Below are 236101 nucleotides of genomic sequence, written 5' to 3' on the forward strand. Positions count from 1 at the left end.
TTGGGACAGAGAGAGACAGAGCATGAACGGGGGAGGGGCAGAGAGAGAGGGAGACACAGAATCGGAAACAGGCTCCAGGCTCCGAGCCATCAGCCCAGAGCCTGACGCGGGGCTCGAACTCACGGACCGCGAGATCGTGACCTGGCTGAAGTCGGACGCTTAACCGACTGCGCCACCCAGGCGCCCCAATGTGTATCTATTTTTGAGGCAGAGAGAGAGCATGAACAGGGGAGGGTCAGAGAGAGAGGGAGACACAGAATCTGAAACAGGCTCCCGGCTCTGAGCTGTCAGCACAGAGCCCCGTGTGGAGCTCGAACTCACGGACCGTGATTTCATGACCTGAGCCGAAGTCGGACGCTTAACTGACTAAGCCACCCAGGTGCTCCCAAAATGTTTTTTTTTTTTTTTTTTAAAGATGTTAATAAGAGGGTAAACTGGGGTGGGGTAAAGGGGTATGTATGGGAAAATTTTATACTTTTCTTTCATTTTCTTAAACTCAAAACTCTTAAAAAAAAGTTTTTATTTATTTGAATAACCTCTACCCCAACGTGGGGCTTAACGTTATGACCTTGAGATCAAGAGCCGAATCTCCACCAACGGAGGCAGCCAGATGTCCCAACCCAAAACTGCTCTTAAAAATAAAGCCTAGGGGCACCTGAGTGGCTCAGTCAGTTGAACAACTGACTCTTGATCTTGGCTTAGGTCATGGTTTCATGGTTTGTGAGTTTGAGCCTTGCGTCAGCTCTGCACTGACAATGGGAAGTCGGCTTGGGATTCTCTTCCTCCCTCTCTATCCCTTTCCATCATGCTCTTTCTCTCGCTCTCAAAATAAATAAACTTGAAAGAAAGGAAGCCCAGTAGAGGCACCTGCCTAGTTCAGTCAGTATAGCTTGCTACTCTTGATCTTGGGGTTGTAGGTTTGAGCCCCACATTGGGTCTACACCCAATTACTTAAAATCTTAAAAAAAAAATAAAGGCCATTAATTTAAAAAAAAAATCATAAGCAACTAAAGTAGAAAAGAAGGGGCTCCTGGGTGGCTCAGTTGGTTGAGCATCTGACTCTTGATTTCAGCTCAGGTCAAGGTCTCGTGGTTCGTGGGTTTAAGCCCCTCACTGGGCCTGTGCTGAGAGTGTGGAGACTGCTTGGGATTCCCTGTCTCCCTCTTTCCCTGCCTCATTCTCTGTCTCTCAAAAATAAACATTAAAAAAATAAAATAAAATTGAAAAAAAAATTTCTAGGTCAAGTCCTAGCCCCCCCATATTTGATGATTTTTGTTTTCCTTCTGGGGGAAAGAGATGGAAATAACCCAGGGCGAGACTAAACCTATAGACCAATGTGGGGAGAACTGGCATCCTAACATATTAAATCCTCCAATCCATGAACATAGTATATTTCTCCAGTGAGACAAGTGTTGGCATCCTCTCAGCAGTCGGTTTTGTAGTTGTCAGAATAAAGGTCTTAGGTCCTTTGTTAAATTTATCCTTAAGTATTTTATGGTTTTTATGTTATTGTAAGAGAAGTTATTTTTAAATTTCATGTCCTAACTTCTTGTCTTTACAGTATAAAATACAATTATTTTTGTATATTAGACTTGTATCCAGTGAACTTGCTATATTTATTATTCGTTCTAGAATTTCTGTTCCATTTTTTTATCGTTTTATTTTTCCACTAAGATTTCTTTCTAGACATATACTTTTTTTATGTTTATTTTTGAGAGAGAGCACACACTAGTTGGGAGGGACAGAGAGAAAGGAAGACAGAGGATCTAAAGCAGGGTTCGAACTGTCTACATGGAGTCCTATATATGGGTCATTTTGGTGTTGGTCTTAGGTTACTGCCTTTTTTCTTGAGAATGGGTCATATTTTCCTATTTGTTTCCATTTTGAGTAGTGTTAGAGTATATCCTGGATACACTGTAGAAACTCTGGAGTCTGTTATGTTCCTTTGAAGAGTATTGATTTTTTTTTCCCCCTAAACAACCCATTAACTTGGTTAAACTCAAACTGTAATCTCTGTAAAACTCCCTCCTATGAAATTTGTACCGCACATTTCAGTTCACAGTTTTTTAGGTTTAGCTGGGCTTCCTGGAGTGTATCCCATGCAGATGTGGTTCAGGGTCAGCTAGATATTTGAGCAGAGTTTTTATAAAAATATTTGGAGTGCCCTCACCCTGGATTTCCAGTATTTATACCTTACTTTCCTATTGTTCTGGTGCTTCAAGCTAGGAAGACTGGATTTTTCCCCTGGTGTTTTTAGCTGCCCCTCTGGCTAGGACTAGAACCTACCCCCAGGCTGTACAAATGAGAAACCACCCACTGCCTTTCTTTTTTATTGTCAATTTCCCTCCAGTTTCTGCGTGGTTTGGTTCACTTTCCAGTGTCTTTGGGTAATGTTTTCTGTCTTATCCAGAGTTTATAATTGGTATCTGTGGTAGGGGTTGGAATCTGAAACCAAGTGTGTCTGAATCCAAGTGTTTAAAACGTTTATTTATTTTTTGAGAGAGCGGGGGTGGGGGCAGAGGGGGGGGGGACACAGAAACCGAAGCAGGCTCCAGGCTGTCAGCACAGAGCCCAATGTGGGGCTTGTACTCACCAACCAACCATGAGATCATGACCTGAGTTGAAGTCAGACGCTTAACCGGCTGAGCCACCCAGGTTCCCTGTCTGAATCCAAGCTTTTAATTATGGTAACATACTGCCCCCTAGTGGCTTCAAGTGGAGAACTGGTTTATGAGAGTAGGGCAAATTTGTGGATCTCTGGGGGAGCTACATGTTTGAAAACTTTTTTTTTAAATCAAAATAATACAGCAACAAATTACTTGTATGGGACAGCTCATTACGAAAGATTTCCTGCACCTTGTCACCCTTTGTGCCTCTCCCCAGGTTTTTTTTTTGTCTTTTTGCACATTTTATTTTTAAATTTTGGCAGTATACTCATAGGATACAAAATTCTAAATGTACAAGATGTTACATGCTAAAAATGAGTCTTTCTTCCACCAAGTTCGCCTCCTTACAGGCAGCCAGTGTTTCTTTCCAGGGAGAATTTACATAGATTTAGGCAAATATGTACAAACTGTTTTTCTTTTTAATAGAAAGAAGGGCAGATGACTAACAATGTTTTTTACCTTTCTTGTTCCACTTAAACAGTTTTTTGAATCAGAACGCTCCGATCTTAAGTTTTTATAATTTATTTTTTATTGAGGTAATTCAGAATATATTTTGAAGACCATTTCAGTTCAGTCCACGAAGATTTAACCAGTTCTCCACTGACCAACATTTAGGCTGTTTTCAGTTTGTTTGTTTTAAATTTTATTTATTTATTATTTATTTATTTATTTATTTAATTTATTTATTTATTATTGAGAGAGAGAGACACAGAGCATGAGCAGTGGAGGGGCACAGAGAGAGAGAGACACAGAATCTGAAGCCGGCTTCAGGTTCTGAGCTGTCAGCACAGAGCCTGACGTGGGGCTCGAACTCACCACAAACTGTGAGATCATGACCTGAGCCGAAGTCGGTCACTCAGCCGACTGAGCCACCCAGGTTCCCCTTAAGATTTATTTACTTAGGTAATCTCTACACCCAGTGTGGAGCTGGAACTCACGACCCGAAGATCAAGAGTCCTGTGCTCTTCTGACTGAGCCGGCCAGGCACCCTGTACTGGGAACATTCTAGTTTGGGTTTTCTTTTCCTTTTCTTTCTCTTTCTTTCTTTCTTTCTTTCTTTCTTTCTTTCTTTCTTTCTTCTTTCTTTCATTTTTGGGGGGGGGGGGCAAAGAGGGGACAGAGGATCTGATGTGGGCTCTGCGCCAACAGAAGAGAGTCCAATGCAGGCTTCAAACTCACGAACCAAACCATGAGATGGTGACCTGAACTGAACTGGGATGCTTAACTGACGGGCTGCCCCCTAGTTCACGTTTTTTTGAGCATGTTTGTGCCTCTGTGGGGTGTATGGGTCAGTGGAGATTGTGGGATCGTGGAGTTGGCATCTTTAGCTCTTACTAGATATTGCCAAATTATCGCTGTTTCCTTGCCTACCAGTGTGGTAAAAAAAAAAAAAAAAAAAGTTCGTTTCTGGGGCGCCTGGGGGGCTCAGATTTCAGCTCAGGTCATGATCTCGTGGTTCACAAGTTCGAGCCCCGCGTTGGGCTCTGTGCTGACAGCTCAGAGCCTGGAGCTTGCTTCGGATTCTGTGTCTCCCTCTCTCTCTCTCTCTCTCTCTGTGCCCCCCCACTCGCACTCTCTAAGATAAATAAACATTAAAAATTTTCCAATAAATTAAAAGATTTGCCTATTCTGGACTTTTTATATAAGAGGGATCATACATCATGTGACCTTTTATGGCTGGCTTTTCACTTAGCATACTGTGTTGTTGTTTTTATTTATTTAGTAATCTCTACACCCAACTTGGGGCTTGAACTCACGACCCCGAGATCAAGAGTCTCTCCCACTCCTCTGACTGAAGCCAGCCAGCTGCCCGGCGTACTGGTTTTCCAAGTTCATCCACGTTGTAGCAGGTACCGTACTTCATCATTTTTATGGCTGAATGATATTTCACTGGATGACTATACCATGTTTTGAGTATCCATTCAGCACTTGAAAGACATTTGGCTTGTTTCCACTTTTCGGCTAACACGATTAGTGCCGCTAGGATCATTCATGTGGAAGTTTTTGCACAGACAGACTTTCAGTCTCCTTGGGTTATATACCTAGGAGTGGAATATTAAGTTGATTTTTTTAAAGTTTTTTCTTTCTTTCCTTCTTTCTTTCTTTCTTCCTTTTCTTTCTTTCTTTCTTTCTTTCTTTCTTTCTTTCTTTCTTTCTTCTTTCTTCTCTTTCTTTCTTTCTTTCTTTCTTTCTTTCTTTCTTTCTTTCTTTCTCTTTCTTTCTTTTTAAGAAAGAGAGACAGCAAGAGAGAGAGGGCAAGCAGGATAGGGGCAGAGAAAGAGGGAGGAGAGAGTCCCAAGCAGGTTCTGCACTGTCAGCACAGAGCCCGACTGGGGGCTGGGGACCCACAAACTGTGAGATTACAACCTGAGCTGAAATCAAGAGCCAGATGCTTAACTGACTGAGCCACCCGGGCACCCCCCCCCCTTATTTTTTTAGTTTTTAAATTTGAATTTTAACTCCCATAAAGTCCGCTGTTTGGTTACAAATCTATGAATTCTGATGAATCAGTCATGCAACCACCCCCACAATCAAGATACAGAACAGCCCCGCTGCCCCTCCCCCAAGCCTCCTGCTATCCACTCCTTCCTAGCCCATCCCGCTCCCTCCCTGGACAACCAAGGAATTGCCCCCTGTCTATATAGTTTTCCTTTCCAGAATAAATCTCCCTGTTTAAAAGCCTGAAGAACTGCAGGTCATGGTCATGGACTCCGGTCATGGTCTCGCGGTTCGTGGGATCGAGACCCGAGTTGGGCTGTTTGCTGACAGGGTGGCGTCGGCTGGGGATTCTGTGTTCCTCTCTCTGCCCTTCCCCTGCTCTCGCTCTCAAAATAAATAAATAGACATTTAAAGATACGTACAACTAAAAGCCTTAAGAATTGCCAAGTGCCTGCCAGTGCCCTCTGCAGGCCAGCTGAGGCCGGAGCCACTGCAGGCACCCCCACCCCCCTTCCCCCCGGCCTCTTTCTTGCTCTCAACTTCCCAAGCGGCGCCTAAGGGCCCTCTGCTGAGAAAAGGCACCTCCTCCTCTCCCTTCCACTGCTGCGGCTCAAGCTGCCAGGAGGCCCTTGCTTCCGCTCCCTGTCCCCTTTGAAACCTCAAAGGAAACTACTTTCTTGGACGGACCTTGACCTGCACCCTGCCGCCTCTCCGCAAAGGGGGTCTCGAAGGGCCCGTGGATCAGGGGGATTTAGGCCCCTTGTGGAAATACAGGTGCAAGGCTGGGAATCCTGGAAGCTTTGATCGGTGGTGGCAGGGCTGGCCTGAACACGTGTGAACAAGACTGGAGTCCCTGAGGAGGCTGAGAGAAAACTGGAAGGTCCCAGGGGTGGTTGTGGGCGATTAAGAAAGGCTGAGGGGCGCCTGGGTGGCTTGGTTGGTTAAGCGTCTGGCTCTGGGTTTCGGCTCAGGTCATGATCCCACCGTTCGTGAGTTCTAGCCCCTCGTTGGGCTCTGTGCTGATGGCGGGTGCAGAGCTTGCTTGGGATTCCCTCTCTCTCTGCCCCTCCCCACCCCTCTCTCAAAATGAATACATAAACTTAAAAAAAAAAAGAAGAGGCTGATGGGGCACCTGGGTGGCCCAGTCGGTTAGGTGTCCCACTTCGGGTCAGGTCATGATCTCGCGGTTCAACAGTATGGAGCCTCCTTGGGATCCTCTCTCTCCCTCTCGCTTGGCCCCTCCCCTGCTCTCTCGCTCAAAATAATAAATAAAACTTAAAAAAAAAAACCAGGCTGAAGATTGGGGGTGTTTAGGGACCGAGGGGTGGCTTGAAATGCTCTAGGTAGAAAGGGGTTGGCTGGGAGCTCACTAAGGGGGGGGGGAAGATTCATGGGGTGACAATGTAGAGATACCTGGGGGAGGAAAAGGTACAGAGGATGGGAGGAAGGGCAGGGCTGGGGGTGGGGAGGTCTCTGGAGGCGGCTGGCTTCTAAGTGAACCTGACTTCTGCTACAGCCTTGAGCAGTGTGACTTTGGGCAAGAGCATCTTCTCAGGGTCAGTGGGCTGTTCTGTGAAATGAGTACAAGCGTCCCTCCCCCAGGACTGTGGCCCAGACGCAAGAGGACCATAGATCGACAAGCCCAGATGGCAAGGCCTGCCCTTGAATGTCAGTGGCAACTGGGCCAGTTTCCAGGTTCTGGGGTCTAGGGATCAAAGGGAGGTCCTAGAACGCTCTGGGGGGAGAAAATGCTGGGTTTGGGGGGGGCTCCCCAGGGTGCAAGGATGATACACCCCCTTCCTACGAAAACCTTCCCCTGCAGACACCAGACAGGGTCTTCACCAAAGAGCACCGAAGGGCACTTCCCGGTCCTTTGAGTCGGGTCTGGGCGTTCGATGAAAACTTTTTACAAAAGTGAAAAGGCAGAGACTGTTTGCTGAACGGAACAGCACGTGCCCTGAGATGTCATGCTGGTTGAGCCAACTAGTGTACACACGTGGAGAAAGCCCTAGAAGACAGAACCTAGGTGTCCCTCAGGGCGGGAACGTTAAGGCTTGTTGATCTTCGCTTGACTATATGCTCTACTTTGCACACTGCCCACGGGTGCTTTTATGAGTCGATGGTCATTGAAAACAAAGCTCTAGGGGCACTTGGGTGGCTCAGTCGGTTAAGCCTGCGACTTCGGCTCAGGTCATGATCTCCCGGTTCATGGGTTCGAGCCCTGGGTTTGACTCTGTGCTGACAGCTCAGAGCCTGGAGCCTGCTTCTGATTCTGTGTGTGTCTCTCTCTCTTTGCCCTGACCCCCTCACCCCGCTGTGGCACTCTCTCTCTCTCTCTCTCAAACATAAACATTAAAAACTAAATTTAAAAGGGGTGCCTGGGTGGCTCAGCTGGTTAAGCATCCGACTTTGGCTCAGGTCATGATCTCAGGGTCTGTGAGTTCGAGCCCCATGTCAGGCTCTGTGCTGACAGCTCAGAGCCTGGAGCCTGTTTCCGATTCTGTGTCTCCCTCTCTCTCTGCCCCTCCCTTGCTCATGCTCTGCCTCTCTCTGTCTCAAAAGTAAATAAAAACATAAAAAAAAAAATTAAAAAAAACCCACTAAATTTAAAAAACGGGGAGAAAAAACCCACAGAGCTCTAAGACCTGCCCCTGTGCTCCTCCGTAAGCTGACTCCAGGCAGGTGCACCAGGCCCCACCCTCGGCTCTCCACACCTGCCGGGTACCGTGCAGCCCCCGGCCTCTGGCGTCCTTGGATGAGGGTTTCTTCTTGCTTTTGGCCTTCCGGCAGTCAAGGGTCAGGGAGGAGGGCTCCTGACTGGGTGCCGGCTGCTCTCACTGCATTTTGTTTCCTTTGGGCGTCTCACCACCCTTTACCTGGGAGAGAGGCTTTCCTGGACATCTCGCGGGCTTCGAATTTGGCAGGACTCAAAAAGATGCGGCGGGATTTCTACTTAGCCTGTCAAAGCGGCGCCTGCCTACCGTGGCAGCTGGGACCTTGACCTCTGGCCGCTCTTGCCCAGTTTTAACGCAGCGCGTGTGGGCTCAGTTCAGATTTTACTCTTAATGTCAGGCCACCTTAAAGGTAATTTTAGCCCACGCCTTCACACTGGGGCACTGCAGTTGGGCTGGAGGGCGCACGCTGGAGGGCTCCCCGTGTGGCCCCAGGGCTCCCGCGAGGCCAACGAAGGCACCACAAGGGCCAGTGAGTCCAAGCCTGTTTATTTGGTCTCCTGTGCACTCAGGCCTGCATCACCGGCCTGGACTTCTCAGCCTGCAGCTTCACTCCGGAGCCCGCGAAGCCGGTGCCGCCCTGGGGAGGTGGGGACAAGGCCAAGGTGGAGGCAGGTCGGGCTGCAGGGCCCGTTGGGGGGGTATCCTAAGCCCGCAAGGTGAGGCAGGACCCCAGCTTAGGAAGGCGGGGGTGGGGCTTGGAGGAGGCAGGGCGGGGTCGGGGAGTAGGTGTGGGCGTAGGGAGAGGACGGGGGCGGGGTCCCGGAGAGGCAGGTCACCGCTCACCCGCTGCAGCACGATGATGTCCCGGTCCGTCAGCTTCTCCCCGTTCACGGGGTCTACCATGTCTTTGCGAATCAACTTCTCCACGCACTCCAGGGTGACCACGGCCCCACTTCGGTGAGAGTGAGGGTAGGAGACACCGATCAGAGAGGCCCCGCTCGGATGAGGGACAGCCACACTGCCCGACCCGGCCCGGCCCTGCAGGTCCCCAGGTCATCCTCCCCGGGGCGACTCACGAGGGCCTCAGCACAGCGCAAGGCGTGGCGTTGCTCAGGCTGTCGCGGGTCACGGCGCACACGTAGCGCTCACTGCGTGTGATGAGCCCCACGCGGTCCACGGAGCTGTCCAGCGGCGTGAAGCGCACGGGTGTCAGGTCAGACATGCGCAGCGGCTTCCCAGACATGGGGCAGGTCACGGTGCGCGACTGAGCAGGACAGGAGGGGGGGGGGTGTCGGTCAACAGGCCGGGCTGGGGCCAGGTGGAGGGAGGATGGGGGTCCCGGGCAGGGAAGGAGGCGCTGGGGACACTGGGGGACTCGGGTCCTCTGTGCCAAGTGGGCGCAGGGTGCTGGGGATGCTCACAGGCTTCTCCAGCTTGGTGGCCTTGGCCTCGGGGGTCAGCGACGGGATCCAGAAGCTGGGCAGTGCTTTGTCCTTGTCCTTGCCCGTGGGGCCTGCACTGGCCCCGGGGCGGGCATCATCTGCGGGAGGGAGAGGGGCCCGGATGCCGCACCCAGTGAGGCACCCGGGCCTGCGGGACCCGCGCTCCCCGGCAAGTCCGCTCCCCCTCACCTGGACCGGTCTCAGGGGCGGCCTTGGGCGTGAAGGGGTTGAGGGGCCGGCTCACGATGGCTGCCTCCTTCTCCAGGAAGCCCCGCACCTGGTCCTGCGCCGCCGCCCGCTGCAGCTCTTTCTGTTCCTCACGCCGGGCACCCCGCTGCTTCTCGTAGGCCTGTGGGCAGCGAGAAAGAAGTGGGCTCGGCACCTTCCCGCGCGTTGTGGCGTTTGAGGGTGGCTCTTCCCATTTCACAGGCGGGTAAACCGAGGCCTCCACAGGGGACGGTCCTGGCAGCGGCAGTTAGTAGAGGCTGGTAACTGCCTGAGTGTGAGTCTTTTTAAGTTATTTAAAGTTTATTTTGAGAGAGAGAGAGAGAGCGCGTGTGGGCGCATGCCCAGGTGGGAGAGGGAGAGAGAATCCCAAGCAGGCTGTGTACTATCGGTGAACACAGGGCTCGAACCCACGACCTGAGCCGCAGTCGGACGCTGAAGCGACAGGGTGTGAATCTTTAACCCGTGGGTCTTGTAATCTGTGGCGTGGCTCTGCTGCCTTTGCTCGTCCCTTCCCCCACTGCAGGGCACTTAGGTCATTTCCCATTTAGCTGGTTTGGGACTCAGTGGCCTCTTTGTTCCTAGGCAGCAGGGTGGTCAGCAGCTTGGCAGGGGACAGACGGCCAGAGCTTAAACCTTGCCTCCGTCACCGAGGAGCTCTGTGGCCTCCAGTAAGTGCTGTGACTCCTCCTGGCCTCAGTTTCTTCATTTGTAAAACAGGCTAACAATGGCGACTGACCGCGGAGGTTCACTGGGTTACGTGGGAGATTTTCGGCACAGAGCAAGTGCTCGATTCATGTGCCCGTGGGCCATATTATATTGACTTTACAGGGTAGGTACTGTAGATCCTGTCCTGCCCTCGAGGCGAGCTCCAGGAGGGTTAAGAAGCAATGAACGTTCACAGAACCCTAAGTGTGCAGGTGGTACGGGTGTGTGGAGACACAGGGACACAGTGCTGGGTTCTAGGACTGCCCCGGGGCACCCAGCTGCGTGAGAAGACGGAGGGGAACTGGTGCTCGGGAGGACCGCTGGCATGGTCACCCTGATGAGGGAGCACCCAGGCGGCCACTAAGCCACGCAGAGGGTATAGGCACAGGGAAAGCCACTCACTCAAGACAAAAGTCTCAACAAGAATCTAACCCTTGGGGCATTGGGTGGCTCTGTGGGTTAAGTATCTGATTTTTTTTTTTAATGTTTATTTTTGACAGAGAGAGAGAGAGAGAGAGAGAGAAAGAGAGACAGAGCATGAACAGGGGAGGGGCAGAGAGAGAGGAAGACACAGAATCTGAAGCAGGCTCCAGGCTCTGAGCTGTCAGCACAGAGCCCGATGCGGGGCTCGAACTCACAGGGCGTGAGATCATGACCTGAGCCGAAGTCGGACGCTCAACCGACTGAGCCACCCAGGCGCCCCAGTACCTGACTCTTGATTTCAGCTTGGGTCATGATCTCCCAGGTTTGGGTTCGTGAGTTCAAGCCCCACGTCAGGCTCTGCACTGATAGTGAGGAACCTGCTTGGGATTCTTTCTCCCTCTCTCTCTGCCCCTCCCCACCCCCCCCCCGATATTTCTCTCTCTAAATAAATAAATAAACTTAAAAAAAAGAAAAAAATAGGGTGTCTAGGTGGCTCCGTCGGTGAAGTGTCCAACTTTGGCTCAGGTCATAATCTCACGGCTCATGGGTTTGAGCTCCGTGTCGGGCTCTGTGCTGAGCTTGAAGCCTAGAGCCTGCTTTAGATTCTGTGTCTCCCACTCTCTCTCTCTCTGCCGCTCTCCTGCTCGTGCTCAGACTCTGCCTCTCTCTCTCAAAAATACATAAACATTAAAAACAAAAACAAAAACAAAGAATCTAACCCTCAGTGTTTCTGGAGCTCTAGGAAGCCTGGCAGGAAAAGGAGGGAGATCGACCAGCTGCGCCTCAAACACGGCGATAAACGGGGTCCCTCCTACCCACAAAATGAGTTCAGCCGTGGAAAGTGGGCATGGCTCCAAGTAAATGCCTCGAGAATTCTGATCTGTGAGCATCTCCCACACGCCCTGCAGCGCCCTCTGATTTGGTCCTGTCAGCCCATTTGAGAGGCAGTGCAACCGAGGCCCAGGGAGATGAGGTGACATCAGTCAATTTACCAAGTGTTCACAGAGAACCTAGGGCCATGGGGTGGGCAAAAGATCTGTTCCCTGCCCCTGGGGCCTGCCATCTAGTGGCGGAAGTGGGCACATGTCAGCCACAGGCTGAGTCACAACCGTAAGTGTCAAGAGGTGGGAGGGGGGGCAGGGGCAGACCCCGGAGGCCCTGGACTCGCAGGAGGTCAGAGGAGGCGATGCCTGGGAGGAAATCTGGAGAAGGAGAAGGAGCTAACCAGGAGAAGCGGGACGGGACGGTGCGCCAAGCAGAGGGAACAGCATAGGCAAAGGCTCAGAGGGAAAAGGAACTTAGACAAGAAGGTCAGAGAGGCTCTGTGAGCTCGGGATCAAAGCCGCCCTCCCGTGCCCCCATCCCCATCACCTTCATCTGCCGGGCGATCTCCTTCTTCTGGTGCAAAATGTACTCCAGGATCGCCTCACGCTCGTACAGGTAACCATCCGGGCTGTAAGGACAGGACGGGATGGGAAGCCATAGGCTCCCTGCCCTGGGCACGCACGAAGCGTCTTCCAGGCGGCAGGTCACGCGGTGCCTAGCACAGCTCTCTGAGGTGACCACGCCATTTTCACTCTCCTGGCTTTGCCTTGTAGGGAAAATCTTGTGCAATAAAGGGCTAGCTCAGCGGGCCGCGTTCTCCAAACCCTACACGTTCCAAAGGACCCGGCCCTTGAACCAGCTCCCAGGAGGGAGCCTCTGAGCCCTTGGAATGTGCTGCCTGATAAAAGTGTCTCAGTTCACCTGGTGGGGGAGGTGGCTGGGCCATGTGGTATGAGGTTAGACCTCTGGAGGGCCTGGAGACCAAAGTCACGCCATGCCTGAGTTACCAGCCTCCAGTAAAATCCCTGGACGCTGGGGCTCCCGTGAGTTTCCCCCGGTGGGCGGCGCCCATGTCTGCCTGCTGTCACATGTCGTTGTTGGGAGACTAGCGCTGTCTGTGTGACTCTATCAGGAGAGGACAACTGGAGGCTCGATCCTGGTCCCTCCTGGGCTCGGCCCCACGTGCCTTCTCCCCTGACTGACTTAATCTCCATCTTTGTACCGTAATAAGCCGTCACTGACTCTTAACCACCTTTCTGAGTTGCGAGTTCTTCCAATGAATCACTGAACCTGCAGGTGGCCTCAGGGACCCTGAGCCACGGGCTGCTCTCGTCACTATGTCTGTAAAACAGACCTGTAAAGTGAGCCCATATTTAGTCACTGGACTAAGCACCTTGTACCCGTTATCTCACCGAGGCCTCTGCCAGACCACAAGGCGGGGAATGGTAAATGCTCCACACATAAGCTATTATTATGTGCCAGGCAATGATCCAAGGGCCCTACCCTCTGTTACGGATGTAGTCTTTTCCACATCCCTGGGGAACACGTTAGGATCATGCCCATGTCTCAGATGAGCACACTGAGGCTCTTGAGGGGTTAAGGGGCTTGCCCAGGGCGCCCTGGCTGTGCAGGCGGTTCCCCACACCCCCCAGTGCAGTTCCCCAGCTCACGTGACGACGGGGTCGTGGCAGGGCTGCAGAGAGAGGCAGCAGCAGTCAAAGTCCTTGACAGCATCCCGGCTCAGTCGAATGTTCTGGGTCCCATAGCCTGAGGCCGCTGGGGACAGACAGAGGCAGAGGGATGGAGGGACAGGAGAGGTGCCCCTTGCGAAACCCCAAGAGAAAGGCACAGAGAGAACTTGCATGTGGGGGGGTGGGTGTCGGGCGGGACTCCGAGAGACAGGCAGTCAAGAGCTCGGGCTGTGTGTGTGCATTGGGGGCGGGGCATAGCCCTCAGGAAGGTGTCAATCCAGAGGGTAAGTGACAGGCTGTCACCAAAGTTGCCAGGTAGAGAGGCTCACGCCTGACTCCCCTCAGCCCAGACTCAAGGGCCTGGCCCTCTCTGGGCCTCAGTTTCTGCCTCTGGAATATGGCTACGACAGCAGCGATTCCTTCCTCAGTGGGGAGCTGGGAGTCTCAGATGAGTTCACGCCCACAAGTGCCCACTGCAGGGGCACGGGATCGCGTGGGCTGTTACTCTTAGTGTCATGACCATCGGTCGGCGGGTGGGGTGGGGGGGAAAGAGACATGCCCAGAAGACACAGCCGGAGGTGCAAAGTGAGATGGCGCCTTTGAGATACAAGTGTCCCCCCTCCCAAACCCAGTACCTGTGTCCTTCTTCTTCTCGTGGTAGGTATAGACGGCCCCTGCCGTGCAGTTCTTGCCGTGCCGGGTCATCCTGGGGGGAGGAGGAGGGGACAGTTGCAGGGCTGTGGTGGAGGGAGGCCCCAGGGAGGACAGGCCCTCGGAGCCGACCTGCCTCTGGCCTTGCCAGATGGGAAAATAGGGGGTGGGTCAGCGGAGGACAGTCTCACACGCGTCGACTGGTTAGGAAATACCCACAGACTGCAAAAAGAAAGACAGCATTTCACTTTAGAAAGTGACCTACACTCTGCTTGTGGAATCATGCATCAGAAGGCGTGCACCCTGTGAGTTACTCTGAGGCGGTAGAAGGAGGGTTCTCTGAAATCCAGAGAAGTTCTAGCAGCAGATGAGGATGCGTGGGGCTCCTTACATACAGACACGGTGAAGTGAGGGGCCTCAGAGATGTTCTGTTTGGGGCTATGTATGCATGTGTGTGCTCGGTGTATGCCTACAGGCTCACTGCAGTGGAGTGCGGTTTTGGGGGGTTCACCCCCTTCTCGCCTGGGTGGGTGAAAGCACATGTAAGCAAAGGGGAAATCTGCACCATGGTCCAATTGTTTCCAAACATGATCGATTGCGCCGGGATAAATTCCCATTTTCTTTTTCTTTTTAAGTGTATTCATTTATTTTGAGAGAGAGAGAGAAAGCATGAGTCGGGAGGGGCAGAAAGACAGAATCTCAAGCAGGCTCTGCACTGTCAGCATGGAGCCTGATGTGGGGCTCAAACTCACGAACCGTGAGCTCATGACCCGAGCCGAAGTCGGATGCTTAACTGACTGAGTCAGCTGGGTGCCCTGGAATTCACATTTTCTTTTTTTAAATTTTTTTTTTTAATGTTTATTTATTTTTGAGACAGAGAGACAGAGCATGAACAGGGGAGGAGCAGAGAGAGAGGGAGACACAGAATCTGAAACAGGCTCCAGGCTCTGAGCCGTCAGCACAGAGCCCGATGCGGGGTTCGAACTCACGGACCGTGAGATCATGACCTGAGCCGAAGTCGGACGCTTAACCGACCAAGCCACCCAGGCGCCCCTAAATTTTCAAAACAGGTGTTCTAGCGGAACTGACTGTACATGGGGCTCTGGCAAATCAACAAGAAAAAAAAACAGCCACCCTGACAGGAAAATGAGCAAAGGATGTGAAAAGGCAACTTACAGAAGCAGCTCAAAGACAAACGAGCGTATGGAGAGATAATCCAGCTCTCTTCAGGTGAAAACCACAGTGAGATAGCACTTCATACCTATCATCATCAGGCTGACAGGCGAAACTTCAAAAAGCTGGGTAAGACCAGGGCTTGGTGAGGACACATGATCGGTTTCAGGACCCTTAAGGCAATGCAGCGGGGAGAGTGGACAGGGTCAGCCTCCTGGAACACAGGCTGGTGGCACTTTAGCAAGGTAAGCATAGGTGATTCTGCACCGTGGGTGATGGGCCCCAAAGACATTCTCAGAGACACCCACAAGGAGCATGCCCAAGGATGTCCACAGCAGTGTTATTTATACCAGAGGGGAGTCAAAGGCACCTGATGTCCCTCCCTGGGAGAATGGGTGGTGACAGCCCATCCTGGAGACCACCCAGCAGTGAGATGCAATCTGCTAGATACATGCAAGGTGTCACAGGTGGATCTTAACACTGGGTATAAAAAATAAGAAAAAAAAAAGTAAGGGGCACCTGGGTAGCTCAGCCAGTTGAGCATCTGATTCTTGATTTCGGATCAGGTCATGTTCCTGGGGTCGTGGGATCGAGCCCTGAGTTGGACACTGTGCTGAGGGTAGAGCCTGCTTAAGATTCTCTTCCTCTCCCCCTCTGCCCCTCTCCCCTGTTCATGTGCACATACTCTAAAATAATAAAATACACAAAATTTAAAAAATAAAACAGAATTACTACCAATCTACGTGTGTGCAAGATAGTACATTTTATTGTTTTACTTATTTTTGAGAGAGAAAGAGAGAAAGAGGGAGCATGGGAAGGGCACAGAGAAAGGGAGAGAGAGAGAATCCAAAGCAGGCTCTGCACTGTCAGCTCGGAACTTAACATGGGGTTCAAACTCACGAACCGTGAGATCATGACCTGAACGGAAATCGAGAGTTGAATGCTTAACCACCACACTGAGCCACCCAGGCGCCCCAAGATAGTGCGTATTAAAGAATACTTACAAACAAGAGCGTGTATGTTCTGCATATCGGAGTGGTTGCCCATGTGTCGGTGGGGACTAATCAGGGGCTGGAGCTACAGGAGGGGGTTGTAGGCTATAGGGATCAAGGATTGGGCAAGATGACCTTCAGCCTGGGCTTGAGTCCAGGGTTGGCCCCGCACTGGCTGTTGTGACCCTAGGTTGGCCATTTCCTTTCTCTGAGCCTTGGTTTAATTTGGCAAAAAGTTAATCATCCCTGGGATAACCATGGGATCTCATTGCCGAGACTGGATTTCTGTGACAGCTGAATGAGTCCTGCTCAGAGCCTGGCACATAGGCGGTGTTCAGGAAATATTCTCTCTGGCTCTCTGGTTGTGAGAAAGGTCCAGAAGGCTGGGGTGGAGCCGGGGGCGGGGGGACACAGCCAAGGACTCCCAAACTGCAAAAAGTAACTTTGTCTGTATTCCCCTCTTCTGGTCGCCTTCAGACTCTTGTCTTTCACATTCAGAACTTGAACCACAAAACTCTCTCCCTCTCCGAGCTATGGATCTCGCTCTCCCCCTACTGGCGATTTCCTCTCAGAAGCTGGTTTTTGTTCTTCGGTGTATGGACATAGATCTGATGCGTGTTGACAGAGATGTATGCCCTTGTGACTGCCACCCCAGTCGAGACACAAAACATTTCACCCCAGTGGTGGCCACTGTGCTGCCTGCGACAGCTAACCTTGGTGAAACACCCCAACTTGACCCGTGGCCCTCCTCCAACTTCCCCTCACCCCCAAGCTTTTGAGCAAACATCCAGCACCTGCTGTCTCCCCTCGCTCACCTGCCAGGCACTCCTCCCCCCACCCTCTGGCTTCAGCCCCAGCCCCCCCAACTGCCACTCATGAAGGTCGCGTTGACCTCCTCATGGCCAAATTCCCTACTCTATTCTTAGTTGTCAACTGCCTTGACCCTCTGTGGGATTTGGCACACAGCTGCTTGTCTTGTGGCCAATGACAGGGGTTTCTACACTCTTTGGCTTCATGGCCATGGCCGGAGACATTTTCCCTCCAAGAGTAAAAGGAGCAACTACAGAGGCAACCTTTTTTTTTTTTTTTTAACTTGGCCAGGTGATAATGGAATAGTCCCACAGAACACTGCTAAGATCTCTGACCCCACGCCAACTCTCTGTGCCCCCATCTCATTGATTGTCCAACCTCAACCACTCTCTGAAGTCTGGCCCATGACCATTTTTCAGATGGGCAAAAGGATTCTTAGAAGTGAAGCCATTGCCTAGGGCAGCGGTTCTCAAAGTAAGGTCCGGGGATCCTAGAGGGGTTCCTAAGATACCTTCAGGGGGTCCACAAGCTATTTCCATAATAATACTAACATGTGTTTGCCTTTGTTACTCTCACTCTCTCACAAGTGCACAGTGGAGTTTTCCAGAGACAGCGTGACACGTGAGGATGTCATTGCTCCCACCGCAAACTGAATGTATGCTTCTGCATCCTTGGGTTTTAAAAATGTTTTAGGGGCACCTGGCTGGCTCAGTTGGTGGAGCATGTGACTCTTAATCTCAGGGTCCTGAATTCAAGCCCCACAGTGGGTGTGGAGCCGATTTTTAAGTAATGTTTTATTATGCTAAGAGAAAGGAAGCTGGCACAAAGGCCATGTATCGTAGGGTTCCACGTATAAGAAACGTCCAGAACAGGCAAATCCATGGAGACAGAAAGCAGAATGGTGGTTACCACAGGATGGGAGAAGGGGAAGTGAGGAGTGACTTTCTGGTTTATTTTTGGGGTGATGAAAATGTTCCAGAATGATAAGTGGTGGTGATTGCACAAAATAGTGTATATATCACTTTAAATGGATGAATTTTGTGTTATGTGAATTACTGCTCAATAAAAACCTTTTTCCTTTTTTTTTTAACGTTTATTTATTTTTGAGACAGAGAGAGACAGAGCATGAACGGGGGAGGGTCAGAGAGAGGGAGACACAGAATCCAAAACAGGCTCCAGGCTCTGAACTGTCAGCACAGAGCCCGACGCGGGGCTCGAACTCATGGACCGCGAGATCATGACCTGAGCCGAAGTCAGCCGCTTAACCGACTGAGCCACCCAGGCGCCCCAAACCTTTTTCTTTTTTAAAGTTTATTTAGACAGAGAGAGAGAAAAAGAGAGAGTGAAGAAGGGGCAGACAGAGAGGGAGAGAGAAGAATCCCAGGCAGGCTCCACACTGTCAGTACGGAGCCCGATGCGGGGCTCGAACCCATGAACCGTGAGATCATGCCCTGAGCTGAAACCAAGAGTCGGACGCTTTACCGACTGAGCCACTTAGGCGCCCATAAAAACCTTTTTTCACATCAGGTTTAATTTCTGGTACAGCAAATATGAATCGATAGAACTCACATAAACAAAAGTTCTCTGGAGTCCTGGATGACTTTTACGACACGGAGACCAAAAAGTTTAAGAGCTGCTGGCCGCGGGCTAACGGGCTGGTGGGCGGCCGTGGCAGGACCCAGCGCGGCTGTATGGTCTCCTCATTAGGGCCAAGTTCAAAACAGAGAACAGAACTACTGCCATCTGCTGTCACTAGTATTTCAGAGAAATTCCAAAATCCTATCTCCTGCTTATCATCACGCCCCACTTCCGAGGGAGGAAACAGGCTCGGGCATCCCCCAGCTGGGAAGGGGAACCCAGGCAAGCAGGCTGCGGGGCCGCCCCCTTAACCACGTGGCAACTGTCAGTCCTCCCAAGAGGGTGACAGTCTGAGGACACAGGCCAACCCATTCCCCCTCCCCCTTTTTGTTTTGTACAAAGCCTTCAAGATCTGGACTATGCTTTACTCTTTCAACACATTTCAATTCACACGCGAAACTTTCACTGGAGATACTTGACCTCTATTTAGGTTTTGTGATTTACGGCTGCCAAGGTACATTCACATACCGCCTCTGTTCCGAACATGCTTACAAGGTTTCCGATAACTCGGTCTAGTGTTGGCGTTTCTATTTAAATGAATTAAAATGAAAGAACTGAGAAACATTCAGTCCCTCAAGTCAAACTAGCCACTTAGTAAAGTGCTACACGGCCTCTAGGGCTCGAAGGGCACAGGGCACAGCGCTGCGATGGGACTTTTAAAAACCATGACCACAATACCATTAACACGCTAATGGTTCTGGCTGGCGTTCAAATTACCGACTCCCTGCCGTCTTTTTCTGCAGTTGGTTTTCTGAACTCTAAAACCAGTGGCTCTTAACCTTTTGGTGGGGTCAGGGATCCCTTTGAGAACCTAGAGAATGCCACACACCCCTCTCCCTAAAAGGTGTGTGCCAGGCCATTCCAGGGGTATGAAGGCTTCTGTGTTAAAGGAAACCAAGGAGCTAATTACACTCAAGGAAATCGCAGACTTAGGACGGGGTGTAAGCAGTACCGAGAGAGTTCGCTAAAAGCAAAAGTGAGCATCTGAGATTCTCTGTTTTTTTCAAGTTTTTATTTATTTAAGTAATCTCTACGCCCAACATGGGGCTCGAACTCACAGCCCTAAGATCAAGAATCACACACCCCTCCGACTGAGCAAGCCAGGCACCCCCAGAGATTCTCTATTAATAATGGCTGATGCAGGGGCGCCTGGGTGGCTCAGTTGGTTAAGCATCTGACTTTGGCTGCGGTTAAGATCTTGCAGTTTGTGGGTTCAAGCCCCACATCAGGCTCTGTGCTGACAGCTAAGAGTCTGGAGCCCACTTTAGATTCTGTGTCTCCCTCTCCCTCTGCCCCTCCCCTGCTTGTACTCTCTCTCTCTCAAAAATAAATAAACATTAAAAAAAAAAATTTAGGGGCGCCTGGGTGGCTCCGTTGGTTGAGCATCCAACTTCAGCTCAGGTCATGATCTCGTGGTTTGTGGGTTCGAGCCCCGCGTCAGGCTCTGTGCTGACCACTCGGAGCCTGGAGCCCGCTTCAGATTCTGTGTCTCCCTCTCTCTCTCTGCCCCTCCCCTGCTCATGCTCTGTCTCTCTGTCTCTCAATAATAAATAAACGTTAAAAAAAAAAAAAACTTTTTTTTTTTTTTTTTTTTTAAATTTAAAGGGACACATGGGTGGCTCAGTCGGTAGAGCGTCCAACTTCAAGCTCAGGTCACAATCTCACGGTTTGTGGGTTCAAGCCCCGCGTTGGGCTCTGTGCTGACAGCCCCGAGCCTGGAGCCCGCTTTGGATTCTGTGTCTCCCTCTCTCTCTGCCCCTCCCCCGCTCATGCTCTGTCTCTCTCTGTCTCTCAAAAATAAATAAATGTTAAAAAAAAAAAAAAAGAAAAGATAAATAAAAGAAGTGGAAAAGCATTTTGCATCCCCTGACAACACAGTTGACGAGGCAATGATTGTTGAGGGATGCCCTTAAGGGAAAGACTGAAGGGAACTGTATATTCGCAGGGTGCCAATACCCGTTAGCGGAAAGGATAAAAATGTAACTTTACAGTGCAGGTTTGGCTCTTCCTATCTGCATCAGTCAGCTAGGGCTGCCAGAACAAAATTCCATCTACTGGAATGTGGCTTAGACAACAGACATTTATTTGTGGAGATATTTATGGTTCTGGAGGCTGGAAGTCCAAGATCACAGTGCTAGCGTGGTCAGCTTCTGGTGAGGATTCTCTCTTCCTGGCTCCCGGATAGTGGCCGCCTTCTTGCTGTGTCCTCACAGGGCAGAGAGCGTGCCCTCTGGCATCTCCTCCTGTCCTAACAACACCAGCCCCATGCGGTAGGACTCCACTCCCATGATCTCACGTAACCTTCATTTTGTCCGTCACAGACAATCTCCGAAATAGTCATATTGCTGGCGAGGGCCTTCACCATAAGGAACGTGGCAGGGATCAACCAAAAAGGGTCAGGATAGTAAAGATTTTGGACTTTGGGGCGCCTGGGTGGCTCAGTCGGTGGAGCGTCGGACTTCAGCTCAGGTCATGATCTCACGGTTTGTGAGTTCGAGCCCGGGGTCGGGCTCTGGGCCGACGGCTTGAAGCCTGCTTCGGATCCTGTGTCTCCTTCTCTCTCTGCCCCTCCCCGACTCGTGCTCTTTGTCTCTCTCCAAAATAAATAAACATTAAAAAAAAAAAAAAAGATTTTTGACTTCGTGGCCCACTGGGCCCCTGTCACAACTACTCAGCTCGGCTCTCCTACGGCAAGAGCAGCCATGGACACCACGGACATGAACGTGCATGGCTGTGTTCCAATAAAAGTTTCCTTGTGGACACGGACATCTGAATCACATAAATTGCCATGGGTCACAAAATATCATTTCTTTTGATTTTGTCTAATTTTTAAAAAATGTTACAACCGTTCTTAGTTCGCAGGCTGTACAAACACAAGTGGGGGTTGCAAATCATATATCCAATCAAGGAATAACATCTAGAATATACGAAAGACTTATAACTCAATAATAAAAAGATGAGTGACCCAATTTAAAAATAGGCAGGGGGTGGGGTGAGGGGGCGCCTGGCTGGCTCAGACCGTAGAGCATGTGACTCTTGATCTCAGGGTTGTAAGTTTGAGCCCCGTGTTGCGTGTAGAGCAATTACTTAAAAACAAAATCTTTAAGGGGTGCCTTGGTGGCTCAGTTGGTTAAGGGTCAGACTTCGGCTCAGGTCATGATCCTGCAGTTCGTGAGTTCCGTGCTGACAGCTCAGAGCCTGGAGCCTGCTTCGGATTCTGTGTCTCCTTCTCTCTCTGCCCCTCCCTCACTCGCACTCTGTTTCTCTCTCTCTTTCTCAAAAAATAGACATTAGAAAATTATATTTAAAAAATCTTTAAAACTAAATAGGGGTGCCTGGGTGGCGCAGTCGGTTGAGCATCAGACTCTTGGTTTTCGCTCAGGTCATGATCTCATGATTCGTGAGATCGAGCCCCACAGACAGCATAGAGCCTGCCTGGGATTCTGTCTCTCCCCCTCCTCCGTTCATGGGTGCACTCTCTCTAAATAAGTAAATAAAACTTTACTTTTTATTTTATTATTTTTTTTAATGTTTATTTTTTGAGAGGAGGGGAGAGGGGCAGAGAGAGAGGAAGACACACAATCTGAAGCAGGCTCCAGGCTCTGAGCCATCAGCACAGAGCCCGACGCGGGGCTCGAACCCACAGACCGCAAGATCATGACCTGAGCTGAAGTCTGACGCGCCTTACCGACTGGACCACCCAGGCGCCCTAATAAAACTTTAAGTAATGCGATAAAAAACCACAGTGAGATACCAGTTCAAACCCACTAGGAGGATCACAACCGAAAAGTCAGATCATAACAAGTGTCGAGAAACTGGAACCCTTACACACTGAGTGGGAATGGAGGCTGGGGCAGCCACTGTGGAAAAGTCTGGCAGTTTCTCAAAAGCCTAAAGGTAGAGTTACTATTTGATTCAGCAATGCTGCTTCCGACAGAAATGAAAACACGTCCACACAAAAATTCTCACACAAATATTCTCAGCAGCGTTATCACAGAATCTGAAGCAGGTTCCAGGCTCCGATCGGTCAGCAGAGAGTCCGACAGGGGGCCTGAACTCACAAACCCCAAGATCATGACCTGAGCCAAAGTCGGATGCTCAACCGACTGAGCCACCCAAGCGCCCCATAGGCGATAGGGATTCTTACATTATTCTCTGTGAGTTTGAACATTTTCACAATAAAACGTTAAAGTAAAACCCTTCGAAGCCCAAGTTCACACTGACTCAACAGCACCATCGGGATGAGAACCCAGGTCGGCCTGACCCCAGACCTCCCCAGAGGAAAAGGTTAAAGCCTCCACCAACTCTGAGAAGGAAGGAATTGTCAAAAAAAAAAAAAAAAATGCAGAGAAGGCAGCGGCGGGCGACTGCACAATCTCCTCTGCCCTCCCGGTCACAGATGGGAAACTGAGGCCAGGAAAGGGGGTCCTTCTTCCTCAAGTCCCACTCCTTAGACCCTCCCAAGAGTCCCAGTCTCCTCCTTCCCCTGGGACCCCCGGCCCATAGCCCTCTACGGTGGAATACCGACATTTAAGAAGTGCCGGGTGGAGGCCTGGCTACCTCCCGGGGATGCCGGGAGATGTAGTTCAGCTTCAGACATGGGGCGCCTGGAGTCGTCTATTAATGATTGACAGGGAGTCGGGAATTCGAAACCCCGTCCCTGTCTCCCTCAGGACCCCAGAAGTCTAGCCCGCGGGAAAGCGATCGCAGCAACACGATCCCCCCCACCCCCTGGAACTCACCTCACAAACGACTCCTCGACCCTCCGTCGCTTCTTCAACTGTGCCCCTACACCGGAAAGGAGGGCTGTTTTCCCCTCAGCGCTACGCCCACTTCCGCCCGGAAAAAGGACCGGAAGTAGAGCTGCCCCTCGTTGCCGAGATACGTTTCTGACTTGGTAAGTCCTCCCTTCTCCTCTCGCTCCCTCCGGAAACCTGAGTAGTTACTCGAAGGTTCCGGTTGGTGCCGCTGGCACGAGTATAGAGCACGCTTAGTATACACTAGGCATTTCCCAGGGCGGACGATTTACTGGTTATGTCCAGGCTTTGCGTCTCTGCAAGTCTGAATTGAAGGATTAACCACTTCCTCTAGAGATCGGGAAGCTCACTTCCCCAAGTATATTAGCCACTTTTCTTGCTGCGTGTTGAGAGACAATTGAGAAGGGACAACTCCCCTGCCTCCAATTTATAAGGAGAGCAAGTGAGAAATCGGAAGTCAAAGTCCTTCAAATCACCCCAGAAAACGGGAATTTACTACAGCATCCACCTACCCCCAGGGACCAAGGCATACATTTCCCACCAGTTTCTAGACATCTAGGCATCTGGACACCTAGACATTTATTTCCCTAGCTCACCCAGGCAAGCTTCCATCCCAGGGGACAAACAAGGGAAGAGGTGCATATCCAATCCCCTAAGTGCCTCCACGGTGTCGGTGTCGGGAACCCTGGCGTCCCTACAAGGCTCTGGACCTTAGGCCCTTCATCCTAAGGTCCCTTTAAATACTTTGTCCCTTACCTGAGTCCCGCCCAGGACAGGTAATCACAAACCCCGCCCCTCTGCCAGAAACCGGGATCCGTCTGATTACAGGGAGAGGGGCACCCCTCCTTTCACTCCCCTCCCCTCTCCCCTATCCCCCATTCACAGCTGGCCTTAGCTGGCCTGGCCCAGGAAGCCCCAATTAAAGAAGAGGGGACAGTCGCTCACAGGTCTGGGCAGGTAAGTGAATGTCCCCTGGAGGCAGAGCCTGGCTTGGAGACCCTGGTCCCCCAGTTCTCGGCCCCTCTGGGACTCAGAAGCTTGGGTCCCCCAGTCCCAGGGGTCCAGGACCCCCACTCCCTTTGCCCCCCCTGGACCCAAGAATATACTCTTTGCCTCTCCTGTTCTGGTCTCTCCTGTAATCTTTGATCTCTGTGGGTGGATGTGGTAATGAGCACAGGGAGAGGCAAGTATAGGTGGAAACTACCTGGAAGAAAGGAATCTTGATCACCAACAGACATGTTTAAGAGCACCTACTATGTGCCAAAATTCATGCTGGGCGCTGCAGACCCGGTAGGGAAAAAGATAAGCTCCCTGCTCCAGTCTCTGGAGGCACACACAGCTTTCACTCAAATCCTGCTTCTGAATCTTGCAAATCGCACGACCTTGGGCAATTCTTTTATCTCTCCGTGCCTCAGTTTCCTCATCTGTAAAAGGGGGACAAGAACAGCACTTCTGTGAAAACTAAATGGAGTTGATATAGGTAAACTACCTTGAACTACCTGGCCCAGGATACAGCCTAGGTAAGTGTCTGCTATTATTATTACAAATCATTACAATTTGTGGACCATAGAGTCCAGTCAGGGTGACCTGGCCCCATTCCCCAGGGGCTGAGGCACCTGATGTCTCCACCATGCCCCGTTTCAGGTGTTCGTAAAATATGAGGGGCTCCCCCTCTCTGCTGCTTCTGTACCTGGGATTGACCACCTGCTTGGACACCTCACCCAGTGGGGACCAAGACCCAGGTGAGTGTCCGGGGGAAGAGCCCGTGTCCAGGCACAGACTCCACCTTCCCCTGACTCAGGAACCCTTGCCTCCAGTCCCCTCCTCCCTGAGCACTCCATAGCTCCCCATCCCCTGAGGTTGAGATTCTTCCATGTCCCCAGTCCCGGGAGCCCCCCCATTTTTCTATGTTTCATGTTCTTTGGGTGCAGAAGTCTTCCTGGACTCCCCAGAAGCCCAGAGCTTTCTAAGAAGCCGTAGCCGGATTCCACGAGCCAATCACTGGGACCTGGAGCTCCTCACACCAGGGAACCTGGAACGGGAGTGTCGTGAGGAGCGGTGTTCCTGGGAGGAGGCACGGGAGTATTTTGAGGACAACACTCTGACGGTGAGAGCCCCTCTCCCCAGGCCCTGGGATGTCCTGGCCCCCAACTCCCTCTACCCTGGGTCTCAGAAGTCGGGGCGCGGGCAGGTTGGGGGGATGGACTGTCCCAGCTGATATGCTGTCTTTCCACCTGCTCTATTCTTACCCCTTCAAGGAGCGCTTTTGGGAGAGCTACATCTACAATGGCAAAGGAGGTGAGTGGGGGTGTGGGGGGGACCCCTCTTGTTCTGTGCAGCTAAGGCAGCCCCCTTCCCGTGGAGGTCCGAACCCACACCCCCTGCCCCAAATGTGCCTCCTGCAAATTCCATGCTCCCTGAGTTCCTGGAGGTAGTTATCAAAAGAGTCCCCTCCTTTGAGACTAGAGCCCCTGCCTGAGGAACCTACCACACTTATCTGGAGGAGGCCTCCTGTCCTTAGGAAGGAGGAAGTGCGGGTGGAGAGAGGGGTGACAGCCCAGGGGCCTGTCAGGCTTCAGGCTCAGAGGTGCTAACCTCTTTGGAGTGCAGAGCCCCGGCCCCTTTTGCAGCTTGGTTGCTAGGGGGACTGCTCCCTAGCAACAGGGCCTGGCCAAGGCAGGCCGGGCATTGGAAGCCTGTGCATCCTCACCTGCCCAGTCCGCCCACCCCCAACCCTTCCTGTGAGTTCTAAGGCCCCACCATGGCTGCAGCCTTGTTGCTAAGGGGGGACTGCTCCTTAGCAACGAGGCCGGGCCAGGCCGGACCAAGGAAGCCTGCAGCCCTCACTACCTGGCTGGCTTCCCCTCCCCCACGGGCCCATCCCAGCCTTGGCCTGGTTACTAAGGAGGCCTCCCTAGCAACCACACCTAGCCAGGCTCAGGACCCAAGGCCCACTGCCCAGGGAGGAACCCCCTCCCGGTACCAGATGCCCCACCCCTCCCCGTGGCCTGGTTGCTAGGGTGGATGCCCCTTAGCAACAAGCCCTGGGTCTGCTGGAGTCCTCACACTGGAGCCTGGTTGCTAGGGGAGGTAACTACCTCGCTGCTGGCCTAGTGAGGCCCAGTGGCTTCTTGAATCCACCTGAAATATATCAGAATCTGGAGGGCCTGCCTTCTGGGTGCAGCTCTCCGCTAAGGGGGCTAAAAGCCACCAGGGATTCACTGTTTGAGGAAAGCTCCCCACCCAGTGCTACAGGAAGTCTCCCCAGCAGCAAGACAGAGGAGGGCCTCACAGACCTTTGGAGTTCTCCCTGTGTGCCTGTTTCTCCTCAGAAGCATGGCCTTGGATTGCTAAAGGCCTAGGGTCCTAGCAAAGGGTCCCCCCGAGTTCTAGACACCCAATGATCTGTTGCTGGGGGGAGGTCCCTAAATTCCCCCACTGATAAATGGATTTTTCATAGCCCGGTAAATTCAGAAGCCTTCCTGTGGATTCTCCTCTTCCTTCAGAGTTGAGGTCTCGTCCCTCAGTGGCCTGGTTGGTAAAGGGACTGCGTTCCAGAGGGGAAGTGTTGTTAGATAAAACACAGGACACCTCCACCCCCATCAGTTAAGTTTGAATTTTAAACACACAAGAATAGGGACGCCTGGGTTGCTCAGTCGGTTAAGGGGTTAAGACATCCAACTGGACTCTTGATTTCAGCTCAGGTCATGATCTCACAGTTTGTGCGATCAAGTCCCGTGTCGGGCTCTGCCCTGACAGTTCCGAGCCTGCTTGGGATTCTCTCTGTCCCTCTCTCTCTACCCCTCCCCTGTTCATGCTTTCTCTCTTTCTCAAAATAAATAAATAAACATTAAAAAATGCTCATGAATAAATGTTTTAGTCTAAGTATGTTCTTTTTAAAATTTTTTATTAAAAATTTTTTAAATGTTTTTTATTTTTGAGAGAAAGAGTGTGAGCAGGGGAGGGGCAGAGAGAGAGGGAGACACAGAATCCGAAGCAGGCTCCAGGGTCTGAGCTGTTAGCACAGAGCCTGACATGGGGCTTGAACCCATAAACCATGAGATCATGAACTGAGCCAAAATCAGACGCTCAAACGACTGAGCCACCCAGACACCCCTTTTTGAAAACAATTTTTAAGTTTATTTATTTATTTTGAGAGAGAGAGCAAGTGTGGGGTGTGGGGGGGTTAGGCAGAGAGAAGAGAGAGAGAATTTCAAACAGGCTACACTCTGTCAGCGTGGAGCCAGATTTGGGACTTGAACTGACGAACTGTGAGATCATGACCTGACCCTAAATCAAGAGTCAGATGTTTAAGTGACCGAGCCACCCAGGCACCCCTAGTGTCCTAAATATTACATGGGACATAGTTATACTAAAAAAAATTATTCATTGTGTATCTAAAATTAGTATTTAATAGGGTATCATACATTATTATTTGCTAAATCAGGCAACGGTCACTGTGGGGGCAGCTGAGCTCCCTACCCAGATGGATTTTGTTTAGGAGGGACTCAAGCCACACTGTGTCCAGGGAGGGGCCTCTGTCGCCACGGGGATACAGCTGCCATATTTTCCAGTCCTGGATGAAGTTATCGTAGACCCTTTATGTGTTTGATCTCAATGAATTTCACAGCCTGTGGGGGAGGAGTTATTCCCATTTTACAGGGCAGCAGATGGAGGCTTATAGAAATGAGTACGTTCAGTTGCCTGGAGTCACATACCTAGGAAGTGGCCCCAGTTCTGCTTTGCTTCTTGGCCTGTACTCCTCCCTCTGTGGGAAGGCATTGGGTTGTTGAGGTGGGTGACAGCCCCTGACATGGTGCCACACCCCCCCCCTTCCCCACTGCAGGGCGTGGACGTGTGGATGTAGCAGGCCTAGCTGTGGGGCTGACATCGGGCATCCTGCTCATTGTCCTGGCCAGCTTGGGAGCCTTTTGGTATCTGCACTGCCGACGACGGGGTAGAGGCCAGCAGCCCTGTCCCCAAGAGTAAGGGGGATTCAGAGAGAAGGGGTTTGAGGGCTGGAAAGCAGGGGGAGGAGAGGAAGGAGGAGACGGGTCAAGGATTGGGGCAGGTGGGCACCAGAGGAAAGGTCTGAGAAGACTATCACATGGAAAGTCAGTCTGTGAGCTTGCGTATGTCCAGTTGCGTGTCTGTCTGTCTGTCTGACAATATCCTCAGTAGCTGGCACACAGTAGGAGCTCATTCAGTATCTGCTGCGTGTCTTCATGGTACCGTATTTATGTGTGACTATCACTCTGTGTGTATCGTGTCTGGCGAGGCTGTTAGCGGTAAGGTCTCTGGGTGTCTGCAGCATGTCAGTTTCCGTGGTGACAGGCTGTCACACATGTTTGTGTGTGCCTTATGAGTTGTCTAGGCATGTGTTTCTCAGTGGCAGGGTCTAAAAAGGTGCTTGAGTGTCAGTCTTGGAAGTATAGTGGGTCTGGGGGTTTTTAGGAAGAGTTTATTATAAGAGGGGCACTGGGAGATTTGTGACTGGGTGTATCTCTGTGTTATGTCTGTATCAGTGTGTGTGCCTGCCTACCTCTCTGCAGGGCTGTTTTTTTTCTCCATGACTCTCCCTGTGTCTGGAACACATGTATGTCTGTGAATGAGTATGTCTCAGCAGTTGATGCCTGTCTGCCTGTGTTCCTCCGCCTCTCATTCTGAGGTGCTGTTCTGTGTGGCGGGTCAGGTTCAAGGTGACCCTCATTTCCTCTGGTCTTTCTCCCTTCCACCCTCAGAGTCTCTGTGTCCCTAGGTCTTCCCTCCTCCTCCCAAATCTCTCTATCCTGTAGGTCTCTCCTGCTAACTGTACTTTCTGTCCCCAGGGCTGAGCTCATTAACCCCCTGAGTCCCCTGGGCAATGTAGGCCCCCCGACGCCCCTGCCTCCACCGCCACCCCCAGGTCTCCCCACCTACGAGCAGGCGCTGGCGGCCTCTGGGGTGCACGACGCACCTCCGCCCCCCTACACCAGGTACTGGGCTGGGCTTCTACCCGGGGGTGGGGCTCAGAGGGGAGGATGCTGCGAGAGGAGGGGCGTGGGCTCAGGGGCGGGACTTGGAATTTTGAGCTTATTATCCGGGGCGAGGCTTGGAGCGCGGGGGCGGGGTCCTATGCAATTGTCTGGGGGCGTGGCCCAGCGTTGTCGGTGTGGAGCCTTACAGGAGGGTGGGTCTTGTACCCAGAGGGTCCGCGATTGGCTGAGACGCCCGCGGGCGGGTCGGAGTGGTCTTAGTTGAGGGGGGAAAAACAGCCGGGTCTTTGACTCCCCATTGTGCCCCTCCCCATGCAGCCTCAGGAGGCCTCGCTGAAGAGCTGTTTCAGAGCTGGTGTTCCCCAGATTCACAGCGGATTCCAGAGCCCCCAGGCCTCTTAAACCACGTAGCTGAGCTTGAGGAGTGGTGGGAGTAGTGGTCGTCCGGCCCGAGGCCTACCCTGGCACACGTGTTTCCGCCAAGTACGGATACACGCGTATCCCCGGCCAACGTGTTCCCTCGTCCCGGGTTACTCGCGGGCCCCCACGCTCTCCTGACGGTGGGGGTACCCGGCAGCCCCGCCCCCCGGGGGTAGGCTTGCGTGGAAACTCGGACCCCGGCGCGTGGGCCCGGTGTACCGACTCGCGTGAGTGAGCAGGTGTGACAAGGCCATCGCCCTCCAGTGCTACGGGCCACACACACGCGTTTTCGTGTGCTCTCCTTGCACGCACACGGGCGCTCTGCAATCCAGGGAAAGGGTGGGGGGCATATTTGCAAGTGTGCTCTTTGGGGTCAGGCTCGCATTGCACCGGGAGACTGGAGTTGTGCTTCTCTCGTAAATTACAATGCTTTTGTAAAAGAGACAAAAAGTGAACGCAAAAAATAAAAAATAAAAATCAAACTGAATTGCATTCCCGGGTGCGTCTGCGCGCGGCGGAGTTGGCTTTCTGTACAAACGCTGCGCCCTACACCCCCAGGCCGTGCTACCGCTCTGTATCTTTCTCTCTCGCTCTCTCTCTCTCTCTTTTTTTTTTTTTTTTTTGCATTTGCACGGGATTGTGGGAGGAAGCGGAGCGCAGCCAGACACCCCGCCGCCCGCCCCCCCTTCCCCTCCCCCCTCCCCCAGCCGCCTTGTGCAAAGATGGCTGCACCGTGAGCGCAGAGGAGGAGGAGGCGGCGGCGGCGGCGGCGAGAGAGCGAGCACCCAGCGCCCGCACCCACCCCGGGGCCGCCCGGGACGCCCCCTCCTGAGCGCGCTCCCTCCCTTCTCTCTTGCAAGCGCCGGGGCAAAGGCGGAGACAGCGGGGTCCCTCCTACCCCCCTTTCCCTCCAGGGGGGAACCCCCCTTCCCCCCTCCTTGGCTCGGCGGCTGCACCCCCTCCCTTGCCCGCCCCTCCGCCCCTGCCCCCTCCCTCCCCAGCCCGGGGCCTTCCCGGGCCTTCGGCGGCTGCAAAGAAAAAAAGAGAGAGAGAGAGAGAGGGGAAAAAAAAAAAGCAGCAGCGGAGGGAGCGGCGGCGGAGGAGAGCGCGCGCGCGCCCCCTCCCTCCCTCCCTCCCTCCCCCTCCCCCCAATTTCCACCGCGGCCAATTCATGGACAGGAACTACCCCAGCGCCGGCTTCGGGGACCCGCTCGGCGCCGGGGCGGGATGGAGTTACGAGAGGTCAGCGAAAGCTAGGTAAGGAGCTGAGGGTGGCCTGGAGGAAGGGGCCAAGGGGTGGGGGCCCAGCCCGGCCGGGCCTGGCCCGCCTGGCGAAGCGTGCATCGCAAACTCCCCTCCGGCTTGCAAGGGAGCGGCCTTCCTCGGTTTGCAACAACGCCGCCGCCCCAGTTTGCAAATTGCAAACTCCGCCAAAGCCAGCTCCGGCATGCAAAGGGAGAGATGCAGCGGGAAAATGGGGGTGCAAAACAATTTCGGACGGAAAGGCCCTGGGAAGGTGGGAGGGACTGGCGAAGCAAGGCCTGGATTTCCCCCCATCCTTGGATTCCCGGCTTGCTGATCCCTCCTCCCTGCATCCCGGGCTCTGCTCTTGCATAGGTGGTGTGGAAAGGAGAATTAGAACGCAGACCTGGGGGGAGCCCCCCCTCCCGTCCTATTGTTCCGGGACTGCGCGAGGCCGCGCCACTCGGGCCCCCCCCCCGAAATTCCGCGCGCAGAGTGGGCACGGGGCCCCGCCCCCTTCCCAAGCTGGGGTTCTGTGTGTGTGGGGGGGGGTCCTGGAATCTGAGACACGCCCCCTTGGGCTCCCCCACCCCCAAAGGCAGAGAATCCTAGTGGATGGCGAGGAGCGGAGTATTTGACCTCTTGAGTCCCAGCCGTGAATTGGGGCCGTTGCATGGGAAGATTCAGATATTTCCCTGGTGTGTGGTTGTGTGCGTGAGCGTGGGCCCTGTTGGTGCTTAGTTGGCACCCTGCTCACCTGCGAATCAGCCCCCTTCCTGCTGTTTATGTCCTGCCTTCACTCTTCACCTGTCCCCAACCCCCCCACCTCCTGGGTTTCCCAGCATGGCTGGGCATGACCCCACATGTGTTAGGATTTTCCATTTGGGACTTCTCGCTCTGTATATTTCCTTCCCCACGGGTGAGCTGGATAGTCGTTTGCACACACACCTGGCTTTGTAAGGGCCCATGCATTTGAACCTCAACCCTGCGGGATGGACGTTGTTCATGTTCACACTTGTACCTGGTACTTTCCCCTAGTCCTATCCCCTCCCCACCCCCCATCCCAGCCTTTTGGGGAACAATCTACCTCCTGCTCCTGACTCGGGACCCTATATGAGGTTCAGGGCCATGTGTTCCCACGTGTCTGCATTAGAGTGGGCGTCCGTGTGCACCCCTCAGGTGGGCCCCGGGGCCTTGTGTCGTCCAGGGGATAGTGGGCTCGGTAGGAAGTCCATGCCTTTTGAATTTTCAACTTGGGGCACTTCCCTCTGACTCTTCACCCTCTTCTGTTTGCCTCGTCGTTGTGCATGTCTGTTTGTAAACGTGAGACTATCTGGGCTCTATTTATTGGGGCTTGAGCGGGGAATGTTTCATGGCTCTTTTCATTGGGTACCCCGGTTCCCTTGGTCTTCTTTCCTTTAGGGCCCAAGGTTCCTTAGGGATAACCCCCAGTCAGCTGTAAGATTCCCCCCACACCCCGGTTGATTTGCTGAGTTCCATTCTCCTAGGGTAGCTGCAGAGGACACCCTAACATCTCTCCCTTCCCCCCAGCTTGGTCTATGGCAGCTCCAGGACCTCGCACCCCGAGACCGACATCTTACACCGCCAGGCCTACGCGGCCCCCCACCCACTGCAAAGCTATGCCACCAACCACCACCCAGCAGGTACGGCCCCCGTCCCGCCCCGCCTGGGCTGGCCCTCCCTCCCAGGCAGCTGGTTGGCTGCTGAAAGTTCCACCCCTCCTAATTGGCCGTGCCCTGCGTCCTGGCCCGCCCCTTGCTGCCTCTCCTCTGATTGGTTGCCTCTGAGGCTGCTGGTCCCTGCTCAATTTCACGCTGGATTCGTCCACCCTTGTCTCTGGCCCCGCCTCTTTCGCTCCAATTGGCCCCGTCCCCTCAGCCCCCAAATCCCACCTTCTCTTCCAGGCTTTTCCTCCTGTCTATCCCACCCCAATCCTTTCCCTCTAGGTTTGCCCATCCTCTTGGCTCCTTGGCGCTCTGAATTCGTTCTTCCTGATTCCTTTTCTTTCTGATTGGCTCTAAGTCTTTGGACCTCCCTTTTTTTCCTTGGGTCTGCCCACCACCTTATTCTTTTCCCTGTAGTCCTACCTCTAATGATTCTGATTGGTTTCCTTCTTCCTGGGTGGACCTGCAAGTAGATTACATTATCCAATTTGATCCTTAACTTTCCTGGTTGGCTCCTTCCCTTGTCTCCTCCTTATTTTTTTTTTTGGTTTTTGTTTTTTTTTTTCTGGATCCTCCCACTTGAACTCAATCCCTTTAGACCTGCCCTCTTCCTACTAAGTGGCTCCAGTCATCCCATCTTTCCCCCTTCCTTGCTAGAATTGCCCAAATCCTTTTGTGTCTCCCTCCCCCTTCCACCAAGAACTCTGTCCTGTTGTGCCCACTTCCTTTGATTCTGGGTTTTTCTACTCTTTTGTTTACCTTTCCTCTCCTGGGCTCCCTGCCCTTACGATTGGACTACACTCCATCCTGCTTATTGCTTTCCTTTTTCCCCTTTGTCATCCTCTGCCCTGTCTCCTCAGCTTGGCTGTGTCCGCTTTATCCCCTTGGAATCTATCTCTTTACATTTTCCAACCCTTTTCCCTGACCTGACTTGCTTTTGGCCTCTTCCTTTTCCCTTTCAACTTGGCCTTATACCCCACTTTGCTGACTCTAACCCCCTTGTCCTTGGCCAGGCCTCTCTGGACTCTTCGACACTGGCCTCCACCACGCGGGCTCAGCAGGGCCCGACGCCTCCGTCATGAACCTCATCTCGGCCCTGGAGTCCCGGGGCCCCCAGCCTGGCCCCTCTGCCTCCTCTCTCCTCTCCCAGTTCCGCAGTCCTTCCTGGCAAACAGGTAAGCCCAGCGCCGACCCAGGAGGGCCAGGGTGGGGCTGGCATGTGGTCCGCCCTGACCTGTGGTCTTCTCCGTCATCCCTAGCCATGCACACGCCAGGCCCCACGGAGCTCTTCATTTCGGGCGCCCTGCCGGGTTCCAGCACCTTTCCATCCTCCTCTGCCCTGTCGGCCTACCAGCACCCGGCTTCCTTCGGCAGCCGCCCCTTCCCAGTGCCCTCGTCCCTCAGCCTTCAAGATCCCCCATTCAGTCCCCCAGCTAACGGGCTCCTGTCCCCTCATGATGTGTTGCACCTAAAGCCCTCGCAAGCACCCACGGTGCCATCCTCGCTGGGCTTCGAGCGCCTGGCAGGGGGCGGTGTCCTGGGGCCTGCTGGTCTCGGCCCGGCCCAGACCCCTCCTTACCGCCCTGGCCCTCCTGACCCACCCCCACCCCCCCGCCACCTCCCGACTCAGTTCAACCTGCTGGCTTCCTCTTCCGCTGCTGCCGCTGCCGCCGAGCAATCTTCCCCACAGCTCTACAACTTCTCGGGTGCTGCCCCGGGCCCCCCGCCACCCGAGCGGGCCCTGCCCCGCCAGGACACCGTCATCAAGCACTACCAGCGGCCGGCAAGTGCACAGCCCCCGCCGCCCCCGCCACCAGCCCACGCCCTCCAGCATTACCTGAGCTGTGGAGGCAGCTACTCCTCCATGGGCCACAGGGCTAACCTGGCCTGTAGCCCCCTGGGCGGCGGGGAGCCCTCCCCTGGTGCTGGCGAGCCTAGCAAGGCTGGGCCCAGCGGAGCCACGGCTGGAGCATCGGGCCGGGCTGCAGGCCCAGAGGCGGCTGGAGGAGGTGGGGCTGCGGGTGGCGGTGGAGGTTACCGCCCCATCATTCAGTCGCCCGGTTACAAGACAGGCAAAGGCGGTTATGGAGCAGCTGCGGGTGCTGCCAACAGGCCCCCCCCGCCCCGTTCAACCGCCACGCCCAAATGCCAGAGTCTGGGTGGGCCAGCAGCAGCCTATGCCACTGGGAAGGCCTCTGGGGCTGGCGGGGCCGGGGGCCAAGCCTATTCCCCTGGACAGCCCCAAGGGCTTCTAGGACCCCAGGCCTACGGGCAAGGGTTTGGAGGGGGTCAAGCACAGGACTTGAGCAAAGGCCCTAGCTACTCAGGGGGGCCCCCACAGCCCCCCAGTGGCCCCCCGCCTCCTGGCCTAGCCACGTGTCAGAGCTACTCCCCGGATCAGCTGCAGGGGCAGCTGTATGGGGTTCAGGGTGAGCCATACCCCGGGCCAGCTGCCCATTCCCAGGGGCTGCCCACAGCCAGCCCCTCGCTCAGCTACAGTACTGGCCATTCCCCGGCGCTCTCGGGTCACGGAGGTGGCTGGGGGCCCAGCTCCCTGGGGGGTGGCGGCGAGGCCAGCCCTTCTCACATCATCCGCCCACTGCAGTCGCCGCCTGCCCCCGGCCGCCCGCCTGGAGTCGGCTCTCCGGGAGCCCCTGGCAAATACCTGAGTTCCGTCTTGGCCTCGGCCCCTTTCCTGGCGCCTCCGGGAGCCGGCAGCTATGCAGCCGGAGCAGGTGGCTACAAAGGCAAAGGGGATGGCTCGGAGCTGCTGGCTGGCCCCGGCGGGCCTCCTGCCGAGCGCACGGAAGATGAGGAATTCCTCATCCAGCATCTCCTACAGGCACCCAGCCCCCCGCGGACCTCAGGGGCAGACGGCTTGGTGGGTGAAGATGGGGCAGCGGATGCCTCCAAGGGACTTGGGGGTAGTGGTGGGGCCGGGGGTCCACCGGGCACACCCTACGAGCTGGCCAAGGAAGACCCCCAGAGGTATCACCTGCAGAGTGTCATCCGGACGAGTGCCAGCCTCGACGAGGGTGCCACAGCAGCCCTGGAGCTGGGCCTGGGGAGGCTGAAGGAGAAGAAGAAAGGGCCGGAACGAGGTGGCGAGACACCCGAGGGGCTGGCCACCTCAGTGGTCCACTATGGGGCAGGTGCCAAGGAGCTGGGGGCCTTTCTCCAAAAGAGCCCGCCGCCCCCACCTCCCACGGCTCAGCCTGCCCAGCCCACACCCCACGGCCTCCTCCTGGAGGCCGGGGGCCCTGACCTCCCACTGGTGCTGCCTCCGCCTCCCCCACCACAACTGCTCCCTTCTGTCCTTAGCCACGCCCCCAGCCCCTCTCCCAGTGCCCCCAAGGTTGGTGTTCATCTCCTTGAGCCAGCCACCCGTGATGGGGCGCCCCAGGCGCCCCCGCCGCCGCCCCCACCTCCGCCACCCATGCCCCTCCAGCTTGAGGCCCACCTCCGAAGCCACGGCCTGGAGCCTGGTGCCCCCAGCCCCCGCCTGCGACCCGAGGAGAGTCTGGAGCCCCCAGGCGCTATGCAGGAGTTGCTTGGGGCCCTGGAGCCACTACCCCCAGGGCCTGGTGACACTGGCGTAGGCCCACCTAATACCGAGGGCAAGGATCCCTCAGGTGCCTACCGCAGCCCCAGCCCGCAAGGCACAAAGGCCCCCCGCTTTGTGCCACTCACGTCCATCTGTTTTCCTGACTCCTTGCTCCAAGACGAGGAGCGCAGCTTCTTCCCCACCATGGAGGAGATGTTCGGCGGAGGGGCGGCAGACGACTATGGCAAGGCCGGACCGCCTGAGGACGAGGGTGACCCTAAGGCGGGGACTGGGCCGCCTCCTGGCCCCCCTGCCTATGATCCCTATGGGCCCTACTGCCCTAGCCGGGCGTCTGGAGCTGGGCCTGAGACGCCGGGCCTGGGCCTGGACCCCAACAAACCGCCTGAGCTGCCCTCCACGGTCAATGCCGAGCCTCTGGGCCTGATCCAGAGTGGGCCGCACCAGGCGGCCCCGCCACCCCCGCCTCCCCCTCCACCGCCGCCACCTGCCTCCGAGCCCAAGGGAGGCTTGACCTCACCCATCTTCTGCTCTACCAAGCCAAAGAAGCTGCTCAAGACGTCCTCCTTCCACCTGCTACGGCGCCGCGACCCGCCCTTCCAGACGCCCAAGAAGTTGTACGCCCAGGAGTACGAGTTTGAGGCGGATGAGGACAAGGCCGATGTGCCCGCTGATATCCGCCTCAACCCTCGGCGCCTGCCCGACCTGGTGTCCAGCTGCCGTTCCCGCCCGGCCCTTTCACCCCTGGGTGACATCGACTTCTGTCCACCCAACCCAGGCCCCGATGGCCCCAGGCGCCGTGGCCGCAAGCCGACAAAGGCCAAGCGTGATGGCCCACCCCGGCCCCGGGGTAGGCCCCGGATCCGCCCGCTGGAGGTCCCCACCACTGCTGGGCCAGCCTCAGCCTCCACACCCACTGATGGAGCCAAGAAACCTCGGGGCCGGGGCCGTGGTCGGGGCAGGAAAGCCGAGGAGGTAGGGGGCACACGGCTGGAGCCCCTGAAGCCACTTAAGGTGAGGGGGACTGGGGTCTGGATGGCTTAAGTTTTCAAGAAAGCAGAGGGTTGGGGCCACGGTTGAGGTTCCGGGGCGTGATGGGGGCTGTGGTTTATGTTCCTGAAACTTGTGAGGAAATGAATCTCTGGGCTGGGATTCCAGGCTTCCACTGTTGGAGGGATCTGAGAATTGACACTTTGGGGTCTGGAGGGAGGGAGGTACAGGGTATTGGCGCTTAGGTTCTTAGGTGCTAGGTCTTAAAGGACCAGCGATTGGGGGTTCCTAGATTCCTGCGTCTTGGGGGTGCGGGTGGAGGGTCTGGAGATTGGGTTCCTGGGCTGTAAGCAAAGGAGGATCAGGGAGCATCGAGGGAGGAACTCCAGTCCTGTTCTGGAATCAGAAGGGGTCTGTGGGCTTGAATTCTAGAGTTCTACAGGCTGAAAGTGGGGATTTGACCTGGGTCTTAAGTGAGGGTTGGGGGCCTGCGCTCCTGCTTCTGATGGGGGAGGGGACTTGGGGCCCCAGATCCGTGGGTCCTGACTCCCCATCGCCCCAATATCTAGATCAAGCTGTCTGTGCCCAAGGCCGGTGAGGGTCTGGGAGCCTCGTCAGGCGACGCTGTATCCGGCGCTGACCACAACAGCCTGGACTCCAGCCTGACTCGGGAGAAGATTGAGGCCAAGATCAAGGAGGTGGAAGAAAAGCAGCCAGAGATGAAGTCCGGCTTCATGGCCTCCTTCCTGGACTTCCTCAAGTCAGGCAAGCGTCATCCGCCACTCTATCAGGCCGGCCTGACGCCCCCACTCAGCCCCCCCAAGAGCGTGCCGCCCTCTGTGCCGGCCCGGGGCCTGCAGCCCCAGCCCCCTGCCGCCCCCACTGTGCCACACCCCCCGCCTGCCGGCGCCTTCGGGCTGGGGGGCGCACTGGAGGCGGCCGAGAGCGAGGGGCTAGGGCTGGGCTGCCCTTCGCCCTGCAAACGGCTGGACGAGGAGCTGAAGCGCAACCTGGAGACGCTGCCCTCCTTCTCCTCGGACGAAGAAGACTCTGTGGCCAAGAACCGGGACCTGCAGGAGAGCATCTCCTCAGCCATCTCCGCTCTTGATGACCCACCCCTCGCTGGGCCTAAGGACACTTCCACCCCAGATGTGCCCTCCTTGGCAACTGAGGCTTCAGTGCCAGGGCCTCCCCCACTCCCGGGGCTCCCTAGCAGCAATGGCACACCCGGTGAGCTCGGGGATGATGGTTTGGGGGCGGGAAGGGGCTTTCCTGTTGTTCAGGTCACAGGGTACAGTTGTGCAGGTTGTGCACTGTTTAAGGGACATTGTTCACGTAGATGAAGTAGATTCTCTTGTTTATGAAAGTAACTTGTTAATTGAGGGCAAACAGGTGTTTTTAGTAAGAAAGGTAGCATTTTCTAATTTGCCCACAGATGCTAAGTGGGCTAAAGGGCCCCAAGGTGGGCACTGGAGAATGTGGGAAATGGGGCAGGTTATAAGTGATAGGGACAGGTGGGTGACAGGGTACTGAGAGAGCATTTAAAACTGGTGAGGATATGGGATCTGAGAAGGAGCTGGGATTTAGAGATGTATGGCAAAGGACAGAAAGGTATCTGGGGGTAGGGAGAGACTTGGGGAGGGTAGTTGAAAGAGACTGGAACATTGACTAGTTGGGTCTCATGGGGGGGGGGGGGCGCAGGAGGGAAAGGCTGGGGGTGTGGCAGGGTCTGGATAGTGTTCTGTCCTGAGAGAGGCTTTGGGCAAATTTTAAGGTGCTTCACTGGAGACGGAATGAAGGCATTGATTTGGAGGAAGGCAGCGGGGGCAGTTAATGAGGGTTTGAGGGCTCAGAGGTGTCCTAGGGAAGGGAGAGCACTTCTAGGGGGTTGCAGAAGAGTGGGAAATGGAGAGGGAGGCTGAAGGGAGGCTGAAGGGCAGAGGTGAGAAGAAATGCCGGGGGCTTCTGAACAAACAGAGTGTCAGGGTTTGCTGAAATGGGAACGAGTATTGGGGTTCAAGAACCTTGGAAGGCTCATAGCTCAGGACACGACTTGAGAGGAAGCAGTTTTAGGCATCAGGAGGGATTTTAAGGCAGTAGAGGGGGCCGTTAGAAAAGCCCTTGGAGAGTTCAGTGGGAAGTAGAGGGCATTAATGATCTTGAGAGTAGAGAGCAGTCTGAGGGAAGGGCAGGGAGAGCTTGTGGGGGAGGAGGACAAGACCCCCTGAGCAGGAAATGAGGAAGAGGTGCAGAGTGAATGCTTGGGGAATTGGGACGGAAGGTGGAAGGTGGGAGGTGAGAGCCAGCAAGGGCTTTGAGGCGACTGAGCGGTGTTTCTGGACTCAAATGGGCATGAGGCGTGGGAAATGGGTTTCAGGGGCTCAGAAGGTCCTCTGGAGCTGGGAAGGGGGTCTCCTGGAGGGACTTTGACCTAGCAGAAGGGCTTTGGGGGAGTTGAACTGTTGGCATTGGAAGGGACGTTCTGGAACAAGAGAAGAGGTGCAAGGGCTGGTGAATGGCATTTGGGAACTAGGAGCCACGTCAGGGCAGGGCAAGGAGCTTTGGAGGGACTTGGGGTGAGGGCAAGGGGGAGATGGACTGGGGTTGGAGACCGTTGAAGGGTGAGGAAGGGTCTGTGGTGAGACAAGAGAGGACTGATTTTTTGTTTTTTAATGTTTATGTGTTTAGAGTGTATGTGCACGCAAGCAAAGGTGTGGGGGCAGAGAGAGAGAAGGAGAGAGAATCCAACAGGCTCTGCAGTGTCAGCGCAGAGCCCGGTGCAAGGCTCGATCCCATGAACTGTGAGATCGTGACCTGAGCGGAAATCAGGAGTCAGATACTTAACTGACTGAGCCACCCACGCGTCCCCACAGAGGACTGGTTTTAATGGGGAGTGGGGGCGGGGGGGGGGGACATTGAGTAATGCTACAATACAAGGGACAGAAGGGGAGAGTATTTAGAGACTGGGAAGAGGGGTGGGGACAGAGCACCACATTTGGGTGGGAAGGGTTATTAGGACACTGGAGAGAGAAGTTAAGGGAATAGTCTTCCTTTGGCCTCCTCAGGCAGAGGTGGGTGTTAAAAGTCCCAGAGCGGGGCGCCTGGGTGGCTCAGTCCATTAAGCGTCCAACTTCGGCTCAGGTCATGATCTCACAGCTCATGAGTTCGAGGCCCTGCATCGGGCTCTGTGCTGACAGCTCAGAGCCCGGAGCCTGCTTGGCATTCTGTGTCTCCCTCTCTCTGCCCCTCCCCTAGTCACCCGCGCGCTCGCGCTCTCTCTCTCTCTCTCTCAAAAATAAATAAAAAATCATTAAAAAATAAATAGAAGTCCAGGAGGGGAAGGGCACCTGACTGGCTCGGTCTGTGGAGCAGGAGACTCTTGATCTCAGGGTTGTGGGTTCCAGTCCCATCTTGGGTGTAGAGATGACATAAAAATAAAATCTGGGAAAAAAATAACAAGGAAAGTCGGGGAGGGGACAGGCGACAGGTAAGCAGCCTCAGGAGCCCTGATTAGGGGGAAGGGCAAGAGCAGAAGATTCAGAAGTGGAGGTGAGCGGGATTTGCAGCAGAGATGGGTGTTAGGGTGCTCGGTGGAGAACAGTTCCCGTTGATCAGGAGGGATGTGGGGGTGCACAGCAGGAAGGGGGCTGGCTGTGTTGGGACGCTGGAGAGGAGGGTAGGGGCTGATACTGATTGACAGTGACAGCGGCCTTGAGGGACCTGCGCGGTGAGGGCCGAGGGGGCCTCGCGGTGCCGGTGGGTGCCTGGGTGCGTAGTCCGCCCTGACGCCCCTCTCGCCCCCAGAGCCCCCGCTGCTGGAGGAGAAGCCCCCGCCCTCGCCGCCCCCCGCCCCGACGCCGCAGCCACCGCCGCCGCCACCCCCACCGCCGGCCCTGCCCTCGCCGCCCCCGCTGGTGGCCCCTGCGCCCAGCTCGCCGCCCGCCCCGCCGCCCTTGCCCTCGCCGCCCGCCCCGCCCCCGCCGGCCGCCCCCGCGCCGGAGGAGCCCCCTGCCCCGTCCCCCGAGGAGCCCGAGCCTCCGGACGCCCGGCCCCTGCACTTGGCCAAGAAGCAGGAGACGGCAGCCGTGTGCGGGGAGACGGACGAGGAGGCGGGCGAGAGCGGCGGGGAGGGCATCTTCCGGGAGCGCGACGAGTTCGTCATCCGCGCCGAGGACATCCCTTCCCTCAAGGTGAGTCCCCGGCATGGCACGCTGGGCCCGGGGGTTTGGTCCCTCAGCGGTTATGGAATGCCTGCCGGGTGACAGGCCCCGAATCCACAGGCCGATGGGGCCAGAACATCCAGAGGACATGCGGGGCTCTGAGATGCGGGGGGCGTGTGTGTCCCATAAAGGAGAGCGACGGTTAACATTTATTGCAGGTATTGTGGGGGCTGGGGTTCCAGGAGGCAGGTCCTGGTCTCGGTAAAGCTTCTAATGTAATGGCACAAGCCAAGAGAGTGGTGACTTGGCGAGGTATGCTGTGTTGGTGGACGCGTGTGGAATCGACAGAATATACCTGTGAATGCGCGCGCATGCCGAGGTAGTCTGTAAACTGAGTAGCCAATGATTTGGGAGCGTGAGGCCACATCTTAAAACACTTTATACAGATCGCCGCGTTCACTGCTCCCAGTTACGCTACTCCAGAGGTTGGCAAACTGGCCTGGATGGGCCAAGTGCAGCCCACGACCTCTTCCTATAAATAACGTTTTACTGGCACCCAGCCATGCCCAGACGTTTCCAAATCCTCCAGCGCCCATATCGTGGCAGGGTGAAATGGTTGAGGCAGAGGCTAGCTGACCCACAAAGCCAAGAATCTTTCTTTTCTGCTCCATGATGGAAAAAGTTTGCCGATCTCTGCTCCACTCGGTTCGTGGGACAGATAGGTTTGGACCAGAGGATTAATAGCAGGGGTGCTTGGTGAGGGTAGGTGACTTCAGGCGCTCGTGCAGTGCGTCTCCCAGAACAGGAGACTGAGCAAGTGCTTGGTGGGTCAGCAAGCCATGGTTCCCTTGATGGCGACCCTGAAGACTAAGCTCCTTCTTCATATTAGTCACTGTCACGGACTGGGTATTGATTACGGGGCCAGGAACACGTGTGGCCCTTGATGTACGTCATCGCGTTTAATTTAATCTCGGGTGTTGTTTCTTCAGACGGAGATGTTGCGGGATGAATTAATTATAAGGTTAATAACTTGTGTTATGCTTTATTATCTCGTGTACTTTGGGAGATGAACTTAATGTGTTATTTACAGTCTTATCTTTATTTTTATTTATTTTATTTTATTTTTTAAGGTTTTTTTTTTTTTTTTTAAGTATGAAATTTATTGTCAAATCGGTTTCCATACAACACCCAGTGCTCATCCCAGCAGGTGCCCTCCTCAATACCCGTCACCCACCCTTCCCTCCCTCCCACCCCCCATCAACCCTCAGTTTGTTCTCAGTTTTTAGGAGTCTCTTATGCTTTGGCTCCCTCCTTCTCTAACCATTTTTTTTCCCCTTCCCCTCCCCCATGGTCTTCTGTTAAGTTTCTGAGGATCCACATAGGAGCGAAAACATATGGAATCTGTCCTTCTCTATATGACTTATTTCACTTAGCATAATGCTCTCCAGTTCCATCCACGTTGATACAAAAGGCCAGATTTCATTTCTTTCTCATTGCCACGTAGTATTCCATTGTGTATATAAACCACAATTTCTTTATCCATTCGTCAGTTGGTGGACATTTAGGCTCTTTCCATAATTTAGCTATTGTTGAGAGTGTAGCCTTATTTTTAGTCGTTTTTTTTTTAAGTTATTTTAAGAGAGCACAAGTGGGGGAGGGGCAGAGAGAGGGGGGAGAGAGAGAGAGAGAGAGAGAAAGAGAATCTCAAGCAGACTCTGTGATGTCAGCACAGAGCCCGATGAGGGGCTTGATCTCACAAACCCCGGATCAAGACCTGAGCCGAAATCGAGAGTCAGACGCGGGGGCACCTGGGTGGCTCAGTCATTTAGCATCTGACTTCGGCTCAGGTCATGACCTCATGGTTCGTGAGTTTGAGTCCACATTGGGTGAGCCCCCCATTTCTCTCTCTCTTTCTCTCTCCCTCTGTCCCTCCTGGGCTTCTCTCTCTCTCTCTCTCTCTGCCCCTCGCTCACTTGAGCCCTCTCTCTGAAAAAAAAAAAGAAAGGTCAGACGCTTAACCCACTGAGCCACTCAGGTGCCCCCACAGAATTTAGTTTGATCTTTTTTTCTTAATTGTGGTAGCCTGTATATACCATGACATTTGTCATTCTAACCATTTAAAAAAAATTTTTTTTTTAACGTTTATTTATTTTTGAGACAGAGAGAGACAGAGCATGAACGGGGGAGGGTCAGAGAGAGGGAGACACAGAACCTGAAACAGGCTCCAGGCTCTGAGCTGTCAGCACAGAGCCCGACGCGGGGCTCGAACTCACAGACCGCGAGATCATGACCTGAGCCGAAGTCAGCCGCTTAACCGACTGAGCCACCCAGGCGGCCCGTCATTCTAACCATTTTTAAGTGTATCATTCGGTGGCATTAGGTGCATTCACATCGTTATGTAACTATCGCCATTGTCTGTCTCCAAGTTTTATGTTCATAATTCTCCTTCACGATAGGGATTGCTAGCCCCGTTTTACAGGGAAGGAAACTGAGGCGTAGAGTGGTACAGTAGCCTTCCTAGACTTTCATGGTTGGGGACTGACGCCAGCTCTGTTGGCCCCAGGAGCCCGGGGTCTCAGTACCAGATTCAGCCTTTCTCTGTCCATTCTGTCAAACATTGACAGTGACAGCGGCGGATGCTGCTGGGCCAGAATAACAGAGCTTTTACAGATGAGGAAGTTCACGTTCAGAGAGAGGGACTCGTTCGGCTGGTGGGTGCCGAGCCGGGATAGGAGCCACAGCTTTCTGACACCACCTCCCAGCTGGCACGGGGCCGGGCAAGGATTCAGATGCTTAAAATACAACACGAGTGTGCATTACAATGGGGGACACACAGCCCCAGGACTGAACCACTCATGGAAACGTCGGAGACTCGTTTGTGTGCTTGGAGTCGGGGCAGGCTGGTGGCATCGTTACTGAGAGCCCAGCTTTGGCGTTAACCTGACAGGCTTAAATCTCAGCCACTTCTGGGCTGGGCTGGTGTTGACCCTTCCTGACCCTCCGTTTCCTCATTTCCTCCCTCAGGTAATGGGAAGATGCAGGCATTAATGCTTGCCTGGGGCTTTATGGAACCGGGGGTGGCACACAGTAGGTGTCCTAAAACTTTCGCTTCTGTTACTCACTCAGTGCTCTTGGGCGAACCTAGTGCAGAGCTTGGGTAACTTTTTCCGTGAAGGGCCAGCCAATAAATACTTCGGGCTTTATAGGTCAGAGGGTTTCTGCTACATATTCTTGTTTTGTTTTGTTCACAATCCTTTAAAAATTAGGAACCATTTTTAGCTGGTAGGTGTGTAAAAATGGGCAACAGGCCACTGGTCGAGAACAATGATAGTCCAGTAGAAATATCAGTGAACCATACACGTCATTTCAAACTTTCTCGTATCCAGGGGTGCCTGGGTGGCTCAGTCGGTTAAGCGTCCCGACTTCAGCTTAGGTTGTGATCTCCCGGTTTGTGAGTTTGAGCCCCGCGTTGGGCCCTGTGCTGACGGCCCGGAGCCTGCTTTGGATTCTGTGTCTCCCTATGCCTGTTCCTCCCTGCTCGTGCTCTGTCTCCCTCTCTCTCAAAAATAAATAAACATTTTTAAAAAATTTAAAAATCAGCTTTCTTGTACCCACGCTTAAAAGATAGGGGAGCTGGCTTAATGAGTAGAGCACATGACTTTTTTTTTTTTTTTTTAAGTTTATTTATTTAAGAGAGAGCTCAAGCTGGAGAGGGACAGAGAGAGAGGGACAGAGAGAATCCCGAGCAGGTTCCGCGCTGTCCGCATGGAGCCCAACATGGGGCTTGAACCCACAAACTGCGAGATCATGACCTGAGTTTGAAACCGAGAGTCAGACTCTTAACTGACTAAGCCCCCCAGAGGCCCCGAGCACTGGACTCTTGATCTCAACAGTTGTGAATTCAAGCCCCATGCTGGGCGTGGAGCCTTCTTAAAAAACAAACAAACAAGTTCAAAGATGGGTGAGATTGGCCACATTGTATTTTCTGTAACAGTGTATTTAAAGCCATCATTTCAGTATGTCATCAACGTAGAAAAAGCTCGAGATGTTTTACAGTTTTCCCATATCAAGTCTTTGACACCCAGTGTGTATTTTACACTTGTGGACCGTACTCGGGGCAGCTGAATTAGAAAGCGCGGGGTTAGCCCCCTTCCGTGCCTCAGCGTCCCCATCTCTAAAATGAGAGTGAAAATATTAACTCCCAGTTCTCGGGGATGTGGAAGATTTAGCAGGATGTAGACCCTGAGCACGGTAAGAGTTTATGGGGTAGAGAAATGTACGGGGAAGGGCAGTCCGGGTGGAGGTAGCAGGGTGCAAAGCTCGTGTCATGAGCAAAAATGCGTTGTCCTTGTGGCTCAAGGGGTTGAGTGGCTGGAAGTGAGTGCCAAGGCTGGGAAGGTGAGCCAGGGGCCGGGTCATGCTGGAGTGAGATCAACGGGCGCCTGCTTGAGACTCCTCTCTGGGTTTTCCGGCAGCTGCTAGGGCTTCTCGCCAGCGGGGAGGTGGCTGGGGAGATGTCTAGGCCTGATGGCAGTCTGTCCACCACCTCAGTCCTGTGACCCTGATTCCCTGTTAACGGACCATAAAGCTTTCTTATTCCCACCCTGCTAGGTGTTTCTGGCTCATTCTCATCTTGCTGCTTGCTTCCTGCCCTGGTCTCTGCTTGTCAGAGTTCAGATTCCCAAAAGAGAATCTGATTGGTCCAGCTCTGCATTTGGGGCCAAGATGATTTGCTTCCTGATTGGCTGCCTGGTTAGGTCTCCTCCAATCGGCTCTGGCTTCCGTCGGGCAGGGGCAGGGGCTTTGGGCATGTTGGCTTCCCTAATAAGGGGAAGTGGGTGTGGTCAGTGATCTGATCGACATGAGGAGAGGCAGGAAGGACAGCCTGGGGACTGACCGGCCCTGATTGGAGATCAGGCAAGGATGATACCAGGGATTGGAGATCAGGCAAGGATGATACCAGGGATTGGGCACGATGGTGGCAGGGAGGCAGAGTGGTTTTGGGAAAGACACCAAGCTCGACTGGGATGTGGTGAGCCAGGGGACCTGCCTCCAACGAGAGAATCAATCGACTCAGAGGAGGCAGATTACGTAGTGGGAGGAGACCGAGGAGGGGGTGGGCTCCCCCGGCTGGGAAGGATGCTCTGATGACTTCTGAGAACTTCATATTCACATTGAGAGGGGAAAAGGCACCCCTGATGGAGGGCACTGCATATGCAAAAATCTGGGGGTCAGAAAGTCTGGGGTTCATCTGCTGAACTCTGAGGGGTCGGGATAGCGTGCTGGGCAGGGGCTGGAGAAGAAAAAGGAAACTGAGGCAAAGTTTCGCTGTGCCAGACTGTGGAGCTTGCACTGGGGGCCCTACAGGGGTTTGGAGCAGAGCAGGATGTGGTCTGAAAGGAACTTTTCAATCCTTGGGCCTCTGACCTGGCTTCCCAAGGTCACCGAGAGGAAGGACTGGGAACCACATAGCAGCCTGGGAAAAAGGACTTGGGGCCAGGACCCTGGCATCCTTGTCTCATCCTGCCTCTTGTAATTTTAAGCAGAGAGCATTTTGAGACCTCATTTTCATCAGGTTATTGTAATCCCTTTTTTGCATTCCCCTAGCTGATCTGAGGGACACAAAAAATCACGGAGGTGAGGGGCGCCTGGGCGGCTCAGTCACTTGAGCGTCTGACTTCCGCTCAGGTCATGATCTCACGGTCTGTGAGCTCAAGCCCCGTATCGGGCTCTGTGCTGACAGCTCAGAGCCTGGAGCCTGCTTTGGATTCTGTGTCTCCTTCTCTCTCTGCTCCTCCCCTTCTCATGCTCTGTCTCTCAAAAATAAATAAATATTAAAAAAAAATTTTTTTTTTAATCGTGGAGGTGAAAACAACTAACTCCAACTAAGAGTGGGTAGTAGATAGCTTGGCACACCAACGCCAGTATTACAGCTGCTGCCAGTGCCAGACATCATTAATTGATCTCAGCACTTCTCTGGCCATGCCTGGCTTTCAGGGCAGCCATGACCAATCAATTGGAGTTACCATCTGTATCCTGTTTATCACTTGAGTATGGATTCTTTGAACGCAAGGACTACCTTTCGTGCCTCTCTGGGTTATCACAATACCTGGTGCACATTTCCTGTAGCATCCGTATTCTTATCTTTTTTTTTTTTTTTAATGTTTATTTTTGCAAGGGGAGGGGAGTGGCAGAGAGAGAGGGAGCCACAGACTCGACTCCAGGCTCTGAACTGTCAGAACAGAGCCTAAAGCGGGGCTCGAACCCACTAGCCATGAGATAACCTGAGCCGAAGTCAGACGTTCAACCGACTGAGCCACCCAGACACCTCCCATGTTCTTATATAGTCTGTTAGTTGCTTTCTTCTAGACGCACAACTGTCACACATGCTGTCCTGTGTCATTGCTTGGTCCCCCTCATAGAAGACATTGTCCATCCGAGACTCATTTAGGTATCCCCTCTTCCAGGAAGCGTTCTTGGATTCAGATTGCATGTGAGGTCCTTATTTTTTTTCTTAAAAAAAATTTTTTTAATGTTTATTTATTTTTGAGAGAGACAAGAGACAGAGTGTGAGTGGGGCAGAGGCAGAATGAAAGGGAGACAGAATCCGGAGCAGGCTCCAGGCTCTGAGCAAGCGGTCAGCACAGAGCCTGACGCAGGGCTCAAGCTCAGACTGTGAGATCATGACCTGAGCCGAAGTTGGACACTTAACCAACTGAGCCACCCGGGTGCCCCAGTCCTTATTTTTTTTAATGCTTTTTTTTTTTAACGTTTATTCATTTTTGAGAGACAGAGACAGCATGAGTGGGGGAGGGTCAGAGAGGAGACACAGAATCCAAAGCAGGCTCCATCCAGGCTCTGAGCTGTCAGCACAGAGCCTGACACGGGGCTCAAACCCACAGACCACGAGGGGGTCTGCCATTAACACGTTTATTACTCGGTGCTGTTATTTTTTTGTGCCCTGTCTGGTTTTCCTGCTACTGCCCTCACTCCCCCAGATTAGATACTGGGTCTGGCCCACATCCTTCAGTTTCCAGTGTCCAGCTGAGGGTCACACAAGTCTCGGAGTTGTGGAGAGGTTATCTGAGTGTGTTGGGGGCGTGGAGAAGGGGGGGCCTTACCCTCACCGTGTCTTGCCCTGTTGTCGATTCGCTGATCAAATACATGGTCTCTGGGAAACTGTCACCTGTCTGTTCCCGGCACAAGCCTCCACTGCGCCCTGTTTCATTTATCGACTTGTCTATCTTGTCACCTCTCTGACAAAGACCCCATGAGAGGCGTCAGTCTTATTCATCACTGGACCCAGGGGTCCAGCACGGTATCTGGAAAATGGCGGGTGTGCGCTCAGGAGTCGGTCATGACGTTAAGTCGCGACAGAGGCTTATGCCATCCCACCGTGAAGTTTTTATAACCAAAACTTTGCCGCCCAAGAACCAACGGCCTTGACTGCGAGGACTGGGGTAAGCCACAGGAGGACGTGGCCAGACTCAAGGTGCCTCCCCAGGGCTGAGAACATCACACGGCCAGAAGACATCTGGCTGTCAGTGTTCGTTGATGGATGGCTTGTCGACCTCAGTCCCTTTTCTCTTAAGCGGGTATAGAGGGAGGACATCGGGCCAGGAATTGGGGGGCAGGAAGGACAGGAACGAGGGCTGACCTTGCTGGCCTCACTGCACCCCTCCTCAGCTGGCACTGCAGACGGGGCGCGAGCCCCCACCCATCTGGCGAGTGCAGAAGGCGCTGCTGCAGAAGTTCACTCCGGAGATCAAGGACGGACAGCGGCAGTTTTGTGCCACCAGTAATGTAAGCCTGCCCGGGGGGTGGGGAGTGAGGGCTCAAGAGCCCCGGGTGGGAGGGGGGGAGGTCTGGAAGCCGGGGTCCTTCTCACACATGGCTGTGATTCATGCCTAGTCTCGGGTATAGTCCAGCAGGGGGGCTCCGTTTCCAGTGGCTCCTGTGGCCGCCGCGGGGGCCCTGGGTGGGGTGGGAGTCTTGGTATCCGGCTGCCTGGCTGGGGTGGACGAAGGAGTTCCTCCTGTGCCTCTTTCCCTCCATAGTATTTGGGGTATTTTGGGGACGCGAAAAACCGGTATCAGCGCCTTTATGTAAAGTTCCTGGAAAACGTCAACAAGAAGGATTATGTGAGGGTCTGTGCTCGGAAACCCTGGCATCGGCCCCCAGTGCCCGTCAGGTACCACAGGGAGCCGAGGGGCGGGCAGTTGGTGGGCAGGGTCTACAGGCATGGGGTTGGATCATTCAAGAGAAGAGACAGAGTCAGGGAGAGTGGACACAGGGTGGGTGACAGAGACCCAGAGAGAAAGAGACTCCAGTCTGGGGCCGGGGGGCCAGGCAGAGACCCCGAGAGGGAACAGATGGCAAGAGGGGAAGCTGGTTCTGTGCTTAGAGCTGCTGGCGAGGCAGGGGGATTTCAAGAGGAGAATTTGGGTTTCTTAGGGGCTGCTGACTGCATACAGTCCCTTCCGTGTTCCCTTCCAGGCGCTCTGGGCAGGCCAAGGGCCCTGCGTCTTCTGGGGCCAGTTCTGCCCCGCCTCCCAAGGCGCCAGCACCACCTCCTAAGCCAGAGACCCCTGATAAGACTGTCTGTGAGAAGCCCCCAGAGCAGACGCCTGAGACAGCTGCGCCCGAGCCCCCCGCCCCTGAGAAGCCATCCCCACCTCGGCCTGTCGAGAAGGAGAAGGAGAAAGAGAAGGAGAAGGAGAAGGAGCGGGTGACGCGTGGGGAGCGGCCGCTACGGGGCGAGCGGAGCGCGGGCGGGCGGCAGACACGGCCTGAGCGGAGCCTCACCGCGGGCCAGCCCGCCACCTCCCGGCTGCCCAAGGCCCGGCCCACCAAGGTGAAGGCCGAGCCGCCCCCCAAGAAGAGGAAGAAGTGGCTGAAGGAGGCGGCAGGAAATGCCTCGGCGGGTGGGGGTCCACCAGGCAGCTCCTCGGACTCCGAGTCATCCCCGGGAGCACCCAGCGAGGACGGTGAGTCCCTAGGCAGCCACACAGGGCGGGTGGGGAGGCAAGAGGAAGGGAATCCGGGGCATCAGAAGGAGGCGTGGGTGAGCGCTGTCCAGAGGGCTCCGGGTGGTATCGGTGAGACAGTGACAATAATTGAAATAATGGCAATATGTGTCAGTCACGTGGCCCCTGACTGGATGACTGCTCTGCACACGATGAATTCACTGGTTTAATTTTTGTAGCAGTGCTACAAAGTAGATACCGTTACTGCCCTCATGTACAGATGAGGAGACTGAGGCACCAGGAGCACATAACGTGGCTGGGGTGTGGCGTCCCACTCGAGTTGGGATGTGGCCAGTGAAGCCTCAGGCCTGTTCTTCAATGCTGCACTGATTTGTCTTAGGACAGAAATGTTATGGGGCCCCTGGCTGGCTCAGTGGGTGGAGCGTGTGACTCTTGATTTTGACGTTGTAAATTCGAGCCCTCTACATTGCGTGTAGAGATCATTTAAGAATAAAATCCTTATTCGTTTTTATTTTTTAAATGTTTAATTTTTTTTTTTTTACCTTTATTTATTTTTGAGAGACAGAGACAGAGCACCAGTCGGAGAGGGATAGAGAGGGAGACACAGAATCCGAAGCAGGCTCCAGGCTCTGAGCCATCAGCACAGAGCCCGACACGGGGCTTGAACTCATGAACCGTGAGATCATGACCTGAGTCCAAGTCAGACGCTTAACTGAGCAACCCAGGCACCCCTTAAATGTTTAGTTTTGAGAGAGAGAGAGAGAGAGAGAGAGAGAAAGAAAACGCGTGCTAGTGGGGGAGGGGCAGAGAGAGGGAGACAGAAGATCCAAAGCGGGCTCTATGCTGACAGCAGGGAGCCTGATGAGCCGTGAGATCGTGACCTGAGCCAAAGTCAGACGTTTAACTGACCTAGCCACCCAGGCGCCCCTAAAAATAAAATCTTAAAAAAAGGAAGTAGGTTCTGAGGGCAGAGGAACATGGGGGACCAGTGTCTGTCCTGGAGGCCCAGAGGTTGTGGTTTTCCCTGTGACTCGTTGTGTGACTCCAGGAAAGAGGCATCATCTCTTTATGCTGTAGTGTCTTCACTTATAAAGTAGATTAATGACAGATAAAACATATAGGAGGGTACTCACCTATAGTAAAGCACCAAAGATAAGCTCCATTGCCTAGAATGATGTCTGGTTTGTGGTGACAGTAACAGCAACAAAATACACACGTACACACACACACACACACACACACACACACACACACACAGTAAATATAACAGCCGCCTTTTAATTGAGTGCTTACCAGGTGCCAGGCCATCGTTTTAAATATTTTGCACATTGGTTTGTTTTATCTTTACACAAATCCTGAGAGGTAGGTCCTATAGAATTTTCCTCATTTTAAAGATGAGGAAACCGAGACACCAAGAGTCGATGTGACTTGCCTGAGGTCACATGTCTTTTTAGGAATAGGGCAGGGGTAGCCATTTTAACAGAGACTAAGCGTACACACAGTTAAAGAAGAGAGAATTCTCTTTCGTCAAAGCCCTGCTGAAGGTGGGAATCTCTTGGAAAATCAGAGGCTCTTCGCAAGGTTGTCCAGGGTCCCAGTTTCCTTTCCTCTTGTCGCTCTGCCTTCCCCCAGGTCAGAGGCAGCCCAGCAGCCCCAAAAGCTGAGGTCCTGCCGGTAGGAAAGGACTCAAGGACCCAGGAGTGAATCATTACACCTTCCTTTTAAGTGCCAGATCTGGGAGTGGCCCACATCCTACCTCTCCTGTCCCATTGGCTGGAACTCTATCACGTGGCCACACCTAGCTGCAAGGGAGGCTGGGAAATGTAGTCTTCTTTCTTTATTTTTAACTGGGCAGTGCTATGCTAAATCAGGCCAGGTGGAAGCAGTTAAAGACAGGTTGTGAAGGTGCCACAAGGGAGGAGACTTAGCAAAGGCCTAGATTTGCAGGTCTTTCCTTCCCTGGCCCTCAATTTTTTTCCCCTTTTTCTTCAACAGCTTACAAATTTAAGTTTAACTTTAACATGCCATATAATAAACCTATTTGAAACGTGTAATTCAGTGGTTTCTAGTATAGTCATAGAGTTATCCATCCATCTTGGCGATCAATTCTAGAACACTTTCAGTATCCCAAAAAGAAACCCTGTACCCCTTGGTTATCACTCCCATTTCTCCCTTCCCCCCCACACCCCCAGGCCTAAGTGACGAGCTACTTACAATCTCTGGATTTGCCTTATATTACATATAAGTGGAATCACACACCTCGTAGTCTTTGGTAATTGACTTCTCGCACTTCGCTAACGTTTTGAGGTTCATCCATGTTGTAGAGATATCAGGATTTTGTTCCTGTTTGTGGCTGAATAATACTCCACTGCATGGACAGACCACATGTTATTTATCTACCGTCTAGTTGGTGGAAATTTGGATCATTTCCACTTTTTAGCTATTGTGAATAATGCTGCTCTGAACACACGTGGACAGCTCTGAATTTTCTGAAATGGGGGGAAGTGAACTCTACACGTTTATGGGAGCCGTTTCCTTGCCAAGGGGTCGGTATGGGTCTGAGTCGGCCTCCCCTCACCTCACTCAACCAGGAGCCCGTCTAGGGTAGGATAGGGTGAGTGTGACCTATGTCTGGATGCCCTGAAGGCTTTGCTCAGCCCAGGAGGCCTTAGAACTAAACTAACTCTGGGTTGTCTGAGAGCGGTGACCCTCCGTGTGCTACAAGCTGATGCTCTCTCCTTTCCTGTATTCGTAGAAGTCGTAGAAAGACGTTGCAGTGGGGCGCCTGGGTGGCTCAGTCGGTTAAGCGTCCGACTTCAGCTCAGGTCATGATCTCACAGTTTGTGAGTTCAAGCCCCACTTCGGGCTCTGTGCTGACAGCTCAGAGCCTGGGGCCTGCTTCCGATTCTGTGTCTCCCTCTCTCTCTGACCCTTCCCTGCTCATGCTCTGTCTCTCTCTGTCTCAAAAATAAATAAAACATTAAAAAAAAAAAAGAAAGATGCTGCAGTGACTGCTCTCTCTCTTCCTTTAGTCTCCTCCCATGTAGCTTCCTTGGCCCCTTTTTGCAGATATTTGTTGAGCACTTACTATGTGCCACGAACGAGGTCCCAGCAGTGAACAGAATAAACAATAATATATGTCCTCATGGGAGCTTCCAGTCTAGCTTGGGAGAGTCCATCCGTTGGATAAACATGTTATGTAACAGAATACAAAACAATGTGAAGAATCATCAGTGTAAGGCTGGCTAGGCTTGAAGGCCATTAAGAAAAAGTTTCAGTGGATGCCTGGGTGGCTCAGTCAGTTAAGCGTCCAACTCTGGCTCGGGTCGTAGTCTCACGGTTCATGGGTTTGAGCCCCGTGTTGGGCTGTGTGCTGACAGCTCAGAGCCTGGAGCCTGCTCCGGATTCTCCCCCTGCTCGCTCTCTCTCTCTCTCTCTCTCTCTTAAAAATAAACAAAGACTTTACAAATTTCTTGGGGCACCTGGGTGGCTCAGTCAGTTGAGCCTGCGACTTCAGCTCAGGTCACGATCTCACAGTTTGTGGGTTCGAGCCCCACATCAGGCTCTGTGCTGACCACTTGGTCAGAGCCTGGAGCCTGCTTCCGATGCTGTGTCTCCTTCTCTCTCTGCCCCTCCCCCGCTCAAGCTTTGTCTCACTCTGTTTCTCAAAGATAAATGAATGTGGAAATAAATAAACATTTAAAAATTTTTAAAAATTCTTAAAAATTAAAAAAAAAAAAAATTGGGGCGCCTGGGTGGCGCAGTCGGTTAAGCGTCCGACTTCAGCCAGGTCACGATCTCGCGGTCCGTGAGTTCGAGCCCCGCGTCGGGCTCTGGGCTGATGGCTCGGAGCCTGGAGCCTGTTTCCCATTCTGTGTCTCCCTCTCTCTCTGCCCCTTCCCCGTTCATGCTCTGTCTCTCTCTGTCCCAAAAATAAATAAAAACGTTGAAAAAAGAAAAAATTAAAAAAAATTAAAAAAAAATAGTAAATACGTAGAAAAAAAGAAAAGTGGTTTTAGTAAAGAGTATCCAGACGTTCTAGAGGGTGATGTTTTCGGGGGATGGGGGAGTTGGGGAATGCTTCTGGAAATGACACTGGAGCAGAGATCTGAGCGCAACAGGGTTGGGGTTGGGTGACTGGGAGAGAGAACATTCCAGGCTGGGCGTGTCTGGGGATCAGGAAGGAGGCCAGTGGCTGGAGCGAGTGAGTAAGAGGAGAGGGTGAGAAGTGAGGGCAGAGAAGGAACAGGACCAGACCCTGGAGGGACAAGAAGCCCAGGGCTTTGCGTTCCCACTGGAAGGATTTTACCTTGAACCAGTTAGGAGCCATGGGAGGGTTTGGGCCAAGGCCTGGGGGTCCAACTGCTGCTGCCAAGTGGTCACTCTGGCCTCTGAAACAGCTGTCCCCACGGACCTTCCATGTGGTTAAGTCAAACAGACGTTTCTCATGCCTCTTCCTGAGGGATCTTTTAGGGCTGTTCATAGCCGTCCTACATCTTTTTTCTCTCCGACGATACTTCTTGGGTTTCATGTGAGTGTCCTTCAAGTCCTGACCTTGGCCTTGTTGTTTCACTTCTCACTTGGCAGGCTCAGCTTTCCAGTGAGCCTCACTCATTTCTTCTCCCTGGCCCCCCTCCAGACATCCCCCAAGCCTCCTCCCTCCAGATCCCACTGAGTTCCTTGTCCTAATTTCCGTGTCTCCAGGATAGCCCCACTGGCTAGGCAGTCAGAGGGCCAGATCTCCAGCCTCCAGCCTTTGCTCCCTCACGTCCACGACTGGGAAGTCCCCAGCCCTTCAGCGCTTTCCTGTAGCCCTGGCCCAGACACTGGCCCTCCTGTCTTCTTGCCCGAGATCCTGTCCTTATGGCCCTGCTACAGCATCTTTTCTTACCTGGTCCATTACCGTGACCTCTGGTATCATCCTTCCAATCCATCCCCTACCTGTCCTCAGAGGTGCCTTTCCACATTGACCCTTGCCCCTCCCCTGCTCACAGCTCTCCCATGGCTCCCTAGTACCCACCAGAAAAAGCCCCTACTCTCTCCACCTCATATTGGATGGAGGCCGTGCGAGGTCTGGCCTGCATGACCCGTGTAGTCTCAACTCCCACCTCCTCCCTCAGTCTTGCTCTTTGTGATGCGATCTCTCTGACTGGATTCACTGGTTTGGAAACCAATGATGCTGCTTCTTTAGACTTGATTGAAGCTACGCTGAACCAGTCAAACGTGAAGTTCACCGGCCTGGAATGCTCTTGCCTATCAGTCAAGACTTAGCTCTTGTGTGACCTTGGACGAGCCTTCCCTGGCTTGCCAGGCTGAACTTGTTAACAATCAATGCCTGTGACTCCACCATCAGAGTACATGACGCTGGTACTTGGGGACTTTCTCCAGCGGACTGGGCGCTCCCTGTGAATCTGGGCCTGGTACTTAGAACACCGTCTGCCACACAGGCGGCCTCAAACGAAGGCGGAATAATGAACTGAAGTCCCATCTTTTTCCCCCCAGAGCGGGCAGTACCTGGGCGTCTGTTGAAGACCCGGGCGATGCGGGAGATGTACCGGAGCTACGTGGAGATGTTGGTGAGCACAGCACTCGACCCAGACATGATCCAGGCCCTGGAGGACACACATGGTGAGCTGAGGCCTGGGAGAGAAGGTCCCCGACCCCTCCTTTGCACCCCCCTCCCCCCATGCATTGTGGGGCTTCGGCTCTTCTGACGCCCCTCCGGGTCTTTTAGATGAGCTATACCTCCCGCCCATGCGGAAGATCGACGGCCTCCTGAATGAGCACAAGAAGAAAGTCCTGAAGCGGCTGTCGCTGAGCCCAGCCCTCCAGGTGCCTGTGGGGCCTGGGCGGGAGGTGTCCGGGGCCCAGCAGTCATGAACGGGAGAGATGTGCACCGGTCAGCCACGGAGGAGCTCCCAGAGCATGAGGCCCTGAGCCGGGGGCACCATTCTCCGGGCTTGGCCAGGAGAAAAGTTGAGGGCAGGGCTGGCAAGAGGGAGTCTCTAGGTTCCTTGCAGGCCTGCATGGAGGGGGCTTGGAGGGTGCAGAGAGGTCATAGTGAAGGTCTGGGGTGGGCTGCTGGGAAAGCCCATCAGAGCGTGGCTCTGGAGTGCAAATTTGGAGGCAAAAGGTAGACGAGGGCCTGCACCCAGGCCTTGCCGTGGGACAGTGTTAAGCGGATCCTGATGGCTTCTCTGTCATCGTAATGCGGGACTTCTTAGCATCTTAGGTTTCGGTAGTAAGTCATCTAGATGATTTTCTTTCTGGAATGGCCTAGGATTCTAGAACAGACTATTCAGGCAGCTCTGATGGGGGGGGGGGGGGATGGTTGTGTGGTGCTGAGATTCGGGGGCAGATTGTTAGGGCAGCGGAATTCTGGGATGGAATGTTGGTCCGGCCTTGACATTTCTGGGCAGATACTGGTCGAATTCTGGGAATTCTGGGATGGACTTTCAGGCTGGCTCAGAAAATCCCTGGTGGGATGTTAGTCCTTCAGAAAATGCGGGATAGAGTGATAATCTGGTTCTAGAACTCCGGGTGGGATGTTATGCTAGGGTTAAAATTTCCGTGGTAATGGAATATTCTTCTGGTTTTAGAATTCTGGGATTGAATGTCAGCCTGGCACTGGGGAGTCTGGATCTTAGGCTGATTCTCAAAATGTTGAGTAGGATGTAAGGCTGGTGCTGAGAATCCCGGGTAGAATATCGGGGGTCTCTGGGAATCTCAGGCCGGGCCACAAAGCACATTAATAAGGGTCCCCAGACAGGCGTAGGTTCCTCTGTCCTTTGAGGAGACCAAGATTCCCCAGGGATCCCCTGATCCACAGCCTGAGGGAAACTGAGGCACCTGATGACCTGAGAACTGATGGTGGGTTTGGAGCGTGTGGGCCCAGGGCACGTCCCACTGACCGGTCGGCTTCCCGCAGGACGCCCTGCACACGTTCCCCCAGCTGCAAGTGGAGCAGAGCGGGGAGGGCTCCCCTGAGGAGGGGGCCGTGCGGCTGCGGCCGGCGGGGGAGCCCTACAACCGCAAGACGCTCAGCAAGCTCAAGAGGAGCGTGGTCCGAGCCCAGGTGGGGCCGCGGATGGGCGGGCGGTGTGGGCGACTGGGAAGAGGAAAGGCCCCGGGCCGGGCAGTGGGGTGAGGCCTCTCCACTCTCCTCTGTCCAGGAGTTCAAAGTGGAGCTGGACAAGTCGGGATACTACACGCTCTACCACTCGCTCCACCACTATAAGTACCACACCTTCCTGCGCTGCAGGGACCAGGTAAGCCCACCCGCAGCGCCCGTTGCCCTGGGATTCGGCCCCACGGGCTCTGCCCTGGACCCGGCCCCTCCTGCCTCGGACTCGGGAGTCCAGCTCGCAGTCCCCTCCTCCCTCGGTCCCAGGGTTCCAGTTCCCAGTCCCCTCCTCCCCCGGACCCAGGGGTCCAGCTCCCAGTCCCCTCCTCCCCCGGACCCAGGGGTCCAGCTCCCAGTCCCCTCCTCCCTCGGACCCAGGGGTCCAGCTCCCAGTCCCCTCCTCCCTCGGACCCAGGGGTCCAGCTCCCAGTCCCCTCCTCCCTCGGACCCAGGGGTCCAGCTCCCAGTCCCCTCCTCCCTCGGACCCAGGGGTCCAGCTCCCAGTCCCCTCCTCCCTCGGACCCAGGGATCCAAGCCCACAGCCCCTCCTCCCTCGGACCCAGGAATCAGGCCCCCAGCCCCCTCCTCCTTCAGAGCCAGGGGTCCAAGCCCACAGCCCCTCCTCCCTCAGACCCAGCGTCCTGGTCCCCAGCCCCCTCCTCCCTCAGAGCCAGGGGTCCAAACCCACAGCCCCTCCTCTCTCAGACCCAGGAGTCCAGCTCCCAGCCACCCTTCTCCTCGGGATATTGATCCCTAGACCCCCAGACCCTGGTGGCCACTTGCCCCAGCTCCCTGTTTAACGCCCTGCAGACCCTGGCCATCGAGGGCGGTGCTGAGGACCTGGGTCAGGAGGAGGTAGTCCAGCAATGCATGCGGAACCAGCCGTGGCTGGAACAGCTCTTCGACTCCTTCAGCGACCTGCTGGCCCAAGCACAGGCCCACAGCCGCTGTGGGTGACCCCACCCCGCCTGGGGGAGCCACCTCTTCCACGAACGGAGAATTGGGACAGAACTGTGTCCTCAGGAGCTAACCCCTGGGCCCTGCCTGCCAGGGAAGTGGGGGGGGGGGGGGTCATTGGTCAGGGTGTGTCCATGCTGCCCCCACAAGGGCAGGGTTCAAAGTTCGACTCCTCCCCTCTCCCACACCCCCCTCCACTCCCTCCCCGCCCCTCCTGCTGTCCGGTGTACAGAGAAATTATTTATATATATGTATAAATGTCTATTTAGTAACGGTTTCCCTCCCCACCTTGGCCCAATCCCCTCTCCATGGCCACAGCCCCGCCCCCTCCACCTTGTACATAATGTATAGGAAAAGTCTATGTATGGTTGAGGGGGGCGGGGTGGCTTCAGAGAGCTGGGGGACCCCCTCCCCCCAACCCCCCCCTCACAGGCCAAGATCTTTGCTAAAGGCCATTCCCTCCCCCAGGGCATTCGGCATCGGGCGGGAGGGGGAAAACGCATCTTGTTAATTATTTTTAATCTTATTTATTGTACATACCTGGGGCGGGGGGCTGGGGAGGTGGAGGGGGAAGAAGGGTCCCCTCCCTTTGGCCCTCCTACTCCTTTTCTACTGCGATTGTCTGTGTCTGCCCCCCCCCCCGTCCCCCACCGCCCCAACCCCTCGTCGTCTGGATGTGGTTCTATTTTTTATCCGTCTCCCCTCCCCCTCTCTCTAACCCCCCCCCCCCCCCCCGCTCCTCCCCACCACCCTTCGTCTCTTGCTCTTTCTTGGGCTTCTGTACAACTCAACTTGTATACACTGTGTACACACAACCAGCCAAACGAAAACCCAACGGCAAACACTTTATCGGCCGGCTGGAGTGCCTCTGTCCGACGGCGTCTGGGTGCCGGGTGGGCCGAGGGATGGCACAGGCAGAGAGAGGGTCTGGCCTTCTCTGGCACATGGCTTTTCTGGAGCCCGGGCAGTGGTTGGGCTGGGGTCGTTGCACCCCTGCGTCTCGCTGGGTAAAATTGGCCCACCCCAAAATTTAGTGACCTAAAACAAGAAACGTTTTATCCTCTGGTTTCTGAGGATCAGGAATTGGGGGTTCGCGTCCCAGGGTCTGTTGTGAGGTTATAGTCTGGTCAGCGAGAGCAACCCGAAGGGATTGACTGGGATTGGAGGGTCTACTTCTTTTGTTGTTGTTGTTTATATTTGAGAGGGAGAGAGAAAGAGAGAGAGAGAGAGAGAGAGAGAGAGAGAGAGAGACCGAGCGTGAGTGGGGGAGGAGCAGAGAGAGAGGAAGATCCAGAATCCGAAGCAGGCTCCAGGCGCCCAGCTGTCAGCTCAGAGCCCGACTCGGGGCTCGAATTCACGAACCGTGAGATGGTGACCCGAGCCGAAGTCTGACACTTAACTGACTGAGCCACCCGGGCACCTCGAAGGGTCTGCTTTTAAGGCGTGCAGATCAGTTGTTGGCCGGAGGCCTCGGTTCCTTGCCATGTGGACCCCACAATGGGGCAGCTTCAGTGTCCTCACAGCATGCCAGCTGGCTTTTCCCAGGGAGAGAGCAAGGAGGAAGCCACAGGACCTTTATGTCCTAATATACCATTGCTTCATCCATACTGTTCATCGAAAGGGAGCTATTAAACCCAGTACCCACTCAGAGGGCAATTCAGCTCCGCTTTGAGGAAGGAAAAGGATAGGAATTCTTAGATGTGTTTTTAAACCGGTACAGGCTGTGGCAGGTGTAGGGAGTTGACCAGCTTTTTGAGGGTTGCCTAATGTAGACTGAAGGGTGGGTCTCTTGTGCTCTTGAACCCTGAAACTCCAAGGTCACCAGCAGACTGGCAGTTGAGAGGCCAGTAGACGGAGTGGTGGATGGATTCCTGGGTTCTTGAGATTTGCTGCTGCTCAAAGTGTGATCCAGGACTGCCGCCCTTGGAGTGATGTCCGTTGTCCCACGAGACCTTCTGAAAATGTCAGCTCGGGCCGAGTCTCAGATCTGCTGAGTCAGAACCCACTATTTAGTAAAATCCTGGGAGGATTCTAATAGACACTCAAGTTGGAGGAGCAGTGTTCTAAAGAGTTAAACATTTGGAGGTCAACTGGAACCTGGCTTTAGAAAGTAGTGAGTAAGCTGTTGTCATTCTAGAGCCTGGACAGTTGTCCAAAACAGACTGTTGGTATTCTAGAACCCTGGCTTCAGCAGTGATGATAGGTGTGCGGCAGGTGTTGACCTGGTGTAAGATTTAAGGGTAGACCATCTGCATTCTAGATAGGTTCCCTTCCTGGTGAAATCGAGGAAGAGCCCCAATTTGTTCTACAACCTTGGATATCGTCTAGGCCAATATTAATGATTCTGCTGGTTTTACGGTAACGCTGAAGGATCTTAATGGGACTCAGTGGTGGGCCGTGGGCTTTTGCTTTAAGTTTATTTAGTTATTTTGAGAGAGAGGGGAGAGCGTCCAAGCAGGCTCCACGCTGTTAGCGTGGAGCCCATTGTGGGGCTCGAACCCAAGAACCACGAGATCATGACCCGAACTGAAGGCTGGAGTCAGACACTCAACCGACTGAGCCACCCAGGTGCCCCTGGGCCATGGGCTTTCTAGAATTGAGTTTGGAGGGGTAAGGATGGACCACTGGTGTCCTTGAACCATGGCCTGTAGCACATTGGGGTGCAGCCACTGAGAGGCAGTGGCATATTCAAGGTCCTGGACTGTTCCGTCAAATAAGAGCGAAAGCCTCCGAGATCACCATGATCTCCCGCAGGAGCTCTGCTATACAAAGTGGGTGGATTGTTCAGAAGGTGGGTGGCGGGGCAGTATCATCCCTTTGGGGGCAGGAGTACCTTGTGGTTGGACCTTGGAATTCAACTGCCCGAATTTGAATGCCAGCTCCAGCACTAACCAGGTGAGTTGGATCCCAGCCCCTGTCCTCAGTCTCGTCATTCGTCAAATGGACTTTGTCAACGTGAAGGAAAACAGCGTTCGATGCACTTGGCACCGCCTGGCCTTTAGCTCCCGTTCCGCATGGCAGGCGAGCCCAAGGGGCTTGCCGGAAGTCCAAGAGATGGCAGAAAGGGAAGAGGATGGCAAAGATGGATAAGGAGGGACAGCAAAAGCCCGAGAGGCTTCAAATCATTGGCAGGACCCGCCAGAGCCCAGGGGAGGGCAGGAACTGTGGGACAGGCATGCACATGCCTAGAGAACCGCCAACTAGGCCAGGCCAGCCTCTTCACTGTTGTCTGATGAGCTCTGGAACGGTGGTGATCGCAAGCCTTCCGAAAATGGCCTGCCAGTTGTCGCGTGGGTCTGTATGTGTGCCTTTTGCTGGGCGTAAGCGGTAGCTTTGGTCACCTCTTCGAAGTGCATCTTTGTCTTTCAAGAAGCAGGGTGTCCCGGCCAAGAATTTGGCCCTGATCGACAATGCAAAAAAGACTCGGGTCTCCTGTGCACGCAGTGTTGACAGGGGGACCCAGGGAGAGGGAGGGACATCAGCCTAGGACTCCACTGGCCCCTGCCGAGAGCGCCTCGCCTCTGGCTGGGGTTAGGTGGCGATGTCAGACCTTGTTTGGAAAGTGGTAGAACCGCCCCACTCCACCCCCCACCCCCCATTCCCTCCCTGTCAGGGTAGAGGGAGTGAACATGTAGCACAATACGTTGGAGCCTTGCTTATTCCCAAGGCGGAAGGTTGAATGCAGGCCAAGGATTCTGTGATAATGAAACCCGGAAAGGGATATTTAGCTAATCATTGTTCGAATCTGGAATACAGAGGGACATTCATGGTTCTGGGGCAAGAGGAGGACAGCGGGGCCTCCGTCATTGATAAAGAGCGTTTACAATATTCCCAGCTCTGTGTTTTGTCTTCTGGGTGCAGATCCGGTTCCTAAAGTCCTCTCCGAAGTAGCTCTGTGATTACCCCCATTTTACAGCTGAGAAGATGGAGGTGCTGCTGAGGGCCCTCGTCTCCCCTTGAACCAGGAAGTGGGTTCTGGGGTGGGTGTGAGGGGAGGACTTTGGAATCGGGCCCGGAGATTCTGTCCAAACGTAGCAGATACGGGGAGACAGGGAGTAGATCATTGGTGACAGTTCTCAAGTGGAGGTGTGTGGACTAGGTGTTGGGGTTCAGGGACGCTTGTCAGGCATGGGAGATGGGGCACGTGGTGGTCTCCAGGTCTGGCGCCAGCGTTTCAGGTTAGCAAATACAGCACAGAATTGGGGGTCCTGGGTCGAATGGGGGGCATGCAAGGGTTCCCAAACAAGCGAGTTAGCAACTTGTTTGGGTGGCCTTATGATGCCCCACGCTTCAGCCCTTCCTAGGACATATGCTCAAATGAGATGTGTCTACGCTGGCCCCCAGGTCATTGAGGATTTGGACTCTGAAGTCAGCCCAATTGGGAACTTTCTGGAACTGAGAACTTGCCAGCCAGCTGCTTGGACACCATTCCACCCACCTGTCCCTTCTTTCTGCAGCCAAAATGTCTTTCTCAATATGTATTGGGGGTGGTTAGGAGGCAGGCAGGGTTTGTAGTGGCTGCCTGTTTCCAAGATTCTGGAATCTTCTGGAACACCACTATCCAATAAATTTAAAAACCTGCCTGTAGCTACCGGCTACCTTGTTGAACAGTACTGTTCTAGAACTTTACAGCAAAGAGGAAAAGAAACCCAAAAAACATTTCAGATGTTAAACCTCGTGCCACCAAAACACAAAAGGCAGAGTGGCCCCGCTGAAGATGAAGCAGGAGTCCAGACACCTGCTTGGCTTGTTCTCTGGCCCCTGCCCACCTCCCTCCCCAAGAAGCAAAGGGTTGTAGGTTGGATGGTTGTAGGTGTGCCCTGAGTTCACCCACCACCCCTGAACCGTTCTAAAAAGCATTTTCTGACATTGGCAGTGACGTTTATTTCCCTAGGGGTGGAGAGGGGAGTTATATACAGCAGTGACCCGGATGCCCGGGAGCCCCTCACCCCAACAAGGGGCTCGGGTGGGGAAAGGAGGCATATTGGCAGAAGGCACACAGTGGCGATGTCCTGGAGGAAGCCAGGAATTACAGATGGGGGTGTAGTGTATCCTGGGAAACCCAGATGGGGAAACTGAGGCTCGGTGAGGGCAGCTGGTCCCAAGAGCTCGTGCTGGTTGCTCCTCTCACGCCGCCGCCGGGGCTACAGGAGGACACAGGGACAGCCCCCGTCCTTCTTCCTGGGGGCGCTGGGTGGGCTGGGCGGGAGCTCTTGTTCCTGATACTTCCTGTGGGAAGAAGCTAGTGAGTTTGGGTCACAGGAGCTGAGGACGAGGATGACCGGAAGGGGAGGAGCTCCGCTCACCGTACGGCCCGCACCAGCTGCTCGAAGGCCTCGTCCACATTGAGGCGCAGTTTGGCCGAGGCCTCAAAGTAGGCCACGTGGTGGGAGGCGCCATAGGCAGAGGCTTCAGATCGGGGGACCTGGGAGGGGGGACACAGGAAGGAGTCGGGTGTCTGCACTCAGGGTGGGTCCCAACCGAGGGAGGCAGAAAATCACACTATATGCTCTAATGGGGGTTACGAAGTGCGGGGGCTCAAGGGAAAAGCTCCCAGAGGATCACGGGGGACATGCCAAGAGGGCTCAGCACCACCTAAGTAGTCAGGGAAGGCTCTGGAGACGTTTGTCCTTCTGAACGTCAGATAACTGAGTCCCCCCGCAGAGAAGTCTGGGTGTTCCCTGGAGAGGCCTGAGCAAGGCTCAGAAGGCTGGAACCCCCCCCCCCCCGAAAGCTTGATCTAAAAGATGAGTTCTGTGTGGAAATCACGTAGTCTCTGTGTATAGGAAGTGGAGAGAACAGAAAGGAAGGGACCAGACACGGTGGGTATCACCTCTTGTGGAAGAGCTGGAGTTCTCTCCTGGGGGCGCTGGGGAGCCAGGGAGGGTCGTGAGCAGGGAAGGGGCCAGCGCAGTGGGGGGCAGGGTGGGAGGCTGACTAGAGGTGGCGACGCAGCAGAGTTGGGGCTGGCTGACCTGGGGATGGGGGACAGGTGCCCTTTTTGCCGTCCAGCCATCTCTCCTGGGAAGTCCTGTGTGCAAGGCTGGGAACTCGGGAGATCCAACTTGGGAGCAACACATTTAATGATGGCGTGTGACCGTGGAGGGAGCAGGACCAGGGGAGCTGGAGGAGGCAGCCCAGGAAGGAGCCTCCCAGGCTTGAGATGCGGTCCCCCGGGGTGGGGCAGGGAGGGGGGGGGGTGTCCCAGACCTGGCGCTGTGTCTCCAGATCTGCCTTGTTCCCAACCAACACGATGGGGAAGTCGTCTCGGTCCTTCACTCGGAGGATCTGCGTGAAAAGCTTGCCTACCTCGTTGAAACTGCGGATGAAGCCAGAGGTGTGAGGTCTAGCCGCCCTCCCCGCCCCACGCCCCACCCCCGCTCCGCCGCCCTCTACTCCTCACCTCTGCCGGTCGTTAATGGCAAACACCAGCAGGAAGCCGTGGCCGGCGCGCATGTACTGCTCCCGCATGGCACCGAACTCCTCCTGGCCTGCAGTGTCCAGGACTGCAGACGGGCGGAGAGGGGCTGCCTTGGGGATGGGGTTCCCACTGGCCGCCCCCACCCACCCACCCCTGCCAGGAGCCCTCAGCCCCACCACCATCCCCCCAACTGCTCCCTGCCTCCCTCGCCCTCACTGTCCAGCCGGGCCGGGACACCATCCACAGTGCAGATCTTCGTATAGGAGTCTTCGATGGTTGGGTCATAGTCAGACACAAAGTAGGACTGGTGGGGAGGGAGAAGACACTGTTACTGCTGTTCGTTCAGTGCTGCAGCACAGATGATGTAGCCCTGCCCCTGGGCTCTGCCTTTCTCTGCCTCCCCCCCTTCTTTCTGGGTCCCCGTTCCTCTCTCTGTGGGTCTCTGTCCCTTCCTCCCACCCTACCCTGTCTCCTTTCTGAATCTCTCCTGGTCCTCTCTTTCTAGTATAAAATACATCTCCTACATCATGATTATGTCCTGGCTGTGCAGCATTGAACAAATCACTTCCCCTCTCTGAACCTCAATTTCCTCATTTGGAAATTAAGGATAAAAATAGGACTCACTTAATCCAGTATTTGTGAGCTTCGGGGAAATTCCTGTTAAGCATTTAATGTATGGCCTGGATATAGTAGGTGCTCAGTTATTGGGAGCTATTATTGTCCAGAATATCTGCCTGGCTAGACCTCTCCCTCCTCCTCCCCTTCCCTCTTTTTTTCTCCTTCTTCTTCCTCCTCCTCCTCCCTCCCCTCCTCCTCCTCCACAGCTTCTAGTGTCTCCTCCCAGGGGAAGGTCCCAGTTCCAATCCAGCAGTAGAGAAACTGCCCCGCCCAAAGTCTGGGCCCCTCCCTTCCTGCCTGGGTCAGGCCAGCCTCCAGCCAGGCCTTTGGCCAGCTTTGGGTCTGCCCCTGGGTGCAAGGGGCCCAGGGCTGAGGCCTTTTCCTATATAGGCCAGGGCGTCTATGCAGGCACTCGCTGGGGGCTCTCAAGGGGTCTGGGGCCCAGGGGCCTCTGCGGTAGCATCTCAGAAACAGATACCTAATTTTTAAGGTTTTTCTAAGGTGGGAGGGTTTCCCTTGGGAATGGGGTGAAGGTTTCCTGGGCAGGGGTGGATCTTTCAGGAGAGAAGGGGTGATCTGGCAGCTGGGGGTCTGAGGGCTGGATCCTGTCTGTTGGTGGGGGGTGGGGGTGCTTGGTGAGGGCTTGTCCTGAAGGGAGGGTGTAGGACCAGGCCCCCCCATGGGGGGACTAGGGGCGTGTCTTCAGAACACAACTGGAGAAGCTCAGGAGTAAGAACGGGGGAGAGCCCCAAGGTGCACTTTTGGGAGGTTTGTCATAGAATATAGGTGCATATCTAGAGAGTCTCAAACACCCTGAGATGCATTTATAGGGTCAAAGAAACTCTCAAAGAGCAGGTCTTTCCAGGGGGGTCAAGAATCTGGGGCTTCCTAGATGGAGATGATTTGGGGGCTAGCCAAGGTTTCGGAGAGGCGCTCAAGGATTTAGAGTGGAGGAAAATTCAAGATGGACGAGCGGGTGGTTTCCCTGGGGAGAGGGGGGAGGTCTGGGTCTTGGGGGATGGGGTATCCCCAGGACTTGTAGTCTTACAGTTCTCTGGAATGGCCAAGGGGCACTGATGTTTCTGAAATCCCTTGAGTCTAAGAGTGCCTCTCTCAGGACTGGATGGTCCCAGATGGGTCCCAGGCAGTCTGGGCATAATTTCTAGATTCTGAGGGAGCTAAGCATCTAGGCTGGGGTAATCTCCCAGTTAGGCTCTGGGTGGCTCAGGCAGGAAGCTGGGATCTGGGGTTTGGGGGAGATGGGGCTCAGGTAGGAGAAGGTGGCACCTGGGGGTGGGGGCCCCTATGAGAGTGCTTAGGGTCTAAATGGGGTGACTTCTGGATTTAGGATGCTCCCAGGAGATGCCCAGGTCAGCAGGGAAGCGGGGTACTGGGAGGAGGGATGGTGGGTTTCAGGATGCCAGTATATGCCCCTTGTGTAGGGGGTGGAAGGGGTGGAGGCCCTGGGAGGGCTCAGGGTCACAATCTGAGGGGGGTTTTTAAGATTAGAAGGTCTCATAAGAGGTGCTCAGTGATGGATCGAGGGGAAATAGGGGTCTCAGAAAGAGCTCAGTTCTGGGTCCCGGGGACACCCCCCCGGGTGAGGGCCCACTACCTGGATGAACTGGATGGTCAGTGCGCTCTTGCCCACGCCGCCGCCGCCCACGACCACCAGCTTGTGTGTCTCGCTGGGTGGGGGGTCCCCGGGCCCCGGCCCCCCGCCCCGGGGCCGCCCCCGCCCAGTCCCGGACGCCGCCCCGCTGCTCATGTCGCCACCGCTGCCGCCGCCGCCGCTACTGCCTGGGGGGGGGGGGAGCCGGGCGGGGCCTAGGGGGCGGGCCGCACTAATAAGGCTACTGCATAATCATGAGCTCCTGAGAGAAGGACTCGAGTCTTGGGACACTTGGGAGGAGGCAAGGCCAGGGAAAAGGAGGAGCTATGCTAATAAGGGAAGGGGAAAGGCTTTCGCTGTGAAGGGGAATTCCAAATGGGGCGGGAGTATGTTAATGAAAGAACTGTGCTCACCCAGGGCAGCGCCACGCGCTCTCAGCAGGCGGGCCCCTGGGGGCGGGGCTATGCTAATAAGCGCTCTCACTCTCTCGACCGACGGGTCGGGAAGATCATTCGGGGAGGTGCTATGCAAATGAAGAGCCCGGAGACTGCTTCTCAGGGCACCGTCCCCGAGGCTTCGTTTTAGTAGGCGGGGCTCGTGGACCCGCGCGCGGCCGTATATAGGCGCGCTCGGAGGAAGGAGTGGGTCTTGAGGGGAAGCTCCACCTACGTCCTGGGATCCTAGCCAGGCTTCCGACCCGGGTGTCTAGGCTGGACGCTGCAGTCTCCGCCCGCTAAAGGACCCAGGCTTCCGGTTCCCGGAGTCCCAGCCAAGCGGAAGGCAGACTGGGAGGGGAGATGGGGCCCTGGAGGGGGGACAGCCGCGTAACGGGACAGGGAGGGGCCGTGAGATCACTGCATTCCTGATCCCTGAGCCAGCTCGCCCAAGCCGGGGTGGCCGAGTCATGAAGAGCCTAGGGCCAGGATTTCTGAGGCTTGAAGGAGGAAGAAGCTGAGGGCCCAGGCTTTTGAGTCTCTCGGAGAGAATGAGGATGGAGGCCTGGAATCCTGGGTCCCGGGGAGGAGGGGATCTGGGAGTCTTTACTACTGGATTCCGTAAAGGAGGGAGCTGGGGGCCCTGACTCTTGGGTTCGGGGATTCAGAATTCTGGATCCGAGGGAATTCAGGTGGGGAGCCCGAACACTTGTGTCTGTGTAAAGTACGAGCTGGAGACCAGCAATGGTCTGAGGAAGGAAAGGCCTGAGGGCCAGACTCCTGGTTGGAAGGAAGAAGTGGTCGGACTCCCAAGTCCCAGGCAGGAGGGAAATAGGGAGTCCAGGCTTCTCTGCTGAATGAGAGGAATCAGAATTTGGACTTTTCCGTCCTAAATGAGGAGGAGGTTGTACGTCAGGCTCCTTGGTTCTAAATTTAGAGAGGACTAGGAGATCGGGATTCTGGGATCCCCAGAAAGTGGGCGGGGCAACTCAGCAAGTCCGGCTGTTTTTCTACTTCCCACTCCTCGAAACTACAATTCCCTTGCGGCGGTCGGGCTGAGTGGTCTTACATCACTTCCTGTTCCGCAGCTCTTTCCGCGCGCGCGCAGGGCACCGTGGGGCCTTGTCGCGGGCTGCCGCAACCCCGCCCACTTCACCTCTCACCTCCTTGCTGTCCCCGCGCGACGGAGGCGACGTGCGGACTACGCCTCCCGGCGTCCGTCGCGCGCGCTCATGCCTATGTGCCCCATTGGTTGCTGGGAAATTGAGTCCGGAGCCTTCCCACCAGCCTTCACGGCACCGTGCTCGGTACTTGAAGTCCCGGCAAGCTCGGCGGCGTTTTAGCTCCTCCCCTCTCCTCCCTCTGCTCGCGAGCCCCCCCAGCCCGCCCCGCCCCGCGCCGGGGCCGGAGCCGCAGCCCGAGCGGCGGGGTAAGATGGCGGCGGCAGTCTGGGCCGCGGGGCTCGGGCCTATCGGGGTGGGCGGGGCGGAGTCGGGTCGCTAGTTGTCCCGGGGTCCTCCCCACACGCCGCGGGGCCTGGCGGACTTAGCGGGGCGGCCTCGGGCCCGGCAGCGGCGGCGGAGCCTGGCGCCGAGCGGGGGGCCTTCTCAAGGCCCCGGGACGCGTCTGTGGGTTCCGGGGGGCATCTACGGGGCGTCCCCGAGAGGACTGGGGATGTCCACCGGGCCTGGACTGAGACTGGAGCCTGCCCTCCATCACATAGCTGGCCTGGGTCATATCTGTAGACACTGTTGATCGTCTTTCCGGGCTGACCCGAAGCTAGGGTCTGTTTATAGGGTTCTGGGGCCATCTTGAGATCTTGAGATATGTCCCAGGGTGAAGGAGGTCTGCAAGAGCAGAGGAGTATCTGCAGAGCCATCTATAGCGCCCGGGGTATGTCTGTTAGGACTGGGAGTGTCTACATGGGCTGCCTTGAGGATGCGGCTCACCTACCTGGGTCTGGGGCCATGTAGCGGGTCTGGAAGAACTGTTGGAGGGCTAGGAAGTCTTTTAGGGCCACCCAGGGGGGTGGGATGTGCCCACCAAGGGAGGGAGGCAAATACTGACGGGTGCTGAGAGGCCTGGATGGGTCTCTAACGTCTGAGAGTGTCTAATATGGGTGACAGGAGGCTGGGGGGCACTTAGAAGGACCTGGAACCATCTAGGTGGCTTTCAGTGTGACTGCAAGAGTACAGTCTTTATGCCTGGAGCAATTCGAATGCCTTTTGGGGCTGGGTAATCGCGTGGAGAACAAGACAAAGGAGAGTATTGGAAAATTTGCCCAGCTCAAATGTACTTGCACTTTATAATGTAATTTAAATGAAAAATGTTGCTAAAAATTCTGCATTGCCCTGGAGGTATAGAGAGTTGGAATTAGTCCACATTAGTCTGGGGAAGTCTGTAGGATCATTGAGACTCATTTAGTGCAATGCTTTTCAGACTCTTTTGACCTTGATCTACAGTAAGAAGTGCATTTTTTGTGTTCAGAGCTAGGACATACTGACATGTGTATTTAATGCCAAAGTCCCATTAATTAATATTCCCACGTACTACTTGTGATGCACCGTGAAGAATTTTCAACTGTGTTCGATTTACTTTTATTTTTTTATAACAAGCTAATTGCAAAGCACTGTACTGCTCTCAGACTGTAGTTTGGGGAACACTGATCTAGAGGGACCTAGCAATGTCTGCAGAACCTTTTCATGTCAAAAAGATATAAAGAACTGTGGATGTGTCCGCAAAGCCTGGGGCATGTCTAAATGGGCAGGGGAGCATCTGCATACACCACGGAGGGCTTGGGGATCTGTGTGCCTGTCCTCAGCAGGTCTTGACTAAAGCCCCTGTTATGTGGCAGTCACTGTTCTGCGTAACTTGCGCTTTTCCCAGAGGTGCTGGAGAGCAGCTCCAGGGCTGGGAACTGCCCACAGGGGTTTAACAAGGCGGGACATGTTAGTGGGAGTTAGTGAAGGAGCCACAGGCTCTTGTCTGGGAGGTTGCCTGTGGGAGCTTGGGCAGAGCTTGGAATGCTGTGGTAGGAAGGAGACCAGGACCGATGCATTTGCTTGGCAGGTGTGCAGCTGGGAGAATGGGGGAGGTAGATGTGCGGTAAACCTGGGCCTTGAAGCTAATTTTTGTTATTTTGTATTGAGCGCTTGGGCTGTGCTAACTCTGTAGCAGAAAGTCGCTTTGCTTTCAGTTCTTACTGCCCTTCTTGGAGGTAGATACTCTTGTGGTGCCCGTCTACAGAGAAGCATAAAGAGTCAGGGGTTTTAAAGCTTTCTGGGAACTCTGGAGACCGGATAGTGTTTTCACAGTAGCAGATTGGATGGTTCTAAGGAAGCTTGCAGCTGGAGTACTCCTACTTTCTGAAGACCTAATCGAGACACCCACCAGTCTGAAGGATAATCTTTCAACCTCCAAATGATCTGAGAATTTCTGTGACCTCATGAAGGCTTTAGCCATGATCTCCCACAATGGGCAGATTGGTAATAGGTGGATGTCCTCCGCATGCCTTTCTGAAAGTAGTGTTTTCGGTCTGGTGTTGGTTTTGTACATCACTCTTGTAGCTCCATTTTTTGTGTATAAACCAATTTTTTCTTTTCTTTTTTTTTTTTTGGTCCCTCACCATCGAGGAGAATCGTTGCCGCTTTAGGGAGTTGCATGGTATCTGAGGTATACTCAGTACACTGGCACGTATCTCAGTTTGGGAGAGGAGAGTTTAGGGGACTGCGGGACACAGTATTTGAAATCACAACTCAACTGGGAAAAACATCAGCCAACGTGGGGGCAGGCAGGGAGGTCTTAAAGCTTGGTTGTGGGGGAAGCTTTAAGTGGAGACTGGGGAGTGGAGTGTTGAAATAGGAGGCCAGAAGGCCTCCCTGCAAGAAAGGAAGCAGTAGAAATCTAGGCAAGGGAAGAGAGCCATTCTGGTCTCTGCGACGTCTGCTCAGGGCCGCGGACTCGCCCAAGGACTGGCGTGTGGTGGTAGAGGGCAGAAGGATGCTGAGGAGGATGCTTGGTCAAAGCCGTGGCGGAGGCCCTGGAGATCCTTGCGTCCATCCTCTGCTTCCAGCCCCTCCCACCACCCCCCACCCCTGCCTCCACTCCAGACTCTCACCCCCTCAACCACCAGGTGACCATGGAGGAAGAAGATGAGTCTCGAGGGAAGACAGAGGAGTCGGGCGAGGATCTGGGCGATGGTCCGCCGGACAGAGACCCCACGCTTTCTCCTTCTGCCTTTATCCTGGTAAGGCTGCTAGATGTCTGGGGCCAAGGGAGGGACGGGCTGGAAATGCAGATGTCAGGGCCTAGCTCCTGGGCCCTGGGGGGAGGAGGGGCTGGGGGCCTGGACACTTGGCTCCTCTGAAGGGTTCGAGTTTCGTTATAGGGGTGTCTGGAATGGCTGTCTCCCAGGAGCAGAGCTTGTGACCATTTGCACGGGTCCCCTGACTGCCCTTTCTTTCCACCCCCTCCACCCTCCACCTTTTCTCTAGCGGGCCATTCAGCAGGCTGTGGGAAGTTCCCTGCAGGGGGATCTGCCAAATGATAAAGGTACGATGGGTTCTGGTTCCTCTTAGCCTCCGTCCCATCTCTCCGTATTCTTTATCCTAATTGCATTCCTAAAAACTTTCTGAGGCCTCCCGGGTACCACCCTTGTGCTGGCTCGGGAGCCAAAGATGGGTCGGACCCATGGCTGACTTGGAGGGGCTCACGGTCTGGTGGAGGGGAGATACAGTCACAGCGCAGAGGTGGCCCCGAGGCACTGGGAGAGCGCAGGAGGCCCAGTTAAGCTAGTGTGGAGGAGATGGGGTCTGGGGAGGCTTCCTAGAGGGGCAGACCGGTGAATTGGGTCTCCAAGGATGTACTGAAGTTGTTGTCTGGTAAAGAGGAAAGCCTGGTAGGCAGAGGCACCCAGCAGGCACACAGCACAGGGGCGTGTTGCAGGACCGAGCTGTGGTTTTTTGGGGCTGGCAGGCCTGGGGTGTGAGCAGGAGGTGAGGCAGGAGAGCTCCATGGGAACTGTGTCACCGCAAGGCTCTCGTGCCAGGCTGGCTTGTCTGGAATCCATCCTGAGGGCAGCTAGGAGGTCAGGTGGGTGAGAGCGCCTCAGAACGGCGCTGGGGAAGTCTTTCTGGGCCCCAAGGTGGGAGCTGAGGGGTGGAGGCAGGGAGAGCAGGCAGGAGTTTGGCTCCCTCCTCAAGAGCCCGAGCAGGCTCCTCTTTCCTCTGACTCCACAGAGTCTCTGCGTCTCGTCCCCTGTGTCCAATCTCCCATGCAAATCTCTCTCCAGATGGCTCCCGGTGTCACGGCCTTCGATGGAGGGGCTGCCGGAGCCCACGGTCAGAGCCCCGTTCCCAGGAGTCAGGGGGGACCGACACGGCTACTGTGAGTAAGAGCAGGGGCCTGGGGGCCCAGACTCTTGGGGTTGGGGTGCTGATCAGCTGCAGTGTTGGAGGGGTTGGGGGCATCATCCCTGGGGCCGGGCCCTTGGGTCCTGGGAGCAAGTCAGGATGAGGGAATTGGTTGGATCTCTGCGTTTTCTCGGGTTCTCAGATGCCTGGGTTCCTGAAGGTTTAGGGGCTGGGGAAGTGGGATTTGTGGGCCCTCACGTGAGAGGGACGGGTTGGAACCCCTCCCGGCCTATTCCAGGTGTTGGACATGGCCGCAGACAGCTTCCTCGCGGGGCTGGTGAGCGTTCTGGATCCCCCAGATACCTGGGTTCCCAGCCACCTGGACCTTCGGCCTGGCGAGTGAGTAGTTGGGCAGCTGGAGTGGGAGAGGCCTTTAGCGGGGGAGCTGGCAGCTTCCTTCAGGCTCACTCACCCCCTTCTGCCCTGCAGAAGCGAGGACATGCTGGAGCTGGTGGCCGAGGTCCGAATCGGGGACAGGGATCCCATCCCTCTGCTGGTGCCTAGCCTGCTGCCCCGTCTCAGGGCCTGGAGGACAGGCAAAACGGGTATGTGGGGCCAGGGCAGAGCTGAGCAGGCGGCCTCGGAGTCCTGCACGAGTCAGCTGTTGTTGGTAGTAACGGTAGCGATCCTGTCACTTAGACAAAATCTTTAAGCCTCTGCCCGTTAGACTGCAAGGCTTTATGTACCTACAGACGTACCTACAGCAAACGCTGATGTCCTGGCCGGCACGTGTGAGGCACTCCGTGTCCAGGGCGCTACGTGGCAGTGTAACTGCACTGGGAATTCGTCTCCCTGGGATTGGGGGTGGGGTGGGGGGAGGCTCTTAGCATCTCTGTCTTCCAGAGGAGACGAATCTGAAAAAGGGAAGTCCCTTGTTTAAGGTGGCACAGCCAGTAGATGAGTGGTGCTCCTGGGCCCTGAGCCTGTAGCCCAGGTCTCTTTGAGTGTTAAGCCCTGTGAGCAGCGTAGAGCTTCTCAGACTTGGGCGGGTATCAGAGTCACGAGGAGGAGGACTTTGTCGATACACGGGTCCCTGGGCCTACTCCTAGGATCTCTGATTCAGTGGGTCTGGGGTGGGGCCCGGGAATTTGCATTTCTAACCAGTTCCTCGGTGAGGTTTCCGGCCCCCAGGACCCCGGTGGGAATCCCTGGTTTAGACTACCCCCCCTCCCCCCTTCATGTGCATCCACAGTTGGGAGGGATGGAGAGGAGAGGTCGGCGCGGTCAGCCAGAAGTGACTGTTTCGCAGCCGACCGTGGCTCACACACGCTGTGCCCGTTTCGGTTTCCCTTGTCCTTTTTTTATAGCTGCGAAATGTCTTGTCCATTCGGCTCAGGGGGCGTTGTACTCAGGGCCCACCACGCCCTTGGGGAACCCCCCAAAAGCTCTTCATTTCTTTTAAAATTAGAAGGCCTACAGGATAAATAAACAAATGGACGTGGCAGTGTCCTAATAAAACTTTATTTACAAGAACAGAAGGCGTTGGGAATTTGGTGCCAGGCCTTCGGTGATATAGTTGTTATCTGGACTGTAAGAGCTGTTTGGTGGGAGATGCTGGGGTTAGGTTTTATTTTCTTACTAGAAGTGGTTTTCTTCATTTGGAAGTTATTAAGAACTTTAGGAAAAAAATCTCATCCCTGATTCCATATCGTATAAAGATTACATAAAGGAGGGGCCGTCTTGCGTTTCCAGACCGCTCTAGTCTGTGTTTTACACTTCCAGTGGTGGTAATAATTCATAAGCAGGGTAGGAATAGCTCGTGCTCACCGAGTCCTTGTGGGGCCGGGCGCAGTCTGGTTTGTTCCACACAGCTGCCCACCTAGTCCCCTCATCCCTGCGATGTGTGAATGCTCTCATCACCGTCCTCCCTGCTTTATTTTCTTCCACAGCCCTCAGCAGTTGGCAGACTTTTCTGCGTGGCTCATGGAGATTTCTTGAAGGCAGGGACTTTTGTCTGTTGTGTTCACTGTTCTGTTCCTAGTACCTGAAACAGCTTGGCACAAGATAGGCGATCAGCAAAAATGTACTGAATGAATGAGTGCATGCCCATTGTATACATGAAGAAACCAAGGCAGGCAGAGGTTGAGTTCCTTGTCCTTGGTCACGTCATGGGTGAGGGCCAGAGCCTAGGATTGGATTGAGAGGTGGCTCTGGGACTGCCCTCTTTTATTTTTTTATTTTTTTTCAACATTTATTTATTTTCGACAGACAGTATGAGCTGGGGAGGAGCAGAGAGAGAGAGGGAGACACAGAATCTAAGACAGGCTCCAGGCTCTGAGCTGTCAGCACAGAGCCCGAGGCGGGGCTTGAACTCACAAACTGTGAGATCATGACCTGAGCTGAAGTCAGACGCTTAACCGACTGAGACACCCAGGGTGCCCCTGGCACTGCCCTCTTAAGCCCCTGCTGTCCTGTCACTGTCTACATGACCATGCTGGTGCCCTTGCCATCTCAGGGTCCCTGTAGTAGGTGGTTGAGTGGGGCCTCTGGACCCCAGTGTGTGTGTCCGGAGGTGCAGCCCAGGTCCGTTGTCACCGTGTGTGGGACCGATGGCATGGAGACCGCGTCGTCCTCAGAAAGCAGGGTCTCAGGAGGACAGATGAAGTTAGGCAGGAAAGCACGACGCCTGGCCCATGTGGAGGGGCGAACACTGCTTGTTCCTGTCGCCCGTTGGCGGTGTCTTTGAGTCCTGAGCGGATGTTGCCCCTCAGATGGGGCTCGTCACAGAGTGAAGTGCGTGGGTTGTGGACTCCGGCTGTCAGGGCTCCCTGGCTCTGCCATTTCCTGGGCTCTCGAGAGGGAGATTCACCTTCTCAGCCGCCCACAGTTCCCTTCAGGAAACAGGATAGATTCCCACAAGAGGCAGCTGGAGCAGCGGTCTTAGGTTCAAATCCCAGCGACCCTTCTCTAGCCTGTGTCTTCTGTGGTGACACTGGTCAGGGGGTTCTTGGGCTGCAGGCCAGTGTGTATCTCAGGACATGGGAGCACAGGCTCAGTGGCTTCAGTGGCTACATTGGCTGTTTGCACCCCCCCTTCTCCCTGCTGTGTGTCCTTGGGGAAGATACTGCAGTGCTCTGTGCCTCAGTTTCCTCCTGAAAGGACGCAGTACCTCCAGCTTGGAGTCATTAGGAGCATCTGTGAGTTGTCCCGTGCAAAGTGCAGGGTGCCGCCAGAGTGGGGTGGTGGCCGGGGCACTGGCCTGCGGCCCCCTCTGCACGGCCCAGGGAGGAGGACATGTGCCTGACTGGGGCTCTCTGTCTCCTTTCTTCCTTTACAGTGTCTCCGCAGTCTCACTCCTCACGACCCTCCTGTGCCCGTCACCTCCTTACCTTGGGCACTGGAGACGGGGGCCCTGCCCCACCCCCTGCCCCATCCTCTGCGTCCTCCTCCCCCTCCCCTTCCCCCTCATCCTCCTCCCCTTCGCCTCCCCCGCCTCCACCTCCTCCAGCCCCCCCAGCCCCACCTGCCCCCCGATTCGACATCTATGACCCCTTCCACCCCACCGACGAGGCCTATTCCCCACCACCTGCTCCGGAGCAGAAGTACGACCCCTTCGAGCCCACTGGCTCCAACCCCAGCTCATCAGCGGGGACTCCTTCACCCGAGGAGGAGGAGGAGGAAGAGGAGGAAGAGGAGGAAGAGGAGGAAGAAGAGGAAGAAGAGGAGGAGGAAGGCTTGTCCCAGAGCATCAGCCGCATCTCCGAGACCCTGGCGGGCATCTACGATGACAACAGTCTGAGCCAGGACTTCCCAGGTGATGAGAGCCCCCGCCCGGACCCCCAGCCCCCACAACCGACTCCGGCCCCTGGAACGCCTCCACAGGTGGACTCCACCCGGGTGGACGGAGCCACCCGCCGTCGCGTCTTCGTGGTGGGGACGGAGGCGGAGGCCTGTCGGGAAGGCAAGGTCTCTGTGGAGGTGGTGACGGCCGGCGGAGCCGCCATCCCGCCAACCCTGCTGCCACCGGCAGACTCCGAGATCGAGGAGGGCGAGATCGTCCAGCCGGAGGAGGAGCCCAGGGTGGCAGTCTCCCTCTTCCGGGCCGCTGGCCGGGCGGCGCGACCCCCTCCTGCAGCCTCAGCGCCCCCGGCGGCCCAGCCCCCGCCCCCGCCACCTGCCCCCCGCGCCCCCGAGGGGGACGACTTCCTGTCTCTGCACGCCGAGTCAGACGGCGAGGGCGCCCTGCAGGTGGACCTGGGGGAGCCGGCGCCCGCCCCGCCGACCGCGGACACGCGCTGGGGCGGCCTGGACCTGCGCCGCAAGATCCTGACCCAGCGTCGGGAGCGCTACCGCCAGCGCTCGCCCTCCCCGGCCGCCGCCGCCGCCGCCGCCCCCGCGGGCCCCCCCACCCGCAAGAAGTCGAGGCGGGAGCGCAAGCGGAGCGGCGGCGAGGCCAAGGAGGCCGCGTCGTCGTCGTCCAGCGCGCAGCCTGCCCCGCCGGCCCCGGCCTCCCCCTGGGACTCCAAGAAGCACCGCTCCCGGGACCGCAAGCCGGGCTCTCACGCGTCGTCGTCCGCCCGCCGCCGCTCGCGGTCCCGCTCCGCCCGCCGCCGCTCCCGCAGCACCGACCGCCGCCGCGGGGGCAGCCGCAGGTCGCGGTCCCGGGAGAAGCGGCGGCGGCGGCGGCGCTCGGCCTCCCCGCCCCCGGCCACATCCTCGTCGTCGTCCTCGAGGCGCGAGCGGCACCGTGGCAAGCACCGAGACGGCGGCGGCGGCAAGAAGAAGAAGAAGCGGTCGCGGTCCCGGGGCGAGAAGCGGTCTGGGGACAGCGAGAAGACCCCGGTGCCCACCCAGCCGCCCTCCGGCTCCAGCTCCCTGGGCGGAGAGCGTGACAGCCGCCGCAGGGGGGCGGTGCCACCTTCCATCCAGGACCTCACGGACCACGATCTCTTCGCCATCAAGCGGACCATCACCGTGGGCCGGCCGGACAAGTCCGACCCCCGAGGCCCGTCGCCGGCCCCGGCCTCGTCGCCCAAGCGCGAGGTCCTGTACGACTCAGAGGGACTGAGTGCCGAGGAGCGGGGGGGCAAGAGCGGCGAGAAGGACCGGCGCCGCTCCGGGGCCGCCTCCTCCTCCTCTTCCTCCCGGGAGAAGGGATCACGGCGGAAGGCGCTGGATGGGGGGGATCGGGACCGGGACAGGGACAGAGATAGGGACAGGGACAGGTCATCCAAGAAGGCTCGGCCTCCCAAGGAGTCAGCGCCCTCCTCGGGGCCTCCGCCAAAGCCACCGGTCAGCAGCGGCTCCGGCTCGTCCTCCTCGTCGTGCTCCTCCTCCTCCCGGAAGGTGAAGCTGCAGTCTAAGGTGGCGGTGCTGATCCGCGAAGGCGTCAGCAGCACCACGCCGGCCAAGGAGGCCGCATCCGCTGGCCTGGGTTCCATCGGAGTCAAGTTCAGCCGCGACCGGGAGAGCCGCTCCCCTTTCCTCAAGCCCGACGAGCGGGCCCCTGCAGAGGTGGCCAAAGCAGCTCCGGGCAGCACCAAGCCCAAAAAGACCAAGGTCAAGGCCAAGGCTGGGGCCAAGAAAGCCAAGGGGACCAAGGGAAAGACCAAGCCATCCAAGACCAGGAAAAAGATCCGCGGCGGGGGCAGCGGTGGGGGCAGCGGCGGCCCTGCGACGCTGAAGAAGTCCAAGGCGGATAGCTGCAGCCAGGCAGCGGGGGCCAAGGGGGTGGAGGAGACTTCCTGGTCCGGGGAAGAGCGGGCGGCCAAGGCCCCTAGCACCCCGCCCCCTAAGGCAGCCCCTCCCCCCCCTGCACTCACACCGGACTCCCAGACCGTGGACAGCAGCTGCAAGACCCCCGAGGTCTCCTTCCTTCCCGAGGAGGCCGCTGAGGAGGCTGGGGTCCGAGGCGGGGCAGAGGAGGAGGAGGAGGAAGAGGAGGAGGAGGAGGAAGAGGAGGAGGAGGAAGAGCAGCAGCCTGCCACCACCACGGCCACCAGCACGGCCGCAGCTGCCCCGAGCACTGCCCCTAGCGCGGGGTCCACAGCCGGTGACTCAGGGGCAGAGGATGGGCCGGCTACCCGTGTCTCCCAGCTGCCCACGCTGCCCCCGCCCATGCCCTGGAACCTGCCTGCTGGTGTGGACTGCACCACCAGCGGTGTCCTGGCCTGTGAGTGTGCCCTGGGGTGGGGGGCGCGGGCTGGGACAGACAGGATTGGGGAGGACCAGGTCCTGTAGGGACAGGCTTGGAGGCAGTGGGGATGCTTTGGAGGGGGTGGGTGCACAGTGACCCAGACCGCGAGGGGCTTGGGTGGGTGAGGGCTGATGAGGGGCTGTCTAGAAGGCTGGTAGATGTCTGGCTGTGCTGGAGGAGAGCGGGCAGGTGAGTGGGGGGGGGGGAGAGGGGGTGGCCAGCCCAGCACAGGCTGGAGGAGTGGGCCGTGTTCTGGGGTCCACCCGGAGGTGGACGAGGTTGGGTGTGGTGGAGGGACCAGGAAGAACAGGGTGAGCAGGGAGCGTTGTCCCTTAAGGGATAGCAATAGGGCACAGGGGGCTTGAGACAGAATCTCACCTTTGCCGCTGCCTCGTCCCTGAATGACCTGGCCCCATTTCCCCCCGGACCACACACATACCTCGAGTCCTGAGAATATGTGGGGTGCGGAGCCGTTCTCTCACTGGCCAAGGTCCCCTTTTCCCAGTTCTGAGCCCGAAACCTATGGTCTCTCCCCCGGGGGGAAGACGGCAGCAGGTGCCTAGGCGACCTCTTGTGTCAGCTCCTGATGTCCTTGTCCTCAACTCTCCGCCTGTTGCAGTGACTGCACTTCTCTTCAAGATGGAAGAAGCCAATCTGGCGAGCCGAGCAAAGGCCCAGGAGCTGATCCAGGCCACCAACCAGGTGGGCCCCTCTGGGGAAGAGTCCCCACAGTCCCTCTTCTCGTCCCCTGACTCTGATTAGGAGAGGAACTACGATTCTCAGCAGACCTTGGGACAAGGAAGGGGTCGGCAGGAGGAGGGACCTCTTGCCTCTGGGACAATTTGGAAATCAGGGTGGGAAGGATGGGGGTACATGTTCCCTCTTTCCCTCCCCCTCCCTTTATTCATCCGCTCTGCAACCTCTTCCGACAGATCCTCAGCCACCGAAAGCCACCCTCCAGTCTGGGGGTGACCCCAGCTCCTGTGCCCACCTCTCTGGGTCTGCCCCCTGGCCCCTCCAGCTACCTGCTCCCTGGCAGCCTCCCCCTGGGGGGCTGCGGCTCTACCCCTCCCACCCCCACTGGGCTGGCTGCAGCATCTGACAAGCGAGAGGGCAGCAGCAGCTCCGAGGGACGTGGGGACACAGACAAGGTGAGCTGGGTTTGGGAGAGGTGGGTTGATGGTGACAGTTTTGCAGATGCTGAAGTGCAGGGGCCCAAGGAGAATAGCAGACTGATGCCAACAGGTGGGAACTCAGATAAAACAGAAGTCGTTGAATTGTGTGGAACTAAAATTTTTTTTTCAATGTTTATTTATTTTTGAAAGAGTGAGAGATAGAGTGTGAGCGGCAGAGGAGGAGAGAGAGAGGGAGACACAGAATCCAAAGCAGTCAGGACAGAGCCAATGCAGGGCTCAAACTCAGTAACAGTGAGCTGGTGACCTGAGTGGAAGCCAGATGCTTAACCGACTGAAGAAGGAACCCAGGCACCCCAAGGAACTAAACTTTGATTCAAATGCACGAGTGGGAACAAACCAGTTTTCATTCAGCTACATCTGGCTTCTACTCACAGGCCTCAGGCCGGTTTTCCTTTCGGTCAGGTCCAAAAAGGTCATTCTGGTCAAACAGCCAATTGCCAGATGATGGTGTCGCCTGTTTCTTACTTTGTGTAATTTTTTTTTTAAGTTTATTTATTTATTTTAGAGAGGGAGGGAGCACAAGTGAGGGAGGGGCAGAGAGAGAGGGAGACACAGTATCTGAAGCAGACTCCTGGCTCTGAGCTGTCAGCATAGAGCTCGATGCGGGGCTTGAACCAAACTGTGAAATCGTGACCTGAGCCGAAGTCGGACACTCAACCAACTGAGCCACTCAAGCGCCCCATCTTACTTCGTGTAAATTTTGTATGGGCAGTGGACATACGTGTCCTGGTCAAGGCCACCGGGGATAGCCCCAGGTCCAGCCTAGGTGATGTTCAAGTGATGTTCAGAGGCCCGGCCTGGCCTGTGGTCTGGGGTGACCGCAGCAAGGGTAACACAGGGCAGATCCTGAGCAGGACCTCCACCTCCAGGAGTAGCTGGATGTGTCAAGGAGGCTGAGCTGGAAGGCAGGTGAGTGGAGGCCTGGGGTTCCGCAGGAACTCATCCGGCCTTTGCTGTCCCTCCTTCCCTCCCCGTCACCCCCTCTGCCAGTATCTGAAGAAGCTGCACACGCAGGAGAGGGCAGTGGAGGAGGTGAAGCTGGCCATCAAGCCGTACTATCAGAAGAAGGACATCACCAAGGAGGAGTACAAGGACATCCTGAGGAAGGCTGTCCACAAGGTGGGGCCCAGCGGGGGACAGATCCACAGACGTGGGGAGAGGACAAGAAGGAGACATGTGCATGCATGGGGAGCCGGGGATGGTGGGTCAGTGTGGAAGGTGAGGAGGGGACAGGATTTGCTCAAGCCCACCTGGGCCTGTCCCGCTGACATCAGGGGGACACGTAGGGGTGTTGGTCCGGAATCTGGGGGAGCGGCTCCCATCCCAGTTCGCAGCTGTGCTCAGCAGTCAGCAGTCCAGGTGGAGGGGACCCTGGGGGGCTGGAGGTGACCACAGCTGCCTCTCACCCCCTAGATCTGCCACAGCAAAAGCGGGGAGATCAACCCAGTGAAGGTGAGCAACTTGGTGCGGGCCTACGTCCAACGCTACCGCTACTTCCGCAAGCATGGCCGCAAGCCGGGGGACCCCCCAGGGCCCCCGCGGCCGCCCAAGGAGCCTGGACCCCCTGACAAGGGTGGCCCAGGCCTGCCCTTGCCCCCTCTCTGAGACCCTCGGCCACCCCTTCTCTCCTTCGCCTCTTTGGAATTCTGGACGTATTTATGGCTCCACCTCCCCACTTCCCTCCCCCGCCCCGTCAGTGGGATGATTGGGGGAGGGTTGCTGCAGGGAAGAGGAGAGCCCCCTGCCCTGCCCAGCCCTGTGCCCCTTGCCCCCAAGCCTGTCCCCATCGCCCCTCCCTTCTGTTCGTGCCCCTCCCCCAGTTTCATTAAAGATTTCATGAAATGTTAGCCCCGAGCCCCATGATTTCAGCCCTTTCTTTTCAGAGACCAGTTTGGGAAAGGGTTGGGAAGAGACTTGCCCAGGTCTGACCCAGGTCTGAGGGTGGTTAGCAGGGTGTGACTCGGGGGAAGTGCTTTTCCCTCTCTGGGCCTCAGTTTCCTGATCCTTGAAGTGGGTGTTACAAGGACGAAGACCCAGGCAAGTGACGTACTTAGAACCGCCGTATCAGCTACATAACAAGTGGTTGCTGTTGACAGAAAATGGTCGCGGGTGGGAGGTTGGGGTCCCAGGTCCCACCTGCTCAGTGTCTTCCAGGCTGAGGGCACCTGGGTGCTATTTGTCTGCCCTGGAATTGCCTCAGCAACAGGACTTTTGTCCCCCATTTAGTTGGATTCCCTTTTTACCAGTCCTTCGAGGCTGGGGTGATATTACCCATTCTCCTGAGGTAGAGGGAAACTGAGGCACAGAGCGGCAAGGGCCACACAGTGAGTCCGGGCCACACTGGCCTTCGTCAGTCCACATCACCCAGAACCCAGACGTGGTGAGGAGAGGTAGTAGGCCTGGGTCACCGGAGTGGGTGGGCCTCAGGGCTGGGGCACGGAGCTCCTTTACGACTGCCTGCCTCCAGCCCCACGCAGCAGGGAGTCCAGGGCCAGAGGTCACCTGGCAGGAGCTGGGAGGGGACCCAGGGTGCCCCCAGCCAACAGGACAAGGCTCTCTGCTTACTGGACAGGGGCCTGAACTGTTTATAAACGAGACAGAGGTTCTAGATTCTGCCCTGGGGCCTCCCTCGCAGAGCAGCAACCCTGGACTCCGGCCTGGTTTCTAACCCGTCCTGTGTTTCCTACTGTCTGACTTTTGCTCTTCTCCAAGCCTCAGTGTCTTGGTCTATAAAACGGAGGTGACTGTCACACCTCCTCACCAGGTCCCTGGGAAGGGGAAAGGAGGTGACCAGTATCAGCTGCCCCCGCATTGTCTGGTCCTTGGGCAGTGAGCATCTGGGTTGTGGGTTGCACAGAGGGGTCAGCTGATGCCCTAAGAAGGAATAATGCCTGGCCTGCGTCAGGAGACCAGAGGCACAGAGCGGCAAGGGCCACACAGTGAGTCCGGGCCACACTGAGACCCTGAATACCAGACACACAAGTGGTGACAGTGGTAAGAAACAGTTTATTGGCCAAGGTGAGGGCACAAGAGGCCATCATCCATGAGGAGTGAGGGGTCAGATCTCCCCAGTGACCTAGAAATCCATGTCTTCGACCAGGTCCTGGAGGTAGGCCTTGTACTGGTCCGAGGTGAGGGAGAGTGGGTAGCTGTTGGAGATGTGCAGGTCCACGGTGGTCTCCAGTGAGGAGGCGCCCCCTGACCGTGCCATGTCCAGCAGGGCCCTGAGACAAGTGGGAACAACCTGCAGGAAGTGGGGGGGAAACCGGTCAGGGAAAACACTCCACCTGGTTCACGGGCAGGGGTAGGGTTGAGTGGACTACAACTCCCAGCAGCCCCTACACTGTAACTCCGGGTGAACTATTTGGCCCAGGGCTGCCGGAAGTTGTAGTTTTCCCTATAACCGCTACCACCAGAGGTCCAAGAAGTTTCCTAGGGCTGAGGTGCTGGAGGGGTTCCCAGAAGCTAGGGCTGAGCAGCTTGTGGTCAGAAGGACTCCTAGGAGCTGTGGCTCCTCACAGTCCACCGACTTCCACATGGTTTTGAGAGTTCAAAACAGGTTGTAGGGGTGAGGAGAAGAGAGGGACACCCAGAAGCTCCTCTGGATGAGAATCTGGTGGTTGCAGAGACTCTTGGAAGTTGTAGTTTTTCCGAGGGGCTTCTGGGACTTGTAGTTCCTCTGCCCTTTGTTAAGATCCCCCCCCCTTTAGCTCCAGGAGCCCAGGCCCGCAGCACCTTGACCATCACGAGCTTCTTGATCCACGGCTGGTCCTGGGGCCATGGCTCCCCAACGCAGAACCAGAGGGTGTAGCGTGGTGAGTGTCCGCTTCCTTCAATGAAGGCAATCAGTTCTGGAGGCCCGAGAGCTTAGTGAGGCATGGGAAGAAGACCCTCCCCTTCCCCCTCCCTGCCCCCCAGACCTGAGTAACAAACAGCCTCACCTTCATCCCTGACCTGAAGCCCAACATCCCTACACCACCATGACCAGATGGCCGCTGATCTGGGCCAAGTCCCCACAGTGGTGGCACAATCTTAAACATTCCTCCTCCCATGGGGTGGGGCTGGAAGATGTGCACCGCCCCCCCCCCCCCCCTTGGGACAGGAGTGCGCTCCCGCAGGGACGTTCTAGGATTCTGGAGGCCCAGGTGGTTGGCAGTTTTAACTGCTCTTCAATCCCCCAAGGCCACCCTCTCCTGATAGGAGCCAGTAGCCCCTGTGGCCATTCACATTTAAGTTGTGACTAATTAAAGTCAACATTTAAAAGTCCCTTCCTCCGTTGCATTGGCCTCCTCTAAGTACTTAGTAGCCACACACGGCTAGCGGGTACCACGCCCGACAGCGCACACACACAGCGTTTCCAGCACTGCAGACATTATCTATTGGACAGCAAAGCTCTGAAGGACCTCTCTCTCCTGCATCTCTCTGGCCCCCTATCCTGGTAAGTGGTAATAACTGGTGATCGTGATGACTGTGGCAGGTAATTCCTTGAGCACTTCCGCACACCGCGCCCCCGGCCGCCTACCGGCTCCAGGCAGAAGAGACCCTTCTCCGACAGACTCAGAGCAATCCAGTCTTTTTGCCCCAGGCCGAAGTTCAGTCCTCTGAATTCCATTCCGGACCTCAGAGTTCTGAACCATTGGGGTACGCTCTTTCCACAGCAGAGCTAAGGCCCTGCCTCACTCACCTGTCACGAAGGGCTTCAGGTCGAACACGTCTCCTTCCTCATCCTTGGGGACCTCGCCGCTGGGCCCGTGGCCACTGTCAGGGAGGAGCTCCTCGCCCAAGGCCCAGTACGTGTGACAGTGCCCCAGCCTCCGGGCGCAGAGCCGCTGTCCCGCCCTCCACAGAGCTAGCCCCCCACCGAGGCAGCTCAGCACACGCCTCACGTAGCCCATCACGCCCCTGTCCGTCAGCGACACCCCGGGGTCTGGCAGGATTATTGGCTGTCCAGGCAGTGTCTGATCTGCATCTGACGCCACCAGCCGCAGGCCCCCCGGGCAGAGGGCAGTCTGCTGGAAGACTTGGCGGCCCCGGTAGAAGGCAGTCACCTCGAACTCCCACTCTGAGCAGCGGCAGCAGCGACATGAAGGGGGAGGGGGATTGAGTGAGCATAAGGGGGTCCATCGCCCCAGCCCCTCCCACCCTACAGTCGGCGCTCACCTTCCTCAGGCACCAACAGCCGCCTCAGTGGGTTTTCCGGGGGCTGCAGGTTTGGGCAGGGGGCAGGGATGTCTACGCTGGGGCTCAGCAAGAATGGAGGGGTCTCCTCAGGGACCATAGGCAGGCTCGAGGGCCCCCCATCTGGGAATGGGGCCAAGGCCATGTCACTCAGTAACTCCTCCAGTATGTCTTCCTGGAGAGAAGGAAAAAAAGAAAAGGACCCAGGCATTTCCACAGCCTTTTCTGGAGACGCCATAGAGACCAGGCCTTTGTGCCCAGCAATGTAGGGACCCAGAGAGGAGTCACAGCTGAGCCTTTCCTTCAAGGGGCTTCCAGTTGGGGGTGGGGGTGGGAGACAACCGTGGGCACAGAATGGCAAAATACATGCTCTGCTATATGCTGGGTCTACTGCCGGCCCAAGGGGAGTGGCTAAATCTGGCCCCAGGATCTGGCCCTGTGCAAGCAAGACCTGGGCAGAGAAGGCTGGACACGACTTCAGAGGGGGACCTGCCCCAACGCAGACATCAGCAAGACCAAGGGGAGGGTGGTTCTGGGTTCCCGGGAGGCTGAGGGTACCCTAAATAGCAAGGGAAGCTATGAAACTCTGGGAAGGTATATTAGGGCCTTAAATGCCTGGTGAAAACGGAATTTTCTCCTGAGGATGCCAGGAAACCATGGCAGGGCTATGAGCAGGGGAGGGACAGGGTCAGCTTTAGCTCAGTTTGGGGATGGACCGCAGGGGAGAGAAGGGAGGCTCAGGAGGAAGACGGAGGCGAAGGTCCAGGGGGAGAAAAGGAAGCCTGAACAAGGCCATGGGGACAGAGAGAAAGACGGGCCAGAGACAGGAGGGCAGGAGGGTCGGGATGCGTTCTGACCTGGGTGTCAGAGGGACTGCATCTGCTATTGGTATCTGGAGAGGTGTCCAACTCAGGAAAGTCCCCAGCTCCTGTCAAGGAAGGTGGTAAGTGGAGAAGGGTGTCGGGGACACTCAAAATCCCACCCCTCCACGTGAAGCCCCATTTCTGGCACACCTGAGTTCACAAACTCATAGACCTTGTGGGGGTCGTGGGGGTCCTTGCTCCGGTCCTCGGCTAAACGCAACACCTCCTTCCGGTTCAGGGCCGATCGGAAATTCCTCTTCCAGGTGGGCAGATCAGGTTTATCCTTTCCAGGAGTGTAGGCGCCGCTGGCCTCGGCCCAGGCCTGGGGATCCAGTTGACCAGGATAGTGAGGGTGACTAAGACCCCCTGCCCCAACGTTCTAACCTGGCACGTTCTAACCTGGCAAGGTTCCATCCCTAAACCATTGGATTCTCTGCACCCCAAGGTCCCCTATCTTCACTTTTTGAAAACCTTTGCTTTCTTTTTTTTTTTTTTTAATTTTTAATGTTTTACTTTTTTGTTTTGTTTTTTGAGAGACAGTGTAAACCCGGAAGGGGAGAGCAGGCTCTGTGCTGACAGCAGTAAGCCCAATGTGAGGCTCGAACTCCCCAACCTCGAGATCATGACCTGAGCTGAAGTCTGATGCTCAACCCACTGAGCCACTCAGGCGCCTTGAAAACCTTTGCTTTCTAAGCCAAACTTCCAGGTCCTACTGGGTGTCTAACTCTGCCACCAACCTGCCCCAGGATACCCTGTAATAACCCCGCCCCCTCACACTCTAACCCGGGGTACCGCACGACTGGTATATTCTAACTTGGTGGGGCATCACTTCAGCTTGGGGGCCAAGTCTCGCCTCTAAGGTTCCAAGCCCCGCCCCCAGAATTCTATGACCAAGCCCCCCCCCGCCCTCTGCGAGCTCTGAATCCCCCAGGATGCATTTCCTTCGAGAAATTACCCCGCTTTTCCGGTTCTTTTCCCGGAAACTGGCCGCTCCAACATTGCCTGCGGTCGACACCGATAACCCCGGCACCGATAACCCGGCCGGGTCCTGTCCTAACTCCACCCACCTCCAACTGCCAGCGTCAGCTCCGGCCGATCACAGGCGTGCTAACCCCGCTTTCACCCCCTGGGAGTCCATCCCGCCTGGCTGGCAGCTCAGGGTTTTCGGGCGTCCGGGAAGCTCACTCACCTGGAAGATGCCGAAGTCCTCCTGCTGGGCATCCTGGCGCAAGCCGTGCTTCCACGGGATGCGGAAGCGCGTGCGACTCTCGTCCAGCCAGGCCACCCCCTCCAGCCGCCCCAAGTCCAGCTGCAACTTCAGCCAGGGCAGGATCCGCGGCTTTTGGGTACCCATGGTTCGGCCTGCGCTTAGAGAGCAGTTCGTGGGCTGGGGGCCCATGTGGCCTGAGGGTGCCACACCCAGACCTCTCTCTCTCACGGGACCGCGGTGCAGGGTCCCTCACGTATATTTTCCTGGGTACAACATAAGAGCCCTTCTTTTTCATCCTCCGGAGAGGCTCCCCAATTCGAGACACCCCCCCCCCCTCCTCCTTTCTCTAGCTGCTACTGTCCGGGCCCTCTACCTCCTCAATTCCGCCAGCGTAGAACCTTCCCTCTTCCGTTATAAACCCTTTTCTCCTCTCCCCTCCCCCACATCACCCAACGCAGTCACCTCCACTTCCAAGGTAGAGCCGCCCCTAGTTATTTCAGTGCAGACGCTATTCACTTGTAGATCTCTACCTCCCGTATTTATCCCTGTTGTTGACCCCTCCTACAATTCCCCCACAGAAGAGCCCCTCCCCCATTTCCATCGTAGACCCTCCATCCACATCCCCCCCCAAACAGCCTCCCTCCTCTAGGGCACCCCCCCCAACACACACACACACACACACACACACACACACACACACACACACACTTCATAGAGTGGACTGCCTTCCATTTTCAGGGTCCACTCTTCCTTTCATCCCCTAGTGCAGACGCCTCCGATCTCCGCAACCTCCTCGCGCCCCGCTACTTTTTTCTTTTCTTTTGTTTGTTTGTTTTGTTTTGTTTTGTTTTTACAGCCGACCTCCAGCACCGGGTTGCTTCACTTTTTCTCCTCTTTGCTTCACTTTCCCTGGAGTACACAGTGCCCCTCTGTGCTATCAGGGTAGACCCATCCTTTCACCCATTTCGCACTCCGGACGTCACCAATTCCCCAGCTACCCGCCCCCCCCCCCCCCCCCCGCCGCCCTGCTACCTACGCAGAGGGTCTCGGCGCGCAGAGTGCTAGGACCCACCCCTGCTTTTGGGGGCCGATAGCTCTCGAACTTGCAGCTGCACACCCTCCTTCTCGTCAGCTGAGCTTCAGAGCAGTGGCCCTTTCTTTTTCTATCGATTTCACGAAATAAAAACTTTACCTTCAGATGGTTGACAGACTCCTGAGCCAGAGGCGGTACCAAGAGCCCGGACGTCCCCCCCACCCCTTTCCCAACCATACCTTTTAAGGTCTTCCGGCCAAGGGAATGCTGGGAACGTCACATGCAAATTAGGTGGGCATCCCGCGCACCGCCCCTTGGGCGACACTGCCGGCACCAACCCGACCCACTGCGCAGGCGCGGGAAAGTTGAACTTCTAAAAGTTTACGCAAGTCCACTGAAGGAGGAGGGGGAGGTGGCTCCCGGCACCAGGTAAGTCGGACGTTCGCGGGGGCTGGGGTGAGGAGGGGAGAGGCCGGGATCTAGGAGCGGGCACCTCAGTCCCGCTTCCCCGACATCCACGCGTCCCGGGTCCCCAAGATGCCAGCCTCAGTCAGATAGTGGAACTACACTTCCCAGGCCGGCTGCGCGGCGAGCTAGCGCGGAACGAGGGGAAGGTTTGCCATGAAGCCTGCTGGGATTCGTAGTTCCCGATTCTCTAAAGGCTTGAGAAGCTTGGTATCTGCCTTCAGAACCCAGAAGTCGGAGCCCCAAGTTCTCTTCTCTCTCAGACTGAAGAATCCAGATTCCCCATCCCCCTTTTCCGAAAACTCAAGAGTCCAGCTCCCAGTCCCTTCCTCCCTTAGACCCACGAATCCGGGTCCCCAGCCTCTTCCTCTCCAAGCATCAAGGAGTCTTCCTCCTCATCCCTCTTCTCTCTCCGAGGACTCAAGAATCTAGGTCCCCAGGCCCTAACTCCCCTAAAGGACTTAGAAATTCGGACTCTCGGCCCCTTCCTCCCTTGGGGACTCACGAGTCCTGATCCTCTCCTTATTCAGGGATTAGGCGTTTGGGCCCCAATCCTCCAATGCAGTGCAACCCTGGAGTCCATCCCCCAGCTCCCTCTTTCACAGGTGCCCCCATGGCAGGCTCGGAAGAGCTGGGGCTCCGGGAGGACACGCTGAGAGTCCTAGCGGCCTTCTTTAGGCGAGGTGAGGCCGCCGGGTCCCCCATTCCAACCCCACCCAGGTAAGAGGAGCTGCCCTCCTCCCTCAGGGGCCTGCATTTGGGGCGGGGCCCCCTCTGACTCTTGCGCCTGGTCTCAGCCTGCCTGCACTCCCCTCTCTTTATATCTGGCTCTATTCCTTGTCCCTGGGGTTGTAGTGAGAGGCCTTCAGTGGGAGGAAAAAGGGACTGCTTGCAAGGAGCCTCCGGGGTCACTCTCTGAGGTCCCCTTCCCCAGGAGTCCTGCCCAGGAGGAGCCAACAGATTTCCTGAGCCGTCTTCGAAGATGTCTTCCCTGCCCCCTGGGGCGAGGAGCAGTTCCCCCTGAGTCCCCTCGGCCTTGCTCCCTGCCCCTCCGCCCATGCTATGTTTCAGAGCCTGGTAAGAGATTTTCCCTAGATCACCCATGAACTGGCAGGGCCAGGAGCTTTGATTCTTAAAGCTGGAAAGGATGGAAAGGATGAGCTAGTCCAAGATCACTCAGCTCAGAGGGGGAGCTGAGTGGGGACTACCCTCACCATTCTGTGCTTCCCCTGCCCCCAGTTACATTGCTGTCTGTCCATTCTGTGAGCTGGCTTCAGGAGAACTTTTGGTCCCTTTCTATCTGTTATCTCCCTCCTTCCATGCACGCTTCCCTCTCCCGAGGACTTTGTAGCCCACCAGTATCCCCAGTAGGGAGGCAGGAGACCTGGCATTGAAACACAATTCCCTGGATATTTAGTTACAGGTCTCTGAGAAATTCCTTTTCTTCCTTGCTCCTATTTTTCTCCACTAGCAAAGTAGGAATGAGGGGAGTGGGGGGAGGTGTCATTGGACTTGATCAAGAGTAACCAGAAGGTTTCTTTCCTCTTGTATGTGAGCCTGGATAGACTAGTAATGGCTACTGGGAGAGCTAGCTTGAAAAGGATTTCGCAGCTGGGGAGAAGAGTCCTGTGACCAGCTGATGACACTTGAAACCAGCAAGGGATAGAGTGATAATAGCTGGAGCACCCTGTGTTTGCTTTCCTTGGTTGGGATAATCTTCAAAGTCTAGTTCAGCTCTAACATTCTCAGTCCAGTTTGAGGGGGGGGGGACACCATAAAATGGAAAGTACAAAGGTCTTTTGCCAAGTGTGCTCACTGGGCCTCAGTTTACCCCATTGTGAAATGGAAATCGTTGCTACCTGGCAAGGCAGTGGGGACACGGAGAGAATCCATAACTTCCCCATGTCCCGGAGATCCATCATTGGCTCTTTTCACCCCAGGCCCAGCTACTCCGGATTTCTATGCTCTGGTGGCCCAGCGGCTAGAACAGCTGGTCCAAGAGCAACTGAGATCCCCACCTAGCCCAGGTGAGGTACACAGGGGCCCTGGAGAAGGAGGAGGGTGGAAGGGTTGGCAGAGTTCTGCTCCCAGCCGAATTCTCTTCTGTCCGCCCAGAGTTACAGGGTCCCCCACCCACAGAGAAGGAAGCCCTGCTGCGGAAGCTGGTGGCCCTGCTGGAGGAAGAGGCAGACGTCATCAACCAGAAGGTGATGGGCGGTCTCTTCCACCCTTAGCTAAGATAGGAATCGAGGGATGGTTGGGCCCTGGGATCCAAAGCTGGATCTGTATTCTCTTTAGATGGTCAAGTGAGGAGAGGGTGGGACTAGGCTTCAGTGAAGGGTTTGCAATCAAGTCCACACTCATTCTGCTCACAGCACCACAGGCCAATAAGTCGAGAGGCAAGATGTTGGGGTAAGGAAAGTGACTTTATTTGGAAAAGGAGGAAACCGGACAGACTACCCACCCAAACAGCAATCTCCCTCAGCATGAGATTGGGCCTCTTTTATGTTGGGATTGGGGGGGAAGCAGGAGGGGGTTGGGAGTCAAAGGGTGACTGACATCTGTAGATAACAGAGGGAGCTTGTGTAACTGTTTTTTGTCCTTGGTCAGTTGATCTTTGTGTACAGGAAACTGGTCATGTCATTCCTGTAAATCTCATACATAGCATGGTCATTTCTGTAGGTACCTTCCTTTTGAAAAAAAAGTTGAGGGCGCCTGGGTGGGTCAGTTGGTTAAATCAGGTCATGATTTCACGGTTTGTGAGTTGGAGCCCCACGTCGGGCTGTATGCTGACAGCGTAGAGCCTGGAGCCTGCTTCGGATTCTGTGTTCCCCTCTCTCTCTGCCCCTCCCCTACTCATGCTGTGTCTCTCTTTCTCAAAATTGAATAAATGTTAAAAATTTTTTAAAAATTTATTTGTTTTGAGAGAGAGAGAGAGAGAGCACAAGTGGGGGAAGATGTGAGAGAGAGAGAGAGAGAGAGAGAGAGAGAGAGAATCCCCAACAGGCTCCTCTCACGGGGCTCGAACCCATGAACTGTGAGATCATGACCGGAGCCAAAATCAAGAGTCAGATGCTTAACTGACTGAGCTACCCAGGGACCCCTGTAGGTACCTTCCTTATCTCCTATGGTGAGGCAGATTTCGGGTAAAATATGGTCTTTGCAAATCTTAGCTGCAACGTGCCTACGTGCATGGCTAAGCAGAAGTTTCTAAATTAAAGGTCACAGCAGTAAGGGAAATAGAAGCAATATGGAGTCAGACGTGCTAAGTTTCTCCACTACGTGTTGAGCGACAGTTAGTTAGGGTCAGGATAGTGTTTTAAACTGGTTTACATTCATCGCCAGAGGGGCGTGGCCTAGAGAGAAGAGGTGTGGCCATTCCAAACTAGATCTCTGAAACTGAGACCAGTTAAGGAGTTAGGGACTGTATGGTGGTGGGAGGGGGGTTGGTTTGGAGAGGGCTGTCTGAAATCTGAAACCCTGGGGGCGCCTGACTGGCTCAGTCGGAAGAGCATGCATCTCTTGATCTCGGGATTGTGAGTTTGAGCCCCATTTTGGGTGTAGAGACTACTTAAAAATAAAACTTAAAAAATCTGAAGCCCTTGTTAACTATAGAGGGACATGACTTAGAATGTGAAGGGAAATGACTGCGGAGGAGCTCTGGCTTATGACTGTCACGGACCTTGGGCAGTGTATAATCCTGTAATATTGTATGGTGGAAGGCAAGGTTGCAGGCACTAGCCTGGCCTCAGGTGCTCTCAGGGAACCCCTAAGGGGGCGTGGCTATAAGATTAACATTCTAGAACTCGGCTAAGAGGGACTTGGCCCTCATTGGCTGTCCAGGCCTTGCCTTAACTTCTCGTCCACTTTCCTAGGAGTGGTTTGGCAGAGATCAGAGGCTGGTTTATGATTGGCTGGTGTGATGGATGGGGCGTGGCTCACATTATTAGTAGCAAACGCACTCGTTTCAAGAAGCCACGCCTCCTATCCTCCTATTGGCTGGCCACGGGGGCACAACCGAGGCAGACCCGGCCTCTTCTCTTCCCCACCCCACAGCTGGCCTCGGACCCCGCCCTGCGCGGAAAGCTGGCCCGCCTCTCCTCGGGCTCCTTCGCCCGCCTAGTGGAGCTGTTCTCCTGCCGGGAGAGCAGCCCTCTGCCCGGTCGCGCACGCCCCTCCTTGCCCTGCCCCGGGCCCCCTCCGCCTTCCCCGGAGCCCCTGGCCCGCCTGGCCCTGGCCATGGAGCTGAGCCGCCGCGTGGCCGGGCTCGGGGGCACCCTGGCCGGACTCAGCGTGGAGCACGTGCACAGCTTCGCGCCCTGGATCCAGGCCCACGGGGGCTGGGTGAGCTGCCAAAGCTTCTCTTGGCCTCCCTTTACCCACTTGTAACTTGTGTCTGTGTGGTAGGGGGGTGGCTTCTTCGCCTTCTTTTCAGACCTCACGCGTGTTCTCGGAGCCCTACTATTCATCTGTTCTGTGTCCATTGCGCGCCTTCTGTACACCAGTAGTAGGTGATCCGTGCAGACCCCATGCCTAGCTTAAACCATGCTGGCAAACGTTAACAGTTATGAGTGGGAAGCAAGTAAGGCCCCTTCCTGGGCCTTGGTTTCCTCATCTGTCAAACGGGGAGAGTAGAAGTACCTGTCCCAGAGGGTTATCGTCAAGACTAAAATGGGAACATCTTTGGCACCCTGTAGGCATTTGCTTGATTACCTGGTGACTGCTTCTCTGACACTGCCTGCCAGAACGCACTTGCCTGGATAGCCCCCTGCCTCGTTTCCTCTGCTCCCTTCGGGGGTTACCCGCAGTGAGGCCTCCCTGGGTCCTCATTTAAAGCTGAGGCCACCTCCATACCCTCCCACCCACTTCCTTTCCTTCTTTGTTGCTTTACCTCCTTCTATAGGACAGCTGCTTCCAGATGGCAGAAGTCACTTGTTTGACTTATTATTTCCTTTTATTTGTTGTTTTCTCTTGCCCCTGACGTATCAGCTTCACAAGACCCGGGAATCTTAGCAACCTTACTCACTGCTTTAAATCCAGTGTCAGGCTCAGAGCTGGATTGGGCTCCAGTGTGCTGGCAGTGTGACCTTGGCAACTGTCCCCAGCTACCTGAGCATCAGTCCCCCCACCCCCCGGCCCCTGCCCAACGGGCACCGTTCACTTACCTACCTCTTGGCTATGGGGATTCAGTGACAGAACGATGTGTGCCCTGCTCTCAGAATGTAACCATTGCCTCACAGAGTGGCAGGAGCTGGCCAGATGTGTTTGAGGAGCCAGTAGAGAGAGGAGGCCAGTAGCGCTTCAGGAGGGTGAGCGAAGGGATGACAACAGAAGGGGCGACCAGATCCTGCGGGGCCTTGTGAGCTTGGGGCCCCCTAGAGCCCTCCGGGCAGAGGGACGCGAGCTCACTTAGGTGTTAACCTGCGCCCTCTGGCGGCCGCCTGGGGGAATACTGTAGAGGGCGAGCCGGAAGTAGGGAGTTCTAGGGAGTTCGGAGGAGGTAGGTGACTGAGCTGGCTCAGGGAGGAGATGAGGGTGGAGGGGACAGTGGATACCCGTGTCTGGAGCTCGGTGCCGAAGCTTGTTTGTTATGCGAAATTGTTTTTATTTTTTGGCCGCGTGCACCGCCAAGGACTTTAGTGGAATGATTCCACTTAATCCCCACAACCACCTCATGGGATTTGGATTTTTTCCTGCTTTTATGGAGACTCAGGGAAAGTCCCTCATGCAGAGGACGGGAATTAGGACTTTGACACAAAGCCAAGGCTCTTAATTGTTAAAACCCCAGGACTGCTCCCCTTCTCTGAGTCTCTGTTCCCTGTCTCTCTGTCTACTCTCCACCCTGGGGCTTTGTTTTCCTTCCCTTTTTCTAGGACTCCGTCCCCATCCACCCAGGGGTCTCTGATCCTTTCTTTGGATCCCTGTCCACCCGCCCTGTCTGGTTCCTTGCCTTCCCTGTCTCTGCTCCCGCTGGGCTGGCGTAGATGCCATGGTGAATGGAGGGCAGGCTCTTCGCGTGAATGCTCACGGGTTCTTCCATTTTTCCCCTCCAGGAGGGCATCCTGGCCATTTCACCCGTGGACTTGAACTTACCCCTGGACTGAGATCTTCCTCAGAAGCTGCTACCAGATTAGACCTCACGTCTCTATGCTCTTCCTGTGCTTTGCCAAACCTTCCTGTTCCACTCAGGGTTGTGGGGTGGGTTGCCCTGCCTGTTTCTGCCAAAAAGAAATTGTTTTAAATTTTTTCACATTAAAGACTTTTTCAAGTATTCAGTGGTTTGTCCTTTATCTTGAGAACTAGAGTTGTAAGTAGGAGATTTGGGGGCGCCCGGGTGGCTCAGGCGGTTGAGCATCTCGATGTGGGCTCAGGTCATGTGAGATCTCGTGGTTTGTGACTTTGAGCCCCTCATCGGGCTCTGTGCTGACAGTGCAGAGCCTGCTTGGGATTCTCTCTCTCTCCCTCTCTCCCTGCCCCTTCCCCACTCGCGCTGTGTGTGTCTCTCTCTTCTCTCAAAATAAATAAATAAACTTTCAAAAAATAAGTAAGTAGGAGATTTGGCTCAGATCTCTCTCTGTCTGGCTTATAACTTGAGGAAAGAGCCAATTCATTCTTTTTAGAAATATTTCTTTGGAGCACCTACAAGTGTCTGTCACCTGATCATATTTGCAGACTTGAGGATATCTACAGATATGATTCCAGCTAATAACATTTTGTTTTCCTGTTGCATGATTTATGCATTCCAGTTACTCCTGTGTTGATGGCCATGAAGTCTTTCCAGCTATTTCCAAACGAAAGCTATGATCTTCCTACACGGGGCACCCGGAACACCACCCTTTTTTTTGAAGATTTATTTTATTTTTAGAGGTAGAGTGTGTGAGCCGGGGAGAGAGAGAGAGAATTTTTTTTTTTTTTTTTTTTTTTTTAAGGAGAGAGAGAGCACGAGTAGGGGAGGGGCAGAGAGGAGAGAGAGGGAGACACAGAATCTGAAGCAGGCTCCAGGCTCTGAGCTGTCAGCACAGAGCCTGACGTGGGGGCTCATGATCTGAGCCAAAGTCGGACGCTGAACCAACTGTGCCACCCAGGCGCGCCAAGAGAGAGTGGATCTTAAGCAGGCCCCATGCTCAGCTCAGAGCCCGAGGTGGGGCTCGATCCCACAACCCTGGGATCATGACCTGAGCTGAAATTAGAAGTGGGATGCTCAACTGACTGAGCCACGCAGGTGCCCCTCCTTCTGAGTCTTTTTGGCCAGTTACTCATCTACCTATAGACCAGGGGGTTGTCACCTTTTTAGGGCTATAGCCCCCTTCACAAAATTCTCTTTGTAAATATACAAAACGGTCTGTACAAGGTGACAAAGGAAGCCAATTACAGTTGAATCTCATCATTCACAGACGGCAGATTTGTGAATTTTGCCTACTCGCTAAAATTCATTTGTAATCCCCAAATTAACACGGTGGTTGTTGGTAGGCATGCATACGTCCAGGGCAGCAAAAGATTTGACACCCACTGTGCACCTTTTTGGCAGATGGCACCCTGCCTTCTTGTTTCAGCTGTCATGCTGCAAATGAGTATCCTTTCCTCAATCTGTTTAGTGCTACATTTTTTTGCATATTTGTACTTTTTTTTTTTTACAAAAATGTTTATTTATTTTTGAGAGAGAGAGACAGAGAGGCAGAGTGCGAACGGGGGAGAAGCAGAGAGAGAGGGAGGGAGACACAGAATCCGGAGCAGGCTCCAGGCTCCGAGCCGTCAACACAAGAGCCCCAACGCGGGGCTTGAATTCACATACCACGAGATCATGACCTGAGCTGAAGTCGAACACTTAACCAACTGAGCCACCCAGGCGCCCCTGCATATTTGTACTTTTAATGGTGATTTCGTTGTTTAAAATGACCCCAAGAGTAGCACTCGTGCTCTCTCTCAAAAATAGATAAATGAAGAAACAAACAAACAAAAAAGGAATTCTACCGATGGCCAATAGCACATGAGAAAACGTTCAACGTTAATGGTCAGGACAATGCCAAGGACAACCAAAATGACACACCTCTTCATTTCCACCAGAATGGTTACAATTAAATACCGATTTTTTTTAATGTGTATTTATTTTTGAGAGCGAGAGTGAGAGACAGAGCATGGGTAGGGGAGGGGCGGAGAGAGGGAGACACAGAATCTGAAGCAGGCTCTAGAATCTGAGCTGTCAGCACAGAGCCCGATGTGGGGCTCGAACTCACCAACTGTGAGATCATGACCTGAGAGGAAGTCGGAGGCTTAACTGACTGAGCCACCCAGACACCCTTAAACACTGATCTTCATAAGTGCTGGTGAGGATGTGGAGCAACAGGGGCTCTTCATGCATCACTGATGGGAATGCAAAGTAGTAGAAGGCACTGGAAAACTTTTTGGCAATGTCTTATAGTTAAACATACGCCTAGCATACAGCTTAGCCATCTGCTCCTAGGTTTACCCAAGAGAAATAAAAGACAATGAGTCCACAGAAAGACTCCTGCATGAATAGGGATAGCCACTTTATCTTCATAGCCCCCCAAAGTATACAATGTCCATCAACAGGGAAATGGATAAACTGTGATACATCCGTACAATGGAATTCTCCTCAGCAATAAAAAAGTTTGCAGAAACGTTACATGCAACAACTTGGGATGACTCTCAAAAGCATTATGTTGAGTGAAAGAGGACTAACACAAAAGAAAACATACTGTATAATTCCATTCATTTGAAATTTTAGGAAAGAAAAAGCTACATTGGAGCCACAGAAAACAGAAAGTGATCGCTTCTGGGGTGGGGGTGGGTGGGAGAGGTACTGACTACAAAAGACTCATGAAGGAAATTTGTGGGGTGATGGATATATTCCTCGGGTTGCATTCACCTCCATTCAACTGTAGATGTCCTCCACTCATGATGGTTCAACTTGAAATTTTTGGTGTGAAAGGGGTACACTCTGCGTTAGAAACTATACTCTGAGTTTGAATTTGGATCTTTCCTTGGGCTCCTGATCTCTCATGTTAGGCCACAGCTCACAGCCAAGCAATCACGAGGGTAAACAACCAATGCACATACAACCATTCTGCACCCATACAACCATGCTAACAGCATTCGATGAATTAATTATATGAGATATTCAACATTTAAGTATAAAATACTCTCTGTGTTGGATGATGTCGCCCAAGTGTAGGCTAATGTAAGTATTCCAAACATTGCTGAGCTATGATTTTCGGCTGGTTAGGTGGATTAAATGCATTTTCAAGTTCCGTTATTTTTAACTTACTATCAGTTTATTGGGGGCAGGGACGTAACCCCATCATAAGTCAGGAAGGTCCGTAGTAATTTTTTCTGCAAGAGGAGAAAAGCTTCCCGGAAGAGGTGGCATCTCAGGTGTGCCCAGAAAGATGTACAAGAGTTGACAGGCAAAGGGAGGTGAGTATTCCAGCGGGGGTGGGGACCCGGCAAAGGCCAAGTGGCTTGAGCGGGGTTGTATTTAGAAAACTCGGGACAGTCAGGTAGAGGACTAGGTGGCTATATGTCGTGAGGCCTGAGTCCTTCCTATAGCTCACTTGTTTCGGACCCAGACAAGCCCTCCTTTTCTTTGAGCCTCTCACTGTCCCTCAGGTAAGTGGGCACAAACTCCCTTGTTTCTTCTGAACTCCCATAGGGCTGGGAGAAGCCACCCAAGGCTACTTGGAGAAGCCTCCTCCAAGGGAGGAGGAGTGACAGTTCCTTTGAGCCAATAGCTGGAGCCTAAAGACTGCCCTCCCACACTCCTCGTGGGCCAATCGCCGCATTCTCCTTGAGACCAGCAGCTTGACAGGGCTTGTCCAAAGTATTCATGACGTCACATTCCGGATAAACCAATAGCAGCTATTAAGAGGCGGGTTGTTTAGGTGATGGACAGCTCTCTTTCAAGATGTCTGCTTAGCGCGGGGCCCACCGGGAAATTTTGAGGCGGTGCTTGGCGGAGCAGGGGAGGGAACTTCTGGTAGACTTTGCCCAATCATAGTCGCAGTTCTTGTGATAGACGGACCGTCTTTCCCATCCCGTCGACTTAAGGGGGCGGGGCTCCGCACACCAGACTGGGCGGGCCCGTCAACTTTGATGGGCGTCTTCTTTGCCCAGTCGCTAAGCGACATTCTCAGACGGGCCGCCTCCATTGCCAATGAGATCTCCTGGCGGGGTCGTGGTGGGCGGGCCGTGGACCCTCCGGTATAAGGCGGTCCCGGGGGAGTGCGGAGAAAGGGGGGGGTCTCGGCGGCAGGAGGAGGAGTAGGTGCGGGTGAAGATGGCGGCAGCCGAGGCCGCGAACTGCATCATGGAGGTGAGCGCCCGGAGCGCCGCCGGGGGTAGGAGGCGGTTTTGGGGTCGATGTTTTGTGCCTTCGTCGTGGGGAAGGGGCTCCGAATGGGCGGATTGGGGCTGAAGGGTTTCGGACGTACGGAGGGGAAAGCGCATGCTCCAGATTCCAGGATACAGTTTGAGATGCGGGTTTCCTGGCTTTCGGGGGCCTGCGGCACCCGGTCGAGCCGAGGGTGTCGTGCCCCCTCCACGTGGAGGAGGGCTGGGGGCGCTTCCGGCCAGGCCCCCACGTGGCCGCGCCACGGTGGGTGGGGAGGGGGTGTGCCGTGCCCGGTGGCCCGGCGGGCTCCACGTGCGGGACAAAGGCCCCGCCCCCGACCGGGGGAGGGGCGCCCCGGGGGGGCGGAGAGGAGGCTCCGACCCTCCCTCCGAGGCCCCCAGCCCTCTCCCCCGGGATCGTTCTGTACCCCTCGGGGTGGGCTTACTTCGGTTCCTCGGACAAGTAAAGGGTCTCTCGAGGGGAGCAGTGTAGCTCGACTCTCTACAACGCCGTTCCTGATACCGGGGCATCTGCTTAGGCTTCGGTCCAGGTTTCGTGCAGTCATGGGTTGGGATTGGAGGAAGAGGAAGAATTGGTTCCCACCGGGCCCCCGGTTTCCTGTCCGTGGATTCTCCCCTGCCCGGGACTTTGGGAGCTGGGGGGATGGGGCATGCCCCTGTGACCTCCCTCTGGGTGGTGGGGGGGCCTCTAGTTGAAGGAGATCCTTCCCGATAAGGCGTCGTGCACCCCCTTGTGGCCATTTCTGGGTGTGTGGGAGGGACATCTTTTTCATGGGGCGTGCCCCAAAGCCCACCTCCCCGGGCGAGGGGAGGGAGAGTCTCTGCTATGAAAAGGATGTGGTGGAATATAAATTACCTCCTATTGGAGATCTTTCTCTCCCCGGCGCATACGCGAAGGTGGGGTATGGTCCCCTCCCCCCTTGCTGAAGCCCTGTTTGAGGGTCCTGAGCCTGGAGGCTTGAAATGGTTTCCTGAAAGGTTTAGTTTTCGTGCAGCCGTGTGGGGTTGGCTTCGGTGCTGTTTCAGGCTCTCTTGGGACTTGCCTGGTCGTGGTATTAGTGGTGTTCAGAAATGGGTCCCACTGGGAAATCCCCTTACCCGTCAGCCTGTATAGGTAGGTGTCCTCACTGGCTGGGGGTGGGGTGGGGGTGGAGCTTGGAGCTGTGTGGGTCACGTCTGTGACTTCATGCTTCTTGGGGCCCAGAGGATGATCACATCTGGAAGAGATGTAATCTGATGGGGCCTCTGAACTCCCTCCTCTTCCCTTGTAGCATTGGGGGCAGGCAGCTCCCAGGGGTCACTCCAATGACCCCTCTATCCTCCTTGGCTGGCTCCTGGACCAGGGTCTGTGTGGGTGGAGGAAGTACTTTCCTTAGAAGTTGTCTCAGGACTTGGCCCCACACGGGGCGGATAGGCGGCCGTGGTGGGATCGGGGAGGGGGTGGGGGCGTTTAGGGCCTGGGTCCTGGGATGGGGATTGACCGGTTAGGGGTTCCAGAGTCTGGCCTCCTTCCCCAGACTCTGCCTTCATGGGAAGAGGGTAATTAGCTAGGAGACTGGCTCCAGCTGGTTTTGTTTGGGGGCTCCCTGAGCCCAAGGCAGGAGCTAGTGGCCAGGGTGCCAGCCCTGCCTGTGTGCCACACCTCCTTTCTGGAACCCTCTCAGACAAGAGACTTGTTTGCAGCGGTGGCAGATGCCCAGTGGGTACACCCTGCCAGCCCCCCCCCCCCGCCAGCTACTCATGGCACCCCAGGATGGGGGTGCGTGTCAGGAAGTGTCACATAATCTGGGGGGATTAGATGATGAGGGGGAGCGACAGCTGGCAGTGCCTGTGTGCCTGGCGGGTGCCAGTTCCTCTGGCCTGGATGGGGGAGGTGTGGATGGTCAGGTGCCTGGCCAGAGAGGGACAACTTGGGGGCGGGCCACCATCTCTCCAGCCATAGCTGGGACAGAACCCCATCTCTTCTCCCCCAACTCCCCTCCTCCCTTTTAAAAGCAGCCCTGCCTCTTTACTTGCTCCCTCTGCCACCACTCCCCGCCAAGGAATAGGCAAATTGCAGGAGACACCCCCTCCCCTGTGAGCTGGGGGTCCCCTGGCCTGGCCCTCCCCTAGCCACTCCCAGTAGCTAATCCTTTCTCCCTGTTACTCTCTCCTAGAATTTTGTAGCCACCTTGGCTAATGGGATGAGCCTCCAGCCGCCTCTTGAAGAAGTAAATATCCTTTTGTGAGACCCTTCCCCACATAAATATATCTTGCCACACATCAGGCCCTTTCTAGCCGGCTAACCATGATTCCTCTTGCTTCAAACCAGCTCACCCTGTGCCCCCAAACCGTTAGCACAAACCCCCTGCAGGTTTGTGGCTCCCATCTGGCCTCCCCAAATACTGTGGCTACTTCCTTAACTCCATTTCCAGCCCCCCTTTGCCCTTCCCGTGTCTGCCTCAGTTCTGCCTTCCCCTCCCCTCCCCAGCTGTGGGCTGAGCTAGAGACGGGGGCAGAGAAACTGGAGAGATGGTAGGCGTGGCTGAGGTATTGGGGTATTCCCCTGGATGGTGCTCTGGGGGGGTCCTGGAAGAGGAAAGTGGGGTTGTTAGGTTTTGGGGGTTCTGGGGGAGGCAAGATGGCAGGCGGGGGCTGTAGGGTTGCCATGGTATGATTCGGGAGGGAGAAGTAGGGACCTGAATGTTTGAGAGGGCTTGGAGAGCCCCCAGATTTGACCCGTGCTCCCGTCCACCCCTCCCAGGTCTCCTGTGGCCAAGCAGAAAGCAGCGAGAAGCCCAACGCTGAGGACATGACGTCCAAAGATTACTACTTTGATTCCTATGCTCACTTCGGCATTCACGAGGTGAGTGTGAGCAGCTCCAAAAGCTGCCGCATCTTGAGGGGGTTAATGTGCATCTTCCGGAGGGCTGGAACTTAATGTCCCACGCATGCGCACTGCCTCCCCTGGCAGCGGGCCTGGCCGCCCCTCTGGGTAGGAGGCACACACCCCGGGGTCGCCTCTCCCAGCCGTTGCCTTGGAGACGGAGCTCAGCCCTTAGCTCTTGGGAGGCTGGGGTTGGGGCGCCGGCCTGCCTGCCTCCCTGCCTGCGACTTCAGCCAGAGGTCAGGGTCGGCTGGTGTCTGCCGCCCTCTAGTGTCCGATGGTGGGACTGCCCCCCAGCCTCTCCCGCCCAGATGCACAGGGCTTCTGGACCCTTTTGCACCTTCTGGAAGCTGGTATCCCAGAAAGCGCCTGGGATGGGATTCTGAGGACCTCTGCTTTTTCTTTTTTTTTGCAAAGGACTCTTTTTTTTTTTTAACTGTAGTAAAATATACATAACAAACTACACTGTTGTTTTTTGTTTTTTTTTTTTTAAGTGAACAGTTCGGTAGCACTGAGTGGGTAAAAGCCAGAGATCACTAGGGCTTAGGAGGCAACAACAGAATCGGGCCAAGGTGCAAGGGAGTTTAGTCCATCCAATCTGATTTTACAAATAGGGAAACGGAGGCATGTGGAAGAGAAATGACTTCTTCCAAGGGGACTAAGAAGTGGGAGGGCTGAGCTCTAGCTCTCCGACCACCAGTGTCAGGGGCCAGGCTGCCCCGTTTTCCAGCTGGGGACGCGGGCACCCTCATGGCGTGTTTGTGTCTTGTGCCCCCCAGGAGATGCTGAAAGATGAGGTACGCACCCTCACGTACCGAAACTCCATGTTTCACAACCGGCACCTCTTCAAGGACAAGGTGGTGCTGGACGTGGGATCGGGCACAGGGATCCTCTGTATGTTCGCTGCCAAGGCCGGAGCCCGCAAGGTCATCGGGGTGAGTGTCCTGGGCAGGCGGGTGGGCCTGGGCCTGGGGACGGGGAGGGGCCCCTTAGGGCTCAGGGATTGGATGGAGGGGAACGGGGGGCTGAGGGTCGGAGTGGGGGAGTCTCACCCTCCCTTCTTTCTGGGCCCCCAGATCGAGTGTTCCAGTATCTCTGATTATGCGGTGAAGATCGTCAAAGCCAACAAGTTAGACCATGGTGAGCCCAGGAAGAGAATGGGTTTGTGGGGATGGAATGAGTGATTTCCCACTTCCCCGGGGCCCTTGGCAGTGGGGTTCGACAATCCCCATTGGATGCACACACCTCTGCTTTCTTTTTTGTTTTTTTTTTTTTTTAATTTTTTTTTTAACGTTTACTCATTTGTGAGAGATGGAAAGAGACAGAGCACAAGCAGGGGAGGGGACAGAAAGAGAGGGAGACACAGAATCGGAAGCAGGCTCCAGGCTCCGAGCTGTCAGCACAGAGCCCGATGTGGGGCTCGAACCCATGGACTGTGAGATCATGACCTGAGCCAAAGTCGGACACTTAACCGGCCGAGCCACCCAGGCGCTCCCACCTCAGCTTTCTTATTCAGGCTCTGGGGGCGGACACGTAAGCAGCTTCTGAGATGTTCGTCCCTTCGCACATAACGTCATCTCACATATGAACTAGCATGTCCGTGAGGTCAGTTTTATAAAAGTAGGATGCTCGGGTCAAAATACAAGTTGTGTAGATGTTGCCGCGTTGCTTTTTTTTTTTTTTTAACGTTTATTTATTTTTGAGAGGGGGAGAGGGAGATACAGAATCCAAAACAGGCTCCAGGCTCCGAGCTGTCAGCACAGAGGCCAGCGTGGGGCTTGAACTCACAAACTGAGCCAAAGTCAGGTGCTTAGCTGAAACACCCTGGCACCCCACCAAATGGCTTTTAAGTTCCCACCTGCAAGGTTCGAGGGGCAGAGAATAATGAGAAGATGGTGGGTTTTCGGGCTGTGGAGGCTCCTAGCATTCTAGAAACTGAAGTGATTGTTATCTTTTTTTAAGTTAATTTGTTTTGAAAGAGAGTGCGTGCACGAGCCGGGGAGAGGGAGAGAGAATCCCAATGAGGCTCTGTACTGTCGGCACAGAGTCTGACACAGGGCTTGATCTTACAAAGCAGGAGATCATGACCTGAGCTGAAATCAAGAGTCAGATGTTTAACTGACTAAGCCACCCAGGTGCTCCTGAAGTGATTTTTTTTTTTTTTAAGAGACTAGTATATATAAATTAAGAGAGAGAGACTAATATAATGAGCCCCCAGGTATCTATCAGTCAGCTTTAAATGTCTCCATTTGAAGCAAATTTCAACCATTATATCATTTCTCCTGTAAATCCTGCTGTGTGTGTCTCTAATAGATGAAGCCATTCAAAAAATATGACCATATTGTTAACGACAAAGTCTCAATATCACCTAATGCCTAACCCATACAAAATTTCTGCTTCTGCCTTAAAAATATCCAGAGTGATGGATGAATTTTAAAACAGAGTTAACAGAGGGGCGCCCGGCTGGCTCAGTCGGTGGAGCGTGCAACTCTCCCATCTCAGGGTTGTGAGTTCAAGCCTCACGTTGGGCATAGGGATTACTTAAAAAACAAGAAATAAAAAACCCTGAGTTCACAGAGCGTGGCTTCAGCTGGTCGAGTTCTTTGAAGATGCCCAAATGCAGCCCCCAGCCTTTCCTGGATAAAACGGGCTGCTCAGTGGGATCCCTAGGCCCTGCCCACCCCGCCCCCCCGCCCCCTCCCACCCCCCACCTGCCGACTCCCTCCCCTGCCAGAGGCAAGCAGACGGGTCTCCTCAGGGCTGGGTGCACGTGCCTCTGTCTGCCCCTGCAGTGGTGACCATCATCAAGGGGAAGGTGGAGGAGGTGGAGCTTCCGGTGGAGAAGGTGGACATCATTATCAGCGAGTGGATGGGCTACTGCCTTTTCTACGAGTCAATGCTCAACACCGTCCTCTATGCCCGAGACAAGTGGCTGGTGAGGCCCCCGGCGGGGTGGGGGCTGTGCGCTGGGGCCAGGCTCCTTCGGCCACGTGTTGAATACCTGTCAGTCGGGGTCTGGGCAGAAGACAAAAGCCATGGCAGATATTTCCCACACAGGGGACTTCGTACAGGGGATTGACCACTCCGATGTCGGAGGGCCCGGAGCCAAAATGGGATGTTACAGGCACCAGGAGCTAGACATTGACGAGGAGTGTCAGGAGGTGGTTGGTGCCGGGAAGAAGAACATGGCAGGGCAGAAGGATAGGAGAGGCTGGAGGGCCATGCTTCCGGGTGCTCAGATCAGAGCAGGCCTCCCAAGGGGAGGTGACTGAGACCTGGTCAAGGGGAAGGCTGCATGACATCCTGGGGGAAGAGCACCTGGGCCCAGGAAATAGTTAGTGCAAAGGTCCTGGGGCAGGAGAGTTTTTACTGTGTGTTGAGGGACAGGGAGTGGACTGAAGAAACAGAACGTGCAGGGGGCCTGAGCACTCCCATGAGACTTTGGTTTCTCCTCTCAGAGGAGCCAGGGAGGGTCCTGCAGATCCTTCAGAACCTATGAAGGATCTGACTTAGGTGCTCCTAGATGAGGGCGTGAGGACAGAAGCCAGGAACCAGTGAAGAGGCCGCTTGTAGGAGTCCAGGTGGGCAGGGCGGAGATAGAGTGTGTGGATGGATAGAGAGATGCAAGTTGTCCAGGTTTGGGGCCGGTGTCCCAAGTCTCCCCCCATCCTTCGCACCCTCCCCCTCCCCCTCGGCAGGCACCCGATGGCCTCATCTTCCCAGACCGGGCCACGCTGTATGTGACGGCCATCGAAGACCGGCAGTACAAAGACTACAAGATCCACTGTGAGTTTGGGTCCCTCGGACGCCCGTGGGGCGGGACTGGCTTGCCCTGAGCGCCCCCTGCCGGGCTCACCCTCCTCCCTGCTTGCCTCCCCAGGGTGGGAGAACGTATATGGCTTTGACATGTCTTGCATCAAAGACGTGGCCATCAAGGAGCCCCTGGTGGACGTGGTGGACCCCAAGCAGTTGGTCACCAACGCCTGCCTCATAAAGGTGAGGTGGGGAGAGTGTGTGGCCAGGTTGTCCCCGGGGTTGGAGACAAGGAAGGGCCGCCACTTGGGCCTGAGCAAGACCTCCGGTCCAGGTGTTTGTCTGGAGTCTGACCTGTCAGCCAGAGGTGGCGCCGGAGGCCCAGAGAAGCCACCTTGACCATCAAAAAGCTCTGTGAGCTAAGCCCGCTCGTGGTTCGGACAGAGGGGTGGATTCTAGAATTGTGCTTGGCCACGAGAGGTGGGCCGAGAGCCACGTGGAGGAAGAGGAAGTCCGGAGCGAGTGGAGGCAGGAGCTGGATGGGCGGCCGGGCACCCTGCCAGAAAGAGTGCCGGGGAACCGTCCTAGGGTTTTGAGCCGGGGGTTGACGTGATCTCGTTGCCAGTGTTTTCACATCACGCTGGCTGCCGTCACGAGCGTGGCGGGGGGACGCCGGTGAAGGGGTAACGGGTGACACTCCAAGCACGAGCAGTTGCTCTAGGAAGTAGGACTGTCCGGTTTGGGCTTCCGGTGGGGGAGGGAGGGGACTGGGGACTGCCACGTGGCACCCCCAGGGTCTTCGGCCGAGCGAACGCTGGGCGGGGTGCCGGGGAGTGGGGCTCACGGAGCCTGTCCCGCAGGAGGTGGACATCTACACTGTCAAGGTGGAAGACCTGACCTTCACCTCCCCCTTCTGCCTGCAAGTGAAGCGGAATGACTACGTGCACGCGCTGGTGGCCTACTTCAACATCGAGTTCACTCGCTGCCACAAGAGGACAGGCTTCTCCACCAGTGAGCGGGGGGCGGGGCCGGGGTGGGGGCTGTGCCACAGCAGCCGGCAGAGGGAGCCCGTGTTGCGACCGCGGCTCTGCCAGCTCACCTGAGCCTGTCCTGCCTCAGTTTCCCCACCTGTGAAAGTAGACGAGGTCCCTCTCCAGGACTTGATGGGAGTGAAGGGATTCGGGGATGGTGACCCCTGTCACCGCTCAGTAAAGGTCATCAAGGGGCCGGCCAGAGGGAAGGGCCCGGCCAAGGCCGGGGGATGGGGGGGGGGGGTCCTGGCTGACCCGACCGCACCCCCCAGGCCCCGAGTCCCCGTACACGCACTGGAAGCAGACCGTGTTCTACATGGAGGACTACCTGACCGTGAAGACGGGCGAGGAGATCTTTGGCACCATTGGCATGCGGCCCAACGCCAAGAATAATGTGAGGCGCTGCGGGGGTTCGGGGGTGGGCCCAGGAGGGGCACCTCCGCCTGTTCTGGGGCCCCGGCAGCCCAGCCCTCTCAGCTAGGTTGAGTCGGAGACCCCCAGAGAAACCCCGAGTACATGGGAGGTCGAAGGCTCTGGGGCCTGGAGCGCAGGGCGGGGGCCTGGGCTACACGCGTGGATCTGTGCGCCCGGGCTGGATCCTGATCGGGGAGCACAGACGGAGGAGGAGGCCCCAAGGTCACGCCAGCTTTCCAAGGGAAGCTGGAGGTCTTCCAGCGGAGGCAGCTTTGCCGCCCCCCAGAGGGCACTTGTCTCTGTCTGGAGACATTTGGGGCTCTCAAAACTGGAGAAGGGGTGCTACTGGTGGCTCCCGGGAGTGGCAGGGATGCCGCTGCGCATCCCACGGTGACCAGGACACCGGAACATCCTCCACTGTGGCCCCAAATGTCTGTGGTACCGAGCTTGAGAGAGACAGAGAGAGAGAGAGAGAGAGACACACATACACACACACACACACACACACAGACACACCCGGTGAGCTAAAGAGACAGGGAGATGCCCAGAGATGGGTGAGGAGCCCGGGCGCCTGGCATGAGGTGCAGCGAGGACTGAGGGCAGGCGCCATCATGGTTATAGGTGACTTTGCCCCGAGCCTTTCCGGGGAGTCCTGGGGGGGTGGGGAGCACGGAAGTGTTGGCTTCCCGGAAGCTTGGGAGTAGAGGAAGTGCGGAAGGTGGGGTTGGGACCCCTGAGTTTGGCTGGAGAGGGGTTTGCTTTCTTCAAAAGCAATGAGGCCAATGGCTTGGGATAGGGAAAGATCTCGGGATGTGGGAGACAGAGCAGCCCGGATCGGCCGGGCTCCAGGTGGGTTTGAGGGTGGGACCGGCCCCGGGGAGTCTCCAGCCTGGCCTTGGACCAAAACAAGACCCCGCGCCCCGCTGCTGCCTCCCGACTCCCGACGGTTCGGGTCTCTGCCTGCCCCGTGGCGTGCGCCCCTCACGTCTGCCCTCTCCCCACAGCGCGACCTGGACTTCACCATCGACCTGGACTTCAAGGGCCAGCTGTGCGAGCTGTCCTGCTCCACTGACTACCGGATGCGCTGAGGCGGCGCCCGGCTTCTCCCACCCCGGCCGGGCCGGCCCTGCACGGGCCCAGGGGCTGCGGCATCCTTAGGCAGTTTGGGGGCTCCCCCTTCCTCTCCTTCCCTCCCTCAGAAGGGGGTTTTAGGGGCCTGGGCTGGGAGGTGGGGGCACATCGTGACTGTGTTTTTCATAACTTATGTTTTTATATGGTTGCATTTACGCCAATAAATCCTCAGCTGGGACGGCTCGGCTTCCTGGGGGGGGCGGAGTGGGGTCTCTGCCTTCCACACCCTCCACCAGGGTCCCTTCCCCCGTCCGCCTCTCCGGGCCTGTGTCTTCCCCCAACCCCCTCACTCATACCCCCTGAGGCCCCATTCCCACTTGTCCCCATTGGGCAGGGCTCCCGCTCCACTGCCCTGCTGGGCTGGGGGAGGGTTGGGGTGTGGGTTCCCAGCACAGCTGGGCCCTTAGGTTTCCCAGAAAGCCATCTTCCCCCCGCCGCCCCCCCCAGCACACACATTGTTCCTCTGGCTGTTTTTTCCTGTCTGGGACCCTCCAAGGCCAGGCCAGGGCTGACTGGCAGTGACTGCTGCCCTGCCTGCTGCTGCCGCTGGGGAAACTGAGTCATGGGGGGGTTGTTAGGGGCTAGAACTTGTGGGGAGGGGGTGTCTGCTTCTCTCCCCAGCCTTGCTTGGAACTTGGGGGACTAGGGAAGGGTCCCCTCCTAGGGCCACAGGGCCTCCCCACCTCCCCAGAGGCTATCCCAACCTCAGCTCCCCAGGGACCCTCTGTTCAGCCTCTGCTGCAGGCATGGTATCCACACCCGACCCTTCCCACGACCTTGTGTACAGAGCCCCTCATCCCCCAGGATGCTGTCCCAGGACCTGGACCACCTAAGCCACCAGAATTTTCCTTTTCATGGCCCTGCTGACACCTGCTTCAGTACAGCTGAAGCCCTAGGCCCTGTGGCTCTTCCCACCTGTCTACACCTCTTCCCCTTCCGGGATGGTGTCTGCCGGCTATTCTGGGGCCCAGACTCCCTTTGTCCACACCCCTGGGGGGCTCTGCAACATGTCCGGCGTTGTCCTGCCCACGAAGGAGCCTGGCCATTCCAAGGCAGGGTCCCTGATGGGTTGAGGTTGAAGTCCCAGAAGCCCGGCGCCTCCCTGCCCCCACCCCTTTCCTGGAAGCCCTAAGCTGTGTCACCACTAGCAGGTGTCAGCTGCCCCGCCCCTCTTCCCTCCTTAAAACGGTCGCTCTCCAGAGGCCTCCCAGGGTCAGAGCGCCGCTGCGCGACCAGCACACCCGTGTGGGGCTCCGGCGCCAAGGACAGGACGTGGGGATCCAGGTTCTGTCTTCCCTTCTGGCGTGGTGTGGCCTGGACTCGGCCTCGGTTTTCCCCCCCGGGGGAGTGGGGACTGGCGCTGAAGCGCGAGTCGGGAGGCGGCGGGGCCGCACTCCAGACGGGCCGCTTCGCCCAGGGGTTTCAAGGACCACTCCCGGCCCCACCCCACGATGACTTCCCACGTCCTCCTGTTGCTTCTCGCCTCCTCCATCCTGGGGGACCCGGACTCTGCGGGCAGGTGAGAAGCGGGTGGCGGCGGGGACCGGGCGGGAAGGAGACCGCGAGGAGCGTGCGCCCTCTTCAGGCCACGGTTTTCCGCGCCGGTGGAATGGTCATCTGTACACGCGCCTGCCCTGTGGCGGAGCTCTGGGTGCCCCGACCCCACCGAGACCCCTTTCTCGAGAGGATTCTGTTTGAACCCGGTCTTCTCCCATGCTCCTTCCCCAGACGGCCCCTGCATCAGGTCGCCCAGAACCGCAGGCGCCTCTGTTCCCTGGGCACATGCCAGACGCACCGCCTGCCAGAGATTATATACTGGCTCAGCTCTGCCTCCACCAAAGAGCTCTCAGGGAAGGCCGGCCGCGAGCCCCAGGACCCCCACAGCTACGGGCGCCGCCGTAAGCGCGACGCCAGAGTCCTGCTCCGTCTCTATGACCCTGGCCCGAAGAAAAGAGGCCAGCGCAGTGCCCGGCTGGCTGGGTGACGTCGGGCACGTCCCTGTTCCTCCTCTGGCCTCAGCTTACCTACCTGTGTATTGGGGCCACGATCCCAAGTTTCTTTTGCCCTCCATCTCCTGGGCTCACTCAGAAACTGTCTCCCCCCGGCTGTGACTGGGCTGGACCCGGTGCACACCGGACCTAGCATGTACAAAGAATACTATCGTCCAGAGCCTAATAAAACGAGTTTCACGTTTCAGCCTCTGCTTGTCTGTGCCCATTCCGGCCTCCCAGTCTGAGCTCAGTCTGTGACATATTCTCCCCCTTTATCCGTGCACCTTTTCCCACACGGAAGTCCCTCTGCCTGTCTCACTTGAATCCAATCTGCTGTAGCTTCCCTTTCGCACCACTCAAGCCGCGCAGCTGCTTTTTCCGTGGGCGGTTTTGGTGGGCGGGCCCAACTCCCCAAAGTAGCCCTCCCTCCTCGGGATGGTAGAACTTGGATTCGCTCCGGCTCGATACCCACGCGCGTGACTTTACACGTACCCAAAGGTGGGCTATGAGTACCAAGCTGAGCCTCGTTTTTCAAAGAGGGAGAGTGAGACAAAGCGGAGTGGGAAGCTCAAGAACCTGGGGTTCAGAGGAGAGGAGCTGCTTAGAACCCGGGAAGCCAATGGTAGAGAAATCAGGCGGGGTAGAAAAAGGCTGAAGGCTAGGGAGCGAACGGAAGGAGAGGATTGGACGCTGAGATTCGAGGGGGCGGGGATAGAACGCAGAGGGTTGGAAGGGGGCGGGGACAAAACCAGGGACTTGCCTACCCGGCGAAGGCACACGCGAGGCAGAAATCGGGGTTCCTGGATGTTGGATAATTGGGAGCGGCCAGGAGCTCCGGAGGCCCGACGACCAAGTCGTGGACTCGTCGCACTGGGATTGGACATATGCAAGTGGGAGACGGGTCTGGCGCTCTGAATCGGGGGTGGGGGGTGGGCTCGGGCTTGGGTTCCAGGATCGGCTCGGCGGACGTCTGACTCAGCGTGGTAAGTATCGCACCGGAGGGACCCGAGCTCCCGCGGGGCCGGGAGGCCTGTGTCTTGGGTTGGGCGTGCGGGCTTCTCCATCACTTGTCCTCGAAGCTCGCATCGGCTCACAGTCTCAGCATCCCTGGCTGTGAGGCATGCGCAGTAGGGTGCTCCCTCCCCCACCTCTTCCAGCCCCCGGAGGGGGGAGGGGACGCTGGGCCATCCTGGAGCCGGAGAATTTATAGACATTCCCCCTGCTCCTCCCCCGCCACTCCCCACCCGTCCCATCCCCCCCCCTCCCCCGCCTTGGCATGGGAAGCGGAAACGAGGCGGACGGTGCCAACGTCCGGCAGGTGTTCATTTCAATGGGTCTCGGACTAATGTTTTTCTCCATACCCCGCAACCCGACCCTGGGCTGGTTTCGCGCCCCCAACCCCGAATCTCGAAAGTCTTTCTTGGGGAGGGGCGCACGGCCTTGCACTTCCTTCTCAGCAGAGTCGCAAAAGGGATTCACGCGAGTTATCCCTCCTGCCTCTCTATGCGTTCACAGAGGCCCCCAACTGACATCCCCCCAACACCCGAGTCTCTGACAAAGTCCTTCGAGACCCCTCAGGTGGTTAGGGAAGGGTGAGCCTTCGGCCTATATTCCTGGGTCTGCAGGAGGAGGGGGTTGGGAGCCCGGATTCCTGGGTCTGAGGCTGGGGGCCTGGAAAATGACCCTCTGTCCCAACTCCCAGGGCTCTAGCGTGACATGGCTGAAGCGCACCAGGCCGTGGGCTTCCGACCCTCGCTGACCTCGGACGGGGCCGAAGTGGAGCTCAGTGCCCCCGTGTTGCAGGAGATCTACCTCTCCGGATTGCGCTCTTGGAAAAGGCACCTCGCCCGTTTCTGGGTGAGGAGGGCCACGCTTGGTTTCCTTCCAAGACTCCGGTTACGTGTTTCTGGGATGCCCGAGGCCCACTTCTGGGATCCTATCCCTCCCCACCCCCACCCCCCCTTCTGGGGGTTTGGATGTGGACTTTCAGGACCCCCTTAAAGCCATTTCTGGGTTTTCTGAGGCTCACTTCCTCCCTTACTGGGAACCTCTATTCACCTCTTCCAACCACTTCCTGGACCACTTCCCTCTGTCCTCAGACTCGCAAACCCAACTTCCACCCAATTTCTAGAATTCAGACCCCTCCCCCCCACCCCAGGTGCTCCCCTCACCTTTCCATTTTGTCTTCAGGTGCTAAACTCGGTGCTCTTCATTTCAGAACGCTGTGACCCCGGGGAAGATATTGGTTAGCCCGCACCCCAATCCTCCTCCTAGCCCGAGCCCCTGGGTCTGAGGCTGCCTCCTCAAGCCTGCCGCTGAACCCCCAATTCCCCTCTCCATAGCCGTGCGCCCTCCCTGTGGTTCCCAGACGTGAACCTCCAAATGTCCGTATGCACTTCACCACTGCCCTTGTTCTAGAATGCCCATGCCCGACGTCTAACCAGAACCCATGCCTGCCCCAGGGTCACTATTTCTAGAAGTCCGGCACTGGGTACATATAGTGTCTCCCTCGTGGTCACGCCCTGTCTGAACGCAAGTCTCCAACACCTGCAGAGTTGGCCGAGACTGATTCTGAATCCCGGCCCTGCCGCTTGCTAGCTGTGTGGCCTTGGGCAAGTACTCCTCTCTGAGCCTCAGTTTCCCCACACGTAAAACAGGGGTGATGATAACAGCTCCCCTGACGGGACAGTCGAGGGGATTAAATGAATTGTTACATGTAAGCACTGAGCGAACTGCCTGGGCCCTGGCAAGTGCCAAGTAAGTGTTAGCTTTTGATAAGATTGTTCTTTATTCATTAACCAGGTGTCTGGCTGCCTCAGTCGGTGGAGCGTGTGACTCCTGATCTCGGGGTTGTGAGTTCGAGCCCCACCTCTACACCCAACATGGGTAGCCCCCGCCCCCCCCAACAAAGAGCTTCTTCAGCCCCGCCCCTGGAGCTTCCTGGGCCTCAGGCTAATTCATCAATTAGAACATTATCATGTGGACATTAACCTGGGGTTAAATACATAAACACACATCTGCACATATACATATATTTTTACTTTATTTTTTTAATGTTTATTTATTTTTGAGAGAGCACGAGCAGGGGAGGAGCAGAGAGAGAGAGAGAGAGGGAGACACAGCATCCGAAGCAGGCTCCGGGCTCTGAGCTGTCGGCACAGAGCCCGACATGGGGCTCGAACCACGAACTGTGAGATCGCGACCTGAGCCGAAGTCAGACTCTCAACTGACTGAGCCACACGTATATTTTTAAAATTAAGATATCGTTTCATTCAGAAAAAAATGCACAGGTTCTTAAAAGGTACAGTCCTTGAATTTTGACAATACCTGTGCGCCCAACTTCCTAGCAAGACGGAATTGCCGCCATTCTAGAATGTTCCTTTGAGCCCTTTTCCAGTTAGCGCCCCCCCCCCCCCGACTCAAAGCAACCGCTGCTCTGGTTTCTATACTTGTAAGTGGATTTTGACTAGTGCTGCATTGTTGAAAATTTTGGCCATCACCACCCCTACTTTTGAGTCAAAACCTAAAGCCCTTCTCAGAGTCAGTCCCCTATGCCTGGTGGGCCCCACCAGACCCTGTCATTAGTATTAACTGATCATTGTAATAGTGATCGTTCTTCCCTTTCTGTCACATAGCTGCCTCTCTCCCTGTGGGACATTGGATGCTCTTCTGTCCTTAGGAGCCACCCTGAAGTCGTAGCTCCTGGAACTTGGTTTCAGGGTGAGGGCTGTGCCCTCAGCAACCTCAGGGCTGAAATCGCATAGACGTCCTGCTAAGCCATAACTTGGTCACTTATAAAATGGCGTCCCTGACAGTCCCGGCCTCGAGGGATTGTTGTAAGCATGCGCTGTCTTAGCAGAAGGTCTGATGCAGAGAAGTGACCGCTCCAACATCGCCATTCCTACGATCCTGGTGGTTCCACATAGGTCGTAAGTGCTGGGTGCCCTCTGGCGTGTTATTAACTTCTCTGAGTCTGCCTCCTCGTTTCAAAAATCACATCAGGTCATATTTAGTGTGTTTTGGGGTCTACACTCACCAAAACCCTTTAAATCTATTGCTTGCGTGTGACCCTTGATTTCAGGGTCGTGAATTTGAGCCCCGTGTGGGGTGTAGAGATGACTTAAAATCTTTTTTTTTTTTTTTAATTTTTTAAGTTTGTTTATTGATTTTTGAGAGGGGCAGAGACGGCGCGAGCAGGGGAGGGACAGAGAAGGAGAGAGAGAGGGAATCCCAAGCAGGCTCCATGCTGCCAGGCGCAGAACGAGATGTGGGGCTCGAACTCACGACCTGAGCCAAAACCAAGAGTCTAGGAGGCTCAACGGACAGAGCCGCCCAGGTGCTCCCCAAATAAAATCTTTTACAAATAAAAATCAGAATAAATAAATGTATGGCTCATCTGATCTTCATTATAGCCTTCTAAGGTAGACCTATTCTCTGTCCCACTTTACAGATGAGGAAACAGAGGCCCAGAGAGGTGCCTTCAACTTTCCCCAGGTCACACAGCTGCCAAGATGCAGTGCTCGAGGCAGGACTAGAATTAGCAGTCTGGCTGTGGAACCCATACCCACGCCTGCTATCCTGCTTTTCTAGAACGTGGTCCCAGGACCCATGCCATGGGGCTGTTGTGAATGACGTGCAGGGGGTCATTTGGGCCAAGCACGTGGCACAGCGCACATGTGGGCTGTTCAGCAGCAGGAGGTCAGAGTGTTTCCTGAGATGGTTTCCAGATGAATATGAGAGGCAGCGGACCCCAGGCGCCCCCGTGTGGAACTTTGCACTATATCCTGTTGCATTAGGGTCACAAGACATCTGGACGATTTGAGGGGTTGACAGTGGGCCCTCCCTGGCTTGGGACACGTTCTTCAAACTTCTTGTCTGCTCACTTTCTTCGCCCCTGCGATAGAGATAGTGGTATTTACTACTGTTTTGCTGAGATACAGGGCAATGCGATGATTTATTGAGGCATCTCGTCCTTGGGAAGGGCTCTGGAGACGTCTCCTGTTATTACGAAGCCCTGTTCTACCGCGGTCCCGAGCCCCGGATAAAGGAAGAGACTGCTTCTCTTAAAAAGAGATAATAAGCAACCAAAGAGCCACGGTTGCCAGTAACCTTTGCTTGCCATACCAAGGGAAGATCGTCACATAAATAAATCCCCAACAGGAAGTAGGGTAGCCATAGAAAGAAAGGAGCATTGGTAATGATGTTCACTGAGCGCTTACTGTGTGCCTGGCTCTGAGCTCTGCAGTTCACTACCCTCCCCCCTCCCCCCTGCCCCGCCAGCCCTCTTTGCTTAGCCCACAGTCCCTAATGCCACCTGCCACACTACCCTAAATCCTTTACTGACGTAGCTATTGCTCTGTCCCCCAGGAGAGCAGGAATCTTGCTGTCTTATCACTGCTGTAGGACCACAATAACTGTTTGTGGGAGGACATTTTCTCATCCCGTCCTCACGACGGTCCCAGGAGCCAAGTACTGGGATTGTTCCCATTCCACAGATGAGGAAACAGACACAGAGAGGTGAAGCCACTTGCTCGCGGTCACTCAGCTTGTTAGTGACAGAGCAGAGGTTTGAGCCCAGGGCCCCAGAGCCCAAGTTCTAAACCGTGATCTCTGAGGCTCTCCCATTTGTTAAATGCGGGAAAAGAGAACGCGGTTTCTGGAGCCCTGATGGCAACGAATAGCAGCTCTTATCATGCTCTCTGTGTGACTTTGAACCCGAGTGGTTTCTTTTGCAAAATCAGATCACCTGAGTACCTGCCGCACAGAGATGTTGGGGGGGGGGTTTAAGAGTTCCGCCTTGGAAAAGGGGCCGGGCGGGTCGTGAGCGCTGGTTAAGCGTTGGGTATTTCCATGCACTTCCCCAGCACTTTTGCATTCCTCATTCATTCCATAGCCACAAAAGTTCTAGAAGGCCTGCTGAGCTCCAGCCCCTGCGGTGTATGGAGGGCCATTTTGCCTGGGAGTGACCTCCTCCAGGGAGCCCTCCCTGACTCCTCCAAGCTGAGCATCCTACTCAGGGCTCTTGTGCCCGCCTTGTTTTTATGTCATTAGCACTCGCTTCGTTCCTGACTGACTTCCCTGAGGGCGGGACCCAGATCTCTCTGGTCCCCACCGGGTCTTGAGCACCCAGCTCGGGATTCAGCGCACACTGGGTGCTCTGTCGGTGTCTAAGAATCGTGCCTAGAGGAGGATTAATGGATTGAATGGGTGCCTTTCCTCCCCGCAGAATGACTTTCTTACTGGTGTGCTCCCTGCCAGCCCCCTCAGCTGGCTCTTCCTCTTCGGTGCCATTCAGCTCGCCTGGTTCCTCCAGCTGGATCCTTCCCTGGGACTGATGGAGAAGATCAAAGAGTTGCTGCCAGACTGGTGAGCTCCCCCGCTTGAGCCCAGCAACCTCCCTAATTCCTCCCCCTCCACCCAGTAAGCTTCTCTATCAGTGTGATGCGCCTGCTAAAGAGAAGTAATCTCTGAGACTTACTTTGGGTCAGATTAATAAAGGTACAGCGTGAGTAAAAAGGAGGTGATTTCCCCGCTTCTCTCTGCCTATTTTCCATCCGGTCTGTTTCTTGCTAAGGGGGATGCTGACAAACTGGAAAATATCCAGACATGGTTATGTAAGCACCGAGAAAAGCAGGAGCCCTACTGGCCTTCAGTTGTGTAGCCTTAGGCAAGAGACTTAACCATTCTCGGTGTTAGAGTCTTCCTCTGTAAAATATAGGTAATAGGGACATCTGGGTGGCTCAGTCAGTTAAACGTCTAACTTGGGCTCAGGTCATTATCTTGTGGTTCCTGAGTTCGAGCCCCGTGTTGGGCTCTGTGCTGACAGCTTAGAGCCTGGAACCTGCTTCAGATCTGTGTCTCCCTCTCTCTTTGCCCCTCCGCGGCTCACACTCTGTTTCTCTCTCAAAAATAAATATATGTTAAAAAAAATTAAATATAGGTAATAAGGGCACCTGGGTGGCTCAGTCAGTGGAGCACGCGATTCTTTTTTTTTTTTAAATTTTTTTTTTCAACGTTTATTTATTTTTGGGACAGAGAGAGACAGAGCATGAATGGGGGAGGGGCAGAGAGAGAGGGAGATACAGAATCGGAAACAGGCTCCAGGCTCTGAGCCATCAGCCCAGAGCCCGACGCGGGGCTCGAACTCCCAGACCGCGAGATCGTGACCTGGCTGAAGTCGGACGCTTAACCGACTGCGCCACCCAGGCGCCCCATGGAGCACGCGATTCTTGATCTCGGGTTGTGAGTTTGAGCCCCACGCTGGGTGTAGCGATTACTTAAAAATAAAATCTTAAAAAAAAAAAAAAAAAAAAAAAAGCATGCCTGTGGAATATTCCGTACAGTGCCGGAAGGTTACTAAATGGGAGTGGTTGTGTTATTATAATTGCCATTTGGGGGGACGGTTTGGGAGCCGGGTGTGGGGAAAGTGACAGGTTCTAATTCTTGGCTTCGTCCTCCTGGGGAAGAAGGTTCAGATTTTGTACAGACAGTCCCAAAGGGCAGACCCAGGATCAGAGGTAGAAATTTCCAGGAAGGCTAGACGTACCCAGTCTACAGAGGGGAAGCAACTCGCTCCTAGTCCTCCAGGTGGGATTTGCTCATATGTCTATCTGATTGCCACTTTGCAAACACGTTGATTTACTGTGGTTTTAGATCAGCAGTTTCTTTTTTTAAATTTTTTAAAATTTTTTAACGTTTTATTTTTATTTATTTTGAGAGAGAGCGAGCAAGCGAGCATGAGCAGGGGAGGGGCAGGGAAAGGGAGAGAGAGAATCCCAAGCAGATTCCACACTGTCAGCGCAGAGCCTGATGAGGGGCTTGAGCCCACAAACCATAAGATTATGACCTGAGCTGAAATCAGGAGTCAGACGCTTAACTGACGGAGCCACCCAGATACCCCTTAGGAAACTCGATTTCTACGACTGACTCCAATTCTAGAAGATAGGCCCCCAGTCAAAAGATCAGGGTCAGAGACTATCAGGAAGAGCAGGGGCTGGTGGGGCTGGAGGGAAGGGGCGTTCTGAGGCCAGGAGACCCAGGCCCCGTGTCTCTTTCACTCCCCCAGGGGTGGACAGCACCACAGGCTTCGGGGAGTCCTGGCAGCGGCGCTGTTTGCTTCGTGCCTATGGGGAGCCCTGATCTTCACGCTTCACGTGGCCCTGAGGCTGCTTCTGTCCTACCATGGCTGGCTCCTTGAACCCCACGGAGCCATGTCCTCCCCCACCAAGACCTGGCTGGTATGTGAAGGGCAGAGCCCTGCTCAGGCCCTCCGGGGACCCACTTCTCTATGTCCCTCTCTCTGGGACCCTGTCCATCTCTCTCTGGTCTCTACGCCTCCCCCTGGGTCTGTCCCCCCATTCTCTGGGTGCCAACCCCATTCTCTCTGTAGGTTGCCATGTACAACCCCCGATCCCGGTCCCGGATCCCAGGGAGGGGTGCAGTGACCCACTAATTCCCCGCTTCCCTCCAGGCCCTGGTCCGCATCTTCTCCGGTCGCAATCCGATGCTGTTCAGTTACCAGCGCTCCCTGCCACGCCAGCCCGTGCCCTCCGTGCAGGACACCGTGCGCAAGGTGGGCCCGCCCGCTCCCTCCACGTGGGGCGGGAGGCGGCCGGGGGGCGGGCGGGGGCGCGACCTACCATCTGCTCCTTGCCCCTCAGTACCTGGAATCTGTCCGGCCCATCCTCTCCGACGAGGACTTCGACTTGACGTCTGTCCTAGCGCAGGAATTCTTGAGGCTTCAGGCGTCGCTGCTGCAGTGGTATCTGCGGCTCAAGTCCTGGTGGGCGTCCAATTACGTGAGTCCCCCCCCGCTGAACGCGGAGGTTCTGAGCCCGCCTTCCTAAGGCGGGGTTCTACGCCCCGCCCCCGACACGCCCACAACCTGCAGGCCCGCCCCCTGCTCCGCGTTCTGAGCCCCGCCCACACGCTCCCGTAGTTTAAACCCCGCCCTAGATGCTCCAATATTCTGAGCTCCTCCTACTCTCCAATATTCTGAAGCCCATCAGTCATGTGCTAACATTTTGAGCCTCTCCCGGGACCTCCATGCTCCGACGTGAGCCTGACATCCATAATCTAAGCCCCGCCTCCAGGGCCTGCCCACATCCACAGCTCAGCCCCCAACCCTCCGGGATTGGAACCAGAATTCCCGGACTCGGACGGTTCAGCTCCTTGCCCGGCAGGCCAGTGGTCTAAACCCCCCCGCCCCCAGAGTTGTTCTGGTTTTATCCCCTCCTTTTGAGTAAGGGCATCCTCCCCAAATGGGCTTCTATTCCGAGTTCAGGAGCTAGGCCTTTGGTAGTACTCTGATTTGAGCTCCTTGGGAAACTGAGGCACAGAGCAAGACAGCAACTCACTCAAATCGGGGCTTACAGGCCTCCTATTCTGTAGGAGGAAGTCATAAATAGGGGGCAGGCAGTGTGGGATCAGGTGGAGGTAGCAGCGAAGAAAGGTGGGGTGGTGTGAGCGTCTGGGGGGTGGGGTGGTCTGGGGACGCCGCCACTGGACGAGAGGATCAGGGTTCCAGGAGGAGTAGTTACTAGGCCTGAGCCTTGGACAGAAGGGTTGGACAGAATTTGAACCGGTGCGGTTGGTAGGAGGGAATGGGCCGAGCGGAGGTGAGTAGAACGGCGGTTGTAGGACATGGGCTGGGAACCAGGAGAGCATCGCTCGCTGGGACACAGGGATTGAAGGGTGGTCGTCAAGAGAGGGAATGGTTGAGTGGCGGGGAGTGGCCTGAACTCCAGCTGAGGATCCTGGACTTTTTATTGGGGGTGCTAGGGAGCCATGGGAGTATTCTGAACAGGGGAAGGTCAGGATCAGCTCTGGTGTGGGGGAAAGACTGGAGGGGAGACACTGGAGGCTGGGAGGCTGGAGAGGATGCGGTGGGGGGGCGGGGCGGGTAGAGGACAAGGTCAGACAGGGGAATTGGGCCAGAGGGTATGAGGCAGAGTCAGGGGGCGGGGGTGGGGGGGTGGGGCCGGGACTGTCAGGCTGGGGGTGAGGAGATGCCAAGGGTAGCGCCTACGGGCCTCACGTGGTGGGGGGACGGCGGGGGTGTCCCTGAGATGGGGAGAAGGGGAGCAGCTCTGGGGCAAAGGCACTGAGCTCCGTGGGGGCAGGTGTGACAGGCCTGGGGGGCGCCGGGGACCTGCCCTGGGGCAGCTGGAGACCTGGGTGGAGGCTCAGGAAAGGCCTGGGTGACAGCATTGGACTTGAAAGGGAGGAGGAGCTGAGACAGAGCCACGAGGGGCAGCAGCACGGACAAGCGCTATGGAGGGGACCGAGTCGTGTCTGGAGAGGGAGAAGGGAAGCCAGGCCTTAGTTTTTACATTTTTTTTCCTTCAAGCTCTTGGACCGGAGTCTGTTCCAATGCGCATGCGCGTGTGCGTATGCGCGCGCGTGTGTACGTACACGCGCCCGGACACACACACGATGTATGTATTTCATTGGATTTCTAAGGCACCACCTATTATAACATATCCTGTTATCTTATGTATAACAAAAAAAAAATGTGAAGGCCAACTAAAGTCTGACACCGTGCTTTCCTCTCACTTAGACTTTTTATCTATATTTTTTATTTATGCTATGTAAATTTTATTTCTATATTACATGTAATTTTTTTAAATTTGTTTTAACGTTTATTTAAGAGAGAGAGAGAGAGACAGAGAGAGACAGAGCACGAGCGGGGAAGGGGCAGAGAGAGAGGGAGACACAGAGTCGGAAGCAGGCTCCAGGCTCCGAGCTGTCAGCACAGAGCCCAACGTGGGGCTCGAACCCACGAGCTGTGAAATCATGACCCGAGCTGAAGTCGGACGCTGAACCGACTGAGCCACCCACGAGCCCCTACATGTAATTTTCAATTGCATAATACATAATATGCTTATATGTTTTATAATTTGTAGAAAATATAGATTTAATATAGTATATAAAACATATGTAACCTAAATATGTATATTTGTGATAAAATGGACATAACATAAAATTTATCATTTTAGCCATTTTTTAAATACATTTTTAAACTTTATTTTACTTATTTTGAGAGAGAGAGAGAGAGAGAGAGAGCACAAGAGTTGCAGAGAGGAAAGGAGAGAGAGAGGATCCCAAGCAGGGAATCCCCATGTGGGGCTCGAACTCACGAACAGTGAGATCATGACCTGAGCCCAAATCAAGAGTCTGTCGCTGAACTGACTGAGCCATGGAATGGCCTCCATTTTAGCCATTTTTAAGTATGCAATTCAGTGGTATTAAGTGCATTTGCCGTGTCTGGAACCATCAGAACAATCTATTTCCAGAACTTTTTCATCATCCCAAACAGAAACTCGGTACCTATTAAGCAATACATCCCCATTCCTGCTTCCCCGAAGTGCCAGGTAACCTCTATTCTACTTATTATCTCTAGGGATTTACCTATTTTAGATTTTTCATGCAAATAAAATCATACACGATCTGTCCTTCTGTGTCTGACTCATATCACCTGGCATAGTGTTTTTAGGGTCTGTCCGTGTCGCAGTGCACATCAGAACTTCATTCCTTTTTATATTAGCATTCCATTGTAAGAGCGCCTGGCAGGCTCAGTTGGAGGAGTGTGTGGCTCTTGACCTCAGGATTGCCAGTTCAAGTCCCACGCTGGGTGTAGAGGTTACTTAAAAGTAAAATCTTAAAAAAAAAAAAAAAAAAAAAATCCATTGTAGGGATAGGCTCCGTTTTGGTTGCCCATTCATCTTTTGTTGGACACTTGGGTCTTGGTGATATTTAGTTTTTTTAAGTTTTGCTTATTTATTTCGAGAGAGAGTGTGTGAGCAGAGGAAGGGCAGAGAGAGGGAAAAAGAGAATCGCAAGCAGGCTCTCCACTGTCAGCATGAAACCGTGAGATCATGACCTGAGCCAAAATCAGGAATCAGATGCTCAACCGACTGAGCCACCCCTACTTTTTTTTTAAAGGAGGCTCCAGGCCCAACTTGAACTTGAACTCAGGACCCTGAGCTCAAGACTTGGAATCAGAGTCTGTTGCTCCACTGACTGAGCCACCTACGTGCCCCTTGCCTTGTTCTTTTTCTTTCTTTCTTTTTTTTTTTTTTTTTAATGTTTATTTACTTGTGAGAGACTGAGTGCAAGCGGGGGAGGGGCAGAGAGAGCCGCAGACCCAGAATCTGAAGCAGGTTCAAGGCACCGAGCTGCCGGCGGGGCTGGAACTCATGAACTGCGCGAGATCATGACCTGAGCCGAAGTCAGAGGCTGAACCCACTGAGCACACCCCGGTGCCCGGCCGTGTGCTTTTTTGAACAGCTTGGTAGCATTCCGGGACAGGAGTATAGCGCGATTTAGCTAACTGATCCCCAACTGATGGACTTCGGGGTTACTGCTGGTTACTGATCACGATGGCCTCCTTCATCGAGTTCCACCCTCAAGGACTCGGCCGCCAAGTCTTGGGGGTCCTGCCGCTCCCACTGCCCCGCTCCCCAGCTTGGCCGCAGCCACCCCAGCTGTGCGTCTCTCGGCCCCACTCCCAGGTCAGTGACTGGTGGGAAGAATTTGTGTATCTGCGCTCCCGGCACTCGCTGATGGTGAACAGCAACTATTACATGATGGTGAGGAGGGAACATCGGGGCTGGGAGCCGGGCGGGGCCGCCGTTCATGGATCTAGGGTTGGGATGTCTCTGTAGGAGGTGGAGTTTCGGGGCCGTGACCCGAATCAGAGTCGGTCGTTCACCATCCCGCCCTCTGTTGGGGTCAGCATCTGGGTTTGGGGGTCAGTGTCCCCGTGAGGGGCACGCCTGACCCCGGGCGCTTTGCGGTCCCCTCGGCTGGCCCCCAGGACTTCCTGTACGTCACCCCCACGCCGGTGCAGGCCGCTCGCGCTGGGAACGCGGTCCACGCCCTCCTCCTCTACCGCCACCGCCTGAACCGCCAGGAGATCCTGCCTGTAAGAGGGCCGCCCTGTGGGCCGGACACGGAGACTGCGGTCCTGTGGCCGTGGGGCCACGCGGGTCCTGGGAGGCAGTTCGGGAGCCCGTGGTCTCTTGCAGACTTTGCTGATGGGAATGCGGCCCTTATGCTCTGCCCAGTATGAGAAGATCTTCAACACCACGCGCATTCCCGGCATCCAGAAAGGTGAGATGCCTCTTGGCCCCGCACCGGCAGAGGCGTCAACAGTGTAGTAGCTGAGAGCATGGTCTCCTGGGTTCGAATCCCAGCTCCATCGCTCCCTAGCTGTGTGACCTGGGTCAGCTATTACCCTCTCTGAGCCTGGGTATCCTCGTCTCTGAAACCGGATTATAAGGGTGCACAGGGTAGTGAGGGTGAAGTGAGTATTTAGGACAGTGCGAGCCACCCAGGAAGTGCCTGATAAATGACCCTTGTTCTTATCCTTGCCACTGACCTTCGTGCCCTCTGCACTTCCCCCCGCGCCGCCCCTAGACCACATCCGCCACCTCCGCGACAGCCGACACGTGGCCGTCTTCCACCGTGGCCGATTCTACCGCGTGGGGACCCACTCCCAGAGCGGCCTGCTGTCCCCGCGGGCCCTGGAGCAGCAGTTCCAGCGAATCCTGGACGACCCCTCCCCCGCCTGCCCCCAGGAGGAGCATCTGGCGGCCCTGACCGCTGCTCCCAGGTGAGGGCGGGAGATCGGGGCCCCGGGGGCCCAGCCAGCCTCCCGGAGTTGTAGCAGGGCAAGGTTGGGGGCTGGGTGGGGGCTGGGCAGGGTACAGGGCCAGCCTGGGCTCAGGTGCAGTCACCCCCCCCCCCCCCACACACACACTCCCCCTCCCCCTCCCCCACCCCCCCCCCCGCCACAGGGATGTGTGGGCCCAGGTACGGAGTTCCCTGAAGACCCAGGCTGAGGATACCCTGGAGGCCGTGGAAGGAGCTGCTTTCTTCGTATCACTGGACTCGGAACCTGCAGGGCTCACCAGGGAGGACCCCGCAGCTACACTGGATGCCTATGCCCATGCCCTACTGGCTGGCAGGGGCCATGACCGGTGAGTCAGTCCCTGGACTCGAACCTCACCCCAACCTGTGACCCCAGAACCCGGTCTCCAGGCCTAGGACTCTGGACACTAGACAAGCAGACCCTGGACCCCAGACCTGGGACTTCCATACCTAGAGGTCCTCAGACAACTTCCTAGACGTGCACGAGGCACCCTTGTGATTTCTGAGGTTCCCGGAAGAATCCCCCTAACCCTTCAGCTCCTCGTGAGCCTTGAACCTTTCTTGGCATGTTCCCCCGAAATGTCCCAATTTTCCAAGCCTTAGACATGCCTCAGAAACCATCTAGACTGCCTGGTGGAGACCTCCACCCTCTTAGAGATCCCTATACCAGCCCTGTTTCCAGAAACATCCCCCCACCCTGACACTCCTGCATTTTCCACCAAGAGCACCCAAGTTCCTTCTTGGCCCTGGCTCTCTGGTGACCACTTTGAATTCTCGCCTGCAGCTGGTTTGACAAATCCTTCACTTTAATCGTCTTCTCCAATGGGAAGCTGGGTCTCAGCGTGGAGCACTCGTGGGCCGACTGCCCCATCTCAGGACACATGTGGGAGGTAAGGCAGCCAGTCCCCTCCTGCCCTGGGGACCATCGGCCCCATTTCCAAAGACCTTCCTCTCCAGGGCCTTACGCTTAGGGGGAAGACAGAGGCTCAGACGAGCAGATACCAGATTGGGGGGGGGGGGGCACCCAGCAAAGAAAAGAGAGTCTGGGATTATGACCTTTTGATGAGTTGGCAGCCGGGGCTCAGAGAAGGGAAGTGATTTGCCCAGAGTCACAGAGCCAGGAATTGCAGAGCAAGAACATGGATCCAGAATGTTCTGAGAGCAGAAAATGAGGCCTTTCAACCACAATACACTGAATCAGTGTGATGGCTTGCTGTGTGACCTGGGGAAAGTTACTCCCCTCCTCTGAGCCTCATTTCTCCCCTTCATCAGATAGAAGGGTTGGAGTTTCTTTCTTCTGTAAGCTCCCATCCAATCCTAAGAACCTTAGCATCTCGATCTTCTCTCTTTTTTTTTTTAATTTTTTTTTTTAAAGTTCATTTATTTATTTTGAGAGAGAGAGCAGGGAGGAGCAGAGAGAGAGGGAGAGAGAGAGAGAGAGAGAGAGAGAGAGAGAGAGAGAGAGAGACTCCCAAGCAGGCTCCACCCTGTCAATGCAGAACCCGATGCGGGGCTTGAACTCACGAAATGTGGTATCATGATCTGGGCCGAAACCAAGAGTCGGGTGCTTCACTGACTTAGCCACCCAGGCGCCCCTCTATTTTCTCTTTTTTCTTAGTCCCTAAATCATAGCAGGTGCCGTCTACACCCTCTCAGGTTCCCACTCTTCCATAGCATTGCATGAGGTACTGGGTGAGGCCCAGGGTGGGATCCAGCATGTTTGAGGGGAAGGGAGGCCCCTTTCAGATCTTAGGAACAGCCCTGGGTAAGCATGGACTCTTCTGTACCTGTTTCGCATTTGTAAGATGGGAGTTTTCCCCCTTTGATGATATTGGCCGATGAAACTGTCAATTCAGTTTAACTTTCAGACCCTTCATATCAACCTGTGGTCTCTGCGCATCAACTTTGAGTGAAGAGATGTCACATAGAGTATGATAAAGATACGTGGAAACTCCAAGGCATAAAGTGTTTCTTGATGTTTGTTTCTAATGCGGAAATGGGGATCTTTATCCCGTCTCCCTAAGTTATCGTGAGAATAAGGGAAAGGCTGGTGGGTAGCAGGTGCTCGACCAGGGCTGATTTAAAATATTTAACAACAAAAACAAAACTAAATAAAAAATAAAATAAAATAAAATTTAACAACCATCAGGGCGTGGGCACCACTCAGTCAGAATGGACACCGACCCCCTTGGCGGCCCATGCTGTGCTGGGCTTTATCTCTCTGGTCTCAGGATCCTGGTGGGGGTGAGGGTAGGGGGTGTCTTGGGAAGTCGGGGGCCACCGTTGGTGGCTTTTTGTCTACTAGTCAGAAGTAAAAGGCCAGTAGGCACCAGCTGAGTATTAGTATCGGACTTACTCTCAATGAACTTGAACCTGAGAACCCACCTGTGAACATCAGAGGTTTCTGTTTCTCAACGACTGCCCCCCCCCCAACCCCCAGAAGGGACTTACGAAAGCAAGTCCCTGGTTAGAGAGCCCTCAATCCAGAGGGAGGAAGGGACTCTGACAGCCTCTGTTTGTACACAGTTCACTCTGGCCACAGAATGTTTTCAGCTGGGCTACTCAGCCGACGGCCACTGCAAAGGGCATCCTGATCCCTCACTGCCCCAGCCCCAGCGGCTGCACTGGGACCTTCCAGAAAAGGTGAGACTGGGCTCCCCGGGCCTCTCCTCCAAGTCTGCAACCCCCTGGCTTTGACTCTAAACTCATTCCCATCCCCAAACTCAATCCCACCCCGGCCCCATCTCCAATCCCAGCCCAATCCAGTCCTCCCCACCTGAAACCCCAACCCCATCCCCGACCCAATTCGGTCTTCAGCCCAACCTCAGTCCCACCCCCCATCATTAATCCAGCCCTTCAGCTCCACGTTCGCCTCTGTCCCCATTTCCACATTCCACCCCTACCCTGACTCGATTTCCACCTTCACTTCCCTCCCCATCCCAGTTCTAACCCTACCCCATCTGTAACCCCAGCCATCCCTCCCTCCTTCCTCCTCTGGCAGATCCATCTGTCCATCTCTCTAGCCCTGAGGGGAGCCAAGACCTTGTCTGGAAACGTTGACTGCCATGTCTTCCCCTTCTCCCACTTCGGCAAGAGTTTCATCAGACGGTGCCACCTCTCTTCGGACAGCTTCATCCAGATGGCCTTGCAGCTGGCCCACTTCCGGGTCAGTTGGGTTCCTCGACCCCAACCCCTTCTCGTGACCTCGGTTCCCCTGGGCCCCCAAGACCTCCCTTGTCAGCCCCTCTGGTGACGCTTTTTTGGTCATGGCCACTGTGGGGCCGCCATCTTGATCTCTCTCCCCCAGCCACACATTCTCCCGGCAGGAGGAGGCGGGAGGTCCACACAGAGGTGGGTCAAGTCTGTGATTTCCAGAGCCCGGCTGACAGGCTTCTCCCTTCCTTGCCGCCCCCCCCCCCCAGGACAGGGGTCAATTCTGCCTGACTTATGAGTCAACCATGACTCGCTTGTTCCTGGAAGGCCGGACGGAGACGGTGCGATCTTGCACCAGAGAGGCCTGCAACTTTGTGAGAGCCATGGAGGACAAAGAGAAGACAGTGGGTGTGGGCCTCGTTTTGAGGCTTTGGTCATTTCCACATACTCGTTCATACACTTGCAAATATTTATGGAGCACCTTCTGAGGACCGGGACCCATGATGGGCATTATGGACAAAGGAGGACCCAGACCTGGTCTCCTACCTCAAGGAGCTCACTGGTGGGGAGAGACAGAGATATTTCAGTGCAGTGTGATACTTGCTTTAGTTGGGGGGGTCGCACAGGGCACTGGGGGAGCACCTAACAGGGATCTCTGGTTCCACAATGTGTCTCTCTTTGATTACTTAGCCTCTATGTCACCTTAGGACTTCCATTTGTACCCTTCCACATATTCCCAACATTACTTGTCTGCTCAGAAACCCCCCACGCACCTCTGTTCCCTTTCCCGCTACCTATTATGGTTCAATGGAAGGACCTGGGGCCCTGGATCAGACAGACCTGGGAACCCACCTGCCTCTGCTTTGCCTTGTGACCCTGGGCAGGTGACTCCCCCTCTCTGAGCCTGTTTCCCCTCCGCAAAGTAGAATTGGTATCTCTGCCTTGCAGGGATTTTGCAAGCTGGGTCGAGGCCAGGGGTGTGGCAGGCCCCAGCACTAAGCCCACTTCCTGTCTTTCCATGACCTGTGACCTCCCGGGGGGACCCCAGGAACCACAGCGCCGTGCCATGTTCCGCCTGGCCGTGGAAAAGCACCAGGCTCTGCTGAAGGCCGCGATGAGCGGACAGGGGGTCGACCGCCACCTCTTCGCTCTCTACATCGTGTCCCAGTTCCTGCACCTGCAGTCGCCTTTTCTGGACCAGGTTAGGGTGCAGGGAAAGAGGGAAGCGGGGAACCACGGGAGAAGAGAGGGACTTCAGGACGAGGAGGGTGAGGTGGGCAAAAGGAGGTGTTAGAGGAGAGAGTTGGGGCGGGGGGCAGTGCTGCAGCAAGAGAGGAAGGGAGAGGGCAGGGAGGGAAGAGGGGGAGAGAGAAGGGGAGAGGAGGCGGGGTCAGGGAGGCAAGGGGGCGGGGTCAGGCGGGGGCGTGGTCAGGAAGACTGAGGGAAAGGCGGTTCCAGCAGAACTGAACCCCTGCGGTCAGAAAGGGGAGGCTGGGGTCAGGGAGGAGAAGGGCAGAGCCAACAATGCGGCGATCTGGGGGAACTAGGCCGTCGGGGGGGGCGAGGGGGAGGTCGGAATGGGCCCGGGCTGCGTGGAATGGAGCTGAGCCAACGGGGCGCGGACCGGCTGGTCTTTTGGTCTTCACTGCATCCTTGACCGTCTTCTCTCTGTCCATCAGGTTCACTCGGAGCAGTGGCAGCTGGCCACCAGCCAGATCCCCGTTCAGCAAATCCACCTGTTCGACGTCCACAATTACCCCGACTATGTTTCCTCTGGTGGGGGATTCGGGCCTGTGAGTGCCCCGGGGCCTGACCCCACCTCCCTGGACGTGGGCCCCGAGGGAGGAGGGCCTGCGCGCTCCTGCCTAGTTGGGGAGGAGGGGCCTGGAGGCTAGTTTGTTCCCCCTCCCTCTGCCCCTCTCCAGGCGGATGACCACGGTTATGGGGTTTCGTACATCTTCATGGGGGATGACACCATCACCTTCCACATCTCCAGCAAAAAATCTAGCACAAAAACGGTGAGACAGGGGTGCCTGGGTGGCTCCGTTGGCTAAGCCTCCGACTTCAGCTCAGGCGTGATCTCACTGTTTGTGAGGTTGGAGCCCTGCCTCGGCTGTATGCTGACAGCTCAGAGCCTGGAGCCTGCTTCAGATTCTGTGTGTGTGTGTGTCTCTTTCTCTGCCCCTTTCTTGCTCATGCTCTGTCTTCTCTCTGTATCGCTCTGTCTCTCTCTCTCCCAAGAATAAACATTTAAAAAAAAATTTTTAATGGGGAGACAGGCTGGAACCCCCCCCCCCCCCCCCATTGCACTCTCCTCCCTCAGGACCCAGGGGTCTGGACTCCTAGCTCCCTCTTCTCCTACAACCTAGGAGTCCAGACCAGCTCCCTCTTCTACAAGCTAGGAGTCCAGACTCCTAGCTCAATGCTGCCCCCGGACCCAGGAATCCCAGTCCCCTGCCGCCTCCCTCAGACCAGCCCTCTTGTCTTCCAGCGCCGAGGAACCCCCTGTCCCGGCTCCTCCTGGACATGACGTGTTTCTCCTTCCAGGACTCCCACCGGCTGGGGCAGCACATTGAGGATGCATTGTTGGATGTGGCCTGCCTGTTCCAGGAGGGGCCGCGCCCTAAGCTCAGGTGCAGAGGGTTACAGGAGGAGGACTCGGGGCACAGGCATGGCTCTCTCCCCTGCCACACTGGGGGCTCCAGGGCCCCCACGAAATCCACCAACCTTTGACCCCTTCCAGCAGGGAGCTGGCCTCCCCAAGAACTAGGGAGAGGGTCTCGACGACTGGGTTGGTGCAGGACAAGAGGCAGCCTGTTTGGGTTTGGAAATCCCGCATCTGGTCCAATAAAGAAGTGTAAGCTGGGTGTGTGGTGTTCGCTGTGCTGTTGGGCTCACAGGGGGTGGGAGGGGTGAGGATCAGGGTGGAGGAGAAGAAAAGTTCCCCTCCATCCCCAGGCCCAGCCATGAATTCTCCATTAGCATCAATTTCAGGCACACCCCCCAACCCTGCCCACTCCTACTGAATTCCCGGCTCCAGTCACACCAGACCCAACCATCCGAGGCCAGTCTCAGTCAAACAACCCCACAAATTCTCATTAGCCCAATTCCTGCTGCCCCAACACCACTGCCCACCCCAAACATCAAGATCGACGCCGTTCCAGCCACCCTTGTTGAGACCTCCAATGAACCCCCCAAAATTCTTATTCCTCAGCCCAACCCCAGCCATTCCAACCTCCTCCTCAGTGACGGATGCCACACCCACAACTGGGAAAGGCTCTGCCTAACGTTCTGCCTGACCGTTGTCGCGATTCCAAAACCAATGACTCCGCAACGCCACACCCCACTACCCCCGACAACACAACCACAACCGGAAGCATACAAACGGCGCAAAAACATCCAACTCCAACCTCCATCACCCGACCAAAACTGCCATCTAATCTCCGCCATACCCCAAACTTAAACTTGACCCAGAGTTATGCTTTAAACACCGCACTCCTGGGGCGCCTGGGTGGCTCAGTCGGTTAAGCAGCCGACTTCGGCTCAGGTCATGATCTCGCGGTCCGTGAGTTCGAGCCCCGCGTCGGGCTCTGTGCTGACGGCTCAGAGCCTGGAGCCTGTTTCAGATTCTGTGTCTCCCTCTCTCTGACCCTCCCCTTTTCATGCTCTGTCTCTTTCTCAAAAATAAATAAACGTTAAAAAAAAATTAAAAAAAAAACAAAACACCGCACTCCTCGATCACACCGCTACTCGACCCCCAGTACCACTACGATCCCCACCGGCTCAACTCAAGCCGTATCACCACCAACCCCGTCTGACCACACCAAGACCCCAGTGATCCAGCCCACCAGCGCCATGATTCCTGTACTCCATGACGCCAAGCCCTGTGGTCTCCACCACATCAAGCGTAACGACACACAAGCCCAACAACAAATTAAAACCGTGCACAGCTTAACCGCCACCAACCCAAACCTTCACACCCAACCCACTAACTCTGGTACTTTCAAAAATGTCGACAAGCGGGGCACCTGCCCGGCTCAGTCAGTAGAGCGTGTGGCTCTTGATCTTGGGATCGTGAATTCAAGCTCCATATTGGAGGTCAAGTTTACTTAATTAAAAACATTTTTTTTTTTTCACAAAGACTTTGACACTCTTCCCTCCACAAGGTGGACCTTAATCCTTCTCCCCTTGAGTATGGACTGGACTTACTCATTTTCCTTAAAGAATGTGGTAGAAGTGACTGACGTGAAAGATATCCTGGCTTCCTTCTTGCGCCCTCTCGGAATCACTTGCTCTGCGGGAAGCCGTCTGCCGTGTCATGGGGACATCCAAGCATGGATGACATCCATCCATGATGATGACATCCATCATCCCCATGGAGAGGCCCACGTCATGAAGAACTGAGGCCTCCTGCCAACCACCAGGGAGGAACATGTGAGGGAATGATCTTTAAAGGAGAGTCTCCCACCCCATTCAGTCCTTCAGATGACTGCGGCCCAACTGACCTCTTAGATGTAACCTCATGAGAGACCCTGAGCCAGACTCCTGCCTTGCAGAGTTCCTGACTTTCAGAAACTGTGAGATAATAAATGTTTGCTGTTTTCGGCTGTCATGTTTTGTTGTTGTTGTTGTTTTAATAGACAGCAGTAGAAAAGTTATGCAAACTGCAGGTACCTCAGTTTCAACCCCATATCCCTAACTAAATCCCATTTTCTTTTTCTTTTTTATTTTTTTTTAACGTTTATTCATTTTTGAGACAGAGAGAGACAGAGCATGAACGGCGGAGGGTCAGAGAGAGGGAGACACAGAATTCGAAACAGGCTCCAGGCTCTGAGCTGTCAGCACAGAGCCCGACGCGGGGCTCGAACTCACGGACCGCGAGATCATGACCTGAGCCGAAGTCGGCCGCTTAACCGACTGAGCCACCAGGCGCCCCTAAATCCCATTTTCAAATCCATCCCCATGGAGGACAGAGCCTGAGGTAACCCCCAATGATCTCCCATCCTTGAGGTCCACACCTTTGTGTAATCCCCTTGAATGTGGGTAGGCCCATGGCTTGCTTCCAACCAATATGACATTGCAAAGGTAATGGCGTATCACTCCCTTAATCTCTCCATGGGGTGAGGGATTGTCTTTTTTGGCTTGCAGTCATGTTGAGAAAGCCTCCTTACTAAAGAACTGCGGGTGGCTTCTAGAACCTGAGGGTCACCACCGCCAACATCCAGGAAAGCTCTGGGACCCTCAGTCATACAGCCAAAAGAAAATGAATGGATTCCACCAACAGTCTAAGGAAGCTTGGAAGCGGCTCTCTCCCCAGTAGAGCCTCTGATGAAACCACAGCCCTGGTCAGTGCACGAGTTGTACCCTGGAGAGACCCTGGAATGGAGAATCTTTTATTTTGTTTTAAGATCTTACTAGGGGCACCTGGATGGCTCAATCGGTTAAGCAGCTGACTCTTGATTTTGGCTCAGGTCATGATCTCACAGTTCATGGGATCGACCTCTGTGACAGGCTCCTTGCTGGGCATGGGGCCTGCTTGGTATTCTCTCTCTCCCTCCCTCTCTCTCTCTCTTTCCTTCTGCCCCTCTCCCCTCTTTTCACTCTCTTGCTCTCTAGATCTAAAATAAAAATAAAATAGGGGCACCTGGGTGGCTCAGTCGGTTAAGCGTCTGACTTTGGCTTGGGTCATGATCTCGAGGCTTGTGAGTTCGGGCCCTGTATCAGGCTCTGTGCTGACAGCTCAGAGCCTGGAGCCTGTTTCGGATTCTGTGTCTCCCTCTCTCTCTGCCCCTCCCCCGCTCATGCTCTGTCTGTCTCTGTCTCTCCATAATAAATCAATGTTAAAAAAGTAAAAACAAAAATAAATTGAAATAAAGATAAAATAAAATAATACAATATAAATTAAAAAATAAAATAACACATATTTTATTTTATTATTTTATTTTATTATTTTATTTTTACATAATCTCTACAACCGGCAGGGCTCGAACTCACAACCCTGAGATCAAGAGTCACATGCTCCACCAACTGAGCCAGCCGGGTGCCCCTGCAATGGAGAATCTAACAAAACTCTGCCTGGACTTGTGACCTATGGAAATTAATGGGATAATCAATGTGCGTTTTAAGCCTCTAAGCTTGGGGTACCTTCTCATGCAGCGACAGAAAAGGAACACAGTCCTCTGTTTCATCTCCCACTGAAACCATACCCCCTTCCTGTGAGGGAATAAATTCTGTTGTTCAAGTCACCCTGTTTCTGGCACTTTGTTATGGCAGCCTAAGAAAACCAACATAAAGGCCATTATTCAACCCACTGTACTGAGTTTTGATCATTGTTAGCCAAGAGGTTAACATTAGAAGCGGAGTGAAAAGTGTACAGGCACCCTCTGTACTACATTGTTTTTTTGTTTTTTGTTTTTTGTTTTGACTAGGCTCCACACCCAGCTCTGTCTGTCTGTCTCTGTCCAAAATAAATAAACATTAAAAAAATTAAAAATAAAACTAAAACAGACTTTCTTGGGCACCTGGGTGGCTCAGTCGGTTGAGCGTCTGACTTTGGCTCAGGTCACGCTCTCACAGTTTGTGAGTTCAAGCCCCGCATCAGGCTGGCTGCTGTCCGCACAGAGCTGGCTTCGGATCCTCTGTCTGCCTCTCTCTCTGCCCCTCCCTCCCTCCCTGTCTCAAAAATGAATGAATGTTAATTAAAAAAATTTTTTTTCAACGTTTATTTATTTTTGGGACAGAGAGAGACAGAGCATGAACGGGGGAGGGGCAGAGAGAGAGGGAGACACAGAGTCGGAAACAGGCTCCAGGCTCTGAGCCATCAGCCCAGAGCCCGACGCGGGGCTCGAACTCACGGACCGCGAGATCGTGACCTGGCTGAAGTCGGACGCTTAACCGACTGCGCCACCCAGGCGCCCCAAATGTTAATTTTAAAAAATAGACTTTATTTTTATTTTTTTTAGTTTTTAAGGTTTATTCATTTTTCAGATACAGAGACCCAGCATGAGCGGGGGAGCGGCAGAGAGAGAGGAATCCGAAGCGGGCTCCAGGCTCTGAACCGTCAGCCCAGAGCCCGATGTGGGGCGCGAACTCACGGACCGAGAGATCATGACCTGAGCCGAAGTCAGACGCTTAACCGACTGACCCACCCAGGCGTCCCCAAAATAGCCTTTATTTTTTAGAGCAGTTTTAGGTTCACAGCAAAGGCACAAAGAGCTCCCATATACTCCCTGCCCCACTCCAGCCTCCCCATTCTCTCCATTCCCACCACCAGAGTGGGACATTGGCCACAAGTGCTGAACCTACACTGACAGCTCATTGTCACTTCAGTGATCTTCTGTAAGGCCAAAATTTTTTCAAAATAAAGTGACTTTTTTTTTTTTTTTTTGAGAGGTCTGTGTCTTTATCGGTGGAACAGGCGCGAAGCGGCTTGAAGGGGCGCCCGGATGGTGCCATGGAGGCTTGTAGGTGATGGGGAGCTCGCCCAGCTAGTGGCCAGTCATCTCGGGCATGATCTCCAGCTGGTTGAAGGTCTTGCCCCTGCAGACACCCACCGTGCTGCCTACCATCCCCGGCAGGACGATCCTGTCCCGGCGGGACGATCACGTCCCGCAGGTGCTCCTAAACCACCCGGGGCGTCTCCAGGTGCCTTGCGCAGGCGCCCTAGCAGGGAGTGCGGCTTCCTGCGCAGACTCCGGTTTAGCCGCTGCTGGGCGCTGTGCGGCTGCCTCCGCAGCTCTGGTCACGTCTCCCCCCTGCCACCCCCCCCCCCCCCCCCCCCCCCCGATGGAGGTCCACGCCAATGCAGGCGAACTTGAACTTGAAGAAGGTGCGCTTCTTCCGCTCCACTTCCGCCTCCTTGTCAGCTCTTCGGAAAGGTAAAATGACCATTTTACAAGTTATTGGAAGTACGTGCTAAGGGGTTCTCGTGACAAAGCTAACAAGCGTGGATCAGAGAATCGCGAGACGAGCATAAATATTGTCAAAGAGGAATTCGTTCACGTGGGCATTCAATAAGCATTTGTTAAATGGCAAAATATATATGTAATTGTTTTTAAAGTTCCATCTTTTTCTTTTCTTTTTTTTTTTTTTTTTTTGAGAGAGAGAGAGAGACGTCATAAGCAGGGGAGAGGGGCAGAGGGAGAGAGAGAATCTTAAGCAGGCTCCACCCTGAGTGCGGGCGAGAGCCCATGCCCCTGGGATCATGACCTGAGCCAAAATCAAGAGCTGGTCGCTCAACCAACTGAGCCACCCAGGCGCCCCAAAGTTCCATCTTTCGGTTTTTTTTTTTTTTAATTTTGTATTTATTTTTGAGAGAGAGAGACAAGTGTGAGCGGGGGGAGAAACAGAGAGAGAGGGAGACACAGAATCTGAAGCAGGATCCAGGCTCGGCGCTGTCAGCACAGAGCCCGACTTGGGGCTCCAACTCACGAGTTGTGAGATCATGACCTGAGTTGAGGTAGGACGCTTCATCGACTGAGCCTCCCAGGCGCCAGGAGAAATTATGTTAATTCTTTACGTGTAACAATGGCATTGTGGTCATGTGAAAAGAGACCGCTTGTCTTTAAGGAAATGCACACTTAAGTCTTTATGAACAAAACAATGCCATATGGATAAGCCTCCCCCGTGAGCTGGTGGAGAGAGACATTGTATCAGTGTCTTTTGTGGCTATCACAAGTTGCCACGAAAACAGCACCTTAAATAACACTACCTTATTATCTGACATTCTGGAGGCCAGAAGACCATCATGGGTCTCACTGGGCTGAGATCAAGGCGTCGGCAGGGTTGAGTTCCTTTCTGGAGTCTCGCAGGGCGAATCCACGTCATTGCCCTTCTCTAAGAAGCCTCTAGAAGCCTCCTACACTCCTAGGTTCCTGGATTCTTCTTCCCTCTTCCTGGCCAGCGCTGATGCATCCTCTGTGTTTTTCTTTTCTAGTCACATCTTCCTGTGACTGACTCCGGCCATCATCTTTCAGTTGTTAAGGACCCTTGCGGTTGTTGTGGGACCACGTGGAAAATCCAGGGGTAGCTCCCTATCTTAGAACCAACTGTCGGGAAACCTTAATTCCTTCTGCGACCTAATTCCCCTTTGCCATGTAGCAGAAACACATCCGCAGGTTCCAGGGATTAGGACATGGACATCTTTGGGGAAACGCTCGTTCTCCCCACCACAGGCGCCTGGGTGAAGGAAGATATGGGGCACAGGTTGAGAAGTGGTAAAGCTAGGGGAAGGTCACTGGGCTGGGGCCTTCATCATATTATTTTACTTTTTATATGCTTCAAATTTCTTTTTTTTAATGTTTATTTATTTGTTTTGAGAGAAGAGAGCGAGCGAGCGTGCACAAGCAGGGGAGGGGCAGAGAGAAAGGGAGAGAGAGAATCCCAAGCAGGTTCCGCACTATCAGTGCTGAGCCCGACATGGAGCTTGATCCCACAAACTGTGAGATCATGACCTGAGCTGAAGTCGGAGGCCCAACCGGCTGAGCCACCCAGGCGCCCCCCACCCCACCTCCTTATTCTTTACTTTTGATGAGGTACCACTCCCCATGCCCCAGGCTACCGGACTCCTAAAACTTTCACTGGTGCGGCAGGTCCCTGACACTTTGTAGGGTTTATTTCCCACGCTCTGGAGGGCACGTGTGTCATCAATAACTCCAGCAATGCCTGCTCCTTCTTGCTCATCTAGTTTGATTAATGTGATATTATTGGTAGAGGGAACTAAGATGATGTTTTTGAGGAATATTTAAGCCAGGACTGTGAGCCACAGATGTAATTAAGAGTTGTCAACATCCGGGGGCGCCTGGGTGGCGCAGTCGGTTAAGCGTCCGACTTCAGCCAGGTCACGATCTCGCGGCCCGTGAGTTCGAGCTCCGCGTCGGGCTCTGGGCTGATGGCTCAGAGCCTGGAGCCTGTTTCCGGTTCTGTGTCTCCCTCTCTCTCTCTGCCCCTCCCCCGTTCATACTCTGTCTCTCTCTGTCCCAAAAATAAATAAACGTTGAAAAAAAAAAAATTTACAAAAAAAAGAGTTGTCAACATCCGGGCACCTGGGTGGCTCGATCAGTGTAGCGTCCGAGTCTTGATCTCCGCTCAGGTCATGATCTCAATGGTTCGTGGGATCGAGCCCCTCGTCAGGCTCTGCCCCGGCAGCGAGGAGCCCGCTTGGGATTCTGTCTCTCCTTGTCCCTCTGCCCCTCCCCCCACAACCCCCCATGCATGTGCGGGCGCTCTCTCTCAAAATAAATAAACTTAAAAAAAAAAAAGTTGTCAACATCCGTGTATCTGGGTTGGAAGACAATGTTGTTAAGATGTCAATACCGTGCAGAACGTTCTGCTGATTCAGTGCAATCCCAATGGCGTTATTTGCAGAAATAGAAAAACTCTATTCTACTTTGGAAAACCAAAACAACCTTGAACAAGAACCGTGTTGGTTATCTCACACTTCTTAATTTCAAAAGTGATTACAAAGCTACAGTAATCAAAGTACTGGCCAGAAATAAACCCTCCCTGTAGTCAAATGATGTTTGTGCCAAGACCACCCAGTAAGGAGAGGACAGTGTTTTCAACAAATGGTGTTGGGAAAAATGGATATCCAAATGCAAAAGACAAAATTGGACCCTTACCTTACCCCCTGTGCAAAAAATTAACTTGAAATGGATGAAAGACCGAAATGTAAGAGGCAAAACTATTAAAACTCTTTTTTTTTAAAGATTTACTTATGTAAGTGATCTCCACCCCCAGTGTGGGCTCGAACTCATGACCCCAAGGTCAACAGTTGCATGCTCCACCAGCTGAGCCAGCCAGGCGCCCCCATTAAAACTCTTAAAACACAGGGCAAAAGCTTCACGACGTTGGGTTTGGCAACAGCTTCTTGGGTATGATAGCAAAAGCACAGGCCACGAAATTAAAAATAGAGAAGATAGGGGCGCCTGGGTGGCGCAGTCGGTTAAGCGTCCGACTTCAGCCAGGTCACGATCTCGCGGTCCGTGAGTTCGAGCCCCGCGTCAGGCTCTGGGCTGATGGCTCGGAGCCTGGAGCCTGTTTCCGACTCTGTGTCTCCCTCTCTCTCTGCCCCTCCCCCGTTCATGCTCTGTCTCTCTCTGTCCCAAAAATAAATAAAAACGTTGAAAAAAAAATTTTAAAAATAAAAATAGAGAAGATAAATATAAATTAAATAAAAAATTAAGTAGATTAAAAGAAAACTTTCTGTGCATCAAAGGATACAGTCAACAGTGTGAAAAAAACAACCCACAAACTGGAAGGATACATTTGCATGCAATAGACCCAATAATGAGTTAATATTGAGAACTCCTACAATTCCATAAGAACAAAAAACAAATGACCTTGCTCACAAATGGGCCAAGGACTCGAATAGACGTTTCTCCAGAGAAGACATACAAATGGCCAATAAGCACATGAAAAGATGTTCTTGGTGGTTGCCAGGAGCTGGGAGGAGGGAGGAATGAGGAATGTGGCAGTTTTGTTTCATAGGCACAGAGTTTCTGTTTGGGATAATGGAAAGTTCTGGAAATGGATTGTCGTGATGGTTACACGGCATTGTGAGTGTAATTAATACCACTAAATCATATACTTAGAGATGGTTAAAATGGTAACGTTCATGCTATGTCTATTTTAATGTTTATTTATTGTTGAACGAGAGAGAGACAGAGTGCGAGTGGGGGAGGGGTGGAGAGAGAGGGAGACACAGAATCCGAAGCAGGTTCCAGGCGCTGAGCTGTCAGCATGGAGCCCCACGTGGGGGTCGAACCCCTGAACCGAGAGATCGTGACCTGAACCGAAATCAAGAGTCGGACACTTAAACCGACTGAGCCACCCAGGCACCCCTTCTTGAACTCAGTCTAGAGCAGGCAAAGCATCACTTCCACCTTGTCCTATTGGTGAATGCAAGTCACGAGACCCGATTGAAGGGACTTATGCCTACCGAGGGTGTGACCGCTGGGATCTATGGCTCATCGGGCCTCTGATGAGACAGACTACCATAGCAGCTCAGTTTGTGCATTCCTGTCAGGACCTGCTCCCTAGTTTCCACCTCCAGGAGAGTAGGGGGTCCCAGCCCCCCCCCCCCCACCCCCCAGGCGTGGATGCTTCAACAGTGTCCTCCTGAAAGATTTTCCTGGAGGTATAGCCCAGGGCCCACTCCACCAACCCTTCCTGACACTTTTCATGTTTATTCCCTTATATTAAATCCCTCCTGCTTGGATGCCTGGGTGGCGCAGTCAGTGAAGCCTCCAACTTCTCAGCTCAGGTCATGGTGTCATGGTTTGTGAGTTCCAGCCCCACCTCGGGCTCTGTGCTGACAGCTGGGAGCCCGGAACCTGCTTCAGATTCTGTGTCTCCCTCTCTCTCTGCCCCTCCCCCACTTGCGCTCTGTCTGTCTGTCTCTCTCTCTGTCTCTCAAAAATAAATTTACAATTTTTTTAATTAAAAAAATTCCTTCCTGCTTAAAACAAGGAAAGCAGCTTCTGTCAGCTTCAGTTAAATTTTGACTAATAGGTAAATGTTGCCACAAGGGGTTACTTTCCCTGGTGAGGGAGTGTATTAGTGTTCCCAGCTTTTGTAACAAAGTGTCACACGTGGGGTGGCTTAAACAAGAGACATTGATTGCTTCACAGGTGGAGAGGCAAGGAGTCTGAGATCAGAGTGTCCACAGGATTGGTTCCTTCTGAGGCTGTGAGGATAAATCTGTTCCCAGCCTCTCTCCCAGCTTCTAGTGGTCCGCTGGCCATCTTTGGTGTTCCTTGTCTTGTAGAAGCATCACCCCGATCTCTACCTTTTTTTTTTTTTTTTTTTTTTTGGTAAGTTTACTTATTTGTTTTGAAAGAGAGAGCAAGTGGGAGAGGGGCAGAGAGAGTGAGAGAGAGAACCCCAAGCAGGCTCCACGCTGTCAGCACAGAGCCTGACATGGGGCTCGATCCCCAAACCACGAGATCATGCCCTGAGCTGAAATCAAGAGTCGGACCCTTAACTGGCTGAGCCACCCAGGGCCCCTTGATCTCTACCCTTTTTAAATATATTTTTAATGATTTTTTTCTTTTAGTTTGTATTTTAATTATTTTAGTGTTTTATTTATTTACTTATTTTAATGTAACTTTATTTTTAAATTTACATCCAAGTTAGCATCTAGTGCAATGATGATTTCAGTAGATTCCTTAGTGCCCCTTCCCCATTTAGCCCATCCCCCCTCGCACAACCCCTCCAGCAACCCTGTTTTTTCTCCATATTTAAGAGTCTCTTCTGTTTTGTCCCCCTCCCTGTTTTTATATTATTTTTTGCTTCCCTTCCTTTGTGTTCATCTGTTCTGTGTCTTAAGGTACTCATATGAGTGAAGTCATATGATATTTGTCTTTCTCTGACGAATTTCACTTAGCATAATACCCTCCAGTTCCATCCACATAGTTGCAAATGGCAAGGTTTCATTCTTTTTGATTGCCGAGGAATACTCCACTGTGTGTGTGTGTGTGTGTGTGTGTGTGTATATATATATATACATATATATATATATATGTATATGTACATATATATATGTATACATATATGTATATATATATACACACACACACACACACACACACACACACCACATCTTCTTTAGCCGTTCATCCATCGATGGACATTTGGGCTCTTTCCATACTTTGGCTACTGTTGATAAACATAGCAGTGTAAAAATTTTTTATTTTTTTATTTATTTTTTTTTAATTTTTTTTTCAACGTTTATTTATTTTTGGGACAGAGAGAGACAGAGCATCAACAGGGGAGGGGCAGAGAGAGAGGGAGACACAGAATCGGAAACAGGCTCCAGGCTCTGAGCCATCAGCCCAGAGCCTGACGCGGGGCTCGAACTCACAGACCGCGAGATCGTGACCTGGCTGAAGTCGGACGCTTAACCGACTGCGCCACCCAGGCGCCCCAAAATTTTTTATTTTTAAAAAACATTAAAAAAAAATTTTTTTTTTTTTTTGAGAGACAGAGTGCAAGGAGGGGAAGGGGCAGAGAGAGAGGGAGACAGAATCCGAAGCAGGGTCCAGACAGCTCAGAGCCAGATGAGGGGCTCAAACCCACAGACCACGAGCTCATGACCTGAGCCAAAGTCGGACGCTTAACCAACTGAGCCACCCAGGTGCCCCTAATTTTTCATGTTTTGTTTATTTTTGAGAGAGAGAGAGAGACAGAGTGTGAGTGGGGGAGGGGCAGAGAGAGAGAGGAAGACACAGAATCCGAAGCAGGGTCCAGGCACAGAGCGTGATGCAGGCTTGAACTCGTGAACTGTAGGATCATGACCTGAGCCAAAGTCAGACACTTACCCGACTGAGCCACCCAGGGACCCCGCCCCCCATCTCTGCCTTTATGTTCCCATGCTCCCTGTGTCCCTCGGTGTCCCTTACGTTCTCCCTGTGGTTGTACACTTGAACCCAAAACCCGGTAGTATAATAAAAAATGGCTGGTCTTTGCCCTTGATTCCTAGGGTAGGAGAAGAGGGGGGAAAAACCCTTTTTCCTCAAAGCGCTTATGTTCAGTGAGACAAAGGATAAAGGGTTTTAGGCAAGGGGTGGTCAGCTGTGGGAATGCAACCAGGAAATATATGCAGGGAACGAATGAAAGATAAGGATTGTCTTAGAAACATGGGTTTGCAGTCCCATCTGGGAGCCAACTTCCCATCTCCCCCGTGACCGTTAAGCTCCCTGGGGAGGGGATTTACAGAAGTCCCTCATCTCTCAGAAATTTGTGCCTTTGGTCAAATAAAATAAGCCCCAAGAAGTCTTCTTTCTGTATCAGTTGATTCTCATTTGCCACCAGCTCAAAATCATCCTTATGTCAAAGTGGTATATTTTAGGGTGTCCTGTTCTGATCCCCTTCATTGGCACAGAGCTTCTAAAAATTCCTTTAAAAAGAAGATCACTTGGAATCTCCCAGCTGATAAAAGTGTTTGGGGCATGTTAATGAGAGAGCTCTTGGCTAAGGGGCCTCGGGGTACTTTCCAGAGGGGGGCTGGTCTCCAGAAGGACTAAGCCATGCTTAGATTGTTGGGACCTTCACCCGTACCCCCAGACCTCTGGGGACAGGAGAGGGGCTGGATATAAGAGTTCAGTCACCAATGGCCACTGATTTAATCAGTCATGCCCATGTAATGAAATCTCCATAAAAAGCCCTAAACAACATGGTTCGGAGATTTTCCGAGTTGGCAAAAATATCGAGGTGCCAGGAGGGTGGCGCGCCTTTAGAGGGCAGGGAAGCTTCAAACTTCTTCCCCATACTTTGCCCTATGCCTCTCATCCATCTGGTAGTTCCTGAGTTGTATCCTTTATAATAAACCAGTAATCGTAACTAAAGTCCTTTCCTGAGTTTTGTGAGTTGTTCTAAATTATTTTACCCGAGAGTGCAGGGGTCATGGGAACTCCTGAATTTGTAGTTGGCTGGGCAAAAATGTGTGTAACCTGGGCACCCTATTTTCAGCCAGTGTCTGAAGCAGGGCAGTGTCGTGGAACTGTAGGGAACCTTAAATCTGTGGGGTCTGGGTTATCACTGAACGGTTAACATCAAAATTGAACTGACTTGTTGAACACATAGTTGGTGACAGAGAATCAGAGAATTAATTGGTGTGGAAAAATATGATCTATTTGATGTCAAGGGAGGAAAACAACCTTCCAAACCTCAAAATAATATTTTGAATAATGTCACTGTTCTTGATCGCTTTATGATAACATGTTTGTCAAATATTATTTATGACGTTTTTTTATTTTTTATTTTTTCAAATGTTTATTTATTTTGAGGGTGGAGGGGCAGAGAGAGAAGGAAAGAGAGAATCCCAAGCAGGCTCCACACTGGCATCGCAGAATACGATGCAGGGCCCCGACTCATAAACCGTGAGACCATGACCTGAGCGGAAACCAAGAGTCCAAGAGTCAAATGCTTAACTGACTGAGCCACCCCGGCGCCCCCCTATCTTTCATTTTTAGAGAGTGCGCAAGCAGGAGAGAAGGGCAGAGGGAGAGAGAGAGAGAATCTTAAGCAGGCTTTACACTTGGTGCAGAGCCCTACCCAAGGCTCAATCCCAGGACCCTGTGATCACGACCTGAGCTGAAATTAAGAGTCAGACGCTTAGCCAACCAAACCACCCAGTCACTCCCGTTTATGAAGTTTTAATGTTTATAATCTTTTGAATCTTCTTTCAGGACCACACTGATTAGTATTACCTGATAATTTAATATATTGGCTGTAGACCCATCTTACTACTCCTGTATAGAAAATAAAATCTTTGGGGCCTCTGGATGGCTCAGTTGGTTAAGCATCTGACTCTTGGTTTCAGCTCAGGTCACGATCTCACAGTTTGTGGGATTGAGCCCCGCGTCGGGCTCTGGGCTGACGGCTCAGAGCCTGGAGCCTGCTTCCGATTCTGTGTCTCCCTCTCTCTCTGCCCCTCCCCCGCTCATGCTCTGTCTCTCTCTCTCTCTCTCTCTCTCTCAGAAATAAAGAAATGTAAAAAAAATTTTTTTTTTAATTTTTTTAAATAGTTGAGCTTGCTCCAACTGGTATCTTTTTTTTTTTTTCAACATTTATTTATTTTTGGGACAGAGAGAGACAGAGCATGAACGGGGGAGGGGCAGAGAGAGAGGGAGACACAGAGTCGGAAACAGGCTCCAGGCTCCGAGCCATCAGCCCAGAGCCCGACGCGGGGCTCGAACTCACGGGCAGCGAGATCGTGACCTGGCTGAAGTCGGACGCCCAACCGACTGCGCCACCCAGGCGCCCCTCAACTGGTATCTTGAAACAACTTACAGTTAAGGAAGCTCTGCTGAATGATTTGGTGGCCACTGAGGTGTGGATGTGGTTTTCTGTCGGTAAGATCATAGGCAAGCGTGGCGTCATTGGCTAGGATGTTTGAAGACCAGTCTTGAACATCTGTCTGTATTTAGCTTGTTATTTGAGTGTTTTGGGACCATGTGTGATCAGACCGGTATTTGAGTGAAATAAGAGAATGTATCAAAATCAATGTTTTCTCGATCAGACACTACATGGAAGGACCAAGGTTTCTCTTGATCATAAAAGGCGCTGTCTTTTGCTTTAATACATTAATACAGCTCTAAGTGCATGTATTTTGCTTAGCCTAAAATTGGAAAGGATATATGTGAACATACCAACCTGGTATACGCATTTATGAGGATAATTTGGACCACAGATTAACATTCTAATTTGAGCGTTTGAAGTAGATGATGATTTATTTTATTTCCAGAATAGTCCAGGGAAAGACTTGGGAAAACTAGAAGTTGCTTACAGTAGGAAAAATAGTAAGGCCACGTGCCCAACTGATATGCTTAAATTGTGTTGGTAATATAAAGATCAAAATTTGGATGGTTTCTCTTTGCCAAAATCAGAGAGAGAACTTTTTTTTAATTTTTTTTTAACGTTTATTTATTTTTGAGACAGAGAGAGACAGAGCATGGACGGGGGAGGGTCAGAGAGAGAGGGAGACACAGAATCGGAAACAGGCTCCAGGCTCTGAGCCGTCAGCCCAGAGTCCGACGCGGGGCTCGAACCCACGGACCGCGAGATCGTGACCTGAGCTGAAGTCGGACGCTTCACCGACTGAGCCACCCAGGTGCCCCAGAGAGAGAACTTTTTGATGACACCTGTGCTTATAAATGCTGGAGTACTTGGTGATATGCGAAGTATCTTTGTGACATCTTTAACCACAGGACGTAGCAAATGAGAGCCCGGACCTACATTTTTAATCTAATTTTGATGTGTGTTATATTATTAATCTATTCGGTTTTATGATTTTTTTTTCAGTTTTATGAATTTTTAGACCCTATCTTTGCAAAAATAAGATACCCTATGGATATTTAAATAGTTACAATTTAGGGGCGCCTGGGTGGCTCCGTCAGTTAAGCATCATACTTCAGCTGAGGTCATGATCTCGCCGTTCCCGAGTTTGAGCCCCGGTCAGGCTGTGTTGACAGCTCAAAGCCTGGGGCCTGCTTCGGATTCTGTGTCTCCCCCTCTCCCTCTGCCCCTCCCCCACTCACACTCTGACTCTCTCTCAAAAATAAATAAACATCTAAAAAAAATAAATGGTTATATGGGGGCGCCTGGGTGGCGCAGTCGGTTAAGCGTCCGACTTCAGCCAGGTCACGATCTTGCGGTCCGGGAGTTCGAGCCCCGCGTCGGACTCTGGGCTGATGGCTCAGAGCCTGGAGCCTGTTTCTGATTCTGTGTCTCCCTCTCTCTCTGCCCCTCCCCTTTCATGCTCTGTCTCTCTCTGTCCCAAAATAAATAAACGTTGAAAAAAAAAAATTAAAAAAAAAATAAATGGTTATAATTTAGTACCAAAAAAATGAAGTAAATAAAGTCTTTGCTTCTCTCATCCATGTCTTCAGAAGACCTTTAGAATAATTGGGTCAAATCCTTTGAAAAATAATCTCATTGGAATTTTGATTGACTTTGCTTTAAACATCCATGACATAATTTGGAAAGAACATGAGCAAAACATTCAGACTAGCTATCCAGGAACACAATTAGTCCTTCATGCATTCACGTACTCCTTTAAAAGCATATTTGGGCCTTAGGGATACGGAAATGGATAACTCATGGTCACTGGTCCTTGGCAAGCGATATTGCAAAGTTTGCCAATTACCAAGCTATTATCTCTTGGCTTCAACTCCATTCCCAGTTCCGGGCTTTGCGAATCTGGGATCGCAACTCTGCAAACCACACTTCCGCTTTGCCCACGAGCTGTGTTGGGCTCTGCCAACAGGGGGCACCAAAGAGACTGTGGAGACCTGGAGGAAGCCGAAGGGACCTGGCTCCTTCCGGTTTGCCCTCTGCTCCTTTCCTGTCAGTTTCTTGTTCCCATCAGCATCGGCATTACCCAGCGCCGCTGAGGCAGTTCCTTCCTGGAGGAGCTGCTGAGCAGAGCTTGCAGGTTTTCCAAATCTTGGACACCCTCGGAGATGTCGGCACCGTTTCGCCACTATGCTTCCGGAAAAGGTCTCGGTCCCTAGTGGTCCTCTGAACTCGGACATGCGTGAACCAGCAGAGCCCCCTCCTCATTATCTGAGCCTCATTGCCAGTGGACCCCTCATCCAAGCCTTCAGTTTCATTTTTTTTTTTTTTTTTTTTTTTTTTTTGAGAGAGAGAGAGCACATGTGTATGAGTGGGAGGCGGGGAGCAGAGAGAGAGGGAGAGAGGGAGAGAAAGATCCCAAGCAGGCTCTGCGTCGTTAGCGTGGAGCCCGACGTGGGGCTCGATCCCATGAACCTGGAGATCATGACCTGAGCGGACATAGGTGCTTAACCAAGCGAGCCACCCAGGCGCCCTTCAGTTTCAATAATTCTAAACTTTCTCCTTTGTCTTTCCTGTTCCAGGGGCAGTAAATAGCTGCTCTCCATAGACACTATTGCCATGATACCCTAGGGTTCTCTTTTTGCCTTTCAGTTACCTAGTTACCAATCCTTTGTACCTAAATAACATTTATTTATATGGAATCATCTCTGTTACAATCACTGATGTGATTTCTGTCTCCTGAGTATACCTTAACTGATACCAGTATTAGCAACAGGAAGCAGATTCTTTTTTTTTTTTTTTTAGTTTTTTTCTTTTTATTTCTTTTTTTTATTTTTATTTTTTAACATTTATTTGAGAGAGAGAGAGAGACAGAGTGTGAGCAGGGGAGGGGCAGTGAGAGAGGGAGACACAGAATCCGAAGCAGGCTCCAGGCTCCGAGCTGTCAGCACAGAGCCCGACGTGGGGCTCGAATGCATGGACCATGAGATCATGATCCCAGCCGAAGTCGGATGCTTAACCGACTGAGCCACCCCGGCGCCCCTTTCCTTATTTCTTTTTGAGAAAGATACAGAGAGCAAGCGGGGGAGGGGCAGAGAGAGAATGAGGGAGAATCCCAAGCAGGCTGCATACTGTTAGTGCAAAGCCCGATGCAGGGCTCTAATGAACTAACGAACCTGTGAGATCAGGACCTGAGCCGAAATCAAGAGTCAGACACTTAACCAACTGAGCCACCTGGGTGGCTTTCAGTGTTTCTTAGGGGTTTAAAACAGTGATGAGCTCCTTGCCAATGAGAAATGAGATGCTAGTGGTCCATTGTGTGCAGTGACATCATGGTTAATCATATGATTATGTAAAATATATATATAATGTCTATTTATTTTTTAAAGAGAGAGAGAGCATCAGCAGTGGAGGGGGGAGAGAGAGGAAGACACAGAATCCGAAGCAGGCTCCAGGCTCTGAGCTGTCAGCGTAGAGCCCTATGCGGGGCTCGAACTCACGAACCGTGATCATGACCTGAGCCGAAGTTGGACACTTAACTGGCCGAGGCACCCAGGCGCCCCATGGTTAATCATATGTTGTCACTGATGGGGTTGACTGATGGGGTTCCAACTGGAGTGAGTGACTTGGGAGGTCAAATGGCTGCCACAGCTGATCATTATTGTACAAATAATGGCCACACGAACGTTGGTATTCGTGGCTTCTTCTGAGTGAGCCGACATGCTTACTGAGAGAACATTACAAGCTCGGGTGTTTAAACTCTCAGCTCCAGTTGCACTCAGAGAACCAGAGAGCTTCTACGGAAGCCCTAATAAAGTTTTATATTTCTTGTAAACACAGGGCTAACACCACTGGAAATCCAACGCAAACTGTAGTTGTGTGGGCTTCAGAATGACCTAGTCTGTTGAACTTAAAGCCTCACCAAGTCTCTAATATAAAGCTTCGGGCATTGAATGGGAAGGTGGGGTGGGATCCTGAGACTTACAGTGGGGACATCTAATTGGATGCAGATAAATCCGAGAATCTTGAACTTTCTCTGTCCTACTTTTCCACATAGGCTACCAACTCATTTCTTCACTCTCCTTTGCAGCAAAAGTCATCGAAAGAGTGACTTAGGGCACCTGGGGGGCGCGGTCAGTTGAGCGTCCCACTCTTGATCTCAGGTCAGGTCCTGATCTCAGGGTTGTGAATTCAAGGTCCATGTTGGGCTCTGCTCTGGACGTTAAGCCTACCGTAAGGAAAAAAAAAAAAAAAAAAAAAAAAAGAGGGGCTCCTGGGTGGCTCAGTCAATTGAGCATCCGACTCTTAATTTTGGCTCAGGTCATGATCCCTTGGTCATGGGATCAAGCCCCACGTCGGACTCTGCTGACAGCTCAGAGCCTGGAACCTATTCTGATTCTGTGTCTCCCTTTCTTTCCACCCCTCCCCTGCTCATGCTCTGTCTCTCTCTGTCTCAAAAATAAATAAACATTAAAAAAATTTCATTAAAAAAAGATTCTTTTTCTTCCTTTGCCCACCTCCCTGCCTTGTGCTCCCTCTCTCCCTAACATAAAAAATAAAAATAAAAAAAGAGAGTGATCTATACCTATCTTCTCTAAATCTTTGCCTCCCATCCTCTCTCAAACATAGATTTCCCTCGGGCACCTGGCAGGCTCAGTCAGTGGAGCTTGCAAATCTTTTTTTTTTTTTTTTAAATTTTTTTTTTTCAACGTTTATTTTATTTTTGGGACAGAGAGAGACAGAGCATGAACGGGGGAGGGGCAGAGAGAGAGGGAGACACAGAATGGGAAACAGGCTCCAGGCTCTGAGCCATCAGCCCAGAGCCCGACACGGGGCTCGAACTCACGGACCGCAAGATCGTGACCTGGCTGAAGTCGGACGCTTAACCGACTGCGCCACCCAGGCGCCCCGGAGCTTGCAAATCTTGATCTCAAGGTTGTGACTTTGAGTCCTACCTGGGGTATAGAGGTTACATAAAAATAACTTTAAAAATCTTTATTAAAAAGAAAAAAAAAACACCACATTTCCTCGGAGCACCTAACTGGCTCAGTTGGTAGAGCATGAGGCTCTTGATCTCGGGATTATGAGTTCAAGCCCCATGTTGAGTGTAGAGATTACTTAAAGATAAAATCTTCTTAAATTAAAATCATGGGGCACCTGGGTGGCTCAGTCGGTTAAGTGTCCAACTCTTGTTTTCAGCTCAGGTCATGATCTCATGATCTCGTGGTTCAGGAGTTCGAGACCCACATAGGACTTTGTGCTGACAGCATGAAGCCTGCTTGGGATTCTCTCTCTCCCCCTCTCTCTCCCCTTCCCCCATTCAGTCTCTCTGTCTCTCTCTCAAAAGTAAATAAACTTAAAATAAAAAAATAAGACATTACAATCTTTTCTTAAAAATTTTTTAAATGTTTTTATTTTATTTTTGAGAGAGAGCACAGCAGGAGAGGGGCACAGAGAGAGGGAGACACAGAATCCGAAGCAGGCTCCAGGCTCCGAGCCGTCCGCACAGAGCCCAACGCGGGGCTCGAACCCACAAACTGTGAGATCACGACCTGAGCCGAAGTCGGCCGCTTAACTGACTGAGCCACCCAGGCGCCCCAAAATTAAAATCTTGGAAACGAAATAAAAACACAAGTTCCAGTCCCCCACTATCTGCACAGTTGCTTCCCATCACTTCACTCAACGGAAGACCCACACCGGTACCCTCCTGACACGAATCAAATCCAAAGAGGGTTTCCCTTTTACGAAATGCTCACTGCTCCTATGGTTTATGCCATTTCTGCTCATGACAGGTTTCACACGAACACTCCCGCTTTCAGATAGCGAGGGGAAGCTGTACACCTTTCCAGGCTTTTCCCCCCGTTGCGTCCGTGAAACTACTTTGGCTGCTCAACCCTGTGCGTGGTGTCTCAGTGCTCATCTCAGCGGCCCTGCCCCTTATTGACAAACTTTCTTCACTGGCTCCCAGGGCAACACCTTTGGGGTTTCTTCCTGTTTGCCTGGTTACTCCTTTTCAGGCTTCACTGAGAGCTCTAGCACTTCTCCTGAGCTTCTGAATTTTGGAGTGCTCCGGGGTTGAGGTTTTGGTTGTCTTTTTTATTTATTTTGTTTCATGTATGTTGAGTTTTTCAGTAGTTTTATTTTAAAAATGTTATTGTTTATTTCTGAGAGAGAGAGAGACAGGGTGTGAGTGGGGGAGGGGCAGAGAGAGAAGGAGACACAGAATCGGAAGCAGGCCCCAGGCTCTGAGCTGTCGGCACAGAGCCCGACGCGAGGCTCCAACTCACGAACCGAACCGTGAGATCATGACCTGAGCTGAAGTCGGATGCTTTAACCAATTGAGCCACCCATAATTTTATTTATTTAATGCTTTTTAAAATTTATTTTGGAGAGGGGTGCCTGGGTGGCTCAGTCGGTTAAGCGTCCGACTTCAGCTCACGTCACGATCTCGCGGTCGTGAGTTCGAGCCCCACGTCGGGCTCTGGGCTGACGGCTCAGAGCCTGGAGCCTGCTTCCGATTCTGTGTCTCCCTCTCTCTCTGCTTCTTCCCCGTTCATGCTCTGTCTCTGTCTCTCTCTCTCTCTGTCTCAAAAATAAATAAAACGTTAAAAAAAATTTTAAAAAAATTATTTTGGAGAGAGGATGAGCGGGGGAGGGGCAGCGAGAAAAGAGGACAGAGGATCCGAAGAGGACTCTGCACGACAGCAGTGAACCTGATGCTGGGCTTGAACTCACAGACCGTGAGATCTTCAGCTACTACCTCTGTGTCCATAGTTTCCAGGGTTCTGTAACCAGACCCTACGTCTCTCCTTAACTCAAGTCTCAACTGCCCCACTCGGTATCTCCTTCTGGATGTCTAATAAGCATTTTATTTATTTATTTTTTAAATTTTTTTATTAAAAAAAATTTTTTTTAACGTTTATTTATTTTTGAGACAGAGAGAGACAGAGCATGAACGGGGGAGGGTCAGAGAGAGGGAGACACAGAATCCGAAACAGGCTCCAGGCTCTGAGCTGTCAGCACAGAGCCTGACGCGGGACTCAAACTCACGGACCATGAGATCATGACCTGAGCCGAAGTTGGACGCTCAACCGACTGAGCCACCCAGGCGCCCCTCTAATAAGCATTTTATTTTATTTTTTTTTTTTTAATTTTTTTTTCAACGTTTATTTATTTTTGGGACAGAGAGAGACAGAGCATGAACGGGGGAGGGGCAGAGAGAGAGGGAGACACAGAATCGGAAACAGGTTCCAGGCTCTGAGCCATCAGCCTGACGCGGGGCTTGAACTCACGGACCGCGAGATCGTGACCTGGCTGAAGTCGGACGCTTAACCGACTGCGCCACCCAGGCGCCCCTCTAATAAGCATTTTAAACAACATTCACGCACCAGTTCTGAGCTTGTTTGACACCTGATCTGTTTCTTCACCGTTTTCGTCATCTGTCCTGTAGCACAGAGGGTGACCCTGTAGGCTCTGTTCCCCAGCCCTCTGTGCCAAGCAGCTTTCCGCTGGCTTCAACCAATGGGAGGCCCAGGCAGGAGATAGACTGACATGATAGACACAGGACATTTCCTGTACTCCCTCTCTGCTTCTCTGGAGGCGGCCAAAGCTCAGACTAGACAGACCTGCTTCCACCAGGTGACCTCAGTCCCTGGACATCACCACCTCCTCTGTTTGTCCTTCCAGCCTAGGGGTGGTTGTGGCCTCGTGCTGATGCTAATCTGTGGTTTCATCCTCTTTTGGCCCCTTACGTCCTCATCACCCATGCAACCAACCCCTACATCAAATGTTCAAAGTAGTTGCTATGTTCTTGGGGTCAAGAGTGGCTTCAGGAAACAGAGCCCCAAACAGGGATTCTGGGATCGGGTTGCTCACCTGTTTGAGCTTTCATGAAATTATATCTTTGCAGGTAGAAAAGCGGATTACAGTTATCCCGGAACACATGGTCTCTAGGAGGAATGTAGAAGGGGCTTGGGGGCAGACAGATATGTTTCAATAGGAACAGTTCTTTCACTCAGTAACTGTGTATCCTTGTGTAAATAACTCATCCTCTGTGGCCTTCTGTCTTCCTTTGTATCTTAGTTCTGGTGGAGATAACAAAATACCATAGATCAGACAGCTTAGACAACAGACATCTATATCGCGAAGTTCTGGAGTCTGGGAAGTCCAAGATCAAAGCCGAAGATTTGGTGTCTGCTTCCTCGTTTGCAAATGGTTGCCTTCTTTCTGTGTCCTCACGTGGTGAGAGGGGAGAGAGAGAGAGAGAGAAGGAAAGGGAAGATGGGGGAGGGGAGGGAAAGGAAGGACTAGAAGGGAAGGGAAAGAAAGGGAGGGGATTGGGTCTCCTCTTAAAGGGCACTAATCCTGGGGTGCTGGCTGGCTCAGCTGGCAGAGCCTGCAACTTTTGATCTCAGGATCAAGTCCCACGTTGGGTGTAGAGATTGCTTAAAAGTAGAAGCTGGCGGCTCAGTCAGTGAAGTGCCTGACTCTTGATTTCGGCTCAGGTCCTGATCTCACGATCCGTGAGATCGAGCCCCACATTGGGCTCAGTGCTGACATCACGGAGCCTGCATGGGATTCTCTCTCTCTCCCCCTCTTTCTCTGCCTCTTCCCCACTCGTGCTGTCTCTATCCCTCTCAAAATAAATAAAACTTAAAAAAAAGTAGAATCATAAATACATAAATAAATAAGTAAATAATAAAATACATAAATAAATAAGTAAATAAGTAAGTAAATAAATAAACGAATCCCATCATGGGGTTCATACTTATGGCCTCATCTCGACCTCCTAGCGGCCCCCACTCCAAATGTGATCACATTGGGCATTAGGACTTCCACATATGGATTCTGGTGGAAATAAACATATAGTCTATAGCACTCTGTAAAATGAGAATAATTATTCATTCTCTGAAGGGTTATTTATGTATTTACCGATTTATATTTTTATTTTGAGAGAGAGCACACACACATGATCAGGGAAGGAGAGACAGAGAGAATCCCAAGCAGACTCCACGCTAAGCTCAACCGACTGAGCCACCCAGGCACCCCTCTGAGCGTTTTTAGATCCCCCAGTTCCCATCATGTTGTGGGTACAACATTTTATTTTGAGAGAGAGAGAGACAGTATGAGTAGGGGAGGGGCAGAGAGAGGGAGAGAGAGAATCCTAAGCCAACGTAGGTCTCGAACTCATGAACTGTGAGATCATGACCTGAACCAAAATCAAGAGTTGGACGCTCAACCAACTGGGCCACCCAGGTGCCCCAAAAGAAGCCACTTTTAAAAATCTCGCATCTACTGGCTTTTATCTATAAATCAATTGGGGAGAAGTAAATAGTATCTTAAAATTTTCGTCTTCATTTTTTAACCTTTTATCACTGGCATGCAGAAATAAATGTATTTTCTTATGTTCCTCTTTTGTTTAAGCTTCCTCGTTAAACATACTGATTTTAAGATTTTTTTTCTTATTTTTTAAAGATTGTTTTAAATGATTTTTTAAAGTTTATTCATTTATTATTTCAGAGAGAGACAGAGTGAGGGTGAGCATGAGCAGGGGAGGGGCAGAGAGAAGGAGACACAGAATCTGAAGCAGGCTCCAGGCTCCGAGCTGTCAGCACAGAGCCCGATGCGGGGCTCGAACTCTCGAAGGGTGAAATCGTGACCTGAGCCAAAGTTGGAGGCTCAACCGACTGAGCCAGCCAGACTCTCCAAGATTTTTTCAGTAATCTCTAGACCCAGTGTGGGGCTCAAACTCATCACTCTGAGATCAACAGTCACATGCTCCTCTGACTGATCCAAACAGGCACCCCTGAACTGACCTTAACTCTGCCCTTTTTTTTGTCTTTCTTTCTTTCTTTCTTTCTTTCTTTCTTTCTTTCTTTCAGTAGGCTCCACGCCCAGTGTGGTGCTTGAACTCATGACCCTTAGGTCAAGGATGCTCAGGGCGCCTGGGTGGCTTAATCGGTTGAGTGTGACTTCGGCTCAGATCATGATGTCGCCATTCACGAGTCTGAGCCCACGCCCCGCATCGGACTCTGTGCTGACAGATCAGAGCCTGCATCCCGCTTTTAGATTCTTTGTATCCCTCTCACTTTGCCCCAACCCTACTTGTGCCCTGTCTGTCTCAAAAATATTAAAAAAAAAAAGAAAAAGTGGATGCTCTACCAACCGTGCCAGCCATGCATCCCAAAACTAATTTTTAATAATTTATAGATAGATTCCTTTGGGTTCTCTGTGATTCTCTATGTGTGCAATTATATAGCATCTAGAAATAATGATAGTTTCCTTTATTCTCTACCTTTGTACTTCTTTTCTTTTTTTTTTTTTTAATTTTTTTTTCAACGTTTTTTATTTATTTTTGGGACAGAGAGAGACAGAGCATGAACGGGGGAGGGGCAGAGAGAGAGGGAGACACAGAATCGGAAACAGGCTCCAGGCTCTGAGCCATCAGCCCAGAGCCTGACGCGGGGCTCAAACTCACGGACCGCGAGATCGTGACCTGGCTGAAGTCGGACGCTTAACCGACTGCGCCACCCAGGCGCCCCTGTACTTCTTTTCTTATGTTATTGCAATGGTGTTAGAAGAATAGAAGTTGAATGTTGGGTGTGCAGAAAGGGTAGCGATTGGGAGGGGACATGATGGGGGCTTCAGTGGGTGCTAGTCAGGTTCAGCTTATCTTGGTTATGATTGGAAACACAGGTCCATTTTATGATAACTTGTCATACACTTTTAATTTATGAACTTTCCTGTTTATATTATCCTTCCATTAAAGGTTTAAAAATGGGATTACTATGCTGGTTTAAAATATGTCCACAAATTGACAAGGTCTCCAGAATACATCTACAGGAGTGCCTGGCGGGTTCCGTCAGGGGAGCGTGTGACTCTTGATCTCAGGGTTGTGAGTTTGAGCCCCATGTTGGGTGTAGAAATTACTTTTAAAAAAAAAATGAAATCTTTTTTAAAACCTTTAATGTTTATAATTTATTACTGAGAGAGAGAGAGAAACAGGGAGAGACAGAAAGAGAGAGAGAGAGAGAGCAAGCAGGGGAGGGTAAGAGAGGGAGACACAGAATCTGAAGTAGGCTCCAGGCTCTGAGCTGTCAGCACAGAGCCCTATGTGGGGCTCGAACTCATGAACTGCAAGATCATGACCTGAGTCAAAGTTGGACACTTAACCGACTGAGCTACCCAGGTGCCCTGAAATCTTTTTTTTTTTTTTTAATGTTTATTTTTGAGAGACAGAGACAGAGCATGAGTGGGAGAGGGGCAGAGAGAGAGAGACACACAGAACCCGAAACAGGCTCCAAGCTCTGAGCCATCAGCACAGAGCCCGCCGTGGGGCTTGAACCCACAAACTGTGAGATCATGACCTGAGCCGAAGTTGGATGATTAACTGATTGAGCCACCCAGACGCCCCTAAAATGAAATCTTTAAAAAAATATGTCTGCAGATCCTTTGACATGATCCTTGAGTATGATGTGGACTCGGTGACTCAACTCTAATGAATATAAAAAGGGAAAATGACAGTTTGCAACTTCAGAGACGAGGTCATCAAAGGCCCTGTAGCTTCCTGCTTGTTCTTAGACTGCTTGCTCTAGGGACAGGTAGCCGTCGTGAGAAACTGAGCACCCCCCCCCCCACCGCCGACAGACAACAAGGAACCGAGGCCTCCCAACGAGGCCACCTCATGGGGACCCTGAACCACAACCATCCAGCTATGCCACTCCTAGGTTCCTGACCCTCAGAAATTGTGTGAGACAATAGGTTTATTCTTTTAAGCAGCTACGTTTGGGGAGGGGCAATTTTTTTACACAGTGTTAGACGATATAATGGTCTAGTTAAAAAAAAAAAAAAAATCACCGTAGGGGCTCCTGGCTGGCTGAATCAGTACAGCATGTGACTCTTGATCTTATATGTTATATACATATATCATATAATTTTTTAAAAACCACTCTAAAAAGGTTTGGATCGACGGTCCCACACTGTACCACAGGTCCTTATTTCTACCCCCTATTTCCTTTCCAAAGAACTGTGCCATCATCATCAACTCTCTGGAAACCCCATTGGCTGAGGATCGAGTCACGGGGAGAGGCTCGTGCGCGGTGTGTGTGGGATTTACCAGCCCTCCTATGGTGCCAAAAAGGAGAGAGGTTTCATGCCAGCACGAGAGGCCATTTATTGTTCAGGGGCTGGGCCCCCACGTTTTGGGGGAGCTCCCCCACCGCTTCCTCCCCCCATCGTCCCTGTGGACCCCTCAAGTGGCAGGTTGCTGAGTTGATCGTGGAGGGAGCACATCTTCAGGTGTACATAGTCCAGAGTGGCCACCTTCTCCCTGTAATAACAGAGAGTGGGGGGCTGGTGCTGATGAGGCCAGATGCCAGGGGGCTAGAGTGGAAGAAGAGGGTGACTCGGGCCCTTTCCCCAAGACCTCACCCTCCTCCCACGCCCTCAGCCTCCTTCCTCACTCCGGCTTCATCTTGTCGGTCAGCAGCAGGTTCTTGGCCCGCAAGGCTTCGTCTTGGGCCAGCCGAAGGGTGGAGCTTAGGGCCTCTGCCCTGATGTGTTTGGCCAAGGCCTGGCGCTCCAGCTCCTGGGGAGAGGAGTGTAGGCGCGGCTGGGCTTGCCGGACTGGGCTGGGGGTGGAGGGGGAGCTGGATCGCGGCGGGCAAGGGTCATGGGGCCCATGGGGTCCACGTTCCTCCCCCAGGGTTTCCCATCATGCCTTGGACCTGAGACTGACCCCAGCATCCCACAGTGGGCTTTCCATATCCCATCATGTGCTGAACCTGTGGCTGTCCCACTGTCTGTCCCCTAACGTACTGCCCTTCTGTGTCCCAGCAAGCACGCAACCAGCATCTAACATGTTGTCCCCTAATGCCCATGAACCATCGTGCATTTGATATGTGTCCAGGTCCCAGGATCCCATCATTGGTGAACTACATCCCCTAATTCGTAAGACCCCGCATCTCTATTAGACCAGCATCTCAGTTAAAATAATAATCCTCAGTCCTCTGGTTCCCTACATCCCACAACGTCCCAGGCCCCGTGTCCTCTCATGTATTAGTCCTATAGTCCTGCCACATCAGTGTCGTCTCACCCACTGCAACTTGTGTCCCATCGTACATTAGGCCAGTATCCCATAATACATTAGGCACCTATGTTTCAGGATGTACACAGGCCTCAAGTTCCATCAGCTAATAGGCTGGGGCCGGTGGTGCAATACCTCGTGAAGAGCTGTAGTTCCATTTCCCATAATGCACTAGCTTACTGTGACTTGTATTCACTGGGTCCCCTGTCTGACCTCAATGATCCCATATTGCGTCCCTTAAGGTCTACAGAAAATCAGGCTTGTATTCCATGAAGCTGTAGACGAGCGTCTGTCTCCTGTGTCCCACCATGCATCAGATCCAACGTGTCATCCACTGCCTTGGGCCCAAGTCCATCACCCCGGGTCCCATAATGACTGACCTGTGACTTACCACCCACCAGACTGCTTGCCTCTCCTCCCCACCCCGATGCACCAGATCCACGTGTTCCCCCAACACCTGCCACGAATGGTGTTTAGTGCTTCCCGTCCTGCCACACACCAACAGTGTCCTTGTGTCCGGGGCTCCCCTCCCGCCCCCCTGACCGAAAAGTGGGGCATGATGGCCTGTGGTCCCTGGTACCAGAATCTTCTTGTGTAGCCGCTGGCAGCTGGGGCAGGCGGGAGCCAGGCCCCTCTGCTTCACCTCGTCCACTAGGGGGGTCAGTGCTCGCTCCAGTAGCTGCTGCAGGGACTCGGTGGACAGCTGCTGCCCCTGGCTGAGGGAGGGGCAGTCACTGGGTGTAAGGAGCCTCATACCAACTCCATTCCCAGATGCCCCATAGCCACCTGCCCGGCTCCCACTCAGATGGGCTTCCACTATGCACCCACGCACCCTTCCCACCGTGCACTGGGGCCAACCTACAGTGCATCAGGTATCTTTTGATTTCCACAGTGTGGGTAATTCCCACAGTGCCCTGGGGGGTGCCCACTCCCAAAGGGTAGCAGACAGCCCTTAGTTCATGAAAAAAAACCACATTTCCCATCATACACTAGTTAAACTTGAACCCGAATTGGGAGTCCCCCACTTCCTATTGCGGACCAACCCTGGTATCCTTCCGTTCTCCAATGCATCAAGGTCTCAACCTTTCTCACGATGCAGAGAAACCTGGCCTCCCACCAAGTACCACATCCCAACCTTCCCACAATGCACTGGAAATCCAGGATGCTCAAAATGTATCATATCTTGTGTTCCACAAGACACTGACTTCATCTTGTGGGAAGGGGAGAAATCTGGCTCCCATAACGCACAAGGACTAGCCTGTCCTAAAACGCATGGGGATACTCTCCCACCGTGAACTCCTCCCTATCCACTCCACCCCCTGCCAGAGTCTTGGCCAGTGCCCCATCTCCTTCAATGGTCTGTCCTCAACGTGACCCAGAATGCACCAGGCCCCGCCAGGTCCCATCCCCTTACCTGGCACAGCGGGCACAGGAGCCTTGGGGCGGCCGATCCAGGGTCATGGAGAGGTCAGACCCTCTTCGAGAGCTCCGAAATTGCCGCCCCAGCTCCTCCAGAATAGGTTTCATTGGGCCCAGCCCCTCCAGTTCGCTCCTCAGTGAAGCCACAGACACTGCAGATCGCTCCACCCTGAGGTGAGGGTAACCAGTGCTGCGAGGTAGCCTCTCCAACGGTTAAGTCCCCTTCACACTTCACCCATTAGCGCAGCCCCTCCGTTTGCATCTAGTCTGCGATACTCAGGCCCTGCCCCGCCCCTCTGCGCTCTGATTGGCCTTTCCTTTGTGTTTTAAGTTCTGAAATGCCCCTCCCTGTTCTCCAATTGGCTTTCCCTGTTCCTACTTGGCTCCTCCCCTTATCCTTTTAAGGCATGGAACACAACACTTCTCTAATTGGCGCCGCCCCTCAATCCTTATTATCTATAGCAAGCCACTCCCTCTTTCTAATTAGAGCTTCCACGTGCCAGGCTAGGGGCTCGACCTCTAGGGCCCAGCTGATGGGTCCATCCCTGACCTTCAAGGCCCCGCCCCCTACTCCCTGGCCGCGCGCTCGCCTTGGTACTTACAAGGTGCACAGCTCATCCGCCCGGCCTCGCAGCTCCTGTAGGCCCCGCGCGGTCTGCGCCTGCTCACGCTGCGCCCGCTCCCACTGGCCCAGGAAGCCGTCGAGCCTGCCGCCCAGGCCCCCGAGCAGCCGCAGGGCCTCCTGTACCGCCCCCTCCTCCTGATGCCACCGGGCAGTCAGCGAGGACACCTCCCTCCTGGAGAGGCAGAGGTAAGGAACGGGTCAGGGCTGAGGTTCGGACCGGTCTCCAACGCCCCCTCCCTGCCCATGGCTCTGGACCCACCCAGCTCCCAAATTCTCCTGTCCTGCCCATTTCTTGCAATCCCCTCACGTCCCTGTCCCCTTGTCGGGGGTCCTGGCCCTTCCCTTGTACTGCCACCCCCCCCCCAGCCCCATGCCATAGCTCCTCCAGACGCTGCGACCCTGAAGTTGGAGCCCCCGAGGACCTGTCCCCTACCCAAACCCGCCCACCCTAGTTTCACCAGACGCGGACCTCCCTTCCGCCAACCCTATACTCAAAACTCAGCTCTTTGAAGTCCGGCCTTTCCAGCTCACCATCCCCAACACCCTCCCTCCTGGGCTCCTGGAGCTCCATCGCATAGGCCCTTGTCCCGCTCTGATCTTCGAGGCTCCACCCTCGGGCCCGCCCATGTCAGGTCCTCGAGGTTTCACACCCTCGCACCCTTCCCACTTGCCTCAGCTCCTCAAGGCCGGCAGAGACCTTCTGCAACTCCTGCTCGCTCACGACGGGGCCCTCCCCCGCCCGCGGCCGCATTCCCCAACCGCCTGAGGCCATGCTGCGCGGTCGCGGAGGTTCGTTGGGGCTCCCCGGAGGGCCAGAGGAGCCAGGGGGCTGGGCGGGGGGGCCCAGGCCCTGCGGAGAGAGGCCAGCCTCCAGCTTCTGCTCCAGCTCCTGCAGCTCGGCCTCCTGCCTCCGCGGTGTCTCGTTCTGCAGCTGCTGCTGGAGATAACGCAGCTTCTCCTGGGCGGGGAAGGAAGGCGGGGTGACACCGTCCATCCGCTTGCCTCCCACGACCACCTCCACCCGCCAATCTGCCCAGTGACTCCCCGAGATTGGAAAGTAAATGGATGGGGAAGAGAAGAGTGGGAAGCCCCGTTTCGAGTCTACATGGACTCTCCATTGCTGTTGCTGGGGAGGACCGGCCCGTCTGAAATCCCACTCGCTTTAACCTCCGAATGCTTGCCTCCACGTCCCCATCCAGCCCTCCACCCGCACTCCGGTTCTCCGTGGGGCCACATTCCAGCCCCTCCTGTTAGAACAAGTGAAGCTTTTCCAACATGGTGCTGGGAAATGAGTGAGAAATGGGGGCCGGACAGGCATTCCTGCTCAGAGTCGGACACGAGTCCCTCTCCAAGACCGGAACGCGAGTACGCATGGAGGAGCTTGAACGTGAACGTTGAAGGGGCGGTGGTGGTGGTGATGGGGGGCGGGGGTGGCTGGGCAGGATGCCCCACCTGAAGTCTACTTCAAGTACCTCGTGCGTCTGACCGTCTTCCCCAACCCTCCCCCCCGCCCCTCACCTCCAGCAGGGCAGAGTTCTGCTTCAGGACGTTGGTTTTTATTTCAGCGTCTTCTACCGACTGGGTCACCTTCAGGCAGTTCTCCTGGGTCAGAACACCAGGGCAGGGGCCCTGCCTTCCCATTCCAGTTCCCGCCTCCCAACTCTTACCCTCGCTGGTTCCATAGAGCCTCCCACCCCTCCTCTGAAACACACCTGCTTCCTCCAGTCTGCCTGGTTCCCTGGGCTTCAGGGATGGCTTCCTCCGTAGACCCCCCCTCCAGGGGCTAGTTTTCTCCACCCATCTCCTGTCCATGACTCCATTCCCCCTCACGTTTCCACCTTCTTCCTACTTCCGCTCCCTTCTCCCCACCCTTCTCTTGCTCGGCTGTGGCTCACCTTGAGTTGACTGCAGTAGCCTTCTAGTTCCTCCGCCTCTTGCCGCCTTCTCTCTAGATTCTCGCTCAGCACAGAACACTCACTCTGGAGCCCGGAAGGGAAGAGAGGTTAGTCAGGGCCACGAGGATACCCCATGGGGAGGAGAGGCTGGGTCTGGGAAGGACCCTTTCCCTTCCCAGCCTCAACCTTCCCAACCAGGGCTGTGGAGGCACTGAGTTGGAGGAGAGCTCTAGGAGAGGAACTTGGCCGTGGAGGAAGAGGAGGTATGGGGGGGGGGTCCCCACACCTGCAGCGTCTGCACGTGCTGGTTAACCCTGGTGGTCTTTTCCTTCAAGCTGGTGATGGAGTCTTTGGCACGGACCAATCCACTGTTGACCCCACTCTGGGGAAGAATGGGAGAAGGCAGGTCAGTGCGTGTGTGGGAGCGAACCCCAACCCCAAGAAAAAGGTCTAGAACAGAGAGGAGGCTGGGTTTGCACCTCAATTTTGCCCTGCAATGGCTGTGTGACCTTGGACCGGGGCTGTACCTCTTTGATTCTTGGTACTCCTGTTCTATGAAACCAGAGGGTGGGCTCATTTTCTGCTTGGTGAATGGGAAGGAAAAGAAGTGGGATCCGGAAGGGAGTGGGGGGGGGGGGGGTCAGGGGAGAACTCAGATCCATGGGAGATGGATGGTCTCAATTGAACCTTGAGAGAAATGCCCTTGGGGTCCACAGACATAAATAAGATGAACTATTAAAACACATGCTGTATTTTTCTCTCCAGGCACTGGAAAAAAATTTTAAGATAACCCACTTTCCAGATATAAGTGCTCACTAAGCACCATGCCACACACACACACACACACACACACACACACACACACATTTCCTTTTCAGTCCTCTAAGCCACACCTTTTGAGGCTTTTTGGCCCAATCGGCAAGTGAGGAAAATGAGGCTTAGAGATACAATCCCCCCTTGAATTCCCAGGTACACAGCGCATGAGAGGGCCTTGTCAGATTTTAAACCCAGAGCCTTTGTTTTAAACCGTGACACCACATAGCCTCTGATCATCGCCACCTTATATCACCAGAAAATGCTTTAGGACTCATGCGAAGCAAACTGTGGCCCAAGAGGGATGCCGGTGGCAGGATCCACTGTCTGCTCTTCCACATTTTTAGATGACTTAGCCCAGCACGTGACTGTCCAGGCAAAGACTACATTTCCCAGGCTCCCTTGCAGGTAGGTGTGGCCACACGACAAAGTTTCAGCCAATGGGATGTGAGTAGCAATAAGGTAGGCATTTTCTAAGTCATGCCTTTCTTAAAGGAAAAGAGGGAAAACATCCCCCTTTCTCTCTTCTTGCTGGCTGGAGTTCAAAGTTGGTGGCTAAAGCCAGAGCAAACATCTTGACCACCAGTTGCAGGACACAACAAGATAGAGAAGGCTGAGTCCTCAGTACTGTGGAGCCGCTGTACTCAAATTCCAACCACTGACCGTGATGTACATATGAGAGAGGACATCTTCCATCGTGTTTAGCCTGTGCTATTTTGTGTCTTTTTGTTACTGGCAGCCACACTTGCGACTCTATAGCTGAACCTCCAGAACACGGAACCTGTAACGCACTTCATTTGAAGAGTAAGCCTGCTACGCTTGTTGAGATTATTATGTGAGAGAGAAATAAAGTATCTTGCCTAAGCCAGTTACTTTGGTGTCCTTCACAGTTGCTGAACTAGTACGCAAAGAAAAGGGAGAACAAGTTTCCTCTATCGTAAGAAAAGGACAACATCACGTTCCTTGCATGATTGCTCTGGAGAAGAGGTGTGATGAGAAATATCGTATTGAGGCACCTGGGTGACTCAGTCAGTTGTGTCTGACTCTTGATTTCCGCTTAGGTCATGGCCCCAGGGGTGTGATTTCGGCAAAGGTCATGGCCCCAGGAGCCTTCATCAGGCTCCACATTCAGCATGGAACCTGCCTAAGATTCTCTCTCTTTCTCTCTCTCCCTCTGCCCCTCTCCCCTGATCTCTCTCTCTCTCTCTCTCAAAATAAAAAAAAAGAAAAGAAAAAAGAAATATTGTATTAAGGCGACATAAGCAAAATGATGGATCCCCAAAATTCCACCCCTCCATAAAAACAATGAAAAAAACTGCCCAAACCTGTAAGAGTCAAGTCCTTGAGAAGGTGTAACCATTATAAATATATATGCACCAAACAGAGCTTTAAAATGCATGAAAGAAGGGACGCCTGGGTGACTCAGTCAGTTAAGCGTCCGACTTCGGCTCAGGTCAGGACCTCATGGTTCATGAGTTTGAGCCCTGCGTCGGGTTCTGTGCTTGACAGCTCAGAGCCTGGAGTCTGCCTCCGATTCTGTGTCTCCCTCTCTCTCTCTGCCCCTCCTCCGTTTGTACCCTGTCTCTCTCTCTCTCCCTCTCTCTAAATAAAACATTAAAAAGAGTTTAAAATGTGTGAAACAAAACCTGACAGAATTGAAGGGAGAAATCGACAATTCAACAACAATGGATGGGGACTTCAGCTTCAGTATCACACTTTGAGTAACGGACAGCACAACCGGAGAGAAAATCAACAAGGAGACAGACCGGAAAACCACTATAAACCAGCCAGACCTAACAGACGTCTGACAGACAGCCCTCCACCCGGCAAGAGCAGAATACACATTCTTCTCAAGTGCCCATGAGACATTCTACCTCGGGTCCAGGATGGACCCTGTATTGAGTCAGAACACAAGTCTCAATAAATGCAAAAGAACCGAATCGTACAAAGTATGCTTTCTGACCTCAGTGACCTCAAGAGAATGGAGAGTAGAAGTCGTTATCAGAGGGGCACTTGGCTGGTGCAGTCAGTCGAGTGTGTGACTCTGGATCTCGGGGTTTTGAGTTTGAGCCCCGCGTGGGGTGTAGAGGTTACTTTAAAGTCTGAAGACATCTGCATAGGCCCATAAGAAGTAAAGAGACTGTGGCTCAGTCGGTTAAGCGTCCAGCTTCCCGCTCAGGTCATGATCTCCCAGTTCATGAGTTCGAGCCCCGCATTGGGCTCTGTCGCTGACAGCTCAGACCCTGGAGCCCGCTTCGGCTCTCTGCCCCTCCCCCACTTCTCTCTCTTTCCCTCCCCCCACTTGTGCTCGGTCTCTCAAAAATAAATAAATGTCAGAAAAAAAATTTTTGTAAATACAGTAAAACCTTGGTTTGCGAGCATAATTGCACAGGGAGACCTGCTTGTAATCCAAAGCGCCCGTATATCAAAGTGAATTTCAAGAACCATTGGCTCAGTTGTGATCACGTGCCATTCGATGGCACGTACTACTCGTATTGCAAGACAGCACATTTATCAAGTATGAAATGTATTAGAAACGTTTGCTCGTCTTGTGGATCACACCCAGCACAAGCTACTCGCCATCCAAGGCTTTACTGTATGTCCATAAATTCTTTGACACTTCTCTAAATGAGGAGACTTACCTGCCTCACTTGAATGTCAGCTGGACTTAGTGACCCTCGTCGCTAGTAGAATAAGGCAGAAGTGATGGTGTGTGATTTAAGAGACTAGTTCACAAAAGGAACCTTGGCTTCCTGCTTGCCCTCGCTTGCTCTGGGGAGTCACTGCCATGTCACAAGCAGCCCCTTGTGGGGAGGCCCATGGGACAAGGAAATTAACCTCCAACTAAGAGCCTTATGAATGTGGATGTGCAAACTCCAGTCCTGGTCAGTCCTTCGGGTGGCTGCCGCCCCTACTGAAATTTTGACTCCAACCTTATGAGAAACCCTGGGCCAGAACCACCCAGCTAAGCCACTCCAGGCTGGTTGTTCTAAGTTTGGGGATAATTTGTTTCACAGCAGTAGCTAACCAATACACAAAGTGATTTTTAAAAATTACTTATTTTGGGGGGCGTCTGGGGGGCTCAACTGGTTAAATGTCCGACTTTGGCGCCTGGGTGGCTCAGTTGGTTAAACATCCGACTTTGTGGTGGTTCACGAGTTCGAGCCCTGCGTCGGGCTCTGTGCCGACAGCTCAGAGCCTGGGGCCTGCTTCGGATTCTGAGCCTCTCTCTCTCTCTGCCCCTCCCCACGCATACCCTCTCTCTGTCTCTCAAAAATAAATAAAACATTAAACACATTTTTTTAATTGTTTGTTTTTTAGAGAGAGCGAGCAGGGGAGGGGCGGGGGGGGGGGGACAGAGGATCTGAAGCGGGCTCTACGCTGACAGCGGAGAGCCCGATGCAGGGCTTGAACTCACAAACTGTGAGATCATGACCTGAGCCGAAGTTGGATGCTTAACCAAGTGAGCCACCCGGGCGCCCCTGATTATTTTTTTAATTTTTATTTATTTTGAGAGAGAGAGAGAGAGAGCGCGCTAGCTGGGGAGGGACAGAGAGAGAGCACAAGAGAGAATCCCAAGCTGGCTGTGCACTGTCAGCACAGAGCCTGATGCGGGGCTCAATGTCACGAGCCGCCATATCACCACCTGAGCCGAAATCAAGACTTGGACGCTTAACCGACTGAACCACTCAGGTGCCCCCAAAGTGATTATTTTTAAACTGAAGACCCAGAAGGTCTTGGGTTTCCTGTAGCTGTTCTGGAAAATAAAGGAAAGTAGGTCCTGGGGTCTACTCCGTTCTCCCACTTAATAGTTGTACGACCTCAGGGAGGGGACTCTTACCCTACCTGTCTCATGGAGGTGAGGTTAATAGCTACCTTCCCAGGGGCTGGTGGGAGGGGCACAGGCTGGCCTGTGGTCGATACTTCTTTGAGAAGGGGCCATTTGGGTCCCTGGGGGTGAGTCTTAGCTTCGCTGAGAGCAGATCTGGGGGTGGTGAAGACAGGGCCTGTCGCCCTTGGCTGAGAAGCGAATGGCCCGATGGTGAGGGGAGAGCCAGAGATGGGGACAAATCCCTCCTTGGCCACCCATAGGCTGCACCTTGGCCATCAACCCCCCCCACTCTGAGCCTGCTTTGCTTTCTTTGCCATAAAACAGGAATGATGCTACCTTGCTCAGACGGCAGTGAGGAGGGGTGGCCAAGATGGTAAGGTCAGTAAGGCAAGCTCGATGACTAGTGTCACCATTGTTGAAAATAATGACAACAGGGCGGGAAGTACCGGGAAGGGGCTTAGCACCAAGACCTCACGTAACCCCCAGGAATTCTGCCCTGTCCATCTTTGCGTTGCTTCACCGACCTTCTCAGAAAGCAATACTACCATCTCTGTCCCTCTCCTGGCCTCGTAATGGTGTCGTCGCTTAAGACAGGAGCCCAAAACTTCTGCTTCGTGTTCTCCTGATGTTCTCTGTCGGGTCTGGGACTTGTCATCTCAGCCGGGGGCCCCAGGCACCCAGTTCTCTTCCTTCCTCTCTCTGGGTCTCTGTCTCCCTCTCTCCTGGTCCCTGCTCTCCCCCTGACCCAAATATCTGTCCCCCAGTCTCTGTGGCCTCTGTCGCCCACCTCTGGATCTCTGTGCCGCCCCCACCAAGTTTCCCTCCCCCCACTCTGGTCTCTGTCCCCTTCTCTCTGGGTTTCCGCCACCTCCCCTCTGCCTGTCTCCAGCTTTCTCTCCTGTCGTAGCTCAGGTGCTGAATGCCAGGATGGGCTCTTGCTGTCCCCGCCCTACCGCTCCCGCCTGTGCCCCTGGATGTTGGCTGTCATTACTGCTTCCATCTCAGAGAAGGAACCTCAAACTCCTGGGAGGCTGATGCATCCGCGCAGCCCCACCGCAGCCCACGGCTGCTTCGGGCCTTGCTCTCAGCAGGGCTCTTTCCCGGCTGTCACAATCCCCGGGGGACGGGATGTGACTCAGAAACACTTCTGGTGGGAGGCAGGCCTCTGCAGACGCTCCGAGAGGGAGGACACTGCTCTGGCTGGGGGGAGATGTCTCCGGGGCCACCCGTCCCACCAGGACTCTCTCTGCCCTGTTCCCTTCCTTCCATCTGACCCTTCCATCCCGGGCCCTCGCCCAGCCTCCTGTCTGGCCTCCCTGCCTCCAGCCTCCGCCTTCCAGACATCCCCACACTAGGTGCAGAGGAGTCGTCCAGGGAAAGAAGGGACCTTTGCATTCACACCACCTAATCCTGGCCCTGTCTCTTACAGGCTCTCCTATTTTGCTCAGGTCATTCCACCTCTCTGTTCCTCAGTTACTTGTGTTTTCATCTTTAAAAGAATTTTTTTTTAATTTTGTTTAATGTTTTCTTTATTCTTGAGAGAAAGAGAGACAGAGCATGAGCGAGGGAGGGGCACAGCGAGAGCGGGACACAGAATCCGAAGCAGGCTCCAGGCTCCGAGCCGTCAGCACAGAGCCCGATGCGGGGCTCGAACCCGCGAACCGCAAGATCGTGACCTGAGCCGAAGTCGGACGCTCAACCGACTGAGCCCCCCCGGGCGCCCCTTATCTTTAAACCAGTAATTATACTAGTTCCCTGACAGAACTTCTAAGAGAAGAAAACGAGATCCCCCACCACGGGGATGTGACACAGTGCCTGGCACATAGTAGGTGCTCAGTACATGGGAATGGATTCAGAACTCCTGAGGTGCTCCTCTCCCCTACCCAGGAACCTTCAATGGCTCCCCATTGCCCTCAGGAGCACGCCCACAGTTCTCAGCCTGCGTGGCCTCTGCCCTCTCCACTCCAGCCTCGTCCCTCTCACCCCCCCCCCCACACTCCAGCCCCAGAGACCTAACCCCCTCTCCCTGTCCTTTTGCACCTGCTGTTCCAGTTAGCTAGAACACCATTCTCTGTCTTCTGCTTGGGGAACACCTTCCTTATCTTCAAGATCCAGCTCCTGTGTTGCCTTTTCTGGAAAGCCTCCCTTGACCATGGCCGACTGGGCCAAGGCCACCCTCTTCAGGGCTCCCACAGTGACCTCTACTGTCCCCGTCAATGCAGGGTGCACCCCCCCCATCAACTCCTGAGACCGTCTCCACTACTTATAAGCTGCGTGACCTATTTAACCTTTCTGAGGCCTCAATACCTTCCTCTGTGAAATGGGGATAAGTGACCACAAGCAACACTGATTCGGAGCCCGCAGCCGTGCTAAACGTTTTACAGAACGGGCTCCACTTCTTTGTCATGACCACCTCGTGAAGCGGGCGTGGCTGCGTCCAGAACGCTGTCTGTCTGTCCATTTGCTGCTCCTACACCAGCGCCTGGCACATCATAGGCGTTCAAGACCTATGTGTTGAAAGAGCAAACTCATGCATTTCCAGTTTTGCAGATGCGGAAACTGAGGCTCTCAGAACATAGAAGGCGCTTAGGAAATGCTAGTGAGTCTTGTGAGCAACATTATGACCATGGTTGTCATTCGTGTAATTCCCAGAGTCCGTATCAAGCCCGGTTCAGGGCCTGGCCCGGAGGAAGCCTGGCCGGGGTGGAGGGTGGCAGGGAAGTTAAAGGATCAAACCGTAGGAGCGACTCGGTGGGCTCCGTTGGTTGAGGGTCCGACTCCTGACTTTGGCTCAGGTCATGATCTCGTGGTCCGTGAGTTCGAGCCCCGCATCAGGCTCCATGCTGACAACGCAGAGCCTGCTTGGGATTCTCTCCCTCCCTTTCTCTGCCTTCCTCCTACTCTCTCTCTCTCTCAAAAGAAATAAATAAACATTTAATAAGTGAATAAACATTTTAAAAAGAAAAAGAAAAGATCAAACTGTAGCACTCTATGCTCTAGTCAGGAATTCTCTAAATCCCCCCTAGATCTCGCTCACCTCTCGGTTTTGCCCCAGATTTAGGTGATCCCCTCCGAGAACTCCTACTCGACCATCAAAGCCCGGTTGCAACAGCCGCCTCCTCCAGGAAGCATTCTCTGATATCCCCAGCCTGGTTTGAAAGTTATCACCGCAGTCTGTCTCTGCCAGCCCCACCAGACCGAGGGTTCCCCGAGTTCAGAAACCTGGCCTAACTCCTACCTGGGACTCCAGCCTCACCCAGAACATTTGGAAGCGAGTGAACGAACTAAGGAGACCAATTCCCTAGGCAACAGGCATCATTCACCCAGGATGGGACTGATTCAGGGCTGGCTTCGTGGTTAGGGGAGGAGGCGGCGGTTCCTCTGGGCCTGGAGGGTGACCAGAACTTTCTTCCTCCAAGTCAAGAAGAGCCCCCCGCCCCCCCCCTCCTCAGTATTTGTCTACCACCAGGGCGAAGACCCTAGCCTTCCCCAGCCAGGGCCCCTCACCAGTATTTCCGAGATGTCTGGGTCATCCGAAGCCCAGGGTAGAGTGGGGGAGGCAGGGGGCACCGGCAGTGCAAGCGGGCCACTGTCCTCTGTGGTTGAGTCTGTCCCTGAGGAGTCAGTGGGCTCCATCGCGGCCAGGTTGAGCAGGGACACATTGGTGCAGGCGGAGGACCTCTTGAGGTTCAGGCACCAGTGCATTGGCTTGTGGGACATCCGAGGCTCCACCCTGTGCAGGAGAAACGGGCAGGGGGCTCGAGATACAGCCCCAGTGCGTCCGGTGCCTCCTGCCTCCCTGTCTCCACACCGCCTGTCCTCCCTGACTGCAACCTTATCGTCCACTTTCTTGTCCTCCTCCCTCTCTGCTGCCTGCGTTTCTCCTCCCTCTTTCCACCTTCCCTCGCTCCATCCCCACGACCCTCTTCCTCTCTACCTCCCTCTGCTGCCACCACCGTCTGGCCTGGCCCTCGGTTGCCCCCTCCTCGTCTCCCCCTCCCCTTCCTCCAGCACCCACGGTGGCACTCATGCTCTGTTGGAGGCGGTGCTGGGCGCTAGGACCGTCCCCAACAGGGTGCGACAAACCCACCCGTGGAACGACACGGCCTTCTTTTTCTTCGTGATCCCCTTGGCCGGGGTGCTCACCCCCTCAGGAGCCTCGGGGACCAGCTCGGAGTGGCTCTCGACCCCCGCTGGGGGGTCCCCGGCCTCATGGATCTCTTTGGATTGCCAGATTGTCTTGACCACCACGCTCGCCATGGCGTGGGGGGGGGGCCTGCCCCCGGGGACTCCTTCCTCTGAGACTCTCCACCTACTCTGACCGCTGACCCTCAAAGTCCCTGTCCTCCCAGGCCTGCCTCATAAAGGACCCAACCACTGGGCCCCAGTAAGGGGGGGGGGGTACATAGGGGTAGGAGAAGGCACTGGCCAGTGTGTTCCCCCAGGGGGTCTCCCTGAACACTTCTGGTTCTATCAGATATGTTCCTTCCATTAGAACCACAATGGATTTCTCCATTCTAGTCCAGAACTTACCACGGATGGGCCCACTGGCCCTCGGGAGAGGTTCAGCTTCCCTTCCCCTGAGACCGTGGGTTCATCCGGCCCCTGCCCGCCACCCTCCCCCCCACCCCCCATGCACACTTGATTCTTCACGCAATACCCTGGATTCGTGGGGTACTCTGGGGTCTGGGTCCCGCTGCTTGTGTCCCGCTGCTGGGGGATCCAAGATTCCGGTGGGGGGGGGGGCGGGGGCTGCGCCGGGGCAGGCAGGGAACAGACAAAGAAACAAGAATTTGGTTGGGGGACCCTGGGGGTAGAGGTGGAGCGTAGGAACGGGTCTGGAGGGCCGGAATGGCCAAGGGGAGGCCAGTGTGGCTGAAGCCTTTATGCTGGGGAAGGACACAGATGATAATTGTTGAAAGAAGTGCCCTGGTGTGTGGGGGGTGGACTGTGGGTGGCCAGGATGGAAGCGGGGACAGTCATAAGGTACGTCACCGCAAGTTTCCAGGTAAGGGATGATGACGGTGACGGTAGCCTGCATGGCGACCGACGGAGGTGGCTGACTTCAGATGTGTTCCGCCCTTGGCGTGAGGGGGAGGGACGGGGTTCTGGCAAGAGTGCCCAAGTGATTGATGGAGGGCCCCTTTGCCCGAATGGGAAGACTGAGGATGAGTCCAGTTTTTCTGGAGAAAATCAAGAGTCGGTTTGCAGAGGCCAAAGTCTTAGGAGCTATTGCTGGTTCAATCCATGAGATACTTGGGCTACTCCTGGGGTTTCTTCTTAATGAATAGGTCTTCCCAAAGCTCATTAGACCCCCAAATGTGGACTTGTTCAAAGTCTGGTCTTAAAACCTAACAGTGGATTAGTTCTTGAGCCCCGGAGCCCCATAATTGTCTTGTTCAAACCAGCCCTATAATTCTTCCCTTCCCTTCCCTCCCCTTCCCTTCCCTGTCCTCTCCTCCCCTCCCTTTCCCCTCCCCTCCCTTCCCCTTTCCTTCCTTCCTTCCTTCCTTCCTTCCTTCCTTCCTTCCTAAATTCTATAATTCCAAGTTCACAGGCACAATCAATGACTTTTAGCTACTGAGTGCCTGTAATGTGGTGAGTCTCAATCAAGGTGTGCTCTAAGTAGAAAACACAGGATTTCAAAGATTCAGGAAAATTAGAGGCTCCTCGGTGGCTCAGTTGGTTGAGCATCCGACTCTTGATTTTGGCTCGGGTCATGATCCTAGGGTTGTGGGATCAAGTCTGGAGTTGGGCTCCGTGCTGAGCCTGGAGCCTGCTTGGGATCCTCTCTCTCTCTCCCTCTGCCCCTTTCCCACTTGCACATGTGCTCCCTGTCTCAAAACAAAAGCAAAGATTTAGGAAAATTAGAATGGTAAATATGTTCAAATGATAGTATTCAGGTATGTTGGCTTCAATACATTATTTAATTTTTTTAACGTTTATTTATTTTTGAGACAGAGAGACAGAGCATGAACGGGGAAGGGTCAGAGAGAGAGGGAGACACAGAATCTGAAACAGGCTCCAGGCTCCGAGCCATCAGCACAGAGCCTGACGCGGGGCTTGAACTCACAAACCACGAGATCATGACCTGAGCCGAAGTCGGACGCTTAACCGACTGAGCCACCCAAGCGCCCCCAATACAATATATTATTAAAATTAATTTCACTTTTTTAACTAAAAAATGTAGCTCGAGTCAGTTGAAAATTATATATGTGGCTCCCACTGTATTTCTTTTTTAAAAATTTTTTTTTTCAATGTTTATTTATTTTTGGGACAGAGAGAGACAGAGCATGAACGGGGGAGGGGCAGAGAGAGAGGGAGACACAGAATCGGAAATAGGCTCCAGGCTCTGAGCCATCAGCCCAGAGCCCGACGCGGGGCTCGAACTCACGGACCGCGAGATCGTGACCTGGCTGAAGTCGGACGCTTAACCGACTGCGCCACCCAGGCGCCCCGTCCCACTGTATTTCTAAGTACTGCTCTAATTCAACAGGGGTCATGAGCTCCCCCTGTGATGGGGGGGGCGTCCAGGACTGCCCCCACACAGGATCAAACAATCCCAGGTTTTCCAGAAAGTTAAATCAGCCTTCCGGGTCTGACTCCCTATTAGAATCCAGAATGCCTTTGCTTTAGGGCCAGTCTGAAAATTAAGTTTTGGTTACTTCATGGGCTCTAGGGTAGGGTATGTGTGGAGGGAGGACTGAGTTCCCCCACCTACCTATCTATATCAGGACCTAATTTCAGGACATCCTTCCCCCCCATACTGAGCCCATCTAACTCCATCTGGCCTCAGGTGGCCCTGCGCAAAGGGTGGAAGGTGGTTGGGTGAAAGTGAGGTGGAGAGTTGAGGCAGGGAAGGCACACTTAGACACACTTGGGACTCTCCGTGTTTCTCTTGTCCAAAAAGAGGACAAGTTCGAATCCTGTCACGAATACGTATTTTTAAAGATATTCTCCGGGAGAGAGTGTTTCCTCTTTTTTTGAGTTTGTTAATGTATTTTGAGAGCGGGGGAGGGGCAGAGAAAGGGAGAAAGAGAATTCCAAGCAGGCTCAGCCCTGTTGGTGCAGAGCTGGAGGCAGGCAGGGCTCGAACCCATGAAGCGTGAGGTCATGACCTCAGCCGAAATCAAGAATCCAATGCTTAACCCACTCCTTCAGGCCTCCTTCAGTCCTCCCAACGCTTAACGTATCTTTCCATAAAAATGACTTTTTCCAACTCACATTCCTATTAGTTGTTCATTGTGGTTTTTTTTAAGTTTATTTTTGAGAGACAGCGAGAGACAGAGAGAGCAAGGAAGGAGCAGAGAGAGAGAGAATCTCAAGCAGGCTCCACACTGTCAGCATGGAGCCCTATGTGGGGTTAACCAAGAGTCAGAGGCTTAACCAACTGAGCCACCCAGGCGCCGCCCCTAATTGGTCCTCTACTCTCTGTTCTTTAGGGGCAAATAGCACCCCCAACCCATATTGGGAATGGACTTTCCTGGTCACTAAGACAGCTCAGCATGTCCTTCCTCCTAGAATCCAGAATGATTTTCCCAAGCCCCATTCCTGGAAACCCAAATGGACCAATCTGTGAAACGCTGCAGCCTGGCCGGCTCTTGTCCCGGTCCCTATCCCCTGGGGGTTCAGAGTGGAAGTTCACAGGATCTAGGACACTCCCTCAAGGCTCATTCCAAGAATACCAGACTTCTGAGATTAGACAAGTGTTGTGGAGTTTAGTTCCTGGAGGTGACAGAAATGGACTCTCTCAGTTCCCTTTACCCCAAATTTCTCAATAGCCCAGAGAATTGTAGTCCCTCCCCAAAATCAAAGTCAATCAAAGAGGGGCTTGGGTGCCAAGGGGTGGTGGTTGGGCTAAACTAAGGAGATTCATCTATTCCTTCCTTTGAACCAGCGTTCTTCAGTACAGGATGCCATTCTTGCTCAGGAGGAGCTCCAAGTTTGGTGGAGAGATTCACAGTGTGTAGAATGGCATTATGGTTGAAAAAAAAAAAAGGCATTGTATATAGGAAAGTGGTTAAAAGACAAAATATAGTTTAAATCCCTGCTCTACTCTTCTGAGCTGTGTGACCTTGGGCAAGTCACTCAACCTCTCTGGACGTCAGATTTAACGTATGCCTAACAGGACTAGACTTGAATTCGTATTTCCCCCGTTCTGAGAAATTTGGTTTCGACATCTAGGCCGCTAGACAAGGGAGGGGGAGGGGAAGACTTCCTGGAAGAAGATTTAAAGAGTCGGGGGTGGAAGGGAGGAGGGAGAAAGGGAATCGGGAACGCTTGCGCAGTAAACACCTCACATTTGCTTGCCCCTCCCAACCACTTCTCTGCAGCAGGGAATTGCAGGCGGCGCTCCACCTATCCTAGTCCAGCTGAGTGACAACCCCCATTCACTTTCCTTCTCTACCTATCAACGCACTTCTCCCGCCCCCACAGCCGCCCAGTCGGGGGCGGGAATAGGACAGGCCTGGCGAATCCGCGACGCCTGCGTGGGCGATCTACCTGCTCATTGGACACGGTCAACGCCAGTCCCGCCTCCCAGGCCCACTCCCCGCCTTCCTTCTTATCAATCCCTCCCTTCGCCGGATCCAATCAGCATCGGACCCGGCCGCTCCGAGGGGGAGGTCCCATAGCACGCAACCGAACTCCGCCCGTCTCTCGGGCAACGCCTCTTCACCCCCCCTTCCTGCGAACGGAAATAGCGGGCCGCTGAGCCAATCGTAGCAGCGTGCCTTTGTCCAGCGGCCAATGAGAGAGGGAGCGAGGTGTGAGCCCGAGTCTGAGCGGCAGTAATCCCGACCAATGGGAGACTGATAGCTCAGGACGACGGGCGCGAGGGGAGGGGCCGGAGGCGGAGCCGCGGCCTGCCAGCCCGCCCGCCAGCCAGCCCGCCCGCCCTCCCCCCCGGCCGGCTAGGCTCCTCGGCGCTGCTTGGGGTCCTTTCCTCCCGGTCCCCGCCTGCCAGCCCCCGCTGCGCTGTGCCCTGCCCGGCCAGGCCTGGAGCCGACACCACCGCCATCATGCCGGCCGTCTCCAAGGGCGATGGGATGCGGGGGCTCGCGGTGTTCATCTCCGACATCCGGAACTGTGAGAGCGCGGCCAGGGGACACTGGAGGGAGGGGGAGCGTGGAATTGAGGGACTCGGGGGTTACAGAGGGGCCCGGGCGTAGAAGCCTTTGCGTCGTAGAGGGGGAGAATAGAGAGGCCCCGGGGGGAACTTTAGGGTGGGGGGAATGGAGAGACTTAGGGTGTCATAGAGTGCCTCTTGAGGTGACGACACGGAGTGACTAGAGGCGCCCGGGAGGGTCTTAGAGGAGAGGAGGCTAGTAAGGTCCCAGGGCTGGGGACCCTAGAGGTGTTCCCTGGGAATGATAGAAAGGCTTGGGGAACCTATTAGCTACGGGCTTAGAGAAATCCCTGATGTCGATAGAAAGAGAAGGAGGTGCACGAGTTGGGGGGGGGGGGTCCCCTGTGCGGCGATAGAGTGGGAGAAGGCCAGAGGGGACCTGGAGGACGTGAAACACAAGAAGCATAATGGTGCCGGGCTTTGAGGGCCTGGATGAGGGGGTGTCATAGAGGGGAAGGGGCTAGGTAGGTCACTGAGGTTCCTGGCTAGTGCATAGAGAGGGCCTGAGAGTAATACAACGTCCCAGAGGGTTGGGGAGGAGAGATGGGAAGGTGGGGGACCATAGTGGGACCCTGGTGAGGGATAGGGGAGCTCCGGGATGGAGGATGGCTGAGTAGACATGGAGGGCAGTGGTGAGGAGACTAGAAGGGTTACTAAGGGGAAAAGAGGGATCTAGGAACACGGAGGAGAGGTGCTGCAGGTGGAGGGTGTTGGGAGAACCTGAGACAGGAAGCTGGGGGCCTGGAAAGAAGAGGACATTATAAAGTGGGGGCTTGGAGGATGTGTCAGAACCGGGAGAGCCCAGAGCTCAAAGAAGGGCCCAGGGAGCCTTGGGAATTTGCGGGGAGGAGATCTGGAAAGCTAAGGGTTGGAGGAAGCCTGGTTCCAGAGAGAGGTCAAGGGTCAGGGAGCAGGGCACTCCTGAATCTACAGCCCTCTCCCGTCTGACCACCTCAATATGGGGACAGTGATCACCAGCAGGAAGGATCGTCGTGACGACGAGAGGCCTGGCGCCAAGTCAGCTCCCAACTCCTGGGAGTGGGTGTTGGTGTTTGGAGCTGCCAAGAGCTTCCGAGGCTGTGTCTGCACGGGCTCTGGGGTCAGCCAGACCCGGGTCTGAGTTCGAGCGCTGTCACTCCCCGGCCATGTGACCTTGAACGGGGGACTTCACCTCTTGATTTCCTCATCTGTCAGCAGGGGCTGCTGATTGCACCTTCCTGATGAGGTGGTTGTGACAATGTGTGTGAGTGAGGCCTTTTGCACATTCCAGGCACTGGGCGGTCTTGGCTGTTGTTTTTGTCACTTCGGTGGGTCTGAAGAGCGGCCTCTGTGATTACTGTAGAACTGAGGAGGTATGAAAGGATCTGGCGTGTCGGAGGTGAACGAGAGGGCTGGAGGCTGTTGGGTGTCAGGTGGAGGAGAGATGTTAATAGTTGTTACGGAAAGAGGTGAGTGAGGAGGGGCTGTGGATTATGTGGGGGAGGGTGCTAGGAGTAGGTGTGTGTGGCCTCTGATGCCGGTCACGGATGTGACCCTCGGCAACTCATTTAACCTCTCTAAGGCTCAGTTTTGTCTGCAAGCCCCGCCAATGACAGCACCTTGCCTTCACTCATTCATTCATTTGACAGATACTTTTTCGTTACCCCCTTTTGACACTGCCTGGGACTGGGCTCCAACAGTGAACAAGAGTCCCCGGCTTGGGAGCCCCCATGCCGTGAGGGAGATGGAGAATACACACAGAACTACAGTAAATGATACCAGGTCAGAGGGTGACTGGGAGGAGGAGCCGGGATTGAGATGGGGCTTGGAGGTGACTCGTGAGTAGACTTTTGAGTGAAGCGAGGGAACAGGCCCTGCAGATTTTGGAGGCAAGGCGGGGGGGGGTCCAGGCAGAGGAATGGTGTGTGCAAAGGTCCTGGGGTTGCAGCGTGCTTAGTGTGTGTTCAGGTAAGAGCCGAAGGGGGAGAGGGCGGGAGATGAGGGCAGCCACGGATTGTAGAGGGCTTCGTGGGCCTCCGAGAGCGCTTTGGCCTTTCTCTGAGTGCAACGAGAGCAGCAGGAAGGTTTAGAGGCAGGAGGGATGCGAGCTGCTTGATGTTTTAAAATAAGTCCTCTGCCTCTGTGAAGAGAAGAGACTCGAGGTGGCGGCGGAAGCAGGGAGATGATTAGGGGCTGCTGCCGGCATCCGGGTGAGAGATGGTGTTGGCTTGACCCGGGGTGAGAAGTGGTTGGTTTGGGGACACGTTTTGGAGGATTTGCAGAGGGATTGGATGATGGAGGTGGGGAAGCAAAGAGAAAACAGGTCGGTGTCGCTGCAGGATCCCAGAAGGGGGAGACTCTGACTCGGGGGCAGTGGAGGGAATTGAGCCAGATGGGTTGGGGCTAGAGAATCGGGGATTCCTCTGGTCCTTCATCGTCTCGTCAAGTAACTGTTGAATGGCTGGTGTGTTTCAAACCGTACCAAGGGCGCTGGGGACACAGCGGTGACTAGGACGGATTGGTCTGTGTCCCTTGTGAATCTCCCAGTCCCATGAAGGAGACAGGTACTGCATGAAAATGGTGGCAGTCCTTCTCACAAACGCATGTATATACATGTTCATAGTTGGGCTATTCACCGTAGCCCAGGAGCGGAAACAAGACAACCCAAATGTCCATCGTCAGATGCATTGGTATACAAAATGTGGTACCCCGTGCCATGGAATATTACTAAGCCATCAAAAAGAAGGACGCACGCTACCACATGGATGAACCTTGAACACCTCATTCTAAATTCTTTTTTTTAAATTTACTTATTTTATCATTTTCTTTAATGTTTATTCATTTATTTTTGAGAGAGAGAGAGAGAGAGAGTGTGAGCAGGGGAGGGGCAGAGAGAGGGAGACAGAGAATCCAAAGCAGGCTCCAGGCTCTGAGCTGCCGGCGCAGAGCTCGATGCAAGGCTCGAACTCCCGAACCGCGAGATCATGACCTGAGACGAAGTTGGATGCTTAACCGACTGAGCCACCCAGGCGCCCCTTGAAAACCTCATTCTAAGTGAAAGAAGCCAGACACAGAAGGCCACATGTATGATTTTGTTTGTCTGAGGTGTCCAGACCAGGTGATGAAAACGTTCTGGAAATAGACCTTGGTGATTGTTGCACAAGACTGTGGATATACCAGAGACCACTGGCTTGCCCACTTTATGGTTGGGTGAATTGTATCTCAATTTTTAAAACTCTTTTTTAATGCTTATTTATTTTTAAGAGACAGAGACAGAATGTGAGGCGGGGAGGGCAGAGAGAGAGGGAAACGGAATCCAAAGCAGGCTCCAGGCTCTGAGCTGTCAGCACAGAGCCTGACGTGGGGCTCGAACTCACCAGCTGTGAGATCATGGCCTGAACCGAAGTCAGACGCCCAACCGACTGAGCCACCCAGGCGCCCCTCAATTTTTTTTTTTTTAAGTGGAAAAAACGTGTAGCTGTCCTAAGTCCGTGAGAGAGAGAGGGCCACCATGCCGAGAGAATGAAAGCTCTCTCTGATTGCAGTGCTCAGACAATGTGGCATAGTTAGCCAGGCCAAGGGAGGCAGAGAAGAGCTGGGGAGGCAGAGGGACAACAGTGCAAAGGTCCTGGGGCCCAAGCAAGACTGAGCTAAGGCCTGTGTGGCTGATGCACAGAGGGACGGGATGGGATCTGATTGGGCAGATGGGCAGAGGCCAAGTTGGTGTCTGTCCTGAGAATACTGGGGAGGGTTTGAAGCAGGAGTGAGGGAGCCGAAGGCCTGAGGGATGTGGATGAGCCAGGGCCCGGAGCCGAGCAGGTGGAGGAGGGAGAGGAGTGTTGAGCCATCCTGCTGGAGAATCTGAAGGGCAGAGTGGAGTTCAGGGGGAAGGCTCTAGAAGGAGATGAAAGGCAGGCTTTGAGAAGGAGGGCAAGGAAGGGCAAATTCTGCCGATAAGAAGGGGAAAGGTTCGGGCTGGGCCTGGCCTGAGGGCTTCGTCCTGTGCTGTCTGGAGCGGGGATCTGCCTCCCAGTCACTTAATCTGCCTGGGAGCTCCCCGGGCCCAGGCTGGGGCTGCCCTCCCTCTAGGGCCCCAGCTACCACTAGGCCTGAGGAGAGTTTGCGAGTGAGTGATTAAAAAAGGGGGAGTGGTGCTGGGTTTCACAGTGCCCTGAGCTCCTCCATTGGGGTGCATCCTACTCCAAAAGTGTGACCCATTCCATTTGTGGCATCTCCCCCAGCCCCTGGAGCACAGGCCCTGCTCTGATCCTTCCCAGGGTCCCCAGTTCTGCCCCCTGTGGGACCTGGCCCACGGGCGTCCTTGGAAGATGTTTGCTGGTTGAATGAATAAGGAAATGAACGAATGAATGAACCAATCAATCTTTACCGGCAACCAGACGCTGCTCTAAGTAACGGGACTACAACAGTGAACAGAAGTCCTCTCTCTCATATTCTATGGAAATGTATATTCTCATATTCTCATGCTCATATTCTAAGGGAGCACGGATTGGTACACGAATAAATATAGAGTATTCAGGTGTATAGACAGGTAGCAGTGGGTATTGAGAGGAAATAAAGCAGAGAAGGGGTATGGGGACAAGGTTAGGGATAGTGCTCTTATATAAGCTGGTCAGACAGTCTCTTGGTGAAAAGAGGACATTGGAGCAAAGAATCAGATTGGGTGGGTGAAATAGGCCTCATAAATCTGGAGGAGGAAGTTCTCGGCACAGCCTGTGCAAAGGCCCTGAGGCAGGACTATGCTTGCGGTGTAGGAGGAATTCAAGGAGGAGGAGGAACAGGAAGAGGAGGCCGCGGCCGGCAGGGAGGGCAGGAGTTGCAGTCCGAGAGAGAACTAACTAGTGGATCTGTAGGGCCTGGAGGATAACAGGACTTCACTGAGCCCCAGCCTCACCCACTTCTGGGTGTGCCATCTAGTACTCTTGGTCCACAATCTGCATTCAACGCCTTTCCCGTGTCGGGACTGTTGTGAACCCAGGGGATGCCCCCTGGGAGTGAAGCAGCCACACGTCCCTGCCCTCAGGTGCTGTCCCCTGCCCTCAGGTGCTGCATTCTGCCCAGAGGCTGAGGGTTGACAAATCAGTGTGTGCACCCTTCACATGGCAGGCGGCCGCCCAGGGACGCTTTCGGCAGCTGCGTTCTTTTGCAGCCGGTTCTTCACGGAGAGTATTTCCTCTCAGGGGTGGCAATGCCTTTGATAGCACAGAGCACATCTGACCCAGCGAGCCGCGTACGCAGGCTTACATTTTCCAGTAGCCACGTTAAAAAAGTAAAACCAGTGAAAGTTTAACGTCTTTTACTTAGAACGTCCGCCGTATTATTTGAATGTGTAATCAATATTTAAAAAAAATATCCACGAGACAGTTGATGTTCCTTTCTCAACCAGGCCACAGTTTCACTGGAAATACTTGTTCTGCATTAAGAGTTCGTACAACTTAGGGTCGAAAAAGCAGATTCACAAAGTACCTGAGTTGTTCCAAACATACGTTGCAGTAACTGAATTGAGATTTGGAGTTTTTGTTTTTTGGGTTTTTAAATAATTTTTTTAACGTTTATTTATTTTGAGAGAGAGAGTGGGGGAGGGACAGGGAGAGAGGGAGAGAGAGAATCCCAGGTAGGCTCCATGCTGTCAGCACAGAGCCGGCCATGGGGCTCGAACCCATGAACTGTGAAATCGTGACCTGAGCCAAAATCAAGAGTCGGATGCATAACCGACTGAGCCACGCAGGTGCCCTGAGATTTGATTCGATTTGATTTGATTTGATTGATTTATGTATTTATTTTCCCCTTTCTTTGAGACGGAGCCTGCACATGCGCGAGTGAGCGGGAGGGAGGGGCGGAGGGAGAGAGAATCCCAAGCAGGCTCCATGCCGAGCGCAGAGCCCAGCGCAGGGCTCTATCCCACGACCGTTAAAGAGTGTTTACAGAAAAAAATATATAGGCACGTACATATATTCTGTAAATATTTTTTAGGTTGTCCCTCTATGCTTCATACGGCCTTTGCATAGGTGATTTCGTCTCCATAAAAAAATATATTTAGGGTGCTGGGTGGCTCAGTCGGTTGAGTGTCCAACTCTTGATTTTGGCTCAGATCTTGATGTAAGTTTGAGCCCCATGTTGGGCTCCATGCTGGCAGCACAGAGCCTGCTTGGGATTCTTTCTCCCTCTCTCTCTGCCCCTCCCCCAGGCATATTCTCTCTCTCTCTCTCTCAAAATAAATAATCTCAAAAATATGTATATTTATATATAATTTAATATGCAAATCTATTAATTTACATATGCATGTGTCCATACCCGGAGCTGGCATATGTATAAAAAAGCCCACAGGGGCCCCTGGGTGGCTCGGTTGGTAGGCGTTCGACTTCAGCTCGGGTCATGATCTCGCGGTTCGTGGGTTCGAGCCCCGCGTCGGGCTGTGTGCTCACCGCTCGCTCAGAGCTTCGGATGCTGTGTCTCCTCTCTCTGCCCCTCCCCCGCTCATGCTTTGTCTCACTCTGTTTGTCAAATAAATGTAAAAAAAAAAATTTTTTTTTTAATGAAAAAAAAAAAGCCCACAGATATAAGTGTCAAGCTTGATGAACTTTTCCTGACTGAACACAGCTACAGAACGGGCCCCCCAGATGCAGAAACAACATCCTTAGCTCCCTGGCACCCTCCTTGTCAACGCTCCCAGCCCCGACCCCCCTCCAAAGATGACCACGGCTCTGTCATCCAACACCATAGGTTAGTTTTGCCTGCTTCTCAAAGCTTTTTTTTTTTTTTTTAAGTTTATTCATTTATTTTGAGAGGGAGAAAAAGTACGAGTTGGGGGAGAGGGGCAGAGAGAGAATGAGAGAGAAAATCCCGAGCAGGCTCTGCGCTGTCAGCACGGAGCCCAATGGGGGGCTCGAACTCACGTACCGTGAGAGCGTGACCCGAGCCAAAACCAAGAGTCAGCAGCTTAACCCACTGAGCCACCCAGGTGGGCTCGAAGCTTTTCATAGAGGTTTAAACAAAGCCCAGAGAATGCTCTAGCCCCAAATTCAATTGCTGTTCAAATGTCCATCTATCTGCGATGACATTTAAGCAGGCGGTTTGTAATATATGGTCCATTTATAAAACAGGACTTTTTTTTTTTTTTTTTTTGGTCCTTACAGAATAGTTTTAAGGCAAGCACTTAAAACAGTTGTGGGCATCTAAAAAAAAATAAAAAACAAAAAACAATAAAAAAAAAGTAAAAATGAGAACAGAGCATGCACCTTGCACCCTTGCTGGGCGCTGTCCCCCACCCCCTGCCACCACCCTCACACAGGTTCTCCTCTCCCGTGAACTGCTCCTGAACCCTCCTCACCTTTCACTGCCCTCCTCAAATGTCCCCTCCTCGAGGCAGCCACCACCAAGGGCCCCAAGCGGCCTCTGTCCCTGCGCGTCTCACTCAGGTGTGGGGACAGGGCTCATTGATCGCCTGCGCCCTATCGGGCCGGGAGCCCCTGGAGGCAAATCACAAGTGCAACGTCCGCGTGGGTCCTGGGTGCCCCGTGTCGCTGCGCCACTCAGGCCTGGCCCGTGGGGCTCAGGAACCGAGTAATTACCACATGAAGGATCAGATGGCCTCTGGGGCTACACAGGCCAATTCCGGCTCATCACTGAGGAACTGGCCCTTCATCGCCTGGGTCCCAGAGACCCTGTCCCACTGTCATCCCCAGGCCCTCCATCCCCTTCCTGAGGGCAGAGAGAGAGAGCACAAGCAGGAGCGGGGGAGGGGCAGAGACAGAGAGGGAGGCACAGAATCCGAAGCAGGCTCCAGGCTCCGAGCTGTCAGCACAGAACACGACGTGGGGCTCGCACTCACGAACCGTGAGATCATGACCCGAGCTGAAAACAGACGTTTAACCCACTGAGCCACCCCGGCGCCCCAACGTGCACTTCTTAAGGCCCTTATTCATGTCTTCATGCCTCTTCTCAGGTCGGCACTCGGTAGGCCCTTGGAACACAGAGTTGCTACCCAGATCCTGGCCCTGCCCGCGAGGGGCTCCTCCCGTAGTCTGGGGGACAGGGGCAGACCCCGACACCCACAGCATGTGCTCTGCTGGAGGTGACACAGGCAGTGTGGAGCCCAGAGGAGGCCCTGGAACAGCGCTGTCCCGCTGACATAGAGTATGAGCCACGGGTGTGGTTTCCACTTTTCCCGTAGCCACGTTTTTTGTAAAAGGAGAAAGAAACTGGCAAATTTAACTTTAATAATATGTTTACATAATCTGATACACCAAAATACTGTTATTTCGACATGTCTGGCATGGGTTTTTGTTTGTTTGTTTCTTTGTTTTAAGTATTTATTTTTGAGGGGTGCCTGGGTGGCTCAGTTGGTTGAGCGACCGACTCTTGATTTTGATCATGATCAAACTCAGGTCATGATCTCATGGTTCGTGAGTTTGAGCCCCGCGTCGGGCTCTGTGCTGACAGTGTGGAGCCTGCTTGGGATTCTCTCTCTCTCTCTCTCTCTGTCTCTCTCTCTTTCTCTCCCTTGTCCCCACTCCACGCCTTTCTCTACTCCTCCCCCACTTGCACTCTCTCTGTGTCTTAAAAAATTTTTTATTTTTGAGATGGGGTGGGCAGAAAGTGAGGGGGACAGGATCCAGATTGGGCTCTGTGCTGACAGCAGAGAGCCCAGTGTGGGACTCTAACTCACACACCGCAAGACCACGACCTGAGCCGAATTCGGACACTCAGTTGACTGAGCCACCCAGGCGCCCCAATATATTTTTTAATTTTTTAATGTTTATTTATTTCTGAGAGAGAGAGAGAGAGAGAGAGACAGAACATGAGCAGGGGAGGGGCAGAGAGAGAGGGAGACACAGAATCCGAAGCAGGCTCCAGGCTCCGAGCTGTCAGCACAGAGCCCGACACAGGGCTCGAACTCATGAACTGTAAGATCACGACCCGAGCCGAAGTCGGATGCCCAACCGACCGAACCACCCAGGCGCCCCGATATTGTTAAATTTTCAATGAAATATTTTACATTCTTTTCCCCCCCAGTCTCCCAGATCCAGTGTGTTTTTGCCACTTTAACCCCATCTCAGTCCGGAACAGCCACGTTTCAGGTGCTCAAGAGCTGCCCGGCTGGGAGCTCCCGTATTGGACAGCACAGCTCAGGGCCCGCTAAGCGATGCTCGTAATCTGAAGCGGGAGCCAAGGTTAGACAGTAAATATAAATAAAGTAGTTACCTGGTGTAAAATGTGCTTAGGGAAGACTTTTATTTTTAATGGTGGAAACAAGTATAAAGCATTGGCTGTGTTTTTTTGTGTTTTTGTTTTTGTTTTCAAATGTATTTATTTCTTTCGAGAGACAGGGAGAGAGAGGATCCCAAGCAGGCCCCGCGCTGTCAGCACAGAGCCCGAAGTGGGGCTCGAAGTCCCGAGCCGTGAGATCATGACCTGAGCCAAAATCAAGAGTTGGCCGCTTAACCGACTGAGCCACCCAGGCGCCCCAAGGCATTGCCTTTAAAAAAGTGGTCAGAGAAGGGCTCTTGGAGGAGGTGACAAGAGCTGAGACCCAGCTGACAAGGAGCTAACGATGGGCCGGGCAAAGGGTGCAGCACACGCAAGGCCCCTGAGAGAGGAGGGAACGTGGGAGGCCGTGGGTGGAACACACAGTGAGGTGGTGAGGGGTGACGTTGGTGGGGTGGCCGGGGCAGGGCCACAGGGCTTGGTAGCCATGGGGTGGAGTCCCCCCAGCAGGAGGCCGGGAGGCCAGGAAGGAGGCCGCTGCAGTGATTCGGGTCTGGGTGCGGTGGTCGTGGCGGGGGTCCCGCTGTTCTGTAGGTCAAGCCAAAGGGATGTGGCGACGGCTTGAGTGAAATGCTAACGCATCCGGGTTTCTGTCTGGACGAGCCGAGTGAGCCTGTCGAGGACAAGATGGTGAAGTCTGGCTCCGGTGGGACTGGGGGACGTGGGGAGGGACGCAGCAGGCGGCGAGGGTGGCCGAGAGACCCGGTCACCGTCCAGCCGGATTGCCCTGATAGAGGAGGTGCCCGAGCATCGAGGAGCACGGGGAGCACAGGACCTAGCCTCTGGGGTCAGGGAAAGTCCTCTAGACTCATCCCATCCATGGATCTTATCAGAAGAGTAGGAATGTCGCAGACAAGTTGGGGAGAGGTTGGCAGCCGGGAAATGGAGGAAGTGGGTCTGTGGGGCGACAGGATGTATGGAGGGACAGGAAGGGAGTGGACGAGGTCAGCACCCACAAGTCTGGCCTTGTGACTGGGATGCAGTGGGACCTTCATGACGTTGGGAACCTGGGGGAGGAGCAGGTTTTCAGGAGATGCTGAGCTCAGTGGGGATGGGGTAGGGGTGAGAGTCCTTGGGGACAGTTAGAAGGCAGCCGAACTATTCATTCATTCATTCATCCATCCATCCATCCATCATATATTTCTTGCCAGGCCAGTTCTGGGGGCTGGTGGTGGAGGCATAACCAGAGCTGTGGGTAGAGATAGGGGCTCCCAGGGTGAGTACAGTTCAGGGGCCACAGTGAGAGGAGGAAGGAGGGAGCAAGTCAAGGGTCATCCCAAGTTATGTGCCAGGCTTCTCCTCCGGGTTGTAAAGACCACTGAGCCATGATTCTCACCTCCGTGAAGCTCCCAGCTAGAGACGGGGCCCAGGCCTAACCTCAGCCCCAGGGCCCAAGGCCCCAGGGTGGCGAGAGTGTGCCCTTCCAGCAGGGAGGGGCCTTGCCAAGGAAAATGAGGACAGGGAGCTCAACTGTCTGCGACCTTCATCGCCTGCTCTGCCTTCTCCTCCCCAGGTAAGAGCAAGGAGGCGGAGATTAAGAGAATCAATAAGGAACTGGCCAATATCCGCTCTAAGTTCAAAGGTAGGCTGGTGGCCTGGACTCCTAGGGCTGGGAGAGGGGCTGGAGGCCTGGGTCTGAGGGAGGAAGGGATTGGGGACTGGGATACTTGGGACTCGTAGGCATGATCCTTCCTCATTCTGCCTCCCCTTTCCTCCTTCCTCTGGCCCTAGGGGACAAAGCCTTGGATGGCTACAGTAAGAAAAAGTATGTGTGTAAACTGCTGTTCATCTTCCTGCTGGGGCATGACATTGACTTTGGGCACATGGAAGCTGTGAACCTGCTCAGCTCCAACAAGTACACGGAGAAGCAAATAGTGAGTCCGGGTGGGGAGGGGCTGGGAGCCTGGACTTCTGGGTCTGAGGGAGGAGGGAGCTGGGAGTCTGGATTCCTGGGTCTGAGGGAGGAGGGAACTAGGAGTACAGACCCCAGGATGGGAGGGTTGGGGTCTAGGACCAAGTGGCCACAAGGCTCTCAGCCCCCCACCTCCTTCCTCACCCAGGGTTACCTGTTCATCTCGGTTCTGGTGAACTCAAACTCCGAGCTGATCCGGCTCATCAATAACGCCATCAAGAATGACCTGGCCAGCCGTAACCCGACCTTCATGTGCCTGGCCCTGCATTGCATCGCCAACGTGGGCAGCCGTGAGATGGGCGAGGCCTTTGCCGCTGACATCCCACGCATCCTGGTGGCTGGGTGAGCCACTGGGGACCCAGGAGGGGCGGGGTTTGGGATGGAATAGATAAGGTCCAGCCAAGTTTGAGGGTCAGAGAGGCTGTATCACCTGCCCAAGGTCTCCTAGCCAGGATGTGGGGGTAATGCCGGGCTTAGATCCTAGTGGCAGCCCCACGGTTCTCTCTCTTCATCTCACCAAGCCAACTCAATGGTGTGAAGCGACCTCCCCAACAAAGCCAGTGGGGTGTCTGTCTGATTAAGTGACCTTTAATAGCTAGCATAGAAGAGGTAGCAACCGTAAGTTATGTTGGTGACAGCCCTCCAGGACTTCTGCTTCTTCATTCATTCATTTAACAAACATCCGCCGAGCAGCTACTGTGCGCAAAGTGTCATGTTGATCGCAAGGGATACAGTCGTGACCAGAAACGGACACGGTCATCGCCCTCCCAGGCATTCATGGTCCAGAGTGGATTGAATAATTGCAGGATGAGCCATATACTTCCTCTCGGAACCATGCTGTGGGGCACGGGAGCCCATAAGGACATTTAGTTGGGCGCCTGACCTAGTCCGGGGGATGAGGGAGAGCTTCCCAGAGGAAGCGGCATCAGGCTGACACCTGGGCACGGAGGAGTGGTTGGCCGTGGAAGGGGGAAAGGCATGAGATGAGGGGCACTGGGGTAGGCCTGTGCGATCATCCTGAGGCTGGAGGTCACTCATCAAATGTTTTTTGAGGGCCTTCAATATGCTGGCACTGTTGTGGGTTTGGGGAGGCAGGAGGGAGAAGAGAGGACTGTTGTGCCCACCCTCAGGAAGCTTACATCTAGGGAGGGTACCCAAAGAGCAAATACGTACGTAAAAAAGTAAGATGAGTTCGGATAGCGATAAACGCTGTGAAGAAAACAAAAGTGGGTAGTGGGCAACAGGGGTCGTGGGGGCAGCAAGGGTGGTGGCGGAAGCTGCTTAAATAGACTCGTCGGGGAGGGTCTGTCCAAGGAGCTGACGCAATTTGAGACCGGAATGGTGAGAAGATAGTTATTTTAAAATGTTGGAGAATGTCCAAAGCAAAAGGAGCAGCAAGTGCAAAGGCCCTGAGGCATGAGCTCTCTGCATTCAAGGAACCAAGAGGCAGTGTCTGTGGCCGGAGTGCAGCGAACAAGAGAGAGAGAGGGGAGTTTGGATTTTATTCTAATTGAAATGGAAGGCAGTTGGTTTGTTTTAAGTAAGCACATGACATGATTGTCTTTGTAATTTTATTTTATTTTTTAACTTTTTTTAAGTTTATTTTTTAAAGGAGAGAGACACAGAGCGTGAGCGGGGAAGGGGCAGGGAGAAAGAAGGAGACACAGAATCCAAAGCAGGCTCTAGGCTCCAAGTTGTCAGCACAGAGCCCGACACGGGGCTTGAACCCACAAACTGCGAGATCGTGACCTGAGCCGAAGTTGGACGCTTAACCGACTGAGCCACCCAGGCGCCCCTGTAATTTTATTATTTTTTTGAGTTTATTTATTTTGAGAGAGACAGAGACAGTGCGAGTGGGGGAAGGGCAGAAAGAAGGAGAGAGAGAATCCCAAGCAGGTTCCGTGCTGCCAGCACAGAGCCTGACACAGGGCTCAAATCCACGAAACCGTGAGATCATGACCTGAGCTGAAATCTAGAATCGGATGCTTAACCGACTGAGCCACCCAGGTGCCCCTGGCTTTGTATTTTTAAAAGATCACCCAGCTTGGTATGGGAGAAGGTACAATGTGTATTTCTTTTTTTTTTTTTTTTTTTTTTTTTTTTTTTTAAATTTTTTTTTTTTTTCAATGTTTATTTATTTTTGGGACAGAGAGAGACAGAGCATGAACGGGGGAGGGGCAGAGAGAGAGGGAGACACAGAATCGGAAACAGGCTCCAGGCTCCGAGCCATCAGCCCGGAGCCTGACGCGGGGCTCGAACTCACGGACCGCGAGATCGTGACCTGGCTGAAGTCGGACGCTTAACCGACTGCGCCACCCAGGCGCCCCTACAATGTGTATTTCTAGTAGCGTGGTGGACTAGATTCATGACTGATGCTCTTGCTGAAACCCAACTATCAATGTTGGATAAAAGAAGAAAGGAAATATTCTTCAGCGTATTCAGAGCTAGTGAGAAAACGAGGAGCATACAGGCCACAAGCTAAGAAGGGCCTGGCACCTGGGAAAATGAGCAGAGTGCCAAAGCCAGAGTTTGCTTGGAGGGTGAACCTAGATATTGGTTTTGGGGCCCTGCGGCCTCTGGGAACAGGATACAAAGCTTGTCTGAGGAGAAGCTCCAGAGGCCACACTTCAAAGTGAGGGTGACCTAGAAATAAATCCCCTCGGGGACTATCAGCAAAATTACCTGTTTCGAACCTTGGCACGGAGCAGCCCACACACTGGTTTTCAGCCTGATTTTCCCCTACCTGGGCTGTCCACAAGTTCTGAAGCCAAACTTTAAAGTGATTTAAGCAGGTAGTAGCTGAGGCCTGACATAAGCAAACCAGCCTTTTCTGGAGAAGCCCGCCTTCACCACAGATGAAGCTCCCAGTTAACATGAGTAACACACAATCGAAAATCACTAAACACAGGCCGTGCAACACCATGAGGGAGAACCAGCAGAAAGGAAGCTGAAAATAATAATCAAATTGGAATATTCACATATAATGTAACATAAATATGTTTCATATGTTTCAGTAAGTAAGAAAACAGTTGAAAAACGGAAGTGCAAGCAGATCTGAAAAAGAAATGGAGAGTATTATTTAAGTGGTCTGGTTTAGCAGCCGGGTAGACAGAGCCAACGCAGATTTAGTAAACAGGCAGTAGAAATGATGAAATTCACCAGCATGCAGCCCAGAGAAACGAAGAGATGGAAAATTTAGAGAGAGAGGTTAAGAGTCATGGAAGATGGGATGCTTGGATGGCTCAGTCGATTAAGCGTCCAACTTTTGATTTCAACTCAGGTTGTGATCTCACGGTTCAGGAGTTCAAGCCCTGCATCTGGCTCTGCGCTAACAGTGGGGAGCCTGCTTGGGATTTTCTCTCTCTCTCTCTCTTTCTCTCTGCCCCTCCTCAGCTTGCTCTCTCTCTCTTTCAAAATAAACACATAAACATTAAAAAAAAAAAAAGAAAGAGTCATGGAAGATAGAGAAGGTCTAACAATGCCATCTAGAGCTCTAGCGAGAGAGAAGGAAGAGAAGGTGACAGGGCCGTTGTTTGAACGGGTAACGGCTGAGAATGTCCCAGAAACAGTGAAAGAGGCCAATCCTCAGCATCAAGCAGCTCAAGAAACCACAAGCAGAACTAGAGACTGGGGGCGGGGGGTGGTAGCGGGGAGACCACTGAGGTGTCTGTTGCCGTCCGGGTCAGAACGGCCGGGGGCTGGCTATGTTCGGGAAGTGACGCTGATGGGACGGGTTACGTGGGGGTAGGAAAGAGAGAGAGGATGAGGGTGAACAGGTGTGCGGATGACCAAGACTGGGGAGGAGCAGGGACTCTAGAGGCAGGACCTGAGCCAGGTTTGGCCACGTGGGACGTGAGGTGCCTATTGGCCATCTGGGCCGAGATGTCAGGTGGGCGACTGGATGGCGGGGACTCGAGGCTGGAGAGCGAGTGTGGGAGAGCCGTGCACGGAGCACTAAAAATGGCACGCGGGCCACACACAGCCTCTCCACGGTTCAAGTCGCTACATTAGACAAAGGAAGAACATAAACGCATGAAACTTATTTTAATATTTTAATTTCACCCAGTCACTCTAAAATATTTTCACGTTGACCTTGGATCAGCATGAAAATTATCCATGTAACCGTTCGTGTCATCACCACCTGTAAGCGTGATGCACGCACACGCACACACGTTGTGTTTCTGCTCGGGTTCTCCTCGCTTCCTGTGTCCAGCAGCCACACGTTGCTGGGGCCACCGTATGGGACAGCTCAGGATGGACAGTAATTAAAGCCACGGCCAGTTGAAGTGCCTCAGGGAAGACATGAGAGGGGACGAGGAGTGACCTAAGGCTAAGCCCTGGGGCAGCCCAGCCGGTCGAGGTCTGGCCAGGGAGATGGGAGGAGAATGTAGAACGGGCCATAGGGCGGGACTAGAAGAACCCTTCGCATGGACAGAGTGGTCAGTCGTGACAGATGCCGTTTTCGGTTTCTTTAAGATGAGGACAGGCAGGCACCATCGGCTTGGGTGAGACACAAGTTGCCGGCTACCCCAATGGGGAGAGCTTGGTGCCTGTGAGGGCCGAGAAGGAGGCCAGTGTGACAGACTCGTGGGCAGAGGCGATGTCCTAGTTGCCCACCAGGGAATGGATGCTGGGGGCTTGTGCCGCGCCAGAGTCAGCGGCCAGGCCGGGGATGTCTGAGTGCTTGGCTGGTCTCTCTCGACTCCCGAAGCTTGGCCTTGGCGGTGACGGGAGCACAGGGGAATGTATTTTTTTAGGTAGATTTTTTTTTTTTTTTTAATTGAAGATCAAATCCACATCACACCCAGTTCACTGTTTCAACTATTTTAAAGCATGCAGTTTGGTTGGGTTTTAGGATATTCGCAATGTTGTGCAACCACGACCACTCTCTTAATTCCAGAACGTTTCTTTAACCCCGGGAAGAAGCCCCATACCTGTTAGCCGTCACTCCCCATTGCCTTTGCCCCTCGCTCCAGGCAGCCACTCATCTGCTTTCTGTTGTGCTGGATTTGCCCACTCCGGACGTTTCAGATAAACAGAAGCGCCCAACACGTGGCCTTTTGTGTCTGGCTTTTTTCACTTGGCATAATGTTTTCGTGGTTCCCCCATGTTGTATGAAGCTGTGGTTCATTCCTTTCTGTGGCCCAATAGTGATAGTCGGCTGTATTCATCCATCAGAAAGTTTCCACCTTTTGGTTTTTTTTTTTGGACTATTACGAATAATGTACACATGCATAGTGTGAACTTTGTTTTCAGTTGGTAGATGCCTGGGTGCAGGTTTGCCGGGTCATGTAGTATCACAGCTTTTTTAAAAAAGAAAGGCGGGGGCCCCTGGGTGGCTCAGTCGGTTGAGTGTCCGACTCTTGATTTCAGCTCAGGTGATCCCAGGGGTCTTGGGATCAAACCCTGCGTCAGGCTCCGAGCTGAGCCTGGAGGCTGCTTGGGATTCTCTCTCTCTCTCTGTCCCTCTGCCCTGCTCACGCGTGTGCTCTCTCTCAAAAAAAAAAAAAAAAAAAAGAAAGGAAACAAACAAAAAAAAGAAACAGTTATGGTAGAATTCCTTCCATATCCTTCACACCTGCTCCACTTTTCCCTACCTCCCTGTGCCCTGAATTTGATGGTCATAATTCCCACATGCCCCCTTGTCCTTTTATACCTGGGCACACACCCCTACATTACGCAGTTTTCAGCTTTACCTAACTAGTCACACCGTCTGTCTTCACGTTAACCAAGGTGATAAATAGCCCTTATTCCTCCATTTGGTGTGCGGCTGGACGTTCTCTTCCCTGTATCTGGAGGTGATGGTAGAGGTCACCTCCCTCGAGAGCTCTGATGAGGGTTCCTGTGTAGAAACACCTAGAGCAAAACATGGCCTGGGCTCAGGGCTCCTGACACATGGGCTGTAACAATGGTAAAAAGGTCATTAATGGAGCACCACTGGGACGGACCTTCTGCCAGTTTTGGTTTTAGTTTGACGACTGTCGGTCGGTGAACGTTCTCGAGCCATCAGCTTGAACACGCATGTGCGCCCTTCCCCAGGGTGGGTGTCCGGGAGCATATTGCCGGGCCTGGTCCGCGTCACTCCCAGGGGCACGCGGGCCAGGGGCGCCCACCACCTGTCCCACCCCACCCCCACCCGCTGTGTTCCTTTCCTGAGGGCCCGTCCCCGTGTCTGCACCCCCGGCCCGGCCGGCACGCACACGTCTGCCTGTCTGATGGGAGCATACAGAGCTGCTCTGTCGCCGCAGTTCGTGTTTCTGCTGCTCGTCCTGGGAGAGGTCTTTGCACCCGACCTTCGACTGGTGCAGGGACTTCCCTTGGTGCCCTCGGCCCGGGCTTTGGTTGAATCCTCTCCGGGAGAGCTGCACCTCGAGGCGGCCGCCCGGGCGCTCAGAACAGCTCCCGTGCCCCCTCTGTGCTCCAGGCCGCGCCAGCTGCTGGTCCTCGGTGCCGTTTCTCCATCCCCCAGCCCATCGGAGAGGGTCAGCGGCTTGTCCCGGAGCCGCGCCCCACAAGTCAGGACCTCGAGCACACGCATCTGGCCCCGGTTCCTCGGTTTGTCATAAGGAGGAGATGGACAGGGCGCCTGGGTGGCTCAGTCGGCAGAGCGTTTGACTTCGGCTCGGGTCATGGTCTTGTAGTTCTGTGCGGCTGGGGTCGCACTCACCTCCCCCCGCCAAACTGTGCCCCTGCAGGGACAGCATGGACAGCGTGAAACAGAGCGCGGCCCTGTGCCTGCTGCGACTCTACAAGGCCTCGCCTGACTTAGTGCCCATGGGCGAGTGGACGGCCCGCGTGGTGCACCTGCTCAACGACCAGCACATGGTGAGGCCCCCGCCCGCTCACCGGGAGACCCTTCTGCCTTGGACGCTCACGTAGAAGCCCAGGGAGTTCCGCCTCTGCCCTGATTCCCACCTGGATGCCCAGGGACCCCCACCTCTGTCCCTGCCTTTACTCAGGCAGCCAGAGATCTTGGTCCAGTGTCCTTAGTACCTGTCACCCACCCAAGTGTCCAGAAACCCCCACGTCGATCCCTGATTACCCCCCCTGACTGCCCAGGGATCCTGTCCAGCGTCCCCCACACCCATCACCCCCCCCCCCCCCGGCCCTTGAGCCTCTGCTTTCAGACCCACAGCCTGGACACTTATCCCCAGTCTGACCGTCCCCACCGCCCCCCAGCCCTGACCTGCCATTTGTCTGTCTCTGCAGGGTGTGGTCACGGCTGCTGTCAGCCTCATCACCTGTCTTTGCAAGAAGAACCCGGACGACTTTAAGACCTGCATCTCCCTGGCCGTGTCTCGCCTGAGCCGGGTGGGTGTGGTCTTGGCGCTGGCTGCAGGGAGGTGGCCTTCCCTGGAGGCTCTCTGTCCCCTGGAGCCCCTCTCTCGTCCCCCTCCTTCTCCCGGAGCGGCAGCCCCACCCAGTGGTGATGAACTCAGGCTCTGAACTAGGTTCATCCTGGCTCGGCCACTTCCAGAGAGGCTTCACCTCTCTGGGCCTCATGTCCCCAGTCTGTTCAATGGGGACACTCCCGGCGCCCACCTCACGGTGTAGCTGCTGTCAGTCCGTCTATATGGTGTTAGTATGAGCACCCGGGAGGTGAGAACAGCTCTCCGGATTCCCCCCCCCCCCCCCCCCCCCGCCCTCCTGTCTCTTACTTTCTCCTACTTCTCTTTCTCCTACATCTCCCTTCCTCTCTTTCCTTCTGCTTCTCTTACCACCTTCGCCCATGTCCTGGGAACATGCCCTGAGGCCTCCTGTGGGGACACAGATGAGTCAGCCTGAGCCCTGTCCTGTTCGGGGGGGGGAGGGGCACGCGGTAGGGCCGACAGTGTCCCAGATTTTCACAGGAGTGATCTGTGCTGTCACGGAGGTAGTGCAGGGCACTGTAGACCCCCAGAGGAGACACTTAACCCAGCCTGGCACTCTAGGAAGGCTTCCCGGGAGAGGTGATCCCTGAACTGAGACTTGGAGTGAATATGAACATTTCCTGGGCAGGTAAGGGGAGGCCTGGATTCTCAAGCAAAGAGAACAAACACACCAGCTCATTCAGTTGCTTTGTCATTCATTCACCATACATCTGAATACTCCTGTGTGCCAGGCTGGTCCGGGAGACACCTACAGTGACACTCGGGTCAGGGCACATACCATCATGGCAGTGGCCCAGAGCATGGTGGGAATGCTTCCCGGAGGAGGGGTGAGCAGGAGTTTGCCATAAGGAGAAGTCCCACACCCTTCTACTAATTCCCCACCTATTCCCCGAGCCTTTCTTTCTTTCTTTTTTTTTAATGTTTGTTTATTTTTGAGAGAGAGAAGAAGCAGGGGAAGGGCAGGGGTGTGGGGGGGAGAGAATCCCAAGCAGGCTCCACGCTGTCAGCCCTCTGAGCAAGGAGCTCACGGGAGGGAATTGGATCGGCAGAGACTTCCTGCCCTGCAGACGGCAGCACTGTCAAAAACTCGACGGGCACCATGCTAACTAATTCGGATGTAAATTTTTTTTAAATAAAAAATTAAATTAAAAAAAAGAAAATCGGCGAGCACCGCAGCCGAGGTCGTCCCTCGCTGTGTGCCCCCTGGCTTCCTCCCTCCCCTCCCCGAGCCTCAGATTCCTGCACCCCCTGGGGAAGGCAGTGTCACTCTGCCCCGCCCTTCCCTGTCCGGGCCTCACCCCCTCTTCCCGCCCCCAGATCGTCTCCTCGGCCTCCACCGACCTCCAGGACTATACCTACTACTTCGTCCCGGCGCCCTGGCTCTCGGTGAAGCTTCTGCGTCTGCTGCAGTGCTACCCGCCGCCAGGTACCGCTGAGCCCACCTGGCCGGGGATCCGGGGCCTCTGACCTGGCCGGGGGGGCTGTCAGGGTTTCTGCGAGGCTGCAGTTAGTAGGGGGGCAACCCAAAGAATCAGACAGATCGCGGCGTGTGTTGATCTGCTGTGGGCTGGGGTCGCTGGGAAGCCACGCTTGTGCTCTAGCCCTGTAACGTAGGGGCTGTTGTCACACCCATTTTAGTGAGGGGGAGACCGAGGCTTGGGAAGGAGGGGGTCCTTGCCCAAGGTCACCCAGCAGATCAGGGGGTGATTCCAGGCAGTGCCGTCTGGATTAGCATAGCTCTGTCAGAGGTGTCCGTGACCTTGTTGCTCAAGGTCACGGCCATGGTGTGGGTGATGCGCCCGTAGCGAGCCAGGTAAGGCACCGGGGGTGTCTATGTGCTCCCGACAGAGCCGGTGAGGGGGAGCCATCCCTGCAATACGCAAACAGGGAAACAGGTTCGGAGAGGCGACATCACCTTTCCAGGCCCAGGCCGTGACTAAGGGGCAGAGCCTGACTGCACCCTCTCGCTGCAAATCCCTCACTCCGCCATACGGGCCAGGGCTTCCCCTGAGCTCCCATATCCTCAGCTGTGTCACTTCACGGAGCAGTTTTGAGGGACCCTGTACTGAGGTGCTCAGAACATAGTAGGTGACCGATAAACCAGTTCCCTTCAGTTCGGCCAGGGTACCGAGCACCTGCTGTGGCCAGGGACCGATGTGCGGCCCTGCATCTTCACAGCCAACCGTGCGCATGAGCACATATCTGCGAACGCCTGGCCGTGTGTGTGAGTCTGCGCGTGTCTGCACGTCTGTGTGCGTACATGCACACACTAATGGGCTATATGAAGTAAGTGACACCAGAGGCCCCTCCCAGGCTGTGAGAGCCAGTGATGAATTTTATCGTGTGGCCCTGGCCTCGGGCCCTTTCTGGGCCTCTTTCTCATCCTGGAAGGAAGAGCTCAGGCAGATCTCTAGGCTCCCTTCCATCCCAGGAGCCCTGCCTCATCATTTTGGGGTGTGCCCAGAGCATGCACCTCACCTACTCTCACCCTCTCTGCATTGTAGGCATTTCATCCATGACTCTGAGCAAATGGTGCGCAGAGAGACTGAGGGGCCGTCTCCCGTTTACTTACAAGAAATTTTTTTAAGTTTATTCATTTGTTGTGAGAGAGAGACTGAGACAGCGTGAGTCAGGGGAGGGGTAGAGAGAGAGCAGCGCAGAGCCCGATGTGGAGCTTGAACTCACGAACCGTGAGATCATGACCTGAGCCGAAACCAAGAGGCGGACGCTTAACCGACTGAGCCACCCAGGCACCCCTATTTACAAGAAATTTTTTTAACGACGCATTATGAAAAAGTTTCCAGGATACAGACAAGTAGAGCGTCCCCGTCACCTGGACTTGACATTTTGCTGTACGCTTGCTCTTATTTTGCTAATTTTTTTCTTAAACATTTAAGTCAGTTACAGACATCATGATGTTTTTACCTTTAAGTATTTGTCATGCGTTTCTACAAACTGTAGGCATTTTTATTCACAGCAGTAATTCTGTGGTCACACTTAAAGCTAACAGTGGCTCCCCAGTGGCCTCGAGGCCACCGCAGATTTCCCTAATTTTCCCCAACATAGCAATCACAGTCTGTTCAGACTAGGATCCAATCAAGATACAAGCCCTGAGGGAGGCCTGGCTGGCTCAGTCGGTGAAGCACGCGACTCTTGATCTCAGGGTTGTGGGTTCGAGCCCCACGTTGGGCATAGAGGTTACTTAAAAATTTAAAAAGAAAAAAGAAAAAGACAAGTATCAAATTTAATTATCTCTCATAAATCTGTCTTAAATCTGTAAGGAATTGTCCCTTTATTCTGTGACCCTGGATTTCACCCCAATTTTTTATTATGAAAAACTTCAAACATGAAGAGAACTTGTGAGAACAGAGTAGTGCACGCCTAAGCCCCGCCCCAGACCCAGCAGAGACCGTTAACACTGCTCTGCACGCCCTCAGTTGGCTTTGTTCTCTCAAACACCCGCTTGCTCAGTTACTTGACGTAAGTTGCACACATCACAACGCTCCCCTCCCCCAAGTCCACCTGTACACATTTCATGAGACCGAGAACACGGCGCAAAACCACGGTGCCCCTGTCGCACCTGGGAAGATTCAGAATCTCTTCACAGTGTCGACTGGCTGTCCAGGCACCATGCAAACCACCCTCGTCCACAGCTTTGTTTGTGTGCCTTAAAGAAAAAAAAAAAAAAAATACAGTACAATCTACGACCACGGCTTAAATTTCATCAGGTCTTTGTCCCTGTTTGTGGCCTGGAAATAGCCCCCCACCCCCCACCCCCTCGCTCCCTGTTTTTGAAGAAGCCGGGAGGGTTTTGCCTTGAAAGGGTGTCCCGCATTCTGGATTTGGCCATAGCTGCCTCGTGTCCTGTTTTTTGTTCCTCTGCCCCGTGAGCCGCCTGAGACATTTGGGCGCAACAATTTTCGCTGGAACGCTTGACAGCTGGTCTTGTGTGTTTGGTTATTTAATTTTTGTTAATGTTTGTTTATTTTTGAGAGAGAGAGCACAAGCTGGGAAGGGGCAGAGAGAGAGGGACAGGATCAAAAGCAGGCTCTGTGCTGACAGGGCAGTGACAGCCTGATGTGGGGCTCGAACTCACGAGCCGTGAGATCTTGACCTGAGCCGAAGTCAGACGCATAACTGACTGAGCCACCCGGGCGCCCCTTGCCGGCTGTTCTGTCCACGTGGTGCTGCCTCGCATTCCACAGAATGGCAGTTATGGGTGTTTGTATGGACTTCCGGTCGGCGTCTGTCTGTCTCAGGTGCTCAGACCGCTCCTTAGGGAGACCCAGGTTTCACAGTGTCTCCCAGGATGGTTTCTGGAGACTTCTTTGTTCTGTGAGAAGCCTGAAGGGTGTCGGTGCTGCAGAAGGGGAAACTGAGGCTCACCGGGGTGGGTGTCAGCACAGAGCAGGACAAGAGCCCGGGTCTGGAGTCGTGTCTTCTGCTGCCTTGCTGCCACACACACCCCCTGCCCCCCGGTCACCTGGAGACCAAGGATGAGCTTGAGGGAGCAGAGACCCCAGGCCACGGCTGCAGGGCCCACACTTCCAGTGGAAGATGAGCGCCGTGGGGTGGCCCCTGCTGAGCCGACAGCTCAGCCTGGGACATGCCCTCCGTTTCCCCAGAGGATGCTGCCGTGAAGGGACGGCTGGTGGAGTGTCTGGAGACCGTGCTCAACAAGGCCCAGGAGCCGCCCAAGTCCAAGAAGGTCCAGCACTCCAACGCCAAGAACGCCATCCTCTTCGAGACCATTAGCCTCATCATCCACTACGACAGGTGCCTGCCTGGGGGCTGGGGCCCTAGACTCCTGCGTCCTAGGAGGACGGGTCTGGGGGTCGTGACTTCTATGTAAGAGGACGATGAAGCCATCCAGATTGGTGCGGGATCCCCTCCTGGAAAGCAGAATTCCCGAGTCTCTTCATGTGGGCCCAACGCCCAGATGTCTGCATCACCAGAGGGGCCGTGACGGGGATGGAGGGCGAGAGTTAAGATCCAGGTCCTGAGGGTGATGTGGGATGGGTCAGCTGGGCCCAGGTCCTCCAGCCTCTCATGTGCCCCCTCGTCCCGTCTCTGTTGCGCTCTCGCTGGCAGTGAGCCCAACCTCCTGGTGCGAGCCTGCAACCAGCTGGGCCAGTTCCTGCAGCACCGGGAGACCAACCTCCGCTACCTGGCCCTGGAGAGCATGTGCACGCTGGCCAGCTCCGAGTTCTCCCACGAGGCGGTCAAGACCCACATCGACACGGTCATCAATGCCCTCAAGGTATGACACGTCGGAGCTGGCCTGGATCTCTGCTCCCGGGGAGAGGCGTGGGGCTCGGAGGCCGTCGCGGAGCCTGGACCGTCCCCCACCTGCTCTCCTCCCTCAGACGGAGCGGGACGTCAGTGTGCGACAACGGGCGGCCGACCTCCTCTACGCCATGTGCGACCGGAGCAACGCCAAGCAGATCGTGTCGGAGATGCTTCGGTACCTGGAGACGGCCGACTACGCCATCCGCGAAGAGATCGTAAGTCCGGGAAGGAGCTGGGCACCCGGGTCCCACGGAGGAGGGGGCTGAGGTTCGGGACTCCTAGGGTCTCCAGCCCGGGACAGCGGTGAGCCCGGGTGCGGTCATTCCACACTTTGCCCCGCGGGGACACGCGCGCGTGCGCACACCCTCACGCGGCCTCCCTCCCTGGCCGGCAGGTCCTGAAGGTGGCCATCCTGGCGGAGAAGTACGCGGTAGACTACAGCTGGTACGTGGACACCATCCTCAACCTCATCCGCATCGCGGGCGACTACGTGAGTGAGGAGGTGTGGTACCGCGTGCTGCAGATCGTCACCAACCGCGATGACGTCCAGGGCTACGCGGCCAAGACCGTCTTTGAGGTCGGCACCCCCACCTCACCCGCACCGCGGGACGCCGAGGCAGAGGCAGGACAGCCGGGGCTGAGGGACCAGCCATCCCGGGCCACCATCCTGCTTCATCCTCCTCAGAGCAGTGTCTTGGCCTCCCTGGGCCACCGGCAGGCCCCGGGGGCCAGTGTGGGGGTCGGCGGGGTGTCGTGTGCGGGCCACCCAGCGTGTGTGTGGTCACTGATCTCCGGGTGCTGGCAGGTTCCCACTCCCTCGGCCCCGAGAAAGGCGGGACGCGTGCCGTCCGATTTACCACCGGGGGGGGGGGGTGGGGGGGGGTGGGGGGGGGTGGAGGGCAGTCACGTGACCGGTCTGTGCCTCAGTTTTCCTATTACACCCCCACCCCCACACATACACACACATCATAGCAGGGTGAGAGTTCCACAGGTTCATAGGAGTCCGGCGCCCCAAGCAGCCCTGAGTCTGGGTGCCTGCTCGTCGCTGTCGTCACCCGCCCTGTCCCTGCCTTTGCAGGCGCTCCAGGCCCCAGCCTGCCACGAGAACATGGTGAAGGTCGGCGGCTACATCCTCGGGGAGTTTGGGAATCTGATTGCTGGGGACCCCCGCTCCAGGTGAGAGGAGGGGTGAGCACCCGGCACTTCGAGGAGTCCGGGGCTCGGGGGACCCAAAGAGTCTCAGGGTCAGTGGCGACGGGGCTCCCAGGAGCCTCTGGGACAGGGTGTCTCGTGATGGCCGCCGCCGGGGTGGCCTCTGAGGGGGGCAGCAGGGCCCCCGGCGGGGCGGGGCGCACCTGCTGACGCGCCCCGCTCCCCGCAGCCCCCCGGTGCAGTTCTCTCTGCTGCACTCCAAGTTCCACCTGTGCAGCGTGGCCACGCGGGCCCTGCTGCTGTCCACCTACATCAAGTTCATCAACCTCTTCCCGGAGACCAAGGCCACCATCCAGGGCGTGCTGCGGGCGGGCTCCCAGCTGCGCAACGCTGACGTGGAGCTGCAGCAGCGCGCCGTCGAGTACCTCACGCTCAGCTCGGTGGCCAGCACGGACGTCCTGGTCAGAGCGCCGGCCCCCGCGCGCCCCTCCCGCACCCCTGAGCCTTGGCCGCCCTCTCCTCCGCCACCGAGCCGTCCCTGACCCGCCCTCGCCCTCCCACCCCACAGGCCACGGTGCTGGAGGAGATGCCGCCCTTCCCCGAGCGCGAGTCGTCCATCCTGGCCAAGCTGAAACGCAAGAAGGGCCCCGGGGCCGGCAGCGCCCTGGATGATGGCAGGAGGGACCCCAGCAGCAATGACGTCAACGGGGGCGTGGAGCCCACCCCTAGCACTGTGGTGAGTCCCTCGGCCAACGAGGGGGTGGGGCCTGCCGGGCACTGCCCGTTCTCACCTCCACCTGCACCTTCCCTGCAGTCAACGCCCTCGCCCTCTGCCGACCTCCTGGGGCTGCGGGCAGCCCCTCCCCCAGCCGCACCCCCAGCGACCTCGGGTGCAGGGAACCTCCTGGTGGACGTCTTCTCCGACGGCCCGGCTGCCCAGCCCAGCCTGGGGCCCACGCCCGAGGAGGCCTTCCTCAGGTACTACCTGCCTGGGCCCCGGGCCGCCCCTTTTCCTTCTGCCCCCTCACAGCCCCCTCCTCCCTCCCTGTCCCTGTGCCTCTGTCGCCCTGGCTGCCACTTCCCCGGGCCTCCTCTCTCCCTCTGGCCACTCTGTACTCTTGGCTGACCCTGGCCACACTGTGTCGTCCTTCCCCGTAGCCATGTCTCAGCCTGCTTTTCCTTCTCTCTTTCCCTCCTCCCTCTTTCTGTCTCCGGCCCTCTGCTGCCTCTCTGGGATTGGCTGCCTGCCACGCCTGTCTTCTCTTGTCTGCTCTGGGATTGGATGGCCCAGCGAGCTGGAGCCGCCTGCCCCTGAGAGCCCCATGGCTTTGCTGGCTGACCCAGCTCCAGCTGCTGAGTAAGGGGTGGCCTCAGGGTTGGGGGGCAGATTTGCGGCCCCTGGGAGGGATAGGGGACTTCGAGCCCTCATCAAGGGGTTCCTGATGAGCTGCAGAGGCCCGGATTTGGAGGGGAGTGAAAGCCGGGGTCCTCTGATACGGGGGCAGGGGTGGGGGCACACACCAGTGTCCTGTTTCCATGAGAGACAGTCACCAGTCTGATTCTGGGGTCCTTTGGGGGGAATCTCGTTATGTGGATTCTGGGGTTCTGTCCTTTTGGGGGCTCCTGTCTCTCACCTTTAGCTCTGGGTCTTCTCCTCTAGCCCCCCCAGCCTCTTCCCATCTCACTGCTTTCTCCACCTTGCAGCCCAGGTCCTGAGGACATCGGCCCGCCCATCCCAGAAGCGGATGAGCTGCTGAATAAGTGAGTCAGGGGAGGGCTCAGGGAGGGGAGTGGGGACAGGTGGGGAGCACGGGGAAGGGCCTCGTCGACAGGCACTCCTGGCCTCCTGAGCTGCCCGACACCCCACCCAGGTTCGTGTGCAAGAACAATGGGGTCCTGTTTGAGAACCAGCTGCTGCAGATTGGAGTCAAGTCCGAGTTCCGGCAGAACTTGGGTGTGTCTGGTGCTGGGGGCGGGGTGGTTGGGCTGTGGGGATGGGGTTTCGGTGACCCCTGGGCTTGGGTGGTACCTGGAGAGGAGGCTGAAGGACCTCAGATGGAACCCTGCCCCTCCCCACCCTGCGCAGGCCGCATGTATCTGTTCTATGGCAACAAGACATCTGTGCAGTTCCAGAACTTCTCGCCCACTGTCGTCCACCCCGGCGACCTCCAGACTCATATCCTTCCGGCCTGGCCCAGCCCCCTCCCCTGAGCCTGGCCCCTCCAGGCCTGCCTTCCTGGCCACTGGGAAGCAGATGGACCCAGGTCCAGAGCCCTGTTCGGTCGTCTTACTTGAAAGCCTAAGCACCTGGTTACTTTGAGGCTTAGTGTCTGTGATACCGGGGCGGGCCTCTTCTCCCCAGGACAGCCTGCAGACAGGGAAGCGATGGGATAGGTATGCCTCAGCTTGTCTCTGTCAGGCCTCTTTGACCTCGTCCTCCAAGGAGCTCCACACCCAGGATTCCAGTACCTCCTGCGCCCAAGAGCCAGGCCTGGGGGTCTCGATGCTGACCAGAGCCCTCTTGTGTCACCTGAGCCCGTCACTTTGCCTCTGTGAGCCTTCCTGTCCCCTTCTCATAGTGTTGTTTTGAAGATCGGTGTCGTTGGAAAACTCTGGAAGGGTGGCTGACATAAAGGAAAGGGTCAGTCCCCTCTCCTTTCTCTGATAGTGGTTTCCACGCCCATGAAACTACAGGGGTTAGACCCCAAAGCTATGATTTTCAGTCCGTTGCCTCGTGCATCGATGTTTCCAGAGAACTCCCGTAGGCTCAGCTCTGTGCTGGGCATGGGGGGAGGAGAAGGGCGAGAGACGCGTAAGACCCCATCCTTGCCAACTTGAAGGGAGACGTGGTAACGCTGCCGGTTTTTTGTGCACCTACCGTGTGCCAGACACACTGATAAGTGCTTGTCCTGGATTATTTCATTGAATGCTGAGGACACTGTCCATTTTGCAGATGAGGCTAGGAGGTAAAGTTGCTTGCCCATAGTCACCGAGGTGGTAAGATCCAGGATTCAAACTCAGGTCAGCCATCACAGCCCCGGAAGGGCTTCCACCCCGGTAGGGTGCGACATGCCATAATGGAGGTCGCTGAGCCCATGGTAGAAAGCCAGAGTAGGCACCCGGGCGGTGGTCGAAGGTCTCACTAAGGAGGGACTTTGGGCCTTGTGGTATGAGTCCGGGATGGCGGGACCAGCTCCTCAGAGGCTTGCAGGCTGGGGCCGCGGGGAAAGTTCAGAACCATCAGGGGTTCATGGCCACGACCGCCGGGGCCGCCGCCTCTTTCCGGCTTCCTTGACCACAGGCGGGCACAGCTGGCGGTGCAGACCAAGCGCGTGGCCGCGCAGGTGGACGGCGGGGCGCAGGTGCAGCAGGTGCTCAACATCGAGTGTCTGCGGGACTTCCTGACGCCCCCGCTCCTATCCGTGCGCTTCCGGTGAGTCTGAGTCTGGCTGGGCACTGCCGAGCAAGCGGGCACGGTCTCCTGGATGGGGGCGGGGCCTGATGGAGCCCTCCTTGCCACCCCTCCCTCTAGGTACGGGGGCGCCCCCCAGTCCCTCACCCTGAAGCTCCCCGTGACCATCAACAAGTTCTTCCAGCCCACAGAGATGGCGGCCCAGGACTTCTTCCAGCGCTGGAAGCAGCTGAGCCTGTGAGCAGCGGGGGGCGGAGCCACAGCCACATCTGGGGAGGGGGTGGGGCCTTGACTTGACCTGACTTGACTTTGAACTGACCTGACTTGAACTTCCTTCTCCCCCCCATCCCCAGCCCCCAACAGGAGGCTCAGAAAATCTTCAAAGCCAACCACCCCATGGATGCAGAAGTCACTAAGGCAAAAGTGAGTGACAACTGAGCAAGACAGGAGAGGGGCCCCTAATTCGGATCTGGGGAACCGTGCCCATTTTTCTGTGCCTCTGTTTTCCCCTCTGTAAAGCGGGGCCGGTTCCCACAGGCAAGGGTTTTGGGGAACTGGCTCACTACGGCCTGGTTGCTGCCGGATCGGCACTCTCTGATGGCTCCCCTTCTCTCGCCCCAGCTCTTGGGGTTTGGCTCTGCTCTCCTGGACAATGTGGACCCGAACCCCGAGAACTTCGTGGGGGCTGGAATCATCCAAACGAAAGCCCTGCAGGTGGGCTGTCTGCTCCGGCTGGAGCCCAATGCCCAGGCTCAGGTGAGTGGTGGTCTGGGAGGCGTCACCCCCTGACTGGTTGTACGTTCTCTGTGTCCCTGTGTTCTCTATGCGCTGTCTTCCTCTCCCCTTCCCTCCTGATTTTCACCTCTCCGCATCTCCCCCCTTCTGGTTCTGGCTTTTGACCTTTCACCCTCTACCTCCTGTGTCGCTTCCATTCCTGCCTCTCATCCCTTCGATCACCTTTCTGATCCCTTTGCCCCTTTTCTCTTGTCTCCCTTATATCCTCCTCTCCCGGGCTCTCCGACCCCTCTGCCTCCTCTCTGAGTCCACGCCATCATGTCCCCCACCCAGATGTATCGGCTGACCCTGCGCACGAGCAAGGAACCCGTCTCCCGTCACCTGTGTGAGCTGCTGGCCCAGCAGTTCTGAGCCCTGGACTCTGCCCCCGGGGATGTGGCCGGTGCCGGGCAGCCCCTAGGACTGAGGCAGCTTTGGTGGATGGGGCAGGGAGGGGACCTCCATTGGTGACAGGGAAGACCCCAGGGGTGGGGGAATGCCTGGGACCTTCCTCCGGCCTTTTGTATTTTTATTTTTGTTCATCTGCTGCTGTTTACATTCTGGGGGGTTAGGGGGAGCCCCCTCCCTCCCTTTCCCCCCTAAGCACAGAGGGGAGAGGGGCCAGGGAAGCGGGCGCCTCCTCCCCTCCCACCCCACCCCATCGTAGCCCCTCCCGCCCCCTCCCCGTCCAGGGGCTGTGTATTATTGTGAGCGAATAAACAGAGAGACGCTAACAGCAGTGTCTGTGTTCATGGCTCGGGCCGAGGGGTCAGAGGAGCGGGGTGAGGGCGTGGAGAGTGTGGGTGGCCAAGCTCCGCAGCCCATGGGTGGGGCTCTGGGCGGACACCAGCAGCAGCAACCGCCGTGGCCCCAACTGCAGGGCCACCAGCCGCCATCCTGTGCCTGGCTCCTCGGGCCCAGACACCAGGTAGCAGGCTCTCGGCACCTGGGCCCTCTGGGCTGCATCCTCCGCCTTGTCCTCTGGTGTCCCCGGCTCTGGAGGAAGGACAGGAAGGGCCAAGGTGACCAGTGGGGCCTGGGCAACTAGAACACCAACCCGCAGGAGCGACGCCACATCCCGGGCCTAAATTCGACTCCTGATGGGTGGGGGCCTCATGGCTCCAGCCGGCTGTCCGTTGACTGAAGAAGGCCATGGAGTTCACCGCCCCCCCCCCCCTTCTTCCCAGCCGGCCGACGCCCCCTCTTCCCTGGGGATACTGTGTGCGGCCCCGGACAAGCCGCTTAGCAATACAGACCACAGACACACAGGTCACCCCTACCCGGTACCAGGCATGGGGCTCCCTTCTAACCTTACCAAGGACCCCGCCCCACTTGACCCCGGGAAGGGGGGGGGGGGGGGGAGGGACAGACCTCTGTCCCTCCCAAGTAGAGCCCTTTACCATCTTGCTACATCCATCGGGATCTTCACTGGGGTTGTAGAATCATCCTAGGTCCCTTCCTTTGTCTCTGTAGGGCCTCGTGGGTTGCAAGACAACTTTCCCTTCCTAATCCAGGCTCCGTGGGATGCCCCCCACCCCCGCCGGGGGGGGGGAGGGGGGCAAAAACTGCAGACAAAGCCTGTACTTTGAGCGGCTCAGTGGTGAGTGTGGGTATGGGAACCAGGCTGCCTCTGTGTGAACGCCGGCTCTCTGCTGCTTATCAGCTGAGCCTCTGTTTCCTCATCTGTACTATGGGAATGAGGATATAACAGGCGGTATCCCTCACCTATGAGGATGAAGTGAATCATTACGTACATAAGCCCTCGGCAAGAGATTCAGTGTCGGTGTTAACTACCAGGATCGCCCAGTAGACTCTGCAGTCTGCAGGCTGGGACCTCCCTGCCCCTCCCCATCAGTGTGGATGCCCCGTCCTCCCCGCCGTGATCTGAGACTCGCTGTCCCGCAGTGTGCGAAGCAGGCACTTTCGGCCGCTGACCTGGTGGGAAGTGCGCGGCGGTGACCAACGAGTAGAAGGAGCGGAGGAGGCGCCTGCGCTGCTCAGGAGAAGGCTCTGGAGGGGGGAGAGAGACCAGGTGACCGAGAGTTCCTCCACGGCCCACGCCCCTCCCAGCCCCGCCCTCGCCAGTCACCTTGATCCCCAGAGGGCTCCACGGTGAAGAGGCAACGTTTCAATTCCAGGTGGAGGAGTAGCAGCCTGCGAGAAAGGGGGTGTCACGGGCGGGGAAGAGGGGATGAGGGCCCCCAACCCACGCGCCCGACCAAACCCTACCCGAGGACGTCCACGTGCAGGGGGAAGCCAGCGGGCAGCGCTCGGGGTCCCAGCGGCACGCAGGTCCGCAGCGGGTCTAGCACTGGCTGCCACCAGCGGTCCAGAAGCTGAGGCGGGGCCGGTGGGCGAGATCAGGGGCGGGTACCAGGGGAGGGGGCGTGGGCAGGGAAGAGAGGAGGGGCCCACGAGGGCGGAGGACAGAGGGGACCAAGGAGGGGATGAGAGCGAAAGAGGGACGGGGCTGGCGTGAAGGTGATTGGAACGCAGTCCACAGGAGGCGGGGCCTACAGGAGGGGCAGGGCTGACGGAGAGCGGGTCCAGCGCGGAGAGAGCGCCGGCCGGGCGAGGTGGTGAGGGGGCACAGGGGCCCGCGGCAGAGGGCGTAACGGGGGAAAAGCGGGGACACGCCAGGATTCACCTGTGGATCCAGCCGGCTGAGGGGAGGGCGCGGCCCGCAGAGCAGACACAGCTCCAAGCCCGGCAGCAGCGTCAGGGTCAGAAGCCGGTGCGGGACCTGAAGCGGGGCGCGGGATGGGCCGGCCGGAGCCCCGCCCCTCCCCACCGAAGCCCCGCCCCCTCACGTCTCGGGCCCCTTCGTCCCTTCTAGCTCGCCCACCGCAGGCGCAGAGCCCCCGCAACTCACCGTGGGACTCCCGTGTGGCAGGTACACCGGGTAGTCGCGAGCGGCCTGAGGCGGCAAGGACCCCACCAGCCAGGGGAGCAGCACGGCCTCCGGCGTCCCCAGCCGCCACCAGCTCTCCGTTGCTGCGACCACCCGGCCCGACACGACCAGGCTGCCAAAGGCCGTGCCTGCTGCCTCAGCGAACCCAGAGAGGGCTTCCTGGATAAGGCAGGCAGGCCGAGTCAGGAGTCAGGGGACACAAGCAAGCAGGGGCAGCGACGATTTTCCCAGGTGGGCCAGGGGTGTGAAGAAACTGGCATGCTCGCCTGCCTCACCCTCCCAGGGCCTGGGTTCCTTCCCCTTCACATGCAGGTACCATCCCCAAGTCACATTGTAAAGTGAGATTAAACAGGTAACGTGCCTGCTCCCTGGCCTGACAACGTGCTACTGAAGCTACCGGTTACAACAGCCCAGTGGCGGCTTATTGAAACCTACTACGTGCCAAGTAGGCGCAATCGACAGCCTACCCCAGCTCAGAGAGGTCAGGTCGCCTGCCCAGAGTCCCTCCGCTGGGAGGCGGCCATGCCAGGTGACTCAACAGGAGCCGTAGTTAAGGAAGGATAGATAGAGATCCACTGGCAAAAGGACCAGCATGTGCCAAAGCAAGGAAGTTGGGAAGCTGTTGGGATTCGTGGGACCCACGAGGCAGCTGGGCGAAGGCGGACTGTGGAGTTAGCAGAGGTCGGGGTGAGCTCGTTGGTGGGTTTCAGATCCCACAGGTCCTCAAACACCAGGCTGAGGGCATGGAAGCTGGTCCTGGGGGCGATGAGAGCCACCGGAGGGCTGTGAGCTGGGGAGGGGCGGGGTCAGCCCTGGGTGTAGAAAGACCCTTCTGGGGCCAAGTGGGGGGTTGGGGTTGGCCCAGAGGATGGGAAGAGGTTGAGGCAAAGGCCCGGGGGTAAGAGGATCAGGACTAAGCCAGGGCCACAGTGACAGGTTCAAGGGTTCCCAGGCATCCTCAGTACCTGCAGGAGAGACACCTCTGGAGGAACCACACAGTCCACACACTGGGTCAGGTCCCCGATGCGCTCAGAGTCCCCCAGGAAACTGTCAACGAGGCGGTAACTGGCCTAGCAGAGGGGAGAAGGAAGGGGCTTAAGGACCCGGATGGCCCCCAGATCTGCCGCCTCCCCTTCAGAAAACTAGCCCCGCGGAGCCTAGCTCTGGGGTCAGATGACCAGGCCGCCGCAGAGGCTGCTGGGAACTGTAGTTCCCAAATATCAGCGACGGGGCAAGCTAACTTCCATCCTCACGTCCTGAAGCCTCACCCTCAACTCCTTCTTCAGCCTCTCTACGTTGCGGATATTGGTCAGTTCTTCAAGCCCCACAAGAAGAACCTAGAAGAAGCAAATAAGAGAGGAGGGGCTGGGGATCTGGACTCCTGGCGTGAGGGAGGAGGATACTGAGAAGTCAGGTTCCTGGGTTTGGGGAAGAGGGCTTAGGGAGTCTCACCATGGCCCCAAACACCATCTGGAGTAGCCTCTCCAGCCTCAGCTCCGAGGTGCCCTCCTCAGATGACAGAACAATGAGGGTGATGCTGTGAGAAAGGGGGCCAAGAAGCGAGAATGAGTCCAGGCCTCAGAAACAGGGCAGTGACTCGATCTTCTGCCGGCTACGTCTTCTGCCAGCCAGCACAACCCGCTCCTTGTACAGAGAAACCCAGGAACAAAGATTCCACAGCCAAGTAAACAGCTGGCCGTGGAGGCCATCTTCGACAGGGGCTATCATCCGGGCCCTGTGCCTGCCCCCAAGCTACCACGTGGAGACCTGTCATGGAAGTTTTTCCACACCACGGTCGTGTCCTCGGTCCTTGCAGAGCTCAGCTGCACCTCAAGATTCTGCCCAAACATGTGTACGCCATTGAGAGAGCCGATGACCGAGAACGGGAGCTGGGGAAAAGTTGGGGACATTAGACGGGAGCCCCCAAACCCTCCACCTTGGGACCCAAGTGTCCGGGGCCCCAGCCCCCTCCTCTTTCTGGATCCCCTGGCCCCTCCTCCTCTGGGAACCAGGATTGTTGGTCCATTCATTACACTCGTGGCCCTCTAACTAAACTCAACTCTGAAACTTCTCCAGACCCTATTCCCTTGCAGACCCAGAGTCCACGTGCCCAGCCCCCTTCTATTTTGGAGATCCAGGCGTCCAGGGCCCCACCTGCTGGCGGGCGGGGGCGCCGCCGCGGCTGCTTCTGCAGAACAAGGGGACTCCGCTGGAGGCCGCGAGGCAGAGCAGATGCACGGTGCCCTCCGTCCCCTCCTCGCCCATTTGGAACCCCCTCCGGTCCCCTCGTGGGGGCAGTCAGTGACCACCTTGGAACATGCCCATAGTCACGCCAAGTCGGCAGGCCGGTCGGCCATCCGAAGCCGCCAGAGGGCGAGATGGGGAGCTGATTGGCAGAGAAGTAAATTCCCGCCTTCTCCATCCAACTCAAACCCACCCTCAGTCCCTATTCCAGCACCTCCCCCAAGCCCCGTTAGGTTCTCTTCCGCCCCAGCCGGAAGTCACATACCCCTAACAAAGATGGCGCCTCTGGGGCTTGCAATGCTTCGTAGTTTCTCCCTGAAATAGTTCGGCTGACTCCATGTATTTAGAGAAGAGAATGAAGAGCCCGGCTTGAAGGTAGTGACGGCGCCCAGGCGTTGTCTAGCAAGCGTCAGGTAGGCTAGGATGTTTTACATTCTAAAGTGATAAACAGCTGTGCCCGACTCAAAGATGGTGACGGTGCCGGGGCGTTGCCTAGCAACCCCGCGTTCCGTCTAATTTCCAGGCTAAGACTGTATAGAACTGTGCCCCACTCAAAGATGGCCGCATGACGAATCTCGAGCAAAGCCGAGAAAAATACCATCTCCCCCTTCCCCCTCGCGGATGGTTTGGTCCGGCGAACGTTGCCTAGTAACCACCAGAGGAGAAGGTTGTTTTTGTTGTTGGAAAAAGAAAGACGAAATCCTTTATTTTCTAGAATCACAAAAATAACCTTATTTTTCTAATAAATGTATACACGCTAGTGTAGCACGCCGAACGTGAAAATAGCCCCCACTTTCCCGAGATAAAAGGTTGACATTTAACACAAAATATTCACCCATTGTTGACAAATATGATCACTGTGCTAATGTTGCCTTCAAACTTTTTTTTCTCCTCAGACCGCATAAATACGCCGTTTTTGTATAAATGTCTTTTGATAATCAACATTACGGATGTAAGCAGATCGATTTAGCCAATCCTGTATTGACATACATCCGTTTCTTTCTTCTGTGTGTTTAAAGTAAACTGATAAAGTAGAATTTCATTTAGTTATGAATTTAATCAACTAGAACTTTTTTGCTTTGTGAGAACAGTGGCCTGCATGCGCCCAAATGTATTTGCAAAATATATAGTAATGTTAAAAAACATTTGTTTCCTGAAAACCTGTTTTGCCTGCATTCTGGATTTGATGTTTAGTAGCTGATACGAAATATATTAAGAGGTTTATTCTCACACTAAATTACATCAAACTTCTAGAGGAATAAACATACATAAAATAATAAATGAAGTAACATATCAGTTTCTCCCTGCCGTTCTATGAATTTTCTTCAGTCCATATTTATTTTAAAAAATTTTTAATATTTATTTTTGAGAGAGAGACAGAGCTTGAGTGGGGGAGGGGCAGAGAGAGCGGGAGACACAGAATTCAAAGGAAGCTCTGAGCTGTCAGCACAGAGCTCGACGTGGGGGCTCAAACTGATGGACCCTCAAGATCAGGACCGGAGCCGAAGTCGGACGCATCTGTTGGGTGCTTAACCGACTGAGCCACCCAGGTGCCCCCAGGCAATGTGTCTTTGTAATTACATAAGTGTTGATGACTCATCTGCCCTCCTGTTTCCTTCTTGCCCCTCAAACTATCCTTTCAGCATTATTTAAAAGTTGCCTCCTTCCTGAAGTACAGCCTACTGGAAAACGGTTTCCTCACGACACTTCTGACACCACATGTGTGGGTTTTCCACACCAAGCAATTCTCCAGTGCCCTGTGGATACCGACTGGGTGTCTTACAAGTCAATTCAGTTCTGACTCTAACCACCTGGAGTCAGTGCAGACCCCAAAGGTCAAGGGCTCAGTCCCATGAGTCTGCCCCCACTTTGGACATCAATCACGGAGCGCCCGAGTGGCTCAGTCAAGCATCGCACTCTAGATTTCAGCTCAGGTCATGATCTCATGGTCATGATCTGAGATCAGCCTGGAGTTGTGCTCTGGTCATGGAGACTGCTTAAGATTCTCTCTCTCTCTCTCTCTCTCTCTCTCTCTCTCTCTCAACAAACACACAAACAGAACTACCAATCGCAAGCAGTGGGTCCACAGGTTATCCATACTTCTGTCTGAATTGGCTACAAATTGGGGGTTCCACCTCCTCAGGTTTGATCATTTGCTACAATGACTCACAGAGCCCAGGGCAACACTTTACTTAGTATTACTGATTTATTGTAAACTGTATTATTAAGGATAGCAATGAACAGCCAGATGAAGAAGTACCTAGATGAAACCCAGAGGGTCCTGACTACAGGAGATTCTGTCTCTATGGAGATTGGGGTGCATTATTCCCCCAACACAGGGATGCAACTCAGAGGTTCTCTGAACCCATGCCTTATTGGGGGTTTTAAATGCAGATTTCAGGGGCACCTGGGTGGCTCAGACGGTTGAGCGCCAGACTTTAGTTCGGGTCATGATCTCACGGTTTGTGGGTTTGAGCCCCGCATTGGGCTCTGTGGTAACAGCTCAGAGCCTGGAGCCTTCTTGGGATTCTGTGTCTCCCTCTCTCTCTGCCCCTCCCCTGCTTGGGCTTTGTCTCTCTCTCTCTCTCCCTCTCTCTCTCTCAAAAACAAATAAGCATTAAAAAAATTTTTAATTCAGATTTCATTAGATAGGCAAGATGGATTAAATCATCGGGGCCATTGGTGATTAACTCAATCCCCAGCACTCTTCCCCTCCCCAGAGATCCCAGGGGTCTTAGAAGCTCTTGTGTGACCAACCAGTAGGAAACTGAGGCTACATGGGACAATAAAAGATGTCCCTACCTCCCCTTAGCACAGGAAATTACAAGGATTTTAGGAACTCTGGGCCAAGAAGCAGGGCCAGGAGCAAACATATATTTCTTATTATACCATAATATCACATCTTTTAGAAAGTCTCTTGGAGTTGAATTCTGTTTTTATTGCCTGGAATGGTTTCCTCCCACCTTCATTATCATACAGTTCTGGAGTGATCGTTAATTTTTTTTGAGTCTTAACATCTACCACCTTCTTGTAGTTTCTATTTCTGCAGTTAAGAAGTTGGCTGTCATTCTACGTATAATTTCTTTGTGGAAATTTCTTTCACTCTGCGGGCTATTTAGGCTTCCCTTTCACTACAATGAGTCAAAGCGAGCAGGTTTTTTTTTTTAAACATAATTTTATAGGGGCGCCTGGGTGGCTCAGTCGGTTAAGCGTCTGACTTTGGCTCAGGTCATGATCTCACGGCTCGGTTTGTGAGTTCGAGCCTGCTTCGGATTCTGTGTCTCCCTCTCTCTCTGCCCCTCCCCCACTCACACACGCACACTCTCTCTCTCTCTCTCTCTCTGACATAAACATTACAAAAACTTTAATGTAACTTTATATTCTGTGCTTCCAGGATTCAAGAATTCGTGTTTTGTTTTGTTTACACTAATTTTTTATTTTTTATTTTTTTTTTCAACGTTTATTCATTTTTGGGACAGAGAGAGACAGAGCATGAACGGGGGAGGGGCAGAGAGAGAGGGAGACACAGAATCGGAAACAGGCTCCAGGCTCTGAGCCGTCAGCCCAGAGCCTGACGCGGGGCTCGAACTCACGGACCGCGAGATCGTGACCTGGCTGAAGTCGGACGCCCAACCGACTGTGCCACCCAGGCGCCCCCACACTAATTTTTTAAAGTAATCTCTCTGCCCAACACGGGGCTCAAACTCACAACCCTGAGATCAACAGTCACATGCTCTACAGACTGAGCCGGCCAGGCACCCCGATTTTTTTTTTTTTCTCATCAGCTCTAGACAATGCACAGCAATAAATTCTTTAAAATGTTGTTTCTCTTTTATTCCATTTTTTTCCCATTTCTGACTCCAATTAGAGAAATGTCAGACTTTCACTTTCTAGCACCATATCCATTTTCAAATTTAAAACGTATTTTTCATTTCCTAGTTGGGTAATCTCTTCCCTTTTCCTTGTTTTCCTTTTCTTTGTTAACTTTTTTAAAGTGTATTTATTTATTTTGAGAGAGAGAGAGAGAGAAGATGAGCAGGGGAGGGGCAGAGAAAGAGGACAGAGGATCCGAAGCAGACTCTGTGCCGACAGCAGAGAGCCCCGTGCGGGGCTTGAATTCATGACCTGTGAAATCATGAACTGAGCCAAAGTCGAGTTGAACGCTCAACGGACTGAGCCACCCAGGGACCCCCTGGGTTGGTTGGTTTGGTTTTTTTTTTTTTTAAGTTTATTCACTGAGCCAGCGAGACAGAGGACAAGCAGGCTCCACACTGCCAGCACGGAGCCCGACGCGGGGCTCGAACCCACGAACCGTGAGATCACGACCTGAGCCGAAGTCGGACGCTTCACCCACTGAGCCCCCCAGGGGCCTCCCAAGTTAAGTTCTAAAGACTGTGACTTCCATCTGGCTTGCGTTCTCCCTCTTGCTGGTACTCTCTCCTGCTTGCTCTGATGCAGCCAGTACTATGTTGTGACGCACCCAAAGCGGACCATGGACCCGAGCACAGTCTCGGGCTGACAGCCTGGGAGCAACTGAACCCCGCTCACGATTACAAGAGGGAGCCTGGAAGCAAGCGTCTCTAGTTCTGCCTTCGGACGATTTCCGTGCTGGCTGACGCTTTGATTACAGCCAGTGAGACTCTGATGCCGGGAGCCAGCGAAGCCACACCTGGATTCCTGATCTGCAGAAACCGCGAAACAATCCGCGTGGTTTTAAGCCGCCGAGTTTTAGGGTAATTCGTCACCCGGCGTGAGAGAACTTAGACAACGTCTTTGTTTCTCTCACCATTTTGCGCATCGTGGTACCTTTAGGAACCCAACCATTCGGGGACTCGGAGTCCCGGGATCTCACATCTGTTAACCGTTGTTCCCATGGACTCTAACTTACAGTCCTTGCCTCTGTGCTGGTGGCCTTTGACCCCGAACTCCTTACTTGATATTGAGCAGAGTCCCGTGCGGAGGATTTCCTTCTGCTTCTGCAGATTTGCAGGAGTGTTACCAGCCTGGAATTAGCTCAGCGGCCCTGGGAGGCCCTTGCTTAGATGGAGAAAAAGACTCCTTTTCCAATTCCCATCGAGCTTCAGGCTCTTGGTAATGCCTATGCAGCAGTAATACACTCGGTCTTCTTTTTTGTTAATTTTTGGCTCTCTTTTTTGGGAATGGGAGGGAGGGATTCTTTCTTTCTTTTTTTTTAAGTTTAGTTATTTTGAGAGAGAGAGAGAGAGAAAAAAAAAAGCGCGAGTTGGGGAGGGGCAGAGAGAGAATCCCAAGCAGGCTCCTCAGTGTCAGTGCAGAGCCCAATGCAGGGCTCGAACTCATGAACCCTCAGATCAAGATCTGAGCTGAAGTCAGAGGCTTAACTGACTGAGCCACCCAGGTGCCCTAGAAGGTGGGGGGGGGGGGGTCGGTTAGGATTCTTGAAGAATCTCTCATGAGGTCTACCTCTTAAATCTCTCATGAGGTCTACCTCTTAAGAAACCACCAATGTTGCAAAAACAGTATTATAGCACCTAATCCATCATAATCCCAGAAGCTGAAGTCCAGGCTGAAATATCTAATTGTTTATTTTTATCATTTGTAATATATGAATGGAAATGTTTAAAAAAAATAAGTTCATACAGCTGATCATACATTCAGTTTATCTAAAGAAAGGTTTCCTTTTAGCTGCTAGGGCAGATTTTTAATTTTAGGAAGTATTTTAATCTTCTTACCTGTTGATCATTTTTCCTTTCTCCAATTTAATCTTCCTTACAATTCTATTAAAATCGAATTACACCGGCATACAAAAGATGGGAGCTGCTTTAGATGAAAAGAAATTTGAGAGATATAATGTCTAAATATGTGCTTGGTCTTTGGATTCTGATGCAAATAAAGCAAATGGAAAAGGACGTTTTGAGAGAATTGGGGAAATTTGTGGATTTACTAGTAAAAAAATTTTTTTAATGTTTATTTATTTTTGAGAGAGAGAGAGAGGCAGAGAGTGAGCAGGAGAGGGGCAGAGGGAAAGGGAGACACAGAATCCGAAGCAGGCTTCAGGCTCTGAGCCGTCAGCACAGAGCCCGATGCGGGGCTCAAACCCACAAACCATGAGATCATGACCTGAACTAAAGTCTGGCGCTCAACCGTCTGAGCCACCCAGGTGCCCCTTGATCGTGGATTTAGATGATACTAAGAAATGATTTTGTTTGGGGTGATAATGGCATAGTGGCTGTGTAAGAAAATGCCCGTGACTTCTTAGAGAGTTCTGCCAAGCCTGTAGAGGTAAAATGATAGGATGTTGGGGTTTTGCTTTAAAAGACTTCAGCAAGGGGCGCGTGGCTGGCTCAGTCAGAAGAACATGAATGCAACTCTTGATCTCGGGGTGGTGAGTTTTAATCCCATTTCAGGTGTAGAGATTACTTAAATGAAATTTTAAAAAAAAGAGTCTTCAGCAAAGAAAATAAAAGCAAAAAGTGGTGGATAAGGTAAATGTGACAAAGTGGTGATACAACTGTATGTAAGAGGAACACGCCCTTTTATTCTGAAATACGTTGCCAAATTGCACTGGAGCAAATTGTGCTGATTTACACCCCCACAAGATTTTGAGCCCAAACTCTCCCACCCTCAGGGACTCTTTCCAACATTAATTAGCATGACAAAGGTAGAATGCTTTTTAATTGGTGAAGATAAGCAGTTTTCAGATGTTTATTCGCCAATTTTAATTGTTTTGTGTGGGGGAAGAGCCTTCTTACCATTAAAAAAAAAGTATTTGTATTTTCCTAAGTTTTTATTGATTAGTAAGATGTATTTGTGTAGTTTTTCAGCCAACATGTATGTTACAAATGACTTGCTCAGTTTATCATATTTTTTTTCAACTTGGTTCATGGAGACTTTTGGACAAACTGATCAATATTTTGTTTTCTGACTTTGCTGTGATGATAAACTCTTTTTCCAGCCTCCAGGATTATACAGCGTGTTTCTTTATAACTTCAGCTATTTTTAAGGTTTCATTTGTTGCATTTACTTTTTTTTTTTTTTTTCGCATTTACATTTTTAATCCGCCTGGAATGTATTTATGTTTTAGGCCAGTTTCTGGCTGCTCTCCCAGAAAACAACAATCAAGGGTTGCCTAGCAACCGCCACTTGGGTCGGAATTCGGCTTGAGTGGGAAGAACAGCTTCATTTCCCTCCGAGTGGACGGCAGCCTTAAGCGTTGCCTAGTAACCCTATTTCTGAGGCTGTGATTGGAGCCTTCACGCGACCCTCCCCCTCCATCTCCTCCCGCCAGAAAAAAAACTGAACTAGAAACCTAATCTCTCTGTTAGAAAACTAGGGCAGCGTACGCGTTGCATAGCAACCAGGTCTTCTGCCCCTCCCATTGAGACCAGAGTCGGAGCTGGCGCCTCGCTCAAACATGGCGGCTGACGGTGCCTCTTTCAATACGTGCCACTCTCCACAGTCCTGACAATGATTCAGTCTCCCCCGTCAGGCTCCTGAAGGGGTTCGCTATGCGCTCCATCTCGCTCGCGGTGGGTGCGGACGAGGATGGAGGTAGAACCAACGAGCCCTGCGTGCCCCGCACAAACATGGCCGCGGGCGCGTCCAGCAGCGCAGCTGGGACGTCCGGCGCCGGTGCACGCGCAGCGCAGGCGCACTTCCGCTCCTCCCGCAGAAGCTGCGGCGGCAGCGGCGGTGGCGGCGGTGGCGGCTGCTGCGCGGGGCATGGTCCCCGGGTCGGAGGGCCCGGCCCGCGCCGGGGGCCTCGTGGCTGACGTGGTGTTTGTGATCGAGGGCACAGCCAACCTGGGGCCTTACTTCGAAGGGCTGCGCAAGCACTACCTGCTTCCGGCCATCGAGTGAGTGCCGTTTCCGCGACTCCAACCCCGCCCTCCGACTTTAGTTCTCCACAGCCTCTTGGCTTGACCCCGACCTTTTACCTCCGACCCTCACAGGTACTTTAATGGTGGTCCTCCTGCTGAGACGGACTTCGGGGGAGACGTGAGTCTTGGGACTCCTGAGTCTGAGGGAGGAGGGCGCCGGGGACCGGACGCCTGAGTCTGAGGAAGGAGGGGGCCGGGGACCGGACTCCTGAGTCTGAGGGAGGGGGGCGCCGGGGCCCGACTCCTGTGTCTGCGGGAGGTGGGAGGTGGGGTCCCAGATGAAAAGTTTCTCTGTCCTCCTCTCCCAGTATGGGGGGACCCAGTACAGCCTCGTGGTGTTCAACACGGTGGACTGCGCTCCTGAGTCCTACGTACAGTGTCACGCTCCCACCAGCAGCGCCTATGAGTTTGTCACCTGGCTCGATGGCATTAAGTGAGCTTTTTCTTGTGCTTGGGGTGGGGAGGGGGGGGGACCCTGTGAGGGCCCATGAACCGATGGTGGCTTGCCTTGAGCTTCGGGAACCATCCCTTCACACAGGGTGGCTGAACGGTCGGGGAGGGAGTTTTGTCCCTAAGTCACTTCCGTGGTGGGTTCTGTGTGCTCAGCAGTTTTGCCATCCTGTTTGGAAGTAGAGCAACCTTCCCAGTTTAGGAGGCCTGCGGAGGGCCAGCGCCCACCTGTACCGTGTGATTCTCCGCGTGGTTTCTGCTGTGTCTCATCTGTACTCCCCGTCTTCCTTTTTCAGAGGGCTACCTTGAAGCCCGAGTGCAAGGCGGGTGGGACTAGGCCAGGATATAGACCCCTCTGTGCTTTGGATGGGATTTTGAATGTTCGCATTACAGGCTTTTTGGGTGCAGACAGCCTGGGGTCACATCACGGATAAACCACAACAGAACTCCGAGATCCAGGAGTCCCTGCTCCCTTTGTGCCTAACATAGCTTATCTCCTATTTCTTTTTTCTTAATGTTTGTTTATTTATCTTGAGAGAGAGAGAACGAGGAGGGGAGGGGCAGAGAGAGAGAGAGAGAGGGAGAGAGAATCTCAAGCAGGCTCCCCACTACCAGCACAGAGCCCGATGTCGGGCTCGAACTCACAAACCGTGAGATCATGACCTGAGCCGAAATCGAGTCAGAAGCCTAACCAACTGAGCCACCCAGAGGGCCCTCTCCTATTTCTCTAAAGGGAAGACGTTAATGGTACTTGTGTTATTTGCTTATCGTGTTCCTTATTCTCTGTTGCGTGACAGAGTATTCCAAAACAGCGGCTTGAAACAATAAATGTTGACTGTTTGATGCCATTTCTATAAGTAAGGAATTCAGGAGTGGCTTAGCAGGATAGTTCTGGCTCAGGGTCTGATGAGGTTGCAGTCATCTGCAGGATTGCAGGAGCCATTTCAAGGTGGCTCACTGTGTGGCTGCGGCATGCGCTCCCAAAGTGGCAGCTGGCTTATCTCAGACTGAGCAAACACGACAGAACAAAGAGGAAGCTATGAGGGTTTTTATGATCAAGTTTTGGAAGTCACACAGCATTGCTTTTTGTCACGTTCTGTCCAGTTTAGAAGTCAGTCCCGTTCAGTGAGGGGGAGTGTGAAGGGAGGCGAATGCCAAGGGTATGAATACCAGGAGTGGGGGCCACTGAGGGACCTGGCTACCATGACTTTGTAGGCATTCTCTGGGAATCACATTGACTTGATGACTACTTAAGACAGCACGTGGCACTTAAGTGCTTTGTTAGTTAGTGGTTGCTATTGTTTCCTGTGTCAGTTTCTTGGTTTGTGAATAGATAACAGTGATCCGTATCTTGGTGCTCCTGGGAGGATCCCAGGAGCTAATCTTTTTATTTTCTTATTTATTTTTTATTTTTGAGAGCGAGAGGGAGAGCGGGGTAGGGGCAGAGAGAGAGGGAGACACAGAATCTGAAGCGGGTTCCAGGCTCTGAGCTGTCAGCACGGAGCCCAACGCAGGGCTCGAACTCAGGAATGGTGAGATCGTGACCTGAGCTGAAGTTGGACGCTTAACCGACCGACCGAGTCCCCCAGGGCGCTCCCCGGAGCTGATCTTCATACCGTGCCTTTGTGCTGCCTGGCCCCAGCTCTGATCTGTAGTTAGAGTTCATTAAAGCGCACTGGCTCGTGGCTGCTGTTCTCTTCACACGTCCGTGCAGGAACTGTTTGCAGGGTGCCTGCTTTGTTCCAGGCCGTGTGTGCTGGACTGGGTGCTGCACGTTCACTGGGAAGTTGACACCCAAGTTTGACCCCTCATGGTCATTGGAGTTAGTAGTCCGGACAGAGCAGCATTTCTCAAGCTCAGTACTGTTGACGCGTTAGGTCAAATCATTCATTGTCCTGCGCCCTGCGGGCTGTTCAGTAGCCTCCCTGGCTTCTAGCCACCAGATGCCAGTAGCCACTTCCCAAGCGGTGACCAAAAAATGTCTCCAGGCATTATCAAATGTCCCCTTGGGTCAGGGTCGGGGGGCAAAATCCACTCCAGCTGAGCACTGCTGAGATAGAATGTGGTGAGGCTTGAATAATGTGACATGGGGGTCCTTGAGGCCCAAGTTCATGTCTGATGTCGCTCAAGTCCCTAGCACCAAGCGTGGGGTCTGGCGCAAAGGAGGTCTAAGGAAAACCGTGCGGAAAGAGTGAATGCGTGAGTGAACGTGCAGAACAAGCGTAATGGTCCTTAATGATTCTTCCCGGTGAGCCGTGAGCTGCGGGACTCAACTCAGATGTCCCTTCCCTGATTCTGGCAAGCCGCCAGTTGCTCCCTCCCCTGTCCCGGCCCCACGCCTTTGGACTATGCGTGTCTAGGTCCCTGGTGTTCCCCTGCTTTTTGTTTCCAGCTGGGGCCTGGCACCCAGAAGGCCCCAGGAGACCATGACTGAGTAAATGAATGAGTGAAAGCCATGGAGAAGGTCATCCCCAAGAAACCAAGCCTTCTGGTGGGTGTTTAAGTGTCAGGAAAAGCAGTTAAACCCCCTTATTTAAAACTTTCCGGGGCACCTGGGTGGCTCAGTCGGTTGAGCGTCCGACTTCGGCTCAGGTCACGATCTCACGGTTCGTGAGTTTGAGCCCCACGTCGGGCTCTGGGCTGATGGCTCGGAGCCTGGAGCCTGCTTCCGATTCTGTGTCTCCCTCTCTCTCTGTCCCTCCCCCGTTCATGCTCTGTCTCTCTCTGTCCCAAAAATCAATAAACGTTAAAAAAAAAAAAAAAAAAAAAAACTTTCCATGGTTGGGCGGGGAGGGGCACCTGGCTCAGTCGGAAGAGCACGCGACTCTTGATCTTGGGGTCGTGAGTTCAGGCCCCACGATGTGTGTGGAGACTAGTTAAATAAGTAAAGACTGAAACCTTGAAAAAAACCAAATAAATAAATAGATAAATCTTTCCAAAGCATCTGGAAGAGAAGAGGGAAGTAGTTTCTGAGCACATTCACATATCCGTGCCTCGCCCTTAATCATCTTAGAATACACTGTACTTTTAACCAAGTGAAAAAGCTTTGTATGCTGTGCGCTCACTGTGGAGTCCTCCCAGTCAGCTGATAAACATTTTAAGCCATTATCTACCGTTCGCAGCGGTCATTGTTTTACCAAGTCCTATGTAACCATCTCGCTCTGGTTTCTGTGACGTTTCCGGGAGGTCTGGCACAGAGATCACAAAGAGAGTCAGCGGGTTTTGTTCCCACTCGGAGAGGAAATCTTATCTTCTCCCAGAATGTCCACAACTTAAGTTACAAAGCAGGCGATGTGACTTTTGAAACGTCCTTGCTTTGAGAGGATTTATTTCTGCTGTTCCATTTCCTTTCAAGAGAGGTGGGTTTCCCCCCTCCTCCTCTGCAGCAAGTGACCCAGAATCCAAAGCAATAGAGGTAGAAAGAAAAGAGCCCTGAGCGTTTTCTCCCTAGCATCGTGACAGTCTGTTCGTGCATGCCCGCGTTCGTTCATTCATGCAATGGATGTTTGTGGAGCAAACTGTCCTAGGCCGTGAGGAGTTGGGGACATGAGACAGGCCAGGTCCTGGCCCTCCAGGAGGGGGTGTTCACGTGGGGTGAGCAGCTGGGTGGGGCAAGCCTGGCTGCTGTTCGCATTCATTCATTTCGGCCAGTACCTCCAAGGACCTACTACCCCGTGAAAGCGGGCGGTGCAGACTCAGGGTGTCACATCAGCAAGGGGCCTGGGAAGCAGTACAAGTCAGCCCACCCGTGACACCAGGGCACTTGTATTTCATCTGATTTCACGGTTCGCATCATTGAGGGGCTTGTTTGGAATGAAGGCTCGTCGTAAACCTTATGGTATTCAAAACCTGCCTTGCAAGTGGCCAGATTTTATTTCTGCCCCCTCCTCCACCTCTGTTTTCCAGCATTTCTTGATTCCTGGGCAAAACATTCGTTACATTATCTCTCTGAGCTGGTGACAGCTTACACTCAGGAAGGCAAAAAGCAGGTTTTAGAATCTTGAAGTGATTGGCCAATCACGCTTTCCCTCATAAATTACTTTTTAAGTCAAGGCAAAGTTCACATAACAGAGGTGATTATTCAAAGAAACTTTTTAAATGGGTTATTTATCTTTGAGAGTACGCAAGCGGGGTAGGGGCAGCGAGAAGGGGACAGAGGCTTCTAAGCGGGCTCCATGCTGACAGCGGGGAGCCCGATATGGGGCTCGAACCCACAAACTGTGAGATCGTGACCGGAGCCGAAGGCAGATGCTTAACCGAGCCACCCAGGCGCCCCTGGGTGGCTGTCTTAAAGTGAACAATTCAGTGGCATTTCGTAAGTTCACACAGTGCAGCCACCACCTCTGTCTGGTCCCCAAGCATTTCTGTGCCCCTAAAAGGAGCCCTGCACGCGGGGCAGCAGTTGCTCGTATCTCCACCCCCACTGCCTTCTGGCCAGGCCCAGCCCAGGGAACTTTTGGCTCCAAAAGGCCCGTGAAAATAGTGGTTTAATTTATTCAGGAACAGAGAGCGGTGGCAGGTTGGATGTAAGGCTGGTTCATTCATTGGGATCTGCTCCAACTCTGTGGTCTCGAAAGTTCCTTTGCAGAACAGAGTGTCAGTGGTAAGGAAGAGGAGGGCTGGGAGCTGGGCGGGGGTGGGGTGGGGTGGGGTAAGGAGCAGTGCAGTGAAGGAAGGCTTCAGGCTCTGAGCACACACGGCGTGGAGGGAGCAGAGGGCAGAAGCCTGAAGCTGGAAAGAGAGTCGTGCAAGACCCCGGCTAAGGAGCAGGGGGCTCGAGCTGCCGTGGCTGTCGGCCTGGCTGCTGGTGCACCACTCACTGGTCCAGGAGGCGTTTTCTGAGGCCCTGTGTGTCTTCAGACACCTTGGGCACGTGCTGAGATGGTTCAGGCCACCTGGTCCACGTCACTGAAGGCCGTCCCGGCTCTGGGTGTGCCACGGAGGGAAGCTTTGTCGGTCGCAGTATCCAGTGACGGATATGATTGCGGGGTGGGGCGGCGCTAAAGTCAGGTGGCAGGTGAGTCAGTCTTCCTGGAGGAGGGGATTCTGGGCTGGAGGCGGAGGGGTCATAGGATAGATAAGCAGGGATTTTCCTCCCGGGCCAGAAGAGGGCTGGCATGTGGTCATGGGGTGGTGGGTAGCACGGGCAGAGGACTGGTTATGTGGCAGATTGAGGAGACCAGGGACACGTGAGACATTCTGGAAGACGTACCCACAGAAGGATGGAGCAGGTAGTTGGGCAGAGTCCGGGGCACAGAGGGCCCCGGATGCCCAGATAAGAGCTTGGCTTTATTCTGGCCTTAATGGACATGGTTGGATCGGTAGCTGTTTGTTGTCAATTTTTTTTTTTTTTTTTTAATTTTAAGTAAACTATGCCACACATGGAGCTCGAACTCCAGCCCCAAGATCAAGCATTGCATCCTCTACTCATCGAGCCAGCCAGGCCCCCATGGCCATTCAGGGCCCCCCCACCCCATTTTAAAGAGAGAGGGAGAGAGAGCACCTGCGTGCACAGAGGAGGGGCAGAGGGAGAGAAAGAGAATCTTAAGCAGGTTCCACACTCAGTGCAGAGCCCGACACAGGACTCCATCCCATGACCCTGGGATCATGACCTGAACCGAAACCGAGTTGGACTCTCAGGGTCGCCTGGGTGGCTCAATCCGTTTAAGTGTCTGCCTCTTGGTTTTGGCTCAGGTCTTGATCTCACAGTTTGTGAGTTCGAGCCCCGAGTTGGGCTCTGTGCTGACAGTGCGGAGCCTGGTTGGGATTCTCTCTGTCTGCCCTCTCTTCTCTCTCTCTCAAAAATAGACATTAAAAAAAAAAAAAAAAAAGGAGTCTGACACTCAACTGAGCCATCCAGGTGTCCCCCCGCCAATTCGTTTTTAACTCATGTTTTCCAATGTCTCCCTCATGTCAGACCCGGGGGGCGGGGGGTAAGAGAGGACTCAGACGTGTGCATGTGTGGCCCCAGTGCAGGGGCCACACAATTCAAGGGGACAGAGCCCTCAAAGCTCCCAGAGAGGGGCCCTACCTGCACAAACGTTCCCCGTGGCAGAGTCGGCCTCACAGCCATGTGACCTGAAGAATCGTGACAACAGCCTCACACAGATAGAGGCCTTCCCTATGCCGTGCCCCACGGGGGATGGGCTCTGGTGACCTGTCTCCATGTCAGATGCAAGAGAAACCCGGGCCTGTGTACTCGTTTCCTGGGGCTGCCATAACGAAGCAGTAAAAACGGGTTGGCTTAGAGCCACAGAAAGGTAGTGACCCACAGTTCAGGAGCCAGAAGTCTGCGATCAGGGTTTGGGGCAGGGCCGTGCTCCCTCTGGAGCCTGTAGGGGAAGATCCTTCCTTGCCTCTTCCAGGGTCTGGTGTCCCCAGGCGGTCCTTGGCTTGTGGTTGTGTGACTCCCGTCTCCACATGGCATTCTCCCCCTATTTCTGCGTTGTCTTTCCTCTGAGCATGTCTGTCTCCGTGTCTACATTTCCCTGTTTTGACCGTAAGGACGTGGGTCATACCGGATTAGGGCCCACCCTTGGACCTCAGCGTAGTCTATAACTTCTGTAGACACCCTGTTTCCAAATAAGGGCGCATTCTGAGCTACTGGGGTTAGGATTTCCATATCTCTTGTGGAGGGGGACGGACACAGGTCAGCCTTCGATGCTGGGAGGACAGCGGAGGCCCCCATATTGGGCTGGTGGGGGGCATGGGCTGGGGCCAGGGCTGGCTTTAAAGAGGGAACGGATGGCCCAGAGGGGAGGTGTGTGGGGATGGGGACACAGTACGGGATCATAGGCCTGGTGTCCGGGGCCTTTCCCCGTTCTGTCCTCTGACAGGGCCTCTTGCGAGAGGGCCTCCCTCACAGGAGATGACGGGCGGCCCCTGTCCTCACTCCCTGGGCCCGGCACTGTGTCAGCACCGGGGATAGAGCAGGGGGTGCAAGTGTCCCTGCGTGGTGGAGCGTGGAGAGGAGGGCGACACGCAGGTGCAGGCTCTCCAGGTGTGGCCTGGGGGCTGGGAGGTGGCAGCCCTGGGGGCCGCCGGGCACCACCCCCTGGGGCTGAGGCTGACGGCCTGGTCTCCTGCAGGTTCATGGGTGGGGGAGGCGAGACCTGCAGCCTCATCGCCGAAGGCCTCAGCACCGCCCTGCAGCTATTCGATGACTTCAAGAAGATGCGGGAGCAGATGTGAGTGTGCCCGGCATGTGGGGTCCACGTGGGGCCCAGGTGTCCCTTTCTACCTGGCTGGGAGCTCTGGCTCGTGACTCCGCCCACCGCCTCACCCTGGGGGCGCTGGTGGGCCCTGAGTGCTGAGCGCTGGGGGTGGCAGGCGGGAGGTGGGAGGCGTCCCCTGGCCCATGGCCGGTCTCAGTGTCCTCACTGGGCAGAGCAGCCTGCCGCGGGTCCGTCCCCTGCTTCCCCCGCCAGCCGGGCAACCTAGAGGGAGTCAGAAACCTCTCTGGCCTCCGTGTTTTCAGCCGTAAAGTGGGGCTTTTACTCCCGACTCGCGGCTCTGCCGGTGCCGGGTCTGTCCCTTCTCAGGGCCCCCGTTCTTCCCGGCTCCACATCTTTCCTTATCCCTGGCAGTGGCCAGACACACCGCGTCTGCCTCCTCATCTGTAACTCGCCCCCTTACCTGCTGCCTGCCGTCGAGAGCACCACGTACTCTGGGTACACGACAGAGAGTCTCGTGCAGAAGATCGGGGAGGTGAGGACTCTTGAGTCTGACGGAGGGGCACAGGCTGGAGTCCCAGAGCTGAGGGAGGAGAGCGCCGGGGCCCGGACTCCTGCGTCAGAGTGGCCAGCTCTGCTGACCCCTTTTGGAAGAGCTATAACCCAGAATGCCCTGGGGCGGCACCTCCAGGTCTCGTGGTCACTGGTCTCGGAGCCCGATGGGAATTTGGGTTTAGGGCCCAGCAGGTGCAGTTACCTGGGGGTTGGCCCCCGGGCCCCCACCCTGACCACTCATCCCTTCTCCTGCAGCAAGGGATCCACTTCTCCATCGTGTCTCCCCGGAAGCTGCCTGCCCTGAGGCTTCTGTTCGAGAAGGCGGCTCCCCCGGCCATGCTGGAGCCGCTGCAGCCACCGACAGATGTGAGCCAGGACCCCCGGCACATGGTGCTGGTGCGGGGGCTGGTGCTGCCGGGTGAGGCCCGGGTGCCGGTGGGACGGTGGGGGGCAGCCCCCCACCACGCTCCCTCTGACTTAGATTTCTCTCCCTTCTCTCGAACCCCTTCTCACGGGGCTTGGTCGTCCATCCTTCACTCTCAGTTGGGGGTGGCTCAGCCCCAGGCCCCCTCCAGCCAAAGCAGCCTGTGCCCCTGCCTCCAGCTCCACCCTCAGGCGCCTCGCTCTCAGCAGCCCCCCAGCAGCCTCTGCCCCCGGTCCCCCAGCAGTACCAGGTATGGATGTTGCCAGGAAGGGGACATGCTCCTGGGGCCTAGCGGGAGCCCTGGCCTCTCAGGAGAGACCTAGCAGGATGTTGGGGCTTGTGGGGTGATGGGAGTCTCCACGGGGACACCAGGGTGGGTGGGACTCTCGGGCCGGAGAGTCATGTCCCCGTGGCGTGATGGCAGCCGTGAGCTCCTGCCGCGTTGTAGCTGGCGTAACTGTGCCTTGTGGGGGCACGGTGGCATGACCCCGTGGGGCACCAAGACTGGGGTGCGTGGCCCTCATCACCTTCTCCCCACCCAGGTCCCTGGGAACCTGAGCGCAGCTCAGGTGGCTGCCCAGAATGCGGTGGAAGCCGCCAAGAACCAGAAGGCTGGGCTGGGCCCACGCTGTGAGTCCTGGGGCCGGGCTGCGGGGTGGGCTGGGGTCAGCCAGGCCTCTCTGCACAACGGTCCCCACCTCTTCTCTTGGTCTCTCCCACAGTCTCACCCATTAACCCTCTCCAGCAAGCTGCTCCAGGAGTGGGTCCCCCCTTCAGCCAGGCACCGGCCCCACCACTACCCCCGGGGCCCCCTGGCGCCCCCAAGCCACCCCCTGCTTCCCAGGCCAGCCTGGTCTCCACCGTGGCTCCCGGCCCGGGCCTGGCCCCGCCCGCACAACCTGGGGCACCGTCCATGGTAGGTGCTCGCACGCCTGCCCCACCGCCCTGCTCCTTCCAGCCGCTAACAGAGCAGAGGCCGAGCAGCTCGCCTTCCCGAGGAGGGTGTGAGGGCACATGGGTCTTGTTCTGAGTCTTCAGGTTCACGGGGCTTGTGCCACCGATGACCGAGACTGGAAGGTGTGGGGACGGAATCGTGGGTGGGGCTTTGGCTCCTGGAGGGGGAGAGCGGCTGAGGACTCTAAGGGATACCGGAGTCAGGGCATCATGGGCATTCAGTCCTCAAATCCTACAGAGGTTTATGGTCCTAGGGACCATCGAGTCCTCGAGAAAGGAACCTGCGTTCCGTTCTTCCCGCCGGTCTGTCTGTGCCTCCGGTTGTGCCTCCCGAGAGACCCTCTGACCCTACTCTGTTGTCCTCCCTCCCCCCTCTGGCAGGCGGGCACAGTGGCCCCAGGCGGGGTGAGCGGCCCTTCCCCAGCCCAGCTGGGGGCCCCGGCCCTCGGTGGGCAGCAGTCAGTCTCCAACAAACTCCTGGCCTGGAGCGGGGTCCTTGAGTGGCAGGAGGTGAGTAGCACGAGGAGCCAAGTGGCTTTCGTGGCCCGTTAGGACATGGGACTGGGCCGGGGTCCCTATGGGGCCGTAGGACTTGTCCTGAGGAGAGAAGCCTGGGACTTTTCACTCAGGGTTTGGGACTAGGGAGGTAGTGAGAACTGTGTCGCAGGTGAAGAACCAAGAAGTCTTAGGTTCAGGGTCGGGACGGATTCGGGAGATCATGGCGTCCAGAGCTTGTGGGATTGGTGGTCTGGAGGAGGGGCCCAGGGCTCGTGGGACTTACACCAGGGGAGCCCATGTGCTCTGGGGCTCCCAGCCTAGGGCAGGAGACGTTGAGGGGACTGGGGTTCGGGGCCCCTTTCGCCGTAACACGTGCCACTTTTCCGCTCAGAAGCCCAAACCCGCCTCAGTAGATGCCAACACCAAGCTGACGCGGTCGCTGCCGTGCCAGGTCTACGTGAATCACGGCGAGAACTTGTAGGTGCCTGTGGGGGTGGGGGCTGGGTGGCCCGGGGCGTGCGCCACCCTCCTGACACCTCTCCTGTGCGGCCCCAGGAAGACCGAGCAGTGGCCCCAGAAGCTCATCATGCAGCTCATCCCGCAGCAGCTGCTGGTGAGTGGCTCGCGAGAACGCCGCCAGCCCCTGCCCTCGTCCCTTCCCCGCCCCCCGCCGTTCCCTTCCCCACTCAGTGTGCTGGCTGGCCCGTGTCTCCCCCAGACCACCCTGGGCCCTTTGTTCCGGAACTCAAGGATGGTGCAGTTCCATTTCACCAACAAGGACCTGGAATCCCTGAAAGGCCTCTACCGGATCATGGGCAACGGCTTTGTGAGTCCGCGTCTGGGCGGGACCCGGGCACCTGTAGGGCTTCTAGAACCTGGTGGGGCGAGGGGCCACCTCCTCCTGCTCCTCCTTGTGGGGAGGTGACTGCTTCATCGTCCTCCACCAGGCCGGCTGCGTGCACTTCCCCCACACGGCGCCCTGCGAGGTGCGCGTGCTCATGCTCCTGTACTCGTCCAAGAAGAAGATCTTCATGGGCCTCATCCCCTACGACCAGAGCGGCTTTGTCAACGGCATCCGGCAGGTCATTACCAACCACAAGCAGGTCCAGCAGCAGAAGCTGGAACAGCAGCGCGGGGTGAGTGACCCTGGCCCCCGGCACCCCCCCCCCCACGGCTGCCTGCCCCCCCTGAGTGTCCGGCCAGACCCCCGGCATCCCTCCTGGGCTCCACTGCCAGTGCCCACTGTTCTCCAAGACACGGCCGCCTGAGTTCAGTTCCATCCCCACGGTTTCATGTGATCTTTGTACCATTTTCCGTGTCTGCGTCAAATCTCTGAGGCCGCCCCCTCTTGGGGACTGGGGAAAGTAAGGTTTAGTTCCCAGACCACCCACTCCCAAAGAACGTTCCTAGCTCCTCACAGGTTCCGCTTCAGGGCTCACAATGCTCCTCCCCACCCCAGATGCGGAACCCCCCGCTCCCACCCCCAGTCACTGACCTGCTCCCTGTCCCACACAGATGGGGGCACAGCAGGCACCCCCCGGGCTGGGCCCCATTCTGGAGGACCAGGCGAGACCCTCACAGAATCTGGTGAGGAGAGGGCTGATGGGGTCAGGGCCAGGGAGGGGAGACCCCAAAGGACACTGTCATCTTGACCTGACCTCGGAGGCCAAGGAGTGTGGGGACTCTGCCTCGTCCCTCACCCCCATCTCTTCCCACCAGCTCCAGCTCCGCCCACCACAGCCCCAGCCTCAGGGCACCGTGGGGGCCTCTGCGGCCTCGGGACAGCCCCAGCCCCAGGGTGCTGCCCAGGCCCCCCCGGGCGCCCCCCAAGGCCCTCCTGGAGCAGCCCCTGGCCCCCCCCCTCCTGGACCCATCCTTCGGCCTCAGAACCCTGGGGCCAACCCCCAACTGCGGAGTCTTCTCCTCAACCCACCGCCGGTGAGATTTAGGGGTGGGGGGCAGATGGGAGCCACAGGGCCTGGGCCCTGGACCCTGATGTTTCTGGTCCTTTTGTTTGGGAGGAAGGAGGTTGGCTATGATCAGAGGGTATGAACAGGCCCCAGGCAGGCCGGCTCTTCTGTGTGTCTTACATGGGCTTCTTTTAAGATTCCTTTGAAGAAAGACCACCCCTGACCCTCAACCACTGGATGAGATGTTCTCTGGGCAACTTCTGTGCTAGAGGCTGTTGGTGGGGCGGGGGGCTCTCTGCTGGGGTCTTCTGAGCCACTTTCTTTGATCTCCCAGCCCCAGACTGGCGTGCCCCCACCCCAAGCCTCCCTCCACCATCTCCAGCCACCAGGGGCTCCTGCACTGCTGCCCCCACCACACCAGGGCCTGGGGCAACCCCAGCTGGGGCCCCCCCTCCTGCACCCACCACCCACCCAGTCCTGGCCCACACAGCTTCCCCCAAGAGCTCCATTGCCAGGTAAGGAGGTCCCTGGGGAGGGCAGGGGTCTGGACCAGGTATCCCAGCAGCCCCTGGCTAGAGCCTCAAGACCAAGGGCTCCTGGGAAGTGAAGTCCTGGATTCAAGAATGGAAGCTGGTTCCCCTTGGTTCTTGGGAGGCTCTGAGGGCTTCTGGAGAATACAGCCCAGGGGATCAAGACCTAGTAGGACAAGAGCTCTTTCCGTGATTCCTTTCCTGCGTGTCCTGGGGCTGAAGGGAAGCATAGTCTTAGGGCCAGAGAAGTATTTGGGGGGATGGCCTTGTAAAGGCTCATGGGAATCAGTACACTTGTGCCCTGACGGGGCCAGAAGGTGCCTCTGATGGGTCCCCCTGGGGCTTCCTAGAAAAATCATTACCTTGGGCTCCTAGAGGAAGAGGGAGGAAGCAGGCCCAGGGCCCTTCAGGGCCCCAGGGACTACTGGGAGATGCAGTCCCTTCCCCACTGCCCCCCAGGTCAGATGCTGCTGAGCGGGGGTCCCCGGGGCCCGGTTCCTCAGCCGGGCCTGCAGCCCAGCGTCATGGAGGACGACATCCTCATGGATCTCATCTGAACCCCCGACACCCAATAAAGTTCCTTTTAACACACGCCCCGGCTCCCGTCACTGACGTCCCCCAGGACTGGGCAGGAGGACACCTGGGGGGAGACCTCTCTGTCCTTGTTCTCGCTTCAGCAGATGTCCCTGAGGTTCCGGGCTGGTGACGCCAGGGCCTCAGCAGTGAGTCAGGCAGTCTGGTGCAGCCTGGCTTGGGGGGGACATGGAGGCAGGCAGGCACAGCTCACAGGACTGCGTGCCCTCGTGGAGGTAGGGCGGGGACTGTGTGGGCCCAGAAGAGGCCTCTGAGCTGGCCGGGCTCAGCAGTCTTGGGAGAGAAGCAGGAGTCAACGAGGCTGGGGAGGAAGGAGGCCAATGGTGATCGAGGTGCGGGGACAGTGGGAAAGCAGGAGAAAGCTTGGGATGTTCAGAGACACGAGTCCGGCCTGAGGAAGGAAGGGTCTAGAGAGGTGGGCAGGTGCCGGGTTGGGAGGAGGCCCAGGCTCCACGTGGGGTGACTGGAGGTTTGTCCTGGGGACTCAGAAGAGCCACGGGAGGCCACATGCAGGGAGCAGGCCGGGGTCAGCCCACTGTGAGAAAGGGCCTCTGGGTTGTGGAGTGTGACAGGGCAATCAATACCAGGCCAGGAACGCAGGGAGGAGGCTAGGGTAGTGGCCTCAGGGGGAGAGAGGCCAGTGGAGAGGCTGGGACCGAGTCAGAGGGCCAGCAGGGTGAGTCTGGGGACTGGCACGCCATGTGAAGGAAGTAGGGGTGAAGGGGTGGTGGAGTGGGCTTCTGGCCCGGGGGTGCCGTTAGATGGGGGAACCTCCCTGAGTGAGGGAAGCGGGAGGAACCAGTAGTGAGCGCTGACGGGTCCAGGGAACGTCCAAGGCACAGGTGACGTGTTGGGAGTTCAGGATGTGTTCTTAGGGGACGGTGTATGTTTGATTGTTGAAGCCACAGGAGCGGACAGGGTCACATGTGAGGAGAGGGCCAGCCCCAGGTCCCAGTTAGAGCCTGACCTCCCAGGGCTTTAGACGGGGTGGACGGTGCCTGTCCCGGAGAGGGAAAGCGTGGCAGGGTACAGGTTTGGAATGTGGCGAGGCAAGAGCCCTAAAGAGCGTCCTCAGGTGCCCAGGGACAGCTGGGTACAGACACGATCTGGAGCACGAGGGTGGCCCGGCACGGAGGCAGAGAGTTCACGGCCTGTTGTCAGACTCTAGACTAGCATTGCTCAGAATGTGGTCCGTGCCTGGACCACCAGCATCCGTGTGGTTTGGGACGCTGGTGAACATCAGATTCCTGGGCCCTGTCCTAGGAGAGAGGTTGCGATCTGGTGGCCCATGGGCCACTCTGCAGATGAGTTTTGTTTGGCCTTCCCTGTGTTAGCATACGTAGCATTTTTTTCCTAACGAGTTAGTTGTAAAAATCGGGATAATTCACAGACACACACACACACACACACACACACACACACACACACATTCAAACACACACACACACTCACACACACAATCTACAGCCTTGGCTCCTCTCGACAAGTCAGAAGTTCTGGCACCTCGGGCCCGCCCTCCTGCCTAGCAACAACGGGCTGGAGCTGCCCCCATCAACGGGGCGTGTGCTCTCTGGTTCGCCACAGTCCCCACCACTCCTGTTTGGCTCCCACCGCGAGGCAGAGGGTCATTCATTGCCTTTGGGCTTGCGCTGTGGTTGTTCCCGGGGTAGTGATCAGAGGAGAGTGAAACCTTTCTTGTACCCATGTCTCTATCAAAAGTGGCAAAACGAAAGAGAGACCGAGAGGGCCACGTGTTTCGAGAAAAATGGGAGCGAGCCTATTTCTTTGTGGAAGTGAAGAGTATGCCTATGTGCTTAATATGCAAAAAAATCGTATCTGTGTTGAAAGAATACAACCTGAGACGTCATTATGAATCCAAGCACAGTAAGAGCTTCGACCAGTACACGGAACAGACGCGAGACGCGATACTCAATGAACTGAAAAAGGGCCTCAAACGTCAGTAGGGTTTGCTTCAGAAAGAAAGCAGGTCATAGACGTGGCGTGGCTGCGAGACGCAGTTCCAGAGTAGCGAGAAAAGAACTTCCCCGGGCATTATAAACTCCACAGACGGCGAGTTTATAAAGGAGCGGGATGACGCATCCCGGACAGAAACACACGCCAGTCGAGACTGTCGCTTCAGCCAAACGGACATTTGTGTCGCACCGTGAGTCGAAGATAAACCAGAGGATTTCCAAGTCCGGTCGCTTGAAAGAGTCCGATCATTTGTGGCCTTTTCTGTCGTCGCTCACGAACTATTACTGCCAGCCGGTTAGCTTTATTTATTTGTGGTGTTGAGGATTTTGACGTGACCGAAGAAGCCTGTGACACGGTGCCGAGGCAGGCCCGGCACTGGGAGCTGAGCTATTTTTTATGTACCGAGAGAAATGACGAGCCTCACATAGACTGGCGAGAATTCCTAAGCGCGGCGGCAGACGGGTGCGGTAACCTAATGACCTGTGTCCCGGGGAGGGGGTGGGCATTGTCAGGACTTCTCAGTCCCAGGGGCAACATCTGGCCAGGACGCAAGCCGGCTCGTTGCCTCAATTGCCAGGAGTCGAGTCGCGTTCAGAAAGTACCCGGAACACACCACGGACGTCCTCGACACGACACCTGACCTTTAACCGTGGGCAGGTTGAATGTGAACTTGATTGATGTATTTTCCAGAAGCACTGTGACCCGGTCGTCACGTGATGGTGTGGAAGGAACCTGAACAGTTGAAATCTGTCCCCTCGGTTCCTTTCCAATAAAGCGAAGGCCACACCCCCTGAGAAGGTCAGTCAAAGACTTCCGGTGGAGGTCACAACCCCTCTGAACACTGTTTCTCTGCAAAGACGTTCACAAACAGCTACTTGAATGTATGATCGTGTTTGCCCCGTCCCGGCAAAGATGGGGAAGCCGTCGGCAAGGAGTATTTTTCCTTTGCCATGGTTGGGTTTCCAGAAGCAAAAGACACGGCCTGGACCGCATTCGCCCAGACTGTGGGCTTCAAGACCAAATTCCCCTAAAGGCTCTCTGCATCCCGACTTTGTGAAAAGGAACTGACACTGCGCGGTTGGCCTTTGCGGGTTGCTGTCGATCGTGTGAATGCAGACCCGAGCAGTTGCTGAACCACAGTGCAATAGGGTGCTGGTTTCCTAGATGTGATTCTGGTGAAGATCACAGCCGTACAACTCTCCCCAGTAGTTGTTTTGAGTCTCTGTGTCTGGAAGTACCCACGCCTGCGAACGGCTGTTTTCCGTTACAAAACTGAATCAAACGAGATACCGTTCCCAGTTCAGGATTCAGGGTTGAATTCTAAACTGCCCGTCCCGTCCCACCGTGACATCCAAAGGCCTGACGTTGACCTCTCGGTGCGGAAGGGATGATGTCGGCCTTTGGCTTCAAATCAAAGGAGCAACAGAAGTAACGAAAGAGAAAATTTTAATAATTAAATATTTCTATTTTTCAATCTGTATTTTTTCAATTTTGAATTTGAAATATGAACGCCAGTATCACACATGTTTGTATTGTGTTCCGTGCATTCGCCATCGTTCAGTAAAGATACAATTTGATGATATTTCTGGCCGTCAACTTTTGTCATGCCTGGCTAGTTCACTCATTTATGTGGCCCGCCTGGCCCCCGTAGGCATTTGAGTTGACCGTCCTGCCCTGGCTCTGCTGAGTGAAATCTGGGGGAGGGAGGGAGGCTGGGAATCGGCCACCTTTGAACGAGCTCCCTGGGTGACTGTCCTGCAGACGAAAGGTGGAGTGGGAGACGCCGGTGGTAGTTGAAGGGCAAGCGGGTGACGTTTCCCAGGCAGCGTGTGTAGCAGGGGCTTTTGAAAACTCAGATGGCTTCAGGGACCAGGCAGGTGATGGAAATGCGTGAAGCGGACGGGTGGAAGACAATAGGGAGTGACGGGGACCGTGGCGAACTTGTCGAGTGCTTGCCCCACCTAACGGCACTCAAATTGCAACCAAAAACACTGTGAGGACCAAACAAAATCCGCTTGTGGGTCTGACGAGGCCACCGGGCCGCCATTTTGCGACCTCTGGAAGAAGGAGAAGACACGGGGACAAGGACAGCCCTGGGACAGAGCCACACGTCAGGTTGGGCAGGGAGCCAGGAGGCAGGAGGACGAGGCGAGTGTCGTGGAAGCGGAGTGTTTCCAGGAGGGCGCGATCGCCACATTGGCCGCAGAGAGACCAGGAGGGAGCAGCCGGCGCTGTTTCCACCTGGGCGAATAGCCCTGCAGGTTGGGGTCTGGGAGAAACTGATTGAAGAGGAACGTTTCCAGTCGCTCGTTTGTCCGTGTCTGGCCAGCGAGGGCCTCTCGACCTCAACACCCGGGGACGCGAGCCAAAGGGACCGTCCTGACGTGTTCACGGGTGCGTGTTCCCCAGGTGAGGCAGAGGAAAGCCCAGGGTTGCTAGAATGTCCCGGGAGAGAACGTTTAGACACCTAGGGCTCACCTGCTCACCTCACGGTCCGTACAGGGAAAGATGGTCGGCTAAGTGCTTAAGCGCCCTAGGACCAGCCAACACCAGTAACGAGTCTTTGGGGAAAGGTTTTCTCTGAGCGCAGGGTAGTATCGAGGCTACTTTGTAGAAGGAAATGGTGGAAAACCTTAGAGTAACAGGGTCTAAACGCCAGCTCATGCACCGATGAGCTCTGTGGCTTTGGGTAGGTCCCCATGCCTCTCTGAGCCTCAGTTTTCCCTTTGTCAAATAGCGGCTTCCCCACAGGATCGAGCATGAGACAGACTCAGCACAGTCCTCCCCACAGGAAAGCTGCTCTTAGCTTCTGTTGTCCTCACTGGCCAAATACGCTTTGTTTTGCTTTTTAGGTTTATTTATTTCTGAGAGAACGCGTGTGCACACGCGTGTGTGCAAGCGGGGGAGGGGCAGAGAGAGAGGAGACAGAGAATCCCAAGCAGACTCCATGCGGTCAGCTCAGGGCCCGATACGGGGCTTGATCTCACGAACCATGAGATCGTGACCCGATCCGAAATCAAGAGTGGGATGCCTGACCGACAGAGCCACCCAGGCGCCCGCAAGTGCACTCTTTTTTTTTTTTTTTTTTCCCCGCAAGTGCACTCTTAAGGCAAGCGTTGTGGGCCGACCTGTTTCTAACGGTGCATGCCAACTTGTCAGAATCACCAGAGCATCTGTGACCGTTGGAACTGGATGAGTGACTAGTTGGAAGCATTTCATTTTTGATCAGTTTGCTTTTGGACCGTTGCATCTAGAGCTGGAAGTAGGAAATTCCCGAGAATTTGCCCGATGGTAGAACATAACTTAAAAAAAAAAAAAAAAAGGAGGGCAAAAAGCGCTTAAACACCAACACATGAATAGTTGTGAACCTGTCTTGGGCGAGAGAAAATGCCCAGCTGACAGGAAGGAAGACCATGAGAAGAAGGAGACCTTCTAGAAAGGATCTATTTGTCTCAAGGTACACCAAACTCACTAATACATATTTTTCCACCATCTTGGGTTTTTTTTTAATTAATCTTAAAAATATATTGATGCCACACACGATTACAGTTTCATAAAGCTACAAAGGCACTGAAGCGTGTCGCATAAAAAGTTCCCTTTCATACCTCTTCTCCCCTCTCACCCCGAACACACACACTGAGCAAACCACTTTCTTCCCTAGAGGCAGACGTACCAGTTCGGTGTTGGGTTTCCATGCATTGGATCGTAGAGACGTTTATAGTTTCTTAAATGTTTTACATTCGTGGGGTCAGTTTGTCTTGGGTTTGTTTGTTTGTTTGTTTGGTTTGGTTTGTTTTTCCAATCAAGTAGTGGCCTTCTGTCCGCATCATTCATGACACTTGGCTCTGTTAAATGGCCAAGTCCGCACGCCATCTGGTCTGTGCACACTGTCGATGTGTGACAACCCCCACCACCCAGTGACTTAAATAGCAAGGATTTGCCTCACAGTTGCCCTGGGTCAGGAATCCAGACACAGCAGAGCCCCTGCCTCCGGTTCAGGGTCTGTCCAGGTTGCGGTCAAGCTGTGGGCCAGGGCTGCGGTCTCATCCGTAGGCTCCACTGGGGAAGGGCCCACTTCCCGGCTCGTTCTGTGCTTGTGGGCGGGTTTCAG

At 54.6% G+C, this 236101-nt stretch overlaps 14 protein-coding genes across 42 annotated transcripts; 9 read left to right on the top strand and 5 right to left on the bottom strand.

Moving 5' to 3' along the window:
- Positions 1 to 8309: 8309 nt before the first annotated feature.
- Positions 8310 to 23204, bottom strand: LOC115502089 (nitric oxide synthase interacting protein). Of its 3 annotated transcripts, XM_030297301.2 has the most exons (10): positions 23101 to 23186; positions 13965 to 13967; positions 13730 to 13800; positions 13074 to 13179; positions 11950 to 12031; positions 9412 to 9571; positions 9202 to 9320; positions 8857 to 9044; positions 8624 to 8732; positions 8310 to 8417 (listed from the first exon to the last, which is right to left on the bottom strand). In XM_030297301.2, the coding sequence occupies exons 3-10, from the start codon at positions 13797 to 13799 to the stop codon at positions 8346 to 8348; spliced, it is 906 nt and encodes a 301-aa protein (XP_030153161.1). In that variant the 5' UTR covers position 13800; positions 13965 to 13967; positions 23101 to 23186; the 3' UTR covers positions 8310 to 8345. The 3 variants fall into 3 exon arrangements, with proteins under 3 accessions (XP_030153161.1, XP_030153159.1, XP_030153160.1); XM_030297299.2 differs by lacking the exon at positions 13965 to 13967 and having other exon boundaries at positions 23101 to 23204; XM_030297300.1 differs by lacking the exons at positions 13965 to 13967; positions 23101 to 23186 and adding an exon at positions 13878 to 13963.
- Positions 23205 to 23501: 297 nt separating this feature from the next.
- Positions 23502 to 29997, top strand: PRRG2 (proline rich and Gla domain 2). Its single transcript, XM_030297302.2, has 8 exons — positions 23502 to 24072; positions 24531 to 24635; positions 24760 to 24857; positions 25047 to 25222; positions 25374 to 25413; positions 27962 to 28100; positions 28944 to 29090; positions 29409 to 29997. Exons 3-8 carry the CDS (start codon positions 24773 to 24775, stop codon positions 29425 to 29427), a joined length of 606 nt encoding a protein of 201 aa, XP_030153162.1. The 5' UTR covers positions 23502 to 24072; positions 24531 to 24635; positions 24760 to 24772; the 3' UTR covers positions 29428 to 29997.
- A 228-nt stretch (positions 29998 to 30225) lies between these two features.
- PRR12 (proline rich 12) lies at positions 30226 to 59065 on the top strand. Its single transcript, XM_030297298.1, has 14 exons — positions 30226 to 30767; positions 32304 to 32416; positions 33451 to 33612; positions 33697 to 37013; positions 37559 to 38219; positions 40794 to 41179; positions 48836 to 48952; positions 49207 to 49340; positions 49646 to 50136; positions 55639 to 55764; positions 55871 to 55968; positions 57065 to 57211; positions 57309 to 57404; positions 58070 to 59065. The coding sequence occupies exons 1-14, from the start codon at positions 30682 to 30684 to the stop codon at positions 58214 to 58216; spliced, it is 6081 nt and encodes a 2026-aa protein (XP_030153158.1). The 5' UTR covers positions 30226 to 30681; the 3' UTR covers positions 58217 to 59065.
- Positions 59066 to 63075: 4010 nt separating this feature from the next.
- On the bottom strand, positions 63076 to 67033 carry RRAS (RAS related). Of its 2 annotated transcripts, XM_030299099.1 has the most exons (7): positions 66871 to 67033; positions 64854 to 64941; positions 64620 to 64722; positions 64427 to 64535; positions 64192 to 64280; positions 63523 to 63641; positions 63076 to 63445 (listed from the first exon to the last, which is right to left on the bottom strand). In XM_030299099.1, exons 1-7 carry the CDS (start codon positions 67021 to 67023, stop codon positions 63246 to 63248), a joined length of 861 nt encoding a protein of 286 aa, XP_030154959.1. In that variant the 5' UTR covers positions 67024 to 67033; the 3' UTR covers positions 63076 to 63245. The 2 variants fall into 2 exon arrangements, with proteins under 2 accessions (XP_030154959.1, XP_030154961.1); XM_030299101.1 differs by lacking the exon at positions 64192 to 64280 and having other exon boundaries at positions 63262 to 63445.
- Positions 67034 to 68584: 1551 nt separating this feature from the next.
- On the top strand, positions 68585 to 81898 carry SCAF1 (SR-related CTD associated factor 1). Of its 2 annotated transcripts, none has more exons than XM_030299883.1 (11): positions 68585 to 68730; positions 71434 to 71547; positions 71795 to 71852; positions 72592 to 72686; positions 72951 to 73051; positions 73142 to 73257; positions 75990 to 78824; positions 79468 to 79550; positions 79781 to 79999; positions 81035 to 81163; positions 81458 to 81898. In XM_030299883.1, the coding sequence occupies exons 2-11, from the start codon at positions 71440 to 71442 to the stop codon at positions 81647 to 81649; spliced, it is 3936 nt and encodes a 1311-aa protein (XP_030155743.1). In that variant the 5' UTR covers positions 68585 to 68730; positions 71434 to 71439; the 3' UTR covers positions 81650 to 81898. The 2 variants fall into 2 exon arrangements, with proteins under 2 accessions (XP_030155743.1, XP_030155742.1); XM_030299882.1 differs by lacking the exon at positions 68585 to 68730 and adding an exon at positions 68797 to 69194.
- A 1132-nt stretch (positions 81899 to 83030) lies between these two features.
- Positions 83031 to 88550, bottom strand: IRF3 (interferon regulatory factor 3). 9 transcript variants are annotated; one of them, XM_032591246.1, is made up of 8 exons: positions 88488 to 88549; positions 87275 to 87447; positions 86236 to 86407; positions 86080 to 86150; positions 85205 to 85397; positions 84729 to 85106; positions 83780 to 83895; positions 83031 to 83288 (listed from the first exon to the last, which is right to left on the bottom strand). In XM_032591246.1, exons 2-8 carry the CDS (start codon positions 87437 to 87439, stop codon positions 83121 to 83123), a joined length of 1263 nt encoding a protein of 420 aa, XP_032447137.1. In that variant the 5' UTR covers positions 87440 to 87447; positions 88488 to 88549; the 3' UTR covers positions 83031 to 83120. The 9 variants fall into 9 exon arrangements, with proteins under 9 accessions (XP_032447137.1, XP_032447136.1, XP_030155750.1 ...); XM_032591245.1 differs by having other exon boundaries at positions 88332 to 88548; XM_030299890.1 differs by having other exon boundaries at positions 87275 to 87558; positions 88332 to 88548.
- A 66-nt stretch (positions 88551 to 88616) lies between these two features.
- BCL2L12 (BCL2 like 12) lies at positions 88617 to 95064 on the top strand. 3 transcript variants are annotated; one of them, XM_030299892.1, is made up of 7 exons: positions 88617 to 88757; positions 89399 to 89513; positions 89728 to 89870; positions 90734 to 90820; positions 90909 to 91000; positions 92850 to 93137; positions 94847 to 95064. In XM_030299892.1, the coding sequence occupies exons 2-7, from the start codon at positions 89407 to 89409 to the stop codon at positions 94895 to 94897; spliced, it is 768 nt and encodes a 255-aa protein (XP_030155752.1). In that variant the 5' UTR covers positions 88617 to 88757; positions 89399 to 89406; the 3' UTR covers positions 94898 to 95064. The 3 variants fall into 3 exon arrangements, with proteins under 3 accessions (XP_030155752.1, XP_035920107.1, XP_030155751.1); XM_030299891.1 differs by lacking the exon at positions 88617 to 88757 and having other exon boundaries at positions 88773 to 89513; XM_036064214.1 differs by lacking the exons at positions 88617 to 88757; positions 92850 to 93137 and having other exon boundaries at positions 88772 to 89513.
- Positions 95065 to 99024: 3960 nt separating this feature from the next.
- On the top strand, positions 99025 to 108534 carry PRMT1 (protein arginine methyltransferase 1). Of its 4 annotated transcripts, XM_030298661.1 has the most exons (11): positions 99035 to 99123; positions 101318 to 101371; positions 101905 to 102006; positions 102807 to 102962; positions 103104 to 103167; positions 104820 to 104962; positions 105726 to 105813; positions 105908 to 106023; positions 106641 to 106791; positions 107084 to 107205; positions 108230 to 108534. In XM_030298661.1, exons 1-11 carry the CDS (start codon positions 99088 to 99090, stop codon positions 108311 to 108313), a joined length of 1116 nt encoding a protein of 371 aa, XP_030154521.1. In that variant the 5' UTR covers positions 99035 to 99087; the 3' UTR covers positions 108314 to 108534. The 4 variants fall into 4 exon arrangements, with proteins under 4 accessions (XP_030154522.1, XP_030154521.1, XP_030154524.1 ...); XM_030298662.1 differs by lacking the exon at positions 101318 to 101371 and having other exon boundaries at positions 99025 to 99123; XM_030298664.1 differs by lacking the exons at positions 99035 to 99123; positions 101318 to 101371 and adding an exon at positions 101576 to 101675.
- Positions 108535 to 108931: 397 nt separating this feature from the next.
- On the top strand, positions 108932 to 110552 carry ADM5 (adrenomedullin 5 (putative)). The gene is made up of 2 exons (XM_030298665.1): positions 108932 to 109875; positions 110085 to 110552. Exons 1-2 carry the CDS (start codon positions 109808 to 109810, stop codon positions 110338 to 110340), a joined length of 324 nt encoding a protein of 107 aa, XP_030154525.1. The 5' UTR covers positions 108932 to 109807; the 3' UTR covers positions 110341 to 110552.
- A 323-nt stretch (positions 110553 to 110875) lies between these two features.
- Positions 110876 to 130020, top strand: CPT1C (carnitine palmitoyltransferase 1C). Of its 4 annotated transcripts, XM_030298658.1 has the most exons (20): positions 110876 to 111330; positions 111863 to 111939; positions 112050 to 112204; positions 116574 to 116713; positions 118413 to 118584; positions 118818 to 118919; positions 119008 to 119145; positions 122860 to 122937; positions 123165 to 123272; positions 123376 to 123460; positions 123767 to 123962; positions 124147 to 124329; positions 124785 to 124890; positions 126527 to 126643; positions 127002 to 127166; positions 127423 to 127557; positions 128202 to 128354; positions 128833 to 128946; positions 129079 to 129171; positions 129701 to 129886. In XM_030298658.1, exons 3-20 carry the CDS (start codon positions 112064 to 112066, stop codon positions 129884 to 129886), a joined length of 2412 nt encoding a protein of 803 aa, XP_030154518.1. In that variant the 5' UTR covers positions 110876 to 111330; positions 111863 to 111939; positions 112050 to 112063. The 4 variants fall into 4 exon arrangements, with proteins under 4 accessions (XP_030154518.1, XP_030154517.1, XP_030154520.1 ...); XM_030298657.1 differs by lacking the exon at positions 111863 to 111939; XM_030298660.1 differs by lacking the exons at positions 111863 to 111939; positions 112050 to 112204 and having other exon boundaries at positions 110879 to 111330; positions 129701 to 130020.
- A 26098-nt stretch (positions 130021 to 156118) lies between these two features.
- Positions 156119 to 169875, bottom strand: TSKS (testis specific serine kinase substrate). The gene is made up of 11 exons (XM_030298809.1): positions 169706 to 169875; positions 169123 to 169348; positions 161257 to 161352; positions 160971 to 161054; positions 160594 to 160677; positions 159747 to 160033; positions 159053 to 159247; positions 158446 to 158619; positions 157612 to 157747; positions 156409 to 156533; positions 156119 to 156275 (listed from the first exon to the last, which is right to left on the bottom strand). The coding sequence occupies exons 1-11, from the start codon at positions 169873 to 169875 to the stop codon at positions 156119 to 156121; spliced, it is 1734 nt and encodes a 577-aa protein (XP_030154669.1).
- Positions 169876 to 174510: 4635 nt separating this feature from the next.
- Positions 174511 to 204651, top strand: AP2A1 (adaptor related protein complex 2 subunit alpha 1). Of its 2 annotated transcripts, XM_030297442.1 has the most exons (24): positions 174511 to 174702; positions 185520 to 185588; positions 185738 to 185880; positions 186067 to 186260; positions 192614 to 192743; positions 193128 to 193229; positions 194606 to 194714; positions 197914 to 198064; positions 198380 to 198548; positions 198655 to 198792; positions 198972 to 199154; positions 199656 to 199753; positions 199959 to 200190; positions 200298 to 200465; positions 200544 to 200707; positions 201021 to 201086; positions 201434 to 201490; positions 201601 to 201683; positions 201816 to 201905; positions 203039 to 203162; positions 203262 to 203378; positions 203495 to 203564; positions 203763 to 203897; positions 204210 to 204651. In XM_030297442.1, the coding sequence occupies exons 1-24, from the start codon at positions 174636 to 174638 to the stop codon at positions 204285 to 204287; spliced, it is 2937 nt and encodes a 978-aa protein (XP_030153302.1). In that variant the 5' UTR covers positions 174511 to 174635; the 3' UTR covers positions 204288 to 204651. The 2 variants fall into 2 exon arrangements, with proteins under 2 accessions (XP_030153302.1, XP_030153304.1); XM_030297444.1 differs by lacking the exon at positions 201021 to 201086.
- Positions 204428 to 209551, bottom strand: FUZ (fuzzy planar cell polarity protein). Of its 4 annotated transcripts, none has more exons than XM_030297447.1 (11): positions 209336 to 209551; positions 208594 to 208715; positions 208279 to 208363; positions 208095 to 208163; positions 207792 to 207896; positions 206788 to 206985; positions 206563 to 206658; positions 206145 to 206251; positions 206005 to 206069; positions 205851 to 205925; positions 204428 to 204911 (listed from the first exon to the last, which is right to left on the bottom strand). In XM_030297447.1, the coding sequence occupies exons 2-11, from the start codon at positions 208674 to 208676 to the stop codon at positions 204685 to 204687; spliced, it is 1110 nt and encodes a 369-aa protein (XP_030153307.1). In that variant the 5' UTR covers positions 208677 to 208715; positions 209336 to 209551; the 3' UTR covers positions 204428 to 204684. The 4 variants fall into 4 exon arrangements, with proteins under 4 accessions (XP_030153307.1, XP_030153308.1, XP_030153305.1 ...); XM_030297448.1 differs by lacking the exon at positions 209336 to 209551 and adding an exon at positions 209136 to 209285; XM_030297445.1 differs by lacking the exon at positions 209336 to 209551 and adding an exon at positions 208981 to 209285.
- Positions 209552 to 216720: 7169 nt separating this feature from the next.
- MED25 (mediator complex subunit 25) lies at positions 216721 to 233572 on the top strand. 5 transcript variants are annotated; one of them, XM_030299522.1, is made up of 18 exons: positions 216722 to 216905; positions 217002 to 217047; positions 217238 to 217362; positions 224468 to 224566; positions 224921 to 225086; positions 225362 to 225524; positions 225650 to 225780; positions 226073 to 226160; positions 226253 to 226446; positions 226866 to 226994; positions 227374 to 227459; positions 227538 to 227595; positions 227701 to 227808; positions 227930 to 228118; positions 228498 to 228569; positions 228702 to 228920; positions 229227 to 229407; positions 231736 to 233572. In XM_030299522.1, the coding sequence occupies exons 1-18, from the start codon at positions 216772 to 216774 to the stop codon at positions 231978 to 231980; spliced, it is 2433 nt and encodes an 810-aa protein (XP_030155382.1). In that variant the 5' UTR covers positions 216722 to 216771; the 3' UTR covers positions 231981 to 233572. The 5 variants fall into 5 exon arrangements, with proteins under 5 accessions (XP_030155385.1, XP_030155382.1, XP_030155383.1 ...); XM_030299523.1 differs by having other exon boundaries at positions 224966 to 225086; XM_030299526.1 differs by lacking the exon at positions 231736 to 233572 and adding an exon at positions 229882 to 230014 and having other exon boundaries at positions 216723 to 216905.
- The last annotated feature ends 2529 nt before the right edge of the window (positions 233573 to 236101 follow it).

This window comes from Lynx canadensis, chromosome E2, assembly GCF_007474595.2.
Source record: "Lynx canadensis isolate LIC74 chromosome E2, mLynCan4.pri.v2, whole genome shotgun sequence".
NCBI classification, from domain to species: Eukaryota; Metazoa; Chordata; class Mammalia; order Carnivora; family Felidae; genus Lynx; species Lynx canadensis.

Coding starts and splice junctions, on each gene's coding strand:
- FUZ (XM_030297445.1), bottom strand. CDS start 209,091: ATGGGCGAGGAGGGGACGGAGGGCACCGTGCATCTGCTCTGCCTCGCG. Junction 208,716..208,980: donor GCGCCCCCGCCCGCCAGCAG/GTGGGGCCCTGG, acceptor ACTTTTCCCCAG/CTCCCGTTCTCGGTCATCGG. Junction 205,926..206,004: donor GGAGCCCTCTGGGGATCAAG/GTGACTGGCGAG, acceptor TCCCCCCTCCAG/AGCCTTCTCCTGAGCAGCGC.
- PRMT1 (XM_030298661.1), top strand. CDS start 99,088: ATGGCGGCAGCCGAGGCCGCGAACTGCATCATGGAG. Junction 102,007..102,806: donor CTCACTTCGGCATTCACGAG/GTGAGTGTGAGC, acceptor TGTGCCCCCCAG/GAGATGCTGAAAGATGAGGT. Junction 106,024..106,640: donor CCAACGCCTGCCTCATAAAG/GTGAGGTGGGGA, acceptor CCTGTCCCGCAG/GAGGTGGACATCTACACTGT.
- RRAS (XM_030299099.1), bottom strand. CDS start 67,023: ATGAGCAGCGGGGCGGCGTCCGGGACTGGGCGGGGGCGGCCCCGGGGC. Junction 64,723..64,853: donor TGTCCCGGCCCGGCTGGACA/GTGAGGGCGAGG, acceptor GCCCGTCTGCAG/TCCTGGACACTGCAGGCCAG. Junction 64,281..64,426: donor ATCTGGAGACACAGCGCCAG/GTCTGGGACACC, acceptor GTTGCTCCCAAG/TTGGATCTCCCGAGTTCCCA.
- PRR12 (XM_030297298.1), top strand. CDS start 30,682: ATGGACAGGAACTACCCCAGCGCCGGCTTCGGGGACCCGCTCGGCGCC. Junction 30,768..32,303: donor GAGAGGTCAGCGAAAGCTAG/GTAAGGAGCTGA, acceptor CCTTCCCCCCAG/CTTGGTCTATGGCAGCTCCA. Junction 37,014..37,558: donor AGCCCCTGAAGCCACTTAAG/GTGAGGGGGACT, acceptor CCCAATATCTAG/ATCAAGCTGTCTGTGCCCAA.
- PRRG2 (XM_030297302.2), top strand. CDS start 24,773: ATGAGGGGCTCCCCCTCTCTGCTGCTTCTGTACCTGGGATTGACCACC. Junction 25,223..25,373: donor TTGAGGACAACACTCTGACG/GTGAGAGCCCCT, acceptor TACCCCTTCAAG/GAGCGCTTTTGGGAGAGCTA. Junction 28,101..28,943: donor CAGCAGCCCTGTCCCCAAGA/GTAAGGGGGATT, acceptor TTCTGTCCCCAG/GGCTGAGCTCATTAACCCCC.
- BCL2L12 (XM_030299891.1), top strand. CDS start 89,353: ATGCAGTGCAACCCTGGAGTCCATCCCCCAGCTCCCTCTTTCACAGGT. Junction 89,514..89,727: donor CCCATTCCAACCCCACCCAG/GTAAGAGGAGCT, acceptor CCCCTTCCCCAG/GAGTCCTGCCCAGGAGGAGC. Junction 91,001..92,849: donor CAGACGTCATCAACCAGAAG/GTGATGGGCGGT, acceptor CCCACCCCACAG/CTGGCCTCGGACCCCGCCCT.
- IRF3 (XM_030299884.1), bottom strand. CDS start 87,484: ATGGGCCCCCAGCCCACGAACTGCTCTCTAAGCGCAGGCCGAACCATG. Junction 86,151..86,235: donor CTATGAGTTTGTGAACTCAG/GTGTGCCAGAAA, acceptor CTTCCTTGACAG/GAGCTGGGGACTTTCCTGAG. Junction 85,107..85,204: donor GCTGTTGGTGCCTGAGGAAG/GTGAGCGCCGAC, acceptor GCCGCTGCTCAG/AGTGGGAGTTCGAGGTGACT.
- LOC115502089 (XM_030297299.2), bottom strand. CDS start 13,799: ATGACCCGGCACGGCAAGAACTGCACGGCAGGGGCCGTCTATACCTAC. Junction 13,180..13,729: donor CGAGAAGAAGAAGGACACAG/GTACTGGGTTTG, acceptor GTCTGTCCCCAG/CGGCCTCAGGCTATGGGACC. Junction 9,572..11,949: donor AGATCGCCCGGCAGATGAAG/GTGATGGGGATG, acceptor CGCTGCCCACAG/GCCTACGAGAAGCAGCGGGG.
- MED25 (XM_030299522.1), top strand. CDS start 216,772: ATGGTCCCCGGGTCGGAGGGCCCGGCCCGCGCCGGGGGCCTCGTGGCT. Junction 216,906..217,001: donor TACCTGCTTCCGGCCATCGA/GTGAGTGCCGTT, acceptor CGACCCTCACAG/GTACTTTAATGGTGGTCCTC. Junction 227,809..227,929: donor GGATCATGGGCAACGGCTTT/GTGAGTCCGCGT, acceptor GTCCTCCACCAG/GCCGGCTGCGTGCACTTCCC.
- AP2A1 (XM_030297442.1), top strand. CDS start 174,636: ATGCCGGCCGTCTCCAAGGGCGATGGGATGCGGGGGCTCGCGGTGTTC. Junction 185,589..185,737: donor TATCCGCTCTAAGTTCAAAG/GTAGGCTGGTGG, acceptor CTCTGGCCCTAG/GGGACAAAGCCTTGGATGGC. Junction 201,906..203,038: donor CCCCGGCGACCTCCAGACTC/ATATCCTTCCGG, acceptor ACAGGCGGGCAC/AGCTGGCGGTGCAGACCAAG.
- ADM5 (XM_030298665.1), top strand. CDS start 109,808: ATGACTTCCCACGTCCTCCTGTTGCTTCTCGCCTCCTCCATCCTGGGG. Junction 109,876..110,084: donor GACCCGGACTCTGCGGGCAG/GTGAGAAGCGGG, acceptor CTCCTTCCCCAG/ACGGCCCCTGCATCAGGTCG.
- CPT1C (XM_030298658.1), top strand. CDS start 112,064: ATGGCTGAAGCGCACCAGGCCGTGGGCTTCCGACCCTCGCTGACCTCG. Junction 122,938..123,164: donor ACAGCAACTATTACATGATG/GTGAGGAGGGAA, acceptor GCTGGCCCCCAG/GACTTCCTGTACGTCACCCC. Junction 124,891..126,526: donor TCTCAGGACACATGTGGGAG/GTAAGGCAGCCA, acceptor GTTTGTACACAG/TTCACTCTGGCCACAGAATG.
- SCAF1 (XM_030299883.1), top strand. CDS start 71,440: ATGGAGGAAGAAGATGAGTCTCGAGGGAAGACAGAGGAGTCGGGCGAG. Junction 78,825..79,467: donor CACCAGCGGTGTCCTGGCCT/GTGAGTGTGCCC, acceptor CGCCTGTTGCAG/TGACTGCACTTCTCTTCAAG. Junction 79,551..79,780: donor TGATCCAGGCCACCAACCAG/GTGGGCCCCTCT, acceptor CTCTTCCGACAG/ATCCTCAGCCACCGAAAGCC.
- TSKS (XM_030298809.1), bottom strand. CDS start 169,875: ATGGCGAGCGTGGTGGTCAAGACAATCTGGCAATCCAAAGAGATCCAT. Junction 160,678..160,970: donor GCTACTGCAGTCAACTCAAG/GTGAGCCACAGC, acceptor GTTCTGACCCAG/GAGAACTGCCTGAAGGTGAC. Junction 160,034..160,593: donor AGAACTCTGCCCTGCTGGAG/GTGAGGGGCGGG, acceptor TTCCCCGCCCAG/GAGAAGCTGCGTTATCTCCA.